Genomic DNA, 242,444 nt, shown 5'->3' on the forward strand with positions numbered 1-242,444 from the left:
GTCTTGCATTACTGCATCAAACGGTAACACCCGAGCGGCCCATTCCAATGGAAAAATCCTTGCAGGCTTCTGTGCGTCCTCATTCCTGCAGCTGATGGGAGGTGAGAGAGATGCCGCACGCCCCTGCACAGGAGCCGATTCTTCAATGCCAGCAGAAATTGAGATCATCGACTTCCGCTGAGAGCCAGCTCGTGAGTGCCTGAGCCCCCCTCTTCCCCTCCTGTATTTTCGGTGCTCCAGTAACTGGAGAGCTGCAGAAGCACTAGATTCACCCAAGTGTGGTGTGTGCTTGTGTCAGCAGCTCTGGAGCAGCCAGAATTGCTCACACCTGACTGGCAGGCGGGCTTCCATCCTGAGCAGAGCTTGTGGCTACTGACATGGAAGAGCAAGGACAAGAAAGGGGCCTTCCAGCTGTGATTTTTTTTAATCTGCTGAGTTCCTGGGGCAGACTCAGACCCTCCAGCCTGAGCGATGAGGGCAGATGAAAACTTCACACGTCACTGCCACAGTCTCTGCATTCCCCTTAGGTGCTCGGTGGCTGAACATTGCCTATATCTTTTGGGTGGAGATACCCAAAATCTGCCCCAGCCTTGGGGCAGGGTTTCTGCCCGGCTGTGGAGAGGCCACATCTGCAGAGTTGCCTGGGAAGAAAGTAGGGAAAGGAAAGGGAATACAGTGCAGGAGCCAAAGCAGCAGAAAAGAATAAGCAAAGAATCAGAGCTCCAGAAATCAATGGAGCCACGTAATTTGTAGCAGTTGAAGATCTGGCATGAGCAGCCAGCCTAGGAATTTGGGCATTAAAAAGGAAAGCAGGTCACAGGGCTGGACTGATTATCTAAAAGAGAAGAGGACAAAGTCATTATAAAACCCCTTTGCTCAACAGATTGAGTTCCCCAGGGCCAGCCAATCAAGGTAACGTGATCTGAGGTAACCACAGCGAGATGCAATGAGAGTCATAGAAAAATGGTGTTGGACAGACCCGGCCGAGCCCAGCCGAATGGCACCTGGGGCATGTTCCAAGCCAATGTCTCGGTCACATCGCAGTACCCTCGGCAGCACCTTGCCTCATCATCCGGGCTGCTCAATTCAAGATAATCCAGCTCACGGAGATCAACTTTCTGTAGAGCTACCTTCAGTTTGATGAACCTAAATTAAGTACCTTGCCATTTTTGCCATGTATTCACCATGACAGCTAAGACATCTTAGTCTGTGCTCTTTGCCCTTAATGCCGCTTAAAAAATAACTTCCCATTAATGATTAAGTAATACTTCAAATAGATAAACTTCAGGAGAGAGCTAATTTTCAGTTGACTGAGGACAGGAGAGGTTTTAAGAACGATAGGCCACAACCAGTCGCTGCAGGAGAATTTTTGGGGACTGAAGCTGGGCTGAAAGCAGAGCAGCAATATTTAATTTAATCCACAGGACTAGGCAGACGCCCCTCCCACTGCTCTCTCCCGGCCTCTTCACAACCCGCAGAGCACAAATCCTGGAGTACGTGGGAGGTGCCACATCCCCTGGCCCAGAAGATGGCTGCACAGGCTTCATCGCTTTCTGCGCTGGAGTTGTTGCCAACCGAGTGCCACTCATCAGACCTGAAATGTGCAGACAGCCCAGGTCAGATCTTCAACATCAGCGGATCTCTCCCTGAAAGAATAAAAGACCAAATACCTCGGGGGTAAATATCAGGAAATATGCTGATTCCAGCCTCCCGCACTGAGAATTTAACTAATTTAGGTACAGAATTTTTATTATCCAGGTCAAAGCCAATCCTGTTCATGAAGGGAGGTGCCCAACCTGTAAAGCAGAGCTGCGGTCGGTTTATGAAAAAGGCTACGTGATGCGGCTCTTCCTGGCCTTGGAGATTTCTCCCAGCCCCGTGATGAAGGGAATGAGACCACGGAAAGATGCTCCATGGCTTGGGAAGGGAACCAGCATCCCCACTCTAGCGTGATGGCACAGACCGAGAGAACTGAAGTGCGAGTAGGGTGAATGTTCAGTCTTCTCCGTAGCAAAGCATGTGAAAAGAGAAATCAGCCTTCCAAAATGCCCAAATCGTTAACTTGCAATTTCCCTTAATGGTAAAAAGTTGGTTGTAGAAAACTTTAAGTCTTTTTCTCGCTTCACTAACCCTTTAATATTGAACAGAACCAGCAAAAATTCATTTGGAAAAGTCAGTTAGCGGAGGTTAATTTGCATGGCATCAGAGTTGGTCATTTTTGCTTTTGCTCAAGGAAAAAAGAAGTGGATAAAAGTTAATGTGTCCTTATCAAAACTGTTCAGATAATGAAATTGGGCTTTTTTCCTCTGTTTCTTGTACCCTCCCAGAAGCACTGACTTGAAGCTTTCTGTAGAGCTGATTGAAATTCTTGGAATTTCACCTTTCAAATACATTTTCTTTATCGCCTTCCTTTTTTTGCTTTGTTTCTTGAAGAACATTTTTTTCTCTCAACTCTTCAGGACTTATTTTTAACCAATTCTAAGAATAGATGGATTTCTAAACCCCAGTGGCATTTCCAGGAAAGGAAAGGAAGTTTTTAAGGTAGAAATCATCTCTCTCCAACTCTGAGTTTATTTTAGTGACACAGTTGTTGTTTATACACAAATACTAACGGAGGTATAAGCATGGCCGCCTCAGTTAATACCAGAGAAGACTTTCCTCACACTCAGCAGAAGGACTAAGGAATGTTTTTGTCAGTTTTTTAAAAGAAACCGTGCCATTGAGCTGATTTTACACTTTGTGATGACCTGCAATCGTATCCCTGGTGCCGGTAAGGTCTCAAAGGCCTGAGCAGAGCATGGTGAAGCCAATGGAAAAATCCCCCTTTGTTTTCGGTAGCCTATGGATCAACCCCCAAACTGTGATTGGCCAGAAACATAACCCCATTTTTAATTTAGGGCTCAACCTGAGGGAACTAAGAAGTGCTTCGGGGCAGTGACTGTTCAGCACTTCAAGCGTGACCCCAAGAGGTGAACAGCAACTGCACGAACGCGTTCTTACCCTCCTGAAAATGCTGCGTTATCCTTTGGCTTCCAGGTTTGTTTGCCTCCCACTGCAGAGCTGTTAGGAATAATGAGACTTATCCATAGTGTGTTAAATCAGTAGAAAGAGGAAGCAGAAGTATAATCCATTTCATCTTTCCTAAAGCTAAAAGCATCAAAAACCTTCTACTGAGTTGTCCAGGAGAGCGCAATGACATCTTTATATTCGACTAAAACTTACGGCTCCTTAAAAATAGGTTGAGATCAGGTGTAGTAATTGAATTTATAGTTTTAATGATAAGCGAGAAGGTCTGAAGTCAGTTTAGCAAATTTATAATTTATAGACCTTATCAAAAGAGTAAACTAGCAATCTAGATCTCTTCAAATCCCAAGCACAGAATCTGATTAGTTTTAAGCGTTGGTTCATTCTCCCCACGGAGATATCACTAGAAGGACTTCATATCACAAACACCACACAAAGAATAACATCAAGCAAATAACGGCATGTGCTCAGTACAAGAAAAGACAACTATTTATTTAGCACAGCGAGTTCAGTCATTTAAGCCTTCTGCTTCGACAAATTTGGTTTCAATCTCGCTTCGATTCTGAGAGAGGTGAATTTGCTCTTCTCAGCCTAGTTCTCGCTGGACGTTTATTACTGTTATTTTTTTCCTCAAAATGAAGCCACCGCACAGCCTGGCACGTTAAGGCAGAACAGGAGGTGTTTGCTAAAAGGATTTGCAAGTCAGGACTGAAGTGCATTTGCCCCAGCTGCGAGTTTAGGAGCAGGGATGGCATCTACGCTTGATCTACCTGACTCCAATCAACACTAGACCCACACTTCGAAAAGCGCTACAACACAGTCCGGTATAGTCTAAAAAGTGCCTTATTTTAAAGCGAGTAGCCCACACGACTATCCAGGGAGGGGAACAGTAATTTTGAGCTTCTAGCACAACGGGCACATCGTACATTCAGCAGTTCGCTACCCATACATTCTTTGCACTGAGAAGAAACCGGGACCGAAAAAGGAATTGAGGTGCTGCATGGCATGATGCGAATGGCACGAAAAAAGACATCACGGACACTTTGTGTGAATGCAGGGGAACACATGAAGGAACATGTCTCCGGGTTGATTTGGTCCCCCCCCCACCCCACCCCGCTTCCTCCAGACTGCAGTAATATAAAGATATATGTATGTATACATACATATGCAGAATATTCTTCAAGGTGAGGTGGTGTATACACACATACACACACACGCAGAGGTGTTTTCCAAGCCAAACTGACGAAGAGGTGGGTTCCCAGGTGGTGAATCTGGACAGCAGACAGCAACGCAAGCAGCAAATCCCTCGCAAAGAGGACGTGCCATGGCCACTGTCCAGGGAGGGTTCGCAGGTGGTTACACCCCCCACCATGAGGGCTGCAGTCCCATCACCAGCTCCGTGGCGTGTTTCTGGATGGAATTGCATCTGAGCTCTCTGAGGGCAGGGGGGGTCGGGGGCAGACACAAATGGTTAAGGCCCACGTTGGCTGAGAACTGTTTTTCCTCTCTTCTGCTCCCAAAGGTTAAGTCAAGGAAATAAAAACATTTTAGAAAGTAAAACAGGAGATTTAAATGAAGCGGGTGTTTCTTTTTTCCTCCTCCTGTATCTATCTACTCTGCTCAGGACAGAATAGATAGATGCTACATCTATAATGTCACACTGCTAAAAAAAAAAAAAAAAAAATCATCATATGCCGGGGCTGAGAGGGAGGGAACAGACAGGATGGGCAGAAGCATCTCCTGAAGACAGGCCTCCCTCTCGAAAACAGCAGTTGCTGTCTGAAAACCACCACCCTGCTCTGGCAAAACATGAATCGGAGCAGGAGCGGCTGATTTCCCTTCCTCATGGCAACGTAAGCAAAATTGCCCTACAGCCAAGAGCTTTGTGCTCCAGAAAACTGAGGGAAGGAGAGGCCAGAAATAGCCGTCCCCGCATCCAAACCCCGGTAGTTTGGATGCGTAACTCTATACCCAGCGGGCACACACCTCTCACTCGTGGAAATTGGGTTCCTGGCTCGTGCATCCAAATTTCCCACGTGGAGAAGCAGAATGCACGGTTCAGGGGGCAAGCAGAAGGAGGGGGGAGCTGGTATGCAGTTGGGGGGGGGGTTTCTCCCCAGTATGGCAAGAGGATGCACCCATCAGGGGCTGGGGGCTCGGCAGCGCTCCCAGACCCTCGGCGTAGCTGCAGCACCCTCACCCTGTCCTCTGCAAAGCCCCACCGCAGTCGCTGCGAGGGAGCCGTGCTGGGACTGCTCCTGAGCTATATTCTCTCTCACATCTCTGCTTTCCGAATACCTTTCATACACCCTTTTCTATTGCTTTCCCTCCCCTTTCCCCCCAAAAAAATAACCTCTGAACACCTGCAAAACGGGGTAAGGGGAAATCAGGTCTTTAGTCAAAAGTGGCATGACAGAAACACCTCCTCATGGATCCTCCTGCTTCAAATCAAAAATATTCTCCAGGCTGTGACATACTGCTACTAGGAGGCGCATCCACAATACACGCAAAGAGCTCTTTAAAGCCCCAGGATTTGACCTGGGGCTGCAGCGCTCGTTCCAAAAACCAGTGCGACTCCAACATGCCCACCCCCTGTCTCTGCACGGCTAAAGGGCGAGGTAGACATTGAACTTGAGCTGCACGTGGCCCGTTGTTCGTCAGAAAACACCATCTGACACTCCCAGGGGCCGTGTACCATAGGGTATGTTTTAGGAGCCCTGGGGAAAAGAGGATGACAAGTCTCACCACAGGAATGGCCGGGCTGCGTCAAAACAACCTTTTGTTTGGGGAAGCTACGTGCGTTCAGCAGACCAAATCTGGAGGTAAATAAGACAGACACGAGCAGAGAGGAGAATTGCCAGGTCAGGTTATACAACCCCACCGTCCTACCCAGCAATCTCACCAGGGGCAGATACCATCTTTCTCTGACCCTGCACCCGCTGAATTTATACATCCAGGCCCCGTTAAAGATGTGTGACTATGGCTTTTTAACTGAACTCACTCCACGTTGTCACAGCCTCTTGCTATTCACCATTCCAAAACCCTGCCCGTGGGCTGCCACCGAGCTCCAGAGACTCTGCGGTTCTGACCTCGTCTAATCTCTGATCTAATTTAAAAACAAAATGTAAGGTTTGGGTTTTTTTACATGACCATTTTTTGCAGTAGTGCAGCAGCCAAGAGCAGTCTCATGGAAACTTTTAGAGTAAGATCTGCCCATTTCTTGGTGTTAGGGGAAGGGCTCCCTGTCTCGTCACCTGCCTTCCTTCTCCTCTTCACAAGGTCTGGCTTTAGAGCCGAGGGTCTCGCTGATGAAACCAGGCTGTTCCCGAGGACTGGGAATTTATTTCCATTTCCAAAGCTTGGAGGAGTCACAAATCCCTGCTATTGTCATAGGAGGGAGGTAAGAAATCCCCCCAAGGACAGATTTCCAGTGCCATTGAACAGGGTTTCCCCAGTATAAAGCAGATCATAGAATGGTTTGGGTTGGAAGGGACCTTAAAGCTCATCTTGTTCCAACCCCCTGCCCTGGGCAGGGACACCTCCCACCAGACCAGGTTGCTCAAAGCCCCATCCAGCCTGGCCTTGAACACCTCCAGGTCAGTCTTATTCTCATGGAATCCGAGGTGGCAATCCGAGGTCCTCTCTGCCCCTAAACCCAGCTCGTGCCTCCACTTTTTCTACCATCTCCTGCACCAAGACACCATAGCCTTCAGGGGGGAAAAAAAAAAAAAAAAGGTGAAAGGTCTGATCCAAATCCCAAAGAAATGAACAGAAAGTCCAGCTGCCCACGAGGGTGTTTGGGCCGAGACCTCAGCATTCCGCAGAGCCCAGCCTAACTTTAGGAAATACTAGATCCAAAACAAAGTCTCTCTCTCCCCAGACGCTGCCCGTATGACCTTGGTGAGCCATGGGGTCCTGGAGACTGCCTGCCACCGTGCAAGAAACCAAGCAGATGGCAGCCGCTGTCTGCCTGAAGTCGGCGTGGGACTTGGCCAGGTACCTCCAGGCGCTGCTGGCTGCGCTGTCGGTCGTAATTCGTCCCCTCTGCTCTCACCCCGCTGGCAGCTCGGTTGGAGAAATGACTTGGTGTGATGTCCCAAGTCACATACTCCGCTCTACCACGCTGCAGTCTCAGCCTCCAGCTGCCCGTTTTCTCTGGGCCGCTTTTGAGTTGGGTTTTTAGAAGTCAGTTGATGAGCAGCAGGGACATGAGACACCTATTGAAAAATCACACTTTGGGTCAAGGAGCTGCCTTTTGCCTGCGTTTGCCCAGCGGTTCCCCTGCCCCAGGGGGCCCAACACGCAGTGACAGGCAAACTTGTCACTGGGCTCCGTCTCCCCTTACATCTTCTTTACCACAACCCAACCTAAAACCAAACCAAACAGAAACTGAAACACAAAGCGGGGACTCTGGATGGGACGTAGAACACTTTGGACTCGAAAACAAGGGACTGCAGGAGAGGTGAGGGGGTGTCTCCCAGGGAGGACAGCAGGGGAGGGGAGGGGACACCGTCATTTACACCGATCGGGAGAAGCTGTAATCTATACACAGTGGTATAAGCCAAGATATATTACATGAAAGAACACACTGAGTGCATGGAGTTACCCACACTGGGTCAAACTGGCACAGTTGTCTTCAACAAGACTCTTGGAGTTGCAGTTGGTGTGTTGTTGTTGACCTATCTAGCTCGCTCGCTCTCTCTATATATATAGATATGTATAGAATTTCTCGGCATGCATTTGTCTCAAAAGGAGCTGTACAGCTGGGTTGGGTTTCTCATCCCCACCCCGGCTCGGTCTTCATTTTTTCCGGGCTAGGAACGCCACTCCCACAATCACAGCGAGCGCAGCCACCGCCACTCCTCCCGCGATGATCAAGGGCTTCATGTTGTCAAAGATGCTACCTGGCGACTCCTCGGAGCTGTTTCCCTTGTGGTCAGAGTCAGGGGACTGGCCGGTGGCCTCTTGTGTCTCGGTGGCGGCAGGGCTGGGTTTCAGGTTGCTGTGGTTGTTCACGACGGCAGCGTCGCCGCCCGCCTTCTTGGTGGCAGCGGCAGGAACGGGCTGCTCTTTGGGGATCTCCTTCTTGTCTGCATTCGTGGCAGGCCCAGGGTTGGGCTTTTCTGGCTTTCCGGAGCCGGGGGCCTTGGCGTCGGGTTTGTTTCCGCTTCGGACATTGCCTTTGGAATCCATCCCTACGAGTGCTGTGGGTAGCGACTGGATACGGGGCAATCCCAGTTCTCCTCCTTCGCCCAGCTGCTGGAGAAAGCAGAGCAGCCACCTGAGAGGGACAGCTCAGGCCCTCGGAGTGGTTGTGGTGGGATGATTCTCACGCTGGCCGTGTCCTATCTGGACATGATACAGCACCTGGAAAAGGAAGCAGAGCAATGAGAGGTGAGGGAAAGGACAGAGCCAGACAGCGCCATTCCAGCTGGAGGCAACGGAGGAGGAAAGAAGACACAACTGGAAGACTGTTGGCTGTTTCTTTAGTAACTGTGAGAGTTATTGAAAGCATCTACTACAGTTCCTGCACTTGGGAGAACATCAAACAGCTCAGACTATCACCAATGGCTGCCACAGCTGGGCTCTGTCTGTAATCAAGACTAGTCCCTCCTGGCCATGGATGTGATGCCATTTGTCAGTGACAAAACACACTCATGTCCAACCAAATAAATATGATTTTTCACTTGCTCACCACGGCTGCCGTCCCCCTGGGTAAAGAGAGAACATTTTGTTGCATGGGAAAGCAGATCAATGGCTCCTCCCTGCTTGTAACTCACCCTCTGCCCCTTCTTTTTTTGCAGTGTTATCCGAAGTTAAGTTTAGAAAGTGGGTAATATGTGATTTTGTGTGATACTCTCCATGTCCAGATGGGTACTGCAGAGAGGAAACAGGATTAGCTCCTCGGTTATAGGTGCCAGAGCCCCAAGGATTAGTGCTGGGAGCATTTCTGGTGAGCTACAGCACAGAAAGGTGAGCGCCAGATCCTCAGCTGGTGTGAACCAGTGCATTGACACCAGCACAACCGCCTGAATTTACTGTAAAGCTGGGTCTCACAGTGATGGAGAGATCTCACACCGTCTCCTCCTTGCGGTGGTGAGCTGAGCTTGCCCACAGAGCCGAGCAGGGTGGCAGCCGTACTGCAGGTAATTAGCTGCAGCCATTTTCCCCAGGCAACCGACGAAAGCAGTGAACAGCACGGCTGCATCCACAGAATTCAGCAAACGGACAAAGCCGGCTTCAAAGGATGATAAAACAAACACCACAAACATCTCCCCAGGCCTCGCTGGGCAGGGTGAGCCAGGAGATGGAGCTCCCATGGTTACACCTCCACATGATGGGAGGAGAGGAGACGGTGGCCAGGCAGCTCGCCATCAGCCTGTGACGGTGCAACACCGCATCGACGTTGAGCTTGGGAAATAACGAGAAAATAGGAGGCAGCGGTCAGAGCCCAGAGCCCAGTTGCCTCCTTCATTACCTCCCTGCTGACCTTCAGCACTGCCACCAGCTTTCTGCCCGCTAAGTGAAATCTGAGCTTATTAGTGTCTGGATTTAGCAATAAAGAGGCTCCTCAAAAACCTCCTCAGAGAGATGTTTCTTCCACAGCGGCTCAGAGTGCCAGTGACTGACAGGGAGAAGGTCCCAGGGTTGCAGCAATGGTCCGTGCTGCTGACTCTTAGAATCATAGAATCATCTAGGTTGGAAGGGACCTTCAAGATCATCTAGTCCAACCATCAACCTAACTCTGACCAAAAAAAAAAAAAAAAAACACCCGACCATCACTAAACCATGTCCCCCAGCACCATGTCAACCCGTCTTTTGAACACCTCCAGGGATGGTGCCTCAACCACTTCCCTGGGCAGCCCATTTCAAGGGGTTATTAATAACCCTTTCCGTGTAAATATTTTTCCTAATATCCAATCTGAACCTCCCCTGAGGCAACTTGAGGCCATTTCCTCTTGTCCCATCACCTGTGACTTGGGAGCAGAGACCGACCCCCCCTGGCTACCCCCTCCTTTCAGGGAGTTGTAGAGAGTGAGAAGGTCTCCCCTCAGCCTCCTTTTCTCCAGGCTGAACACCCCCAGCTCCCTCAGCCTCTCCTCATCAGACTTGTGCTCCAGACCCCTCACCAGCTCCGTTGCCTTTCTCTGGACCCGCTCCAGCCCCTTAATGTCTTTTTTGTGGTGAGGGGCCCAAAACTGGACACAGCACTTGAAGTGGGGCCTCACCGGTGCCCAGTACAGGGGGAGAAACAGGCTAACAAATGTGGTGTTTTAATCCCCATCTAGGCAGAAACGCTGGCCTGGAGGAAAACTACTCACAGAAATACCAGGTTTGGGTCCAGAGCAAAGCTGGGCAACACCTTACGGCTTGGTAGAAGATAGAAACTCCTCCCTCTCCTGCTCTCCCTTGTAAGCTGTTGTTTGATGGCCACCGTCTTCCCCAGTGACACTTAACTGGAGCTGACTGAGGGAACGCAGCACCGAAATGATGGAAGTCCGTAGCTCTCATGCTGCACCAGGCATGGTGACCACGATGCCAGTACACCATACATCAAAAAGCCTGGCTGAAGGGTTGGCATTAGCCCAGGAGAGTAGCCTCAGCTCTTCCCGTAGCACGGAGATGGGACAGACACTTCTAGAAGGCTTTCCACGGACCTACCTGACCCTCCTCCCTTAGAGAGGATGAATTTTAGCTGGGTGGTATTTGCCCGAGATGGAGCCTGAAGTCTCCAAAAGGCATTAGATGATCCAAGCTGGCCAAGTTTTGAAATAAAACATCAGAAGACAAGAAGCGGATAACCTGTCCCCGGGGTTTCACATCCAGTGTTAAGCACAGTAACTGTGCTACTCTGCCTTTAGATTTTCAATTCAATCTAACTCTAAGCTTTTCCCATGGAAAGGAAAAAAAAAAGAAACCAGATCTTCACTTGTTTAAAAACCAGCAATCAAATTTCCCCGGCAGCTCTACACGGGCCAGATCTGCTTTGGGTGTTAAAAAAACCACGGTCTCTTTGACTGCAGCTGAGCAATACTTACATTTCTGAGTTTGTGATGTTAAATCGTTTTGGAAACCCCAACCACCGCCGCTCTCCCCTCAAGATTCACTGAAGGTGTATCATACACTGGGGCATCTCGTACCACACAAACACAATCCCAGAAGCTTAAGACCTTCTCTATAGCTTGGGACATGGTAGATAAACACATGGGCCTGGCCAAGAGCAAGAATATTTTCCTCTCTGTGCTCGTTTTGCCTTACTTTTTCCTTCCTACTGCCTCCAAAGAGCATTCAAACTGCTCCGCTCAATAGAAATCCTGTGTAGATCCGGGGCTGAGGCTGCGCACGGTCCCTCACAGGACTCTGCTCTTCTGGTTTGGGAGCAATTTATCCTCGTTTTACATCTGGTACAGCAATGACACAAAGACAGTAAGTGGAGCCCAAGATTGAGGCAGGCTTAGAGGTTAAAGCAGGGAGAGTCGGATTCAGCATGGCATAAATATTAAATGACCTGCTTAGTCGCTCTGATATCAATTAGCTGGGCTACTCACACACTCCCTAGTATTTGTGCAGTTATACTATAGGAACTGAGCATTACATTTTTGCTGCTTTCCATAGGAAAACTACTATGGAGATGGTAGGGGGTCAATCACGGAGGGGGCAAACTGGCCTCTGCTGAGAAACGGGGGCTCTGCACAGCTCAAGTACCTCAGTTTCTCTGTATCCTCTCATTTGCACCCTTCATGGATCAGAACTGGTTTCCAGACTCCTGGAAGCAGGAAAGCTGGTTTCTCTCACAGCCTACGCTGTGCCCTGCACTGCTCCCGACAGCTCATTAAAGAACTTCTTGGTTTCTAAGCGAGTTTCCACTAAAAACAATGCAAGCCCTTCGTGAAGGTTAGAAAAGATTTTAAGAGATGTAGAAACCGAACTCAGTCAAAAAAAAAAAAAAAAAAAAATCAATATCAGTAGTTCTTAAGTGTCCGCGTGAAAGGGCTTTCTGTCGGTGGTTTTCCATCACTGGAATTAGCCACAGAGTTGCCCAGCATCTCCCCAGACCCTTTGGCTTTGTTGAGCTTCTGCTGTCAAACACTGCATTTGAGAAGCTCCAGTGCCCTTTCTGCCCCCCCACTGAGACCCTCCAACCCCCTTCCTGCCCCCCCAACCCCTTGTCTCCTCCTCTTCCCTCATTCCATCACACAAAGTTTTCCCTCTAATGGCCCGTTTCTCCACCTTTGCTTTCTTCTTTATAGCTCTCACAACTGTTTATTCCTCCCTCCCCTCCCCTCTCCTCCTCGGTTGCTGTCTCTGCCCGTCTACCCATTCCTCCCCCTTCCAGCTCCCTCTCTGCCTCCCACACAGACAGCACCGCCTGGGAATAAGGTTTTGTGAGAAAAGAGGCTTCATTCCTTCCCTTCCCCCCCCACCCCGATATTTCTTTGTTTAACTATCTGTACCCTTCTCAGGGCGATTTTCACTCGCCAGCAGCTGATCACTTCTTTTTTCCCAGGCTGGGAAGAGGGAGCAGAGATCGTGAAACCGGCGATCAAGGAGAAGAGGGAAGAGCCAAGCCCTCCAAATCCCTACTGCTGCGGGGAAGCGGCACGCAAACCCCGCAGCCCTCCTGGGATGCTGCAGCTCTCAAGGTCGGCGCAGACTCCCCGGTGCAACACGCTGGCCCCAGCCAAAGCAACAGGAGGAGGTGAGGAACGGCTTCCCCTGGCTCCCCTGAAGGGCACCTTTTCTGCCTCACACCCCCCACCCTCAGCAAATACGTCTATTCATCTGTCTCCTGCGTGCGCAGATGAAAGCAGCATCAATCCTGCGCTGAACGGAGCAGATGAGTCATTGCCAGCTTTACCGTAACACATCGCCATTAGAAGAGCATCTTCCCTCTGCAGAGACCAGCCCCGAGCCCTCGCATCTACCCCTTGCTGCTCCAAGTTAGAAGGTGCCCTGGTTTTGACTAATTTCTCTTCTAATGTCTGGAAAAAAATGCACTTTTAGAAGGCTCTAGTGTCTGAATTGGTGAAAATATTTACTTTACGGCAGCTCTGGTGTGGGGGATTCAAGGTCTCGGTGTTTTGGAGCTCACCAGGTGTGGGGACAAGGAGGTACAAGACCCGGGCAGTTGACCCAAGCTCCCAACAGGAATGGCACATTCAATTTAAATTAGGAAGTTTGCTGAGGAGTTCTCTCTCCCTCTATCCCTTGGTGGCTGCCACCCTGAGAACTCCTTGCCCCAGTGCTGGAGCCCTGAGCCCTTCCCTCCCGAAGCCACAGCGCTCGCAGGGTCCGACATGGGCTGTCCCTGCCCGGAGGGACCAGCTTCCTGGGATAGAATGGGCTGGGGGTAGTCCTGGTGTATTTTATATTGATATCGGGATCAACACTGGTTCTTTAGTGTTATTAATGTTAATTATTTAGTCTTATCCTAGTAAATCTATTTATATTTCAACCCTCATGTTGAAACCCTCGGTTTTCCCCGATTCCCCTTCCCAGGTGGGGAGGGGTCATCGGGCGAGAGAATAATTGTCTAAACAACACTAAATTGTTGTGGGTTTCTCAAAACATAACAGAAGGAAAAGCCAGCAACTTTGGGACACTGCGGTGGGAGCTGCACCCCACAGACGCGCGTAGGGTCACAGCAGTGATGGGCAGGGGGGTCATACTTAGGGTTTCTCCCCCCCCCCCATGAAAAGCCAACCTTTTCCATTGGGTCCTCGACTGCCACAGCATCAGCAGGAAAGAATCCAACCACCACGAGGGGGTTATGGAGCTGAACTTATACTTGCAAAAGTGTAAATTCCACAAACTCCAAGTGTCCTCCAGTTGAAAACAGCTTCAGAAATAGTTACTGACCACGTCTGACCTGCAGCAACGCTGTGCAGGAAGAGCCCGAGATGGCAAAAAGGACCTTATATAGCCTCAAGTCTTTTTCCTTAATCCCTGCTTAACCTCCCCTTCACTTCTTTGTCATCCCCATCTGTCTGAGAAAGAAAAGGCATGAAGTTTTACCTCTTTGGGGCAAAAAGGAGAGTTGTAAGTACCAAAAACCCCATTCTCTCAAGTAGTTGTTGCCTTTGGGGACAAATAACTCAATGGATCCCTATTTCTAGGCAACCATTAATGCTTCTTCCAGCCTCATCTCCACTCGCAGCCCCCAAATCCCTGCAACTCAGCCGCGGCAAAGACCATCCCACAACCCCCCATCGCCTGAGCCAGGGGTGGTAGGAGCCTGCTTCACTCCCAGGGATTGGGGACAGAGGCCATCTGCAAGGAGACAAGGTGGGCAACCAAGCCTGCTCCCAATTCCCTTGGAGATGACACCCCTGGAAGTCAGCAGTGCTGGAGAAGGTGGCTTGTGCCTCCCAGGACCAGGTCCCTCCTTCCTGAAGCTAAGGGAGGACTTTGAACCCGAGAACACAACACGCACCTCGGTCCTCATCATATTCTCCAGTCAATTGTCACCACCACCGTGAAAGGTTTCCAGTGTCATGGAGGAAGATCATACACCGAATGCCAACTAATTTGCCAATCTGGTGGACAAGAAGCTCAGCATGAGCTGGCAACATGTGCTGGCAGCCCAGAAAGCCCCCCACATCCTGGGTTGCATCCTCAACAGCGTGGCCAGCAGGGCCAGGGGGGGATTCTGTCCCTCTGCTCTGGGGAGACCCCACCCTCCCCCTCAGTGCTGCCTCCAGCTCTGGAGTCCTCAACACAGGAAGGACACGGACCTGTTGGAGCGGGGCCAGAGGAGGCCACAGAGATGCTGGGAGGGCTGGAGCCCCTCTGCTGTGAGGACAGGCTGAGAGAGTTGGGGAGGTTCAGCCTGGAGAAGAGAAGGCTCCGGGGAGACCTTAGAGCCCCTTCCAGTCCCTCAAGGGGCTCCAGGAAAGCTGGGGAGGGACTCTGGATCAGGGAGGGGAGACACAGGAGGAGGGGGAAGGGTTTTAAACTGAAAGAGGGGAGATGGAGATGAGAGGTGGGGAAGAAGTTCTTTGCTGTGAGGGTGGTGAGAGCCTGGCCCAGGTTGCCCAGAGAAGCTGTGGCTGCCCCATCCCTGGAGGGGTTCAAGAGCAGGTTGGAGGGGGCTTGGAGCAACCTGGTGTGGTGGGAGGTGTCCCTGCCTAGGGCAGGGGGTGGCACTGGATGATCTTTAAGGTCCCTTCCAACCCAAACCATTCTGTGATTCTATGATTCTAATTTCAGGTCCCTTCAGCAGGTTCTGTGAGTCTCAGCTGCCTCGCTTGCATTCGGTCATTTAAGTCCAAACTGGCTTCCTAAGGGACAGGAAAGGGCCCTCTTCTCAGACAGCTTCCCTTCAGCGAGCGCAATTTGCACCTGCCGGAACCGGCTCACAGCACTGAATTCCCATCACAGACTGGGGCGCTGGCACCAGCTGGTGGGTGAAGAGCAGGTAATTTCAGAGTGGAGTCTGCAGGTTTTGTTCCCCTGGCAGTCTGTGCCCATAAACAAGAAAATTAGAATTTGGCCGCTTCAGACAGGCACCTGAAAATACATAACTTCCTGAAAAGGGAAAAAGAAAACCCCAAAACAAGAAAAAAAAAAAGCGCAGTGTTCTGACTACAAAAGGTAAGGCAGCTATGGGCTGAAGTGACTGGGACCAGTGGGTGTTACTGGGGGGATCAAATGCTGCCACAGGCTTCCTACACGACCTTCACATGTCACAAACTCTGCTTCAGCACCTCATGAAAATTGAATCGGGGGGGCTGGACCCACCAACACAAGGCCCTCTGATGGAGGACAGCATGGTCCTATGGAGTGTTACCATCACCAGAGAGGTCTGGACTGAAGTGGTCAGAGGAAATTCAGCTGGAACACACGGCTAAGGTCAGTTCATGACGTGCTGAGGAAGGTCCTGAGTAGAAAGTGGCTTGTTCTGACAATTTAAGGCTTCTCCAAAGAGGTCCAAGGTTACCAGCCACAGGGTGATGCTGGTTCATTGTCCTGGAGAATCATGGGTGTAGGATTTGGGGTGTCCCTCCCAAAATCCTAAGGCTCAAGACCATTCTCACCTCCCTTCCTTCTCCCAAAGACTGGCAAAACCTCCCCATGCACCAAAGAGGCTTGGAAGAGAGTTAAGGAAAGGAGGGACTGAGCACGGGCTGAAACAAGAAGGCTGCAGGAGGGAGGTGCAAGTCTTGGCTATCTGTAAGAAACCATCAAAACCCATCTGAAAAAAATCAGAATTTGTCCCTCCACGGCTGCTAGCTGAAGGCAGAGCTGGAATCACACTTCTGAGTTATTTTAGGGTAGAAATGAGAACTAACGTGCTGACCCCCAGCCAGGCTAGCCCTACTTTTCCCTCTGTGGGATTCACCTTAAACTCCCTGGCTCAAACGAAGCACCTCCTCTCTCCCTTGAGGACATCTGTCCATCAGAGAGTTGGTATCAGTTGCCAGGTCATCCCACCGCTTCTGGAAACCCAAGAAGAATCATCAGGAATGTCTTTGCATTTATGTAGCTCTGCTTCATTTTAGTACCTGTCCACCCAAGCTGTTCAGAATCTTGTGTCTCTGCCTTCCTTGTGCGTGGCCACAGAAGCCCAGTTCCACCAACTCACGTTCCTGAGATCTGCTCTTCCCTTCCTCCCATCACTCCTGCAGCCCCACTCCAGGCTGAGCTCCTCCAGTGCCTGGCCAGGCTCAGACCCAGCAGTTTAGACTCAACATCCTCATATCTCTTCCAGATATACCTTGGAGGCAAGGAGATACCTTGCCTGAGACACCCTAGGGTCCTGTTCACCTCTTCCACCAAGACAGATCACCCTCAACCTGTGACCAAGCCAGATGGGGAAGGGAATGAACAGTGACTGATCTGGGGGTGGCACAGCTGCTGAATGAGGGCCAGTGGGCAACGAGGTGGCCTCATTCTCCACCTTGATCATTAACTCATGGACACAACAAATAGACCTTTGCTCTCCATAAGGAAACCCCAGCCTGCACCACCGGAGATGGCTGAGATGTTTCTCTGGCCCGCAGGAGGGAGATCCTCCCCCCATGCTCTGCCCATCCCATGGGTGACAGCCAACAGTGACCTTAGGGCTGGTCAGGTTCTTCATGCTGGATCCACAAGTCCACAAAGTGACTAGTTCCACTAGTGAAAAAGAGGTCAATGACAGGCAAGGCCTAATTATTTCCCCCCACACTGAAGTGGGGAGCTGCTGGTGGCTCCGAGGGGGTCACGCTTGGGTTCTCCAGCTTCACAGAATGGTTCAGGTTGGAAGGGACCATAATGATCATTAAGTTCCAACCCCCCTGCCCTGGGCAGGGATACCTTCCACCAGACCAGGTTGCTCAAAGCCTCATCCAGCCTGGTCTTGAACACCTCCACCTTCTTGTCTGACCCCTCAGTAACGCAGCTTGGAGGACCAGACCTTTGGGAAGTGCCCTCAGGGGTCTGTGCCCGTTGCGTCTGGGGTACAGGGGGGTGATCCCTCAGGGCTGGAAGGGTTTGGGTTCATCCCCTGCCCCATCCCAGCCACCTCCTGCAACCGAGCACCACGTTTCATTCCCCAGTGCTTCACCTCCCCCTTTCCAATGGGGACAAAAATAGAGCTTCTCCCCCTTTCTGAGGGCGAATAAAGACGTTAAAGGCGGCGAGATGCCAGGCAAGCACCTAAGATAAGTGACAGCACATTGTGACTAAGCCTTTTCCCCCCTCCATCTCCAAGAAGCGCTACGAAGACGGATGAGGTAATGCAGTGCCTCTCGCTATTGCCATAAATATTAAAACAGCTTTTACATAAGGAGCTTGTTTGTTCGGCTGCCGCGGGCAGCTCCCCGGGGAGGGCTTTTTTAGCTCCCTTACAGTTTATTTTGGGCCCCCCCCCCCGGCTCCTGACGCAACGCACAGCAAAACGTGATAAAACACCACGCAAGCACGGCCACAGCGGGAGCCGCTCGTTGTGGGCGCTTTTAATCAGCCTGGGGGCCCCAGGACTGGGCTGTGCAGGGGGACGGCCACCTTTGCCAGCCCTCCCGAAGCCAAGCCCCAGAGACAGCCCCAGCAACCGCTGCTGACCCACTTCGCTCTGATGAGATATTTATGAATCCTTTTCCCCAGCCTGTTGTTTGCTACTCCCCGCATCCCTCCCCTCCCCGGATTAAACATTTCCCCTCTCAAACAAGCCCTTTGAATCTTGACGTGGAGAGCGTCAGATGCCTTAAAGTATTTTAACCGGTGGCAGCAGGAGCGGCTTCAAATCGCTGCCACGGGGGGGGGGATTCACCAGCAAATCCTCCGCTCCCCGGCTGCGGCAGTCCTGCGGCTGCACTGAGACCCGACGCTCTCATCGCATGTCCCACCAGTGCTGGCAATGACCAAAACCACCACCATCACAGCCCCCAGAGCGTGGCCAAGATTGCAGGACCCTACTCCTTCCTCCCTGCCGCCACCGAGACGTGTCACCTCTCTCCTAGTCTGGGTGACAACAGCGTTCAGAGGCTGGGTTGTACCTGGCACGGGGTGGGAGCAGGACGGGCTCCCGTAGCCCAGCAAAACTGGGTTTTGCCTTAAATCTACACAGGGAACGGCTGCAGGATGCAGATCCTGGGCACCCCAATGGGCCACCAGCTGCATGGAGATGGGGCAAAGTCCTGGCTTGCAACACAGGTGACAATGTCCCCTCCAGACACTGCCCTGTCACAGCCCTGCCACGCTCCCCGCATGGGTGACACAGCACTTTGGAGCCCCATGGCCAGCCCCAATACACACACCCCCAGCCCCAAACCAGAAAAGGAAAAAATGGCCTTTTTCTGCACCTTGACCTCCGTGGGAGGTGACGCTTGAGCCCAGTGTCACATCTTGTCCTGACCCCAAAGACCTTGCTGGGATGGATGCCTCCGACATTTTATTCTCCGAGAGATGAAGGTGACATTGCAGAGATGCCATCCTCCTTCCAGGGGATTTACTTTTACTCTTTTTTTTTTATTATTATTACTATATTTAAGCCCAAAATGCAGCTCTAACCCACACAGTTCAGGCCCTTTGCCTGTGCACAGCCACGTAGGTAGCAACAAAACACACTCCACATTTTGGTTCTGCTCTCCTCTCTCACCCTACGGGAAACCAAAGCATTGAAAACCACGAGGAATGGTCAAACTGGCCAACTCTGCCCTCACACCCTCAGCCTCAAGGGAAGGAGGGCTCACTGGTGCTTCACCCTGCCCTTCAGCAGACCCACAGCGAGCCCTTCTTCCACCTTTCCTGCTGCACCGTCCAAAAAAAGCTCCTTCCAGGGCACAAACTCGGCCATTTCTCCGCAGCAGCACAGCCCCAAAAGCACTTTGGGCTCAGTTCAGCTTCCTGCCCGCAACTCCATTAAAAATATCCAGGCTGCTGCCAAAAACCACCCCAACCAAGCCCTCTCCTTCCCTACTCCACCAGTGTCCATTGCACGCGGTCCCAAAGGGGTGACTCGTCACCCAAACTGGGCACTGCTCTCACTGATGTCCATAGGGGTGGGCGCTGAGTTACACCCAGCGTGGACCTGACATCTCCTACAGTGGAGCCCCTCTGCTGGGAGGACAGGCTGAGAGAGTTGGGGGGCTTCAGCCTGGAGAAGAGAAGGTTCCGGCGAGACCTTGGAGCCCCTTCCAGTCCCTAAAGGAGCTCCAGGAAAGCTGGGGAGGGACTCTGGATCAGGGAGTGGAGCCCTAGGAGGAGGGGGAAGGGTTTGACACTGACAGAGGGGAGATTGAGATGAGATGTGGGGAAGAAGTTCTTTGCTGTGAGGGTGGTGAGAGCCTGGCCCAGGTTGCCCAGAGAAGCTGTGGCTGCCCCATCCCTGGAGGGGTTCAAGGCCAGGCTGGAGGGGGCTTGGAGCAACCTGGTCTGGTGGGAGGTGTCCCTGCCCAGGGCAAGGGGTGGCACTGGATGGGCTTTAAGGACCCTTCCAACCCAAACCATTTCAGAGCCCCTCACTTTGCTGTGCTCCGTCCAAGCTTTAACCCGGGGTTTGAGCTCCCCTCAGACAGAAAGTCAAATACTGTTTTTCCACTTTCCATTTTTTGTAGTGGAGCAAGATTGTCGCTTTTATCCTTCAAAAATCATGAGGTGCTAGAGCTTAAGATACTCCCTGACCAGACTGAGCGTCGCTCACCCGAAGATAGAAATTTTAGGGAGCAAAGGAAAGGGCTTTCAAGCCAGGAAGGCTTTTTGCCACGGCAGCTATTTGGCAGGACACTGGATCGAAGCACCCGAGTAATTTCAGTGATTCAGGAGATGCAGCGGAAGATGCGCAGCGAGGAACATGAACCTTAACAGAGCCTTAATCCACACACATGACATCTCACAGATGGGGACACATCTGGGTGCATCCTGCATCCTACCCCAGGCACCTCCTCACGCCTCGGCTTTTGCCACACTCAGCATTTGCAAACACACTAATTATATATTTTTTTTTTCCCTTTATAATGCATTTCCAGCTCTCCCAGACCCAGCAATTCAACACCAGCAGCTCTGTGGCACGGGGGACAAGTTGCTGCGCCCAAAGGTGGCACATCCCTTCCGGAGGACAGGCTGGCACCTCCTGTCAGATCAGAAGGGAGGCCACCAGAACCCAAAAGTCCCAGCAGAAGCTGGCCCAGCTGCCTCCTGTTGCAGCCCTGCTATTGTAAAGGTAATTATCACCCTTCCAATTACAGCTTCATAGATAGGCATCAGTGACACCCTCTTTTCCATCACCCAGAGGTCTGCACCACTTTGGGCTCTGCTCTGCTCATTATCCCAGAGATTGAGTTACGAGATTACCGCCACCCCTAAAATGCTCAGGTCTCCCCCCAGAATAGATAAGCAATTCCCATCACATCCATCCGAATACCCAGGCTGGGACCACGGGGGCAGGTCTCAGTTCTCTGCTCAGTATCGGGTCTGCGATGCCATCTCGGGAATAACGCTGTGGCAGGGTCAGCAACCGTTTCATCCCTCCTTTCTGCCTCTCGGAGAAGAGCGAGCAACTCATTCCTTCCCACCAAAGCCCTGTTCTTTCCACTGCCAGCACTTGGGAAACTGCCTTAGCCAAGAGGGTAGCTGCATCCAATTTGGGGTGCTGCTCCCCAGGCAGCCAGGAGCTGGTACCCAGATGCAGAAGGCTGATTTCCTTCTTCACAGATCACCCCAGTGCATCAGGCTCCTCAAAGCCCTGCAGCACTGCCTGCTATTTCTTGTGATGTGCAGTGTACCAAGGCGAGGGGGGAACGATTTCCCCTCTAAATGATGCTTTTAAGGCCCCTTCCTGACAGTCGGTGGGTCCTGTGTCCCTCAAAGGCAACACCCACAAGCAAAAATGAGGGAGGGTTGTCTCTGACACAGTAAAACAGCCCCGGCCACTGCAGTAAGAAGCAGCAGCAGATTTAACAGCTCTCTTCAGCTTATGGGCACCCTGGACCCATCCCTTCTGACCCATGTGGGTTTGCACCAGGTTTTGTGGCATCACCCCCAGCTTTCGTGGCTCAGCTGTGGCCAGCAAAAAAAAAAAAAATTAAAAAAAAAATCACAGAGGCAATTCTGGATGTGCAGAGCCAGGTCCTGAATGTGACAGCCCCCAGATCTGCAGGCGTCAGCCTGAAAACTGTTGCTTTGCAGCTGAAACGCAAGAAGCCACTGCAGGTGGACGAGGGACCAATTCAGCAGGAGGCAGTGACCTTCCGGGGATGCTCCTGGCACGCTCTGGGGTAAAGCCCATCCTTTACCTCATACGGCAAAACCAGAGCCCTGCAGAAAGCTGGGAAGGACCCGGGGAAGGATGGCCAGAGCTCCTCCAGCACAGAAATGCTTGCCCAAAGAGCTCCAGCCCTCCCTAATGCCCCGTCTGCCTGTCCCCAGGCCCAACCAAGGATGGTGACAGCGTGCCAGGATGCTCGCCAGCCCCCGGTCCCGGCAGCCTGCCAGCAGAGGGGATGGATGCAGAGGGATGAATATCCGCATTTAGAGGAATTTTGGATTTTCTTCCCCCCTCCCTGCCACGATATCGCAGGGTTAGAGGCTGGTGCTGGGCGCCGAGGCTGAGAATGGAAAGATGGAAAACGCTGAAGGTCAAACCTGTGAAGGTCAGACTCTTGGAGGTCAGTCCCGAGATGGAGCGGGGAGCTCAATCCGGCGTAGTCCATCCTCCCTCTCCTGACAGCATCCTGCCCAAGCCCCACCCAGGAAAACGGGCTGCGACGGGGAGAGCTTCCTCCTCTTGCCCCAGTGCCAAAGTTTTGCCAGGCTGACCCCCATTCAAGCATAAAAATCCTTTTTCTTCCCACCCCAACCCCCTCAGAAGCTACCAGATGGCCAGGGAGAACTGAGCAGGGACCAAATCAACAGGTCTCTGCAAACATAGCGGGCACGGATGCACACTGATCTACGGGGACATCGGATGGAAAAGCCCCCAACATCCACCCCGTGCATTTCACCCCTGGAATCACACACCTCAGAAGAGGAGCCCTGCTCTGGTGTCCTCCTCCCTCCCACTCCTTTGGTGTCACCTTCTCCCCGTAGCTTAAAACCTCCACCATCTCTTTTTTGGTCTTTTTTTGGGGCAGATTTCCTTTTGTGAGCTCCTTTCCGGCATGAGCCGGGGTCATATCGAAGGGCACCCCTTTGATCTCAAAGCCCCCCCAACCCAACAGAACAGCCCCCAGCCCCTTCCTTGGGGAAGGTGAAGACCAACAGCCAGGGCTGCCTCCTCCCCGGGGACTTACAGCAATTAGAGACATTAAACCCATCGGGGCAGAGTGAAAGGCAAAGGAATACCCACCCCCCCACACACACCCCCCGCAGATGGAAGAGGAAATACAGCTGGAAACCTGCTCAAAAACCTTTCAGGGAGGGGTCCGGGCTCTCCTGGAAGGTTTCAGCCAGGGATGCTGCTTCTCCTCCTCCCTCCCAGCGGCCCCGTTTCCGGCACATGGCCGGCTCCGCTTCTCCCCGCTCAGAGCCATTCTCCGCTCCTGCGGCATCAAATCCCTGTTTCTCCAGCCCAGGGCTGCTGCCTGCCCCTCACAGAAGCCCGGTGGCTGCCGGCAGCGGCCACCCCAGCTGGGATCAGGCGAGCCCGGCTCATCCCGAAAAGGCGGCGGCGGCGATCGCAGGTAGGTGCAGGATCCCACGCACCTTCATGCGGAAACGCCTTCTCTGGCTGCCTGACCTTCAAGGAGCAGAATACGGGAGCTGGGGTGGGAAGGGAGCCGCTCTGGCTGGCCATCCTCACCGGTTTGGGTTAAAAAAAAAAAACCAACAAAAAAAATCACTGTTGCCCATTAACAGGGAGAATCGCGCAGGCAGCCGGCATGGCAGCCCCCGGCCTCCCTCCCCAGCAGCAGCCAGGAGGCAAACACTCACCTTGAGCAGGTAAATCTGCGTCTCCCTTTCGCTGTGTCACCCCGAGAGCTGCCCGTCCCTCTGCCCAGAGTTGGGGGACACACACACACACACACCCCAGCAGCTCTGCCCCCTCGCCCCCACCCGGGTGCCATCATGGGGGGAGGCAGCCCTTACCTTCCGTCCCGCGGCCGCTGCTGGAGTCACACCTTGGGAACGGGCTCTTGCGCAGAGAGGAGGGAGGGAGGAAGGCAGAAAGGAAAGGGGAGGGGGGGGGGGGGGAACTTGGGAGTTTCCCACAATGCACTTCTGCAGACTGCATGAAGATGGAGAGCAGGGGAGGGGCTGGGGGTGGGGGGGGGAGACCACGCTCCAATCCAGAGGGAAGGGCTGGGACAGGATGCCGAGGTGGAGCTGGCAGGGTGGTTAAAGCAGGCCAGCCCCATCTCCATGTCCCCTGTTATTTGGGGCTGAGCCGTGGTTTGCTGGCTCGGTGATTTGGGGCTGTCCCCCGAGCCCCCTCCCCCCCACCCACCCCCCCCCACTTCACTCACTCCTCCAAATCCTGCCTGGGTTTGCAGCGATTGCAGTGAATATAGTCACAAAGTGGGGGGGAAACACAGGGGGAGGGGGTCAACCTGATAAACTGGGATTTTTGTGTGTAGACAAGAGAAAAAGAATAAAAGAATATGAGGCTCCCCCACCCGGATGAGGGATTTCCAAGTGTGACAATCCCCCAGCAGCGAGTTGAGGAGCACAAATCTCTCTTGCCGAGGAGATGCTCTGCACAGGGGAGGGAGGAAGCTAAAATGCTGCGCCTTGGGGTAGTTTTCTATCAGCTCTGCTTCCCTTCTCCCCAAACCCCCCCTTGCCCCAGCAGGCTGGGGTCTGATTCCCTTTACAAGGTCTGTGAGGGGTTCGGGGCAGCCCCAGGCCAGCTCGGAGCCGGGCAAGTAGCCCAGGTGCCACTGCGGAGGACTGTCAGACATCCAGCCGGGCTGTGCCAGACACGCAGCCGCCTCCTCCGCCGCACCGGGGCTTCGCCACCCGCTGGGTAAAAGCAAAGAGCCCTCCCTGCCCCAGCCTCGCGTCCTCCAGCCGGGCACAGGTCCCGCATCCACACCGCCCGGGTCAAATCTTGCTTGTACCCCAAACTGGGATCGTATAGAGCTCTTTAATCCCTTATTTCCCGAGCAAATCAGGCCATGTGATGCTTGCCCACCTTCCTCCAGACAGTTACGTGGGACCCACTGAGCAGCTTGGTGCCGTTCTAGAGAAAGCGTAAATGTCTTAAGGGGATTATACTCTGAAATCCACGAGAAACCAACTTTGTCAGCTCAGCCGCTCACAGAATAACCCGCTTTACTTCCGCGGCCGCTGCATTTTCCTCCCACAAACAGCAACAGCTCGGCCGCAAACATACTCAGTGCAGTAGGGCAGAAACTCCAGAGGAAAAAAAAAAACAAACAAAAAAAAACCAGTATTTTCTTCTTTCTCCCTCTCTGGCTCCATGAAACTGCCCACAAAAGCCAGGCAGACGCGTGTCTCACCTCTGCCAACACGCTCAAAAATACCCAGGCTGCTTAAATCCCACTGGAAGGAAAAATTCTACCCCCGTTTGAAGGAAACGGCGGAAAACACAGGGACTGGATGCACAAATCCGAATCTCCCCAGGGAAAGGCTCTGCTTTGAGGGGCTGGTTTCGGCTGCAGCTCCCCGGGGACAGGGATGAGCGAGGCGACCTGGATGCAGCCCTTGGCTTCGGGAGCCGGCTGGGCTCGGACAAGCTGACCCAGCCGGGATTAGCTGTGGCTGGTGCCAACGTCCCCTCCGCCGCCTCTCTGGTCCCCAACCCCGCAGGGCCAGCCCTCCCCGCTCTCTTTTAGGGACAGGCACAGCCAGGACCGTGAGGGTTCAGTGGCTGCAAAGGGCTGCTTCCCCTTTCCCACGCCTCCCGAGCCCGATCTACCCCCGGCAGCGGCAGAGAGGGGCCGAGTTTCTGCACAGCTCCTGAAAAGCTGTCGCGGGAAAGGCACCCGATCCCCGGCTTCCCAAGGGATCGTAAAAACCTTTTGGCCACTTCTACGCCAGGCAGAAACGCCCTCGGCCTCCGTGGGGCCCCCCCCTTGGCATGGCGGGAGGAAGGAGGCAGCTGCCGGCGAGCGGAAATCGCCAGCCTCGGTTCCCAGAGCCGAGATAAGCCCAGACCAAGGGTTCCGGCTGCGATTTCCTCACCTTCACGCACGCTGCCTCTGCCTTAGGAGACAAACACCCCCACGCCATGCATTCATCTGCCTTAGGCTTTTTGAATCTGTGTTCTATGACAGATTTCGAATTTTTAAAATATTTTTACTGATGTAGGAAAAAAAAAAAAAAAAGGAAGCCAAGGAAAGGAGCTGGAACGCCAATAACCACACACACACACTGCATTGCAGAGAGGGGGAGAAGCCAGGAAAGCAGCAGCAGAGCCGGGCAGCTCTGGGAAACTGGGAAACACCCTGGCACCCAGCACGGGGAGGGTCCCCTGCAGCCAGTGGGTCACATCACCCCCAACGCAGCACGGGAGAGCACCAGGCGCCGGCAGGGCAAGGTGAAAACAGCTTCTTCAAGGTCAGATGGGGAGAAAAACCCTTTAGAAACCGTGCTGCTGCTTCCCCCCCCCCACACCTTCTTCCCAGCTCACAGCATACCCTGGGGTGAGTTGCGGGAGACAAAAACAGCCCTGGCTGCTGGGGATCCCCCCAGCAAGCCCTGCTGGGGGTGGGGGGTGGGGGTGGTACTTGGTGGCAGCAGCATCTTTGGGAAGGAACATGGTGTTCTTGGCACTTTCAGAGAGAAACAGTCGTTCCCAGACCTCCTGCAGGCAGGAGGGACAGGGTGACTGCAGGCTCCCAGCAGGGAAGCTGAGACAGATGGATACAGCCCAGCCCGTGGTGCCACGGAGCTCGTTTGGTGTCTGTGAAACCCTGAACGGACATTGTTTGGGTTGAACCATCTCCCCCCTTAGCTCTGCCCTGTCCCAGCAAAGCCCACTGGCCTCCGTGTCCCCTTCCCTTGCAGGGGGAGCCACCCAGCAGGGACCCCACAAGGACCCAGGGTCCCACAAGCCTTGCCACAGCTCCATTTACAATGGGCTGCCAAGATGTTATCAATAAGGAGCCGATTTTTCCCCCTACCTTAAGCTCCTGATGTGCCTTAAAACATCCTTCCCCCCTTTCCCAGCACCCCTCGGAGGCAGCTTGGAGAAATAACACCCCCTCGAAGCGTTTTCTTCCCCACCATCCTGATGAAAGGCCAGCCCCGTGCAAGGTGGGGGGTGTCAACAGCCTCCTCTGCCAGACCCCCACAGCCTCAACCCCAGTTCCCCAGTCCCCAGCTCCTCCTCAGTGTGGGTTCACCCCCTCCTTAACCCAGTGTCGTGGTTTAGGAAGGGAAAGGGAGGGGGAAAAAAAAAAAACAACCAACATAAACTTGTGGGTTGAGATAAAGGCAACTTAATAAAAACAATAACAGAAAAGGCAAAATAACAATAATAATAGCAACAATAATAATGACACCAGTCATTCTCATCACCCGGTGAATTGGGACCATCCCAAGCAGGGATCATGGATTCCCACCCCCATTTATACTGAGGATGAGGTCTATGGTACGGAATATTGAATTGGAATATTCCATCCTTCCTCCTATGCCTCTATGGGAAGCTGAAAAAGGTCTTGAATAGCATGAACATCACCTCCCAACAACTGAAAACAACAGTTATTATTGACATTCCTTTCACAGCAATCACTAAAAAGGAAAATTAACTCTTTCCCAGCTGAAACCAAGACACAGGCACCCTGTTCTGGGTGACTGAGAAGCAAGAGGGCAGGTCACACTCATGTCACCCCTGGGCATCAGAAACCCCCAAGGCAGCCTCTCTCCTTTCCCAGAGCCCCAGTTACAACCCACCCGTGGCTGGAGGGGAGGAAAAGGCCACAAAGCAGCAAAAACTTGTGGCCATTTGGGCAGCAGCCACTTCTCCTTCCTCACCTCTGCATTCCCAGGGGAGCAGGATGAAGGACCTTCCTCCTGCTGGGCCACTGCCTGGTTCGGCACCCTGCACAGACAGTCCTTGCAAGGAAAATCCAAGCCCCCCTGCCCCTGAGGGGCTACTAATACCCTCAAAGCCTCAACCAACCTCACCTGGAGCCTCCCCACCCACTGCCACGGGCCCTTGGGCTCATTTTAAGCTGAAATAAAGCTCCAGGTGGGGTAAATCTGACAGCTGAGCCTGGGGATTTGCCTTAATACTCAGCTTCTGCCTCACCCATAGCTGTTCCCCATCACCCCTTGTCACCCCCAAACAGCAGGATGTCTCCAGGAGTCTGGTCTCCAGGAGTCCAGACCTTCCCCTGGCTGGAGACTGCAGGGGTTAAACTGAGTCTGTGGACCTCCCGGCTTATTAAACCGATTCTCAGTGGTGTTTTCAGGCCTCCCACGTACTTTACCACGCATTACATAGATTTTTCTTCCCACTGTCTTTCTGAGCTTGCACGAAAAAAATCTCATTTTCTTCGTCTCCCATCACGCGTTCTATCCTCCTTCCTCCGGTCACACCTCCAGTATTTTATTGCTTTATTAACACAATCCCTGTCCACAAAGAGAAGCAAAGGGCTTTGCTTAGAGAGTTTGTCTCTTAATAACGTCTGCAATAGCCCGTACTCTATTTGGAGGTGTTCTGTGGGGTTTTTTTTCAATAGTTTCCCCGCTACTTGCTCTCCTGCTCTATTAATAGCAGCAGAGGACTATTTTTAGCTTGCTCGTATCTGGTGCTCTCATTGATGAAGCGTATCTTTGGTTTATTACCGGGTTCTCGCTCAGTTCGGGCAGGAGGGAGACGATCAGGTCCTTGTAGGCTCTGTACAGCACCTTTCCTGTCCATTAACATCAATGCCTGATTTTAATTACTAGCCATAATTACTATCCCCGTCCCTTTGATCTCTACCAGCCGAGCCCAGGGAGGTTTCCCTGCCTTTGGGCAAAGAGTTCCTGCGACCCATCACCGGAGCCGCAAAGTGCTGGTGGGAAGCCATATCACAATCGTGTCTCGGCAATTCCACATCCGTTTGGAAAAACCTTCTCCACCTTCTCCCCATTTCTGGCTCCACCCTCGCACTGCCGATTTCTTACCCATCTGCTGGGCAACCTGGCTGAAGGCGCTGGGCAAGAAGGGAATATTCTCATCCTTCAGTGCCTGTCGGAGCAGAGGCTGGGGTAGCACAAGCTCTCAGTGTATCAGAGCCACACAAGCAAGCTATTTCACATAATCACAGAATCACAGAATGCTGTGGGGTTGGAAGGGACCTCTGGAGATCATCTCCTCCAACCCCCTGCCAAAGCAGGTCCACCCAGAGCAGGTCCCACAGGAATGTGTGCAGGTGGCTTTGGAATGTCTCCAGAGACAGAGACTCCACCACCTCCCTGGGCAGCCTCTTCCAGGGCTCTGCCACCCACAAAGTGAAGAAGTTCCTCCTCCTGTTGAGATGGAACTTCCTATGGTCAAGTTTGTGCCCATTTCCTCTTGTCCTGTCACTGGGCACCACTGGAAAAAGACTGGCCCCATCCTCCTGACACCCACCCTTTAAATATTTATAGGCGTTGATCAGATCCCCCCTCAGTCTTTTCTTCTCCAGACTAAAAAGCCCCAAGTCCCTCAGCCTTTCCTCATCAGAGAGATGCTCCAGGCCCCTCATCATCTTTGTAGCCCTCTGCTGTACCCCCTCCAGCAGTTCCCTGTCCTTCTGGAACTGGGGAGCCCAAAACTGGTCCCAGTGCTCCAGATGTGTCCCCACCAGGGCAGAGCAGATGGGGAGGATGACCTCCCTCCACCTGCTGGCCACACTCCATTTCCCCTCCATCCAAAGCCTGAAGGTGTTTCTGGAAGCATCATGCTCCGATCCACAACGGTGCTTTATTTTTCCAGTCTCACAAGCCCCGGTGTATCTGTTACGCTGGGGCAGCGACTGTCATTCCCAGCTCCTTTTTCCTTTCACAGATATTACCCTGATAATCCTCTTCCTCTGACAGCTCCCAGTCTAATTCTCCACTTCCCACAGCTATATTTAGTTTCTCTATCCTACGCATCTAAATTCAGCTTCACGTTGCCCCGTGGAGGTCCCCCTTGGAGCGAGGCAGGAATCCCCGCGGGAAACTGCAGCTTCCTTCCCATTTCCTGGTTTTCCAGGAAACTAATTCCAGCTGAGTGGGGTGGAACCTGTCTCCTAAAGACATGGAAGACTGGAAATGGGGAGGAGAGAAGTGATAGCAGAAACAAGAAGCCCCAAAGAGGGAGGAGGAGACGGCGGCTCCGTGGCTTTCCCTACCAAGACGAGGCTGGAAAAAGGCTCGTGGACCCCAAGGAACGCGCAGTTCCTCTGGAAGGGCTGGAAACTCAGGGGCTCGGTGTTTTTTTCAGTTGAATCCACGACCTGTTGTCGGGGAGGAAGCTGAGCTGCCGGTGTGGGGGAGGCAGGAAGAGGGGCTGCAGCGGCTGCGAGCATCGGTGGGCTTTCCTAAAGCCGCTTTTTCTCCTCCCAAAACCAGCACCTTCCTGGCGAGCTCGGTGCCGGGAGCCCTGCGGGTGTTACGTGGCCCGTCTGGGCGGTGCTACGGAAGCCACTGGCCCCATGGCCAGGAAGGAGGAAGGAAGGGTGTGCCGGATGTTGGCTAAAACCTTGCTTTCCGAAGCAAAAAAAGGACCTCCAGCAGTGCCTGGATCCTTCCGGCATCCCGCCGCCCAGTGAGCCCACAGAGGGACGGCCCCATCTGGTTAGAAGCCCCCACAATTGTTCTTTTTCCAGGTGTTTTTATTCCTTCCCATGCCCCATCCCAGGGGGAACATCCCCACAGTGCCAGATCCTTCCCGGCTGACCTCGCCATGCCGTGGTGACTGTCCCCAGCCTTTCCAGCACTGGAAGAACTGGGAAAAACTCGGTGCCCAGCTCCAAACCCTCTGGCCGTGGTGCAGCCGTGGTCTCTAACCTCTGGTATTTCCAGGTGACATCCCGCAATGGCAGGGGAAGAGCGTCCGTTAGCTGTTCTCTTGCGAGCGCTGCAGGGCCTCGCGCCCAAGGACTTTTGGGAGTTTAAGACGAAGTTATCGAAGGTCCACCTGGAAGGGGAATGGAATATCCCCAAGGATTCACTGGCGAAGGCCACCCACCCCTGCGCCCTCGTCGGCTGCATGGGCGAGAACTACAGCGAAGGCGCTGCGATGGACATAGCCATTGGGCTGCTCGAAGAGATGAACCAGAGAGACCTCGCGGAGAAAATCCTGGAGGAGAAGGTGAAAGGTAGGAAGCCAGCATGTATTTTGCTCTTTTTTGCCTCTTTTTCCCTTGAGTGATCCTGGAGAGAGGTAGAATTGTAGAATCATAGAATGGTTTGGGTAGGAAGGGACCTTAAAGGTCATCTAGGCCAACCCCCTGCCATGGGCAGGGGCATCTTCAACTAGATTAGGTTGCTCAAAGCGCCGTCCAACCTGGCCTTGAAGGTAGAAGTTGGTAAGAGAAGGTTTTGGCTTCCTGGGGAGCCTGGAAACCCAAAGATGTCCCGCTGTGATCCCATCAGCGTGGGGGCTGTAGCGACCTCCCCTCTCGCTGTCCCCACTTATTGCCTGGCTCCACTTTCTCCTGGAGCAGAGCCTTTTCTCCTGGGATGGGGATGAAGGTTATCTCTGCAAACCTCACTGTTGGTAATGCTTTGGAGCTGGAGGCATCCCCGGGAGCCCAGGGGCAGTTCCTTTGGCACCAGGGGCATGAGCAGAGGGGGATGGAGGCTTCAGGTGGCCCCAGGCAATTGCGTTTGCTGCCAGGGCAGGTGAAGACCACAGGGTGGTTAAACAGGGGTTGATGGATCAGGAGGATGTGGGGACCCGGGAGAGGAGAAGAACCCCCCCACAACTGGCCAGAGGCCTTAAATTCTTGCAGATGATGTCCTTACTGCCTCAGCCAGACTTAGGAAAGCCCTGGGCCTTGGAACAAGGGTCCCGTTGGTGTGTGAGGAGGGCAGTTGGGCTGGTCAGGAGCTCCTCGGGAATCCATCAGTGCTTGAGACTGACGCTACTTCTCACCATCACAGACTACAAGCGGAAGTACAAGGAGCATGTGGTCCGGGAGTTCCTCCGGTACAAAGAAGTCAACTCCTGTCTCGGGGAGAACCTGTCTGTCAGCAGCCGCTACACCGACCTGACCATCGCCAGGAAGCCTTGGAGCAAGCGCGGAGGTGAGCACGAAGCTGTGGGCGCCAACCATGGGTGTCCCGAGGCCGGCCACGGACCAGCCACCATCGCCGTCACCGCACAGACGCTGTTTAAACCTGACGAAGACGGGCACACACCACAGGTCGTGGTGCTGGTGGGGGCCCCAGGGATGGGGAAGACGATGACGGTCAGGAAGGTGATGGTGGAGTGGGTGGAAGGGACCTTCTACACACAGTTTGACTACATCTTCTGCATAGACTGCAAAGACATTGCCTTCACCAAGGAAGCAAGCATGGTAGACCTCATTTCAAAGTGCTGCCCTCACAGGAGAACACCAGCTGGGAAGATCCTGGATGACCAGAAGAAGATCCTGTTCATTTTTGATGGCTTCGAGGCCCTGGGATTTTCCTTGGTTCAGCCTGAAGATGAGCTGAGCTCTGACCCCAGGGAAGTGAAGCCGCTGGAAACCACCCTGATGAGCTTGTTGAAGAAGAACGTTCTCCCTGAGTCCTCCTTGCTCATCACCACAAGGCCAACGGCTCTTCAAAGCCTGGGGCAGTGCCTGGAGGGTGAATATTACGCGGAAATACTGGGATTTTCGGCAGCCATGAGGGAGGAGTATTTCCACAGGTACTTTGAGAATGTCAATAAAGCTGACCTGGCCTTCAGGTTTGCCAGAGGCAACGAGGTCCTCTACAGTTTGTGCATCATCCCCATCATGAGCTGGACTGTCTGCACCATCCTTGAACAGCAGCTTTACAAGAAGAAAAGCCTCCTCGAGTGCTCTAAAGCCACCACGCGGATGAGCGTGTTTTACCTCTCCCGGTTAATGAGGTGCAGAGGCAGGGACAACCCGCAGGACCTCCAGCAGTTCCTGGGCAAGCTCTGCTCCTTGGCCGCCGAGGGCATCTGGAAGCACAAGGTCCTCTTCGAGGAGAAGGAAATCAAGGACCGTGGCTTGGACCAGCCACAACTCCTCCCCCTCTTCCTCAACGAGAAGATCTCCAAGAAAGGCGTAGGCCATGGGAACCTCTACAGCTTCACCCACCTGCACCTCCAGGAGTTTTTTGCGGCAATGTTTTACGTTCTGGAGGAGGATGAGGAGATGGTTGGTGACTCGGGGGCTCTCACGAAGGACGTAAATATGTTATTAGAAAGCTACAGTGAGTCCAGGAAGGATTTGAACTTAACGGCACGGTTCCTCTTTGGTCTGCTAAGCCAAAAATCAATAGAGTACCTGGATGAAAGCATCGGGTGCAGAATTTCACCCCGAGCCAGGGAAGATACGCTGAAGTGGCTTCAGGGGAGGCACAGGGACGTCTCCCAGCCCGGCCAAGCGCTGAAGGTTATGCAGTTGGACACTTTCCACTTTTTGTTCGAGATGAACGACAAAAGCTTCGTGCAAAGTGCATTGGGTCGTTTCACCGATGTAGACCTGCAGGACATCAAGTTGTCCCTCTACGACCAAATGGCTCTTTCCTTCTGCATCAGGCAGTGGGACGGGCTGGGCTGCGTCACCCTCCGGGGATGCTCCTTCCACCAGCAGGAGACCAGGGATGAGGTGGCCACGTCGGTGCCTCGGTAAGTCCTGCCCTTTTCTGCCCTAGTGACCCAAAATCACAAAGATTTCTCCTCCAACCCAACAGATGGTTTTTAAAGGCATTTTAGCTCTTTCCACCCAAAGAGCAACTTGTCCCTTCCCTGGGGGTTTAACTCCTCAGCGGAGGATTAAACTGTTTCTTGGGGAGAATAAGGATCACGCAGGTTCCTCCATCCACTGCCTGTGGTGGGATTGATGGAGGTGGAGCATCTCAGCTCAACCTCCCCAGCCCAAAAGGTCTCCTCCACGCCCATGTTCAGCTTCACGTCCCCCTTCTCACATCCAAGGGGAGATCCCCGCTGCTGACATTTGCTCATGGTCCTTCACATCTCCAAAGCCAGGGAGGTCTCTCCTGAGGAGACCCCCACCATGAGCTGGTGGTGAGCTCTGCCTGGGGGTGGTTTTGTGCCGGTGCCAATGCTGGGACGTCCCAGTGATGGTTGCCCGTGCCTCCGGGTTCTCTGTCTCCCTGCAGCTCCGGTGCCTCGGGAGCAGGAGGAGGTCCCCGTCCCCTCGCTGAGCGGTGGCACGAGGAGCCGCAGGTCCCCATCCAGCCACTCTGCCGGGCGCTGCGGCACCCGGGCAGCGGCCTGCAGGCGCTCCGGTAAGAGACCTGCCCACCACGCTCAGCCCAAATGGGGGCCACGGTACTGCTGCTGGCATGTGGCCACCATTGGGCATGGGTGGGGGTGGTCCATCTGTGCTGACTGGCCGTGGGTTGGTGTGGTCCATCCATGCTGATTGGTTATACGGTGAGTGAGGGTGGTCCCCCCATGCTGGTTGGCCATGGTATGGCAAGGTGGATGGAGCCCTTGCAAGCTGATTGGCCATATGGTGGGCAGGTGTGGTCCTTCTATTCTGATTGGCTGTGGGTGTGTGTGGTCCCTCCATGTTGATTGGGCATGGATTGGTATGATCCCTCCATGCTAATTGGCCATGGTATGGGTGGGTGGGTGGAGCCCTTCCAAGCTGATTGGTCCTATGGTGGGGACGGTGTGGTCCCTCCATGCTGATTGACCATATGGTGGGTAGGTATGGTCCTTCCATGCTGATTGGTCATATGGTGGGGTGGGTGTTGTTCCTGCATGTTGATTGGCCATGGGTGGGTATGGTCCTTCCATGCTGAGTGGCCATATGGTGGGTGGGTGTGGGCCCTCCATGCTGATTGACCATATGGTGGGTAGGTATGGTCCTTCCATGCTGATTGGTCATATGGTGGGGTGGGTGTTGTTCCTGCATGTTGACTGGCCATGGGTGGGTATGGTCCTTCCATGCTGAGTGGCCATATGGTGGGTGGGTGTGGGCCCTCCATGCTGATTGACCATATGGTGGGTGGGTGTGGACCCTCCATGCTAATTGGCCCTGCAGTGGGTGGATGGGGCTGCGGTCCCTCCATGCTGATTAGCTGTGCTAAGAGTAGGTCTGGTCCTTCCATGCTGATTGGTCAGGTGGGGGGTGGGTGTGGACCCTCCATGCCGATTGGCTGGGTGGCAGGGGGAATGGGGTGGGCAGCCAAGGCAGCTGTGACAACCTGGTCCGTTCCCTGCGGTGTGATGAGTTGGTCCGTTCTCTGCATCCCTCCCCGCAGGCTGCAGTGGTGCGGGTTGTCCGAGAGCTGCTGTGCTGAGCTGGCGAGGCTATTGGCCCAACACCCCACCCTGGCCCGGCTGGAGCTGGGGGATGGCACACTGGGTGACGGTGGCGTGCGCCTCCTCTGCGAGGGGCTGCAGCAGCCCGGCTGCCGCCTGCGTGTCCTGCGGTGAGTGACCCCGGGCATCCATCTGGAACCTCTGGGCATCGCCCTGGCATCCCATGGGCACAACCACGGGCACCTCCCAGGTGGCCAAACCCCCAGGGTGGAGCACAGAGCCTTTTGGAGACCCCAAAAAGTCCCTCTGGGGTGGCATCAGCCCTCTATCCCACTCTCCCAGGGTGAGGAGCTCAAAAGCAGTGGCACCAGGGGGGTGACGATCACCGCGGGTGTCTTGGGCTGACTCTGAGGGTTTTTCCCACGGGTCTCCGGCAGGCTGTGGTACTCCCGTTTGACCAGCGCCTGCTGCGAGGACCTTGCCACCGTGCTGGCCACCAGCCCGTGCCTGGAGGAGCTGGATCTGTCCTTCAGCGAGGGGCTGCGCGATGCCGGCGTGCATTTGCTGTGCGAGGGGCTCCAGCGCCGCAACTGCCAGCTGCGGACCCTGCGGTAAGGGGCTGGGGGGCATGGACCGGTGTCCCCTCCTTCCCACCCGGAGCAGCTCATCAAGTGGCCGGTCAAACCCCGTGTCCCTCTTTGTCCCCGCAGGCTGGGGAGCTGCCGGCTGACGGGTGCCTGCTGCCGAGCCCTGGCCGCTCGGCTGGTGGAGAGTCCCCATCTCACCTGCCTGGACCTGAGCGACAACGAGCTGGGAGCCGACGGTGTCCTGCAGCTCTGCCAGCAGCTCCGGCATCCCGCCTGCCCGCTGCAGACCCTGGGGTAAGGTGCCTGGCACGTCCCTTTTCCTTCCCCAGCATCCCTGTGCTGGCACCCCAGGGTGGGATGCTGCCAGACGGGGAGGGTGATACCAGCGTCCTGGTGCCCAGGAGAGCAGAGGGTGGGTTTTCATAGAATCACAGAATGGTTTGGGTTGGAAAGGTCCTTAAAGCCCATCCAGTGCCACCCCCTGCCCTGGGCAGGGACACCTCCCACCAGACCAGGTTGCTCCAAGCCCCCTCCAACCTGCCCTTGAACCCCTCCAGGGATGGGGCAGCCACAGCTTCTCTGGGCAACCTGGGCCAGGTTCTCACCACCCTCACAGCAAAGAACTTCTTCCCCACATCTCATCTCAATCTCCCCTCTTTCAGTGTCAAACCCTTCCCCCTCCTCCTAGGGCTCCCCTCCCTCATCAAGAGTCCCTCCCCAGCTTTCCTGGAGCCCCTTGAGGGACTGGAAGGGGCTCTAAGGTCTCCCTGGAGCCTTCTCTTCTCCAGGCTGAACAACCCCAACTCTCTCAGCCTGTCCTCACAGCAGAGGGGCTCCAGCCCTCCCAGCATCTCCGTGGCCTCCTCTGGCCCCGCTCCAACAGCTCCATGTCCTCCTGCTGTTGGTGGACCCAGAGCTGGAGGCAGCACTGGGTGGGGGTCTCCCCAGAGTGGAGCAGAGGGACAGAATCCCCCGTTGACCCTGCTGGCCATGCTGCTGGGGATGCAGCCCGGGATGCAGGGGGCTTTCTGGGCTGCCAGCGCACAGGTTGAGCTTCTCATCCACCAACATCCCCAAGTTCCCCTCGGGGCTGCTCTCCCCCCGGCTTCATTCCACTGCATGGATGGATTTTAACAGCTCTTCTCCTTTTTTTCCCTCCATTTAAAGCCTGAGCACGTCGGGGTTGAGTGAGGAAGCGCTGCAGGAGCTGGACACCCTGAGGACACTGAAGCCCCACCTCAAGATCGGGTACCTCCTGGAGCAGGAGGTGCCGCAGGCGGGGGCCATGGCCCGGCTGCCGTTCCACCGGGGGGTCCTGCCGGGCGCGGGGGACAGGAAGGGGCTCCCCTCCTTTAGGAGAGCCCCTCGAAACAACCGGAGCCAGTTCTAGCCCCATTTTTGGTGCTGCTGAAGGCCGGGGCGAAGCCTCCCCGGGCCTCATCCTGCCCCACACTTGGGGGGTTAGGGGGGATCTTGCCTGCATCTGCTGGGGGTCAGGGCAGGGCTGGTCTGGCTCCTTCCCTCTCCCGCTTTCCCCGTGGTGGGAATATTTCTGGGCGTTTGCCGATGGCAAATAAAGGCCCCGGGGCCAGTCCCCTGGCTCTGCCCCGTCCTCCCCCTGTCCCGCCGTCCCCAGGGATGTCCCTGGGGGTCCAGCTCCTGCCCCACGTCCCCGCGGGATGGCAGAGGTACCCGGCAGCGAGGTGCCAGCCCTGGAAGCGAGTGTCCACCCAGTCTGGGGTTTTAATAGAAAAACAAAAAAAGGATAAATTCACAATGAAGTAATAAAAAAAAAAAACCCTCCCCTGGGGACATGGGAGCTGTTTTGCCGCTGTGCCGTGGTCCTGGGCAGGGAGAGGTGACCTCCTCTGTGGCCAAGGCCACCCCTTTGTGGGGACAGAGCCCCACCACCCTGCAGGCGTGTCCCCAGGGACTCCCGCGCTGTGGCCCGGGCGTCCTCACAGCGATGTCCCCAGGGTGCTGATGCCCACGTCGTCATAGTTGGTGTCCCCCGGGGGCTCTGCTGGGGGGTCCCTTGTGGCTCCTTGGGGACTTGGCGGGGGTGAGCTCCCACCTTAAGGGACACCAAAGGCCAGTCCCTTTTGGAGGCTGCTTCGTGTCCCTCCTGCCAGACCCTGGCGGGGGTCTTGCCCCCATGCATGGGCCACCTTCTCCCTGCCCGCCGCCAGAACCAAGCCCCCCGCCCCGGGGTGGCTCTGCAGGGGACAGGGGGGCCGTGGCCCCTCTTACCTGTGGGTGGGACACAGCTCCAGCTCCTCCGTGCCACCCCCTCGGAGATGTCCCCAGTGCCGGCAGCGGGGGGCTCTTCCAGCACGGCCGCAGCATCATCGTAGCCGTTGGGGGGGCCGTGCTCGGGCTGGGCAGGGGAGTCTGGGACAGGCACGGGGGTGGATGGGGGTGAACCGGGGGCTCTGGCAGGGGGTCTGACTGTGCCACCCCCCCCCTCCAGCCACGCCACCGGGGGTGTCCTGGTGGCTCTGGGGCTGCAGGGTCTCAGCCAGAGCTGCAGCAGGGACTAATGACCAGGCAAAGGATGTTTTGCTGTACGGTAATGAGTGGCAGCAGAGCTGGGCGAGGCGGGGTTGGGGGGGGTCCATGTCCCCTTGGCTCCCCAGTGCCTGGCCGTGTCCCCTCTCCCCGGGGCTCCCAACGGGGTTGCTGCCCCTCTGCCCCTACCTGAGGCTGCCTTGGGGTCGTTCTCCTCCTCGCTGTCCCCGGTGTAATACGGCAGCTTCGTCCCCGACCCCTCCAACGGGGAGCCTGGCGGGGGGAGGACGGGGTGTCAGGGGGTGGCCGCAGCCGGCACCGGGGGCAGCCACGGCCCCTCACCGCAGACCGGGGCCACGGTAGCACCAGGGACACCCCCACACCATGGGGACGAGCCTCCCCCTTCTTCAGGGACAACCACCGGGCATGGGGGGGCTGCACCGACCTGGGCGACTGGGCACCTCCTGGTACTCGGGTGTCACGGTGTAGTCCAGCTCCTCGTAGATGGCATCAGAGACGGCGTCTGTGGCTCTGCCAGGGCCTGAGATGACCCGCAGCGCTCAGCCGGGGCGGTGGCACCGTGGGTAGCACCGAGGTCGAGCCGCCCCATGGTGGGGAGCCCCGGGACCCCCAAACCCTCCTGCTGGGACCCACCTCGGCACCGAGCGCGGGCACGGCACGTCTGCACGGCCAGGGCGCCCAGGGCCAGGCACAGCAGGGTCCCCAGGACCACGCACAGGACCGTGGGCACCGGCACCGGCCTCGATGTTGCCGCCACCGTGGTGCTGCTGGGGACATCTGCGGGGACATCACCAGGGGGTGTGATGGGGAGGAGCTCGCCAGCCCGCCGCGGGGGGGCTGCCGGCACGGGCAGAGCTACCTGTGCAAGTGGCACCCTCCGGGCAGCTGCTCCCTGGGGACGGGGTGGGCGTCCCGCTGTCCCCATCACAAGCGACATGGGCATCCCCATCGGGGCTGCAAGCCTGCAGGTGCCAGGGTGCCGAGGGGCAGCGCCAGAGCGAGCGGGTCCCCTTCTCGCAGCCCACCCAGGCCAGCCAGGCGGGGGACGGCGACGGGGACGGGGCGGCCACCAGACTCCCCCTGGCCCCGCAGCCCAGCTGCTCACAGACGGCGCTGGCCGTGTCGGGGCTGGTGCCACTGGCACACACGCGGCCCCACGTCCCATTGTAGAACACCTCCAGGTGCCCGCTGCAGCGGCCTCTGCCACCCACCAGCCGCAGGGAGCGATGCTCTGCAAGGGGGCACGGGGGGGATTAGGGGGCTGTCATGGCACGGATGGGCCAGGAACCCCCCAGGGGAGATGGTCCCCATGGTCTGGGGGTGCAGGGCACTGACCTGAGCAGATGGCACTCGCCCCGCCACCGTGACGGCAGCCGTGCCGTGCCAGAGACGGGCAATCCCAGAGAGACGCCTCGCTCCCGGCACAGCCACCGGCATCCGGCCATGGTGGCCCCGTGCCGGGACCGAAGCCCTCGGAGCCGAGTGCCTCCAGCGCCGTTCCACAGCCCAGCTGGCGGCAGACGACGGTGGCATCCGGGAGGTCCCAGTTTTCCTGGCAGACGGTGGACCAGGTGCCCTCGACGTAGACCTCCACCCTCCCGGCGCAGTGCCCGGAGCCACCGGCCAGTCTCACCCGCCGGCTGCCTGCGGGGCATGGAGGGGACCGAGATGGGGTGGCCGCTCGGGGTGCTGGCACCCCCGGACCCTTCCCGGGTCACTCACCTGAGCAGATGATGGCCACCTCCTCGGGGCTGCCGGTCAGGGTGGTGGCCACTTCCTTGGGGCTTCCGGTCGGGGTGGTGGCCACCTCCCCGGGGCTGCCAGTCGGGGTGGTGGCCACCTCCCCGGGGCTGCCAGTCGGGGTGGTGGCCACCTCCCCGGGGCTGCCAGTCGGGGTGGTGGCCACCTCCCCTGGGCTGCCGGTCAGGGTGGTGGCCACCTCCTTGGGGCTGCCGGTCAGGGTGGTGGCCACCTCCTCGGTCGGGGTTGTGGCTGGCCCCGAGATGTTGCACTGGGCCAGGTTCTCCTCGGTGCCGTCACACCGCAGCCCCGGCAGCGCCGCAGTGCCCGAGCCCGGCACGGCATACACCTTCTCCGGCACGCCGCAGCCCAGCTGCCGGCACACCACGGTGGCACCCTGGGAGTCCCACAGCCCTGCCGGCACGCTGGCCCAGGCACCGGGGCTTGTGGCAACCTCCAGCCACCCGTCGCACCGGCTCTCCCCCTCCACCAGCCGCAGGGGCTCGGCGACACCTACAACATCCCCGGCGGAGCCGTGGGGGCATGGCAGGGCCCTGGATCAGCCATCCCTTCACCCCAAAATGGCCCTGCTTCCTCCACTCCCCACTTTTGGGGTGTCCCAAAAGTCCCCTTAAGGCTTTTTCCCAGCCATACCGACCTGAGCAGTTGACGGCGGCAGCATGGCCGGGGGGGCAGGGGGGCTCCCCCAGCACCACCGTGGGGCACTCGCCCGGGTGCCTCTCGCTCCCGTCGCAGCCGAAGGCGTCCAGCCGCAGCGGCCCGTCCCCGCTGCCGAAAGAGCCTCCCGGTGGCACGGTGGCGGCTGAGGGGCCGCAGCCGAGGTGGTGGCAGAGGACGTGGGCGTCGGGCAGGTCCCAACTGGTGGCGCAGAGGGACCCCCACGTCCCCCCGGCCTCCACCTCCACCCTCCCGGCGCAGCCCGAGCCGTTGCCCGCCAGACGGAAACCGGTGTAGGCTGCAGCAAAAAGGGCATTGGGATGGGGGGACGGTGCGGGGACCCCCCAGCACCCTCCCCGGTGTCCCCAAGTGCTTACGGGAGCAGATGATGGTGGCGTGGCCGGAGCAGACCTGGCCACGGGCTTGCCGGCGGGCGCAGGAGGCGAGGAGGGGCTCGGTGCCAGTGCAGTTGAACCCCCCCTCCCATAACGGCCCCGTTCCAGCCTCAAAGCGGCCACTGCCAGGGACGGCCAGCGCCTCGCCGCAGCCCAGCGCCCGGCAGACCACCTGGGCCACCTTGATGTCCACATCGTCCTGGCAAACGCCCACCCAGGCTTGGCCACGCCGCACCTCCAGCCGCCCGGCACAGGCACCGGGGCCACCGACCAGCCGGGCAAACCCTACCGGCAGAGGAAACGGGGGTGACCGGTGCGGGGAACGTGCCGGGACCGGCGTGTCCCCACCATCGCCCAGCTCCCACCTTGGCAGACAACAGAGACATCGTAGCCATGAGTGCCGAGGTAGGGTCCCCAGCCGCGGATCTCGCAGTCCCAGAGGGTGGTCTCGGTCCCCTTGCAGTCAATCAGTACCAGGCTGACAGGGCCGTCCCCTCGGCCGAAGCGGTCGGCAGCGTTGTAGGCGCCAGCGGCCGAGCCGCAACCCAGCTGCTGGCACACCACCTCGGCGTCCTCCATGTTCCAGTAGTCATCTGCCACCGTGCCCCAGCGTCCCTGCAGCTTCACCTCCACCCTCCCGGCACAGGGACCCCCACCAGCCGCCAGCCGCAGCTCCACCGCGTCTGCACCGGGGGCACCAGCACGGCTTCAGCATGGCCGGGGGACACCCCGGCACACGGCAGGTGTCCCGGCACGGCCAGTTGCCCCCTCCTCACCTGTGCAGGTCACCCCAACGTCCCACCTGTGGCCGCAGAAGTGCTGTCCCCAGCCAAAGTGGGGACACTGCTCCAGCTTCTTCTCGGTGCCCCGGCAGAAGAAGGGCTGGAGCCAGATCCGGCCGGTGGCCTCCCCGAACGGGGCGAAGACTGACGCCCTGGCCACCGAGCCGCAGCCCAGTTGCCGGCACACCACGGTGGCCCAGTTGGCCTCCCAGTCGTAGTCGTAGACGCAGACGGAGCCCCACTCACCATCGTGCTTCACCTCCACCCGCCCGGCGCAGCGCCCGCCGCCCCCCACCAGCCGCAGCTCCCCCGTGCCTGCGGCAAAGGAGGGTGCTCAGGGCTGGGGGGGCTGAGGGGGGAAGGTGTCTGTGCCCCACGGCCACCCCCCACCCACCACTCACCCCTGCAGAGCCGCACGCACAAGAGCAGCCCCAACACCCCGATGGGCACCATCCTGCCGTCCCGGACCCCCCTCCCCAACCCTGAGTGTGGGGCGGGTGATATATAGGCAGCCCCGAAACCGGGAGCCAATGGAGGGGGGCGGTGGCAGTGTCTGTGCCGTTATCGGGGGGGTGATCTCCCCGCCGGCGGGGGCCCCGGCCTCCAATAACCTGCTCCGTGCCCAAATATGAGGCTCGGCTCCGCTTCTGGCGTCACACACCTCGCCACGGCGCGTCGGCGCCCGGATGCGTCCCGGGGTGGGAGGGGGGGAGCCAGCCCCCACCCAGGGCACCTGCAGCCACCACGGGGTGCGTGGGCCCTTCCCGCCCCTGTCCCCCCCCACCGTGGGGGTGACCCCGTTACGGGATCGCCCTCACCCTTCAAGTGCTCAATCCCAATGGCGACAGGATTCACCCCAAACCTACCAAAGCCATGGCACGTGACAAGCCCCAAAGGCCCCAGCATGCTGGGGGACATGTCTCCCTCCCGGGGGGGGATGCCTGGAGACCCCAGGGGGGGACACTGAGGTGAAAGCAGCCCCCCGGCTGCCGGCGCTGCCTGCAGGTGGCACGTCCCCGGCGCCTCGCAAAGGCTGGCAGCACATGGCGGTGCCACCACGCTGCTGCCGGCAGCTGTGTCCCCGGGGCAGGAAGGAGGTGGTTTTTTCGTCCCCGTCCCCCGTCCCCCCCCCACTCCCAGCCTCGGCGGGGACACGGCGTCGGCATCGAACCGCCCGCAGCTCCCCGGCCACCTGCGGCCCTACCGATAACGCCGTGCTCAACCACAGCCGCATCTGCCCGCGGTGACGCCGCTGATGGGGGGGGAGTACGACAACACAGGACACGGAGCCAACACTGGGAAGTGGCAGCGGGGGGACGGGGACGACACCCACCTGGCTCAGCCAGGACTGAGCACCCCCCAAAAATGGTGGGCGCGGGGGGTGCAAAAGGAGCAGGATCTCCCTCGAGGTCCCGGTTGCCTTTGAGGACGAGGACGGGGCCGAGCCACCCACGGTGGAGGGACTTGGTGGGATCCTTCGGTGCCGAGTGGCGCGGATTCATAGATTCATAGATTCATAGATTGGTCCAGGCCGGAAGGGACCTCCAAAGGTCATCTAGTCTGACCTCCCTGCAGTCAGCAGGGACACCCCCAACTAGACCAGGTTGCCCAGGGCCTCGTCGAGCTTCACCTTGAATATCTCAAGGGAAGGGGCCTCAACCACCTCCCTGGGCAACATGTTCCAGTGTTCCACCACCCTCATGGTAAAGAATTTTTTCCTAATATCCAATCTAAATCTCCCCTTCTCCAACTTAAAACCACTGCCCCTCGTCCTGTCACTGCAGGCCTTTGTAAACAGACCCTCCCCAGCCTTACTCAGGCCCCCCTCAGGTACTGGAAGGCCGCTATGAGGTCTCCCCGGAGCCTCCTTTTCTCCAAGCTAAACAACCCCAGCTCCCTCAGTCTGTCCTCATAGGAGAGGTGCTCCAGCCCCCTGATCATTTTGGTGGCCCTCCTCTGGACCCGCTCCATCAGGTCCATGTCATGGACGTGGCCTGGTCGGGATTGGTGCGACAGGGAGCGGGGCAAGGTGATGGGGGGAGGGAGGCGGGGGGGGTTGGCATTGAAAAGCTGCAGCTCTGCAAGCCCAGGCAAAGCCACCACAAAGCTGCAGCTCTGCAAGCCCAGGCAAAGCCACCACAAAGCACAGAAACGGCCACAAATTTTTACCTCTCTCCGGTTAATGAGGTGCAGAGGCAGGGACAACCCGCAGGACCTCCAGCAGTTCCTGGGCAAGCTCTGCTCCTTGGCCGCCGAGGGCATCTGGAAGCACAAGGTCCTCTTCGAGGAGAAGGAAATCAAGGACCGTGGCTTGGACCAGCCACACCTCCTCCCCCTCTTCCTCAGCGAGAAGATCTCCAAGGATTTGAACTTAACGGCGCGGTTCCTCTTTGGTCTGCTAAGCCAAAAATCAATAGAGTACCTGGATGAAAGCATCGGGTGCAGAATTTCACCCCGAGCCAGGGAAGATACGCTGAAGTGGCTTCAGGGGAGGCACAGGGACATCTCCCAGCCCGGCCAAGCGCTGAAGGTTACGCAGTTGGACACTTTCCACTTTTTGTTCGAGATGAACAACAAAAGCTTTGTGCAAAGCGCGTTGGGTCGTTTCACCGATGTAGACCTGCAGGACATCAAGTTGTCCCTCTACGACCAAATGGCTCTTTCCTTCTGCATCAGGCAGTGGGACGGGCTGGGCTGCGTCACCCTCCGGGGATGCTCCTTCCACCAGCAGGAGACCAGGGACGAGGTGGCCACGTCGGTGCCTCGGTAAGTCCTGCTCTTTTCTGCCCTAGTGACCCAAAATCACAAAGATTTCTCCTCCAACCCAACGGATGGTTTTTAAAGGCATTTTAGCTCTTTCCACCCAAAGAGCAGCTTGTCCCTTCCCTGGGGGTTTAATTCCTCAGTGGAGGATTAGACTTTTTCTTGGGGAGAATAAGGATCACGCAGGCTCCTCCATCCACTGCCTGTGGTGGGATTGATGGAGATGGAGCATCTCAGCTCAACCTCCCCAGCCCAAAAGGTCTCCTCCACGCCCATGTTCAGCTTCACGTCCCCCTTCTCGCATCCAAGGGGAGATCCCCGCTGCTGACATTTGCTCATGGTCCTTCACATCTCCAAAGCCAGGGAGGTCTCTCCTGAGGAGACCCCCACCATGAGCTGGTGGTGAGCTCTGCCTAAGGGTGGTTTTGTGCCGGTGCCAATGCTGGGACCTCCCAGTGATGGGTGCCCGTGCCTCTGGATTCTCTGTCCCCCTGCAGCTTTGGTGCCTCGGGAGCAAGAGGAGGTCCCCGTCCCCTCGCTGAGCGGTGGCATGAGGAGCCGCAGGTCCCCATCCAGCCACTCTGCCGGGCACTGCAGCACCCGGGCAGCGGCCTGCGGGCGCTCCGGTAAGAGACCTGCCCACCACGCTCAGCCCAAATGGTGGCCACGGTACTGCTGCTGGCATGTGGCCACCATTGGCCACGGGTGGGGGTGGTCCCTCTGTACTGACTGACCGTGGGTTGGTGTGGTCCATCCATGCTGACTGGTTATACGGTGAGTGAGGGTGGTCCCCCCATGCTGGTTGGCCATGGTATGGCAAGGTGGATGGAGCCCTTGCAAGCTGATTGGCCATATGGTGGGCAGGTGTGGTCCTTCTATTCTGATTGGCTGTGGGTGTGTGTGGTCCCTCCATGCTAATTGGCCATGGATTGGGTGGGTGGGTGGAGCTCTTCCAAGCTGATTGGTCCTATGGTGGGGAGGGTGTGGTCCCTCCATGCTGATTGACCATATGGTGGGTAGGTATGGTCCTTCCAAGCTGGTTGGCCATATGGTGGGTGGGTGTGGACCCTCCATGCTAATTGGCCCTGCAGTGGGTGGATGGGGCTGTGGTCCCTCCATGCTGATTGGCTGTGCTAAGAGTAGGTCTGGTCCTTCCATGCTGATTGGTCAGGTGGGGGGTGGGTGTGGACCCTCCATGCCGATTGGCTGGGTGGCAGGGGGAATGGGGTGGGCAGCTAAGGCAGCTGTGACAACCTGGTCCGTTCTCTGCGTCCCTCCCTGCAGGCTGCAGTGGTGCGTGTTGTCTGAGAGCTGCTGTGCCGAGCTGGCGGGACTACTGGCCCAACACCCCACCCTGGCCCGGCTGGAGCTGGGCGATGGCACACTGGGTGACGGCGGCGTGCGCCTGCTCTGTGAGGGGCTGCAGCAGCCTGGCTGCCACCTGCGTGTCCTGCGGTGAGTTATCCCGGGCATCCCCCCGGGCATCCATCTGGAACCTCTGGGCATCCCCCTGGCATCCCATGGGCACAACCACGGGCACCTCCCAGGTGGCCAAACCCCCAGGGTGGAGCACAGAGCCTTTTGGAGACCCCAAAAAGTCCCTCTGGGGTGGCATCAGCCCTCTATCCCACTCTCGCAGGGTGAGGAGCTCAAAAGCAGTGGCACCCGGGTGGTGACCATCACCGGGGGTGTCTTGGGCTGGCTCTGAGGGTCTTTCCCACGGGTCTCCGGCAGGCTGTGGTACTCCCGCTTGACCAGCGCCTGCTGTGAGGACCTTGCCACCGTGCTGGCCACCAGCCCGTGCCTGGAGGAGCTGGATCTGTCCTTCAGCGAGGGGCTGCGCAATGCCGGTGTGCATTTGCTGTGCGAGGGGTTCCAGCGCCGCAACTGCCAGCTGCGGACCCTGCAGTAAGAGGGGCCCGGCGGGAGCTCAGCTCAGCTGGGGAGCTGCCGGCTGACGGGCGCCTGCTGCCGAGCCCTGGCCGCTCGGCTGGTGGAGAGTCCCCATCTCACCTGCCTGGACCTGAGCGACAACGAGCTGGGAGCCGACGGTGTCCTGCAGCTCTGCCAGCAGCTCCGGCATCCCGCCTGCCCGCTGCAGACCCTGGGGTAAGGTGCCTGGCACGTCCCTTCTCCTTCCCCAGCATCCCTGTCCTGGCACCCCGGGGTGGGATGCTGCCAGACGGGGAGGGTGATACCAGCGCCCTGGTGCCCAGGAGAGCAGAGGGTGGGTTTTCATAGAATCACAGAATGGTTTGGGTTGGAAGGGTCCTTAAAGCCCATCCAGTGCCACCCCCTGCCCTGGGCAGGGACACCTCCCACCACACCAGGTTGCTCCAAGCCCCCTCCAACCTGGCCTTGAACCCCTCCAGGGATGGGGCAGCCACAGCTTCTCTGGGCAACCTGGGCCAGGTTCTCACCACCCTCACAGCAAAGAACTCCTTCCCCACATCTCATCTCAATCTCCCCTCTTTCAGTGTCAAACATGTCCTCCTCATCCTGTGGCTCCCCTCCTTTAGGAGAGCCCCTCGAAACAACCGGAGCCAGTTCTAGCCCCATTTTTGGTGCTGCTGAAGGCCGGGGTGAAGCTTCCCCGGGTCTCATCCTGCTCCACACTTCAGGGGTGAGGGGGGGTCCTGCCTGCATCTGCTGGGGGTCAGGGCAGGGCTGGGCTGGCTCCTTCCCTCTCCCGCTTTCCCCGTGGTGGGAATAGTTCTGGGCGTTTGCCGATGGCAAATAAAGGCCCCGGGGCCAGTCCCCTGGCTCTGCCCCGTCCTCCCCCTGTCCCGCCATCCCCAGGGATGTCCCTGGGGGTCCAGCTCCTGCCCCACGTCCCCGCGGGATGGCAGAGGTACCCGGCAGTGAGGTGCCAGCCCTGGAAGCGAGTGTCCACCCAGTCTGGGGTTTTAATAGAAAAACAAAAAAAGGATAAATTCACAATGAAGTAATAAAAAAAAAAACCCTCCGCTGGGGACATGGGAGCTGTTTTGCCGCTGTGCCGTGGTCATGGGCAGGGAGAGGTGACCTCCTCTGTGGGCAGGGCCACCCCTTTGTGGGGACAGAGCCCCACCACCCTGCAGGCGTGTCCCCAGGGACTCCCGCGCTGTGGCCCGGGCGTCCTCACAGCGATGTCCCCAGGGTGCTGATGCCCACGTCGTCATAGTTGGTGTCCCCCGGGGGCTCTGCCGGGGGGTCCCTTGTGGCTCCTTGGGGACTTGGCGGGGGTGAGCTCCCACCTTAAGGGACACCAAAAGCCAGTCCCTTTTGGGGGCTGCTTCGTGTCCCTCCTGCCAGACCCTGGCGGGGGTCTTGCCCCCATGCATGGGCCACCTTCTCCCTGCCCGCCGTCAGAACCAAGCCCCCCCCTAGAGGTGGCTCTGCAGGGGACAGGGGGGCCGTGGCCCCTCTTACCTGTGGGTGGGACACAGCTCCAGCTCCTCCGTGCCACCCCCTCGGAGATGTCCCCAGTGCCGGCAGCGGGGGGCTCTTCCAGCACGGCCGCAGCATCATCGTAGCCGTTGGGGGGGCCGTGCTCGGGCTGGGCAGGGGAGTCTGGGACAGGCACGGGGGTGGATGGGGGTGAACCGGGGGCTCTGGCAGGGGGTCTGACTGTGCCACCCCCACCTCCAGCCACGCCACCGGGGGTGTCCTGGTGGCTCTGGGGCTGCAGGGTCTCAGCCAGAGCTGCAGCAGGGATTAATGACCAGGCAAAGGATGTTTTGCTGTACGCTAATGAGTGGCAGCAGAGCTGGGCGAGGCGGGGTTGGGGGGGGTCCATGTCCCCTTGGCTCCCCAGTGCCTGGCCGTGTCCCCTCTCCCCGGGGCTCCCCACAGGGTTGCTGCCCCTCTGCCCCTACCTGAGGCTGCCTTGGGGTCGTTCTCCTCCTCGCTGTCCCCGGTGTAATACGGCAACTTCGTCCCCGACCCCTCCAATGGGGAGCCTGGCAGGGGGAGGACGGGGTGTCAGGGGGTGGCTGGAGCCGGCACCGAGGGCAGCCACGGCCCCTCACCGCAGACCGGGGCCACGGTAGCACCAGGGACACCCCCACACCATGGGGATGAGCCTCCCCCTTCTTCAGGGACAACCACCGGGCATGGGGGGGCTGCACCGACCTGGGCGACTGGGCACCTCCTGGTACTCGGGTGTCACGGTGTAGTCCAGCTCCTCGTAGATGGCATCAGAGACGGCGTCTGTGGCTCTGCCAGGGCCTGAGATGACCCGCAGCGCTCAGCCGGGGCGGTGGCACCGTGGGTAGCACCGGGGTCGAGCCGCCCCATGGTGGGGAGCCCCAGGACCCCCAAACCCTCCTGCTGGGACCCACCTCGGCACCGAGCGCGGGCACGGCACATCTGCACGGCCAGGGCGCCCAGGGCCAGGCACAGCAGGGTCCCCAGGACCACGCACAGGACCGTGGGCACCAGCACCGGCACCGGCCCCGATGTTGCCGCCACCGTGGTGCTGCTGGGGACATCTGCGGGGACATCACCAGGGGGTGTGATGGCGGGGACCCCAGCCAGCCTGGCGCGGGGGGGCTGCCGGCACGGGCAGAGCTACCTGTGCAAGTGGCACCCTCCGGGCAGCTGCTCCCTGGGGACGGGGTGGGCGTCCCGCTGTCCCCATCACAAGCGACATGGGCGTCCCCATCGGGGCTGCAAGCCTGCAGGTGCCAGGGTGCCGAGGGGCAGTGCCAGAGCGAGCGGGTCCCCTTCTCGCAGCCCACCCAGGCCAGCCAGGCAGGGGACGGCGACGGGGACGGGGCGGCCACCAGACTCCCCCTGGCCCCGCAGCCCAGCTGCTCACAGACGGCGCTGGCCGTGTCGGGGCTGGTGCCCCTGGCACACACGCGGCCCCACGTCCCGTTGTAGAACACCTCCAGGTGCCCGCTGCAGCGGCCTCTGCCACCCACCAGCCGCAGCGAGCGATGCTCTGCAAGGGGGTACAGGGGGGGTGAGGGGGGTGTCATGGCACGGATGGGCCAGGAACCCACCAGGGGGAATGGTCCCCATGGTCTGGGGGTGCAGGGCACTGACCTGAGCAGATGGCACTCGCCCCGCCACCGCGACGGCAGCCGTGCCGTGCCAGAGACGGGCAATCCCAGAGAGACGCCTCGCTCCCGGCACAGCCACCGGCATCCGGCCATGGTGGCCCCGTGCCGGGACCAAAGCCATCGGAGCCGAGTGCCTCCAGCGCCGTTCCGCAGCCCAGCTGGCGGCAGACGACGGTGGCATCCGGGAGGTCCCAGTTTTCCTGGCAGACGGTGGACCAGGTGCCCTCGACGTAGACCTCCACCCTCCCGGCGCAGTGCCCGGAGCCACCGGCCAGTCTCACCCGCCGGCTGCCTGCGGGGCATGGAGGGGACCGAGATGGGGTGGCCGCTCGGGGTGCTGGCACCCCCGGATCCTTCCCGGGTCACTCACCTGAGCAGATGATGGCCACCTCCTCGGGGCTACTGGTCAGGGTGGTGGCCAATTCCTTGGGGCTGCCAGTCGGGGTGGTGGCCACCTCACCAGGGCTGCCGGTCGGGGTGCTGGCCACCTCCCCTGGGCTGCCGGTCGGGGTGCTGGCCACCTCCTTGGGGCTGCCGGTCGGGGTGGTGGCCACCTCCTCGGTCGGGGTTGTGGCTGTCCCCGAGATGTTGCACTGGGCCAGGTTCTCCTCGGTGCCGTCACACCGCAGTCCCAGCAGCGCCACGGTGCCCAAGCCCGGCACAGCGTGGACCTTCTCCGGCACACCGCAGCCCAGCTGCCGGCACACCACGGTGGCACCCTGGGCATCCCACAGCCCTGCCGGCACGCTGGCCCAGGCACTGGGGCTTGTGGCAACCTCCAGCCGCCCGTCGCACCGGCTCTCCCCCTCCACCAGCTGCAAGGGCTCGGCGACACCTACAACATCCCCGGCGGAGCCGTGGGGGCATGGCAGGGCCCTGGATCAGCCTTCCCTTCACCCCAAAATGGCCCTGCTTCCTCCGCTCCCCACTTTTGGGGTGTCCCAAAAGTCCCCTTAAGGCTTTTTCCCAGCCATACCGACCTGAGCAGTTGACGGCGGCAGCGTGGCCGGGGGGGCAGGGGGGCTCCCCCAGCACCACCGTGGGGCACTCGCCCGGGTGCCGCTCGCTCCCGTCGCAGCCGAAGGCGTCCAGCCACAGTGGCCCGTCCCCGCTGCCGAAGGAGCCTCCCGGTGGCACGGTGGCGGCGGAGTGGCCGCAGCCGAGGTGGTGGCAGAGGACGTGGGCGTCGGGCAGGTCCCAACCGGTGGCGCAGAGGGACCCCCACGTCCCCCCGGCCTCCACCTCCACCCTCCCGGCGCAGACCGAGCCGTTGTCCGCCAGACGGAAACCGGTGTAGGCTGCGGCAAAAAGAGCGTTGGGGTGGGGGGATCGCACAGGGACCCCCCCAGCACCCTCCCTGGTGTCCCCAAGTGCTTACGGGAGCAGATGATGGTGGCGTGGCCGGAGCAGACCTGGCCACGGGCTGGCCGGCGGGCGCAGGAGGCGAGGAGGGGCTCGGTGCCGGTGCAGTTGAACCCCCCCTCCCATAATGGCCCCGTTCCAGCCTCAAAGCGGCCGCTGCCGGGGACGGCCAGCACCTTGCCGCAGCCCAGCGCCCGGCAGACCACCTGGGCCACCTTGATGTCCACGTCATCCTGGCAAACGCCCACCCAGGCTTGGCCACGCCGCACCTCCAACCGCCCGGCGCAGGCACTGGGGCCACCAACCAGCCGGGCAAACCCTACCGGCAGAGGAAACGGGGGTGACCGGTGCGGGGAACGTGCCGGGACCGGCGTGTCCCCACCATCGCCCGGCTCCTACCTTGGCAGACAACGGAGGTGTCGTAGTCGTGAGGGGCTGTGTAGGGTCCCCAGCCGCGGATCTCGCAGTCCCAGAGGGTGGTCTCGGTCCCCTTGCAGTCAACCAGTGTCAGGCTGACGGGGCCGTCCCCTCGGCCGAAGCGGTCGCCAGCGTTGTAGGCGCCGGCGGCTGAGCCACAGCCCAGCTGCTGGCACACCACCTCGGCGTCCTCCATGTCCCAGTAGTCATCCCCAACCGTGCCCCAGCGTCCCTGCAGCTTCACCTCCACCCTCCCGGCACAGGGACCCCCACCGGCCACCAGCCGCAGCTCCATCGCGTCTGCACCGGGGGCACCAGCACGGCTTCAGCATGGCTGGGGGACACCCCGGCACACGGCGGGTGTCCCAGCATGGCCATTTGCCCCCTCCTCACCTGTGCAGGTCACCCCAGCATCCCGCCTGTGGCCGCACATGTGCTGACCCCAGCCAAAGTGGGGACACTGCTCCAGCTTCTTCTCGGTGCCCCGGCAGAAGAAGGGCTGGAGCCAGATCCGGCCGGTGGCCTCCCCGAACGGGGCGAAGACGGACGCCCTGGCCACCGAGCCGCAGCCCAGTTGCCGGCACACCACAGTGGCCCAGTTGGCCTCCCAGTCGAAGTCGTAGACGCAGACGGAGCCCCACTCGCCGTTGTGCTTCACCTCCACCCGCCCGGCGCAGCGCCCGCCGCCCCCCACCAGCCGCAGCTCCCCCGTGCCTGCGGCAAAGGAGGGTGCTCAGGGCTGGGGGGGCTGAAGGGGAAAGGTGTCTGTGCCCCACGGCCGCCCCCCACCCGCCACTCACCCCTGCAGAGCTGCACGCACAAGAGCAGCCCCAACACCCCGATGGGCACCATCCTGCCGTCCCGGACCCCCCTCCCCAACCCTGAGTGTGGGGCGGGTGATATATAGGCAGCCCCGAAACCAGGAGCCAATGGATGGGGGCGGCGGCAGCGTCTGTGCCGTTATCGTGGGGGTGATCTCCCCGCCGGCGGGGTCCCCGGCCTCCAATAACCTGCTCCGTGCCCAAATATGAGGCTCAGCTCCGCTTCTGGCGTCACACATCTCGCCACGGCGCGTCGGCGCCCGGATGTGTCCCGGGGTGGGAGGGGGGGAGCCAGCCCCCACCCAGGGCACCTGCAGCCACCACGGGGTGCGTGGGCCCTTCCCGCCCCTGTCCCCCCCCACCGTGGGGGTGACCCCGTTACGGGATCGCCCTCACCCTTCAAGTGCTAAATCCCAACGGTGACAGGATTCACCCCAAAACCTACCAAAGCCGTGGCACCTGACAAACCCCAAAGGCCCCAGCATGCTGGGGGACACGTCCCCCTCCCGGGAGGGGGATGCCTGGAGACCCCAGGGGGGGACACTGAGGTGAAAGCAGCCCCCCGGCTGCCGGCGCTGCCTGCAGGTGGCACGTCCCCGGCGCCTCGCGAAGGCTGGCAGCACATGGCGGTGCCACCACGCTGCTGCCGGCAGCTGTGTCCCCGGGGCAGGAAGGAGGTGGTTTTTTCGTCCCCGTCCCCCGTCCCCCCCCCACTCCCAGCCTCGGCGGGGACACGGTGTCAGCATCGAACCGCCCGCGGCTCCCCGGCCACCTGCGGCCCTACCGATAACGCCGTGCTCAACCACAGCCGCATCTGCCCGCGGTGATGCCGCTGATGGGGGGGGAGTACGACAACACAGGACACGGAGCCAACACTGGGAAGTGGCAGCGGGGGGACGGGGACGACACCCACCTGGCTCAGCCAGGACTGAGCACCCCCCAAAAATGGTGGGCGCGGAGGGTGGAAAGGAGCAGGAGCTCCCTCGAGGTCCCGGTTGCCTTTGAGGACTAGGACGGGGCCGAGCCACCCACGGCAGAAGGACCTGGTGGGATCCTTTGGTGCCGAGTGGCAGGGATTCATAGATTCATAGATTCATAAATTGGTCCAGGCCGGAAGGGACCTCCAAAGGTCATCTAGTCTGACCTCCCCGCAGTCAGCAGGGACACCCCCAACTAGACCAGGTTGCCCAGGGCCTCGTCGAGCTTCACCTTGAATATCTCAGGGGAAGGGGCCTCAACCACCTCCCTGGGCAACCTGTTCCAGTGTTCCACCACCCTCATGGTAAAGAATTTTTCCTTAATATCCAAGCTAAATCTCCCCTTCTCCAACTTAAAACCACTGTCCCTCGTCCTGTCACTGCAGGCCTTTGTAAACAGACCCTCCCCAGCCTTCCTGTAGGCCCCCCTCAGGTACTGGAAGGCCGCTATGAGGTCTCCCCGGAGCCTCCTTTTCTCCAAGCTAAACAACCCCAGCTCCCTCAGTCTGTCCTCATAGGAGAGGTGCTCCAGCCCCCTGATCATTTTGGTGGCCCTCCTCTGGACCCGCTCCATCAGGTCCATGTCATGGACGTGGCCTGGCCGGGATTGGTGGGACATGGAGCGGTGCAAGGTGACAGGGGGACGGGAGGGGGGGGGGGTTGGCGTTGAAAAGCTGCAGCTCTGCAAGCCCAGGCAAAGCCACCACAAAGCACAGAAACGGCCACAAATTTTTACCTCTCCCGGTTAATGAGGTGCAGAGGCAGGGACAACCTGCAGGACCTCCAGCAGTTCCTGGGCAAGCTCTGCTCCTTGGCCGCCGAGGGCATCTGGAAGCACAAGGTCCTCTTCGAGGAGAAGGAAATCAAGGACCGTGGCTTGGACCAGCCACACCTCCTCCCCCTCTTCCTCAACGAGAAGATCTCCAAGAAAGGCGTAGGCCATGGGAACGTCTACAGCTTCACCCACCTGCACCTCCAGGAGTTTTTTGCGGCAATGTTTTACGTTCTGGAGAAGGATAAGGAGATGGTTGGTGACTCGGGGACTCTCACGAAGGACGTAAATATGTTATTAGAAAGCTACAGCGAGTCCAGGAAGGATTTGAACTTAATGGCGCGGTTCCTCTTTGGTCTGCTAAGCGAAAAATCAATAGAGTACCTGGATGAAAGCATCGGGTGCAGAATTTCACCCCGAGCCAGGGAAGATACGCTGAAGTGGCTTCAGGGGAGGCACAGGGACATCTCCCAGCCCGGCCAAGCGCTGAAGGTTACGCAGTTGGACACTTTCCACTTTTTGTTCGAGATGAACAACAAAAGCTTTGTGCAAAGTGCGTTGGGTCGTTTCACCGATGTAGACCTGCAGGACATCAAGTTGTCCCTCTACGACCAAATGGCTCTTTCTTCTGCATCAGGCAGTGGGACGGGCTGGGCTGCGTCACCCTCCGGGGATGCTCCTTCCACCAGCAGGAGACCAGGGACGAGGTGGCCACGTCAGTGCCTCGGTAAGTCCTGCCCTTTTCTGCCCTAGTGACCCAAAATCACAAAGATTTCTCCTCCAACCCAACGGATGGTTTTTAAAGGCATTTTAGCTCTTTCCACCCAAAGAGCAACTTGTCCCTTCCCTGGGGCTTTTATTCCTCAGCGGAGGATTAGACTTTTTCTTGGGGAGAATAAGGACCACACAGGCTCCTCCATCCACTGCCTGTGGTGGGATTGATGGAGATGGAGCATCTCAGCTCAACCTCCCCAGTCCAAAATGTCTCCTCCACACCCATGTTCAGCTTCACATCGCCCTCTCACATCCAAGGGGAGATCCCCACTGCTGACATTTGCTCATGGTCCTTCACATCTCCAGAGCCACGGATGTCTCTCCTGAGGAGACCCCCACCATGAGCTGGTGGTGAGCTCTGCCTGGGGGTGGTTTTGTGCCGGTGCCAATGCTGGGACCTCCCAGTGATGGCTGCCCGTGCCTCCGGGTTCTCTGTTCCCCTGCAGCTCCGGTGCCTCGGGAGCAAGAGGAGGTCCCCGTCCCCTCGCTGAGCGGTGGCACGAGGAGCCGCAGGTCCCCATCCAGCCACTCTGCCGGGCACTGCAGCACCCGGGCAGCGGCCTGCGGGCGCTCCGGTAAGAGACCTGCCCACCATGCTCAGCCCAAATGGTGGCCACAATACTGCTGCTGGCATGTGGCCACCATTGGCCATGGGTGGGGATGGTCCCTCTACGCTGACTGGCCGTGGGTTGGTGTGGTCCATCCATGCTGATTGGTTATACGGTGGGTGAGGGTGGTCCCCCCATGCTGGTTGGCCATGGTATGGCAAGGTGGATGGAGCCCTTGCAAGCTGATTGGCCATATGGTGGGCAGGTGTGGTCCTTCTATTCTGATTGGCTGTGGGTGTGTGTGGTCCCTCCATGCTGATTGACCATATGGTGGGTAGGTATGGTATTTCCACGCTGATTGGTCATATGGTGGGGTGGGTGTGGTTGCTGCATGTTGATTGGCCGTGGCTGGGTGCGGTCCCTCCATGCTGATTGACCATATGGTGGGTAGGTATGGTCCTTCCAAGCTGATTGGCCATATGGTGGGTGGGTGTGGACCCTCCATGCTAATTGGCCCTGCAGTGGGTGGATGGGGCTGCGGTCCCTCCATGCTGATTGGCTGTGCTAAGAGTAGGTCTGGTCCTTCCATGCTGATTGGTCAGGTGGTGGGTGGGTGTGGACCCTCCATGCCGATTGGCTGGGTGGCAGGGGGAATGGGGTGGGCAGCCAAGGCAGCTGTGACGACCTGGTCTGTTCTCTGCGTCCCTCCCCGCAGGCTGCAGTGGTGCGGGTTGTCCGAGAGCTGCTGTGCCGAGCTGGCAGGGCTACTGGCCCAACACCCCACCCTGGCCCGGCTGGAGCTGGGCGATGGCACACTGGGTGATGACGGCGTGCGCCTGCTCCGCGAAGGGTGAAGCAGCCTGGCTGCCGCCTGCGTGTCCTGCAGTGAGTGACCCCAGGCATCCCCCCGAGCATCCATCTGGAACCTCTGGGCATCCCCCTGGCATCCCATGGGCACAACCACGGGCACCTCCCAGGTGGCCAAACCCCCAGAGTGGAGCACAGAGACTTTTGGAGACCCCAAAAAGTCCCTCTGGGGTGGCATCAGCCCTCTATGCCACTCTCCCAGGGTGAGGAGCTCAAAAGCAGTGGCACCAGGGTGGTGACCGTCACCGGGGGTGTCTTGGGCTGGCTCTGAGGGTCTTTCCCACGGGTCTCCGGCAGGCTGTGGTACTCCCGTTTGACCAGCGCCTGCTGCGAGGACCTTGCCACCGTGCTGGCCACCAGCCCGTGCCTGGAGGAGCTGGATCTGTCCTTCAGTGAGGGGCTGCATGATGCCGGCGTGCATTTACTGTGTGAGGGGCTCCAGCGCCACAACTGCCAGCTGCGGACCCTGCGGTAAGGGGCCGGGGGGGCCGGCCGGTGTCCCCTCCTTCCCACCCAGAATAGCTCATCAAGGGCCAGTCAAACCCCGTGTCCCTCTTTGTCCCCGCAGGCTTCCCCAGCATCCCTGTGCTGGCACCCCGGGGTGGGATGCTGCCAGACGGGGAGGGTGATACCAGCGTCCTGGTGCCCAGGAGAGCAGAGGGTGGGTTTTCATAGAATCACAGAATGGTTTGGGTTGGAAGGGTCCTTAAAGCCCATCCAGTGCCACCCCCTGCCCTGGGCAGGGACACCTCCCACCAGACCAGGTTGCTCCAAGTCCCCTCCAACCTGGCCTTGAACCCCTCCAGGGATGGGGCAGCCACAGCTTCTCTGGGCAACCTGGGCCAGGCTCTCACCACCCTCACAGCAAACAAGTTCTTCCCCACATCTCATCTCCATCTCCCCTCTTCCAGTGTCAAACCCTTCCCCCTCCTCCTATGGCTCCCCTCCCTGATCCAGAGTCCCTCCCCAGCTTTCCTGGAGCCCCTTAAGGGACTGGAAGGGGCTCCAAGGTCTCCCCGGAACCTTCTCTTCTCCAGGCTGAACACCCCCAACTCTCTCAGCCTGTCCTCACAGCAGAGGGGCTCCAGCCCTCCCAGCATCTCCGTGGCCTCCTCTGGCCTCACTCCAACAGGTCCATGTCCTCCTGCTGTTGGTGGCCCCAGAGCTGGAGGCAGCACTGGGGGTGGGTCTCCCCAGAGCGCAGCAGAGGGGCAGAATCCCCCCTCGACTCTGCTGGCCACGCTGCTGGGGATGCAGCCCGGGATGCGGGGGGCTTTCTGGGCTGCCAGCGCATAGGTTGAGCTTCTCATCCACAAACATCCCCAAGTTCCCCTCGGGGCTGCTCTCCCCCCGGCTTCATTCCACTGCATGGATGGATTTTAACAGCTCTTCTCCTTTTTTTCCCTCCATTTAAAGCCTGAGCACGTCGGGGTTGAGTGAGGCAGCGCTGCAGGAGCTGGACACCCTGAGGACACTGAAGCCCCACCTGAAGATCCAGTACCTCTTGGAGCAGGAGGTGCCGCAGGCGGGGGCCATGGCCTGGCTGCCGTTCCACCGGGGGGTCCTGCCGGGCGCGGGGGACAGGAAGGGGCTCCCCTCCTTTAGGAGAGCCCCTCAAAACAACCGGAGCCAGTTCTAGCCCCATTTTTGGTGCAGCTGAAGGCCACGGCAAAGCCTCCCTGGGTCTCATCCTGCCCCACACTTGGGGGGTGAGGGGGGTCCTGCCTGCATCTGCTGGGGGTCAGGGCAGGGCTGGGCTGGCTCCTTCCCTCTCCCGCTTTCCCCGTGGTGGGAATAGTTCTGGGCGTTTGCCGATGGCAAATAAAGGCCCCGGGGCCAGTCCCCTGGCTCTGCCCCGTCCTCCCCCTGTCCCGCCGTCCCCAGGGATGTCCCTGGGGGTCCAGCTCCTGCCCCACGTCCCCGCGGGATGGCAGAGGTACCCGGCAGCGAGGTGCCAGCCCTGGAAGCGAGTGTCCACCCAGTCTGGGGTTTTAATAGAAAAACAAAAAAAAGATAAATTCACAATGAAGTAATAAAAAAAAAAAACCCTCCGCTGGGGACATGGGAGCTGTTTTGCCGCTGTGCCGTGGTCCTGGGCAGGGAGAGGTGACCTCCTCTGTGGGCAGGGCCACCCCTTTGTGGGGACAGAGCCCCACCACCCTGCAGGCGTGTCCCCAGGGACTCCCGCGCTGTGGCCCGGGCGTCCTCACAGCGATGTCCCCAGGGTGCTGATGCCCACGTCGTCATAGTTGGTGTCCCCCGGGGGCTCTGCCGGGGGGTCCCTTGTGGCTCCTTGGGGACTTGGCGGAGGTGAGCTCCCACCTTAAGGGACACCAAAGGCCAGTCCCTTTTGGGGGCTGCTTCGTGTCCCTCCTGCCACACCCTGGCGGGGGTCTTGCCCCCATGCATGGGCCACCTTCTCCCTGCCCGCCGCCAGAACCAAGCCCCCCGCCCCGGGGTGGCTCTGCAGGGGACAGGGGGGCCGTGGCCCCTCTTACCTGTGGGTGGGACACAGCTCCAGCTCCTCCGTGCCACCCCTTCGGAGATGTCCCCAGTGCTGGCAGCGGGGGGCTCTTCCAGCACGGCCGCAGCATCATCGTAGCCGTTGGGGGGGCCATGCTCGGGCTGGGCAGGGGAGTCTGGGACAGGCACGGGGGTGGATGGGGGTGAACCGGGGGCTCTGGCAGGGGGTCTGACTGTGCCACTCCCCCCTCCAGCCATGCCACCGGGGGTGTCCTGGTGGCTCTGGGGCTGCAGGGTCTCAGCCAGAGCTGCAGCAGGGATTAATGACCAGGGAAAGGATGTTTTGCTGTACGCTAATGAGTGGCAGCAGAGCTGGGCGAGGCAGGGTTGGGGGGTCCATGTCCCCTTGGCTCCCCAGTGCCTGGCCGTGTCCCCTCTCCCCAGGGCTCCCCACGGGGTTGCTGCCCCTCTGCCCCTACCTGAGGCTGCCTTGGGGTCGTTCTCCTCCTCGCTGTCCCCGGTGTAATACGGCAGCTTTGTCCCCGACCCCTCCAATGGGGAGCCTGGCGGGGGGAGGACGGGGTGTCAGGGGGTGGCCGGAGCCGGCACCGAGGGCAGCCACGGCCCCTCACCGCAGACCGGGGCCACAGTAGGACCAGGGACACCCCCACACCATGGGGACGAGCCTCCCCCTTCTTCAGGGACAACCACCGGGCATGGGGGGGCTGCACCGACCTGGGCGACTGGGCACCTCCTGGTACTCGGGTGTCACGGTGTAGTCCAGCTCCTCGTAGATGGCATCAGAGATGGCGTCTGTGACTCTGCCAGGGCCTGAGATGACCCACAGCGCTCAGCCGGGGCGGTGGCACCGTGGGTAGCACCGGGGTCGAGCCGCCCCATGGTGGGGAGCCCCGGGACCCCCAAACCCTCCTGCTGGGACCCACCTCGGCACCGAGCGCGGGCACGGCACGTCTGCACGGCCAGGGCGCCCAGGGCCAGGCACAGCAGGGTCCCCAGGACCACGCACAGGACCGTGGGCACCGGCACCGGCCTCGATGTTGCCGCCACCGTGGTGCTGCTGGGGACATCTGCGGGGACACCACCAGGGGGTGTGATGGGGAGGAGCTCGCCAGCCCGGCGCGGGGGGGTTGCCGGCACGGGCAGAGCTACCTGTGCAAGTGGCACCCTCCGGGCAGCTGCTCCCTGGGGACGGGGTGGGCGTCCCGCTGTCCCCATCACAAGTGATGTGGGCGTCCCCATCGGGGCTGCAAGCCTGCAGGTGCCAGGGTGCCGAGGGGCAGCGCCAGAGCGAGCGGGTCCCCTTCTCGCAGCCCACCCAGGCCAGCCAGGCAGGGGACGGCGACGGGGACGGGGCGGCCACCAGACTCCCCCTGGCCCCGCAGCCCAGCTGCTCACAGACGGCGTTGGCCGTGTCGGGGCTGGTGCCCCTGGCACACACGCGGCCCCACGTCCCGTTGTAGAACACCTCCAGGTGCCCGCTGCAGCGGCCTCTGCCACGCACCAGCCGCAGGGAGCGATGCTCTGCAAGGGGGTACAGGGGGGGTGAGCGGGGTGTCATGGCATGGATGGGCCAGGAACCCACCAGGGGGGATGGTCCCCATGGTCTGCGGGTGCAGGGCACTGACCTGAGCAGATGGCACTCGCCCCGCCACCGTGACGGCAGCCGTGCCGTGCCAGAGACGGGCAATCCCAGAGAGACGCCTCGCTCCCGGCACAGCCACCGGCATCCGGCCATGGTGGCCCCGTGCCGGGACCGAAGCCATCGGAGCCGAGTGCCTCCAGCGCCGTTCCGCAGCCCAGCTGGCGGCAGACGACGGTGGCATCCGGGAGGTCCCAGTTTTCCTGGCAGACGGTGGACCAGGTGCCCTCGACGTAGACCTCCACCCTCCCGGCGCAGTGCCCGGAGCCACCGGCCAGTCTCACACGCCGGCTGCCTGCGGGGCATGGAGGGGACCGAGATGGGGTGGCCGCTCGGGGTGCTGGCACCCCTGGACCCTTCCCGGGTCACTCACCTGAGCAGATGATGGCCACCTCCTTGGGGCTGCGGGTCAGGGTGGTGGCCACCTCCCCGGGGCTGCCGGTCGGGGTGCTGGCCACCTCCTCGGTTGGGGTTGTGGCTGGCCCCGAGATGTTGCACTGGGCCAGGTTCTCCTCGGTGCCGTCACACCGCAGCCCCAGCAGCGCCGCGGTGCCCAAGCCTGGCACAGTGTAGACCTTCTCCGGCACGCCGCAGCCCAGCTGCCGGCACACCACGGTGGCACCCTGCGCGTCCCACAGCCTTGCCGGCACGCTGGCCCAGGCACCGGGGCTTGTGGCAACCTCCAGCCGCCCGTCGCACCGGCTCTCCCCCTCCACCAGCTGCAGGGGCTCGGCGACACCTACAACATCCCCGGCGGAGCCGTGGGGACAAAGCAGGGCCCTGGATCAGCCTTCCCTTCACCCCAAAATGGCCCTGCTTCCTCCGCTCCCCACTTTTGGGGTGTCCCAAAAGTCCCCTTAAGGCTTTTTACCGGCCATACCGACCTGAGCAGTTGACGGCGGCAGCGTTGCCGGGGGGGCAGGGGGGCTCCCCCAACACCACCGTGGGGCACTCGCCCGGGTGCCGCTCGCTCCCATCGCAGCCGAAGGCGTCCGGCCACAGCGGCCCGTCCCCGCCGCCGAAGGAGCCTCCCGGTGGCACGGTGGCGGTGCCGCAGCCGAGGTGGTGGCAGAGGACGTGGGCGTCGGGCAGGTCCCAACCGGTGGCGCAGAGGGACCCCCACGTCCCCCCGGCCTCCACCTCCACCCTCCCGGCGCAGCCCGAGCCGTTGCCCGCCAGACGGAAACCGGTGTAGGCTGCGGCAAAAAGAGCGTTGGGGTGGGGGGACGGCGCGGGGATCCCCCCAGCACCCTCCCCGGTGTCCCCAAGTGCTTACGGGAGCAGATGATGGTGGCGTGGCCGGAGCAGACCTGGCCACGGGCCGGCCGGCGGGCGCAGGAGGCGAGGAGGGGCTCGGTGCCGGTGCAGTTGAACCCCCCCTCCCATAACGGCCCCGTTCCAGCCTCAAAGCGGCCGCTGCCGGGGATGGCCAGCGCCTCGCCGCAGCCCAGCGCCCGGCAGACCACCTGGGCCACCTTCATGTCCACGTCGTCCTGGCAAACGCCCACCCAGGCTTGGCCACGCCGCACCTCCAGCCGCCCGGCACAGGCACCGGGGCCACCGACCAGCCGGGCAAACCCTACCAGCAGAGGAAACGGGGGTGACCGGTGCGGGGAACGTGCCGGGACCGGCGTGTCCCCACCATCGCCCGGCTTCTACCTTGGCAGACGACAGAGGTGTCGTAGTCGTGAGGCAATACGTAGGGTCCCCAGCCGCGAATCTCGCAGTCCCAGAGGGTGGTCTCGGTCCCCTTGCAGTCAATCAGTACCAGGCTGACGGGGCCGTCCCCTTGGCCGAAGCGCTCAGCAGCGTTGTAGGCGCCGGCGGCCGAGCCACAGCCCACATGCTGGCACACCACCTCGGCGTCCTCCATGTCCCAGTAGTCATCTGCCACCGTGCCCCAGCGTCCCTGCAGCTTCACCTCCACCCTCCCGGCACAGGGACCCCTGCCGGCCGCCAGCCGCAGCTCCATCGCGTCTGCACCGGGGGCAGGCACGGCTTCAGCATGGCCGGGGGACACCCCGGCACACGGCGGGTGTCCCGGCACGGCCATTTGCCCCCTCCTCACCTCTGCAGGTCACCCCAGCGTCCCACCTGTGGCCGCAGAAGTGCTGACCCCAGCCCAAGTGGTAACACTCCTCCAGCTTCTTCTCGGTGCCCCGGCAGAAGGGCTGGAGCCAGATCTGGCCGGTGGCCTCCCCGAACGGGGCGAAGACAGATGCCCTGGCCACCGAGCCGCAGCCCAGTTGCCGGCACACCACGGTGGCCCAGTTGGCATCCCAGTCGTAGTCATACATGCAGACGGAGCCCCACTCGCCGTTGTGCTTCACCTCCACCCGCCCGGCACAGCGCCCGCCGCCCCCCACCAGCCGCAGCTCCCCGGTGCCTGCTGCAAAGGAGGGTGCTCAGGGCTGGGGGGGGTTAATGGGGCAGGTGTCTGTGCCCCACGGCCGCCCCCCACCCGCCACTCACCCCCGCAGAGCCGCACGCACAAGAGCAGCCCCAACACCCCGATGGGCACCATCCTGCCGTCCCGGACCCCCCTTCCCCAACACCAAGACGTGGGGCGGGTGATATATAGGCAGCCCCGAAACCGGGAGCCAATGGAGGGGGGCGGCGGCAGCGTCTGTGCCATTATCAGGGGGTGATCTCCCCGCCGGTGGGGCCCCGTCCTCCAATAACCTGCTCCGTGCCCAAATATGAGGCTCGGCTCCGCTTCTGGCGTCACACACCTCGCCACGGCACGTCGGCGCCCGGATGTGTCCCGGGGTGGGAGGGGGGGAGCCAGCCCCCACCCAGGGCACCTGCAGCCACCACGGGGTGCGTGGGCCCTTCCTGCCCCTGTCCCCCCCCCCACCGTGGGTGTGACCCCGTTACGGGATCACCCTCACCCTTCAAGTGCTCAATCCCAACGGCGACAGGATTCACCCCAAAACCTACCAAAGCCATGGCATGTGACAAACCCCAAAGGCCCCAGCATGCTGGGGGACACGTCCCCCTCCCGGGGGGGGGATGCCTGGAGACCCCAGGGGGAGACACTGAGGTGAAAGCAGCCCCCCGGCTGCCGGCGCTGCCTGCAGGTGGCACGTCCCTGGCGCCTCGTGAAGGCTGGCAGCACATGGCGGTGCCACCACGCTGCCGGCAGCTGTGTCCCCGGGGCAGGAAGGAGGTGGTTTTTTCGTCCCCATCACCCCCCCCACCCCCGGCCTCGGCGGGGACACGGCGTCGGCATCGAACCGCCCGTGGCTCCCCGGCCACCTGTGGCCCTACCGATAACGTCGTGCTCAACCACAGCCGCATCTGCCCGCGGTGATGCTGCTGATGGAGGGGGGAGTACGACAACACAGGACACGGAGCCAACACTGGGAAGTGGCAGGGGGGACACAGGGACAACACCCACCTGGCTCAGCCGGGACCGAGCACCCCCCAAAAACGGTGGGCGTGGGGGGTAGAAAGGAGCAGGAGCTCCCTCGAGGTCCCGGTTGCCTTTGAGGATGATGACGGGGCCGAGCCACCCACGGCGGAGGGACCTGGTGGGATCCTTCAGTGCCGAGCGGCGCGGATGGCCGTGGCCTGGCCGGGATTGGTGGGACAGGGAGCGGGGCAAGGTGACGGGGAGGGAAGGCAGGGGTGTGCGTTGAAAAGCTGCAGCTCTGCAAGCCCAGGCAAAGCCACCACAAAGCACAGAAACGGCCACAAATTTTGACCTCTCCTGGTTAATGAGGTGCAGAGGCAGGGACAACCCGCAGGACCTCCAGCAGTTCCTGGGCAAGCTCTGCTCCTTGGCCACCGAGGGCACCTGGAAGCACAAGGTCCTCTTCGAGGAGAAGGAAATCAAGGACCGTGGCTTGGACCAGCCACAACTCCTCCCCCTCTTCCTCAACGAGAAGATCTCCAAGAAAGGCGTAGGCCATGGGAACGTCTACAGCTTCACCCACCTGCACCTCCAGGAGTTTTTTGCGGCAATGTTTTACGTTCTGGAGGAGGATGAGGAGATGGTTGGTGACTCGGGGGCTCTCACAAAGGACGTAAATATGTTATTCGAAAGCTACAGCGAGTCCAGGAAGGATTTGAACTTAACAGCGCGGTTCCTCTTTGGTCTGCTAAGCCAAAAATCAATAGAGTACCTGGATGAAAGCATCGGGTGCAGAATTTCACCCCGAGCCAGGGAAGATACGCTGAAGTGGCTTCAGGGGAGGCACAGGGACATCTCCCAGCCCGGCCAACCGCTGAAGGTTACGCAGTTGGACACTTTCCACTTTTTCATCGAGATGAACGACAAAAGCTTTGCGCAAAGTGCGTTGGGTCGTTTCACCGATGTAGACCTGCAGGACATCAAGTTGTCCCTCTACGACCAAATGGCTCTTTCCTTCTGCATCAGGCAGTGGGACGGGCTGGGCTGCGTCACCCTCCAGGGATGCTCCTTCCAGCAGCAGGAGACCAGGGACGAGGTGACCACGTCGGTGCCTCGGTAAGTCCTGCCCTTTTCTGCCCTAGTGACCCAAAATCACAAAGATTTCTCCTCCAACCCAACGGATGGCTTTTAAAGGCACTTTAGCTCTTTCCACCCAAAGAGCAGCTTGTGATTGGCTGTGGGTGTGTGTGGTCCCTCCATGCTGATTGGCCATGGATTGGTATGGTCCCTCCATGCTAATTGGCCAAGATATGGGTGGGTGGGTGGAGCCCTTCCAAGCTGATTGGTCCTATGGTAGGGTGGGTGTGGTCCCTCTATGCTGATTGACCATATGGTAAGGTAGGTATGGTCCTTCCATGCTGATTGGCCATATGGTGGGTGGGTGTGGACCCTCCATGCTAATTGGCCCTGCAGTGGGTGGATGGGGCTGCGGTCCCTCCATGCTGATTGGCTGTGCTAAGAGTAGGTCTGGTCCTTCCATGCTGATTGGTCAGGTGGTGGGTGGGTGTGGACCCTCCATGCCGATTGGCTGGGTAGCAGGGGGAATGGGGTGGGCAGCCAAGGCAGCTGTGACGACCTGGTCCGTTCCCTGCGGTGTGATGACTTGGTCTGTTCTCTGCGTCCCTCCCCGCAGGCTGCCGTGGTGCGGGTTGTCCGAGAGCTGCTATGCCGAGCTGGCGGAGCTACTGGCCCAACACCCCACCCTGGCCCGGCTGGAGCTGGGCGATGGCACACTGGGTGACGGCAGCGTGCACCTGCTCTGCGAGGGGCTGCAGCAGCCTGGCTGCCGCCTGTGTGTCCTGCGGTGAGTGACCCCAGGCATCCCCCCAGGCATCCATCTGGAACCTCTGGGCATCCCCCTGGCATCCCATGGGCACAACCACGGTCATCTCCCAGGTGGCCAAACCCCCAGGGTGGAGCACAGAGCCTTTTGGAGACCCCAAAAAGTCCCTCTGGGGTGGCATCAGCCCTCTATCCCACTCTCCCAGGGTGAAGAGCTCAAAAGCAGTGGCACCAGGGTGGTGACCATCACCGCGGGTGTCTTGGGCTGGCTCTGAGGGTCTTTCCCACGGGTCTCCGGCAGGCTGTGGTACTCCCGCTTGACCAGCGCCTGCTGCGAGGACCTTGCCACCGTGCCTGGAGGAGCTGGATCTGTCCTTCAGCAAGGGGCTGCGCGATGCCGGCGTGCATTTGCTGTGCGCGGGGCTCCAGCGCCGCAACTGCCAGCTGCAGACCCTGCAGTAAGGGGCCGGGGGGGCCGGCCGGTGTCCCCTCCTTCCCACCCGGAGCAGCTCATCAAGCAGCGGGTCAAACCCCGTGTCCCTCTTTGTCTCCACAGGCTGGGGAGCTGCCGGCTGACGGGCGCCTGCTGCCGAGCCCTGGCCGCTCGGCTGGTGGAGAGTCCCCATCTCACCTGCCTGGACCTGAGCGACAACGAGCTGGGAGCCGACGGTGTCCTGCAGCTCTGCCAGCAGCTCCGGCATCCCGCCTGCCCGCTGCAGACCCTGGGGTAAAGTGCCTGGCACGTCCCTTCTCCTTCCCCAGCATCCCTGTGCTGGCACCCCGGGGTGGGATGCTGCCAGGCAGGGAGGGTGATACCAGCGTCCTGGTGCCCAGGAGAGCAGAGGGTGGGTTTTCATAGAATCACAGAATGGTTTGGGTTGGAAGGGACCTTAAAGCCCATCCAGTGCCACCCCCTGCCCTGGGCAGGGACACCTCCCACCACACCAGGTTGCTCCAAGCCCCCTCCAACCTGGCCTTGAACCCCTCCAGGGATGGGGCAGCCACAGCTTCTCTGGGCAACCTGGGCCAGGCTCTCACCACCCTCACAGCAAAGAACTTCTTCCCCACATCTCAGCTCAATCTCCCCTCTTCCAGTGTCAAACCCTTCCCTCTCCTCCTATGGCTCCCCTCCCTGATCCAGAGTCCCTCCCCAGCTTTCCTGGAGCCCCTTGAGGGACTGGAAGGGGCTCCAAGGTCTCCCCGGAGCCTTCTCTTCTCCAGGCTGAACCACTCCAACTCTCTGAGCCTGTCCTCACAGCAGAGGGGCTCCAGCCCTCCCAGCATCTCCGTGGCCTCCTCTGGCCCCGCTCCAAGAGGTCCATGTCCTTCTGCTGTTGTTGGCCCCACAGCTGGAGGCAGCACTGGGGGAGGTCTCCCCAGAGCGGAGCAGAGGGACAGAATCCCCCCTCGACCCTGCTGGCCACGCTGCTGGGGATGCAGCCCGGGATGCGGGGGGCTTTCTGGCCTGCCAGCGCATAGGTTGAGCTTCTCATCCACAAACATCCCCAAGTTCCCCTCGGGGCTGCTCTCCCCCCGGCTTCATTCCACTGCATGGATGGATTTTAACAGCTCTTCTCCTTTTTTTCCCCTCCATTTAAAGCCTGAGCACGTCGGGGTTGAGTGAGGCAGCGCTGCAGGAGCTGGACACCCTGAGGACACTGAAGCCCCACCTGAAGATTGGGTACCTCCTGGAGCAGGAGGTGCCGCAGGCGGGGGCCATGGCCCGGCTGCCGTTCCACCGGGGGGTCCTGCCGGGCGCGGGGGACAGGAAGGGGCTCCCCTCCTTTAGGAGAGCCCCTCGAAACAACCGGAGCCAGTTCTAGCCCCATTTTTGGTGCTGCTGAAGGCCGCGGCGAAGCCTCCCTGGGTCTCATCCTGCCCCACACTTGGGGGGTTAGGGGGGATCTTGCCTGCATCTGCTGGGGGTCAGGGCAGGGCTGGTCTGGCTCCTTCCCTCTCCTGCTTTCCCCGTGGTGGGAATAGTTCTGGGCGATTGCCGATGGCAAATAAAGGCCCCGGGGCCAGTCCCCTGGCTCTGCCCCGTCCTCCCCCTGTCCCGCCGTCCCCAGGGATGTCCCTGGGGGTCCAGCTCCTGCCCCACGTCCCCGCGGGATGGCAGAGGTACCCGGCAGTGAGGTGCCAGCCCTGGAAGCGAGTGTCCACCCAGTCTGGGGTTTTAATAGAAAAACAAAAAAAGGATAAATTCACAATGAAGTAATAAAAAAAAAAAACCCCTCCGCTGGGGACATGGGAGCTGTTTTGCCGCTGTGCCGTGGTCATGGGCAGGGAGAGGTGACCTCCTCTGTGGGCAGGGCCACCCCTTTGTGGGGACAGAGCCCCATCACCCTGCAGGCGTGTCCCCAGGGACTCCCGTGCTGTGGCCCGGGTGTCCTCACAGCGATGTCCCCAGGGTGCTGATGCCCACGTCGTCATAGTTGGTGTCCCCCGGGGGCTCTGCCGGGGGGTCCCTTGTGGCTCCGTGGGGACTTGGCGGGGGTGAGCTCCCACCTTAAGGGACACCAAAGGCCAGTCCCTTTTGGGGGCTGCTTCGTGTCCCTCCTGCCACACCCTGGTGGGGGTCTTGCCCCCATGCATGGGCCACCTTCTCCCTGCCTGCTGCCAGAACCAAGCCCCCCCCAGAGGTGGCTCTGCAGGGGACAGGGGGGCCGTGGCCCCTCTTACCTGTGGGTGGGACACAGCTCCAGCTCCTCCGTGCCACCCCCTCGGAGATGTCCCCAGTGCCGGCAGCGGGGGGCTCTTCCAGCACGGCCGCAGCATCATCGTAGCCGTTAAGGGGGCCGTGCTCGGGCTGGGCAGGGGAGTCTGGGACAGGCACGGGGGTGGATGGGGGTGAACCGGGGGCTCTGGCAGGGGGTCTGACTGTGCCACGCCCACCTCCAGCCACGCCACCGGGGGTGTCCTGGTGGCTCTGGGGCTGCAGGGTCTCAGCCAGAGCTGCAGCAGGGATTAATGACCAGGGAAAGGATGTTTTGCTGTACGCTAATGAGTGGCAGCAGAGCTGGGCGAGGCGGGGTTGGGGGGTCCATGTCCCCTTGGCTCCCCAGTGCCTGGCCGTGTCCCCTCTCCCCAGGGCTCCCCACAGGGTTGCTGCCCCTCTGCCCCTACCTGAGGCTGCCTTGGGGTCGTTCTCCTCCTCGCTGTCCCCGGTGTAATACGGCAGCTTTGTCCCCGACCCCTCCAATGGGGAGCCTGGCGGGGGGAGGACGGGGTGTCAGGGGGTGGCCGGAGCCGGCACCGAGGGCAGCCACGGCCCCTCACCGCAGACCGGGGCCACGGTAGCACCAGGGACACCCCCACACCATGGGGACGAGCCTCCCCCTTCTTCAGGGACAACCACCGGGCATGGGGGGGCTGCACCGACCTGGGCGACTGGGCACCTCCTGGTACTCAGGTGTCACGGTGTAGTCCAGCTCCTCGTAGATGGCATCAGAGATGGCGTCTGTGACTCTGCCAGGGCCTGAGATGACCCGCAGCGCTCAGCCGGGGCGGTGGCACCGTGGGTAGCACCGGGGTCGAGCTGCCCCATGGTGGGGAGCCCCGGGACCCCCAAACCCTCCTGCTGGGACCCACCTCGGCACCGAGCGCGGGCACGGCACGTCTGCACGGCCAGGGCGCCCAGGGCCAGGCACAGCAGGGTCCCCAGGACCACGCACAGGACCGTGGGCACCGGCACTGGCCTCGATGTTGCCGCCACCGTGGTGCTGCTGGGGACATCTGCGGGGACATCACCAGGGGGTGTGATGGCGGGGACCCCAGCCAGCCCGGCGTGGGGGGGCTGCCGGCACGGGCAGAGCTACCTGTGCAAGTGGCACCCTCCGGGCAGCTGCTCCCTGGGGACGGGGTGGGCGTCCCGCTGTCCCCATCACAAGCAACGTGGGCGTCCCCATCGGGGCTGCAAGCCTGCAGGTGCCAGGGTGCCGAGGGGCAGCGCCAGAGCGAGCGGGTCCCCTTCTCGCAGCCCACCCAGGCCAGCCAGGCGGGGGACGGCGACGGGGACGGGGCGGCCACCAGACTCCCCCTGGCCCCGCAGCCCAGCTGCTCACAGACGGCGGTGGACGTGTCGGGGCTGGTGCCCCTGGCACACACGCGGCCCCACGTCCCGTTGTAGAACACCTCCAGGTGCCCGCTGCAGCGGCCTCTGCCACCCACCAGCCGCAGGGAGCGATGCTCTGCAAGGGGGTACAGGGGGGATGAGGGGGGTGTCATGGCACGGATGGGCCAGGAACCCCCCAGGGGGGATGGTCCCCATGGTCTGGGGGTGCAGGGCACTGACCTGAGCAGATGGCACTCGCCCCGCCACCGCGACGGCAGCCGTGCCGTGCCAGAGACGGGCAATCCCAGAGAGACGCCTCGCTCCCGGCACAGCCACCGGCATCCGGCCATGGTGGCCCCGTGCCGGGACCGAAGCCATCGGAGCCGAGTGCCTCCAGCGCCGTTCCGCAGCCCAGCTGGCGGCAGACGACGGTGGCATCTGGGAGGTCCCAATTTTCCTGGCAGACAGTGGACCAGGTGCCCTTGACGTAGACCTCCACCCTCCCGGCGCAGTGCCCGGAGCCACCGGCCAGTCTCACCCGCCGGCTGCCTGTGGGGCATGGAGGGGACCGAGATGGGGTGGCCGCTCGGGGTGCTGGCACCCCCGGACCCTTCCCGGGTCACTCACCTGAGCAGATGATGGCCACCTCCTCGGGGCTGCCGGTCAGGGTCGTGGCCACTTCCTCGGGGCTGCCGGTCGGGGTGGTGCCCACCTCGCCAGGGCTGCCGGTCGGGGTGGTGGCCACTTCCCCGGGGCTGCCGGTCGGGGTGCTGGCCACCTCCTCGGTCGGGGTTGTGGCTGGCCCCGAGATGTTGCACTGGGCCAGGTTCTCCTCGGTGCCGTCACACCACAGCCCCGGCAGCGCCACAGTGCCCAAGGCCGGCACAGCGTAGACCTTCTCCGGCACGCCGCAGCCCAGCTGCCGACACACCACGGTGGCACCCTGCGCGTCCCACAGCCCTGCCGGCACGCTGGCCCAGGCACCGGGGCTTGTGGCAACCTCCAGCCGCCCGTCGCACCGGCTCTCCCCCTCCACCAGCCGCAGGGGCTCGGCGACACCTACAACATCCCCGGCGGAGCCGTGGGGGCACGGCAGGGCCCTGGATCAGCCTTCCCTTCACCCCAAAATGGTCCTGCTTCCTCTGCTCCCCACTTTTGGGGTGTCCCAAAAGTCCCCTTAAGGCTTTTTACCGGCCATACCGACCTGAGCAGTTGACAGCGGCAGCGTGGCCGGAGGGGCAGGGGGGCTCCCCCAGCACCACCGTGGGGCACTCGCCCGGGTGCCGCTCACTCCCATCGCAGCCAAAGGCATCCGGCCGCAGCGGCCCGTCCCCGCCGCCGAAGGAGCCTCCCGGTGGCACGGTGGCGGCGGAGGGGCCGCAGCCGAGGTGGTGGCAGAGGACATGGGCGTCGGGCAGGTCCCAACCGGTGGCGCAGAGGGACCCCCACGTCCCACCGGCCTCCACCTCCACCCTCCCAGCACAGCCCGAGCCGTTGCCCGCCAGACGGAAACCGGTGTAGGCTGCGGCAAAAAGGTCGTTGGGGTGGGGGGACGGCACGGGGACCCCCCAGCACCCTCCCCGGTGTCCCCAAGTGCTTACGGGAGCAGATGATGGTGGCGTGGCCGGAGCAGACCTGGCCACGGGCTGGCCGGCGGGCGCAGGAGGCGAGGAGGGGCTCGGTGCCGGTGCAGTTGAACCCCCCCTCCCATAACGGCCCCGTTCCAGCCTCAAAGCGGCCGCTGCCGGGGACGGCCAGCGCCTCGCCGCAGCCCAGCGCCCGGCAGACCACCTGGGCCATCTTGATGTCCACGTCGTCCTGGCAAACGCCCACCCAGGCTTGGCCACGCCGCACCTCCAGCCGCCCGGCACAGGCACCGGGGCCACCGACCAGCCGGGCAAACCCTACCGGCAGAGGAAACGGGGGTGACCGGTGCGGGGAACGTGCCGGGACCGGTGTGTCCCCACCATCGCCCGGCTCCTACCTTGGCAGACGACGGAGACGTCGAAGACGTGAAGAAATACGTAGGGTCCCCAGCCGCGGATCTCGCAGTCCCAGAGGGTGGTCTCGGTCCCCTTGCAGTCAATCACTGCCAGGCTGATGGGGCCGTCCCCTTGGCCGAAGCGCTCGGCAGCGGCGTAGGCGCCGGCGGCCGAGCCACAGCCCAGCTGCTGGCACACCACCTCGGCGTCCTCCATGTCCCAGTCAGCATCCGCCACCGTGCCCCAGCGTCCCTGCAGCTTCACCTCCACCCTCCCGGCACAGGGACCCTCGCCGGCCGCCAGCCGCAGCTCCACCGCGTCTGCACCGGGGGCACCGGCACGGCTTCAGCATGGCTGGGGGACACCCCGGCACACAGCGGGTGTCCCGGCACAGCCATTTGCCCCCTCCTCACCTGTGCAGGTCACCCCAACGTCCCACTTGTGGCTGCAGAAGTTCTGTCCCCAGCCCAATTGGGGAGACTCCTCCAGCTTCTTCTCGGTGCCCCGGCAGAAGGGCTGGAGCCAGATCCGGCCGGTGGCCTCCCCAAACGGAGCGAAGACGGACGCCCTGGCCACCGAGCCGCAGCCCACTTGCCGGCACACCACGGTGGCCCAGTTGGCGTCCAAGTCGAAGTCATACGTGCAGACGGAGCCCCACTCGCCGTTGTGCTTCACCTCCACCCGCCCGGCGCAGCGCCCGCCGCCCCCCACCAGCCGCAGCTCCCCCGTGCCTGCGGCAAAGGAGGGTGCTCAGGGCTGGGAGGGCTGAGGGGGGCAGGTGTCTGTGCCCCACGGCTGCCCCCCACCCACCACTCACCCCCGCAGAGCCGCACGCACAAGAGCAGCCCCAACACCCCGATGGGCACCATCCTGCCGTCCCGGACCTCCCCTCCCCAACCCTGAGTGTGGGGCGGGTGATATATAAGCAGCCCCGAAACCGGGAGCCAATGGAGGGGGGTGGCATCAGCGTCTGTGCCGTTATCGGGGGGTGATCTCCCCGCCAGCGGGGGCCCCATCCTCCAATAACCTGCTCCATGCCCAAATATGAGCCTCAGCTCCGCTTCTGGCGTCACACACCTCGCCACGGCGCGTCGGCGCCCGGATGTGTCCCGGGGTGGGAGGGGGGGAGCCAGCCCCCACCCAGGGCACCTGCAGCCACCACGGGGTGCGTGGGCCCTTCCCGCCCCTGTCCCCCCCCCCCACCGTGGGGGTGACCCCGTTATGGGATCACCCTCACCCTTCAAGTGCTCAACCCCAACGGCGACAGGATTCACCCCATAACCTACCAAAGCCGTGGCACGTGACAAACCCCAAAGGCCCCAGCATGCTGGGGGACACGTCCCCCTCCCGGGGGGAGGATGTCTGGAGACCCCAGGGGGGGACACTGAGGTGGAAGCAGCCCCCCGGCTGCCGGCGCTGCCTGCAGGTGGCACGTCCCCGGCGCCTCGTGAAGGCTGGCAGCACATGGCGGTGCCACCACGCTGCTGCCGGCAGCTGTGTCCCCGGGGCAGGAAGGAGGTGGTTTTTTCGTCCCCGTCCCCCGCCCCCCCCCCAACCCCCAGCCTCGGTGGGGACATGGCGTCGGCATCGAACCGCCCGTGGCTCCCCGGCCACCTGCGGCCCTACCGATAACGCCTTGCTCAACCACAGCCGCATCTGCCCGCGGTGACGCCACTGATGGGGGGGGAGTACGACAACACAGGACACGGAGCCAACACCGGGAAGTGGCGGGGGGGGACGGGGACGACACCCACCTGGCTCAGCTGGGACCGAGCACCCCCCAAAAACGGTGGGCGCGGGGGGTGGAAAGGAGCAGGAGCTCCCTCGAGGTCCCGGTTGCCTTTGAGGACTAGGACGGGGCCGAGCCACCCACGGCAGAGGGACCTGGTGGGATCCTTCGGTGCCGAGTGGCACGGATTCATAGATTCATAGATTCATAGATTGGTCCAGGCCGGAAGGGACCTCCAAAGGTCATCTAGTCCGACCTCCCCGCAGTCAGCAGGGACACCCCCAACTAGACCAGGTTGCCCAGGGCCTCGTCGAGCTTCACCTTGAATATCTCAAGGGAAGGGGCCTCAACCACCTCCCTGGGCAACCTGTTCCAGTGTTCCACCACCCTCATGGTAAAGAATTTTTTCCTAATATCCAATCTAAATCTCCCCTTCTCCAACTTAAAACCACTGCCCCTCGTCCTGTCACTGCAGGCCTTTGTAAACAGACCCTCCCCAGCCTTCCTGTAGGCCCCCCTCAGGTACTGGAAGGCCGCTATGAGGTCTCCCCGGAGCCTCCTTTTCTCCAAGCTAAACAACCCCAGCTCCCTCAGTCTGTCCTCATAGGAGAGGTGCTCCAGCCCCCTGATCATTTTGGTGGCCCTCCTCTGGACCCGCTCCATCAGGTCCATGTCATGGACGTGGCCTGGCCGGGATTGGTGGGACACGGAGCGGGGCAAGGTGAAAGGGGGGCGGGAGGTGGGGGGTTGGTGTTGAAAAGATGCAGCTCTGCAAGCCCAGGCAAAGCCACCACAAAGCACAGAAACGGCCACAAATTTTTACCTCTCCCGGTTAATGAGGTGCAGAGGCAGGGACAACCCACAGGACCTCCAGCAGTTCCTGGGCAAGCTCTGCTCCTTGGCCGCCGAGGGCATCTGGGAAGCACAAGGTCCTCTTCGAGGAGAAGGAAATCAAGGACCGTGGCTTGGACCAGCCACAACTCCTCCCCCTCTTCCTCAGTGAGAAGATCTCCAAGAAAGGCGTAGGCCACGGGAACGTCTACAGCTTCAGCCACCTGCACCTCCAGGAGTTTTTTGCGGCAATGTTTTACGTTCTGGAGGAGGATGAGGAGATGGTTGGTGACTCGGGGGCCCTCACGAAGGACGTAAATATGTTATTAGAAAGCTACAGCGAGTCCAGGAAGGATTTGAACTTAACGGCGCGGTTCCTCTTTGGTCTGCTAAGCCAAAAATCAATAGAGTACCTGGATGAAAGCATCGGGTGCAGAATTTCACCCCGAGCCAGGGAAGATACGCTGAAGTGGCTTCAGGGGAGGCACAGGGACATCTCCCAGCCTGGCCAAGCGCTGAAGGTTACGCAGTTGGACACTTTCCACTTTTTGTTCGAGATGAACGACAAAAGCTTTGCGCAAAGTGCGTTGGGTCGTTTCACCGATGTAGACCTGCAGGACATCAAGTTGTCCCTCTACGACCAAATGGCTCTTTCCTTCTGCATCAGGCAGTGGGACGGGCTGGGCTGTGTCACCCTCCGGGGATGCTCCTTCCACCAGCAGGAGACCAGGGACGAGGTGGCCACGTCGGTGCCTCGGTAAGTCCTGCCCTTTTCTGCCCTAGTGACCCAAAATCACAAAGATTTCTCCTCCAACCCAACGGATGGTTTTTAAAGGCATTTTAGCTCTTTCCACCCAAAGAGCAGCTTGTCCCTTCCCTGGGGGTTTAATTCCTCAGCGGAGGATTAAACAGTTTCGTGGGGAGAATAAGGATCACGCAGGCTCCTCCATCCACTGCCTGTGGTGGGATTGATGGAGATGGAGCATCTCAGCTCAACCTCCCCAGCCCAAAAGGTCTCCTCCACGCCCATGTTCAGCTTCACGTCCCCCTTCTCACATCCAAGGGGAGATCCCCGCTGCTGACATTTGCTCATGGTCCTTCACATCTCCAAAGCCAGGGAGGTCTCTCCTGAGGAGACCCCCACCATGAGCTGGTGGTGAGCTCTGCCTGGGGGTGGTTTTGTGCCGGTGCCAATGCTGGGACCTCCCAGTGATGGGTGCCCGTGCCTCCGAGTTCTCTGTCCCCCTGCAGCTTCGGTGCCTCGGGAGCAGGAGGAGGTCCCCGTCCCCTCGCTGAGCGGTGGCACGAGGAGCCGCAGGTCCCCATCCAGCCACTCTGCCGGGCGCTGCGGCACCCGGGCAGCAGCCTGCGGGCACTCCGGTAAGAGACCTGTCCACCACGCTCAGCCCAAATGGTGGCCACGGTACTGCTGCTGGCATGTGGCCACCATTGGCCACGGGTGGGGGTGGTCCATCTGTGCTGACTGGCCATAGGTTGGTGTGGTCCATCCATGCTGATTGGTTATACGGTGAGTGAGGGTGGTCCCCCCATGCTGGTTGGCCATGGTATGGCAAGGTGGATGGAGCCCTTGCAAGCTGATTGGCCATATGGTGGGCAGGTGTGGTCCTTCTATTCTGATTGGCTGTGGGTGTGTGTGGTCCCTTCATGCTAATTGGCCATGGATTGGGTGGGTGGGTGGAGCTCTTCCAAGCTGATTGGTCCTATGGTGGGGAGGGTGTGGTCCTTCCAAGCTGGTTGGCCATATGGTGGGTGGGTGTGGACCCTCCATGCTAATTGGCCCTGCAGTGGGTGGTTGGGGCTGCGGTCCCTCCATGCTGATTGGCTGTGCTAAGAGTAGGTCTGGTCCTTCCATGCTGATTGGTCAGGTGGGGGGTGTGTGTGGACCCTCCATGCCGATTGGCTGGGTGGCAGGGGGAATGGGGTGGGCAGCTAAGGCAGCTGTGACAACCTGGTCTGTTCTCTGCGTCCCTCCCCGCAGGCTGCAGTGGTGCGCGTTGTCTGAGAGCTGCTGTGCCGAGCTGGCGGGACTACTGGCCCAACACCCCACCCTGGCCCGGCTGGAGCTGGGCGATGGCACACTGGGTGACGGCGGCGTGCACCTGCTCTGTGAGGGGCTGCAGCAGCCTGGCTGCCACCTGCGTGTCCTGCGGTGAGTTATCCCGGGCATCTCCCCGGGCATCCATCTGGAACCTCTGGGCATCCCCCTGGCATCCCATGGGCACAACCACGGGCACCTCCCAGGTGGCCAAACCCCCAGGGTGGAGCACAGAGCCTTTTGGAGACCCCAAAAAGTCCCTCTGGGGTGGCATCAGCCCTCTATGCCACTCTCCCAGGGTGAGGAGCTCAAAAGCAGTGGCACCCGGGTGGTGACCATCACCGGGGGTGTCTTGGGCTGGCTCTGAGGGTCTTTCCCACGGGTCTCCGGCAGGCAGTGGTACTCCCACTTGACCAGCGCCTGCTGTGAGGACCTTGCCACCGTGCTGGCCACCAGCCCGTGCCTTGAGGAGCTGGATCTGTCCTTCAGCGAGGGGCTGCGCAATGCCGGCGTGCATTTGCTGTGCGAGGGGCTCCAGCGCCGCAACTGCCAGCTGCGGACCCTGCAGTAAGAGGGGCCCGGTGGGAGCTCAGCTCAGCTGGGGAGCTGCCGGCTGACGGGCGCCTGCTGCTGAGCCCTGGCCGCTCGGCTGGTGGAGAGTCCCCATCTCACCTGCCTGGACCTGAGCGACAACGAGCTGGGAGCCGACGGTGTCCTGCAGCTCTGCCAGCAGCTCCGGCATCCCGCCTGCCCGCTGCAGACCCTGGGGTAAGGTGCCTGGCACGTCCCTTCTCCTTCCCCAGCATCCCTGTGCTGGCACCCCGGGGTGGGATGCTGCCAGACGGGGAGGGTGATACCAGCGCCCTGGTGCCCAGGAGAGCAGAGGGTGGGTTTTCATAGAATCACAGAATGGTTTGGGTTGGAAGGGACCTTAAAGCCCATCCAGTGCCACCCCCTGCCCTGGGCAGGGACACCTCCCACCAGAGCAGGTTGCTCCAAGCCCCGTCCAACCTGGCCTTGAACCCCTCCAGGGATGGGGCAGCCACAGCTTCTCTGGGCAACCTGGGCCAGGCTCTCACCACCCTCACAGCAAAGAACTTCTTCCCCACATCTCATCTCAATCTCCCCTCTTCCAGTGTCAAACATGTCCTCCTCATCCTGTGGCTCCCCTCCTTTAGGAGAGCCCCTCGAAAGAACCAGAGCCAGTTCTAGCCCCATTTTTGGTGCTGCTGAAGGCCGGGGTGAAGCTTCCCCGGGTCTCATCCTGCTCCACATTTGGGGGGTGAGGGGGGGTCCTGCCTGCATCTGCTGGGGGTCAGGGCAGGGCTGGGCTGGCTCCTTCCCTCTCCCGCTTTCCCCGTGGTGGGAATAGTTCTGGGCGTTTGCCGATGGCAAATAAAGGCCCTGGGGCCAGTCCCCTGGCTCTGCCCCGTCCTCCCCCTGTCCCGCCGTCCCCAGGGATGTCCCTGGGGGTCCAGCTCCTGCCCCACGTCCCCGCGGGATGGCAGAGGTACCCGGCAGCGAGGTGCCAGCCCTGGAAGCGAGTGTCCACCCAGTCTGGGGTTTTAATAGAAAAACAAAAAAAGGATAAATTCACAATGAAGTAATAAAAAAAAAAACCCTCCGCTGGGGACATGGGAGCTGTTTTGCCGCTGTGCCGTGGTCCTGGGCAGGGAGAGGTGACCTCCTCTGTGGGCAGGGCCACCCCTTTGTGGGGACAGAGCCCCACCACCCTGCAGGCGTGTCCCCAGGGACTCCCGCGCTGTGGCCCGGGCGTCCTCACAGCGATGTCCCCAGGGTGCTGATGCCCACGTCGTCATAGTTGGTGTCCCCCGGGGGCTCTGCCGGGGGGTCCCTTGTGGCTCCGTGGGGACTTGGCGGGGGTGAGCTCCCACCTTAAGGGACACCAAAGGCCAGTCCCTTTTGGGGGCTGCTTCGTGTCCCTCCTGCCACACCCTGGTGGGGGTCTTGCCCCCATGCATGGGCCACCCTCTCCCTGCCCGCCGCCAGAACCAAGCCCCCCGCCCCGGGGTGGCTCTGCAGGGGACAGGGGGGCCGTGGCCCCTCTTACCTGTGGGTGGGACACAGCTCCAGCTCCTCCGTGCCACCCCCTCGGAGATGTCCCCAGTGCCGGCAGCGGGGGGCTCTTCCAGCACGGCCGCAGCATCATCGTAGCCGTTGGGGGGGCCGTGCTCGGGCTGGGCAGGGGAGTCTGGGACAGGCACGGGGGTGGATGGGGGTGAACCGGGGGCTCTGGCAGGGGGTCTGACTGTGCCACTCCCCCCTCCAGCCATGCCACCGGGGGTGTCCTGGTGGCTCTGGGGCTGCAGGGTCTCAGCCAGAGCTGCAGCAGGGATTAATGACCAGGGAAAGGATGTTTTGCTGTACGCTAATGAGTGGCAGCAGAGCTGGGCGAGGCGGGGTTGGGGGATCCATGTCCCCTTGGCTCCCCAGTGCCTGGCCGTGTCCCCTCTCCCCAGGGCTCCCCACAGGGTTGCTGCCCCTCTGCCCCTACCTGAGGCTGCCTTGGGGTCGTTCTCCTCCTCGCTGTCCCCGGTGTAATACGGCAGCTTTGTCCCCGACCCCTCCAATGGGGAGCCTGGCGGGGGGAGGACGGGGTGTCAGGGGGTGGCCGGAGCCGGCACCGAGGGCAGCCACGGCCCCTCACCGCAGACCGGGGCCACGGTAGCACCAGGGACACCCCCACACCATGGGGACAAGCCTCCCCCTTCTTCAGGGACAACCACCGGGCATGGGGGGGCTGCACCGACCTGGGCGACTGGGCACCTCCTGGTACTCGGGTGTCACGGTGTAGTCCAGCTCCTCGTAGATGGCATCAGAGACGGCGTCTGTGACTCTGCCAGGGCCTGAGATGACCCGCAGCGCTCAGCCGGGGCGGTGGCACCGTGGGTAGCACCGGGGTCGAGCCGCCCCATGGTGGGGAGCCCCGGGACCCCCAAACCCTCCTGCTGGGACCCACCTCGGCACCGAGCGCGGGCACGGCACGTCTGCACGGCCAGGGCACCCAGGGCCAGGCACAGCAGGGTCCCCAGGACCACACACAGGACCGTGGGCACCGGCACTGGCACCAGCCCCGGCCCTGATTTTGCCGCCACCGTGGTGCTGCTGGGGACATCTGCGGGGACATCACCAGGGCTGTGATGGCGGGGACCCCAGCCAGCCCGGCGCGGGGGGGCTGCCGGCACGGGCAGAGCTACCTGTGCAAGTGGCACCCTCCGGGCAGCTGCTCCCTGGGGACGGGGTGGGCGTCCCGCTGTCCCCATCACAAGCGACGTGGGCGTCCCCATCGGGGCTGCAAGCCTGCAGGTGCCAGGGTGCCGAGGGGCAGCGCCAGAGCGAGCGGGTCCCCTTCTCGCAGCCCACCCAGGCCAGCCAGGCGGGGGACGGCGACGGGGACGGGGCAGCCACCAGACTCCCCCTGGCCCCGCAGCCCAGCTGCTCACAGACGGCGCTGGCCGTGTCGGGGCTGGTGCCCCTGGCACACACGCGGCCCCACGTCCCATTGTAGAACACCTCCAGGTGCCCGCTGCAGCGGCCTCTGCCACCCACCAGCCGCAGGGAGCGATGCTCTGCAAGGGGGTACAGGGGGGGTGAGCGGGGTGTCATGGCACGGATGGGCCAGGAACCCCCCAGGGGGGATGGTCCCCATGGTCTGGGGGTGCAGGGCACTGACCTGAGCAGATGGCACTCGCCCCGCCACCGCGCCGGCAGCCGTGCCGTGCCGTGCCAGAGACGGGCAATCCCAGAGAGATGCCTCGCTCCCAGCACAGCCACCGGCATCCGGCCATGGTGGCCCCGTGCCAGGACCGAAGCCATCGGAGCCGAGTGCCTCCAGCGCCGTTCCGCAGCCCAGCTGGCGGCAGACGACGGTGGCATCCGGGAGGTCCCAGTTTTCCTGGCAGACGGTGGACCAGGTGCCCTCGACGTAGACCTCCACCCTCCCGGCGCAGTGCCCGGAGCCACCGGCCAGTCTCACCCGCCGGCTGCCTGTGGGGCATGGAGGGGACGGAGATGGGGTGGCCGCTCGGGGTGCTGGCACCCCTGGACCCTTCCTGGGTCACTCACCTGAGCAGATGATGGCCACCTCCCCGGGGCTGCCGGTCGGGGTGCTGGCCACCTCCCCGGGGCTGCCGGTCGGGGTGCTGGCCACCTCCTCGGTCGGGGTTGTGGCTGGCCCCGAGATGTTGCACTGGGCCAGGTTCTCCTCAGAGCCGTCACACCGCAGTCCCAGCAGCGCCGCAGTGCCCGAGCCTGGCACAGTGTAGACCTTCTCCGGCACGCCGCAGCCCAGCTGCCGGCACACCACGGTGGCACCCTGCGCGTCCCACAGCCTTGCCGGCACACTGGCCCAGGCACCGGGGCTTGTGGCAACCTCCAGCCGCCCGTCGCACCTGCTCTCCCCCTCCACCAGCCGCAGGGGCTCGGCGACACCTACAACATCCCCGGCGGAGCCGTGGGGGCACGGCAGGGCCCTGGATCAGCCATCCCTTCACCCCAAAATGGCCCTGCTTCCTCCACTCCCCACTTTTGGGGTGTCCCAAAAGTCCCCTTAAGGCTTTTTCCCACCCATACCGACCTGAGCAGTTGACGGCGGCAGCGTGGCCGGGGGTGCAGGGGGGCTCCCCCAGCACCACTGTGGGGCACTCGCCCGGGTGCCTCTCGCTCCCATCGCAGCCGAAGGCGTCCGGCCGCAGCGGCCCGTCCCCGCCGCCGAAGGAGCCTCCCGGTGGCACGGTGGCGGCAGAGGGGCCGCAGCCGAGGTGGTGGCAGAGGACGTGGGCGTCTGGCAGGTCCCAACCGGTGGCGCAGAGGGACCCCCACGTCCCCCCGGCCTCCACCTCCACCCTCCCGGTGCAGCCCGAGCCATTGCCCGCCAGACGGAAACCGGTGTAGGCTGCAGCAAAAAGGGCGTTGGGCTGGGGGGATCGCACGGGGACCCCCCCAGCACCCTCCCCGGTGTCCCCAAGTGCTTACGGGAGCAGATGATGGTGGCGTGGCCGGAGCAGACCTGGCCACGGGCCGGCCGGCGGGCGCAGGAGGCGAGGAGGGGCTCGGTGCCGGTGCAGTTGAACCCCCCCTCCCATAACGGCCCCGTTCCAGCCTCAAAGCGGCCGCTGCCGGGGACGGCCAGCGCCTCGCCGCAGCCCAGCGCCCGGCAGACCACCTGGGCCACCTTCATGTCCACGTCGTCCTGGCAAACGCCCACCCAGGCTTGGCCACGCCGCACCTCCAGCCGCCCGGTGCAGGCACCGGGGCCACCGACCAGCCGGGCAAACCCTACCGGCAGAGGAAACGGGGGTGACCGGTGCGGGGAACATGCCGGGACCGGCGTGTCCCCACCATCGCCCGGCTCCCACCTTGGCAGACGACAGAGGTGTCGTAGTCGTGAACAAATATGTAGGGTCCCCAGCCGCGGATCTCGCAGTCCCAGAGGGTGGTCTCGGTCCCCTTGCAGTCAATCACTCCCAGGCTGACAGGGCCGTCCCCTCGGCCGAAGCGGTCAGCAGCGTTGTAGGCGCCGGCGGCCGAGCCACAGCCCAGCTGCTGGCACACCACCTCGGCGTCCTCCATGTCCCAGGAGTCATCCCCCACCGTGCCCCAGCGTCCCTGCAGCTTCACCTCCACCCTCCCGGCACAGGGACCCCCGCCAGCCGCCAGCCGCAGCTCCACCGCGTCTGCACCAGGGGCACCGACACGGCTTCAGCATGGCCGGGGGACACCCCGGCACACGGCAGGTGTCCCGGCACGGCCATTTGCCCCCTCCTCACCTCTGCAGGTCACCCCAACGTCCCACTTGTGGCCGCAGAAGTGCTGTCCCCAGCCAAAGTGGCGACAGTCCTCCAGCTCCTTCTCGGTGCCCCAGCAGAAGGGCTGGAGCCAGATCCGGCCGGTGGCCTCCCCGAACGGGGCGAAGACGGACGCCCTGGCCACTGAGCCGCAGCCCAGTTGCCGGCACACCACGGTGGCCCAGTTGGCGTCCCAGTCGTAGTCGTAGACGCAGATGGAGCCCCACTCGCCGTTGTGCTTCACCTCCACCCGCCCGGCGCAGCGCCCGCCGCCCCCCACCAGACGCAGCTCCCCCGTGCCTGCGGCAAAGGAGGGTGATCAGGGCTGGGGGGGCTGAGGGGGGAAGGTGTCTGTGCCCCATGGCTGCCCCCCACCCGCCACTCACCCCTGCAGAGCCGCACACACAAGAGCAGCCCCAACACCCCGATGGGCACCATCCTGCCGTCCCGGACCCCCCTTCCCCAACACCAAGACGTGGGGCGGGTGATATATAGGCAGCCCCGAAACCGGGAGCCAATGGAGGGGGGCGGCGGCAGCGTCTGTGCCATTATCAGGGGGTGATCTCCCCGCCGGTGGGGGCCCCGTCCTCCAATAACCTGCTCCGTGCCCAAATATGAGGCTCGGCTCCGCTTCTGGCGTCACACACCTCGCCACGGCGCGTCGGCGCCCGGATGTGTCCCGGGGTGGGAGGGGGGGAGCCAGCCCCCACCCAGGGCACCTGCAGCCACCACGGGGTGCGTGGGCCCTTCCCGCCCCTGTCCCCCCCCACCGTGGGGGTGACCCTGTTACGGGATCACCCTCACCTTTCAAGTGCTCAATCCCAATGGCGACAGGATTCACCCCAAACCTACCAAAGCCATGGCACGTGACAAACCCCAAAGGCCCCAGCATGCTGGGGGACACGTCCCCCTCCCGGGGGGGGATGCCTGGAGACCCCAGGGGGGGACACTGAGGTGAAAGCAGCCCCCCGGCTGCCGGCGCTGCCTGCAGGTGGCACGTCCCCGGCGCCTCGCAAAGGCTGGCAGCACATGGCGGTGCCACCACGCTGCTGCCGGCAGCTGTGTCCCCGGGGCAGGAAGGAGGTGGTTTTTTCGTCCCCGTCCCCCGTCCCCCCCCCACTCCCAGCCTCGGCGGGGACACGGCGTCGGCATCGAACCGCCCGCAGCTCCCCGGCCACCTGCGGCCCTACCGATAACGCCGTGCTCAACCACAGCCGCATCTGCCCGCGGTGACGCCGCTGATGGGGGGGGAGTACGACAACACAGGACACGGAGCCAACACTGGGAAGTGGCAGCGGGGGGACGGGGACGACACCCACCTGGCTCAGCCAGGACTGAGCACCCCCCAAAAATGGTGGGCGCGGGGGGTGCAAAAGGAGCAGGATCTCCCTCGAGGTCCCGGTTGCCTTTGAGGACGAGGACGGGGCCAAGCCACCCACGGTGGAGGGACTTGGTGGGATCCTTCGGTGCCAAGTGGCGCGGATTCATAGATTCATAGATTCATAGATTGGTCCAGGCCGGAAGGGACCTCCAAAGGTCATCTAGTCTGATCTCCCCGCAGTCAGCAGGGACACCCCCAACTAGACCAGGTTGCCCAGGGCCTCGTCGAGCTTCACCTTGAATATCTCAAGGGAAGGGGCCTCAACCACCTCCCTGGGCAACATGTTCCAGTGTTCCACCACCCTCATGGTAAAGAATTTTTTCCTAATATCCAATCTAAATCTCCCCTTCTCCAACTTAAAACCACTGCCCCTCGTCCTGTCACTGCAGGCCTTTGTAAACAGACCCTCCCCAGCCTTACTCAGGCCCCCCTCAGGTACTGGAAGGCCGCTATGAGGTCTCCCCGGAGCCTCCTTTTCTCCAAGCTAAACAACCCCAGCTCCCTCAGTCTGTCCTCATAGGAGAGGTGCTCCAGCCCCCTGATCATTTTGGTGGCCCTCCTCTGGACCCGCTCCATCAGGTCCATGTCATGGACGTGGCCTGGTCGGGATTGGTGCGACAGGGAGCGGGGCAAGGTGATGGGGGGAGGGAGGCGGGGGGGGTTGGCATTGAAAAGCTGCAGCGCTGCAAGCCCAGGCAAAGCCACCACAAAGCTGCAGCTCTGCAAGCCCGGGCAAAGCCACCACAAAGCACAGAAACGGCCACAAATTTTTACCTCTCCCGGTTAATGAGGTGCAGAGGCAGGGACAACCCGCAGGACCTCCAGCAGTTCCTGGGCAAGCTCTGCTCCTTGGCCGCCGAGGGCATCTGGAAGCACAAGGTCCTCTTCGAGGAGAAGGAAATCAAGGACCGTGGCTTGGACCAGCCACACCTCCTCCCCCTCTTCCTCAACGAGAAGATCTCCAAGAAAGGCGTAGGCCATGGGAACGTCTACAGCTTCACCCACCTGCACCTCCAGGAGTTTTTTGCGGCAATGTTTTACGTTCTGGAGAAGGATGAGGAGATGGTTGGTGACTCGGGGACTCTCACAAAGGACGTAAATATGTTATTCGAAAGCTACAGCGAGTCCAGGAAGGATTTGAACTTAATGGCGCGGTTCCTCTTTGGTCTGCTAAGCGAAAAATCAATAGAGTACCTGGATGAAAGCATCGGGTGCAGAATTTCACCCCAAGCAAGGGAAGATACGCTGAAGTGGCTTCAGGGGAGGCACAGGGACATCTCCCAGCCCGGCCAACCGCTGAAGGTTACGCAGTTGGACACTTTCCACTTTTTCTTCGAGATGAACGACAAAAGCTTTGTGCAAAGTGCGTTGGGTCGTTTCACCGATGTAGACCTGCAGGACATCAAGTTGTCCCTCTACGACCAAATGGCTCTTTCCTTCTGCATCAGGCAGTGGGACGGGCTGGGCTGCGTCACCCTCCGGGGATGCTCCTTCCACCAGCAGGAGACCAGGGACGAGGTGGCCACGTCGGTGCCTCGGTAAGTCCTGCCCTTTTCTGCCCTAGTGACCCAAAATCACAAAGATTTCTCCTCCAACCCAACGGATGGTTTTTAAAGGCATTTTCGCTCTTTCCACCCAAAGAGCAGCTTGTCCCTTCCCTGGGGATTTAATTCCTCAACAGAGGATTAAACTTTTTCTTGGGGAGAATAAGGATCACGCAGGCTCCTCCATCCACTGCCTGTGGTGGGATTGATGGAGATGGAGCATCTCAGCTCAACCTCCCCAGCCCAAAAGGTCTCCTCCACACCCATGTTCAGCTTCACATCGCCCTCTCACATCCAAGGGGAGATCCCCACTGCTGACATTTGCTCATGGTCCTTCACATCTCCAGAGCCACGGATGTCTCTCCTGAGGAGACCCCCACCATGAGCTGGTGGTGAGCTCTGCCTGGGGGTGGTTTTGTGCCGGTCCCAAAGCTGGGAACTCCAAGTGATGGCTGCCCGTGCCTCCGGGTTCTCTGTTCCCCTGCAGCTCCGGTGCCTCAGGAGCAGGAGGAGGTCCCCGTCCCCTCGCTGAGCGGTGGCACGAGGAGCCGCAGGTCCCCATCCAGCCACTCTGCCGGGCACTGCAGCACCCGGGCAGCAACCTGCGGGCGCTCCGGTAAGAGACCTGCCCACCATGCTCAGCCCAAATGGTGGCCACGATACTGCTGCTGGCATGTGGCCACCATTGGCCATGGGTGGGGATGGTCCCTCTACGCTGACTGGCCGTGGGTTGGTGTGGTCCATCCATGCTGATTGGTTATACGGTGGGTGAGGGTGGTCCCCCCATGCTGGTTGGCCATGGTATGGCAAGGTGGATGGAGCCCTTGCAAGCTGATTGGCCATATGGTGGGCAGGTGTGGTCCTTCTATTCTGATTGGCTGTGGGTGTGTGTGGTCCCTCCATGCTGATTGACCATATGGTGGGTAGGTATTGTATTTCCACGCTGATTGGTCATACGGTGGGGTGAGTGTGGTTGCTGCATGTTGATTGGCCGTGGCTGGGTGTGGTCCCTCCATGCTGATTGACCATATGGTGGGTAGGTATGGTCCTTCCAAGCTGATTGGCCATATGGTGGGTGGGTGTGGACCCTCCATGCTAATTGGCCCTGCAGTGGGTGGATGGGGCTGCGGTCCCTCCATGCTGATTGGCTGTGCTAAGAGTAGGTCTGGTCCTTCCATGCTGATTGGTCAGGTGGGGGGTGGGTGTGGACCCTCCATGCCGATTGGCTGGGTGGCAGGGGGAATGGGGTGGGCAGCCAAAGCAGCTGTGACGACCTGGTCCGTTCTCTGCGTCCCTCCCTGCAGGCTGCAGTGGTGCGCATTGTCTGAGAGCTGCTGTGCCGAGCTGGCGGGGCTACTGGCCCAACACCCCACCCTGGCCCGGCTGGAGCTGGGGGATGGCACACTGGGTGATGACGGCGTGCGCCTGCTCCGCGAAGGGTGAAGCAGCCTGGCTGCCGCCTGCGTGTCCTGCAGTGAGTGACCCCGGGCATCCATCTGGAACCTCTGGGCATCCCCCTGGCATCCCATGGGCACAACCACGGGCACCTCCCAGGTGGCCAAACCCCCAGGGTGGAGCACAGAGCCTTTTGGAGACCCCAAAAAGTCCCTCTGGGGTGGCATCAGCCCTCTATCCCACTCTCCCAGGGTGAGGAGCTCAAAAGCAGTGGCACCAGGGTGGTGACCGTCACTGGGGGTGTCTTGGGCTGGCTCTGAGGGTCTTTCCCACGGGTCTCCGGCAGGCTGTGGTACTCCCGTTTGACCAGCGCCTGCTGCGAGGACCTTGCCACCGTGCTGGCCACCAGCCCGTGCCTGGAGGAGCTGGATCTGTCCTTCAGTGAGGGGCTGCGTGATGCCGGCGTGCATTTGCTGTGCGAGGGGCTCCAGCGCCGCAACTGCCAGCTGCGGACCCTGCGGTAAGGGGCCGGGGGGGCCGGCCGGTGTCCCCTCCTTCCCACCCAGAATAGCTCATCAAGTGGCCGGTCAAACCCCGTGTCCCTCTTTGTCCCCGCAGGCTTCCCCAGCATCCCTGTGCTGGCACCCCGGGGTGGGATGCTGCCAGACGGGGAGGGTGATACCAGCGTCCTGGTGCCCAGGAGAGCAGAGGGTGGGTTTTCATAGAATCACAGAATGGTTTGGGTTGGAAGCTTCCTTAAAGCCCATCCAGTGCCACCCCCTGCCCTGGGTAGGGACACCTCCCACCAGACCAGGTTGCTCCAAATCCCCTGGGCCAGGCTCTCACCACCCTCACAGCAAAGAAGTTCTTCCCCACATCTCAGCTCCATCTCCCCTCTTCCAGTGTCAAACCCTTCCCCCTCCTCCTAGGGCTCCCCTCCCTCATCCAGAGTCCCTCCCCAGCTTTCCTGGAGCCCCTTGAGGGACTGGAAGGGGCTCCAAGGTCTCCCCGGAGCCTTCTCTTCTCCAGGCTGAACCACTCCAACTCTCTCAGCCTGTCCTCACAGCAGAGGGCCTCCAGCCCTCACAGCATCTCCGTGGCCTCCTCTGGCCCCGCTCCAACAGATCCAGGTCCTTCTGCTGTTGTTGGCCCCACAGCTGGAGGCAGCACTGGGGGGGGTCTCCCCAGAGTGGAGCAGAGCAACAGAGTCCCCCCTCGACCCTGCTGGCCACGCTGCTGAGGATGCAGCCCGGGATGCGGGGGGCTTTCTGGCCTGCCAGCGCACAGGTTGAGCTTCTCATCCACCGACATCCCCAAGTTCCCCTCGGGGCTGCTCTCCCCCCGGCTTCATTCCACTGCATGGATGGATTTTAACAGCTCTTCTCCTTTTTTTCCCCTCCATTTAAAGCCTGAGCACGTCGGGGTTGAGTGAGGAAGCGCTGCAGGAGCTGGACACCCTGAGGACACTGAAGCCCCACCTCAAGAACAGGTACCTCCTGGAGCAGGAGGTGCCGCAGGCGGTGGCCATGGCCTGGCTGCCGTTCCACCGGGGGGTCCTGCTGGGCGCAGGGGACAGGAAGGGGCTCCCCTCCCTTAGGAGAGCCCCTCGAAACAACCGGACCCAGTTCTAGCCCCATTTTTGGTGCTGCTGAAGGCCGGGGCGAAGCCTCCCCGGGCCTCATCCTGCCCTACACTTGGAGGGTTAGGGGGGGTCCTGCCTGCATCTGCTGGGGGTCAGGGCAGGGCTGGGCTGGCTCCTTCCCTCTCCCGCTTTCCCCGTGGTGGGAATAGTTCTGGGCGTCTGCCGATGGCAAATAAAGGCCCCGGGGCCAGTCCCCTGGCTCTGCCCCGTCCTCCCCCTGTCCCGCCGTCCCCAGGGATGTCCCTGGGGGTCCAGCTCCTGCCCCACGTCCCCGCGGGATGGCAGAGGTACCCGGCAGCGAGGTGCCAGCCCTGGAAGCGAGTGTCCACCCAGTCTGGGGTTTTAATAGAAAAACAAAAAAAAGATAAATTCACAATGAAGTAATAAAAAAAAAAAACCCTCCCCTGGGGACACGGGAGCTGTTTTGCCGCTGTGCCGTGGTCCTGGGCAGGGAGAGGTGACCTCCTCTGTGGGCAGGGTCACCCCTTTGTGGGGACAGAGCCCCACCACCCTGCAGGCGTGTCCCCAGGGACTCCCGCGCTGTGGCCCGGGCGTCCTCACAGCGATGTCCCCAGGGTGCTGATGCCCACGTCATCATAGTTGGTGTCCCCCGGGGGCTCTGCCGGGGGGTCCCTTGTGGCTCCTTGGGGACTTGGCGGGGGTGAGCTCCCACCTTAAGGGACACCAAAGGCCAGTCCCTTTTGGGGGCTGCTTCGTGTCCCTCCTGCCACACCCTGGCGGGGGTCTTGCCCCCATGCATGGGCCACCTTCTCCCTGCCCGCCACCAGAACCAAGCCCCCCGCCCCGGGGTGGCTCTGCAGGGGACAGGGGGGCCGTGGCCCCTCTTACCTGTGGGTGGGACACAGCTCCAGCTCCTCCGTGCCACCCCCTCGGAGATGTCCCCAGTGCTGGCAGCGGGGGGCTCTTCCAGCACGGCCGCAGCATCATCGTAGCCGTTGGGGGGGCCGTGCTCAGGCTGGGCAGGGGAGTCTGGGACAGGCACGGAGGTGGATGGGGGTGAACCGGGGGCTCTGGCAGGGGGTCTGACTGTGCCACCCCCACCTCCAGCCATGCCACCGGGGGTGTCCTGGTGGCACTGGGGCTGCAGGGTCTCAGCCAGAGCTGCAGCAGGGATTAATGACCAGGCAAAGGATGTTTTGCTGTACGCTAATGAGTGGCAGCAGAGCTGGGCGAGGCGGGGTTGGGGGATCCATGTCCCCTTGGCTCCCCAGTGCCTGGCCATGTCCCCTCTCCCCGGGGCTCCCCACGGGGTTGCTGCCCCTCTGCCCCTACCTGAGGCTGCCTTGGGGTCGTTCTCCTCCTCACTGTCCCCGGTGTAATACGGCAGCTTCGTCCCCGACCCCTCCAACGGGGAGCCTGGCGGGGGGAGGACGGGGTGTCAGGGGGTGGCCGGAGCCGGCACCGAGGGCAGCCACGGCCCCTCAGCACAGACCGGGGCCACGGTAGCACCAGGGACACCCCCACACCATGGGGACGAGCCTCCCCCTTCTTCAGGGACAACCACCGGGCATGGGGGGGCTGCACCGACCTGGGCGACTGGGCACCTCCTGGTACTCGGGTGTCACGGTGTAGTCCAGCTCCTCGTAGATGGCATCAGAGACGGCGTCTGTGACTCTGCCAGGGCCTGAGATGACCCGCAGCGCTCAGCCGGGGCGGTGGCACCGTGGGTAGCACCGGGGTCGAGCCGCCCCATGGTGGGGAGCCCCAGGACCCCCAAACCCTCCTGCTGGGACCCACCTCGGCACCGAGCGCGGGCACGGCACGTCTGCACGGCCAGGGCGCCCAGGGCCAGGCACAGCAGGGTCCCCAGGACCACACACAGGACCGTGGGCACCGGCACCGGCCTCGATGTTGCCGCCACCGTGGTGCTGCTGGGGACATCTGTGGGGACATCACCAGGGGGTGTGATGGGGAGGAGCTCGCCAGCCCGGCGCGGGGGGGCTGCCGGCACGGGCAGAGCTACCTGTGCAAGTGGCACCCTCCGGGCAGCTGCTCCCTGGGGACGGGGTGGGCGTCCCACTGTCCCCATCACAAGCGACGTGGGCATCCCCATCGGGGCTGCAAGCCTGCAGGTGCCAGGGTGCCGAGGGGCAGCGCCAGAGCGAGCGGGTCCCCTTCTCGCAGCCCACCCAGGCCAGCCAGGCAGGGGACGGCGACGGGGACGGGGCGGCCACCAGACTCCCCCTGGCCCCGCAGCCCAGCTGCTCACAGACGGCGCTGGCCGTGTCGGGGCTGGTGCCCCTGGCACACACGCGGCCCCACGTCCCGTTGTAGAACACCTCCAGGTGCCCGTTGCAGCGGCCTCTGCCACCCACCAGCCGCAGGGAGCGATGTTCTGCAAGGGGGCACGGGGGGGATTAGGGGGCTGTCATGGCATGGATGGGCCAGGAACCCCCCAGGGGGGATGGTCCCCATGGTCTGGGGGTGCAGGGCACTGACCTGAGCAGATGGCACTCGCCCCGCCACCGCGCCGGCAGCCGTGCCGTGCCAGAGACAGGCAATCCCAGAGAGACGCCTCGCTCCCGGCACAGCCACCGGCATCCGGCCATGGTGGCCCCGTGCCGGGACCGAAGCCATCGGAGCCGAGTGCCTCCAGCGCCGTTCCGCAGCCCAGCTGGCGGCAGACGACGGTGGCATCCAGGAGGTCCCAGTTTTCCTGGCAGACGGTGGACCAGGTGCCCTTGACGTAGACCTCCACCCTCCCGGCGCAGTGCCCGGAGCCACCAGCCAGTCTCACCCGCCGGCTGCCTGCGGGGCATGGAGGGGACCGAGATGGGGTGGCCGCTCGGGGTGCTGGCACCCCCGGACCCTTCCCGGGTCACTCACCTGAGCAGATGATGGCCACCTCCTCAGGGCTGCCGGTCAGGGTGGTGGCCACTTCCTTGGGGCTGCCGGTCAGGGTGGTGGCCACCTCCTCGGTTGGGGTTGTGGCTGGCCCCGAGATGTTGCACTGGGCCAGGTTCTCCTCGGTGCCGTCACACCGCAGTCCCAGCAGCGCCACGGTGCTCGACCCCGGCACGGCGTAGACCTTTTCCGGCACGCCACAGCCCAGCTGCCGGCACACCACGGTGGCACCCTGCATGTCCCACAGCCCTGCCGGCACGCTGGCCCAGGCACCAGGGCTTGTGGCAACCTCCAGCCGCCCGTCGCACCGGCTCTCCCCCTCCACCAGCCGCAGGGGCTCGGCGACACCTACAACATCCCCGGCGGAGCCGTGGGGGCACAGCAGGGCCCTGGATCAGCCTTCCCTTCACCCCAAAATGGCCCTGCTTGCTCCACTCCCAAATTTTGGGGTGTCCCAAAAGTCCCCTTAGGGCTTTTTCCCAGCCATACCGACCTGAGCAGTTGACGGCGGCAGCGTGGCCGGGGGGGCAGGGGGGCTCCCCCAGCACCACCGTGGGGCACTCGCCCGGGTGCCGCTCGCTCCCATCGCAGCCGAAGGCATCCAGCCACAGTGGCCCGTCCCCGCCGCCGAAGGAGCCTCCCGGTGGCACGGTGGCGGCGGAGGGGCCGCAGCCGAGGTGGTGGCAGAGGACGTGGGTGTCGGGCAGGTCCCAACCGGTGGCGCAGAGGGACCCCCACGTCCCCCCGGCCTCCACCTCCACCCTCCCGGCGCAGACCGAGCCGTTGCCCGCCAGACGGAAACCGGTGTAGGCTGCGGCAAAAAGAGCGTTGGGGTGGGGGGACGGCGCGGGGATCCACCCAGCACCCTCCCCGGTGTCCCCAAGTGCTTACGGGAGCAGATGATGGTGGCGTGGCCGGAGCAGACCTGGCCACGGGCCGGCCGGCGGGCGCAGGAGGCGAGGAGGGGCTCGGTGCCGGTGCAGTTGAACCCCCCCTCCCATAACGGCCCCGTTCCAGCCTCAAAGCGGCCGCTGCCGGGGACGGCCAGCGCCTCGCCGCAGCCCAGCGCCCGGCAGACCACCTGGGCCACCTTGATGTCCACGTCATCCTGGCAAACGCCCACCCAGGCTTGGCTACGCCGCACCTCCAGCCGCCCGGCGCAGGCACCGGGGCCACCGACCAGCCGGGCAAACCCTACCGGCAGAGGAAACGGGGGTGACCGGTGCGGGGAACGTGCCGGGACCGGCGTGTCCCCACCATCGCCCGGCTTCTACCTTGACAGACGACGGAGGTGTCGTAGTCGTGAGGCAATACGTAGGGTCCCCAGCCGCGGATCTCGCAGTCCCAGAGGGTGGTCTCGGTCCCCTTGCAGTCAATCAGTGCCAGGCTGACGGGGCCGTCCCCTCGGCCGAAGCGGTCGGCAGCGTTGTAGGCGCCGGCGGCCGAGCCACAGCCCAGCTGCTGGCACACCACCTCGGCGTCCTCCATGTCCCAGTAGTCATCTGCCACCGTGCCCCAGCGTCCCTGCAGCTTCACCTCCACCCTCCCGGCACAGGGACCCTCACCGGCCGCCAGCCGCAGCTCCATCGCGTCTGCACCGGGGGCAGGCACGGCTTCAGCATGGCCGGGGGACACCCTGGCACACGGCGGGTGTCCCGGCACGGCCATTTGCCCCCTCCTCACCTCTGCAGGTCACCCCAGCGTCCCACCTGTGGCCGCAGAAGTGCTGACCCCAGCCCAAGTGGTAACACTCCTCCAGCTTCTTCTCGGTGCCCCGGCAGAAGGGATGGAGCCAGATCCGGCCGGTGGCCTCCCCGAACGGGGCGAAGACGGATGCCCTGGCCACCGAGCCGCAGCCCAGTTGCCGGCACACCACAGTGGCCCAGTTGGCATCCCAGTCGTAGTCATACATGCAGACGGAGCCCCACTCGCCGTTGTGCTTCACCTCCACCCGCCCGGCGCAGCGCCCGCCGCCCCCCACCAGCCGCAGCTCCCCGGTGCCTGCCGCAAAGAAGGGTGATCAGGGCTGGGGGGGCTGAGGGGGGAAGGTGTCTGTGCCCCACGGCCGCCCCCCACCCGCCACTCACCCCCGCAGAGCCGCACGCACAAGAGCAGCCCCAACACCCTGGTGGGCACCATCGTGCTGTCCCGGACCCCCCTTCCCCAACACCAAGACGTGGGGCGGGTGATATATAGGCAGCCCCGAAACCAGGAGCCAATGGATGGGGGCGGCGGCAGCGTCTGTGCCATTATCAGGGGGTGATCTCCCCGCCGGCGGGGGCCCCGTCCTCCAATAACCTGCTCCGTGCCCAAATATGAGGCTCGGCTCCGCTTCTGGCGTCACACACCTCGCCACGGCGCGTCGGCGCCCGGATGTGTCCCCGGGTGGGAGGGGGGGAGCCAGCCCCCACCCAGGGCACCTGCAGCCACCACGGGGTGCGTGGGCCCTTCCCGCCCCTGTCCCCCCCCCCACCGTGGGGGTGACCCCGTTACGGGATCACCCTCACCCTTCAAGTGCTCAACCCCAACGGCGACAGGATTCACCCCAAAACCTACCAAAGCCATGGCACGTGACAAACCCCAAAGGCCCCAGCATGCTGGGGGACACGTCCCCCTCCCGGGGGGGGGATGCCTGGAGACCCCAGGGGGGGACACTGAGGTGAAAGCAGCCCCCCGGCTGCCGGCGCTGCCTGCAGGTGGCACATCCCTGGCGCCTCGCGAAGGCTGGCAGCACATGGCGGTGCCACCACGCTGCTGGCAGCTGTGTCCCCGGGGCAGGAAGGAGGTGGTTTTTTCGTCCCCCGTCCCCCCCCCACCCCCGGCCTCGGCAGGGACACGGCGTCGGCATCGAACCGCCCGTGGCTCCCCGGCCACCTGCGGCCCTACCGATAATGCCATGCTCAACCACAGCCGCATCTGCCCGCGGTGATGCTGCTGATGGAGGGGGGAGTACGACAACACAGGACACGGAGCCAACACTGGGAAGTGGCAGGGGGGACACAGGGACAACACCCACCTGGCTCAGCCGGGACCGAGCACTCCCCAAAAACGGTGGGCGCGGGGGGTGGAAAGGAGCAGGAGCTCCCTCGAGGTCCCGGTTGCCTTTGAGGATGAGGACGGGGCCGAGCCACCCACGGTGGAGGGACCTGGTGGGATCCTTCAGTGCCGAGCGGCGCGGATGGCCGTGGCCTGGCCGGGATTGGTGGGACAGGGAGCGGGGCAAGGTGACGGGGGGGGAAGGCAGGGGTGTGCGTTGAAAAGCTGCAGCTCTGCAAGCCCAGGCAAAGCCACCACAAAGCACAGAAACGGCCACAAATTTTTACCTCTCCCGGTTAATGAGGTGCAGAGGCAGGGACAACCCGCAGGACCTCCAGCAGTTCCTGGGCAAGCTCTGCTCCTTGGCCGCCGAGGGCATCTGGAAGCACAAGGTCCTCTTCGAGGAGAAGGAAATCAAGGACCGTGGCTTGGACCAGCCACACCTCCTCCCCCTCTTCCTCAACGAGAAGATCTCCAAGAAAGGCGTAGGCCATGGGAACGTCTACAGCTTCAGCCACCTGCACCTCCAGGAGTTTTTTGCGGCAATGTTTTACGTTCTGGAGGAGGATGAGGAGATGGTTGGTGACTCGGGGGCTCTCACAAAGGACGTAAATATGTTATTCGAAAGCTACAGCGAGTCCAGGAAGGATTTGAACTTAACAGCGCGGTTCCTCTTTGGTCTGCTAAGCCAAAAATCAATAGAGTACCTGGATGAAAGCATCGGGTGCAGAATTTCACCCCGAGCCAGGGAAGATACGCTGAAGTGGCTTCAGGGGAGGCACAGGGACATCTCCCAGCCCGGCCAACCGCTGAAGGTTACGCAGTTGGACACTTTCCACTTTTTGTTCGAGATGAACGACAAAAGCTTTGTGCAAAGTGCGTTGGGTCGTTTCACCGATGTAGACCTGCAGGACATCAAGTTGCCCCTCTACGACCAAATGGCTCTTTCCTTCTGCATCAGGCAGTGGGACGGGCTGGGCTGCGTCACCCTCCGGGGATGCTCCTTCCACCAGGAGGAGACCAGGGACGAGGTGGCCACGTCGGTGCCTCGGTAAGTCCTGCCCTTTTCTGCCCTAGTGACCCAAAATCACAAAGATTTCTCCTCCAACCCAACGGATGGTTTTTAAAGGCATTTTCGCTCTTTCCACCCAAAGAGCAGCTTGTGATTGGCTGTGGGTGTGTGTGGTCCCTCCATGCTGATTGGCCATGGATTGGTATGGTCCCTCCATGCTAATTGGCCAAGATATGGGTGGGTGGGTGGAGCCCTTCCAAGCTGATTGGTCCTATGGTAGGGTGGGTGTTGTTCCTGCATGTTGATTGGCCATGGGTGGGTATGGTCCTTCCAAGCTGATTGGCCATATGGTGGGTGGGTGTGGGCCCTCCATGCTGATTGACTATATGGTAAGGTAGGTATGGTCCTTCCATGCTGATTGGCCATATGGTGGGTGGGTGTGGACCCTCCATGCTAATTGGCCCTGCAGTGGGTGGATGGGGCTGTGGTCCCTCCATGCTGATTGGCTGTGCTAAGAGTAGGTCTGGTCCTTCCATGCTGATTGGTCAGGTGGTGGGTGGGTGTGGACCCTCCATGCCGATTGGCTGGGTGGCAGGGGGAATGGGGTGGGCAGCCAAGGCAGCTGTGACAACCTGGTCTGTTCCCTGCGGTGTGATGACTTGGTCTGTTCTCTGCTTCCTCCCCGCAGGCTGCCGTGGTGCGGGTTGTCCGAGAGCTGCTACGCCGAGCTGGCGGGGCTACTGGCCCAACACCCCACCCTAGCCCAGCTGGAGCTGGGCGATGGCACACTGGGTGACGGCAGCGTGCACCTGCTCTGCGAGGGGCTGCAGCAGCCTGGCTGCCTCCTGCGTGTCCTGCATTGAGTGACCCCGGGCATCCCCCCAGGCATCCATCTGGAACCTCTGGGCATCCCCCTGGCATCCCATGGGCACAACCACGGGCATCTCCCAGGTGGCCAAACCCCCAGGGTGGAGCACAGAGCCTTTTGGAGACCCCAAAAAGTCCCTCTGGGGTGGCATCAGCCCTCTATCCCACTCTCCCAGGGTGAAGAGCTCAAAAGCAGTGGCACCAGGGTGGTGACCATCACCGCGGGTGTCTTGGGCTGGCTCTGAGGGTCTTTCCCACGGGTCTCCGGCAGGCTGTGGTACTCCCGCTTGACCAGCGCCTGCTGCGAGGACCTTGCCACCGTGCTGGCCACCAGCCCGTGCCTGGAGGAGCTGGATCTGTCCTTCAGCAAGGGGCTGCGCGATGCCGGCGTGCATTTGCTGTGCGAGGGGTTCCAGCGCCGCAACTGCCAGCTGCGGACCCTGCAGTAAGGGGCCGGGGGGGGCCGGCCGGTGTTCCCTCCTTCCCACCCAGAGTAGCTCATCAAGCGGCAGGTCAAACCCCGTGTCCCTCTTTGTCTCCACAGGCTGGGGAGCTGCCGGCTGATGGGCGCCTGCTGCCGAGCCCTGGCCGCTCGGCTGGTGGAGAGTCCCCATCTCAGCTGCCTGGACATGAGCGACAACAAGCTGGGAGCCGATGGTGTCCTGCAGCTCTGCCAGCAGCTCCAGCATCCCGCCTGCCCGCTGCAGACCCTGGGGTAAGGTGCCTGGCACGTCCCTTTTCCTTCCCCAGCATCCCTGTGCTGGCACCCCGGGGTGGGATGCTGCCAGGCAGGGAGGGTGATACCAGTGTCCTGGTGCCCAGGAGAGCAGAGGGTGGGTTTTCATAGAATCACAGAATGGTTTGGGTTGGAAGGGACCTTGAAGCCCATCCAGTGCCACCCCCTGCCCTGGGCAGGGACACCTCCCACCACACCAGGTTGCTCCAAGCCCCCTCCAACCTGGCCTTGAACCCCTCCAGGGATGGGGCAGCCACAGCTTCTCTGGGCAACCTGGGCCAGGCTCTCACCACCCTCACAGCAAAGAACTTCTTCCCCACATCTCATTTCAATCTCCCCTCTTCCAGTGTCAAACCCTTCCCCCTCCTCCTAGGGCTCCCCTCCCTCATCCAGAGTCCCTCCCCAGCTTTCCTGGAGCCCCTTGAGGGACTGGAAGGGGCTCCAAGGTCTCCCCGGAGCCTTCTCTTCTCCAGGCTGAACCACTCCAACTCTCTCAGCCTGTCCTCACAGCAGAGGGCCTCCAGCCCTCACAGCATCTCCGTGGCCTCCTCTGGCCCCGCTCCAAGAGGTCCATGTCCTTCTGCTGTTGTTGGCCCCACAGCTGGAGGCAGCACTGGGGGAGGTCTCCCCAGAGCGGAGCAGAGGGACAGAATCCCCCCTCGACCCTGCTGGCCACGCTGCTGGGGATGCAGCCCGGGATGCGGGGGGCTTTCTGGGCTGCCAGCACACAGGTTGAGCTTCTCATCCACAAACATCCCCAAGTTCCCCTCGGGGCTGCTCTCCCCCCGGCTTCATTCCACTGCATGGATGGATTTTAACAGCTCTTCTCCTTTTTTTCCCTCCATTTAAAGCCTGAGCACGTCGGGGTTGGGTGAGGCAGCGCTGCAGGAGCTGGACATCCTGAGGACACTGAAGCCCCACCTGAAGATGGGGTACCTCCTGGAGCAGGAGGTGCCGCAGGCAGGGGCCATGGCCCGGCTGCCGTTCCACCGGGGGGTCCTGCCGGGCGCGGGGGACAGGAAGGGGCTCCCCTCCTTTAGGAGAGCCCCTCGAAACAACCGGAGCCAGTTCTAGCCCCATTTTTGGTGCTGCTGAAGGCCGCGGCGAAGCCTCCCCGGGTCTCATCCTGCCCCACACTTGGGGGGTTAGGGGGGATCTTGCCTGCATCTGCTGGGGGTCAGGGCAGGGCTGGGCTGGCTCCTTCCCTCTCCCGCTTTCCCCGTGGTGGGAATAGTTCTGGGCGTTTGCCGATGGCAAATAAAGGCCCCGGGGCCAGTCCCCTGGCTCTGCCCCGTCCTCCCCCTGTCCCGCCGTCCCCAGGGATGTCCCTGGGGGTCCAGCTCCTGCCCCACGTCCCCGCGGGATGGCAGAGGTACCCGGCAGCGAGGTGCCAGCCCTGGAAGTGAGTGTCCACCCAGTCTGGGGTTTTAATAGAAAAACAAAAAAAGGATAAATTCACAATGAAGTAATAAAAAAAAAAAAAAACCCTCCGCTGGGGACATGGGAGCTGTTTTGCCGCTGTGCCGTGGTCCTGGGCAGGGAGAGGTGACCTCCTCTGTGGGCAGGGCCACCCCTTTGTGGGGACAGAGCCCCACCACCCTGCAGGCGTGTCCCCAGGGACTCCCGCGCTGTGGCCCGGGCGTCCTCACAGCGATGTCCCCAGGGTGCTGATGCCCACGTCGTCATAGTTGGTGTCCCCCGGGAGCTCTGCCGGGGGGTCCCTTGTGGCTCCGTGGGGACTTGGCGGGGGTGAGCTCCCACCTTAAGGGACACCAAAGGCCAGTCCCTTTTGGGGGCTGCTTCGTGTCCCCCCTGCCACACCCTGGCGGGGGTCTTGCCCCCATGCATGGGCCACCTTCTCCCTGCCTGCCGCCAGAACCAAGCCCCCCCCAGAGGTGGCTCTGCAGGGGACAGGGGGGCCGTGGCCCCTCTTACCTGTGGGTGGGACACAGCTCCAGCTCCTCCGTGCCACCCCCTCGGAGATGTCCCCAGTGCCGGCAGCGGGGGGCTCTTCCAGCACGGCCGCAGCATCATCGTAGCCGTTGGGGGGGCCGTGCTCGGGCTGGGCAGGGGAGTCTGGGACTGGCACGGGGGTGGATGGGGGTGAACCGGGGGCTCTGGCAGGGGGTCTGACTGTGCCACCCCCACCTCCAGCCACGCCACCGGGGGTGTCCTGGTGGCACTGGGGCTGCAGGCTCTCAGCCAGAGCTGCAGCAGGGATTAATGACCAGGCAAAGGATGTTTTGCTGTACGCTAATGAGTGGCAGCAGAGCTGGGCGAGGCGGGGTTGGGGGGGGTCCATGTCCCCTTGGCTCCCCAGTGCCTGGCCGTGTCCCCTCTCCCCGGGGCTCCCCACGGGGTTGCTGCCCCTCTGCCCCTACCTGAGGCTGCCTTGGGGTTGTTCTCCTCCTCACTGTCCCCGGTGTAATACGGCAGCTTCGTCCCCGACCCCTCCAACGGGGAGCCTGGCGGGGGGAGGACGGGGTGTCAGGGGGTGGCCGGAGCCGGCACCGAGGGCAGCCACGGCCCCTCACCGCAGACCGGGGCCACGGTAGCACCAGGGACACCCCCACACCATGGGGACGAGCCTCCCCCTTCTTCAGGGACAACCACCGGGCATGGGGGCGCTGCACCGACCTGGGCGACTGGGCACCTCCTGGTACTCGGGTGTCACGGTGTAGTCCAGCTCCTCGTAGATGGCATCAGAGACGGCGTCTGTGACTCTGCCAGGGCCTGAGATGACCCACAGCGCTCAGCCGGGGCGGTGGCACCATGGGTAGCACCGGGGTCGAGCCACCCCATGGTGGGGAGCCCCGGGACCCCCAAACCCTCCTGCTGGGACCCACCTCGGCACCGAGTGCGGGCACGGCACGTCTGCACGGCCAGGGCGCCCAGGGCCAGGCACAGCAGGGTCCCCAGGACCACGCACAGGACCGTGGGCACCGGCACCGGCCTCGATGTTGCCGCCACCGTGGTGCTGCTGGGGACATCTGTGGGGACATCACCAGGGGGTGTGATGGGGAGGAGCTCGCCAGCCCGGCGCGGGGGGGCTGCCGGCACGGGCAGAGCTACCTGTGCAAGTGACACCCTCCGGGCAGCTGCTCCCTGGGGACGGGGTGGGCGTCCCGCTGTCCCCATCACAAGCGACGTGGGCATCCCCATCGGGGCTGCAAGCCTGCAGGTGCCAGGGTGCCGAGGGGCAGCGCCAGAGCGAGCGGGTCCCCTTCTCGCAGCCCACCCAGGCCAGCCAGGCAGGAGACGGCGACGGGGACGGGGCGGCCACCAGACTCCCCCTGGCCCCGCAGCCCAGCTGCTCACAGACGGCGCTGGCCGTGTCGGGGCTGGTGCCCCTGGCACACACGCGGCCCCACGTCCCGTTGTAGAACACCTCCAGGTGCCCGCTGCAGCGGCCTCTGCCACCCACCAGCCGCAGGGAGCGATGCTCTGCAAGGGGGTACAGGGGGGGTGAGCGGGGTGTCATGGCATGGATGGGCCAGGAACCCACCAGGGGGGATGGTCCCCATGGTCTGGGGGTGCAGGGCACTGACCTGAGCAGATGGCACTCGCCCCGCCACCGCGACGGCAGCCGTGCCGTGCCAGAGACGGGCAATCCCAGAGAGACGCCTCGCTCCCGGCACAGCCACCGGCATCCGGCCATGGTGGCCCCGTGCCGGGACCGAAGCCATCGGAGCCGAGTGCCTCCAGCGCCGTTCCGCAGCCCAGCTGGCGGCAGACGACGGTGGCATCCGGGAGGTCCCAGTTTTCCTGGCAGACGGTGGACCAGGTGCCCTTGACGTAGACCTCCACCCTCCCGGCGCAGTGCCCGGAGCCACCAGCCAGTCTCACCCGCCGGCTGCCTGCGGGGCATGGAGGGGACCGAGATGGGGTGGCCGCTCGGGGTGCTGGCACCCCCGGACCCTTCCCGGGTCACTCACCTGAGCAGATGATGGCCACCTCCTCAGGGCTGCCGGTCAGGGTGGTGGCCACTTCCTTGGGGCTGCCGGTCGGGGTGGTGGCCACCTCCTTGGGGCTGCCGGTCGGGGTGGTGGCCACCTCCCCGGGGCTGCCGGTCGGGGTGCTGGCCACCTCCCCGGGGCTGCCGGTCGGGGTGGTGGCCACCTCCTTGGGGCTGCCGGTCGGGGTGGTGGCCACCTCCTCGGTCGGGGTTGTGGCTGGCCCCGAGATGTTGCACTGGGCCAGGTTCTCCTCGGTGCCGTCACACCGCAGCCCCGGCAGCGCCGCAGTGCCCGAGCCCGGCACGGCATACACCTTCTCCGGCACGCCGCAGCCCAGCTGCCGGCACACCACGGTGGCACCCTGCGCGTCCCACAGCCCTGCCGGCACGCTGGCCCAGGCACCGGGGCTTGTGGCAACCTCCAGCCGCCCGTCGCACCGGCTCTCCCCCTCCACCAGCCGCAGGGGCTCGGCGACACCTACAACATCCCCGGCGGAGCCGTGGGGGCACGGCAGGGCCCTGGATCAGCCTTCCCTTCACCCCAAAATGGCCCTGCTTCCTCCACTCCCCACTTTTGCGGTGTCCCAAAAGTCCCCTTAAGGCTTTTTCCCAGCCATACCGACCTGAGCAGTTGACGGCGGCAGCGTGGCCGGGGGGGCAGGGGGGCTCCCCCAGCACCACCGTGGGGCACTCGCCTGGGTGCCGCTCGCTCCCATCGCAGCCGAAGGCGTCCGGCCGCAGCAGCCCGTCCCCGCTGCCGAAGGAGCCTCCCGGTGGCACGGTGGCGGCGGAGGGGCCGCAGCTGAGGTGGTGGCAGAGGACGTGGGCATCGGGCAGGTCCCAACTGGAGGCACAGAGGGTCCCCCACGTCCCCCCGGCCTCCACCTCCACCCTCCCGGCGCAGACCGAGCCATTGCCCGCCAGACGGAAACCGGTGTAGGCTGCAGCAAAAAGGGCGTTGGGGTAGGGGGATGGCGCGGGACCCCCCCAGCACCCTCCCCGGTGTCCCCAAGTGCTTACGGGAGCAGATGATGGTGGCGTGGCCGGAGCAGACCTGGCCACGGGCCGGCCGGCGGGCGCAGGAGGCGAGGAGGGGCTCGGTGCCGGTGCAGTTGAACCCCCCCTCCCATAACGGCCCCGTTCCAGCCTCAAAGCGGCCGCTGCCGGGGACGGCCAGCGCCTCGCCGCAGCCCAGCGCCCGGCAGACCACCTGGGCCACCTTGATGTCCACGTCATCCTGGCAAACGCCCACCCAGGCGTGGCCACGCCGCACCTCCAGCCGCCCGGCGCAGGCACCGGGGCCACTGACCAGCCGGGCAAACCCTACCGGCAGAGGAAACGGGGGTGACCGGTGTGGGGAACGTGCCGGGACCGGCGAGTCCCCACCATTGCCCGGCTCCTACCTTGGCAGACGACTGAGGTGTCGTAGTCATGAACAAATACGTAGGGTCCCCAGCCGCGGATCTCGCAGTCCCAGAGGGTGGTCTCGGTCCCCTTGCAGTCAATCAGTCCCAGGCTGACGGGGCCGTCCCCTTGGCCGAAGCGCTCGGCAGCGGCGTAGGCGCCGTCGGCCGAGCCACAGCCCAGCTGCTGGCACACCACCTCGGCGTCCTCCATGTCCCAGTAGTCATCTGCCACCGTGCCCCAGCGTCCCTGCAGCTTCACCTCCACCCTCCCGGCACAGGGACCCTCGCCGGCCGCCAGCCGCAGCTCCACCGCGTCTGCACCGGGGGCACTGGCACAGCTTCAGCATGGCCGGCGACACCCCGGCACACGGCGGGTGTCCCGGCACGGCCATTTGCCCCCTCCTCACCTCTGCAGGTCACCCCAACGTCCCACCTGTGGCCGCACATGTTCTGACCCCAGCCCAAGTGCGGACACTCCTCCAGCTTCTTCTCGGTGCCCCAGCAGAAGGGCTGGAGCCAGATCCGGCCGGTGGCCTCCCCAAACGGGGCGAAGACGGACGCCCTGGCCACCGAGCCGCAGCCCAGTTGCCGGCACACCACGGTGGCCCAGGTGGCGCCCCGGTAGAAGTCGTAGACGCAGACGGAGCCCCACTCGCCGTTGTGCTTCACCTCCACCCGCCCGGCGCAGCGCCCGCCGCCCCCCACCAGACGCAGCTCCCCCGTGCCTGCGGCAAAGGAGGGTGCTCAGGGCTGGGGGGGGTTAATGGGGCAGGTGTCTGTGCCCCACGGCTGCACCCCACCCGCTACTCACCCCCGCAGAGCCGCACACACAAGAGCAGCCCCAACACCCCGATGGGCACCATCCTGCCGTCCCGGACCCCCGTCCTCAACCCTGAGTGTGGGGCGGGTAATATATAGGCAGCCCCGAAACCGGGAGCCAATGGAGGGGGGCGGCGGCAGCGTCTGTGCCGTTATCGGGGGGGTGATCTCCCCGCCGGCGGGGGCCCCGTCCTCCAATAACCTGCTCCGTGTCCAAATATGAGGCTCAGCTCCGCTTCTGGCGTCACACACCTCGCCACGGCGCGTCGGCGCCCGGATGTGTCGCGGGGTGGGAGGGGGGGAGCCAGCCCCCACCCAGGGCACCTGCAGCCACCACGGGGTGCGTGGGCCCTTCCTGCCCCTGTCCCCCCCACCGTGGGGGTGACCCCGTTACGGGATCACCCTCACCCTTCAAGTGCTCAATCCCAACAGCGACAGGATTCACCCCAAAACCTACAAAGCCGTGGCATGTGACAAACCCCAGAGGCCCCAGCATGCTGGGGGACACGTCCCCCTCCCGCAGTGGGGGGGATGCCTGGAGACCCCGGGGGGGACACTGAGGTGAAAGCAGCCACCCAGCTGCCAGCAGTGCCTGCAGGTGGCACGTCCCCGGCGCCTCGCGAAGGCTGGCAGCACATGGCGGTGCCACCACGCTGCTGCCGGCAGCTGTGTCCCTGGGGCAGGAAGGAGGTGGTTTTTTCGTCCCCATCACCCCCCACCCCCAGCCTCGGAGGGGACACGGCGTCGGCATCGAACCGCCCGCGGCTCCTTGGCCACCTGCGACCCTACCGATAACGCCGTGCTCAACCACAGTCGCATCTGCCCGCGGTGACGCCGCTGATGGAGGGAGGCGGCGGGACACAACACAGAGCCAACACTAAAAAGTGGCGGGGGGGGGATGGGGACAGGGACGACACCCACCTGGCTCAGCCGGGACCGAGCACCCCCCAAAAACACTGGGCGCGGGGCGTGGAAAGGAGCAGGAGCTCCCTCGAGGTCCCGGTTGTGTTTGAGGACGAGGACGGGGCCAAGCCACTCACGGTGGAGAGACCTGGTGGGATCCTTCGGTGCCGAGCGGCGTGGATGGCCGTGGCCTGGCCGGGATTGGTGGGACACGGAGCGGGGCAAGGTGACAGGGAGCGGGAGGCGGGGGTGTGCGTTGAAAAGCTGCAGCTCTGCAAGCCCAGGCAAAGCCACCACAAAGCACAGAAACGGCCCCAAATTTTTACCTCTCCCGGTTAATGAGGTGCAGAGGCAGGGACAACCCGCAGGACCTCCAGCAGTTCCTGGGCAAGCTCTGCTCCTTGGCCGCCGAGGGCACCTGGAAGCACAAGGTCCTCTTCGAGGAGAAGGAAATCAAGGACCGTGGCTTGGACCAGCCACACCTCCTCCCCCTCTTCCTCAACGAGAAGATCTCCAAGAAAGGCGTAGGCCATGGGAACGTCTACAGCTTCAGCCACCTGCACCTCCAGGAGTTTTTTGCGGCAATGTTTTACGTTCTGGAGGAGGATGAGGAGATGGTTGGTGACTCGGGGGCTCTCACAAAGGACGTAAATATGTTATTAGAAAGCTACAGTGAGTCCAGGAAGGATTTGAACTTAACGGCACGGTTCCTCTTTGATCTGCTAAGCCAAAAATCAATAGAGTACCTGGATGAAAGCATCGGGTGCAGAATTTCACCCCGAGCCAGGGAAGATACGCTGAAGTGGCTTCAGGGGAGGCACAGGGACATCTCCCAGCCCGGCCAACCGCTGAAGGTTACGCAGTTGGACACTTTCCACTTTTTGTTCGAGATGAACGACAAAAGCTTTGTGCAAAGTGCGTTGGGTCGTTTCACCGATGTAGACCTGCAGGACATCAAGTTGTCCCTCTACGACCAAATGGCTCTTTCCTTCTGCATCAGGCAGTGGGACGGGCTGGGCTGCGTCACCCTCCGGGGATGCTCCTTCCACCAGCAGGAGACCAGGGACGAGGTGGCCACGTCGGTGCCTCGGTAAGTCCTGCCCTTTTCTGCCCTAGTGACCCAAAATCACAAAGATTTCTCCTCCAACCCAACGGATGGTTTTTAAAGGCATTTTAGCTCTTTCCACCCAAAGAGCAGCTTGTCCCTTCCCTGGGGATTTAATTCCTCAGTGGAGGATTAGACTTTTTCTTGGGGAGAATAAGGATCACACAGGTTCCTCCATCCACTGCCTGTGGTGGGATTGATGGAGATGGAGCATCTCAGCTCAACCTCCCCAGCCCAAAAGGTCTCCTCCACACCCATGTTCAGCTTCATGTCCCCCTTCTCACATCCAAGGGGAGATCCCCGCTGCTGACATTTGCTCATGGTCCTTCACATCTCCAAAGCCATGGAGGTCTCTCCTGAGGAGACCCCCACCATGAGCTGGTGGTGAGCTCTGCCTGGGGGTGGTTTTGTGCCGGTCCCAAAGCTGGGACCTCCCAGTGATGGCTGCCCGTGCCTCCGGGTTCTCTGTTCCCCTGCAGCTCCGGTGCCTCAGGAGCAGGAGGAGGTCCCCGTCCCCTCGCTGAGCGGTGGCACGAGGAGCCGCAGGTCCCCATCCAGCCACTCTGCCGGGCGCTGCGGCACCCGGGCAGTGGCCTGCGGGCACTCCGGTAAGAGACCTGCCCACCACGCTCAGCCCAAATGGTGGCCACGGTATGCTGCTGGCATTGGCCACGGGTGGGGGTGGTCCATCTGTACTGACTGGCCGTGGGTTGGTATGGTCCATCCATGCTGATTGGTTATACGGTGGGTGAGGGTGGTCCCCCCATGCTGGTTGGCCATGGTATGGCAAGGTGGATGGAGCCCTTGCAAGCTGATTGGCCATATGGTGGGCAGGTGTGGTCCTTCTATTCTGATTGGCTGTGGGTGTGTGTGGTCCCTCCATGCTGATTGACCATATGGTGGGTAGGTATGGTATTTCCAAGCTGATTGGTCATATGGTGGGGTGAGTGTGGTTCCTGCATGTTGATTGGCCATGGGTGGGTGTGGTCCCTCCATGCTGATTGACCATATGGTAAGGTAGGTATGGTCCTTCCATGCTGATTGGCCATATGGTGGGTGGGTGTGGACCCTCCATTCTAATTGGCCCTGCAGTGGGTGGATGGGGCTGCGGTCCCTCCATGCTGATTGGCTGTGCTAAGAGTAGGTCTGGTCCTTCCATGCTGATTGGTCAGGTGGGGGGTGGGTGTGGACCCTCCATGCCGATTGGCTGGGTGGCCGGGGGGAATGGGGTGGGCAGCCAAGGCAGCTGTGACCACCAGGTCCGTTCCCTGCGGTGTGATGAGTTGGTCCGTTCTCTGCATCCCTCCCCGCAGGCTGCAGTGGTGCAGGTTGTCTGAGAGCTGCTATGCCGAGCTGGCGAGGCTACTAGCCCAACACCCCACCCTGGCCCAGCTGGAGCTGGGGGATGGCACACTGGGTGACGGCAGCGTGCGCCTGCTCTGCGAGGGGCTGCAGCAGCCTGGCTGCCTCCTGCATGTCCTGCAGTGAGTGACCCCGGGCATTCCCCTGGGCATCCATCTGGAACCTCTGGGCATCCCCCTGGCATCCCATGGGCACAACCACGGGCATCTCCCAGGTGGCCAAACCCCCAGGGTGGAGCACAGAGCCTTTTGGAGACCCCAAAAAGTCCCTCCGGGGTGGCATCAGCCCTCTATCCACTCTCCCAGGGTGAGGAGCTCAAAAGCAGTGGCACCAGGGGGGTGACCGTCACCGGGGGTGCCTTGGGCTGACTCTGAGGGTCTTTCCCACGGGTCTCCGTCAGGCTGTGGTAGTCCCGCTTGACCAGCGCCTGCTGCGAGGACCTTGCCACCGTGCTGGCCACCAGCTCGTGCCTGGAGGAGCTGGATCTGTCCTTCAGCGAGGGGCTGTGCGATGCCGGCGTGCATTTGCTGTGCGAGGGGCTCCAGCGCCGCAACTGCCAGCTGCAGACCCTGCGGTAAGGGGCCGGGTGGGCCGGCCGGTGTCCCCTCCTTCCCACCTGGAGCAGCTCATCAAGCGGCCGGTCAAACCCCGTGTCCCTCTTTGTCCCCGTAGGCTGGGGAGCTGCCGGCTGACGGGTGCCTGCTGCCGAGCCCTGGCCGCTCGGCTGGTGGAGAGTCCCCATCTCACCTGCCTGGACCTGAGCGACAACGAGCTGGGAGCCGACGGTGTCCTGCAGCTCTGCCAGCAGCTCCGGCATCCCGCCTGCCCGCTGCAGACCCTGGGGTAAGGTGCCTGGCACGTCCCTTTTCCTTCCCCAGCATCCCTGTGCTGGCACCCCAGGGTGGGATGCTGCCAGACGGGGAGGGTGATACCAGCGTCCTGGTGCCCAGGAGAGCAGAGGGTGGGTTTTCATAGAATCACAGAATGGTTTGGGTTGGAAGGGACCTTAAAGCCCATCCAGTGCCACCCCCTGCCCTGGGCAGGGACACCTCCCACGAGACCAGGTTGCTCCAAGCCCCCTCCAACCTGCCCTTGAACCCCTCCAGGGATGGGGCAGCCACAGCTTCTCTGGGCAACCTGGGCCAGGCTCTCACCACCCTCACAGCAAAGAAGTTCTTCCCCACATCTCAGCTCCATCTCCCCTCTTCCAGTGTCAAACCCTTCCCCCTCCTCCTAGGGCTCCCCTCCCTCATCAAGAGTCCCTCCCCAGCTTTCCTGGAGCCCCTTGAGGGACTGGAAGGGGCTCCAAGGTCTCCCCGGAACCTTCTCTTCTCCAGGCTGAACCCCCCCAACTCTCTCAGCCTGTCCTCCCAGCAGAGGGCCTCCAGCCCTCACAGCATCTCCGTGGCCTCCTCTGGCCCCGCTCCAACAGGTCCATGTCCTTCTGCTGTTGTTGGCCCCACAGCTGGAGGCAGCACTGGGTGTTGGTCTCCCCAGAGCGGAGCAGAGGGGCAGAATCCCCCCTCGACCCTGCTGGCCACGCTGCTGGGGATGCAGCCCGGGATGCGGGGGGCTTTCTGGGCTGCCAGCGCACAGGTTGAGCTTCTCATCCACCAACATCCCCAAGTTCCCCTCGGGGCTGCTCTCCCCCCGGCTTCATTCCACTGCATGGATGGATTTTAACAGCTCTTCTCCTTTTTTTCCCTCCATTTAAAGCCTGAGCACGTCGGGGTTGAGTGAGGAAGCGCTGCAGGAGCTGGACATCCTGAGGACACTGAAGCCCCACCTGAAGATCGGGTACCTCCTGGAGCAGGAGGTGCCGCAGGCGGGGGCCATGGCCCGGCTGCCGTTCCACCGGGGGGTCCTGCCAGGCGCGGGGGACAGGAAGGGGCTCCCCTCCTTTAGGGGAGCCCCTCGAAACAAGCGGACCCAGTTCTAGCCCCATTTTTGGTGCTGCTGAAGGCCAGGGGGAAGCCTCCCCGGGCCTCATCCTGCCACACACTTAGGCGGTTAGGGGGGTCCTGCCTGCATCTGCTGGGGGTCAGGGCAGGGCTGGGCTGGCTCCTTCCCTCTCCCGCTTTCCCCGTGGTGGGAATATTTCTGGGCGTTTGCCGATGGCAAATAAAGGCCCTGGGGCCAGTCCCCTGGCTCTGCCCCGTCCTCCCCCTGTCCCGCCGTCCCCAGGGATGTCCCTGGGGGTCCAGCTCCTGCCCCACGTCCCCACGGGATGGCAGAGGTACCCGGCAGCGAGGTGCCAGCCCTGGAAGCGAGTGTCCACCCAGTCTGGGGTTTTAATAGAAAAACAAAAAAAGGATAAATTCACAATAAAGTAACAAAAAAAAAAAAAAAACAAAAACGCTACACTGGGGACATGGGAGCTGTTTTGCCGCTGTGCCGTGGTCCTGGGCAGGGAGAGGTGACCTCCTCTGTGGGCAGGGCCACCCCTTTGTGGGGACAGAGCCCCACCACCCTGCAGGCGTGTCCCCAGGGACTCCCGCGCTGTGGCCCGGGCGTCCTCACAGCGATGTCCCCAGGGTGCTGATGCCCACGTCGTCATAGTTGGTGTCCCCCGGGGGCTCTGCCGGGGGGTCCCTTGTGGCTCCTTGGGGACTTGGCGGGGGTGAGCTCCCACCTTAAGGGACACCAAAGGCCAGTCCCTTTTGGGGGCTGCTTCGTGTCCCTCCTGCCAGACCCTGGTGGGGGTCTTGCCCCCATGCATGGGCCACCTTCTCCCTGCCCGCCGCCAGAACCAAGCCCCCCGCCCCGGGGTGGCTCTGCAGGGGACAGGGGGGCCGTGGCCCCTCTTACCTGTGGCTGGGACACAGCTCCAGCTCCTCCGTGCCACCCCCTCGGAGATGTCCCCAGTGCCGGCAGCGGGGGGCTCTTCCAGCACGGCCGCAGCATCATCGTAGCCGTTGGGGGGGCCATGCTCGGGCTGGGCAGGGGAGTCTGGGACAGGCACGGGGGTGGATGGGGGTGAACCGGGGGCTCTGGCAGGGGGTCTGACTGTGCCACCCCCACCTCCAGCCACGCCACCGGGGGTGTCCTGGTGGCTCTGGGGCTGCAGGGTCTCAGCCAGAGCTGCAGCAGGGATTAAGGACCAGGCAAAGGATGTTTTGCTGTACGCTAATGAGTGGCAGCAGAGCTGGGCGAGGCGGGGTTGGGGGGGGTCCATGTCCCCTTGGCTCCCCAGTGCCTGGCCGTGTCCCCTCTCCCCAGGGCTCCCCACGGGGTTGCTGCCCTTCTGCCCCTACCTGAGGCTGCCTTGGGGTTGTTCTCCTCCTCGCTGTCCCCGGTGTAATACGGCAGCTTCGTCCCCGACCCCTCCAACGGGGAGCCTGGCGGGGGGAGGACGGGGTGTCAGGGGGTGGCCGGAGCCGGCACCGAGGGCAGCCACGGCCCCTCACCACAGACCGGGGCCACGGTAGCACCAGGGACACCCCCACACCATGGGGACGAGCCTCCCCCTTCTTCAGGGACAACCACCGGGCATGGGGGGGCTGCACCGACCTGGGCGACTGGGCACCTCCTGGTACTCGGGTGTCACGGTGTAGTCCAGCTCCTCGTAGATGGCATCAGAGACGGCGTCTGTGGCTCTGCCAGGGCCTGAGATGACCCGCAGCGCTCAGCCGGGGCGGTGGCACCGTGGGTAGCACCGGGGTCGAGCCGCCCCATGGTGGGGAGCCCCGGGACCCCCAAACCCTCCTGCTGGGACCCACCTTGGCACCGAGCGCGGGCACGGCACGTCTGCACGGCCAGGGCGCCCAGGGCCAGGCACAGCAGGGTCCCCAGGACCACACACAGGACCGTGGGCACCGGCACTGGCACCAGCCCCGGCCCTGATGTTGCCGCCACCGTGGTGCTGCTGGGGACATCTGCGGGGACATCACCAGGGGGTGTGATGGCGGGGACCCCAGCCAGCCCGGCGCGGGGGCGCTGCCGGCACGGGCAGAGCTACCTGTGCAAGTGGCACCCTCCGGGCAGCTGCTCCCTGGGGACGGGGTGGGCGTCCCGCTGTCCCCATCACAAGTGATGTGGGCGTCCCCATCGGGGCTGCAAGCCTGCAGGTGCCAGGGTGCCGAGGGGCAGCGCCAGAGCGAGCGGGTCCCCTTCTCGCAGCCCACCCAGGCCAGCCAGGCAGGAGACGGCGACGGGGACGGGGCGGCCACCAGACTCCCCCTGGCCCCGCAGCCCAGCTGCTCACAGACGGCGCTGGCCGTGTCAGGGCTGGTGCCCCTGGCACACACGCGGCCCCACGTCCCGTTGTAGAACACCTCCAGGTGCCCGCTGCAGCGGCCTCTGCCACCCACCAGCCGCAGGGAGCGATGCTCTGCAAGGGGGTACAGGGGGGGTGAGGGGGGTGTCATGGCACGGATGGGCCAGGAACCCACCAGGGGGGATGGTCCCCATGGTCTGGGGGTGCAGGGCACTGACCTGAGCAGATGGCACTCGCCCCGCCACCGCGACGGCAGCCGTGCCGTGCCAGAGACGGGCAATCCCAGAGAGATGCCTCGCTCCCGGCACAGCCACCAGCATCCGGCCATGGTGGCCCCGTGCCAGGACCAAAGCCATCGGAGCCGAGTGCCTCCAGCGCCGTTCCGCAGCCCAGCTGGCGGCAGACGACGGTGGCATCCGGGAGGTCCCAGTTTTCCTGGCAGACGGTGGACCAGGTGCCCTCGACGTAGACCTCCACCCTCCCGGCGCAGTGCCCGGAGCCACCGGCCAGTCTCACCCGCCGGCTGCCTGCAGGGCATGGAGGGGACCGAGATGGGGTGGCCGCTCGGGGTGCTGGCACCCCCAGACCCTTCCCGGGTCACTCACCTGAGCAGATGATGGCCACCTCCTCGGGGCTGCCGGTCAGGGTGGTGGCCACTTCCTTGGGGCTTCCGGTCGGGGTGGTGGCCACCTCCCCGGGGCTGCCGGTCGGGGTGGTGGCCACCTCCTTGGGGCTGCCGGTCGGGGTGGTGGCCACCTCCCCGGGGCTGCCGGTCAGGGTGGTGGCCACCTCCTTGGGGCTGCCGGTCAGGGTGGTGGCCACCTCCTCGGTCGGGGTTGTGGCTGGCCCCGAGATGTTGCACTGGGCCAGGTTCTCCTCGGTGCCGTCACACCGCAGCCCCGGCAGCGCCGCAGTGCCCGAGCCCGGCACGGCATACACCTTCTCCGGCACGCCGCAGCCCAGCTGCCGGCACACCACGGTGGCACCCTGCGCGTCCCACAGCCCTGCCGGCACACTGGCCCAGGCACCGGGGCTTGTGGCAACCTCCAGCCGCCCGTCGCACCGGCTCTCCCCCTCCACCAGCTGCAAGGGCTCGGCGACACCTACAACATCCCCGGCGGAGCCGTGGGGGCACGGCAGGGCCCTGGATCAGCCTTCCCTTCACCCCAAAATGGCCCTGCTTCCTCCATTCCCCTCTTTTGGGGTGTCCCAAAAGTCCCCTTAAGGCTTTTTCCCAGCCATACCGACCTGAGCAGTTGACGGCGGCAGCATGGCCGGGGGGGGAGGGGGGCTCCCCCAGCACCACCGTGGGGCACTCGCCCGGGTGCCGCTCGCTCCCGTCGCAGCCGAAGGCATCCGGCCACAGCGGCCCGTCCCCGCCGCCGAAGGAGCCTCCCGGTGGCACGGTGGCGGCTGAGGGGCCGCAGCCGAGGTGGTGGCAGAGGACGTGGGTGTCGGGCAGGTCCCAACCGGTGGCGCAGAGGGACCCCCACGTCCCCCCGGCCTCCACCTCCACCCTCCCGGCACAGACCGAGCCGTTGCCCGCCAGACGGAAACCGGTGTAGGCTGCGGCAAAAAGGGCATTGGGATGGGGGGACGGCGCGGGGACCCCCCCAGCACCCTCCCCGGTGTCCCCAAGTGCTTACGGGAGCAGATGATGGTGGCGTGGCCGGAGCAGACCTGGCCACGGGCCGGCCGGCGGGCGCAGGAGGCGAGGAGGGGCTCGGTGCCGGTGCAGTTGAACCCCCCCTCCCATAACGGCCCCGTTCCAGCCTCAAAGCGGCCGCTGCCGGGGACGGCCAGCGCCTCGCCGCAGCCCAGCGCCCGGCAGACCACCTGGGCCACCTTCATGTCCACGTCGTCCTGGCAAACGCCCACCCAGGCTTGGCCACGCTGCACCTCCAGCCGCCCGGCGCAGGCACCGGGGCCACCGACCAGCCGGGCAAACCCTACCGGCAGAGGAAACGGGGGTGACCGGAGTGGGGAACGTGCCGGGACCGGTGCATCCCCACCGTCGCCCTGCTCCTACCTTGGCAGATGATGGAGGTGTCCAAGCCGTGAGTGCCGAGGTAGGGTCCCCAGCCACGGATCTCGCAGTCCCAGAGGGTGGTCTCGGTCCCCTTGCAGTCAATAAATGCCAGGCTAATGGGGCCATCTCCTCGACCGAAGCGCTCGGCAGCGGCGTAGGCGCCGGCGGCAGAGCCACAGCCCAGCTGCTGGCACACCACCTCGGCGTCCTCCATGTCCCAGTAGTTATCTGCCACCGTGCCCCAGCTTCCCTGCAGCTTCACCTCCACCCTCCCGGCACAGGGACCCTCGCCGGCCGCCAGCTGCAGCTCCATCGCGTCTGCACCAGGGGCACCGGCACGGCTTCAGCATGGCCGGGGGACACCCTGGCACACGGCAGGTGTCCCGGCACGGCCATTTGCCCCCTCCTCACCTCTGCAGGTCACCCCAACGTCTCACCTGTGGCCGCACAAGTGCTGACCCCAGCCATAGTGGCGACAGTCCTCCAGCTTCTTCTCGGTGCCCCGGCAGAAGGGCTGGAGCCAGATCCGTCCGGTGGCCTCCCCGAACGGGGCGAAGACGGACGCCCTGGCCACCGAGCCACAGCCCACTTGCCGGCACACCACGGTGGCCCAGTTGGCATCCCAGTCGTAGTCATAGACGCAGACGGAGCCCCACTCACCGTTGTGCTTCACCTCTACCCGCCCGGCGCAGCGCCCGCCGCCCCCCACCAGCCGCAGCTCCCCCGTGCCTGCGGCAAAGGAGGGTGATCAGGGCTGGGGGGGCTCAGGGGGGAAGGTGTCTGTGCCCCACGGCTGCCCCCCACCCGCCACTCACCCCTGCAGAGCCGCACGAACAAGAGCAGCCCCAACACCCCAATGGACACCATCCTGCCGTCCCGGACCCCCCTCCCCAACCCTGAGTGTGGGGCGGGTGATATATAGGCAGCCCCAAAACCGGGAGCCAATGGAGGGGGGCGGCGGCAGCGTCTGTGCCGTTATCGGGGGGGTGATCTCCCCGCCGGCAGGGGCCCCGGCCTCCAATAACCTGCTCCGTGCCCAAATATGAGGCTCGGCTCAGCTTCTGGCGTCACACACCTCGCCACGGCGCGTCGGCGCCCGGATGTGTCGCGGGGTGGGAGGAGGGGAGCCAGCCCCCACCCAGGGCACCTGCAGCCACCACGGGGTGCGTGGGCCCTTCCCACCCCTGTCCCCCCCCCCCGTGGGGGTGACCCCGTTACGGGATCACCCTCACCCTTCAAGTGCTATATCCCAACGGTGACAGGATTCACCCCAAAACCTACCAAAGCTGTGGCATGTGACAAACCCCAAAGGCCCCAGCATGCTGGGGGACACGTCCCCCTCCCGGGGGGGGATGCCTGGAGACCCCAGGGGGGGGACACTGAGGTGAAAGCAGCCCCCCGGCTGCCAGCGCTGCCTGCAGGTGGCACGTCCCCAGAGCTTCGCGAAGGCTGGCAGCACATGGCGGTGCCACCACGCTGCTGCCGGCAGCTGTGTCCCCGGGCAGGAAGGAGGTGGTTTTTTCGTCCCCATCACCCCCCCCACCCCCAGCCTCGGTGGGGACACGGCGTCAGCATCGAACCGCCCGTGGCTCCCCGGCCACCTGCGGCCCTACCGATAATGCCGTGCTCAACCACAGCCGCATCTGCCCGCGGTGACGCTGCTGATGGGAGGGGGAATGACAACACAGGACACGGAGCCAACACTGGGAAGTGGCGGGGGGGGGATGGGGACGACACCCACCTGGCTCAGCCAGGACCGAGCACCCCCAAAAAACGGTGGGCGCGGGGGGTGCAAAAGGAGCAGGAGCTCCCTCGAGGTCCCGGTTGCCTTTGAGGATGAGGACGGGGCCGAGCCACACACGACCGAGGGACCTGGTGGGATCCTTCGATGCCAAGCGGCGCGGATGGCCGTGGCTTGGCCGGGATTGGTGGGACATGGAGAGGGGCAAGGTGAAAGGGGGGTGGGAGGCGGGGGGGTTGGCGTTGAAAAGCTGCAGCTCTGCAAGCCCAGGCAAAGCCACCACAAAGCACAGAAACGGCCACAAATTTTTACCTCTCCCGGTTAATGAGGTGCAGAGGCAGGGACAACCCGCAGGACCTCCAGCAGTTCCTGGGCAAGCTCTGCTCCTTGGCCGCCGAGGGCATCTGGAAGCACAAGGTCCTCTTCGAGGAGAAGGAAATCAAGGACCGTGGCTTGGACCAGCCACAACTCTTCCCCCTCTTCCTCAACGAGAAGATCTCCAAGAAAGGCGTAGGCCATGGGAACCTCTACAGCTTCACCCACCTGCACCTCCAGGAGTTTTTTGCGGCAAGCTTTTACGTTCTGGAGGAGGATGAGGAGATGGTTGGTGACTCGGGGGCTCTCACGAAGGACGTAAATATGTTATTAGAAAGCTACAGCGAGTCCAGGAAGGATTTGAACTTAACGGCGCGGTTCCTCTTTGGTCTGCTAAGCCAAAAATCAATAGAGTACCTGGATGAAAGCATCGGGTGCAGAATTTCACCCCGAGCCAGGGAAGATACGCTGAAGTGGCTTCAGGGGAGGCACAGGGACATCTCCCAGCCCGGCCAAGCGCTGAAGGTTACGCAGTTGGACACTTTCCACTTCTTGTTCGAGATGAAGGACAAAAGCTTTGTGCAAAGTGCGTTGGGTCGTTTCACCGATGTAGACCTGCAGGACATCAAGTTGTCCCTCTACGACCAAATGGCTCTTTCCTTCTGCATCAGGCAGTGGGACGGGCTGGGCTGCGTCACCCTCCGGGGATGCTCCTTCCACCAGCAGGAGACCAGGGACGAGGTGGCCACGTCGGTGCCTCGGTAAGTACTGCCCTTTTCTGCCCTAGTGACCCAAAATCACAAAGATTTCTCCTCCAACCCAACGGATGGTTTTTAAAGGCATTTTAGCTCTTTCCACCCAAAGAGCAGCTTGTCCCTTCCCTGGGGGTTTAATTCCTCAGCGGAGGATTAAACTGTTTCTTGGGGAGAATAAGGATCACGCAGGCTCCTCCATCCACTGCCTGTGGTGGCATTGATGGAGATGGAGCATCTCAGCTCAACCTCCCCAGCCCAAAAGGTCTCCTCCACGCCCATGTTCAGCTTCACGTCCCCCTTCTCGCATCCAAGGGGAGATCCCCGCTGCTGACATTTGCTCATGGTCCTTCACATCTCCAAAGCCTGGGAGGTCTCTCCTGAGGAGACCCCCACCATGAGCTGGTGGTGAGCTCTGCCTAGGGGTGGTTTTGTGCCGGTGCCAATGCTGGGACCTCCCAGTGATGGGTGCCCGTGCCTCCGGGTTCTCTGTTCCCCTGCAGCTCCGGTGCCTCGGGAGCAAGAGGAGGTCCCCGTCCCCTCGCTGAGCGGTGGCACGAGGAGCCGCAGGTCCCCATCCAGCCACTCTGCCGGGCACTGCGGCACCCGGGCAGCGGCCTGCGGGCGCTCCGGTAAGAGACCTGCCCACCACGCTCAGCCCAAATGGGGGCCACAGTACTACTGCTGGCATGTGGCCACCATTGGCCACGGGTGGGGGTGGTCCCTCTGTGCTGACTGACCGTGGCTTGGTGTGGTCCATCCATGCTGACTGGTTATACGGTGAGTGAGGGTGGTCCCCCCATGCTGGTTGGCCATGGTATGGCAAGGTGGATGGAGCCCTTGCAAGCTGATTGGCCATATGGTGGGCAGGTGTGGTCCTTCTATTCTGATTGGCTGTGGGTGTGTGTGGTCCCTCCATGCTAATTGGCCATGGATTGGGTGGGTGGGTGGAGCTCTTCCAAGCTGATTGGTCCTATGGTGGGGAGGGTGTGGTCCTTCCAAGCTGGTTGGCCATATGGTGGGTGGGTGTGGACCCTCCATGCTAATTGGCCCTGCAGTGGGTGGATGGGGCTGTGGTCCCTCCATGCTGATTGGCTGTGCTAAGAGTAGGTCTGGTCCTTCCATGCTGATTGGTCAGGTGGGGGGTGTGTGTGGACCCTCCATGCCGATTGGCTGGGTGGCAGGGGGAATGGGGTGGGCAGCTAAGGCAGCTGTGACAACCTGGTCTGTTCTCTGCGTCCCTCCCCGCAGGCTGCAGTGGTGCGCGTTGTCTGAGAGCTGCTGTGCCGAGCTGGCGGGACTACTGGCCCAACACCCCACCCTGGCCCGGCTGGAGCTGGGGGATGGCACACTGGGTGACGGCGGCGTGCGCCTGCTCTGCGAGGGGCTGCAGCAGCCTGGCTGCCACCTGCGTGTCCTGCGGTGAGTGACCCCGGGCATCCCCCCGGGCATCCATCTGGAACCTCTGGGCATCCCCCTGGCATCCCATGGGCACAACCACGGGCACCTCCCAGGTGGCCAAACCCCCAGGGTGGAGCACAGAGCCTTTTGGAGACCCCAAAAAGTCCCTCTGGGGTGGCATCAGCCCTCTATGCCACTCTCCCAGGGTGAGGAGCTCAAAAGCAGTGGCACCCGGGTGGTGACCATCACCGGGGGTGTCTTGGGCTGGCTCTGAGGGTCTTTCCCACGGGTCTCCGGCAGGCAGTGGTACTCCCGCTTGACCAGCGCCTGCTGTGAGGACCTTGCCACCGTGCTGGCCACCAGCCCGTGCCTTGAGGAGCTGGATCTGTCCTTCAGCGAGGGGCTGCGCAATGCCGGTGTGCATTTGCTGTGCGAGGGGTTCCAGCGCCGCAACTGCCAGCTGCGGACCCTGCAGTAAGAGGGGCCCGGCGGGAGCTCAGCTCAGCTGGGGAGCTGCCGGCTGACGGGCGCCTGCTGCTGAGCCCTGGCCGCTCGGCTGGTGGAGAGTCCCCATCTCACCTGCCTGGACCTGAGCGACAACGAGCTGGGAGCCGACGGTGTCCTGCAGCTCTGCCAGCAGCTCCGGCATCCCGCCTGCCCGCTGCAGACCCTGGGGTAAGGTGCCTGGCACGTCCCTTCTCCTTCCCCAGCATCCCTGTCCTGGCACCCCGGGGTGGGATGCTGCCAGACGGGGAGGGTGATACCAGCGTCCTGGTGCCCAGGAGAGCAGAGGGTGGGTTTTCATAGAATCACAGAATGGTTTGGGTTGGAAGGGTCCTTAAAGCCCATCCAGTGCCACCCCCTGCCCTGGGCAGGGACACCTCCCACCACACCAGGTTGCTCCAAGCCCCGTCCAACCTGGCCTTGAACCCCTACAGGGATGGGGCAGCCACAGCTTCTCTGGGCAACCTGGGCCAGGCTCTCACCACCCTCACAGCAAAGAACTTCTTCCCCACATCTCATCTCAATCTCCCCTCTTCCAGTGTCAAACATGTCCTCCTCATCCTGTGGCTCCCCTCCTTTAGGAGAGCCCCTCGAAAGAACCAGAGCCAGTTCTAGCCCCATTTTTGGTGCTGCTGAAGGCCGGGGTGAAGCTTCCCCGGGTCTCATCCTGCCCCACACTTGGGGGGTGAGGGGGGGTCCTGCCTGCATCTGCTGGGGGTCAGGGCAGGGCTGGTCTGGCTCCTTCCCTCTCCCGCTTTCCCCGTGGTGGGAATATTTCTGGGCGTTTGCCGACGGCAAATAAAGGCCCCGGGGCCAGTCCCCTGGCTCTGCCCCGTCCTCCCCCTGTCCCGCCGTCCCCAGGGATGTCCCTGGGGGTCCAGCTCCTGCCCCACGTCCCCGCGGGATGGCAGAGGTACCCGGCAGTGAGGTGCCAGCCCTGGAAGCGAGTGTCCACCCAGTCTGGGGTTTTAATAGAAAAACAAAAAAAGGATAAATTCACAATGAAGTAATAAAAAAAAAAACCCTCCGCTGGGGACATGGGAGCTGTTTTGCCGCTGTGCCGTGGTCCTGGGCAGGGAGAGGTGACCTCCTCTGTGGGCAGGGCCACCCCTTTGTGGGGACAGAGCCCCACCACCCTGCAGGCGTGTCCCCAGGGACTCCCGCGCTGTGGCCCGGGCGTCCTCACAGCGATGTCCCCAGGGTGCTGATGCCCACGTCGTCATAGTTGGTGTCCCCCGGGGGCTCTGCCGGGGGGTCCCTTGTGGCTCCTTGGGGACTTGGCGGGGGTGAGCTCCCACCTTAAGGGACACCAAAAGCCAGTCCCTTTTGGGGGCTGCTTTGTGTCCCTCCTGCCAGACCCTGGCGGGGGTCTTGCCCCCATGCATGGGCCACCTTCTCCCTGCCCGCCGCCAGAACCTAGCCCCCCCCTAGAGGTGGCTCTGCAGGGGACAGGGGGGCCGTGGCCCCTCTTACCTGTGGGTGGGACACAGCTCCAGCTCCTCCGTGCCACCCCCTCGGAGATGTCCCCAGTGCCGGCAGCGGGGGGCTCTTCCAGCACGGCCGCAGCATCATCGTAGCCGTTGGGGGGGCCGTGCTCGGGCTGGGCAGGGGAGTCTGGGACAGGCACGGGGGTGGATGGGGGTGAACCGGGGGCTCTGGCAGGGGGTCTGACTGTGCCACCCCCACCTCCAGCCACGCCACCGGGGGTGTCCTGGTGGCTCTGGGGCTGCAGGGCCTCAGCCAGAGCTGCAGCAGGGATTAATGACCAGGCAAAGGATGTTTTGCTGTACGCTAATGAGTGGCAGCAGAGCTGGGTGAGGCGGGGTTGGGGGGGGTCCATGTCCCCTTGGCTCCCCAGTGCCTGGCCGTGTCCCCTCTCCCCGGGGCTCCCCACCGGGTTGCTGCCCTTCTGCCCCTACCTGAGGCTGTCTTGGGGTCGTTCTCCTCCTCGCTGTCCCCGGTGTAATACGGCAGCTTCGTCCCCGACCCCTCCAATGGGGAGCCTGGCAGGGGGAGGACGGGGTGTCAGGGGGTGGCCGGAGCCGGCACCGAGGGCAGCCACGGCCCCTCACCGCAGACCGGGGCCACGGTAGCACCAGGGACACCCCCACACCATGGGGATGAGCCTCCCCCTTCTTCAGGGACAACCACCGGGCATGGGGGGGCTGCACTGACCTGGGCGACTGGGCACCTCCTGGTACTCGGGTGTCACGGTGTAGTCCAGCTCCTCGTAGATGGCATCAGAGACGGCGTCTGTGCCTCTGCCAGGGCCTGAGATGACCCGCAGCGCTCAGCCGGGGCGGTGGCACCGTGGGTAGCACCGGGGTCGAGCCGCCCCATGGTGGGGAGCCCCAGGACCCCCAAACCCTCCTGCTGGGACCCACCTCGGCACCGAGCGCGGGCACGGCACATCTGCACGGCCAGGGCGCCCAGGACCAGGCACAGCAGGGTCCCCAGGACCACGCAAAGGACCGTGGGCACCGGCACCGGCACCGGCCCCGATGTTGCCGCCACCGTGGTGCTGCTGGGGACATCTGCGGGGACATCACCAGGGGGTGTGATGGGGGGGACCCCAGCCAGCCTGGCGCGGGGGGGCTGCCGGCACGGGCAGAGCTACCTGTGCAAGTGGCACCCTCCGGGCAGCTGCTCCCTGGGGACGGGGTGGGCGTCCCGCTGTCCCCATCACAAGCAACGTGGGCGTCCCCATCGGGGCTGCAAGCCTGCAGGTGCCAGGGTGCCGAGGGGCAGCGCCAGAGCGAGCGGGTCCCCTTCTCGCAGCCCACCCAGGCCAGCCAGGCGGGGGACGGCGACGGGGATGGGGCGGCCACCAGACTCCCCCTGGCACCGCAGCCCAGCTGCTCACAGACGGCGCTGGCCGTGTCGGGGCTGGTGCCCCTGGCACACACGCGGCCCCACGTCCCATTGTAGAACACCTCCAGGTGCCCGCTGCAGCGGCCTCTGCCACCCACCAGCCGCAGGGAGCGATGCTCTGCAAGGGGGTACAGGGGGGGTGAGGGGGGTGTCATGGCACGGATGGGCCAGGAACCCACCAGGGGGAATGGTCCCCATGGTCTGGGGGTGCAGGGCACTGACCTGAGCAGATGGCACTCGCCCCGCCACCGCGCCGGCAGCCGTGCCGTGCCAGAGACGGGCAATCCCAGAGAGACGCCTCTCTCCCGGCACAGCCACCGGCATCCGGCCATGGTGGCCCCGTGCCAGGACCGAAGCCATCGGAGCCGAGTGCCTCCAGCGCCGTTCCGCAGCCCAGCTGGCGGCAGACGACGGTGGCATCCGGGAGGTCCCAGTTTTCCTGGCAGACGGTGGACCAGGTGCCCTCAACGTAGACCTCCACCCTCCCGGAGCAGTGCCCGGAGCCACCGGCCAGTCTCACCCGCCGGCTGCCTGCGGGGCATGGAGGGGACCGAGATGGGGTGGCCGCTCGGGGTGCTGGCACCCCTGGACCCTTCCCGGGTCACTCACCTGAGCAGATGATGGCCACCTCCCCGGGGCTGCCGGTCGGGGTGGTGGCCACCTCCCCGGGGCTTCCGGTCGGGGTGGTGGCCACCTCCCCAGGGCTGCCGGTCGGGGTGGTGGCCACCTCCCCGGGGCTGCCGGTCGGGGTGGTGGCCACCTCCCCGGGGCTGCCGGTCGGGGTGGTGGCCACCTCCCCGGGGCTGCCGGTCGGGGTGGTGGCCACCTCCTCGGTCGGGGTTGTGGCTGGCCCCGAGATGTTGCACTGGGCCAGGTTCTCCTCGGTGCCGTCACACCGCAGCCCCAGCAGCGCCGCAGTGCCCGAGCCTGGCACAGTGTAGACCTTCTCCGGCACGCCGCAGCCCAGCTGCCGGCACACCACGGTGGCACCCTGCGCGTCCCACAGCCTTGCCGGCACGCTGGCCCAGGCACCGGGGCTTGTGGCAACCTCCAGCCGCCCGTCGCACCGGCTCTCCCCCTCCACCAGCCGCAGGGGCTCGGCGACACCTACAACATCCCCGGCGGAGCCGTGGGGGCATGGCAGGGCCCTGGATCAGCCATCCCTTCACCCCAAAATGGCCCTGCTTCCTCCACTCCCCACTTTTGGGGTGTCCCAAAAGTCCCCTTAAGGCTTTTTCCCACCCATACCGACCTGAGCAGTTGACGGCGGCAGCGTGGCCGGGGGGGCAGGGGGCCTCCCCCAGCACCACTGTGGGGCACTCGCCCGGGTGCCTCTCGCTCCCATCGCAGCCGAAGGCGTCCGGCCGCAGCGGCCCGTCCCCGCCGCCGAAGGAGCCTCCCGGTGGCACGGTGGCGGCGGAGGGGCCGCAGCCGAGGTGGTGGCAGAGGACATGGGCGTCTGGCAGGTCCCAACCGGTGGCGCAGAGGGACCCCCACGTCCCCCCGGCCTCCACCTCCACCCTCCCGGTGCAGCCCGAGCCGTTGCCCGCCAGACGGAAACCCGTGTAGGCTGTGGCAAAAAGAGGGTTGGGGTGGGTGTACGGTGCGCGGACCCCCCCAGCACCCTCCCCGGTGTCCCCAAGTGCTTACGGGAGCAGATGATGGTGGCGTGGCCGGAGCAGACCTGGCCACGGGCCGGCCGGCGGGCGCAGGAGGCGAGGAGGGGCTCGGTGCCGGTGCAGTTGAACCCCCCCTCCCATAATGGCCCCGTTCCAGCCTCAAAGCGGCCGCTGCCGGGGACGGCCAGCGCCTCGCCGCAGCCCAGCGCCCGGCAGACCACCTGGGCCACCTTCATGTCCACGTCGTCCTGGCAAACGCCCACCCAGGCTTGGCCACGCCGCACCTCCAGCCGCCCGGCGCAGGCACCGGGGCCACCGACCAGCCGGGCAAACCCTACCGGCAGAGGAAACGGGGGTGACCGGTGCGGGGAATGTGCCGGGACCGGCATGTCCCCACCATCGCCCGGCTTCTACCTTGGCAGACGACGGAGACGTCGTAGTCGTGAAGCATGATGTAGGGTCCCCAGCCGCGGATCTCGCAGTCCCAGAGGGTGGTCTCGGTCCCCTTGCAGTCAATCAGTCCCACGCTGACGGGGCCGTCCCCTCGGCCGAAGCGGTCGCCAGCGTTGTATGCGCCAGCGGCCGAGCCACAGCCCAGCTGCTGGCACACCACCTCGGCGTCCTCCATGTCCCAGGAGTCATCCCCAACCGTGCCCCAGCGTCCCTGCAGCTTCACCTCCACCCTCCCGGCACAGGGACCCTCGCCGGCCGCCAGCCGCAGCTCCATCGCGTCTGCACCGGGGGCAGGCACGGCTTCAGCATGGCCGGGGGACACCCTGGCACACGGCGGGTGTCCCGGCACGGCCATTTGCCCCCTCCTCACCTCTGCAGGTCACCCCAACGTCCCACCTGTGGCCGCACAAGTGCTGACCCCAGCCGAAGTGGGGACACTCCTCCAGCTTCTTCTCGGTGCCCCGGCAGAAGAAGGGCTGGAGCCAGATCCGGCCGGTGGCCTCCCCGAACGGGGCGAAGACGGACGCCCTGGCCACCGAGCCGCAGCCCAGTTGCCGGCACACCACGGTGGCCCAGGTGGCCTCCCAGTCGAAGTCGTAGACGCAGACGGAGCCCCACTCACCGTTGTGCTTCACCTCCACCCGCCCGGCGCAGCGCCCGCCGCCCCCCACCAGCCGCAGCTCCCCCGTGCCTGCGGCAAAGGAGGGTGATCAGGGCTGGGGGGGCTGAAGGGGGAAGGTGTCTGTGCCCCACGGCCGCCCCCCATCCGCCACTCACCCCCGCAGAGCCGCACACACAAGAGCAGCCCCAACACCCCGATGGGCACCATCCTGCCGTCCCGGACCCCCGTCCTCAACCCTGAGTGTGGGGCGGGTGATATATAGGCAGCCCCGAAACCGGGAGCCAATGGAGGGGGGCGGCGGCAGCGTCTGTGCCGTTATCGGGGGGGTGATCTCCCCGCCGGCGGGGGCCCCGGCCTCCAATAACCTGCTCCGTGCCCAAATATGAGGCTCAGCTCCGCTTCTGGCGTCACACACCTCGCCACGGCGCGTCGGCGCCCGGATGCGTCCCGGGGTGGGAGGGGGGGAGCCAGCCCCCACCCAGGGCACCTGCAGCCACCACGGGGTGCGTGGGCCCTTCCCGCCCCTGTCCCCCCCCCCACCGTGGGGGTGACCCCGTTACGGGATCACCCTCACCCTTCAAGTGCTCAATCCCAACGGTGACAGGATTCACCCCAAAACCTACCAAAGCCGTGGCACGTGACAAACCCCAAAGGCCCCAGCATGCTGGGGGACACGGCCCCCTCCTGGGGGGGGGATTCCTGGAGACCCCAGGGGGGGACACTGAGGGGAAAGCAGCCCCCCGGCTGCCGGCGCTGCCTGCAGGTGGCACGTCCCCGGCGCCTCGCGAAGGCTGGCAGCACATGGCGGTGCCACCACGCTGCTGCCAGCAGCTGTGTCCCCGGGGCAGGAAGGAGGTGGTTTTTTCGTCCCTGTCCCCGTCCCCCCCCCCCTCCCAGCCTCAGCAGGGACACGGCGTCGGCATCGAACCGCCCGCGGCTCCCCGGCCACCTGCGGCCCTACCGATAACGCCGTGCTCAACCACAGCCGCATCTGCCCGTGGTGACGCTGCTGATGGGGGGGGGGCGTGGGGGGGACATGACATGGAGCCAACACCGGGAAGTGGCTGGGGGGGGGGCTGGGGACGACACCCACCTGGTTCAGCCGGGACCGAGCACCCCCCAAAAACAGTGGGCGCGGGGGGTGGAAAGGAGCAGGAGCTCCCTCGAGGTCCCGGTTGCATTTGAGGACAAGGACGGACGGGGCCGAGCCACCGACGGCGGAGGGACCTGGTGGGATCCTTCGGTGCCAAGCGGCGGCGGTGGCCGTGGCCTGGCCGGGATTGGTGGGACAGGGAGCGGGGCAAGATGATGGGGGGCGGGAAGTGGGGGGGGGTTGGTGTTGAAAAGCTGCAGCTCTGCAAGCCCAGGCAAAGCCACCACAAAGCACAGAAACGGCCCCAAATTTTGATGGCGGTGGAAAGGCGTCACCCAGGATGTCCCCCAGTGGCGGAGCACGCACACACCGGGGCTGCCTGAGCCCGCTGCCCACACACGGCCACCGGGGAGCCGCCGGGATGGAGACCCAGCCGGGGCTGGCAGGAGGGGGTGTCCCTGGGGAGTGAGGTGACCCTCACCAGGGACACCGGGGACATCCGGGACACTGGGGACATCTGGGACATCCGGGACACTGGGGACACTCCCCCCCGGGGTCCTTCCACAGCCACGGCCGAGCTTCACGGGAGGTTTTTATTCCGGAATCCTTCCCACGGGGCCCCCGGGAAGGGTCGGGGATAGCGGGAAGCGGGACGCGCCGCCGCCTCCGGTGCCGGAAGAATGGCCCCGCCCACTACGCGTAACCCCGCCCGCCGATGGTCTGGCCACGCCCCCTGCCCCGGAGCTTCCGCCCCCCGCGGTGCGCCCTCCCCGCCGGCAGGGGGCGCGGCGGCGGTGAAGGCGTCTCTCCGGAAAGAGCCGATCTGTCGGCGGAGGCGGCCGAAGGGCGGCGGGGCGGGGCGGGCCGCGGGGGACGATGGCGCAGCAGGTCGAGCAGCTGCGGGCGGACGGCGTGCACAAGGAGGTGCTGCGGGAGGGCACCGGGCCGCTGCCCGACTTCCGCGACGGTACCAAGGTCAGAGCCGGGACCGGGACCGGGGTTGGGGGGGGGAGGGAGGGGGGGGAGGGAAATGGACGAGGCGCGCATGCGCGTTTCCCCCCCCCCCCGCCGGTCGCCATGGTGACGGCGCGGCCTTATCTCCCCCGCAGGCCACCTTCCACTACCGGACGCTGCGGTGCGGGGATGAGGAGACGCCTCTGGACGACAGCCGGGCGCGGGGGAAGCCCATGGAGCTGATCGCCGGCAAGAAGTTCAAGCTGCCGGTGTGGGAGGCGGCGCTGCGAACCATGAGGCCGGGGGAGCGGGCCCGTTTCCGCTGCGACGCCAAGGTGGGCGGGGGCGGGGCCGGGGGAGGAGCGGAGGCGGCGGGGGGGCGTGGTTTTGATGCTGAGGTGGGCGTGCCTTGATGCTCGGGGGCGTGGTTTTGATGCTCGGGGGTTTGGTGTGCGGATTCAGGGAGGCGTGGTCCGCGCTGGGGGGGCGTGGTTTGTGCTTAGGGGCGTGGTTTGCTACTCGGGGGCACCATGTATGGGCTCAAGGAGGCACGGTCCGTGCTTCGGGGGGGCGTGGTTTTCCGCTCGGGGGCGTGGTGTGTGGCCTCAGGGAGGCGTGGTCTGCCGTCAGAGGGCGTGGTTTTTCTACTCGGGGGCGTGGCCCACACCCACGCGTGGTGCAGGGCCCTCGTTGCACCCTGGTGCCAGGGTTCGAGTCTGGGGGTGGGGGGGGTCCCGGTCCCCGTCCCCCCTCCCCAGCCTTGGTGTGTCCCCAACCCTGTGCCACCTCCTCCCGCCCCGCAGCACGTGGTGCTCTACCCGCTGGTGTCCAAGAGCCTGCGCAACATCGCGGCGGGGAAGGACCCGCTGGAGGGGCAGCGGCACTGCTGCAGCATCGCCCAGCTGCACGAGCACTACTCCCTGGGCTATCCCGACCTCGACGAGCTCCAGAAGAACCCCCAGCCCCTCATCTTCGACATCGAAGTGCTCAAGGTGAGGCACCAGCCCTGGGAGAGGCAGCTGGGCCTCTCCCCCTCCTAGCCATAGGCCAGGGGGAGCTCAGGGATGGCCACCAGCACCCACCCTGGCGTGGGGCTGGGGCTCTGCCCTCATGACGGGGGTTGCCGGCAGGTGGAGGCACCTGGCTCCTACCAGCAGGACCCGTGGGCCATGACGGATGAGGAGAAGCTGCAGGCCGTACCCCTGATCCACAAGGAAGGCAACGAGCTATACCGGCAGGGCAAGGTGCAGGAGGCAGCTGCCAAGTACTACGATGCCATCGCCTGTCTCAAGAACCTGCAGATGAAGGTGGGGCTCCCCGAGGCTCTCTCTGGGGTGCACACAGGTCTCCCCACATCCCTGCCGACATGCAGGGCTCGGGAGCTTCCCCTCATTCTCCCCTGCAGGAGCAGCCCGGTTCTCCGGACTGGATCGAGCTGGACCAGAAGATCACACCTCTGCTGTTGAATTACTGCCAATGCAAGCTGCAGTGCGAGGAGTACTACGAGGTGCTGGATCACTGCTCCTCCATCCTCAACAAGTACGAGGGTAAGGAGCCACGCGAGGAGCCCGGCCGGCTGCGGTGGGTGCCGGTGGGGTGAAGGGGGTACCAGGGAGGGTCCCCCCCTCCTCGCTCCACCAACCCAGGAGTTCTCTCCCTGCAGATAACGTCAAAGCCTACTTCAAGCGGGGGAAGGCCCACGCGGCGGTGTGGAACGTGGCGGAGGCGCAGGCTGACTTTGCCAAAGTGCTGGCCCTCGACCCCTCGCTGCGTCCCGTCGTCTCCAAGGAGCTGCGGAGCCTGGAAACCCGCCTGCGGGAGAAGGACGCCGAGGACAAGATCCGCTTCAAGGGCATCTTCTCCCAGTAGAGCCCGTGGCCGCAGCGGAGAGCCCGACGCTCTCTGGACAGGTTCTTTTAGATATTCCACATGTGGAATGTTCATGGATGTTTATTAATGTTTAATACAAATTTTACTTATTTGAAGTCATTTGAGGTGGCCCCGGGAGCTCGCCACGGCCCGGTGACACGGCAGTGCACTTCAGTCGCAGTATTAAGCAGGGTATAGCCACGGCAGCGCACAGTTGAAGCGCAATCGAAAGGCGAAGCTCCTCGCTGGGCTCAGGCTACGCTCATTGTCACGCCAGGAAGGGACACGTGGGGTGACGCTGAGCTCAAGCCCGCTGCTTTCTGCCGAGTTCTTTTATTTTCTTTGATGTTTTTAATACTTCACGTTGGGCTGAGCCACCCCGCCTGGGGTTGGCCGAGCTGTTTATGGCCACGGGGGCTGCGGTTCCAAGCCTGGGCCCCGTCTCTTACCCCGTCATGCCTGTGCTCCGCGCCACGTCCCGCATCGTCACTTCCCAAAAGCTGCTGCTATCATCCCGAGCCGGTGTTTCCTCTATGACTACGTCATGATGTCAGCGCCGTAAATATTTTCTATAGACTAACTTGCTCGTTATTGCTATCTATATAAAACTCTGGTCGTGTTATGCCAAGATAAAGAAAAGTAAAACTAGTCACGGGCACCTGGTCACTTAGAAAAACGGCTGTTAGAGGTAAATGAGGTAAAACAAAGTTTTTTTTTAAAAAAAAAAAAAAAAAAACAGGGAGCCTGGCAAGCCCTGGCCCTGAGGCCTTGCAAACTCGCTGCAAAACCGAGCCCTTGCTTGCTGTAGCCAATCGCTCCCCGCACCATGGATGTTTTATAGCTGCTAAATGACTGTTCTAAGGGGGAGAGACTCTCCCACAGACGGTGGAGAAGCAGCTCTAACACACACACACAGAGACACCCCAAAGCCACCTCCCTGTGTGACACCGTGTCCCCGGGCCTGGGGTTTTGCCGGTGGGTACAGAGCGGACACGGGGGCCCCGGTGCCTCGTCTTTACATCGCTTTATTTCACAACGAAACGAAGAGAACAAAGGAACCACTTTTGAATCCTGGCCCTTCTCCTGCCCCACGGCTGGCAACACCGCACGGAAATAAATAGGTGGGGAGCAGGGAGGTGCCGCTTGCCCTGGGGCATAGCCACGGCCCCCCCCAGCGCTGCCCAGGGACAGATGACCCCAGGGGGCAGCACACTGCATCCCCGGGGAGAAATCCCCCTCCCCGGGCACTGCCCAACAGCAGCTCTGCAGCCCCAAAGGACCAGAGGGGATGGGGCAGAGGGTGGAGGCAGAGCTAGGGGGCAGGAGGGGGGACATGGGGTGGCTCAGTCCGGAGGGGATGGCTCCAGCACCCCAGGGTGGCTTGAAGCGCTGACTCCTGGGTCCCCACAGTCTCAGGGGGACCCAACGCCCTCGTCTCCTTCCTATCAGCTTGGGGCCCATCGCAGGCTCTGGCCCCAGGTGCTCCCGGCTGGGAAATGAAGGCTGCAGCGGAAAGGGGGGACGGTGGCTGTGCCACCCTCACTCCTCACCCTCCAGCTTGAGGCTGACGCTGCGGGGCTTGGCCCGGGACAGCCCAGGGGGTGCCGATGGGGGCCCCCCGTCCCGCTCTGCCTGGCTGGAGCCCCGCGACCGCAGGAGCTGGCTCTGTTTGCGGAGGAAGTCGACGGGCGCCGGGCAGCCATAGGTGCCTTTGCCCAGCACGGGTCGCGGGGGTCCCTTGGGGGAGTGGGCCAGGGCTGCTGCCTCCAGCTGAGCCAGGTGGGCTACGTAGCCCTCGGAGAGGAACTGCAGGACACACGGACAGCGTGAGCTGGCCACCCCAGCCACAGCATGCTCCTGCCACCCTAGTAGGGTCAGCAGTTGTCCCCTGCAGCCCCAGCCCGTCCCCAGCCCCGACACCATACCTGGCACTGGTTGTAGAACTTCTTGACGGCCCGGCCCACGATGTAGATGTGCGCTGGTGCGAGCCCCAGCGAGCTGTAGACGGAGACATCCTTGGTGGAGCCATAGCCAGCGACGATGGTGATCTCTGCCTGTCCACGGAGAGGAGCATTAGGGCAGGGAGCGGCACATCCTACAAGGACAGCCACCCCCAGGGGATGGGGACTGCCACTCCCAGGAGACGGGGACACCCTCGCTTTCTGAGGGATGGCTGCAACACCCATGGGCTGGAAACCACCCCTCTGTGCCCTGAGCAGGGTTCTAGAATCATGGAATGGTTTCGGTTGGAAGAGACCCTGAAGAGCATCTCATTCCAATCCCCTGCCCTGGGGAGGGACACCTCCCACCAGAGCAGATTGCTCCAAGCCCCCTCCAACCTGCCCTTGAACCCCTCCAGGGATGGGGCAGCCACAGCTTCTCTGGGCAACCTGGGCCAGGCTCTCACCACCCTCACAGCAAAGAAGTTCTTCCCCACATCTCATCTCCATCTCCCCTCTTCCAGTGTCAAACCCTCCCCTCTCCTCCTAGGGCTCCCCTCCCTCATCCAGAGTCCCTCCCCAGCTTTCCTGGAGCCCCTTGAGGGACTGGAAGGGGCTCTAAGGTCTCCCTGGAGCCTTCTCCAGGCTGAACTCCCCCAACTCTCTGAGCCTGTCCTCACAGCAGAGGGGCTCCAGCCTTTGTGGCCTCCTCTGGACCTTCTCCCACCGAGTCCTGGGACAGGGGGTCAGTGCCAGCTCTGCCCTCACAGTGTGATCTGGCTCCAAGTATCTCTGCCTGCAGCTCCACTGACCCACGGGACAGAGGGACACCCCTCCACCACCACCACCACCAGTGTGTCCCCACCCTGCTGGTGTCCCTGTCCCCACCTCAGTGCGCAGGCTCTGGAGGAAGGCAGCTTTTTGGCGCAGGGGGTCGTGGGTGAGCCCGTCGCAGAAGGAGACGGCGCCGTGGGGGAAGTTGTGCTGGGAGAGCCAGGCCACCACGCGGTGCTTCTGCATGTCGGGGCGTCCGGTCACGTAGATGATCATGTAGCCCGAGTCCTGCCAGTGCCTAGGAGGGGACACACATAGGTGCCAGGAGCCTTTGTGGGGACAGTCCTGCCACCAAGCATCTCCCAACACATCACACACAGCTGCTGCCTCCAAAACCTTCCTCCCCACAGGGATTTTAGCGAGGCTGGGTGAACAGCACAGCTGTGGGGTATCACAGCAGGCTTCAGGACCACAACTGGAAGCAGCCTTTCTGCACCAGCACAGAGATGATGCGAAAACCCTCCAGGCTATGCGAGATCCCCCAGCTCCTCCCCATGAGGGCAGCCTGCTCCGATGCCCCCGCTACCCCAATCTGGTTGTCACCACACCACGAAAGGAGGGTCGGGGTGTCCCCACCACGAGAAAAGCACCTACCGTACGACGTCGACAGCCCCCGCACGCACTTTGGGGTCGCTGCCCATGATGGAGACGCTGGCAGTGAAGGAGCCATCAATGCTGAACACGACTGACTCGGTGCCCCGGGCCACCACCGTCAGGTATGCTTCAGCATAGCTGTGGTCCCCCCTGGGATGGGAGAACAGGGAGGCTCAGCGCTGGCTCTGTCACAGAGGGGACCAGTGGCCCTCTGCCAAAAGAGCTGGAGGAGGAACCGAGGTGACACTGCACACCCGCAGCTCACCTGACCACCATGCGCACGGGGTAGATGCCGATGGCCAGAGCCTTGTCCGGAGGGATGGTGAAGGTCAGCCGCCCGCTGCCACTTGTCACCTCAGTGCCATAGTACAGCCACTTCCCCGACAGCGGCTGCGTCATGATGTAGATGTCCACCTGGGAGAGGGAAAAGGGCTGAGCATGGACTGAACCTCCAGATCCTGCCACGTCCCCCAAACTACAAGTCCTTATGACCCTCTCCTCCCATCCCACAAGGTCCTTTGGGGTCCTGTTCACCACATCCCTTCCCCTGCCATTGGTGACACCAGCCCCGTGCCCCCTCCTGGACATGCCCACCCTGTTTGATGGGGTCCTGGTGGCACCCATGAGCCCAGCGGTACCTTCTCCCCAGTCAGTGTCACCACATCCAGGGGTCCGTACATGAAGCGCCCACTGAGGACCTGCGCTTTGCCCTCACACACGATCACGTCGCAGGCCCGGTGGTTGGCCGTCACGTTCTGCAGGGACATGGGACACTCAGAAACCTGTGCCGGGGCAGTGGGTGGCACCCGAGGGGACACACGGGCCCCACCGGGCTGTGGGACCATCCCAGCAAGTTCCTGGCAGACGGAAGGAAACCCTCCCAGCTGCATCGCCCCATGGCTGGGGGTCTGCCAAGGCACCTGGGGACAGCCAGAGCCTGGTGCTGCCCCGGCAAAGGGTTGGGCTCCCAATGGCCACTGGGCACGTACCCGGATCTTCACTTGGGTGCGCTTGCGCTGCCACTTCTCCCGGGGGATAGCGGGGCTGTAGATAGAGCTCTCCTCGCTCTCCGCCGGCTGCGGCTCCTCTTTCTCCATCACCTAAAGAGCAGCACGGCCCCAGCTCAGCCTCCACCAGCCCACGGCGAGCTGTGCCACCCGCCCCACCATGCCCGCCCTACTTGGCGCAGGATGAAGGCCACCACGTCAGAGGACTCCCAGTAGCTGGCATGGAAGAGGTGGGGCAGGGTGATGGTGGGGAAGGCAGTCAGGGCGTCGGGGCAGTAGAGCGAGTAGTCGATGCGCTTGGGGCCCCACCAGCGCTCCAGGACTGCGGGGAGAGCAGGAATGAATCCGTCCCAGGGCCTCATCCCAAGGTGCCAGCATGGGATGGGATGGGCAGGGATGGGGCTTACTCTTGACGACTTCACTGGTGCTGGCAGGAGTGGGGGCCTCCGCCGGCTCGTTGCCCCTCCAGAAGCCGCCGAAGCTGCCAGTGGGGGTAGGAGGGGCAGCCATGTCCACCTCGGGCAGGAACAGGGCAGAGTGCATCTGCAGGGCCTCCGCTGCAGAGAGGGACAAGTGAGGCCACCCAGATCCCCCTGGGGACACCAACCACCCTGGGACCCCCCCTTCAGCATAGCCCCAAAGGAGTGGGCAGGGCTTGCACATTGCTTTCCCTGCACCCCAGCAGTGCTATAGGTGCTCTGGGTACCCCAACATGATGCCGGAGCCCCCAGTACACCCCAGGGTGCCCGGGACCAGTCCAGTGGGGGGCCACTCACCCAGCAGGGAGGAGGTGCCGTCACCCAGAGGGTACTTCTGGTAGCGGGGCACGCTGAGTGGTGGGACAGCGTGGAAGGCCTTGGCCAAGAGGGGCTCCAGGCGAGAGGCGCAGGGGTCGGCGGCGTGGAAGAGGTTGTAGATCTGCTCACAGGCAGGACGCAGCTGGGCCACTGGGGCAGAGAAGGGGGGGTCAGGGCTGCCCAGGCTGCGTGGCAAGGAGCCTGGTGGGGACAGGGACAGGGCACGAGGGCTGGCGGGCACAGGGCAGCGCAGCCGGGAGCTTGGTACCCCCAGCAGGGAGAAAGCAGAACCCAGCAAGAGGAAAGGCTGGGGAGGCAAACCCAGGACACCGGAGACAGCCGGGGGACAAGCTGGGGCTGGCACAGAGCAGGGAAGGGGAGGCTCAGGGATAGACCAACACGCAGGCATGCAAAGGGCTCAAAGCCAAGCAGGGCTCTTTGGGGAGGGGGTTGGGGGCCAGCACCACGGCTGGCAGGGGTCCTCACCATCCAGAGCGGGCATGACGGTCTTGCGCAGCGCGAGCACCAGCCCCAGCGGGGAGCCAAAGAGGAAGAAGCCGGATACCTTAAATTCGAGGCGGGTACCGGTGCCTTCTGCCCCGTCCAGTGCCGCGGTGCCACTCCGCGGTGCCTCTGCCTCCAGTGGGGCCTCGCTGGCCTGCAGGCTGGGACAGCGGGGCCGGTGGGCTTGGGGAGGGACGGCATTGCCCCGTTCCCACCAGCCCAGGGGCAAAGCTATGCCCAGCACGGCCCCGTTAGCCCAGGGGAGCTGCTGGAAAGCTGGGGAGCTCCAGCAAGACACCCCCGATGCGGGCTGCCCCCATGCAATGCTCCTTCCCAGGCTGGTGCAGATGGGAAATTCACCTTTTCCATAAAGCAACAAAATTAGTCGGGAGATCAGCAGGGCTCCCGCAGGGACGGGTCACGGCACCGCTGACCGTCCCCCTTGTTCTCACCTGCACGAGGAGCTGTGATGGTGGCTGTCCTCCTGCTCCCGGCAGGGTGGCTGTGTCCCCGGCTCAGGGCTGGCCTGGCCAGACCCCGTTGCTCCATCTGTGCCATCAGCCAGCGGGTCCTTGCCACCGCACAGCTCGGGGGAGATGGGCTCTGTGCTCTGTGGGGGGAGAGGCAGCAAGCACCCGGCCCCCATTTAGCCACCACTGGCACCCTCACCCACCCTGCACCCCAGCCCCCAGGGGCAGAAACCCCCTTTTCCACCCTCTCCGACCAGTAGCACTCACCAGGCTGCCACGGCGGCTGCTGCTGCGGCTGCCCCCTGAGCCCCCCCGGCTCTGGCACAGCGCATCAAAGCCCAGGATGCCACCCACGCAGTCCCCCAGCAGCACCACCTGCGGAGAGCATGCACACGTGACTCGGGTGAGGAAGGACAGAGCCCCCAAACCCTCCGCACAGGGTAGTGCGGTGGTCCCCAGTGGACCCAAGCCCCAGCCAGAGCAGATCTTTCCCCAGATCCCCTCTCACCTGGCCGCAGAAGCCAGCTCCCTCCCCGGAGTGCAGGAAGGCGCTGTACGCCTGGTTGGCACGAGCGATGACAGCACCCACGGCGTGCTGGTAGCTCCCCGAGGAGGTGGCCAGCAGCGGGAGGGCCGCCAGCGGGATGTGGTCCTGGCTGCTGGACAGGCTGTCCCTGTCGTGGCTGTAGGGACTGAGCCTGAGAAGAACACGGTGGGAAGGGTGAACGGGGCTGCCCGGTGTCCCCATTTCATCGCATGACACTTGCTTACCCTGCAATGCTTCACCAGGAGTTATCCCCTTTCCATCCCGTCCCATCCCCTAGATTCCACACCAGGAGAAGGAAAGTCCCCTCTGAAGTCACCACCTCCACAGTCCCCTCCCGCAGCCCTGGGGTGGTTTTCCAGGGGGACAGCCCCCTCCTTGCCCCATGGAGACCCCCAGAACACGGCGCTGCCATCGTACTTGGAGACGAGGGCGTAGGCGGCGGCGCAGATGGGCGGGCAGGGCACCAGGCGCAGCGCCACATGCCCCAGAGCCTCGGGGAAGTGGACGCGGGTGACAGCGTCGAAGGTGGCCGCCAGCGTCTGCACGTCCGCCTGCTTGGAGCCCGGCTCACCCGCTCCCTGGTCCAGGATGTTGCCACTGTGGAGGATGAGGAAGAGGGCGTGGATCCGGCATGCCTGCGCCGTGCTCTCCGATGAGACACCCTGCAGGAAGAAGAGAGCTGCCATCGGCACCCATGCTAGGTCCAACGGCCAGGGGGCATGGTCCGAGGGAGGGGACAAGTGGGGCACCCACCTCGGAGAAGCCGGTTGCCCCCAGTCCTTCACCATCCACCTTGGAGGTGCTGGGTCCCTCCCCTACAAGCACATGACCCCGGTGAGTCCGGACGGGGCATCCAGATGGGGATCAGGCCCCTCCCAAAACGCCCACACCAGGGTTAGGGGCCCCCCCCACACTCACCCAGAGCCTCGTCCAGCTCTGCGGGCCGCTCCAGCGTGTCCAAGAAGTCATTGGAGCTCCACTTTGTCATCTCCTTCGCAAAGACCTCGTCGCTGTCAGACAGGTCCTCTGCGGCAGCAGGGAGGGGGCGGTGGGTGAGAAGCCCACGAGGACCCCCCCCATGAGACACATCCAGCCCACCCCAAGCCAGTGACTGGTCCCTGCCACCGAAACACTGAACCACGGGTGCTGCCCCTCGTCATACCGTGGGCATCAAAAAATTCCTCTTCGGAGCTGTTCTCGGAGTCACGGGCGATGTTCTGCATCCGCCACTCGGACAGGCTCTGAGGAGATACTCCCCCTGCCACCGGCATAGGGTCAGCACCCAGAGCCCCCCCGCAGTGAGACCCCACTCCTGTCCCACAGCTCCCCCCTGCTCCTGCATCCAGAGCTCCCCTGGGAGACCCAGGACCACCCTCAGGGCACCCTGAGACCCCCCCAGGAGACCCCTGGGGCACCCAGGCAAGGGAAAAGAGGATCCCCTGATGCATCTCCTATGGAGAAGAGCAGCTGCCAGGGGGTTGGGGGTCCCCATCCCACCCACACAGGACCTGGTCTCTCACCTCCATGCTGGGAAGAGTAGGAAGACCGGGAAGAGGTGGACCACTGCTTGGCAAAAGTATCATCAGGAGAGGCGTCAGATGCCCCCTGCACCTCAGCCCCCTCCTGCCCGCTGGCACCCCCTGGCTCCGGCCGCCCCTCTGGGCTGGGCCCAGCAGTGGGGGGTTCTTCGGCCTCGCCACACTTGGCCATCTTCTGTGCCAGCATCCTCGCTGTCTCCTCCTCCAGCTGCCGGATGTCCTCCATCGTCAGGTCCGTCCACTCGTCCTGCCAGCACCAAGCCTGGCGGTGGGCGCGCAGCATCACCTTTCGCAAACCTGTGATGGGGACATCACCCAGCATTGCCCCAGGGGTCCCCAAACCTGCTCTCCCCTCCTCCAGCGGGGCCGACGATCAAGGGCTCCCCGCTGCTGCCCCGCACTCACCCACGTCGTGGATAAACTGCTCGATTTTGGACTGCATCCCCCAGTAGCGGAACTCCACCTTGCAGAGCTTGTAGGCGCACATCAGGGGTCCGCTGGCGGTCGCCTCCAGCCAGTCGTCCCCCAGTGGGCCCCGGCCAGTCTTGGCCGAGTGGTAGAGCTTGGGGTCCTCCTCGGGCTTGTATTCCCCAGGGGAGATGGGGTCACGCACGATATCGATGGTGTCTGCGGGGAGAACAGCGTGCGTCACCCCGTGGTGCTCAGCAAGGGGACGCGGGTGACCCTTTGGGCAGGAAAACGGGGAAAACCACCCAAAAATCAGAGGGGCAAATTATTTCCACAAGCCGCGCACCCAACAGCCAGTATCAAACACCCTCCATCCTGTGTTTGTAACATCAAAGGCACCCATGGGTGCCCCCATCCCTGCATGGGGGTCTGATCCTGTGCCCCACGGAGTGGCGCAGTGTGGCTGAAAGAGGCACTGGGGGTGGCGGGGATGGCGGGGAGGGGCACGGAGGCGGCGAGGCGTGCGAAGAGCCGGGGCTGACACACATACGCGCATTAGCCAGGAGATTTGGCAGCTGGGAGAGTGGCCCCGGCGACCCCGGGGGACGTGGGGGCTGGTGCCGAGGACAGCCGGATGAAGCAGCTCGGAGCAGTGGTGAGCCTCGCCACCTGCCCCCCCCGAGACCGCAGGGGACCCTGATAATGGGGCATGGAGCACAGGCAAAACTGCCATGCGACCCAGGAGGAGCCCCCATAAAGCTGGGGGATGCGATGGCAATGTCCCCCTCTCCCCAAATGGGGGTGGCCTCCCCAAAACTGGAAGGGGGCTTATGGATGGCACCCAGGAAAAACATGATCCAACAGACCTTGGGGGGGGCCATTCGGGTCCAACCCTGTGCAAAGTCATCTGCAGCTTGGCTGCTCCAGGCCAGCTCCCTCCAGCCCGGTCTTGGGGGAGATCTTAGGGAGGTCCCAGGGCACCCCACTGGCCCCCAGGACCTTCCTACAGAGCTGTCCCCAGTCAATCCCCCAAGCCTGTCTCCAGGCTGTGCCAGACCTCATGCTTATTTGTCCCCATTGATGCGCCCGAGGTGCCCATTGGCCTCTTCTTCCAGCTTGGGCCAAAAAAAAGGGGGAAAAAAAGACTTGTAAGACTCAGAAAACAAGGGACAGTTGCAGGGCAGGTGCTCTGAAGTGGGGCTTTTCCCGTGGTAGGGAGCTGAAATGGAAAGCGCCACAACCCCTCCAAGCCTCCCCTGCCTGCAAAACACACCAGGGGGTGTCCAAACTGTGTGGCGAACACGAGCTCTGAAATCAGGAACCAACGGGCTGGCCGAGCATCTCGGATAGCAACACACCGCGGGCGGCAGTGAGGCGCGGGGACAGGAGCTGCCGGCCCCGAGCAGCTCCCGGCAGTGTGACTCGCACGAGGACCGACGGCTCTGTTTGCTTTCATAACCGGGAGAAAATTGGCCAGGAGGCTGTTATCCCCGTGGGTCACCCCGGCAGACAGACCACGTTACTCCCCTGCCCTTTGAAATGTGAGATTGGGTTTAAATCTTGTGGGTGACACGGGACACCGGGGTGAGAGCGAGAGCTGGCAAAGAAAATCCCAGCGGGGTCTGCGCCGGGGTGAGTTCCACCCCGGTCCCACTCCCCATGGGAGGCAGCAGCCACCCGAGACGCAGCGTGTCCTGCAGAAAGCCCGTGGGACAGGCACCGCAGCGGGGGGAAATCAGGCAGGGCAGCAAGCAGCAGGCACAGGGCCATGCCCTCCCTGCTGTGCACTCAGCCCCAGTCACTGCCTGGTGGTGGCAGGGGCAAAATTTGTCCCCCCAGGCCCAAGCCACCGGCATCCCGGCCGGACATCCCCGGTGCCGCAAGAACCAATGAGAGAAATAGGTCAGATGAATCATTTCCTCCGAGTGCCTATTTTAGGCCTCCATTTTAAGAGGCAGCGCGTCACGCTCTGCACTCCGGTGCCTAAAACGACCAGATCAACATCGTCAGGAAAGGGAGGCCGCAGCGGCTGGGGACAAAGCCACCAGCGAGGGAGGAATCCCACCCCAGGCTCCTGGCTCTGCCTGCCGATCTCCCCAGCAAGCTCTCCAGCCTGGACCCGGAGAGCAAACTGGAGCAAAGCCCTGGGGAGCAGGGGAAGCAGGACAGAGAGGGATAAAAATGGGGACACGCTGATCCAAAACACACAGCGCAGGTTCCCACGTACACCCTGGAGAGGGGCTGGGAAGACAAAGTCATGCCAGACTGCGTGGGACAGAGGCTGGGATGCAGGACAGGGACGCGGAGAGGGGAGCACGCTGGCACCAGGAAGGAGAGGGCTGCACACAAATATACAGGCAAGGGAAGAAGGTGAAGGATGAAATTGTCCCCCAAAACATCTTTAACACAGACTCCAATTCAGCAGCGCTGCCAAGGGAGCAGGCAGGGAGCTCAGGGCAGGCAGCTTGGGGTACAGGCACTTTCCCCTGCCAAGTTTCCACCCCGTAGCTACCCCCAAAACAGCAAAAAGAGCAAAGCTGAGTGTGTTGCAGACGCCGAGCCCCTCGGGCACCGCAGCACACCCACGCACCCAGCCTGGGGAGCGCCGCGTGGGAACCCTGGCAGGTATCAGGTCCCGCTCATCACCCCCAGCCAGCCCCGCGGCGGCCGCACGCACCCAAAATTCTCTGCCTCTTCTCAGCCGCGCTCAGGTTGAAGATGTTAGTCTGCTGGCCCCCGTCCGGCCGGTAGTACGTCTCGATCTCGATGGAGAACTTCTCCACGAAGGGGCAGGTGTACCTAGGGGACGTGTGGGGATGGGGATGAGCCCAGCGGCACAGCCGGCCCCACAGCCCACCCCACATCCCCACCGGCTCCCACCTGGTGCGGGTGTAGGGGTAGGCGTTCCAGGATTCCTCCTCCACCTGCAGGGCAGCCTTGGGGAGCAGCGCCCGGAACCAGCTGGGGATGTGGGAGCCCACATGGTAGATCTTGTGGGTGTACTGGCCGCTGCCGCCGGGGCCGTCGCTGTAGGGCCGGTTGGCCAGGATCTCCACCCCGCTGCCCTCGCCGCTTGACTCCTCACGGCTCTTCTTCTGCGGGGAGAGCTGCCGGGTGAGCACGGACACCCTGGCACCCCCTAACCCTGCAACCCACACATCCCCAAAGCCTGGCACCTTGCAGGCCCCTGTACCCTCCGCAACCCCTGGTCCCTGTGTGGTGACACCTCCAGCCCCACGCATGCTCCCGGGATCCCCTGCTCAGCTCTGTGTCCTCAAACCCACTGAACCTCAGTGACACCCCTGCACTGCTACCCATCCCTTGGGGTCAGCCCCACAGCCCCCTGCAGCCCCCAGCTTCATGCTCAGCCCCACAGCCCCCTGCACCCGCCATGCTCAACCCTACAGCCCCCTGCACCCCACAGCTCCCAATGCTCAGTCCCACAGACCCCTGCACCCCCTCAGGCTCCATGATCAGCCCCGCAGCTCCCTGCACCCTCCAGCTCCCCACGCTCAGCCCCACAGCCCCCTGCACCCGCCATGCTCGACCCTACAGCCCCCTGCACCCCCCAGCTCCACGCTCAGCCCCACAGCCCCCTGCACTCCCCAGGCTAGGCCCCACAGCCCCCTGCACACTCTCAGGCTCCACGATCAGCCACACACACCTCACAGCTCCCCATGCTCAGCCCCACAACCCCCTAACCCCACAGCTCCCCATGCTCAGTCACACAGCCCCCTGCACCCCCTCAGGCTCCACGCTCAGCCCCACAGCCCCCTGCACCCCCTCAGGCTCCACGCTCAGCCCCACAGCCCCCTGCACCCCCTCAAGCTCTACACTCATCCCCCCACCCTCCTGCACCCCCCAGCCACAGCCTACTGCTCCCCCTCAGTCTCCATGCTCAGCGCCCCCGCCCCGTGCCCCCTCAGGCTCTGTGCTCAGGCCCACAGGCCCCCGCACCCCTCAGATCTCCATGCTCAGCCCTCCCCCCCCGGCCCCACCTGGATCATGTAGAGCTGGGCCACCTGGTACTCCTCCAGGCTCATGGGCAGCAGTATGTGGTACTCCTTGATGAGCATGGCGGCGGGGGGCAGCGCCTGCGGCGGGGGTCGGGGGTCGGCCCTCAGCCCGGCCCGGCCCGCTCCGCCGCTGCCGGGCCCGCCCCGCTCCCATGGCAACGCGCCCCCCGCCCGCTCGGCCCCGCCCGCCCGCCTTCGGCTTCCCTCGGCTCTTTCCGGCCACACTCGGCTCCCTTCGGCTCCGCTCGCCCCCGGGGACTGCCCCCCCACGCCCGCCCCGGCCCCGGCCCCGGCGAACCTGCGCTGCTCCCGACCGGCCGTGACATCACAGCCCGTGCCCGACGGCCGTGACGTAGGGGGTGTGGGGGGTGCGTGACGTCAGAGACGGGAAGGCGGCGAGCGCCGCTGCACGGGCATTCCGCGTGTGCCGGCCCCCCCCCCCCCGTCCGCCAACAGAACCGACACGGGGGCTCGGAAAAAAAAATCTGTTATTTATTTTAAAAAGCCCTTTTTTTTTTTTTTTAAGTGTTAAAAGAGGGTTTTGCTCATTCCCGCACCTCTTAACCCGGGGCACGGCTCCAGGACTAACCCCCCCACGCCCTTCCCCGGTGCCCCCGGTACCAGCCGCAGCCCCCGGGGCACCGAGACACCCCCCGCCCCCGTGTCCCCCCTGTCACCACCGTGACCCCCCCCCCGGCACCCACCGCCCGAGGCAGAGTCCCAGCCACGTCCTTTATTTATAAAAACACGCATTTATAAAGAGAGCAGAGAGCACGGGGCGGGGGGGGGGGGGGGAGGAGCGGAGGCAGCACGGCAGCACCCTCCCCTCTCCCCCCCCCCCCCCCTCCCCGCCGACACCGGAGGGGGGTCCCGGGGCAGGGTGTGAGAGGGGGGGGTCCCGGTTGACAGCAGCCGTTACGTGCGGGCGTTGCGCTCTGTCTCTGCCAGGCACTCCCTGACCAATGCCCGGGCGTGGATGATGCCTGCGGGGAGAAGCAGAGGGGACACCCCACATCAATCCCCCCCCCGCCCCAAACCCCCCTCCACGGTGTCCCCCATCCGGGGGGAGAGGAGGGGGGGGGGGCTGCCCGGTGTCCCCGTTTCCCCCTCTGCCGCCCCTACCCCGCTTCAGCCGTTCCATGGCGCTCTTGCTGCCGGCGTAGGTGGGCCGGATCTCCTTCCCCATCTCCTCGATGACCGAGAGCAGGTCGGTGTAGGTGCTCTGCGAGCCCGGTGCCCCGGGGGGCTTCATCGCCTGCGGGAAGGGGGACACGGGGACGGACACACCGGAGGGGGTGAGGGCCGCCGCCGCCCCCTCCGGCTCCGCCGCCTTCCCCCCGGCCTCACCTGCACATAGCCCATGGACGGCGGCCCGAAGTCATTGAAGAGGGGCCGGAACGGGGCGGCGGCACCGGGGACGGAGCCGGAGGGCGACGGGACACTCGTGGCTACGGGAAACGGAGGGTGACCGGCTGCCTCCCCCAATCCCTTCCCCGGTATCCCCCCCCTCCTCCCCGCCTCTTCCTCCCTTCCCCAGCCGTTACCGGGGGCTGCGGGCCCCGGCGGGGCCGGGCTGGCGCTGGCGGCTCCGGGGGTAGCGGGGGCGGGAGCGATGGGCTTGTAGGACATCCCCGACGGCCGCCCGCCGCTCCCGAATGGCTTGGAGGGCGGCGGGGGTCGGTGGGCGACACCACCCCCTCCCCCCCGACCCCCCGTCGGTTGTCCCCGCCGCTCCTCAAGCCCACCCGGACCCGCGAAGAGCGGCGGCTCCGGCACCGGTAGCGGTTCGGCTGCGCAGGCCCCACCGCGGCCTGCCCTGACCCGGCCTCCCCCCCGCCGCTCGCCGTGATGACGTCTGAGCGTGCCGACGTCACCGCTCCGCCGCGCCCCTCCCGTCACCGTGGAGACGCAGGGCGTCGGCCCCGCCCCTTCCTCCTCCCCCTCCCTCCCCCCCGGTCCCCTCAGGGAATGGCGGGGGGAAACCGAGGGGGACTCCGCCGCTGTTCCCCTCGGTACCGGGCCCGGCCGGCCTCCCCCCGCCGTCAAGAGGAGCGGGGGGGATCCCCCACCCCCCCCCCGGAGGTGAGGGGGCAATGGGGGGGGGGTGGCTCCCCGCGGGGCCTGCCGGGGGTCGCGGGGCCTACAGGGGGGTCCCCGGGAAAAGACGCCTTAAAACGTTAAAACGTCCACCGGGGAGCGCCGGGCCTGCAGAGGCGCCTTAAAAAACTGTCAGGTAAAACGGTCATTTAAAACAAACAGAGCGAGAGAGGGTCCGCTCATCACCTCCCTTGCGGGTTAAATACGGGTGGTGGGAGCACTGGTGCTCCAAACAAAAAGGCAAAAAAAAAGCAAAAAAAAAAAAAGAAGCACAAAAAGGCTAAAAAAACTTTAAAAAGGGAAAAAAAAAAAAAAGAAAAGAAAAAAAAGAGAAAAGAAAAAAAAAAAGGCAAAAAAATCACACAGTCTTTAGTGCATACTAAAGTTTTAAGTTGGGAATTGCACCCGTTACAGAAAGCAGAAAAAAAAACAGGAACTTGTGTTTTAAGCCTCATTCTGCAGCATTTAGCCAACTTAAAAAAAAATTACTCTTGGATATTCATTTTGGCTTATGAATCTCTGAGGAGTTAAGGTTAATGCAGACCTGCATGAGAACCAGGAAGATGGAGGTGGGTCTGGTTTGGGTTTGTGGGTTGTTGTTTTTTTTTAAAATGTATTTAAAATACTTAAGATTTTCCCTTTGGAGTCGCAAGAGGTTAAGTCACTTGGTCACAAATGTATTTCTACATGTTTATAAGCAAATAAAAAAAAGAAATTTCCAACGATCTGTCCTTTATAACCAGGTGAGGGGCCTGATGGCTGCGGGCTGGAAGAGCAGAGCAGGTTGTTGAACCTCTTTAACACAAAGTAAACATATTATTTTTAGGAAGACCTGATTTCCTTTTAAATATCAACCAATCAAACGTTCATTTCCCAAATTTAAAACTACTATTTGCCATCAAAATTATCATTAACCAGTGAACAGAGACGTGGCGGAGGAAATGATGGTGAGCGGATTCTATTTAAATTCAACGTAAGGACAAAGAAAAGTCCGTAGGGAGAGTTTTTCATTTTAAAAGGGCAAAGAAAGATTGAAAAAACACAATTTTCAAGCAGCTTTGTGGAACTGCTCCACGCCTGTACCTGCTTCTTCATCGGTCATTTAAAACACTCAGCGGAGAGACTATGAAAGTAATCAAAGTTTGTCTTGATCAAAGCTCGGAGCCGTTAATAGAGAGCTCCCAAACTTTATTCCCCAGAGAAAATACTCGCTGACTCTAAAAACAGCATCCTACGAATTACACCAAATTCATTGTTTTCCAGGCAAAATTCACCTGTGAGGAGCACAAAGCCCGTCTCCTTCCGTGCCATGGAATCGGCCTGGTTTTTCAAATTTTTTTTCCAAATTATTGACTTTTGCCTGGCTGTTTTTACCTTATTTTTCACCCTAAGTGGGAGATAAAGCAGGATCTGTTGAAGCCAAAGGACAAACCACAGCCCGTAGAGAGAGTTTTTCATTTCCCAAGGGCAAAGATTGAAAAAAAAAATGTATAATGAATCCATTCGGACACCCCATAAACTGGGAAGCAGAGGATTTCCTTCACTTGCAGGGCACAAAAATTACTGGGCAGAGAATGGTAACGCTTTATTCCCGTCTTCTTTTCCCCAAGGGTGTCCTGGACGGAGCCCCCAGGAGTCTGCCCTGCCACCGGAGGGACAGAGCAGGGTCTGGGGTAGGTCTAAGCTCACGCCACGGTGACGGGGGACACCGGAGGGGCTCGGCGTTGGGTACAGGGGTCGAAACGGAGGCTGGAGGAACGAGCCTGGAGGGCAGGGGAGCAGTGTGTTGGGAGTTTTGGGGTGGGAAGGGGGACGGAAGAAGGAGATAGCAGAGATCAAGGTGATCTCGGCCGATGCCTGGCTGAGTCTGCGCCAAAAAGGGGCTCGGTGTCGGCCCCCGGTACCCCCACGCCGCGGTTGGACCTGGGCGGCCGACGGTCTCAGCACCTCCGAGGGCTTCATCCCGGGCTCGGGCGCTGCGTTGCGCCGGTACGGTACCCCGCCCCCAAAACCGAGGCCACCGGGAGCCGGGCGTCTCCTTCGTGGGGCCCCCCCTCTCCTCTCGGTAAGGCACGGCGGGGGGCTCGGGTCCCCTCTTGGCACGCACCGCCCTCAGCGCGACATCATCCGCACGAACTCTGCCACAAGGAGGATACGTAGGGAAGGGACATCCCCAATATTCCGCCCCCTCCCCCGGGGCGGGGGGGAACGTTCCCATCCCCCCGTCCCCCTCCCTTAATCCCCGTTCCCCTACCTTCAAAGTCCACCAGGCCGTCCCCGTTGAGATCCACGTCCTTGAGGATCTCGTCCACCTCCCGGTAGTTGAGCTGCTGCCCCAGCAGCTTGCGCATGGCCTCCCGCAGCTCCGCCATACTGATCTGCCCGTCCCCGTTGGTGTCGAACTGCGCGAGGGCAAGCGTGCCGGCAGCGTGCCCAGCCCTGGCTGTGTGTCCCCCCCCTTCTCCAGGTCCCCATCCCCTCACCTCACGGAAGGCGTCACGCAGCTCCTTGATCCCGATCATGTCCGCCGTCTCCGCCAGCATCTTGGGGCCCATCAGCTCCACGAAGTCGTCAAAATCCACCTTCCCCCCGGCTGCGGCGGAAGCCGGTGGGGGGGTCACCGGGGTGGGGAGGGGACAGGGATGGCTGGGGGGTGTCCCCCCAACCCAACCCGGGGCCCCCCCACCGCCACGTACTGATCTGCTGGGACAGCTCGATGAGCTCCATCTCGGTGGGCATGTAGCCCATGGTCCTCATGCACTCGCCCAGGTCCTTGTAGCTGATGTAGCCGTCGCGATCCTTGTCGAACTCCCGGAAGGCCTGCTTCAGCTCTGGGGACAGCGCGGTGACACCCCTGCCACCCCCACGCGCCCCCCACCGGGGCGAAGACCCCCAGACCCCCCCCCAACCTCCCTCTTCCTCCACACCTCACCTTCGATCTCTTCGGGCCGCAGCTCTCGGTCCTGGGAAAGAGAAAGCGGCAAGAGAAGAAAGAAGGGGGGGTCCTTCTCCCATGGTTCCCCCCCCGCCCCGGTAATAAATCCCGTGCCCCGGCGCGACGGGCACGTACCAGCTGGGTGATGGCGATGCTCTGCCGCAGGAAGATGCAGGCCGGCCCCACCAGCCCCTGCAGCACCGAGTAGCTCTGCAACGGGGGGGTCTGCGCCGCTTCCGCCCCCTCCTCGGGGTCCCCGGGGACGGGGGGGCCGGAGCGCGGCTTCCCGTCCTGCGGGTAGAGCCGGGTGTCAGCTCCAGGGGGGGGTGTCTCCTCCTGCCACCCCCCCCCCCCATGGTGGGTGGAGGCCAGCCTTACCTTGGGGAGCCTCCGCTCAGGGGTCTTGGTGCAGTTGCCCATGGCTGGGCATGCCTGGCCCCGGGGGGGCTGCGGTGGCGGCCGCGGCTGCGCGGGGATTTGAGGTTTTTATGGAATATCTGGGGATATGCAGGGCAGGCGCGGGAGGGGGGGGGAAGGGGGAGATCGGAGGGGGGGGGGGGAACACCGTGCCCGCGCATTAATCCTCCGGATTATTCCCTGCTCGGCCGCCTTGCTCCAGATGTGGGGAGCCACCCAGCTGTTCCCCCCCCCCCCCACTGACACCGGCCCCCCAGCCTCCCCGCTGCCCCTGCCCTACCCCCGTTACCTGCCCAAAAGCGGGGGGCAGTTGGGGGCCCGGCTCCTCGGTGGCCCACCGAGACTCCGGGGTGGCCGTGCCGGCGCAGCTGGGCCGGCTCACCAGGGTGCCCCCCTGCCCCCCAAGCCGTGGGGCCGGGCGGTGGCGCCTGCCACCTCGTTTACCGGGGCCGTGGGAGCGGGAGCCCCCCCGGTAGTTGGGGGGTGCGGGGCTGCCGCTGCCCCGCCGCTGTGGCCCGCGGAAGAGGAAGAACATGCCACTTGCCGCCCCGTCCCGCCGCTGGCCACCGACTCCTGCTCCCTCTCCCCACCCCCGGGAGCAGGAAACCAGATCCCCCGGGGATGCTCCCTCGCCGGGACGAGGACACCGGTGGGAGAACGTGTTCCCAACCCGGAGGGGGGGAGCGGCCGGGGGAGAGCGGGACCTGCCGAGGGGGACCATGGTGGAGCGGCGCGGTGCGGCCCCCCCGGGGCGCTGCGGGGGTCGGAGCGGGGCGCTCCGAGGGGCGGCGGGGGGGAGGAGAAGGGGGGGGGGGGAACCGGGCGCCTCCGGTTACAGCTCCCGAAACCCGATCCGAGCCCGGGAACGGGGCACGTGGCGGCGCGGGCGCGGCGCCAGTCTGGCCACGCCCCCCCGCCCTATGACCCCGCCCCCGTCGTGCGACCACGCCTCCCCTTGTGTGGCCACGCCTCTCCCTGTGTGGCCACGCCCCCCCGTTGGCCGGCGTCACCCCCGCGCCGCGACGCCGGCACTGGCTGTGACGTCACCGGCGGCGCGACGCTGCGGGGGCGCCTGAAGGTGACGGTGGTCCCGGTATCGGTGCCCGCCCCGCCATGGCCGCCCGGCAGCTGCTGGCGCTGCGGCGCCTGCCCGCCGCCACCGCCGCCTCTTACTCGGTGAGCGGGGACGGGAACGGGGGGGATCGGCGGGGCCATCCGGGACGGGTCGCGCCGGTTCCGGCATTACCGGTGCTGAGTCCGTGTTTGTCCCCCGCAGACGGCGCCCAAGAAGACGCAGTTCGGGTCGCTGCGGGATGAGGACCGGATCTTCACCAACCTCTACGGGCGGCACGAGTGGAGGTGAGTACCGGAGAGCGGGAAGGGGGACTCGGTGTGGCCGGTCCCGGTGTCACCGGCCATGCCCTGCCCGCAGGCTGCAGGGTGCCCTGCGCCGCGGCGACTGGTATAAGACAAAGGAGATCCTGCTCAAGGGAGTGGACTGGATCCTGGGAGAGATCAAGGCCTCGGGGCTGCGGGGCCGCGGCGGTGCCGGTTTCCCCACCGGCCTCAAGTGGAGCTTCATGAACAAACCCCCGGATGGCAGGTGAGACCGTTACCGGCACCGGTATCGGCACCACCGCGGCCTGAGCCAGGCCCTGACGGCACCCGCCATTCCCCCCAGACCCAAATACCTGGTGGTGAACGCAGATGAGGGGGAACCGGGGACCTGTAAGGACCGGGAGATCATGCGCCACGACCCCCACAAGCTGGTGGAGGGCTGCCTGGTGGCGGGACGCGCCATGGGCGCCCGCGCCGCCTACATCTACATCCGCGGCGAGTTCTACAACGAGGCCTCCAACCTGCAGGTAAACAGCGGGGAGGTGGAAGGTGGGGTCCCTTTAGGGAGCCCCCTGACCCACTCGCCCCCTCCCCGCTGTAGGTAGCCATCCGGGAGGCCTACGAAGCCGGGCTGCTGGGCAAGGACGCCTGCGGCTCGGGCTACGCCTTCGATGTCTTCGTGGTGAGGGGCGCCGGAGCCTACATCTGCGGGGAGGAGACAGCACTGATCGAGTCCATCGAGGGCAAGCAGGGCAAGCCCCGCCTGAAGCCCCCCTTTCCTGCCGACGTGGGTACGTCCCTGGTGCTCCCCGCTCTAATTTGACTCTAATTTCCACTCAAGAACAGGACGAAATAACGGCGACTGGCCCAAACCAGTCGTCCTGCCGCTGTCAGGGCGCGGCCGTTGAGAGCTCCCGCTGTCTTCTTCCAGGTGTCTTCGGCTGCCCCACCACGGTGGCCAACGTGGAGACGGTGGCGGTGGCCCCCACCATCTGCCGGCGAGGGGGGGCCTGGTTCGCCAGCTTTGGGCGGGAGCGCAACTCGGGGACGAAACTCTTCAACATCTCCGGGCACGTCAACAACCCCTGCACGGTGGAGGAGGAGATGTCGGTGCCGCTCAAGGAGCTCATCGAGAAACATGCCGGTGAGCGTCCCCTCCCCAGCTGCGCCGTGACAGGGTGGCGCTGGGCCCGGCTCAGCCCCTCCTGTCCCCCCTCCCTCCACTTCTCTGGCAGGGGGTGTCCGCGGGGGCTGGGACAACCTGCTGGCCGTCATCCCGGGGGGCTCCTCCACGCCGCTGCTCCCCAAGTCGGTGTGTGAGACGGTGCTGATGGACTTCGATTCCCTGGTGCAGGCGCAGAGCGGGCTCGGCACGGCCGCCGTCATCGTCATGGACAAATCGGTAAGGGAGGAACACCCCCCCCCTCGACCCCCCACCCTGTGCCACGGCAGGGTCCTCACCTTCCTCACCCTCCTCTTCCTCCCCAGACCGACATCATTAAAGCCATTGCTCGCCTCATTGAGTTTTACAAGCACGAGAGCTGTGGGCAGTGCACGCCGTGCCGGGAAGGTGAGCAGAGGGAGGGGGTGCAGGGGGTGGTGGTTGTGGGGCGATTTGGGGGTGTGGGGTAGGCTGCATTGTGGATCCCCCCCCCCCCCGCCGCCTCCAACCTCGCACCCTTCCCCTCCCCGCAGGCGTGGACTGGATGAACAAGGTGATGGCGCGGTTCGTGCAGGGCAACGCGCAGGCGGCCGAGATCGACGCCCTGTGGGAGATCAGCAAACAGATCGAGGGACACACCATCTGCGCCCTGGGCGACGGCGCCGCCTGGCCCGTGCAGGTGTGGGGGCGGGGATTTGGGGCCAGGAACAGTGTCTTGGGGCGGGGGGGGGACAGGGACACACACATCAGCCTTCCCACCCCCTTAACTCATCCCGTTTGCGCAGGGTCTCATCCGCCACTTCCGACCAGAGCTGGAGGAGAGGATGCGGCGCTACGGGGAGGCCAAAGCCCGAGCGGTGTCGGCGTAAGGAGCCGGGGCAACCATTTCCTGCCTGGGGGGGGTGGCGCTTCTCTGGGGGGGGCAAGGGGCTGCTCGCAGCATTTGGGAGGGGGAGTCCTCAATAAAGGCTGCTGCACCCACGGCCTCTGCTCTCTACTGGAGGGGGCAGGAGTGGGACCTAGGGGTGTGAGGTGGTGGGGAAGGGACTGGGGTGGGGTGGCTCTGGGTTCTGCCCCCCCCACCAGAGCCAGGGCTCCCCAGGGATCGGGGGGGCTCTGGATTTGGCGCCCCACCAGAGCTGGAGCTCCCCAGGGATGGGGGGGGCTGTGGGTTCTGCCCCCCCGCCCCGAGCTGGGACTCTGGATTCTGCCCCCCCGCCCCGAGCTGGGACTCTGGATTCTGCCCACCCCAGAACCGGGGACTCCCCAGGGATCCGGGGGGCTCTGGATTCTGGCCCCCCCAGAGCTGGGGCTCCCCAGGGATCATGCAGCCAGGGTCTGGACACCCCCAGAGGGGAAATCCTGGTTTTCCGTGAGCCTCCATCTCCCTCCCTGGGGACCCCGTGGTCCCTGTCACCACCATGGTGGCACCTGGGGTGGGGACACACAGCTATCATGTGTCCCCCCCCTCCCTGAGGACTAGCCACGCAGTGTGACTTGGTGGCCATGGCGCAAGTGGTTCAAAAACATGGCTTCTTTTACTAAAATCACAGTGTTTGACACCAGCCGTCGGAGCCCGGTGGCACCGACGGGGGGGAGAGGAACAGCGCGGTCTCCCCCCAGCAGCACTGATGGGGGGGGGGTCAGTTTGTACCCCCCCCAAAACACCTCCCCAGCGCCTGGAGGAGGGTCACCCCGTCAGGTTGACCCCCCCTTGGGCTGTGCCGAGGAGCCGCGGGCCGGCACGTGGGTCTTCCTGCGGTAGCGGCCGGGGGCCAGCAGCTCCAGGGTGAGCTCAGTGATGATGGCCGTCAGCCCCCACACCTTGTGGGGGCCGTTGAGGAAGACGGGCAGGGTGTAGCCGTACCCCCCGGCGGTGCGGAAATGGGTGTAGCCCTGGTTCTCCTCTCGCAGGAGGTGAGCCAGGGGCAGGGTGAAGACCTCCTCCACCTATGGGTGACACGGGTGACGAGGGGGTGGCCAGGGCCATCACACACACACCCCCCCACACCCCAAGCAGGGGATACAGCCGGTGCAGGGGAAGGGGGTGTCACCCACCTCATCGGGGTTGGGGGTCAGCGTCAAGTCCTCCAAGGGTCCCAAGTTGGCCACCACGGGAGCCACCATCTGTCCCTGCTGGAAGGTGTGTCAGCAAGGGACGGGGGTGACAACAACATCCCTCCCTCCTCCCCAAAGTGCCACCATCTCAGCTTGACCCCCCCCCCACCGTGCCTGTCCCCAGACACCCTGCGGCCCACCCTGACACCCGCTGTGTGTCACCCAACACCACCCCCTTGTCTGCAGCTGGTGCCTCGTGTCCCTGTCACCCCCAAAACCCTGTCACCTGTCTTCCTGCCGCCTTGTCCCTGCCACCCTGCCCTTGTCGCCCCGTGTCCCCGTCACCCCGTGTCCTCACGTCCTTGTGCACCCCATGTCATCACCCCATGTCACCCCATGTCCTCATGTCCTTGTGCAGCCCATGTCCACGTCACCCCATGTCCTCACATCCTTGTGCACCCCATGCCCATGTCACTCCATGTCACCCCATGTCCTCACGTCCTTGTGCACCCCATGTCACCCCATGTCCATGTCACCCCATGTCCTCACGTCCTTGTGCACCCCATATCCATGTCACCCCGTGTCCTCACGTCCTTCTCTCCCCGTGTCCTCGGTGTCCCCAGCCACTCCGTGCCCCCCAAACACCCTCTGCCCCCCCACCGACGCCATTCCCTGCCCCGGTGCCCTTGTGTCCCGTCCCCCCCCCCGTGTCCGTCCCCCCGGTACCCGGTCGGGCAGCAGCCGCAGTTGTCCCCAGACACTGGGGGGTCCCAGGGCCAGCCCCAGCTCCTCCCGCGTCTCCCGCAGCGCCGTGGCCACCGCGTCGCCGTCCGCCGGGTCCCGCCGCCCCCCGGGGAAGCTGTAAGAGTTTTAACGGAGCCGGAGCGGGGGGGGGGGGGGTCCGTTCAGCGCCGGGCCGGCCCCGGTACCCGCTCCCCGACCGCCGGTACCTGACGTCGCCGCTGTGGGGGCCGCCCAGGCGGCGGGAGCGGAGGGTGAAGAGCAAAGCGGGGCGGCCGCGCACCGAGCACAGCGGGACCAGCACCGCCGCCGCCGCCACCGCCGCCCCCCCGCGCCGCCCCCCCGCCGCCGCCGCCAACCGCTCCCGGCACCGCTGCTCGCTCCCGCTGCTCAGAAACCCCCCGCCGCCGTCCGCACCCGCCTCCGCCATGGCGCCGGCACCGGGAGGGAGGGAGGGACCGAGCCACCGGCCGCCCCCGGCGCCGCCTCCCCGAGCCCGCCCCACGGGCAACGGCGGGGGAACGGTCCCAACGGGTGTGAGACCCCGCCGCCGAGTGTGCGACCGCCAAGACGGGTGTATGACGCCCCCCCCTCCACCTCCAGCTGCACAACCCCATCACCGGGTGTGCGACCCCACTGTGGGGTGTGCAACCTCCAAGATGGGGTGTGCGACACCCCTGCTGGGTGTGTGACCTCCCCACCGGCTGTGCAACACCACTGCCGGGTGTGCAACACCCCCCCCCTCCAGCTGCACAACCCCATCACCGGCCGTGCAACCACCCCCACCAGGTGTGTGACCCCACATGTGGGGTGTGCGACCCCTCCCTCGCTCTGCACAACCCCCTCACCAGGTGTGCAACCCTCCCACCGGTTGTGTGACCTCCCCGCCAGGTGTGCGACAACCCCTTCCAGCTTCACAACAGCCTCACCAGGTGTGCGGCTCCCCCACCCAGTGTGCAACCCCCACTGTTGGGTGTGCAAGCCCCCTCAATGGGGTGTAGAACCCTCTGACGGGGTGTGCAACCCCCCCCCCTCCACAACTCCCCTGACAGGGTGTAGAACCCCCCGCTGGGTGTGCAGCCCCTCCCATCACCCTCTTTCCTGCCACCACTCCCACCGTCACCAGCCACATGTGTCCCCCCCCTTACCGGGGAGCACCAATGGTGGGACCAATCCGATGGAGGGAGGGGAAACTGAGGCAGGGGAGCAGAGGCCTGGCGGCAGCGCTCTCCTCCTGGGCCGCTCCCACCACCCTGCCCCTCAATTATCCCCAGCCGTTAACGAGCGGCCCCCGATGCCACCCGGGCTGGGGGCAGTCCCTGGGGATGGTTGGGGCTGTTGGTCCCCAAGGGCGTGCGACACTTGTACAGCCAGCCTTTGGAACAGGCGGTGGTTTGTAAGAGGGTGAGGGGGTAAGGGTTGCCCCTTATCTCCTGGGGGAATTTTTCCTCTGTTGAAAGAGGCTTAATTGGGTCCAAGGCCGGGAAAAGGCTCCCGGGGGCGGCTCCGGGAGAGGGATTGCTGCTGGAGGGGTTACCGGGCAGCCTCAGCTTCCAGGCTAAAGACACGGGCGCCGTTCCCCGGGGAGAACCCCCCGATGTCTCGTGGGACTGACCAGCTGGGTCTCTGCGGGTACCGGGCTGATGAAAAGGGAGTAACACGGATCCAACAGTGCTTGGATTGGGGAGGGAATGCCGGAGATGGGCCATCCTCACCCCCCAGGAAGTCCCCCGGCCCCACGACAGACGCTCTCGCACATCCACCTTCATCTCTCAGCATTAAATGATTTTTAAAAAACTGTATAGAAATCACCACTCTCATAATTCTTTGTCTTCATCAGAGCCCGGGCAGCGGCTTTCACCACTCCAGCTTCAGCGGAACCTCCTCTCCTCCCACACGTACCGCTTCCCTGCGGGCACCTTGCGGAAAAACAGGCTGTTCCCTCGGCTCATGTTGCCCTGGAAGGGGGAAGATGGCCACCATCGAGTGAGTTGGGGCTACCCCGAGCCCTGGCGTGGCCACCCCACACCCCGCAGGGCTCCCACCCGGCTCTTTTCCGTAGCCAGGCGGCATCCCGGCTCCAGCCACTCACCTCCCTGTGCAGCTGGCTCCAGCAGTCCAGCCAGGAGGAGTAGGTGGGTGCGTAGGGGAGGAGGCCCCCGGCCAGCCTGGGGGAGAGAAGGGAGATCCAAAGGGAATTATTTCCACCCAAAACCAAAGGTAGGACCCGTCCCCTCGGCAGCTGAACCCCAAAACAACCCCTTTGAGGCCCGGCTCCCGCTACCAACGAGGGATCAACCCCACAGCGAGTTTGAAACCTCTTTGCCAACTGGTGGTTTTGGGAGCTGGTTCCAGCAGAGAGGGGAGGTGGCCACCACCCATGGAGGAGGTGGCTCGGCCTCCCCGGGGGGAGCGGGAGGAAGAGGAGGGGGGGTGGCAGCGAGAGACTCACCCGCAGTTATTGACGGCCATCAGGTTGGAGACCAGCACGAAGGGGTAGGTCAGCATGCTGGCGAAGAACTGCAAGGGAGAGCGGGGCTGGTGGGCAGCGGCACACGGACCCCATGGGGATCCCCCCCGTTTCCCTCCGCCTGGGGAGAGAATGAGCCCCCAGGGACACCCCGGGAGGGAGCCCTCTCCCGCTGTCTCTGCGCGGGGCCAGGCAAGCTTGGATTTTTAAGCCCCGCTCTGGCGAGAGGGAGAAATGTTGGATTGAGCATGAAATCGTGAAGCAAACGCGGAACCCCGGTGTCCGAGGGGCTGCGAAAGGCAGCTACGGATTCATCCCCCTCATCCCGGGGCAGCGCCCAGCTCCGCTCCCCAGCCCAGCAGCGGGATTCCAGGGACACGCCATTTCCCTAGGGAAAGAGGATTTAATCCTCTTCCCTCCCCGCCACAGGGAGACGGCGTCAGGCTGTGCGCGCACACACCCCACACACACACACACACCCCCCACCGTGGGCTGTACTCACTCCAGTGACTGCCTGTGAGTAGCTCTTCATCTCAGTCATGGTTGAGACCTGCGGGAGGAAAAAAGTCACCTTCAACCCCGCACGGAGCCACCAGTAGGGTCCTGCCCCCCCCCGCCAACCCCAGACTGTCCCCTGAGCCCCCCTCCACCGCTGTCAGCGATGCCACCGTGCCCCCTCCCGCCCCGAGCAGGGCGCGGAGCCCGTACCCCGTTCTCCAGCGCGTACGTGTTGATGAGGTAGGCCAGCATGTTGCAGAGCCAGAGCGAAAGGATGTCCCCGAGGAGCCGGGGGATGAGGCCGCTGAAAGAGAAGAGGCAGCGGGAAGGTTGAACCCAGGGGCAGACCCGGATCCAGCCGCACGGAGAACCGGGGAAAAGCCGGTTGGAAAGGGGAGGGAGCGGCTGTTCCCCCAACGGCCGGGTGAAGGGGGAACACCCAGCACCGGGATGCTCGGATAAGTGGGTCCAAGAGGATGTAGGCACGGAGGGGAGCTGCCAAAGGGACCCAAAACGCCCTCCAGCCACTTATGGTGAAGGGGCCGTGCTCCTGGAAAAGGTTCAATCCAATTTTGTTCCATTTTCCTGTCCCCAGATGTCACCCACGCAACCCAGGGCTGGTGGGACATCCCGGATCTGCGTCAGGAAGCCCCCCCGGGGGGGGAAGAAGGGGAATGGTGCGCCCCACCAGCGGCCGAGGCCAGGGCAGAACGCTCCCCGATTCCGGTGAGACGGGAGGGCAGAGCTGCAGCCCCGCAGCCGGAGCAAGGAGCAACGTCCAAGGATTTTGGGGAGAGACCCCATTGTCGTCCCCCCCCCACCTCCAAGGCCCCAAGGGATGACACTCACGCGAAGAAGCCCAGGATGCCCTCTTCTCGGTAAATGGTGGCGAAGGCGCTTAGTGTCCCGCTGGGGTGGGGAGGAAGAGGAGAACACCGCGGTCAGAGGGGGCCCCCAGAGGTGGGCAGACCCCCCCACGGCAGCCCCGGCCCCCCCCCCCCAGCCCACCCTGTACCTGTACTTGGTCTCCCGGCCGATGAACTGCACCATGCAGCGCAGGGTGATCACTGCGGGCAGAGACGGGGGTGGGGGTCAAGGAGGGCACAGGGACACCCCCCCCGGGTGACAAGCGCCTGTCACCGGGGTCACCAGGCCCACCTGCAAGCTGGGGGGTGGGGGCACCTACCGTGAAAGGGGTGGGTGATGAGTGTGGCGGCGGAGCGAGCGACCATCTCTCGGGAGGTCTGGGGAAAAAAGGGGGGGCGGGTGACAGGGACAGGGACACGGCCGGCAGAAAGCCCAGCATCATACCGAGCCCCCCCGAGCACCCTCCTCCCCCTCTTCCTCCTCCTCCTCTTCCTCACCTCCTTGAGGACCTGCTCCAGCGAGGACACGGGTTCCTTCTTGCTGGCTCCAGGCTGGGGAGGAGAAGAGGTGTCAGGCAGGGGGAACAGCCCCCCCAAAAGGCACCGCTCCCTCCCCCACCACCCTTGAAAGGATCTGTGCCCCCCCCCAGCGTGGGCTTGGCACCCCCCCCAGCCTGCTCTGCCCCACACCATTCTCCCTGGGGGGGGGGGATTCTCTGATGCTGGACTGCCTTGGGGGGCACACAGGGAGGAAGGAGAGATGGAGAGATGAAGGGAAAGAGAAGGACGGAGGGAGAGGGGGAAGGACGGAGATGGGAAGGGAAGGACGGAGATGGGAAGGGAAGGACGGAGATGGGAAGGGAAGGACGGAGATGGGAAGGGAAGGACGGAGGGAGAGGGTAAGGGAGAGGGAGATGAAGGGAGAGGGGAAGGGAAGGGAAGGGATTCCTCAGGGGAAGCAGCCGCAGTCTCACACCTACCTCAGCCTGCTCAGCCTCCTGGTACCGCTGGGGAGGAAAGGGCAGGGTTAGAGTGGCCGTGGGGGCCGGGGGAGTCCCTGCCGAAGGGGTGAGCTCCCCCCCTTGCAGAGCCGCCCCCCCCCCGCCGCGCCGTGTGTCCCCCCCACCACCCCCCGGTACCTGCAGCACTTTGCTGTGCACCACGGTGCCGATGGCGCTGGAGCAGAGGCGGGGGGTGAGGCCCTTGAAGAGTCCCGCTCTTCCGTCGACCTTGACGATGTGCTTGGCTGGGGACAGCGGGGACCCGTCACGCCGCGGGGGGAGGGGAGACCACCGGGGGACCACCGGCCCCTCGGGGGCGGGGGACGCGGGGGGGGGACGCGGACTCACCATAAGCGAAGAGGCCGGGCAGCTGGTAGACCTGGCGCCCGAAAATGTTCCTCCCCAGGGTGGGCGGCAGCGGCTCATACCCCACCTGCGGCGGGGACAGGCGGCCTGCAGCCGGTACCGGGCACGGTAGCACCCCCCCCAGCTCCCCGTTACCGGCCTCCCCCTTACCTGCACCAGCACCTTCACGTACATGAGGGGCTGCGAGAGCACGGTCAGCCCCGAGCCCAGCAGCACCTGCGAGCTCGCGTCCGCCATGCTGCCGCCCGGCGTCACGGCCCAGAAGGACACCGCCGCCGCCGCCGCAGCCGCCGCCGCTTCCGCTTCCGCCCACCCCCCCGGTACTTCCGGCGCGCCCGCCGAACGCTTCCGCTCGGAGGGGGAGGCCCTCCCCTCCCTCCTCGGCAGATAGCCATGGCAACGAGGGGGGACGTCACCGTGGTGACGGCGCTTCAGGCCTCGCCGCGGCCTGCAGGCCTGAGGCGTCGCCATGGCAACGGGGCCTGCGGCCTTGCGCGGCCTGCAGGCCTGAGGCGTCGCCATGGCAACGGGGCCTGCGCAGTCTGCGGCCTTGCGCAGCCTGCAGGCCTGAGGCGTCTCCATGGCAACGGGGCCTGCGGCCTGGCACGGCCTGCAGGCCTGAGGTGACGCCATGGCAATGGGGCCTGAGGTGACACCGAGGTGACGCCGTGGCGACTGGGCTTGAGGCAACGCCATGCCGCCTCGAGGAGGCCTGAGGTGACACCGAGGAGGTGACACCATGGCGACAGAGCCTGCAGCACCACTGGAGCCTGCCGGGACTGAGGCACCAGCAGCCTCTGGGCAGGCTGGAGGGCCAGGGGCCAAAGGGGGAGCCCCGGGGGGACGGTGTCATGCAGAGAGGCATCACCAGGCAGAGGCACGGTCATGGCAGCACCTTTAATCCCGAGCACAGGTGCAGCAGCGCGAGGCGGCGGACAGTGAGCCCCTGCTGGGGGTGGTGAGGGGAGGACGCACCCTGTGTCCATGGGCAGAAGCCACCTGCCCGCCCTGCTGCCCGTCCCGCCGCCAGGATGGCCTGGGTTCAGCTCCTGGGGCTGTACCCCGTGAGGAATCACCGGTGACACCGGGGTGGTGGGTGCTGAGCGGCAGCCGATGACGTGACCCTGCGCTTGTGCCACCCTCCAGCTGAGACCCCCTCATGGCAGCACGGTGGCCATCCCTAACCCCAGCTGTGCTGGGAAAGGTCCCACTGGAGCTGGCTCCAGGCTTCTCTCCCACCGTGCCACATCCCTTTGGGGTTCCAGGGGTCCTGGAAGTCCCCAGCCTGGCCTGGGGGTGACAGAAGAGTCACTTGGAGCCCCAGAGGTGCTGGCAGCAGGCTGGGACAGCACTGGGGACAAGTGTCCCTGCAGGATTGTCCCCTCTAGGACTGGGTGGACCATGTTCGTAGGCTCACCGGGACGCTGCCACGGCTCTGGTTGATGGTGTTTGTCCGGCACAGGGCATTCCGTGCTCTCCGGCTCCGACGCCGCTTCCTCCTCCATTGCTCTGGCTGCGCCGATGGCAAAGCGATTCTGGGGCGTCTGCACCCCATGACACCTCACCCCTCGCTGGTGCTTCATCCCTCCCACCCCAAAAGCGGCAGCACCCGGGGACTCACCGGCCGTGCCGGGCCACGGAGGTGAGTGGGGGGCTCGTCGGACACGGAGCTGTCGGAACCGCTGGTGCTGGGGGGGGAGACAACCACTTGAGCCCCCCACTGCACCCCAGGACTCAGAGGGGGCCCCGGGCTGGTCTGTACCTGGACTCCAGCTCTGAAGTGGAGACGTCGCTCCATCTGGAGCCCGGCTCCCGGCCCAGCCGCTGCCGCAGCAGCGCATCCACCTCTGACAGGCACTGCTGGAGCTGCGGGACGGAGCCAGCGTCACCACAGACCCCCTTGTGGCACCGGGAGCAGCCCGGGCACCGCCGTGTGAGCCCACCTTGGCGGGATCAGGGTCGCAGAAGTCGAGCAGGGTGTCACAGAGGTGGTAGCCCAGCGATTTGAGATCCTCCAGGGTGAAGTGCGAGTTCCTCCTGCCTGGAGGGGACGGGGGACAAGGAAAGAAGCAGCGGCTTCCCCACCTGGGGATCACCGACCACCCAATACACCAGATACCATCACCTGTGGTGGCCCCTCACCCAGCGTCGAGCCACCGAAGGCCACCTCCATGGTGTAGCTGTTGGAGACGCCCATGCGCCACATGACGACCCTGCCCGTCCCCGCTTTGCTCTTCTGCACCTTGAACTTGCAGCTGGGGAAGGAGAACTGGGGCCAGCCCCGGTGTCAGCACAACAGGGGGGGGATGTGTCCCCTTCCCCAGCCCCACGGGGACACCCCCCCAGGTGTCACCGTGAAGCTTGGTGAGGACGCTATTCCCTAGCTCCGGAACATCCCACCTTGTCGGGGGCATTTTTGCTCAGCATCAGGGGGAAGACGCGCTGGAGCAGCCGCAGGCCGGCGCCGGCCCCGCCGCCGTCGCAGCCGTACATGAAGACGTTGTTCTTCCGGCTGTGCCCGTGGAAGTCGCAGTAGAGCACCACCTCCCGCTCCGCCAGCACCCTGCACCCATCCGGATACGGCCACTGTCCCCGAGGCGGCAGCACCACCCTCCCACCGGCCGGCTCCCTCTGCCCCCCACCTCACCTCTCCACCATGGCCCGCAGGTGCCACACGCCGGGGAAGGAGCCACGGAGCGCCGTCCCGTAGGCCCTGTTGGGGTCGCAGCCCGCCAGGGAGCAGCGGGAGTTGCCCACCACCACCCCGTCGGGGTTGAGCATGGGCACCACCTTGAAGACGAAGAGCCGGCGCAGCAGCCGGGCATCGGGGTGGGCGCTGAGGAGGAAATCCAGGAAGCCCCTCATGGCCCAGGAGCCCCCGCTCTCCCCGGGGTGGGCGCGGGCGCTCAGCACCACCGCCCGCTTGGCCGCCCCCGCGCCGGCGGGGCTGGTGATGGTCAGCAGGTAGACGGTGTTACCGGCCAGGCTGCGGCACAGCACCCGCACCGCGCAGTACCGCGAGCAGGCCGGGTCGCCCGCCAGCCCCGCCAGGTAGCGCTGCAGGTCGGAGTAGGTGTAGGGATAGGAGTGGGCGAAGAAACAAGTGTCACCGTCGTGGGGGAACCGCACCGTCCAGGAGAGGCGGAAGGCGGACGGCTCCTCCCCGCCACCCCGGTAGTAGCGGACGTGGGTCCCCACCCGGCGCCAGCCCACGCCGCGGCTCTGGGCATCCCGCTGGGAGTAGAGCAGGGGCCGCAGGCCCTCGCCGTAGAGGCTCTTGGGCTTGGCCAGGTTGGCGATGGTGAAGCGGTAGAGAGGGTCTTTGCGGGTGTTTTGGACGCGGAAGTAGAACCACTGGGTGTGTTTGGCGGTGTAGAGGTCCGGCCGCAGCCTCAGCACGTACTCGTAGGGACCCCTGCACGGCGGGACGGGCCACGCTCCGGCTCCTGGACGCGCCACCGTCCCCCCCTTGTCACCCCCCCGTCCCCTTTCTCTTACACCTTGACGGCTTTCTGGAGGTTGCCGCTCTCGAAGCGGGATTCGAAGAGCAGCGTGGTGTCCTGGGGACCCTCCAAGGGGGTTGCCGGTGAGGAGAGGGGGCCCGGGGCCCCCCCGACCCGAGCACGGGTGAAGCAGGAGCCTGGGGGCACTGCGGGGGGGGGGGGGAAGCCCAGTGGGACGGTGACGGGGGTTTGGGGAGACTGAGGGGACACCCGGGGGGAGGCTGCCTGCTCCCTGCTACCTGGGTTGAGGTGGTAGACGACGGTGCCCTGCTCCTCGCTGAGGGTGGCCGGGGGCCACTCGTGGCCCGTGGGGTGGCAGAAGGGCTCCGGTTCAGGGGGGACCCACTCTGAAGCGGGGGGGACACACAGAGATGGGTGGTGTGGGCATGACAGGGGTCTGGCACAGGGGTGAGGGGGGGCAATGGCCACGGCGCTCCCTCACCAATGTGCTCGATGGGCTCCTTGATGACTTCGCACTCGACGGGCCAGCGGGGAGCAGGTGGGGGTCTTCGCGCCGAGGGGAGGGCAAAGAGATCCCGTGGCCCCCCCAGGGACCCGCGGTGCCACACCGAGGGGACCGGCGTGACGTGGTGGGGGGCCAGCTCCAGCGCCCCTGGGGCTGCAAGGGGATGGGGAGGGACTGGGGGGCTCCGGCTGAGAGGGGGGAGCCCCGGGAGGGAAGGCTGGGGTGGGGACAACCCCCAGAACAACCCGCCACCCCCAGGGGAGGTAGAAACCCCCTCTGTGCTCTCCAGGCTCGTGGGAGGCCCCCACCCCAGTGCTGGGGGGGCCACGGGGGGAGATGGGGTCTCACTCACGGCTCAGCTCCTGCCCAGGACCCCGCAAGGAGCCGGGGTGGGCGCTGCCCGTGCTGGGGGCGTTTGTGGGGTGCTGCTCCGAGGGCCCCCCCGGGGACGCTGGGCTCTTCCGCCCACCCGTCTTCTGGCCTTGGGGAGAGCATCGCTGCAGCCCAAAGGGCCGGGGGACAAGGGGAGGCGTCCCTGTGGCCAGCGCTCACCTCGGAAGTAGCCGTAGAAGCGCAGGTGGCTGCGCATGAAGCTGTCGTAGGGCTCGGGGACCAGCCCTGCGCCAAACCCCCCCGGTGCCCCCTCCCCGAGCCCAGCAGCGGTGTGCCCCGAGGGCCTCATGGCTGCCAGAGCTGCGGCACGGTCCCTTCTCCGCTCCCGGCCGTGCCAGGGAGCCGGGACGCGGTCGCTGAGCGACCGGGGAGGGACAGGGCGGTCCCGGAAAGGAGCCAGAGGGATTTCGTCATCCTGGCAGACACGCGGGGCAGCGCGGCCACAAAGAGCCCCCGGCGGCGTTAGCCCGAGCCAGGGCCACCGTCCACACTGCCCCCAAACTGCCACCACGGCAGGGACAGGGACAGCCCCAGCTCAACCAGACCACAGGTCCCAAACTGCTACAATTTATTGGACAATGGGGTGAGGGGTGAAGGGGCTCTGAACTGTACATCTGTAAAAAAAACAAAAAACAAAGAAAAAAAACAAAAAACAAAAAAAGCAACGAAACAAAACAAAACAAAACAAGAGCGTGGCGCGTCTCATGTGCTGGAGGCGGTTTTCCTCCGCTTCAGCCGCGCTCGCCAGTCCTCCGGCAGCGCCTCGAAGTTGGCGTTCCTCTCCGCCATGCCACTGCGGGGACAAAACGGGGGCGGGGGTGTGTGTGTCAGAGCGTAGGTGTCAGGAGGTGACAGTCCCCACCGCCCTCGTGTGCCCACCCCCGGGGCCGGAGGAGGCGAGGGGGGCAGCGTGGGGCGGGGAAGGGTCCCTACCTCATCAGCTGCTGCTGCTTCCACTCCTCGATGCGCCGCTGGGCGGTGGTCTCCCGGTCCTCCTCGCTGGAGCTGGAGTTCTCCTCCTCGTCCAGCTCCCGCTGGATGCTCTGCCACTTTTTCACCAGCGACGGCATCTTCGTCTTGCCCTTCTTGCCCTGCGCCACCGAGGCAAAACCAAAAAAAAAAAATCAACAAAAAGACCGGGGTGAGGGCGGCTGGAAAAGGGAGGAGGGGACGCCCGGTGTCACCGGCACGAGAGCCCACCTTGTCCTTCCGCCCCTTCCTCGGTTTCTCCTTCTCCGGCGGCGGCGGCGCCTTGGGGGTGGGAGGTGGGGGCGTCTGGGGGGGCGGTGGCGGCGGCGGGGGCTGCTCGGTGGCGGTGGTGGGCAGGGCTCCCCGTGGCGGGGCCGGTTGCACGGCGGGGGCGGCGGGCAGCCCCACGGGCGCCGCGCACTCCGAGTAGCTCATGACGGAAGGGGCGGCCGGCGCCGTCACGCCCAGGTAGCCGGACTGCAGGCCCAGCGCGGCGGGCTGAGGGCCGGCGTGGCCCGGAGCCATGCGGAGGTTGGGGCGACCCTGAATCTCGCTCTGCAGGCGCTGGCGGGGCCTCAGGGAAGCCAGGGGCACGGCCGACGGCTGGTACTTGCCGGCGGCCATCAGGGGCTGGCTGTAGATAACGGGGCAGCTGCCGATGGTGGCCGTTCGCTGCATCAGCCCCGGGTTCATCTCCGTGGCTTTCCTCTTCTGCGGTTTAGCGGAGAGAAGCGGGGTCGGTTCAACGGCGCCCTGGAAGAGAGTGACGATGTGAGCACCGAGCCGGGAGGGATGTGGTCCCCAGGCCTGGCCAAACGTCCCCTCCCCGCGCTCGCAGGGTGGACCGGCCGAGCCCCGGTTGCCGGCCCCAGCGCTCACCTGGCCACTGCTGGCAGCTGGGCGCAGGAGAGGCTTCAGGGGAGCGTCTTCCTCCGTTCCTGGGGCGGGCGGCTCCTCACCCCCCTCATCTTCCATCTCCACTTCCTGGATCTCACCATCTTCTCCGGGAGGCGGGGGCGGGGGGGGTGGCGGCGGGGGCGAGTCCGGTGGAGGCGGAGGCGGCGGAGGCATTTCCAAAGGCAAAGGAGGTTGGAGGACCGGGACAGAGGACTGAAGCAGAGTCCAAAATGGAGTGAGCGGCATGAGAGACGTAGCAGGGACTTGGCCTGAGAAGGATTCTTTACAAAGGGAGCCTGAAGAATACATATTGACACCGGCTTGAAAACCCAGGCCACGGACCGCGCTGCCTGCTCCTGCCCGCTCCTGCCCGCTGCCTCCCTGCCCGGGAGCGGGGCAAGGCAGAGCTCAGGCCACGGGCTCGACCAACGAGCTGCAGGCCGCCTTCCCCGCCACCGCTGTGACACCTAAAACCCACGGGGACAGCCGGGACCGCGGGAGCAACGCTCACCCCGGCTTCGCTGAAGCCACCGTGTGCTGCTCCAGCGCTCGGTGGGACCCCCCAACGCCCCGCTGCGGGGCCAGGACCCCCTCCGCACCCCACAACCACGGCGTCCCCCCTGCTTCCTGCCCCCGTGCCGTACCTGCGGAGCGCTCGGCGGCGTCCTCGGCGCGCTCTCCTTTGTCTTTGGGAGGTGGTTTAGGAGGACCGTCGTTTTTTCTGTCGGCGGTTCGCTGTCCCTCCTCTTCGTCCTCCCCGTCGGGGAACTCCCATTGCGACTCTCCTGAGCGCTCGTTAACATAGAAATAGCGTCTATGCTCCCTAAATCACAAGAAAGAGAAGGAGGCTTTAGATTCCCTTCCCCGACACCGACACTCCGAGGCGGGGCCTGCCCACGACAGCGCTGCGCTCTCGCAGGGGAAGACCCTTCCGCGGCGGAGCTGCCGCTCGCTCTCCCAAAACACCAACAAACAACTTTTTGAGGCCAGAGGCAGGAGAAGGCCCGGAACCGATTTTTGTTTTGTTTTGTTGTTTTTGTTTGTTTTTTGTTTTTTGTTTGTTTTTTTTTCCCCCTCAAAGCTATATTTTTGCTGTTGGCCCGCTTGCGTGAAGGTTGGCCCTGAGCCCCCCCCCCCCCGCCGCCCCCGGCTCCGAGGGAGGGGAGGGCCGAGAAAGCAAGGCCACAGCGTGCGGCAGAGCGACGTCTCCCCAACAGCGGGGACTTTTCAGCCGCCACCCTTTGGCTGAAAAAAGTCGCCCTCCGAGAAGAGGCACCGGAGCGGGGGGAGGGGAACAGCCCGATGGAGAGAAGCGGCTGCCCCCCCTACCCCGTGGTGCGCGGAGGGAGGTCGCTTTTATGATAACTCTTGGTGTCAAACACACAGTGAATGCTAGAGAGAGGGAGCGGATCTGGGAGCTGAAAAACAAAAGAGCAAAGATTTCAAACAAAGGAAAATTAATCAAGAAAGCCAAATAGACAAAGAAATGTTTGGGTCTGACCTGCTGGCAGGAGACAGAAATCTTGTTCTTCGTTCCGTCGATGAGTTGAAGTTTGTCCTTTGTCAGAGCTGTTGGTCAGAAGAGGTGATCCAGAGATCCTGCAAAGTTCACAGAGCTCTCGCATGCGCGACCCCCCAGGCCCGCCCTCCAACAAGCGCTTTACACTCGCCAGAGTGGAAACCAGCTCTGTCCGACCAGGGAAATCGGCTCCGTCTCAAAAAGCACCGAAGCGCTCCCTTTGGATCCTCTCCGATTTGGTGGCTGGCCCAAACTCTGCGAGTGCCGGACGTGTGTGTGTTTGCTTTGGTTTTTTTATTTTTTTTTTTTATTTTTTTTTTTCCTCTCTGCCTGCCCAGCACTGCTAACAGAAGCTGCTTTCAGTCTCCGAGAGGGACGGCGCCAACGTCGTCGGGTGGTGATGGTCACAAATCATGTCTGAGATGTCAGAGATGAAAGGTGAGAAAGGTAGGAGAGCGCGTACCTGTCCCAGTGGCAGGACCAGCCTTTAGGGGTGGCGTTTATTTCGTATTGTTTTAGCTGTTCGGCTGCGTCTTGGAGTTTGCGTTTGAGGTAGTTTCCATTGAGAGCACCTTCTCGCCAGTCTGCAATGCGGGTCTAGAGGGCAAGAACCGGGGAGGGGAAGCCGTTGAGGGAGGCTGCAAGAGGCCCTGGGGACAGGACTCGAGGTCCGGGAGGTTCCCTTACGGCAAACGGGGATTCTCGGGGGGGCCAGGAGGAAGACACCGCCTCCGCGCAAAGCCATGCTCTCCCCCCGCCGAGGAAGGGCCCTGCAGGAGGCGGGCCGCGCGGCCACCGAGGTTCAGGCAGCACCGGCCCTCGGCGCTCGAGCGGCGGACAGTTATTTGATCCGCTTCGGAACAGAAGGCCGGAGCGAGGGGCGAAGGCTCGGTTACCTCTGTCTGCAACAGCAACATGTGGAAGTTGGAGATAGATTGTCTGTTGATGCCCAGGAACTCCAATTTACTAGTCAGAGTATTTGCCAGTTCTCCGATCTGAAACTGCCAGGGAGAAAGGGGAGAGTCAAGAGCCGTCCTGGGGGTGGTGTCACCGGGCGGCTGCGGCCCCCGTGGCTCCAGGCCTTCCCCGGCAAACGGGACTCGGGACCCCCCCCCGCGGCCCCTCCGCCAGGCGGGACTGGGAGGTGCCACCCCCAACGCCTGTCACCCCCTCTACCTCCTGCGCCCCAGGGACGGGGGTCGGTGTGGGGCGGCAGGACGAGACCTGCGTAGCCACGGAAGGTGCCGGCGAACCCCCAAATCCTTTGTGGGGACCCTGCCCTGCTCCCAGCGCCTCTCAGCGCGGTCACGGCTCCGGAGCAGCCGAAGGAGGATACGGGCTCGGTCTGCTTCAGCCCCCGGCTCTGGAGTTACAGCAATCGCCAGGGCAGAAAGAGTTAAATACAGTATTTAACCATTTCCCAAAGGAAACGGGCCGGGATTTCAGGCTAATTTCAGGCTTGGTGACTTGCCGCTTTCCGGAGGAAGGAGCTGGAAAGCGCAGGAGAGGGGAAACAGCTCTGGATTTACTCCCGAGCAGAGACGGCGCCTACGTTAAGGCTTGAGCCAGCCCACAGCGACCACCGTGACTCAACCCCAGCGTCCCACGGGGGTCAAACCTCCAATTCGGGCACCGCGTGGGGACACGGGGACCTCCCCCACCGTGTCACTCCCCCTGACTGAGGGGACTGCGTGAAAGCAGCTACAAGCCACAAAGCAAATAAAGAGCAGAACCGGGGCGGCGGACGCCTGCAAACGGCATCACGATTGCTTTAAGGAGGGCTCTAAGAATGTCTTTTTTTCCTTCGCTCCTCTCCAGAAGAGGCTTTGGAAGGTCCCCCCAAAGCCGACAACGCAGCGTCTGTCTCCAGAGAGGGGGACGGGCCAGACAGACAAGCCTGAGGCGGGGAAATTAATTCCTGCGTTAACGTGGCTACAGGAGAAACCAGGGAAGATCCCAGAGCAGAGGGTGGACCTGGCAGCGGAGGACCCGGATCTCCTGCAAACCAGGGAGATCCGGCAGGAGAGAGATTACCCCGAACCGATGAAGCCAACGGTACCGATTACCCGAGGAGACGGCATTCCTCCAACAGCTCTAAAGGGATCCTGCATGGGAAAGCACCACGCTACAGCACACAGTCCGTCACACAGCACCGCCGGCACCAGGAGAGAAGGGGACAGCAAATGTGACAGCTTAAAAGGCTTTTGGCAGCCATCTGGGAGGCGGCAGCCAGCGAGCGTGGTCCTGCTGCAGGCTTTTTCTCTTTTTTTAATAAATAAATTAAATAATCAGACGAGCCTCATGTAGATGCTATGCTGAGGGAGGGCTCAAGTAGCTTCGGGCAGGGATGTCACATCTCAAAACTCTTGTTACAGAGAGTTCTTTTACGGGAGATGCTAAATTCGTCACAAGGACCGTTAAGGAAACCCTTCCCTTTTCACGCTGGAAAAATGATTAAACGCTGGGAAATGAGGGCAGGCCCCGAGGGCAGCGCTCGCTGCAGGTCTCCACCGGGCTTCTACCCCGAGCCGGCGATTCCCAACCATAAACCATCTGCCACAGGGAGGTGACAACGTTTGCCAACGGAATGAAAGTACTCAGGAGCCAAATTTAACGCTGCGGGAGACCTCGGGGTAACGAGCGACCGGGAAATCGAAAGGACTAATAGAAAAGATCCCCGTTATTGCTCTGCGTAAGCGTCACCCAGAGCCTGTAGCTCCGTGGGTCACTACTAGGGCTCAGGAAGGGGCTCTGGGAGTCCTCCAGCCGCAGCCAAAAAGAGCGGAACAAGGCTCAGAAGAGTAAAATAGCAGCTCGATGCTGCAGAAATCCCCAGGGCTTCCCCAATTTGCATCGAACCACTTCAAAAAGTCACGCTGGGTGGGGGGAGAACGGTACTGGCAGCTCCAGACAACAGAGAAATTAGAGACGAGGAGTCTTCAGCCTGGGATGGGGCAGGTGCCAGAGGGCTGTAACAGCGTTATCCGTGAAAAGAAAGTCAAGACAAAAGCGTTTGCTCTCTCTCAGGACCAGACCCAGGGCTCGGGGTCCCCCCACACCCCCTTTATTTTATTTTAATTTTGTTTTTAAACGCTTTCAAGCCTTTGCTGCTGGCTCCTCCTGGAGAAACTGGGCTGCAGAGATGCTGTCCTGGCCCTGTGAGAGAACTGGGACTGGGCCGAGCTGCTCTCGCAGCCGCGCTGGGATGGAAGGTTCAGAGCTTCCGCAGGGGCAGGGTCCCGTCCCGCCGGCAGCGCGGGAGGTGGACAAAGTCACTCTGGCCGGGCCAAAGCCACAGCCCAAAGCTCAGGTGTCCCCGCTGGCTGGTGACATCCCCTGGGCAGAGGGAGCCAGCGCGTCCCTCCGCGTTACCGGTGGCACAGCGAGCCCCGGGGAGAGCGACCAACTGGGCCAGGACCTGGGGGAGTCACCACGTCCCTTACGCGAGCTGGGACAAATCTCACCGACACGAACCTCTGCGTCTCCGTACCTTTAGGTCCTGCTCCTCCTCCTCTATTTTGGGTGCCCCTTGTGCTTTGGTTTTCTCCTGGGGCTCCTCAGACTCTGCCTCTTTGTCTGAATTGGCATCAGCTGCTTCTGCGCTCGTCGCTGCAGGAGAAGAAATGACAGATGAGGCCTTGGTCCCACCACCGCCACGGCGCTGCCAACAGCCAGCTGGAGACACCGTGCCAGGGAGCCAAAGCCGCTGCAGGAGAGGGCAGGGAAAGAGCCGGGGCCTCTTTCCGACAGGAAACGGCGACAAGAGCCTGAAATTAAAAAAGAAAGAAGGTCACTGCCTCTGTGCTTTGGTGGTGGGGGTCCTTCCAGAAGGACAGGAAGTGGAGAATTACAGCTGAAGGAGGAACAGCCTGGAGCACAGGGGCTCACGGAAGCGTGAAGAGAGCTAACGGCCGGGCAGGCAATCATTAAACTCCGGAGGTTTAATAATTCATCAAGAAAAGCTATCGATGATTAAATAAATTGAGACAATGTCAAAGACTGAGAAGTTCCCCAAAAGTTGTCAAGACCGTAAGGTTCTGCCTGAGCCGCATCACGGGACGGCAGCCACTAATTCACTGTCCGAGGGACAAATTCCAGGGAGGGAAGTTTTCCAAGGGATTCATAAAGCTCTTGGGGAAAATAAACATGTTCCTGGTGCGCCCTGGCCTGAAGGGCAGGAGAGTTCCCTCAGTCACCCTCCAGCAACAACTTTAAGCAGGTTATTTGAGAGAAACACGCTCCTGTTCCCCAGGGTAAGCGGGAAACCAGCACTGCAAGGAAGGAGCCGTCTCCAGGGACGTCCATGAGGCAGGAGCCAGGGCAAAACCACCCCGGACAAACAAGACCAGGTCTGGCATCCGGATCACGCCTCTGCCTGGAGCAGACACGCGTCGGGGCCGCATCAGCCCCGTTTTGGGGTGAGCACCATCTCCCCCGTTAGCAGGAGGCAGCCTGTTCCGGGCTCAGAGCAATGTTGTACCCCTTTTTTTTTTGGGGGGGGGGGGAAGCTCTTTGCCACAAGGCAGCGGTTGGCATGAAGCCTCGTGCCGAGGAGGGACTGGGAGATCTGGGAGTTGGGGCTGTTCTCCACGTGGCCGGTAGTGCAGCTCTGGAGGGGACAGGAGGTACAGGTAACAACCACAACAGGCAGCAAAGCACCGGCTGTAGCGGAGTATTAACAGCCACCATCGTGTGACTTCCCAAGGCAAAAGATTTATCTGATGCTCTGCAACATCCGCTCAACTGCTCTTAATATTTGGCAACAGCCTCTGGCAGACTGTGGATGTACCACAGGAAAGCAGAACTCTAACAGGAAGGGTTGTTGTCACTTGAGGGGTTGTTGTCGCTCGAGTGATACAGCCAACAGACACCCAATATCAAACAACCCTTATGTCAACCAGATCCTCCTGGTGTTCCCCACACACCAAGGACTGAGGAGCCGGAGCGGCTCTCAGGGAACAGCTCGCCCGGCTGAAACAACTGTCACCAGGCGGCTTCAAAACGCAACATGAAAAGAGGAAGAGAACAGTTTCCCATGTACCACGGTCAGGATTTATAATGAAAGCAGAAGGCAGTGGGGTGTGACAACACCGTTATCGCTCCTCTGTGCTCCTTGGCCTGATAAAGTGTGGGATATTGGCACTCTCCTGTTCATTTTCTTTAATTATAGGATAAAGGAGAGAATTTGGCAGAGCGTCAGCTTATCCCCACGCTGCCCTGAGCCTGCGAGCTCGGCTGTGTGTGACAGCGGTGACAGCCACCCCTCTGGGCCTGTCCCACGTACCTCGCTGCCCGTCCCGGCTCCGCTACACACCACGGGGGGGGGGTGTCTCTGTGGGCTCCAGTCGCCCCGCGCATCTTCGGGGACAGGAGACCCCTTTCCAATTACCTGCTTCTCCCGTTTCCGGGCTTTCCCGGCCCGTTTTGCTAGAGCCTCGACTGGCGGATTCGGGGCTGGCGGCTCCAACAAACAGTTTCCATTTCCCTCTCTTGGAGGCCAGGCGGCGGGTTGCGTCCTGTGAGGCCGACTGGCTGCCGTCGGAGAGCGGGCTGGAGCCCGAAACGCTGCCGTCCCCCTCCTCCAAGGCACGCAGCTCCGCCTGCCGAGAGACACCACGGTGAGGGGCACTTCAGGGACCTCAGCCTCCCCCCAAAGAGCAGCCGTGGTGACCAGTCACCCGTGAGAGACGAGCAAACAGCTAATTAACAGCACCCTCTAATCAGGGCACTGTGTTAATGCGGCAAGAGCTTGCCAGTGGCTGGTGACTCGCCCGCAGTGGCCAATCTATAAGGAGCCCAAACCCAGAGAGGAGCAGCTCAGGAAACACAGGGTCACTCTCCCAGAACAGCAGGACACAAACATCTGCTGCTCCCAGTTTATTCCCAGCTAATTCCTCGGCTGCACCTGCGGCCTCGTTTCCGCAGCCAAAACGTTCTTACCTTCTTTCTCTCCAGCACCATCTCCAGCTCGAGGGTGTCTTGCTCCTCCTCTTCCTCAGCGCTCTCCCCCGACTGCACCACGCTGCACAGATCCTCCTGCAGCGTGTCTCCCAGGGGATCCCTGCCGGGCTCTGGTTCTTCGGGAGCAGCCGGCGCCTCTTCTGCTTTCGCCTCCTCTTCTGGAGGCGGCTCGACCTCCTCTTTACAGATCACCTTCCTCCTCCAGCGCTCCTCTTCCTCCTTCACCACGTCGGGCAGGAGGGGTGCCAGGAGGGCCGCAGCCACCCCTTTCTTCTCCTCCTCGCTGTTGGAGAGGGCCTGCACGCCTTCGTTCACCTCCTGCCAGGTCCAACCTCCCGTCAGCTTTGCGGCAGCAGCTTTCCCTGCACCCTCTCCCTCCAGCCCTGCCCCTTCCCCGAGCACCGAAGGAGACCGCAGCCCGAAGAGGAAGGAGCCCGGGCGGCCCTGTGCTGACAGGGGGGGCTGCAAAGGGAGGGGAGCGACCCACCCGCTGCTGAGGAAGCCCAACGGGTTGCCCCACAAGCCCTGTGGCAAGCAGAACCCGGTGCTCGGCCTGTCCGACTGACCTTCTTCACCTCCCGCTTGGCCAGGCTGGCCCCACGGCCGACGCTGCCCGGGGCGACCCCTTTCTCCTGGGGGTACAGCTCGGCAGCCGCCACGAAGCTGCCGTTGGCACCTGCCACGGTGCTGCCGAGGAAGAGGAGAGGGAGTGAAGGGCGGCTCGGGGACAACAAACAACTCGGGGACAACACCCCGGCGGGGCCGGGGGTCTCTCCCACCTGTGCTGGTAGTGCTGGAGGCCCTGGACCTGCGTGGCCAGGTACTGCGGCAGCTCCCAGGTCACCTCGTTGCTCTGGGTGTTCCAGTAATAGTAGCAGCCGGTGTTCTCGTCCCACACCTCCTGCCAGTCGCCCATCTCCAGCTCCCCCACTGCCGGGGCGGGGGGACACACAAACAAGGACAAGATGTCACCCACAGCACGCAAAGCCTGTGTCCCCGCCCCGCCCCCCAGATTGGTTTCCCAGGCTGTTGTCACCCCCCTTTCCCCAGTGTTGTCACCGCCCTCCCCTGGGTGGGCAAGATGGGGGACAGCAGTGCACCCCAAAAAGGGCACAGCCCCGAAAACCAGGGTCTGCGAGGTGCTCACCTCCCGCCAGCGAGCACTGGGTGTCATACTGCCACTCTGGGGCCGGCACCGAGCCCGCCCCATTAGCGGTCCCCGAGGACTGGCCCGAGCCCGACTCCTTCGGCTCCGGGCGGGGAGGGGTGGGGGGGGGCGCAGAGGAAGAGGAGGAGGCGGCCGAGGGCTCGGTGGGCTGCGGCGGAGCTGTGATGGCATCGATCTCCTGGGAAAACAACATCCCAACGTCATCTTCAGATTTCAAGCGGAGTCAAAGAGCTCACGGGTGCAGGAAAACATCTCGGAGCGTTTGAAACCACCCTCTTCCTCCCAAAAAGGAACTGCCCCCCCTCCGTCCCCCCCCCTCACTTCCCCAGCACTAACCGCCAGGAAGTTTGCCAGGGTGCTGTCGATGTCTGCCGAATTATTGCCATTGGCGTCCGCCGAACGGGCCGATTTCTCCGGGGTTTCACCCTCCTCCTCGTCGCTGTCTGCGTAAGCACCGAGCAGACACAAACCTCCTGCCCCGGGAAGGGGGGGGGGGGGGGGGGGAGAAAACCCTCAGTGAGGGGCAAGGCAGGGGGAAACACACCGAGGCTCCTCCTGCCGCTGCGGGGAAGCGCATCCAACCCTCCCCCCCCCTTCAGGCTGGTGTCACTGTCACCCCACTAATCCTGCGGGGGGGGGGGAGCGGACACCCCCCTCCCGTGAACATTCAGGGGATAAACATCCCCCTCCCTCTTCAAAACGTCTCCTGCCCCCCCCCCAAAATTAGGGGGGAAGCATCCCCCCAACCAGACCGGGAGTGGGAAACGTCCTCCCCAGGGAAAAAAAAACAACCTCCAAACAGAACAGTAGGAGGAAAAAAAAACAATTCCCCATCCCTGAAAAAAAAAGATTCGGGGGGAATATCGTATCCTGCCGGCAAATCACAGAGGAGGGAGTCACCGCTCACCAAAATACCAATATTTTAATATTAATTACTAAAACGATACAAAATTTATTTAAGAGCTGACAAAAGCGTGGGGGGGGAATCACCTCATTTTCCCCCAGAAAAAAAATACAACGGGTGGAAAAATATATCATCATCTAAATATTTAAGACAAGAAATTACCTCCCCATCAAAAATCACTTAAGGAGGGGGAGACCTCCACATCACCAACCCCCAAAAGCAGTAAAAATAGAGGAAATAACCCTGCTCCCCCCCTAAAAAAAACCTGGGGGGGATCACTCTGCTCCCCCAGATGAAAAGTGCTTAAATCAATAAAAAATAAAATGGCACTTAAAGAGGAGGAATCGCGACGCTGAAATAAACCCCAGAACAATTAAAAAGGGCGTAACCACCGCAAAAGGGGATTATTTAGGAAGGGGTTAATTATCCCCTCGTAAAATAAAATACTTAAAGGGGGACAAATCAGCCTCCCCTTAAAAAAAAAAAAAAAAAAGACCTGAGAGGGGAACAACTACAGCCCGCTGCAAAAATCGAAACCATTTAGGGGGATAAAAAAAAACAAGAAGAAGAAAATCCTCGGTTTTAAGGAAAATAAGGCTCCTCCCTTACAAAGCCCCTTGGGGGGAGAGAATGGCGGGGGGGGGGGTGGGGGGTTAACCTCTCGTACCTGTGGGTTTGACGGCGGCGGGGGCGGGGGGCGGCGGGTTGGGCGCGCTGCGGGGGGGTTCCGCCACCGCTTCGGGTTCGTCTGTTGGGGGGGGGGGGGAAGAACCGTCAGATACCAGAGGGTTGGGGCCGGGGGAGGCGGGGGGGGGGGGGGGCGCGGGGAGGGGCGGAGCCCCTCCCCGCGCCCCCCCCCCCCCCCCGCCTCCCCCGGTCCCGGTAGGGCGTGTAGGCCGCAGCGCTACGAGTAGGCCGCAATGAGGCCTACTAGGCCGCACTGAGGCCTACTAGGCCGCGCCTCGCCAACAAAGCGCCCGCCCCCCCCCCCCCGCCTTTCCCTCAGCACCCCCCCCAGCCTCGTACCCGGCTCGGAAGCCGAATCGGCTCCTTCAACCGGCGGTACCGCCGCCGCCGCCTCATCGCGGCGGGGACCGGGCGGGGAGAGTTGGAGGATGGGACGGCGGCCCGGAGCGGAGCGGGATTTCTTCCCCATGGCGGCGGAGGAAGAGGAGGCGGCGGGAGCGGCGCCTCCGGGGCTGCGGCCGCGCCTGCGCGGTGGGAAGGAGATGGGAAGGGGCGGGGCCGTACGTGTACGTCATGACGTAAGGGGGCGGAGTTACCGCCAAGCCACGCCCCCTCGGGTGTAGGGCTCCCGCCTTCCCCTAGCGCCTATAGCCCCCTCCTGCTCTATGGAATGGTCCTGGAGCCTGTAGCCCCCTCTTCTCCTGCCCTATAGAATGGTCCTGGAGCCTATAGACCCCTCTTTTCCTGCCCTATAGCAGGATGTTGCCCTGGGGCCTATAGACTCCATCCAGCCCTATAGCCCCCATCCTACCCTATAGCACAGTGCCGCTCCTGGAGCCCATAGCCCCTTCCTACCCGATAGAATGGTCCTGCCCTATAGCAGGGTGCTGCCCCTAGAGCCTATAGCCCCCTCCTGCCCTATAGAATGGTCCTGCCCCTAGAACCTATAGCTCCGGCCAGCCCTATAGCTCCCATCCTGCCCTATAGCACAGTGCCGCTCCTGGAGCCTGTAGATCCCTTCTGCCCTATAGAATGGTTCTCCCCTATAGCAGGCTGCTGCCCCTGGAACCTATAGCTCCATCCTGCCCTATAGCTGGGTGCCACCTCTGGAGCCTGTAGCCTCTTCCTACCCTATGGCACGGTGTAGCCCTAAGGCTGTAAGCCCCATCCTATAGCACAACACCGCTCCTAGGAGCTATAGGCCCCTCTTACCCTATAGCACCCCACCTCTCAGGCTTATTGCCCCAGAGCATGGTGCTGACCTTTGACCCTATAGGGCACACGTAGAGGGGGGGCTATAGCTCAATCCTATAGCACCGTGCTGCCCCTCAACCCTATAGCAGGGCCCTCTAGAGTCCCCTACACAAAAAGGGCTGTGGGTGCTTCACCCTCCAACCCCCCCTAGTCCCACCCCCCTGGGGGGCAGCACCCTCCATGCCGAGACAGACCTCTAATAACGCTTTGATTTTATTAAAGTTCATCCAAAAAAACCACAACAATAAATAAAAAGAAACGCCAAAAGCTGCCGCGTATGGTACAGAACGAGAGCGAGGGACCCCCCCCTTCCCTCCCCCCCTGGTGACACCCCAGAGCTCTGCTCGTCACCCATCATGCGCCCCCAGAGGGGACAGGGAGGTGACACGCTGAAGGTGCCACTCCCACCTCCCCCCTCCTCAAAAAAAACAAAAAAAATGAGTAAAAACAGCACCAAGGGCCGAGCCAGCATGGGGTGGGACGGTGGTGGCTCTTGGGGACATCACCTGGAGCCAGCGCTGTCCTGGGACGGTGGACGATGGTGGCCAACAGGGCTAGTTGCGGCGGTAGAGGCGATCCCGGGTGGCCACACTGACCTTCTGCTGGTAGTCTTCCATCTTCTCATGCAGCTTCTGATAGAGCTGAGCGAGGGGCAGAGTGGGTGTCAAGAGACGAGTTGCTTCCACATCCCATCCCACCCCGTTCCCACTCTCCTCCGGCACCTTGGGGTCACCCCCAAGTCCCGGACTTGGGCTCCCGGTCACCCCCTGAACCCTCCCCTCAGCCCCTTTTCCTTAGGGTGATGTTGTGATGGGACCTACCACGACGTTGTGATGGTTGGTGGTGCTCTCCCGCAGCGCCTGGAGCAGCTGGTCGATGGCGGTGTAGGGCAGCCACACCATGGGGGCCGTGGCGGAGAGCGGGAACTGGAGGGGAGAAGAACCCTCGTGTGGGGTGTGGGAACCCTCCTGCCCACGGCCACCGCAAGGAAGAACCCCCCCAACCGCCATATCCCATCATCTGCTCGTCCTACTGGTCCCACTAAGGGGTCTGCTCCCCTCTAGGGTGGGTTACCCACACCCATTTCTCCTGGAAGTGCCATCACCCAAGTTGGGGACACAATACCCGAACCCCAGGTGGGATCTGCCCTCAGGAACGGTCCCTGCCCCATCCCAGGAGCTCACCTCGATCCCAAAATACTGGTGGCCTTTGCCCAGCACAGCATCCACGTACTCCAGGACCAGGTCCACCGCCTCCTCCAGCAGGTCGTAATTCAGATAGAGACGCAGCAGCTCAGCGGCGTCCACTTTCTGCAAGCAAAAAAGGGGCTGGGGACAAGCCAGGAGCCACCGCGACGCCAAGAGGAACCTGCTCTAAACCCCAGTAACAGGCACAAAGAACCCAGCAGGGATTCCCGGAGCTGGGAATGGGAAGGATGGGACGGGGGCGGGGAAAGCATGTGACGAGGAGGTGCCTGTGGAAGCTGTTCCAGGTTGAGCGATGCAGGACTAATTTCTCTTCTAAGGCTGGGGGGAGAACTCCACCTTTGGAAGACCTTAAGGTCTGAATTGGTGAAAATACTGGTGAAGCTCCGGGGTGCGGGATTCAAGGTCTCGGTGTTTTGGAGCTCACCAGGTGCGGGGACAGGGAGGAACAAGACCCGGGCACTTGAGCCAATGGAGTTATTTCATACCACGAACGACACATTCAATAGAAATTAGGAAGTTTGCTGAGGAGTTCTCTCTCTCCCTTGATGGAGGTGGGTCCAGAGAACTCCTCGCCCCGGTGCCGGAGCCCTGAGCCCTTCCCTTCCTCCCGAAGCTGCAGCGCTGGCAGGGTCCCACACCGGCTGTCCCTGCCAGGAGGGATCAGCTTCCTGGGATGGGGTGGGGACAGTCCTGGTGTATTTTATATCGGTATCGGGATCAATATTGGGTCTTTAGTGTTATTAATGTTAATTAGAATCATAGAATGGTTAGAGTTGGAAGGGACCTTAAAGATCATGGAGTTCCAACCCCCCTGCCCTGGGCAGGGACACCTCCACTAGAGCAGGTTGCTCAAAGCCCCATCCAGCCTGGCCTTGAACACTTCCAGGGATGGGGCAGCCACAACTTCCCTGGGCAACCTGTTCCAGTGCCTCACCACCCTCACAGGAAAGAATTTCCTCCTAATATCTAATCTAAATCTCCCCTCTTCCAATTTAAAACCATTACCCCTTGTCCTGTCACTACATTTCCCGACAGAGAGTCCCTCTCCGGCTCTCCCGTAGCTCCCTTCAGATATTGGAAGGCTGCTGTGAGGTCTCCCCGGAGCCTTCTCTTCTCCAGGCTGAACAACCCCAGCTCTCTCAGCCTGTCTTCACAGGGGAGGTGCTCCATCCCTCTGATCATCTTCGTGGCCCTCTGCTGGACCCGTTCCAACAGGTCCATGTCCTTCCTGTGTTGAGGACTCCAAAGCTGGACACGGTGTTCCAGGTGGGGTCTCACGAGCACAGAGCAGAGGGGTAGAATCACCTCCCGTGACCTGCTGGCCACACTTCTCTTGATGCAGCCCAGGATGGGGTTGGCTTTCTGGGCTGCCAGCGCACGTTGCCGGCTCGTGTTGAGCTTCTCATCCACCAACACCCCCAAGTCCTTCTCCTCAGGGCTGCTCTCTAGCAATTATTTAGTCTTATCCTATTAAATCTATTTATATTTCAACCCTCATGTTTCCTTGTTATTCCCCAATTCCCCTTCCCGGGTGGGGAGGGCTCATATAGAATAATTGTCTAAATGACAATAAATTGTTGTGGGTTTTCTCAGACCGCAGCAGAAGCCAAGGTGATCTGGCAGCTTGGGGACAGCGGGGGCCGAGGGGGTGACTCCCTCCCCCTCTTCTCACCTTGTAGCTGTTAATGAGCCAGTTGGGCAGAGGTATCCCGTGCGCCAGGAGCTTGTTGATGACGCAGCGATGGTACAGGCTGTTCTGGGACGGGTAACGCTCCAAATAGGACGACAGCAGCCGCCAGGCTTCATCTGTGGCGCTGCAAGGCCAAGAATTCCCCTGGGAAACTGGTGCCAGCAGCCCCTGCCGCTCTCTGCGGGGCCACCGTGTGCTCCAGGGGACACGTCACAGTGCCCAGGTTCAAGGTGTTGTGCCCAAAGCCCAGCAAAACAGGCTGGGGACAGCGGGGAAGAGCAGCTCTCCCCATTTCCCAGTCCTCTAAAGTGGGTTTTACGGGTTTGTGACCCTCTGCGAGGCTTTTTCCCCCCCCCAAAAAATGACCCCCTGATAAAAAGCAGCTCTGCTCTTCTCCCCCCGCCTACCCCAGACAAGGACCTACCTGGACTCCTTGGTGGTGACCAGTGCGGAGAGCTGGTTTGCTGCCAGCCAGTCCCAGGCCTCCGCCTGCGCCGCCTCCCCTCCCAGCTGCAGCTTGATGCACCTGCGGGACAGAGCACAGCAAAAGGTGGGGTGTCTTCTGCAGCAACCATGAGCCAGCAATGTGCCCTTGTGGCCAAGAAGGCCAATGGCATCCTGGGGGGGATCAGGAAGAGCGTGGCCAGCAGGTCAAGAGAGGTCATCCTCCCCCTCTGCTCTGCCCTGGGGAGGCCCCAGCTGGAGCACTGGGACCAGTTCTGGGCTCCCCAGTTCCAGAAGGACAGGGAACTGCTGGAGAGGGGACAGCAGAGGGCTACAAAGATGATGAGGGGCCTGGAGCATCTCTCTGATGAGGAAAGGCTGAGGGACTTGGGGCTTTTTAGTCTGGAGAAGAGAAGACTGAGGGGGGATCTGATCAACGCCTGTAAATACTTAAAGGGTGGGTGTCAGGAGGATGGGGCCAGTCTTTTTCCAGTGGTGCCCAGGGACAGGACAAGAGGGAACCGACACAAACTTGGACATAAGAAGTTCCATCTGAACATGACGAGGAACTTCTTTCCTGTGAGGGTGGCAGAGCCCTGAAACAGGCTGCCTAGAGAGGTGGTGGAGTCTCCTTCTCTGGAGACATTCCAAACCCCACCTGGACACGTTCCTGTGGGACCTGCTCCGGGTGGACCTGCTCTGGCAGGGGGTTGGAGGAGATGATCTCCAGAGGTCCCTTCCAACCCCATAGCATTCTGGGATTCTGCCTCCTCACAGCTGCCGGCATCAAAAGCCACACCTCAAAAGCCTATTCCCAAGCGACAGCTACAAAATCAGCTGGCTTGGAAGGAAAGAAGGGTTTAGAGTGATTTCTGAGCTGCTCCAAGTGCCACAGAGGAATTAAAAATGACTCTGGTGTTGGCAAGGAACAGCTCCTTAACTCTGGAGGCACAACGGATCTTCTGGAAGCGTGAGAGGCACAGGAGAAGAGGAATCCTGGGGTCGGAGATGAGGGATGAGAGCAAACGGCAAACACAGAGATCAGGCAGAAGAGCAAGGGCTCTGTCAACCGCTCAACAGCTTGAACAAATCTTCTGTAAGCAGCTCACTGGGCAATCAGCAGGAGCATGCCAGGAGCCAGCCCACCAGAAAGGGCTCCAGATGATGATCCGGGTGCCACGGAGATGCTGGGAGGGCTGGAGCCCCTCTGCTGGGAGGACAGGCTCAGAGAGTTGGGGTGGTTCAGCCTGGAGAAGAGAAGGCTCCGGGGAGACCTTAGAGCCCCTTCCAGTCCCTCAAGGGGCTCCAGGAAAGCTGGGGAGGGACTCTGGATGAGGGAGAGGAGCCCTAGGAGGAGGGGGAAGGGTTTGACACTGGAAGAGGGGAGATTGAGATGAGATGTGGGGAAGAACTTCTTTGCTGTGAGGGTGGTGAGAGCCTGGCCCAGGTTGCCCAGAGAAGCTGTGGCTGCCCCATCCCTGGAGGGGTTCAAGGCCAGGTTGGAGGGGGCTCAGGGAATAACCTGGTCTGGTGGGAGGTGTCCCTGCCCAGGGCAGGGGGTGGCATTGGATGGGCTTTAAGGCCCCTTCCAATCCAAACCATTCTGTGATTCTATGATTCAGATTGCCAGCTCTCTCCCCTGAGACCAGGGAGAAACCTCTCCCCGATCCCCACCTGCTCAGCAAGGCTCCATTATTTTTCATTATCAGGCGTGAAGGGCAAATTCTACCTCAAAAACTCTAAGCCAGCAGCCACGGCAAGCAGCCAGCTCAGGACAGCGCTGGCTCCTGACCCCGGGGAGCTGCAAGCTGTGCCCTGGGGAGCATCACGCAGTGTGTCTCTCGCCTGCCACGTATCCCCTGGGGTGGCAGGAGAAGCTTGTACGTACTTGAAAGTGAGTCCCTCAAAGATGGGTGTCAAGGGCAGCTTGAAAGTTTGGCACAGGGTGACGGCGGTGTCGAAGAGACCGGCCCGGACCAGGAGAGCAACCGTTTCCTCGGGTGTAGAGTTGCCTGCAGGGAGAGGATCAGGTAAGAGTCTCCCCAAGTTGCATCCCAGTGCTTACTGGGGTCTAACCCCACGCAATGCTAATGGCCCAGTGTAAAACACCCCGCAGCAGCGCTTCTCGTGGCACAGCTTGAGGCTTTCTTGGCCTTGGGAGCATCTCAGGAGCCCAGGACCCATCCCTGGAGGGACCCACCAAACTGGAGAGGGACACGGCTCATAGCCAAATGCTGCCGCTGTGCAGGGAAGCGGGGAGGGGACAGCCTTGTCACTGCCACAACAGGCCTGTATCCAAGTGACCAAGGCACCAGCTCTGCCAGCGCAGGCAGGAGGGGAGATGAAACCACGGCACTCGGCTCCCTGCATCTCCACTTCGCCCTCAAACCAGCTCTTCCATTCTTCTCCCACAATCCCTTACTGGGAAGTCACCTCCTCCTCATACTTAAAAGGGGAAAAAATGTGTGCAAGTTGCATAATTCGTACCAGAGAGTGGCAGAACATATTTTACGTCGTCAGGGTGGGAGAGTTGTAGCTTTCTGTTCCCTGAGAAGGAACAACTTTGATAAACTAACACCGTGCCGTGAAGCAGGATCGTCCAGGACAATAATTAGTCTTGCATCAAGTGTTTTCTTTCTAGGGTTTTCTAACTCTACTTCATCCGAGGGCAATTTCCAGCCAGACAAAAAGACACCTTTCCGTCCCAGCTCATGAGCAAAGCCAAAAAAAGGTGGAAAACTTAAAACTGGAGACGACAAATCTGCCTCTCCAGAGGCTGCTGAACTTGTGGCAAGATTTCCCGCCCAGGGAGGCAAACTGAATGGTCCCTGCCGGCTCCTGGTTTTGCCTCTGGGAACAAAATCGCTGCTTCCTCACCTGAGCTACGACTGAGAGCGCTGTAATTAGCACAAAGCTCAGGGGAAAGGACATGGGGCTGCACCGTGGCCCCTCTTACCTGCCACGGCCGCTGTTGACAGGTCGTGCTGCACCAGCGTCAGGCGGATCCGGGCCAAGACGCACTCCCGCTCCAGATCCTCCAGCTCCAGGATCTCGATTTGGCGAGTTGCTGCGACAGATGGGACACGAAAAGGGGGCTCTCAGCATTTTAAAAGGGGCTCCTCTGGCATCGTGGGAAATATCCACACCCCTCTGCCAGCCCAAGAGGAGTCATATCGCAGAAAGCGCCAAAGGAGGGGTCAGGTTTTGCTGCCCCTTCCTTGCTACAACCCTCCCGTTCCTCCTCTATTAGAGATGTGATCTCAGGTTTGGGAAGAGCTGCTGCCAGGCATATGCTACAGAGGAGCTCAGCCAGAAATAATTGTTTTAAAAATACCTGACCTTAATTTTTCCCTACTGTAACACCGAGGATTATGAGTCTAACCGGACCCCTGCGCATTGGCAGACACAGAGCGGAGACCTCACCAGCAGAGACTCTCTACGTCAGCAGGGTTTCCGAGAGCACAATCAACAAAAGCCTTGAACAACTAGAAATTGTCTCACAAAGGCTTTTTTTTTTTTTTCCTAGCTTTTTCTTGAAGTTACAAATTATTTCCACTGAAAGCAAAAGCGCTGACAAGTCACCAAAGCGCAGAGGAGTGTGCAGAGAAGCTCCTTGGGGATGAGCTGTTAGAGCATATTGTGACGCTAACACTGGGAGAGTTAATTACCTTAAAATCCCCCAAATTATTGATGTGACAGAGGAGGGAGCTGCCATCAGCCCTCTCCCAGCCTCAGGGAGGCTGCTCTTTGACAAGAGGAAACACCAGGACTGGGCACTTACTGGGAACAGCCATGCACTCCCCATCGTGGCTCCTCTTCGGGGACGCTCCGGGGCGTTCATACTTGCAGGAAAAAGCAGAAAGAGAGTTTATGCCTCAATTCGATACAGCCCCAGCACTTGAAACTCCGTTTCAAGCCTTGATTGGAATCGGGAAAAGCCACACAACCCCTTGGCAGTTCAGGTTACGCTTATCTCTGGCTATCGGAAACGTGGCATGGCATGGCATTAGCCGACGGGGCTACGGTCACTACCTCCCCGCAAACTGATTTGAAACACAAACCGTGTTACAGTAATTCCCCTTTCGACTGATATTCGGGCTGCTCAGACTCCCCAGAAAGATTTTCTCCGGCTTCAAAAGGTGATACATTAACCACGTCCCCTCCCTAAAGTTGTCCTGCTTCCACCCTGCCCCAAAAAGGGGCAAGGAGACAAAAGGGATGGAAAGAACCGATATCTCCACTGGGCAAGAAGATGAGGGAGACAAACTAAAGTGGCCAACGCCTCTGTTCATCCCACTGGGAAGAGTTTTGGAAGCTCTTTCCCAAACATAAGTGTCCCCCCAGCAGTCGGTAGCTCGTAGTAAAGCTCCATGTTTCCTACCACGGCCCCCGACGCCGGCTGCACTATCCAGGCGTACTCCGGGCGGATCAACCGTAAGCAGTTAATAGCAGCCAGGAAACAGTTTCCCTGTTTTTGGAGCCCTCGGAGCGTCCGCACCTCCCGGCCCAGGCGCATGCCGTACTCAAACATCACCGTTCCAGCTGTGAGAAAAGGGGGAACACATCAGCCAAGAGCCCGGAGATCCCTCGCAGGCAAACGAGCGGGTAATAAGGAGCTTTACCCTTGCGGTAGTTGTGGCGGTAGATGTGGAAAGCGTAGAGCAGCTCGTAGTAATTGTGGGTCATCAGGTCCACCGCTCGAGCGTGAGATTCGATGATCCCCACGACCTGCGGCACGCAAGAGGCTCAAAAAAATGGGTGGATAAACCCTTTAAAGGCAGCGTTTGTGCCCCCGCTTCCTCCCAGCGCAGGCCGGTGACCTCGTTATGGAAGGTCACCTCATTAGGGAGGGTTACCTCGTTATGGAGGTTGATGTAAGGGAATTCCACCAGGTCCTGGAGCTGGGACCGCTCGCAGAGAACCACCACTAGCTGGCGCAGACAGTCCAGCTGCCTGCCGAGAGAGAGAGAGAGGGAGAGAAGCACAACCTGGAACACGCCGCTTTGTGACAGCCTCCCGAGGGTTTTATTTTCTGGCTTGCAACCAAGAAGTCCCTTCAGATTTCTCCGGCGCTGGAAATAGAGATCCTGCCCGCAGAGATCCTCTGTGAAGGTCCCTCGGGAGGGAAGTCTACCCCTGCCCCCCCAGCCCTGGTTAGTAAGATTTTCTTCATTCTCAATTAAAACACATTCTTATTTCTCCTCCGAGCGTCCATTCCAGCTCATCACATCCTCCACCGCTGGAGGGAAGCTTCCTCTACCCAGTTCACTTCCCAGATGGTGTTCAAGCCAAAAATTCAACTCTGAGTCTTTTCTTTATTAAATTAAACTGACTGGACTCCTAAAGCTTTTCAAGGTACAAAGCCGCACGCGAAGCTTCAGCTTTTGGCTCTTCCTTTAATCAGCCTTTCCCCCCCCCCCACCAGTTTCCTCCTTTGAGCTCGTGCTGGTCCCAGCTGTTCTTACAAAAATGAAATATACCTTTTATAAACACACCTTTACACAAGCTTAAAACATCCCCTCTCAACGCAGCAGCCACGTCCTGCCCTAAAACATCATCATCCTTTCAGTTCGACAGAGGAATCGGCGCACGGACCTCCGAGACAAGGGAGGGTAAAGGCACAAAGCTGTCACTGTCACCTACCTGCTGGGATCTGGGTTTTGGGTTAAGGCCACATATGCTTCGCTGTTGTGTCCTAAATCCAAGTGGTGTTTGAAGATGCAAGTCCTCAAAGTAGCCTGGAAACACCAAAGAGCACAAACCGGCATGGTTGGAGTTATACAACTCCAAAAACCTCCCCTCTAAGCTCCCTGAAGAAACACCTTGATGCAGAAGTGACCCATACCTGGCTTCTCCAGTCATCGGCCGATTCCATGATAGCCAAGGTAGCCAACTGGATGACCAGCTCCGGTAACCCCACCATGTCCAGCAGGCGCAGAACCTGGAGAAGACAACGCTCTAGCACCGGCTGCAGCGGTGCCAAAGAACGGGTCGGGTTGGGGAGGGTGTTTATTGTTTGTTTTTTTAAGAGCTTCTCCTGCCCCTAGAACCATAAGAGCAGTCTGAAGATTTTTGCTGGCGTTTCTAAGCAATTAGACTGAAAACGGGAAGGTTTTGGTGAGTCGCAGAGGTCTGAACCAAACCCCAGCGCAATAGGCCCAGGCTATGAATCCTGGAGGATTCATCCCTGCACGCGTGAGTTTTCTGAAACATTTTCACTTTGCGACAGAGGTAAACGATTCTGTCCCCAAGCACACACGCAGTTGTGTTAGGGAGAGACATTCCCTCTCCAAGGGCACCTGACAATCCTTGTGTTTTCCGGATTTTAACATCAGGGAATTCCCTTAGGCTGAACCCAGGTCCAAGCTCGCAGCCTGTCTGAATTACAGCATTACGCAAGAAGAAAGATCCTATCTCAATTTAAAGACATCAGCTTTAATTTGCCTCAAAGCTTAATAACCTTCCCCTTAAGCAGCACCCTGCATCCCGCCTGGACGTGTCTGGCTTCTGCCTGGATCTCACCCTGCCTTTTCCTGCTGGATAACAAAGTCCTCTGCTCTTCAGAGACAGAGAGGTGGAAAGTACCCAGCTTTCACGCGCCGCAGTCACCTTGGCACCACCCCTCAAGGGAAGTGAACAGACCACGCCGAGGTTTCACCTCCCCCAAAAAAGTATGTTCTCCGAGTCTCGAGTCATTTGCCCAAAAGCTGGGGATGAAGCAGGAATTTTCTCTCCCGGCAATGTGTGCGTGGAAGGATTTGGTGCCGATTTACTGGGTCAGGATGGTGTAAGCTGGGCCGGCTCAGCCGTACCTTGTTGTAGTACTGCAGGCGTGGAGAGGAGACCATCTCCCCCTCCTCGGGTTGGATCAGCCTGTCCAAGAACTCTTCTCTTCCCACCTCCGAGGCGGCTTGGCAGAAAGAGTCCAAAGCCTAGAAGCAGACCAGAAAGCAGCTTGTGTGCTCGCTCCCAGCCTGTCATACTAGTGACAGGACAGTGCTGCCCCTTCGAGCTCTGGGAGCCGAGACCTGATGGCCCCAAGCTCACGAGAACTTCCCCAGAAGCACATCCCACTGTCCTACTCCAATCCTGTTCTTCGGAAGCAGAGCTCAAGATGGAAGTTTCCCGACTCGCACAGCAGAAATAAGGCTGGAGCTACCTTTGTGCTTCCACCCTCCCAAGGAAAAGAGGTCCCAGATCCCGTTGGAAGTCGAGGAACTTACCTTGTGTCCCTCACCCATGACGAGGTAGCACCGGCCCATCATGAAGGAGCAGGAGCCCATGTTGACATGGCACCAGGGCTGCAGCAGGCGGATGTATTCCTACAGGAAAGGAGGAAGAGGAGTTTGGATTCAGGCCAGCACTCGCTGGTGACCCGCAGGCACCCAGTTCCAGAGGAAGAGTTTGGTCTCTAACACCAAAATGCTATTTTGGTGGCCCCTTTAGCTGCAGTGCCGACACAAATCCCACTCCTCCGGCTCAACAGCTGGATTCCCCAGCCGTGAAGTTCCCTTGGTGCATTCCCCATGTGCTCCCAGGAAACCACCTGCTCCAAATAGCTCCAGTGTCTGTACAGAGCACCCCAGAAACAGCACCCAACATCCCCAAAAAATCAGACACGATGCTCTCTATGACCACTGTGGTCCTGCTGGTGGGAATTGCGGAGGGAACGTCACCCTGGTGCATACGGAGCCTGAACAGGAGCACGATCGTGTGAAGGCAGCGGGAGAACAGGCAAAACAGGGGTGAGAAGAGCATTATTTGGGCAGAAGAGGGAAAGCAGCCAAGGAAGACCATGGATTACAGCAATTCTACAGTGCTGGTGGCACCAAGGCCACACCACAAATAAAGACACCACACGGACGCTGGCCAGGGCGATACGACACAACCTGGCCCTGTGCCTGCTCCATCAGGACAATATAAGGGCTGCAAAGTGCCATCGCCGATCAAGCAGCAGCTACGAGGCACGATGGAAACTCAAAAGCTTGCGTCCCTCGTGGCTGGGAGAGTGGCTTGGGCTCTTCCTACTTGGAAAAGCAGAGATGTCCCACCGGCAGGGCCCTGGGACTCAGCAGGGAAGGAGGAGAATGCAGACCAGGCGGTAAAGCCAAGGTCCCACCGGCCAAACCTGCATCTTTGCACCTTGCCTGCCCCAGCCACGGGTCCACTACGAGCCACGTGGCAACGCGTCCTCTGAGCCTGGCTTCACTGCCCAGATTAGCCGGCTACAACCGATCAATCCCACCCCAAGGCTCGCTCAGCAGCTTGTCGGGCAGGATAAGCACCAAGGAGAGGTTTGGCCTTCATCCCAGGCCAGTGCTTTGGTCACTAGCCCTTCTCCGCACCGGCCTGCGACTCGCTGGGCGCTTCCTTGTATCTCCACCCTCTATTTGGGTCACCCTGCTCACGCTGACAGCAAATCTGGTGTTAGCTCCTCGAGGTCAAGGCGCTTAATCCAAGTTTACGTGACCGAATGGGATCACGAAGCGTAACAGAAGGTAGCAAGGAGGAGGAGGAGGAAGAGCCCATTCCCGCAGAGATAAGAAGCCTCTTCCCATCTCCTCAGGCGGGAGGAAGCCAGGCGAAAGCGACGCAAAGGAAATTCAGAGCGTGCTCGCGCCACCAGAGCCCACATATGCCAGGAGGAAGAACGACGCTGCCCAAAACCGTCCTGGCATTTCCTGCCTCAAAAGCTCTCTGCAGATTTGACATTCTTCTCTGTGGCAACGCGGAGATAAAAGAAAGCAATTCAGCCCCCAGGTGTGAGGGACTGTGAGAATAAAAGGTTCTGCTCAGTGCAGGGAAAGAAAAAAACCAACCATCTCGCTAATAACAGCCTGCCCAGCCCTGCGTGCCTCGAGGACTGCCGTCAGCTGGGGAACGAACCGTCTCACACGGCTCTGCAGAGAAGAAATCATGCAGTTCAGAACCGAAGCACAAGCAGCTACAGCTACCGCGGCCCCGAAGAGCAGGTGGAGAGAAACACTGGTCTGAAATACAGTGTTTTATGCAAACATCGGGGCGGGGGGGGGGGGGGGGGGGGGGGGAGGAGAAAAAAAGGAGTTCACTCGCTGCTACCAAGATTTTAGGAGCGCAGCCAGAGATGGAAAGAGGATGGATGTTTCCTACATTGTTTTTTACTAGTAGGACATTTAAGAAATCGATGAGCCCTCCTGAAACAGTATTTCTGCTGCTGGGTTGGAGACAGCCTTCCGAAGCCCCGGTCCCACGGGCAGTGTTTGCGATGGTACTGCAGCAAAGGCTACGGGTACATCAGCAGCTAAGGAATTATTAGGTTCCAGGCTTGCTGTGATATTTAACCAAGCTCCGCACACGGTATCACGCTGTCAGACAAGCCTTGGGGGACCAAACTCCTCCACCAAAAGGGTATAGAATAACCCTGAGCGCTTACGCCTGGATTTTCTCGAAAAACAGATGAAAGAGGAAATGCACGAGACGACCATCTTAAATCATTCCCCGGCAAACTCTCTGCGGGATTTTCTAGGTAGGAGATATTTAGCAAAAAGCCCTTCTTTTAGCAGAGGTGGACGCTAGAGGGAACGAGAGGAAGATGGGAGACGTTTGCTACCTTCCAATTTGTTTGCTGCGCTGTAACTGTGATAGTTATAAAAGAGATTTCCAACAATTCTCCAAAAGAATCATTCCTTTCAGCCCATTTCATCTACAGGACAGACTCCCAGCCCCTCAATTCCAGAAGGGAGAGAGGGGAGCAGAGTGCCTGAGAAGATGAGATCGCTTCTGAGCTCAGAGAGCAGCAATTAGGGGAAAGCAGAACAAACTCCAGCAACTGGAAAGATGATGTTTTGGGTTGATTTTCCAAAGCAGAGACAGGGGAGCTGTGCCCGGAGCTCACGCTGCGTCACACCCCTGCGTCGGCCAAAGAAAGAGATGACTGCACTCCCTCCTCCTCTTTTTTCCCCTGATTTCACCTCCCGAAGGAGCCGGAGTGAAGCACTCACCTGCAGCTGGGTGTACTGACAGCTCCCCATCAGGCACTCAGGGAAGAGGAAACCAGGATTGCTGGGCCATCTGAGCCGAGGTTAAGGAAAAGAGGACAATCCAGGGGGCTCGGAGAACCAGTTGGAAAGTCGGCACGTGCCTTTCGTGCTCAGTTTGTGGGGAGGGGAAAAGGAGAGAAGATTAAACTGCTCTTTATACAAGTTATTATTCTGTAATAAGATTTGTCCATATCAGAACAAAACCATTAGTACATCTAATCCCCAACTGCCCAAACCTCATTCCCCTTCCAAATCTCCCGGCGTCGCCCCTCGCCAAGTTCAAGTTGCCAGAGCTCAGGGGCTTAAAGTCAAACAACTCAAATCCTTTCTCGTGCACCCAAACGGGGTGGATTCTGCCAAATCTCAAAATGCCCACAAATCCCATTAACGCCAGCAACAGTCACTTGTTCAGACTTGTCTTCAAAATGCGGGTGTGGGAAATGTTGATTTTGGAACCACGTGAGGCCGGGGGGCAGAGATGACTAAGTCACAGCTTCCAAGAGCTCTGTAGCCCACCCCAACCCCTCTGTTAGCCCCAACCCTCCTCCCGCAGGCCCACGGATGCTCCCAGCCTCAGGACCGGGATGTGATACGCAGCCTCCGTGCAACCTTGCACAATTTACCACGCCGTAGAGAAAGTCCCCCCCCCCACCTTGGTTACAGCCTGGTGAGAGCGAGCACCTCGCAGCGGGGTTAGAGCCAAGGATACAGGAGTGGCAGAAATTCAGCCACTATTGCCGTGATGAGATGGGGCCAGTTCAAACTCGTTTCAGCCAAAGAGGCGTTCGGTTGCAAGAAGAGTCGAGATATGATGTGCTTCCTGGCCACCTCCTGGAAGAACAGCTCCACAATCGTTTGTGGGCCAGACACTGAAAATAGAAATCAAAGAAACACTAAGAAAGAGGGGCCACAGCACCTCAGGCTCTCTGCACCATGTTGTGCTCGTCGGCCCAAACATCACAGATTCAGAGAATGGTCTGGGTTGGAAGGGACCTTAAAGATCATCCAGTTCCACAATGGGGGGACACCTCCCACCAGAGCAGATTGCCCCAAGCCCCCTCCAACCTGGCCTTGAACCCCTCCAGGGATGGGGCAGCCACAGCTTCTCTGGGCAACCTGGGCCAGGCTCTCACCACCCTCACAGCAAAGAAGTTCTTCCCCACATCTCATCTCCATCTCCCCTCTTCCAGTGTCAAACCCTCCCCCCTCCTCCTAGGGCTCCCCTCCCTCATCCAGAGTCCCTCCCCAGCTTTCCTGGAGCCCCTTGAGGGACTGGAAGGGGCTCGAAGGTCTCCCCCAAGCCTTCTCTTCTCCAGGCTGAACCCCCCAACTCTCTCAGCCTGGATTAAGGCAAAGCAAAACAATAAACAGGTTCAATACTCCCAACTTGTTGGTTTTGGATTTCTCTTGCTGTCTGGTTAAGTCAGAGGGAGTAGCAGGAGATCAAAGAGACACATGCTGCAATGTTTATTAACCACAACTCAATTATAACATTAAAAAGAAGAAAAAGAAACAACAAAAAAAAAAAAAAAAAGAAAAAGGGTTGTGCTCTCTCTCTAGTTGAGCTTTCCAGCAGGCCGAGGGTTTTACCGGGCAGGGAGTGCTGATTTGGCTCGGTTCAAATGCCTCCTCTCCTCATTCCAGCCCCCTGAGCCCCCAGTCTCCCATCAGCTAACTGTTCTCAACGCCTCTCCCCAAGCTGCCACCTCCTTTTCTATCTTCCCTTACGTTTCACATATTTCCCCCCCCCGCCGCCCCAAAGTGCAGCGGCCGAACAGGACTTTCCTCACGAGCTGGCCAAGAACTAACCCACGACCCCGGCACACACAAAGGATGTTTTCAATTGCGCTTTCAGGCGCTGACATTTACGTCGAGGCAACCGCCTCCTGAGCTGAGACTCTCGTTCAGGGAGAGTTCGGAGGCTGAAGATCTGCTTTTACAAAGAGCACAGATGCCCCGGGCTTGGCAGCAAGCGGAGGAAATTCGTCCCCATCTCACAGCCCCTCACATGTGGCACCGCTGCCTGTTTGTCACCGAGTTTCTCAGCTCCCTCTGAAGCGCCTCGGTCCCAAAATGCCACCCAGACATGTCACAGCAGGCTCTTTCCCGTATATTTTCTCACCGCCTCCCCTCTGTAACCACTTCAAGGTACGCAGCCTCCTAATTAAGTCGCCTTAGATTCTCCCCCACTCGCATTTCTCCCCCAAGACTGTAACCCAAAGCGCACGTCTTTGCAGCAAGACTCTTAAAAACGCGAGCAAATTACCAGCTGCAATTTCCCCCTTGAGGTAGTGGCTGTGAGCAACACTCCCATTTAAATTGCAAAGAGCCTTGGAAGCACAAGTATGTTTTTGGGGAAGTATTTTTGCATTCTCTCACTTCCCCGAGCTGCTCTTCCTGCTCGCTGTGGGATGAAGGTTACGGCGAGCAGGACAGACCTGCTCTGACCCACCACGGCCCCTGGGAGCCAGAGGGGAGCATGGCTGATATTCCCGGACTCAGAATTAATAATGTTTGGCTGAGCAAGGCCTTTCCATCCTCCTCAGGCTGAGAACGAGATCCACGTCTCTGGTCCGAGTCCAAGGCTATGAGAGACTTTGTTTAGTTGTTGTTTTTTTGGTGGACAGCGTGACAAACACCACCACCTAAAGCGGGGTCACTCAACCGGGCGCTTCATTAGCTCCCCAGGTGAAGGATTTCCCTCGGGTGGCAGAGACCCAGAGGGCAGGAGGCATAAATAAGAGAAAGCCATGAGCTGTGGACACCTTACCCAGTTTATGGGGCGTTAGAGCAGCGGTGTCTGCTAATTCCAACACGGAGAGATGCTGCAGATTAGATTCCCTGGAGAAGAAAAAAAAAAGCCCGTCAGCCAAGAGACAACAAACCGCCTCCTGCTTTAATTGCGCTCATTGTTCCACTCAAACGACTCCCACTGCTCAAAAAAAAAAAAAGGCAAGAGCACACGGAACAGCGAGACCTGGCACGGCAGAATTAGCACAAGGCAAAGAGTCAGCTCGAAACATGGCAGGAAACAAAAAAAAAACAAAAAACCAACCCTCGCCAGCACAACCTGACTCCTGGAACGATACTCCCACAGCAACCACCGGCTTTTCATACCAGGAAGGGCATTTCAGGTGGATTTAGAGGGAACCTACAATTGTTCAGAGAGAGAAGGGGCAGGGTAGGGACTTACAGCGTGTCGACGGGGACATCGGAGGCCAGGCGCTGGCTCGCCCACCTGATCAGGTAGTAGGAGAGCAGCAGGGGAGAGGTGCGGTGCAGCAGGTCCTGCTGGGACTGGAAAAGCTGTCCCCCTCCCAAAACCATCTGCAATAAAAGAACAGAGGTCGGCTCATCCAGAGGCCAAGGCCAGAGCCAGAGCCACAGCAGGACAAGGGCTGTCAGGGAGGCTTGTATCAGCGAGGCTGGAGAGAAACCTGACGAAATTCAACAAGGGCAAGTGTAGGGTGCTGCACCTGGGGAGGAATAACCCCCACCACCAGGACAGGTTGGGGCTGACCTGCTGGAGAGCAGCTCTGAGGAAAAAGATCTGGGAGTCCTGGTGGACAACAGGATGACCATGAGCCAGCAATGGGCCCTCGTGGCCACAAACACCAGTGGCATCCTGGGGGGCATCAGGAAGAGCGTGGCCAGCAGGTCAAGAGAGGTCATCCTCCCCCTCTGCTCTGCCCTGGGGAGGGCCCAGCTGGAGCACTGGGACCAGTTCTGGGCTCCCCAGTTCCAGAAGGACAGGGAACTGCTGGAGAGGGGACAGCAGAGGGCTACAAGGATGATGATGGGCCTAGAACATCTCTCTGATGAGGAAAGGCTGAGGGACTTGGGGCTTTTTAGTCTAGAGAAGAGACGACTGAGGGGGGATCTGATCAACGCCTGTAAATACTTAAAGGGTGGGTGTCAGGAGGATGGGGCCAGTCTTTTTCCAGTGGTGCCCAGGGACAGGACAAGAGGGAACCGACACAAACTTGGACATAAGTTCCATCTGAACATGACGAGGAACTTCTTTCCTGTGAGGAAGGCCTGGAACAGGCTGCCCAGAGTCTCCTTCTGGTGGAGACATTCAAACCCCACCTGGACACGTTCCTGTGGGACCTGCTCTGGGTGGACCTGCTTTGGCAGGGGGTTGGAGGAGATGATCTCCAGAGGTCCCTTCCAACCTCCTATCATTCTGGGATTCTGTGATTCTCTGGTGGCCCCAACACCATGGGGAAAGTTTAACAAAGCTTTGTGCACACCAAATGCTTCTCTAAGCTTCAAACACCAGCACTTTCTGATGCCAGGGACAGCAAAAAGGTGCTTTGTGCTGCTGCAACGATGTCCCTGAGCGTGAAATCACAGCTTTGCTGCAGAGATCGTGTCGGGGCCAGCCCCACTGCCCAGGCATTGCACCCCCAAGTGCTCCAGCCAAAAGCAGGACAGGCAGGTGACATGGGAGGAAAAGCAATCCACGCTTGTGAAGGTCACAAGCGCATCAAGGTGGCAAAGCAGCGGCTCCTCATCAAGCGAGCAGGAGGTCACACGCCTTGAGGAAGCCTGGCTCCAGAAGGGCACCTTGTAATGTGCTTTAAATGCTCCCAGGTCAACCTTATCCAGGAAGAAGGGGATTTCTTTTCAACCAAGAAACCGCTGCAGCAACGTTTCTAAGTAAATAATATTGGTTTAAACAACACTCCCCTTTGTCTGGGGACTCGTTCCGCATCCCTGCATCCACCCAAACCGTCAGCACCATCCCTCAGCATGGCCACACGGGCCAAGAGGACGGACCCAGGCCACCCCACCCCACGGGGACAAACACAGCTGCCGTCACGGTGGCTGTTTGCACTGGCTGGAGCAGCCTCATGGAAGCTGAAACTGCAGGCTCTGGGTAAACACTGCTGCCGTGACGGAAAGGTGCTGTGCTGGGCCATGGAGTGGTGTGGGAGGGACAGGGAAGAGAGGGGAAGGAGAACAGTACGTGCTCGGGCAGCGTTGTCGCAGAGGGGAGGCTGAAAAACCATGCCCTCCTCCCACAAAGGGAGGGGTTTTTTTTCTTCCTGCTGCCTGGATGCTCAGCATGGAAAGAAGGAGTTAAGGCCGCTGCTTTGCTTAGGATGACAAAAGCTGCTGGAGGAGAGAAAAGGGCTTGCCCAAGCCCGGGGCTAGTTCAAACAGCCTCCAGTGTTTTGTGGGAAGAGACAAGAGCTCAGCGTCTGGCACCAGCAGAACCCCAGATCCCCAAGTTCAAAGAGCGTGGCAGTAGCTGCGAGGGCTGTACTCACAGGATCTCCAAGCCGCAGCAACAGCTGCTGGAGGATCAGCAGGTCCCGACAGATCAGGAAACGGATGGTGGCAATCTTACACACCCCCCAGCAAACCACACTGACAGCGGTGCCACTGCCGTACAGCTGGGTGAGGTTCAGGCGCATGTTTAGATGATGAGCTGGAAGATAAAAATCACCGAGATAAGGAGGAGGAATGAGAGCGAGGAGAGCACTGGCTCAGCCGCCGCTTTCCTGGCCCAAAACCACAGCTTTCACCTTTTTCCATGTCAGCGTCGGTCTCGTAGTCCATTTCTCGGATGAGCACTCCCATGGCGTGGATGGGGTTTCTGATCTCCTGCAGTTTGCTGTGTATTTCCTCCATCACATTTTCCCTGCAAAGCCAAAGAGATGATAATAGTAATCAGCAACATGAGGCTTTAAACTCAAGAGGGCTCCCTTTCCTCCCTTCCTGATCCCTCCCAGGATCAGCCTGGACGTTCTTGATGGGAATCCTCTTCTGGCTCAAGAGTTTTATTACAGCGCCTGCAGGGACCGGTCTATTTATTCCACTCCCTCAGGCTACCAGGAAATAACAGCCAGATAGCTGGCATTCCATGGGGGAATGATTTCAGGAGGATAACGCAGTAACCACACGGCTTGACCAAGGCTCTGACCTCTACCTAGTGTCTGCAGGCACTTGTTTCCCACACAGCAATGATTACCTCACAGGAATTTGTTCCTCTTCTCCCTATCTGACCTGAGAATCGCCAACATTCCTTTTCTGGAGGGCCCCAGGCAACAGCCAGGGGGTTCTGGACAGAAGACCCTGCTCATGTCACCAATACCCATGGTCCCCATCCCTGAGGGGACCTGGAGAAGTCTCCTGCAGCTCAGAGAGAGCCAAGCGCTTTGATGCCAATCGAGGACGGCTCCAGGCAATCCCTGCTCAGGCATCCGGGTCTCCCGGCAGGGGAGCTTCTGCAAAAACACCTCCTTAAAAAACACATCTCCTTACGTGTCATTAGCTACCAAGTCCTCCAGGATCTGCTCTGCAGCCTTTTCTGGAGGCTGGAGGCGGGAGCAAGCCATTTCCATTATGAATGCCATTTCCATGGAAATTGATTCTCCGATCAGTCGAAGGCACTGGACAAGACAGACAACATCACGAGACATCTCCAAATCTGTAATGAAAGAATCTAACTGTATATTTACAAAGCCATTTCAAAGCGAAGGTGGGAGGACCACTCAAAAAAAAAAAAAAAAGAAAAAATAAAAGCAGTTAGTTCAGCTCCCGTCAGCAAACCACGACAGATTTGGTCAGGCTGACCCTTCCCTGCTAACTACCAGGCTGAATTAAAACTCGGGAGCTGCCAAGGGAAAGATCTGGGCTTTATTATTCGGAAAGTGGAAAAAAAATACTGACTCGACAATAAGACAATGAAATTCCCTCCGAGGGATTTGCTCCAGGCACAGGTTGAGAGGAGGAAGTAATTAGTGGAGTTTAAGAGCAAAGGTCTCAGGTATCTCAGCTCTGCCGAGCAGAACCCGCTCAGCGTTACAGCGGGTACCGGAGTGCGGCGCTACCTCTCATCGCCGAGAGGATTTTCACCTTCTTAGAAACGATCTGCAAACTCACTACCGAGCATTCAAATCACCGCTTTGCAATACAACCCTTTCAGTGGTGTTTTTTTTTTTTTTCTTAAATTAAGCCACGTATTTTGAGAAGTTTGTACAGACAGGGCAGGAATTGCGAGCCTCCCCGACCCAGCCCAGGCCTCCAGCTTCCCTTCCCTCCCAGCCAGAAATAGCTCAAGCAAACCCATGACGGTTCTTCTTTACAAAAATATAAAAATCACTCGAGCATGAAAGTGGAGCTTAGGTAACATTTTCCGTTGCCTTTTTTTCCTCGTGAAACGTCATTCCACGGCCAGCAAAGCATAGAGGGCACTGTGGTGACAATATTAATGACAGCTTTTGCATACACTGGCTTTTACTTCCCGGATACAAGAATAGGCTCAGTCTCTCTCCGCAGCTCATACAAAAACATTTATGCAAAAATATTTCACTAAAAACAAAGTTTGCAGAGCTGGGCAGCTGTGCCCAGGGTGCTTAGAGGATCACGAGTTTCCTCCTCTTCTGTAATATCTTTGAAGGGAGTTGTTTGCTCCATCAGCAATGACTCAAATTGGGGAATTTTATGAGGTTTTGCAGCTCCCGGTGGGGACGGCAAAGCTGAGCAAGGGCCCAGCTGAGATAGAGTTAAGCAGATTTCATATGGGGGGTCACCCATATGTGTTTCTCTTGTGTGAGAAACACAAGGTGCCGCCGCATCCCGCTCTCCCCACTGGCACGTTATCGAGCTCCAGCCTGGCAGATCTGCCCCACAGAGAGCGGGGATGAAGGTGGCACCAGTTAGCGGCGGGCTCCGCAGGTAGTTTGTAAGGCCACAAGGGCAAAGGATCCACCAACGTGGGGTCACCGAGCAGCTAGAAATCTAAGCTTCTTCCTTTTTAAGTGATTTGAAATGAATCACAGCAGATTTGCAGCCTTTCACATCATTTTCTAATTCCTGGTAAATAAAATTTCTGCTAATAAAACTCCCTCCAAATGCCAAAATAAGACAACTACCTCCGTGTGGATAATTATGGAGCCAGGAGCCCCTCAAGAGGCCTCTATAGAAACTCCTGCATCCCTCTGCCTAGAGCTTCCCCGACGCGCAGCGTTTCAGCCCCCAACAACGGAAGAGCTCCATGTCTCCCACTCACCATCAAAGATGGCAGCATCGTCCTCCGTCAGAAGATGCTCGTTAGAGAGGAGATAGAGATGGTCCACCAAGGAGCAGGGCACAAGGAAAGACAAAGAGCCCTAGAAAAGGCGGGGGAGAAAGCCCTTCTTTCAGCTCCCCAGATCCACACCTCAGTGGGAAGAGCTTCTCCGGGAAGATCGTGGCTTCGGTTGGCCACAGTGGCCAAAGAGCCACCGCCATGCAAGCCTCACCTTCTTCAGCAGGCACACCATGCCGGTGTAGGGGTTCAAGTGCAAGGCCAGGGGCCGCGAGAGCGCTTCTTGGTACTGGAGGCAGCAGGCGTAGAACTTGGACCAGAACTCCACCTGCAGCTGCCAAAACTCCTCCGGCGAGCACTCGTACTCCGTCACGCTGCCCTGGAACTGGCGGGGTCAAAAGAAGACTTCAGATAAATACAGAAAGGAAAAATCGTAGCGCTCAAGGCTCCTGTCTTGCCTCTCATGACCCGTGTCACACCTTTACATGCTTAAGATTTATAAACACCAATTACAGTTCTTTTCCCAACCATTTCATCATCAAACACTAAGTTTTTTCCTAGAGTAGCGAATCACACAGCCAAGAGAAAAGGGAACACAGCCCACAAACCATTGAACCATTTCTATACAACCTTAGTTAAAGAAGCACCAATAATATCCAGAAAAAGGGAAGTACTGCAGATCTCTTTAAAAACATGCATAACAATTGCTATAGAGGACACAAAACTGCCTTTTTCTTTTTCTTTGAGGACTTTCCAGCAATAATCTGAGCAGCCTCAAGGATAAACCACAAGTGGAAGGACTACTGGCCTAGAGGATCAGGTGTATCAGAGTAAAATCTGGAGAAGTCGGATAAAATGGGGGAAAAATCAGACCCAAAAGGACAGCAAATTGGTCTTTCAGGTAGGTCCCCCCCTAAGGGGATTGTCTTCTGGTGGCCAAAATGATGAGGAACAGCTCTGCAGGGCGGTGGCCAGCACCCAGGGGCAGGGAGCTGAGAAGGCTGGTCACACACCCAAAGTAGACTCCATGTGAAGCGCACCCAGAGAGAGCAGAACACCGAGAAAAAAGAAAGGAGTCCCCCCACAAAAAAAGAAGAGGGAATGGAAAAGCCAGGCAGGATGGATAAAGATTTGTACTTTTTTTTTTTTTTAAACAGTCACATAACTCCTTCGGGGAAACAAAGGACAAAACGAGGCCTGGGGAGACTCTGCAACTCATTTAACTTCGGTGAACCACCACAACGCTGCCTAGAAGGGGTGGAAGAAGAAAAACATCTCACCTCGCTTTCCACAGCTAAGGTAACCTCTTTTTTTAACTCGTCCCACGTCAGATCCATGTGTCTCTCAGCTCCTTGAGAAAAGATCTGCAAAGCAGCACAGTAAACTTTTACTTTAAAGGAAGAGAGGTGTCTCCCTGAGGCTCAAAGCAGCACTGAGCGACACAAAGCGAACACGAGAGCATCCGCCAGCGCTTTGGGGGATGAATGTATTAAAAAACACAGCTGGTTGCTAAATGTGGGCTACACGGATGTACAGCCAGATTCCCTCTTCCCGTGGAAATGGAGGAAGGCTCCTGGCAGGAGAAATAATCTGAAAAAATTGCACTACGGTGGGCTGAGAGTCTCCCTTCACCTGGCTAAAGCAGCAGGCAATGAAAAGCAAGCTCAGAGCCCGCTGGGCTGTCTAAGAGGTTACAAAAAACCTTCCGGAAATCACGTTCTGCCTCTTGCCATCAGCTGAGATACGGCACAACACCCGGTAACCGGCTTCAGCGACGCCTGACAGCTCTACAAACCATCAAATGCAAACCGATGTCCCCCAAGAGCTCCAACACATCTGTTGCCTCACATCTAAGCGGCTAGGAAGGAGAAGCTGAACACGGAGCACACCAAAAGTCCTCTCACCAACCTGCAAAGCTTTCTGGATGGCGGCATTTGTGAACCGGCCCGGCATGAAGAGATACTCCAGGTAGGTTTCCTGCAAAGAGAACAAGGCAGCAACATAAGGAAACACACGTGTGAGGAGGAGAGCATTTAAGACGCTGTTCCTCGTCCTTCCTTCCCATTCTTGAGCTCATCCCCTGGGATCTGAATTGCTTTCCAGCTTCGGTTCAGGCCCACACCGTGCTCCAAGCTCTCCCCTTCCAAGCCCTTGGTAGTTCCCGTGGTCGAACGCTGCTCCCCAAACACTCCAGATCTTCTCAATTCACATCTCTTGTCTCAAGGCTCCCTCTTGACTGACTTGAAATTCACCTCATCCCTCAACTTCTAGTTTCATAACCACGCTCAGCGCTTTCATGCTGCGCTAACAGAGCTTGTTCCCTTTCATTTGGAGTAATTTTAAGACTGTATCAATATAATTTGTACACTCGAACTGTCTAAATGTCCTCCCGGGCAGAGAAGCTTCATTACTTTTGGTTGCTGTTTTACAGTCGGCTCACCCTGGGGTCCTGATCGTGTCGAACCGTCACTTCCTCTTCGGGCAGCGGCTGCACAAAGACCTGGTTCCACTGACCCGCCACGTTTCTGGAAAAGGAAAATAAAACCAGGATGAGCTTTGCATCGCAATGATCCAACACAGCGCCTCCGGGAGGAGCCACCTGAACCAAACCTGTCACTTCCACCGGCGACCACAGACTTTGGATCGGGCGACAGGAGCTTGGACTAGTGACAAGTGACAGATTTAGCCAGGGAAGCTGAACTGCGGCATTCCCAGCCCTGAGGTAACAGAACAGGTTGGATTCCTTCATTTATATCAACATTCTCCCCATCACACTCGCTCATCGAGCAACTTTCAGACTGACCAGTAGATTCTTTGCCTAAACATGTGAACTCACAGCACTTTTTTTACCCAGAATGTAACTCCCTGGTCTGGTTATTCACCAAGCCCGCCCTCTTTAGAAAGACAGGGCTGATGTTTTCACATCGCTGCTCTCCTCAAAACACCTTTCTCAGGAGAAACCAGCTGGTTATGTTTTGAAGGAGCTGTTGGTGAAGCACAACCCTCCCTCCAACACGCTCCCAGCAGACTCCGCTCCCAGCAAGCCTGTCGCCCAGCTTTCCACATTTTTCACATTCCTGCAGCTGAGCTGGAGCTTTATTATAAAGCAGAACCCCCCAAAAAATTAAAAAAATCCATGTAATCCGCACTGCAGGAAGACACAATGGTGCACATGACGACGCTGCAATAGGAAGAACCAGGTACCACCGCGTTTCCACACACTTCAGTCAGCAAAGCAGGAAAGGAAAAGAGCTGAGGAGCTCGTCGGGTGCCTTTAACGAGCAGCACGTGGAGCTGCTCCTGTAAATTACCCCCACAAGGCTATCAACGCCATTCAGCGCAGAAACTCACTGCTCAAAATTGATGTATTTCACAACGGTTTGGTTCTCTTCGTTGTGCCACAGCGCCCAGATCTCAGCCGAGGTTAAGGCAAAGTCAACGAGAGTCTCCTAAGAGAGAGAGCGAGCATATATTTACCTTCTTATCATTAATTCAAGTACAGCCGAGAGACGTGTAATTAACAACAGCCTGACATTCCCTCGTATCCTTTAACCACGTTTTTGGAAAGAATTCTTTATTCACAGTTAAATCCCCAAGTCTGGGGCCCTGGGATCTCCCAGGAAGGAACCCCCCCTCTCATCTTGGTGCCTCCGGGGGAATTCCAGCCCCAGCACTCACCTGGGAGGAGAAGAGGGAGGAAATGTGGTCAAGGCTGTAGCGGTTGCTCTCGGTGCTCACCAGCTGGAAGACACAGAACTACAAAAACACACCCCGTAAGTCATTTGCTAAAGGATGGCTACGCCAATAACCAGCACATCGTGGGGAAAAGTGTCTCTCTGGGCCCTCTTGCCTGAACCTGGAGGATTTCTAGTTGCTTTTTGAAAGACTAAACCAGAAAAAAAGGTAAAAACACCACTGTTGGGCACTGCTAGTGACAACACAATGCAGGCAAGGGAGGAGACTAAAGTGGAAAAGCCCTGAAACCTCAGGCCACTCGTCACAAACCAAGCTCTGCGTGTTCTTACCAAAGCAGAGCACCAGCAGGAGAGCAGAAGTCACGATATGCACTTCTACTCCGTGTGTGAATCCCCTGGAGAACGGAGAGGGTAAGCTGTCCAACAGATGAGACCACTCTCTGTCGTCATTCCCCTCCTGCTAAATTTATTATCCACCACAAGGAGCAGAAGTTCCGTAGAAGTCAACGTTTGGCAACGCAGCGGTGCATCCGCACGCTCCCAGGAGCCCCGGCATAAACACACTATCAGTATTTCCATGCTTTTAGCTCCTTTCGGACCTTTCCTTTTCCCACGGCACGTACATGCTTTTGGGATCCTACCAGAACAGGAGGTGAACAAGCGAACAAACCCTCGCAGCTCAGCTTAGTCACACAGGGAGTTCCACTCCCAAGGCAAGAGCACGTGCATCTTGCAGTGCTTTGAGAATAAAAATGTTTGTTTATTCAAAGTGCTGCCCTCTCCAGAGGGTCAAACGTGAAACTTTTCCCTATTTCTTGCCTACAAGACCCAAATCCAAGGAGGAATGACGTATTTTCTGAGCAACCCAAGAAAGAAGTGTTCCCAGGGAGGAAGCTCTGTTGCTCTGTACCTGCCCTCGCTTGGGTGCGTGCATGTAGACGCCGAGGTAAAGCCCCAGGGACTGGGAAAAGGCCAGTCGCAGGCGGTGGCCAGTCCCAGCCGCAAGCCGCAGGTCCCTGCTGACCGGCATGAACTCCAGCAGATCGGCAACCATCAGGCACATCTGATCCTACAGAAAAATAAAGGTATCAGGAAAGTTGCATCTGAAAGACCGAGACACTGCTCTTCTCCCTCATCCTTCCCCTTTTGGCCAGTCTACCCAGGTCTACCCCTAAAGGGAAGCATCCATACATGTACCTGACCCCCAGTTTAGCTTTCCCTCTCCCACCTGTGCCCTCTCCCACCAAGTACATGGGTTTTCAGAGCTCAGGCACCTAGGATAAACCTTCCCCTTCCTCCCGTAATGCACACATTCCAGTGCAGATGAGCCGTGAAAGCAGTTGTGCTGGTCGATTAGCTCCAGCACTGATTTTTGCAGCAAGTGGCACGCAGCGAGCAGAGGCTTTTATTAACTTCTTGTTGACAAGGAGCCACGTTACAAAGAGGCTCTTATCTACCGCTAAATCAGTAGGAAATCCATTTGGTGTGCCTCCTCGGGCCTTGAAGAGCTCCTGAACGCTCCAGTATGGTTGTAAATAACCTAATACCGCCTCTTACCCCACATACAAGGCTTTGCCGTAGAAACCCACCCGTTTCCAAACGCAGCTACAAACACACACCATGACAGTTCTACAAATTACCCTGAATCCCAGCGTGTAGAAGCCGCAGAGACAACTTAAAAGCAGATCAAATCTACACCAAGCACTCAACCTTCCTCCCTTAAGCTTCAGACTCTCTCAGACGCCGCTGCCCCGAATCCGAGGCCTCGCTCACCTTGTAGGACCACATCCGAAGTTTATGGTCCTGGCAGAGAGCAAAGAGAAAGGCATCGTGATCCAGGCAGTGAACGGAGAGGCTGATGGGCAGGTCCGATGGGCCGCAGTCACCTCTGAAAACACAAGGGTTTATTTCAACAGCTTTAAGACAAAAAAATCAAGGCCAGCTTTAAGGGAAAAATCAAGGCCAGCACGTAGATCCAAGGCACGGGGTGTTTAAAAACAAACAAATCAGCCGTGTGAGAGCAGGAGGAGAGAGCAGGGTTTCAGGACACTGTGGGGGTCAGCGTCCAAGGCGCAGAGGAGCCCACCACACCAGTAACACCCTGTTCTTCACCCCATTTTCCCCAGCCTAACGCTTGCAGAACATGGGCAAAGGATGCAGAGGGAAGCAGGGATCCGATGGCCCCAAGCTCATGGCCAAAGCCATTCAGGGCATCAGGGAACTCGCTTTAATTTCCAAATAACAGGGCCTAGAACTGGGTTGTGGTCTCTACGGCACCGTAACGTTTAGAGTTTACCACGGGGCCCAGCCTGCACACACAGCATCCGTGTCACCCACACGTAACCTCCGCCGGGCAGGAACAAGCCTGACATTTCAGAACAAGGGCAAGAACATACAACTGTTGTAATCCTTAATCCACGCTGGCTGCCAGCCATATCCTGGGCAAATCCTTGGAGGCCAATTACTAGATATAACATATTCGCAGACACAGACACGCAGAATCAGCAGGACTTCATTAAGATGAACTAATCCAGCATCCGAGTCCCAACTTCTGTGCTGCGATAGGTCCTGTGACCCAGTTAACTTTTTTTTTTGGGGGGTGGGAGGGGAGTATTTATAGACGTCGACTTGCCCGTTTTTGGCTTCAGCGAGAAACTCTTAAGTGAGGGAATCGAAAAGATGAAATTAGTTCCACTTATTCATCACCAGACACTAACCTGATGGCAGTTGGCATCCAACCGGTAAGGAAACGCTGCACCACTGAGCTCTGCTTCAATTCCACAAGTGAAACCGCTCCTTTCAAAATAAAAGCGAGATTAAGAGAGATATGGAGCACTCATTAACAAGGTATTTACTGCCAGCAGCAAGGGGTTTCTCAAGCACGATGTAAAAGGGGTGTTTTGTGTGTGTGTGCGCGCGCATGTGTGTGGAGTGAATTTGTATGACAAACACCAAAAATCAAACTTGAGTGAGGTTCAGAGCCAGGAGGGGGGATTCCACGCTGAGGTGGGTGGGAGGAGGAAATCTGCTCCTGCTCCTTACCAGGCACGTCGGGAGGAGGCAGCTTAAGGACGAAGATCCCTCCGGAAGCAGAGGGCAGAGCGAAGAGAGCCTCCCCCTCGCCGCTCAGCCAGGCCGTCGAGGCCACGGAATTGGAGGCCAGGCCCGGCACGTTGGGAATCACGTAGTAATTGGAGGGATCTCTGAAGTTGCTTTTGCCGATATCTGTAAACACGGACTGCATCTGGCTCTCGGTTATCAGCTCCTGGAGGAGGGAAAGGGCAGAGAGCACAAATCCTGAGCGCACATGCACAAGGCAGAGGGAAAAAAAAAATCAAGCAGACAGCTGTGGAACGGCAATCGGGTCGCTGCTACTTAATAAAAAGGGTTTTTCCAGTAAAAACTCTCATCACTCCACCCCTTTCCCTTCCTGCTAACCCACGACCACTGCTCTTTATGAGGAGATACGAAAGAGATTTCAAAACCTGCAGTTTTCTAGCAGAACACTCGCTCGATCTCTCCCCTCACATGCTGTACCACCCCCAAAGGAGACCCACAGTCCATCAGCCGCTTCGAGACAGCTCATAGCAAAACGCCGGTAACGAGTCCCGCGCAGAGCAGCTCTGCCATAGCACAGCCTCATCCCTTGGGAAAGCTGCCTGGAACTCTAAAAAGCAAAGAGATAAGCTCTCCAGGAGAGGAAAGGGACCTGACGAGACACACCAGAAGCTGACACGAGAGGATGAAGTCACAGCAAATGGGTAAATGTGACGTAAATTTTGCATGAGACCCATTTTCCACATGAAATAAAAAAGGTTCTGTTCCTTGCTGCGTACAGAGGGCAAGTTACAAACGCAGCCAGGCCACCCCCTGAAGCACTCAGTCCCCACTTCCAAAGGGTACTTTGGCCCCATTGTCACAAGGCCAGGCCCCCAGGAGTGCCAGCAAAGCCACCTCCGAGACTCATTTCGGGTTATTTCACCGAATTTCATCGAAATCAGAGCCCTATTCACAGATCTGAATCACCCTCAGCTTCGGGGCAAATGCTGCAGGTCTCATGCCTATGCCCTCTGCCTCCCCCGCATGGGGTCTGAGCACATTCCGGTCCAAAAATCAAAGATTTCCAGCTTGCTTTTCCTTTCTGACCACTTTTTCCAGTAGTTTTTACTTCCACATGGAGAACTACCTTGCACCGATGGGCACCGCTGCTGTCCCAAGAGGGGCAGAGAGGAATCAGAGGACTTGGGAGTTTAGCAGTTTATAACATCTATGAAGAAATATAACTGGAAAAATTCGTAGAGTAAGAAACGAAATTGCAGTTTTCCCATGAAGCTCAGGAGAGCCTGACAGGCTCCAGCTCCACGACTCCAGAAACACCGGAGGGTTCCAGACCGGGGTACAAATCCCCACCAGAGAGCTATGGAATAGACTGGTGATGGTGGACTGACCCAGCCAGCCGCGGGAGAATAAGAGCAGGAAAAACTCGTGGGTCAAGATAAAGATGGTTTAATAAGCAAAGGAAAGAGGAAGGAGAAGAAAATAAAACGAAGCAATGCCAAGGAAAACCCTCACCACCTCCTCCAAGCAGCCTGATGCCCAGCCAAGCGCCAAACAATCATCACCTGCCCCAATACCCTCCCTTCTGTCACTGAACACGGTGTCACAGCACAGGGACTGTCCCCTACCTGTCCCAGCTGTGTCCCCCCAGCCTCCTGCCCACTCATTTGGGGGGCAGAGTGAGAAAAGGTGAAGCCCCTGACGCTGTGCATGCACCGCTCAGTGACAGCAGCGGTGTGTCCCCAGCTCTGCTTTGGTGACAAATCCCCCACACAGCACCACCCAAACTGCTGCAAAGAAAACCAGACCCATCCCAGCCAAAACCAGTACATGGTCCGCTCAGCAGGGAAAAAAAAATCCAGCCCAAGTGGAAATGGCTCAGGAAAACCCACCAGCAGCTCCCCTCCGGTCCTTTTACAGCCAACGTGACACGGGCACGATGGTGGGGACGGGGTTTGTGTGAAGCCCTGCAACAGGGCAGTTGGTCTGAGTTAATCCCGGTGGGCAGCGGAGCAGCGCACGGCTGCTCAGTCGCTCTCTCCCAAGTGGGGAAGAGGAAAAGGAAGAATAAAAGCCAGAAAACTTGGGTGTCCAGAGAAAAAAAAATAAATAAATAAAATAATTGCTTAATAAGTGAAGGACAAGCAGAAGGAGAGAGAAGGAAACAAAAGAAGGGACACATAGGTTGGACAGAGGGACACTCAGCCAGTCCCCAAACAGAAGATGGCTAAACCCCCCCAAAAACCCACTTTGCCCTCTTTTTGCTGAACACGTTATACAGCAAGGAACATCCCTGTGGTTAGATCAGGACATCTGCCCGGTTGAGTCCCCTCCCAAACCGCTGCACACCCCCAAATCTATACACAGGGAGGGGCGGAGTGAGAAACAGAGAAGGCCTCGAGGCTGCGCAAACACCGCTCAGCAAAAGTTAAATTATTAGAGCGTTATCAACACTGGTTTGGTCACAAATCCAAAAGAGGGCATCACACAAGCCACTGTGATGAAAGTTAACTCTATCCCCACTAAAATTAACTCCAGTTTGGCCAAAATCAACCCCGTCCCGTTAAAAACTGACTCTGTCCTGGCCAAAATTAACCCTGTCCCGTTAAAAACTGACTGTCTCAGCCAGAATTAACCCTGACCTGGCCAAAACTGCCTCTGTAGGGCCAAAATTAACCTTGTCCCGTTAAAACCTGACTCTGTCCTGGCCAAAATTAACCCTGACCTGGCCAAAACTGACTCTGTCCTGACCAAAACTAACCTTGTCCTGTTAAAAACTGACTCTGTCCTGGCCAAAATTAACCCTGTCCCGGCCAAAATTGACTCTGTAGGGCCATAATTAACCCTGACCTGGCCAAAACTGACTCTGTCCTGGCCAAAATTAACCCTGTCCTCTCCAAAAGCAGTAGAAGTGGGAAGCAGCACTTTGTGCCTGCACTGAGAAGCGGACCAAAGCCTTTGCCGTTTTGCAATGCACTTAGTGGCCTCGCTGAGGGGCTCCTGATGGGCAGGACGGAGGCAGGCAGCCGACACAGGCAGGGGGAGCAGGTACTCACGCTGCGGTACATGCGGGCGGGATGCGGCAGGAGGAGGCGATGAACCGTCTGGCTGGTGACCAGCAGGACAACCAAGTGGCTCTGCACTTCGCAGAGGTGCACACCGCCCGGGAGAAAGGGGCAGCCCTGGATGCGGAGGCGTACGGCATTGTTCAGCAGGTTGACGTCCAGGGATTCCTCCACCAGCTCCACCGTGTCTCCTGATGTGGTCCTGAGGGAAATGACCAGGGGAAGGTGTGAGGATGGCAGGGGGGAAGGCAGGCCTGAGCAGGAAGGTGATCAACCGGGCCCGGGGGCAGGCCCAGGCGCCGAAGGGGGGCCGAGGGCAGGCCCAAGGCCTGCCCCCGGCCCCCTTCGGCGCCTGGGCCTGCCCCCGGGCCCGCACTCACCACCGCACGAAGCGGTTCCTGGTGGCGGCGACGAGCTGCGCGCTCTCCTGATAGCAGAAACCACCCGCGCTGTCCCCGTAGCGACCGGCCGGGAGCGGGGCCGTTCCCGGCGGGCTAAAAACCACCTCCCGAAGGCGTCGCGGCGGGCCCCGGGCCGCCGCGTTCAGTTCCAGGTAGCTGCGTTCCGTCCAGGCCGCCGCCATCTTGCCGCCCGGCCTTCCCGCCTCGGCCGGCGCGGGGCATCACGGGAAGGGGGGCGCGAAGGGGTTGACGGGGAGGGGGCGTGGTCTGTGGGAAGGGGCGTGGCCAGGGAAGGGGCGGGGCGGGGAGGGGGGAGTGTTGCGGCGCCCCCTGGAGGGTGGGTGGGGGGGTAAGAGGTGGGGAGGGGGTTTGGGGAGGGGGGATATGGGAGGGAAAGGGGAAGGGGAGTGGGTCTGGGGAAGGGGATCATGGGAGGAGAGGGTCTGGGGAGGGGGATATGGGGGGAGAGGGAGGTCTGGGGAAGGGGTCTTGGGAGGGAGATGGGGGGAAGAGGGATGTGGGGAGAGGGGGATGTTGGGGGAGAGGGTCTGGGGGAGGTTGGGGAGGGGGACGTAGGGGGAGGGAAGTCTAGGGAGAGGGTCTGGGTAGGGGGGATATGGGGGGAGAGGGTCTGGGGAGAGGGTTTGGAGAGGGGGATGTAGGGGGAGAAGGTCTGGGGGAGGTTGGGGAGGGGGATATGGGGAGAGGGATATAGGGAGACGGGGGGGTCTGGGGAGAGGGGAAGAAGGAGGGGGTTTGGGGAGGGGGATGGGGAGGGGGATATGGGGGGACAGGATCTGGGGAAGGGGTTTGTGGAGGGGATTATAGTGGGAGAGGGTCTGGGGGAGGCTGGGAAGGGGGATACGAGGAGAGGGTGAGGGAGTCTGGAGAGAGAGGGGTCTGGGGAGGGGGATACGGGGGAAGAGGGGTCTGGGGAGAGGGTCTGGGGTGGGGGGGGTTGGGGGTAGGATCTTAGGGGAGAGGATATGGGGAGAGGGGCAGGGCGGGGGGGCACGGGACAGGCTGTGCCCCCTCCCAGGCAGCACCCACCGCCCCCGGGGTCTCACAGGGTGCTGCCGCCCCCGCCGCCGGCTGCCGCAGCCAGACACGCCGCCTTCCCACGCCCTGGCACCCGCCATGACACCCTCCCCCCCCCCGGCACCCACCCCATCCCCCCACGCCTCGTATCCGGCACGGCCGTGACCTTGGGGCCGGCACGGTCTGTGCCAGGCACCCCACCACCCCCCCCCCCGGGCCGAGCACGTGCCGTCGAGGGCAGCGGGGACCCCTCTGTCCCCACCGCCCCGGCAAGGCCGGCGATGCCACCCGCTCCCCCCGCCGTGCCACACGGCATCGGGGACACCGTGCCGGGGCGGGGGGGTGGTGGTGGTGGCGGCCGGCCCGGAACAATCCGGTCTTTGAGCGGGAGCCCGGCGCCGGCGGCACAAGGCGCCCGGCCGCTGGTCACAGAATGGCCCTATTCTGGTGGTGGCAGGTGCCATGGGGGGGCTGGGCTGCTTAATTAAGCTGCCCCCCCCCCTCTGCTTAATTTGGGGGGGGTTCGGAGCACCCCGGGCTGCTGTGGGATTTGGGGGGTGGGGGGGAGCTGGCGCAGCTGGATTTTGGGGCTCGTTGTGGTGGCAGAGGTGACAGGGAGGCAGCGCTGGGGCCAGAGCAGGCGGTGGGGACAAAGGGGACGCTGGGCATGTCCCCCCACCCGTGGGAACCCGCACTTCCCCCCTCTCTTCCCCCCCCGGGGGGTCTCGCTCTTGGCACCCCACAGCTGCCCCATGGCGGTGGCACCCCGGGGGCTGTGCCCGTTTGGCAGGGACCCCACGGGGTGCCCGTGTCCCCCCACGGAGGGACCCCACGGGGTGCCCGTGTCCCTTCGGGGTAGGACCTGGGGGTGCTCGTGTCCCCTTGGGCCGGGACCCCACCGGGTGCCCCGGTGGGTGCAGGCTCCCCCCACACCCTCTCTCGGTGCATCCCGGGGCACCCCAGGGGCCCGGGACGGCACCTGGGACCTTACCGGGACAGTAACGGGGCTGCGCCGGGACCGTGCCCGAGACCGTACCGGGACAATACCGGGACTGTGCCCGCGCTGGTTGTGGGACCGCTCCGGTACTATGCCTGAGACCATACCGGAACAGCCCCGGGACCGCTCCCATACCGCACCCGGGACCGTACCGGGACCTCTCCGTTTCCGTGTCCCGTGCCCCAGACCGTACAGGGACCGCTCCGGTTCCGCGCCCTGGACCGTACCGGAACAGCCCCGGGACCGCTCCGATAACGTGCCCGGGACAGTCCCGGACCGCTCCAGCACCGTCCCCGGGACCACTCCGGTTCCCTGCCCGGGACCGTACCGAAACAGCCCTGGGACCGCTCCGGTACCGTACCCGGGACCATACCGGGACCACTTCCACACCGTGTCCGGGACCGTCCCGGGACCGCTCCGGTACCGTGCCCGGGACCGTTCCGGTAGAGTGCCGGCAGCGGGCGGGGACCGGGGCGATGCCGGAGCAGCCCGTTGGCCCGGGCGGGGCGGCCGCAGTCCCCGCCCCCGGGGCTCTCCCGCCGCTTCCTGCGGGCACGGCCGGGCCGGGCCGGGGCGGCGGCGGCGGCGGCGCGCGGTGAGTCCGGTGCGGGGCGCGCGGGCGGCGGCGGGAACGGGGGCGCGCGGGGACGGGGCGCGCCGGCGGGAAGCGAGACACGGCTGGCGCGGCGCCGGGGGTCTCCGTGGGGGTGGGAATCGGGGGTCCCCGCGGGACGGGAGATGTCGATCCCGGTGGGGCTGGAGACGTGGGTGCCGGTGGGGCGGGAGACGTCGGTCCCGGTGGGGCGGGAGCCGTGGGTCCCGGGGGTGCCCAAGCACCGTGGGTGGTGGTGGCGTGGGAGCCGTGGGTCCGGTGGAGCAGGCGCCGTGGGTCATGGGGGTACCCAGCGCCGGGGGTGCCAGTGGGGTGGGAGTCGTTGCGTCCCGGTAGAGCAGGAGCCGTGGGTCCCGGTAGGGCGGGAGGCGTTGCATCCCCGTGGGGTGGGAGCCGTGGGTCTGGGTGGGACAGGGAGCCGTGGGTGCTGTGGGTCGGGGGGTGCCTGGCCCTGCGGGTGCCGGTGGGGCCGGTGCAATGTGTCTCAGTGGGGCAGGGGCTGTGGGTCCCCATGGGGCAGGAGCTGTGGGTCCCCAAGGGGTGGGAGCTATGGGTCCCGGGGTGCCCAGAGCCAGTCCCAGTGGGGCAGGAGCCATGGGTGCTGGAGAGAGTGTGGGGTCCCGGTGAGCTGTGGGGCAGGGCCGTGGGTCCCAGGGGAGAGCAGGGGACTGCGGACCCTGGGGCACTGGGAGACGTTTGGGGCAGGCAGCCGTGGGGCTGGGGGGACCCCAGGCCCAGATGGGGGTGCAGGACAGAGGCTGTGGTGACGCCGGGGTGTGGGACGGGGGTACGTGTGCCGGGGGCTAGGACGGGGGTACCACACCGGGACCCCCAACCGCCGGTGGGGTGGGGGTGCCCTGTGCCCCTCGGGTGGGATTAGGTAGCCACTGGCCACGCGGGCCGCCACGGGCGCCGGGCACTAAGAGGCTTTGGCAGCCGGGTCGATGCCGCCGTGTCCCGGGAGCGTGGCACCCCCGGAGCGGGCTCCGGTCCCACATGGCGGGACTGTGTAGGGGGGGTGTGTGTGTGTGTTGGGGGGGGGATGTCACCCTGGCTGTGTCGCGGGGACCCCCGCGATGTGCCGGGCCACCTGCGGCACCACCACCCGGCTTGTGCCCGCCGGGCAACGGCGGTGCCAGCCGGGGCCGGGAGCGCCGGCCGCAGCCGCGCCGAGCGGTGGCAGCTGGGCTGGAGCCGCCGGCGGGGACTTTTCCCACCTCCCCAGGGCCGCTGGGATCCTGGAAAAAGCTTGGAAATGGTGAACCGCCTTCCCTTATATGGCTCCGCCGGGCTGGCCCGCCTCGGCCGGCTGCCCTACCCGGCACCCCGGCCTGCCCGCTGTCTCCTCTCCCGGCGTGCCATGCCCTGCCGGGGCCCTGGGAAAGCACCGTGGGCCGTGCCGCTCTCCCCGACTCCGGAATGTGCCACGGGGCCGGCCATGGCACAGGCGGCTCGGCACAGCCCCGGCCCCTGCCTCAGTTTCCCCACGTGGGGACACACCGTGCCGGAGCTGGCTGGTAGCCCCCTGGTGTCCTTGCCTGTGCCACCGATATCACCCGGGGGTCACATCCAGCTCGGCACCCCGGGGGGGCTGTCCCGGTCCCCACGGTGGGACTGGGGGTGCACAGGGTGACTGGTAGCCCCCGGCTTGGGGGGAGTAGCCCATCCTGCCGGTGGTGAAGGTCATGGCTAATCCCCCCCCGGAGGAGGCGGCAGGCGGGGGCTGGGGGGCTCTGGCCGGCTGCGTGCCCACCGTGGCGGCGCCGGGGGGGTAAGAGGATAAACCCCCCCCTCCCTCCACCACCCTCTGGGGTGGGGTGGGCCGGTGGTGGCCGGGGGGCCGAGGCGAGTGGCCGCGGTGCCCGTGACGTGGGGGCCGGCGCCGTAATCCCGGCGCGCTGAGCGGATTAGGGCGGCCGGGGGCGGCCTTTGGGGGGGGGACGAGCCGCGGTGGCCACAAATCCCCGGCCGGGCATCACGTGGGGGACCCCCCACGGGCACCGCGACGCTGTTTCCCCCCCTACGCTCCCCCCAAGGCTGGGCAGGGGGTGAGCCGTGCCCCTGTCTGCCCCCCCCCCCAATGCCACCGGGGTGTCCCCGCTGGTCATGGGTGAGGATGGGGGTCTCCTGGCCCCGGTGGCCCCGGTGTGGGGTGGCCGTGGGGCTGGGTAACCCCCCAACCCCCCACCCCGGGGCCAGGGTGCCCGTGGGGCTGTGTCCCCCTGGCCGAGGTGACTGTGATGAGAACGAAGGATTTGGGGGGTGGCGGGGAGGGGGTGCTCCCCAAATCACCCGGAGCCGGAGTGAGCGAGGGGGTGCCCCACGGCAGAGCCGGCTGCGATGGCACCTGGGGGCCGGGGCAGCGGCGCAGGTTGGGGATGTGGGGCTGGGACCCGCTTTGGGGGGGGGGGGGGGGGGGGCACCGCGGTTGGGTTTTTTTTATTTATTTTGGGGAGGGGGAGCGTGGGTGTTCCTGGCTTGAGCGGGAAAACCGCGGGGAAGGCGGCGGCGGGAGGGCGGCCATGCGGCACGGCGGGCGCGGGGAGGAGCTGGCGGGAACCGGCCTGACCGGTTGGGTGCCGGGCACCCCCGGTGCCGGGGGGCTCGGGCGGCCCCGCCGCCGGCACGTGGCCCGGCTGAAGGTCACCGTCCCCAGGGGCCACCCGCCCGCCCGCCCCGGGGTGAGTGGGCTCCGTGCCCTGCCGCAAACCCTCCCTCCTGCCAAAAATCACGGCGGTCAACCCTCGGCTTTGCCGCCGGGAATTCGGTTGCCCCAACCGGGTCGGTGGCACCGAGGGGTTTCGGTGGCACCGGGTGGTTTCGGTGGCACCGGGAGGACCCCCGGTGCGGCGGCGGGGAGCGGCCGGAGGTTCGGAAGGGTGAGCCGGCGCTGAGCTCACCGGGAAGGTGTCCCCGCGGGCACAGCGGTGACGCACGGCCCCGGGGCGGGGGTGCCAGCGGGTGGGGGCTCGGCACGGCCATGGCGCTGCTCCCGCCGGGGCCACCTCCTCTTCGGGGAGCGTAGCCACCGGCTGCTGGGGGGCATCGCCCGGCTCTGGGGTAAGGCGGGAGGGGAGGGTGTGAACCCCCAATTTTTGAGGACCTCCAAGGGAGGCCTCGTTGGGCTGTGCTGGGATCCGGTGGTTAATCCATAACCGGGGATTTTTAGGGTGTGGGGGCGCTGGCACCCCCCCTGCCTGGAGCGTTTGGCCATCAGGTCAACCCCAGGGGGGTCTTCATGGGGAGGGATTTGAGCCCCTCTTGGCCCCAAGCGCTTCCTGAACCTCGGGGGGTGTCTGCAACCCCTAACCACACCATTTTCCACCCCCCCCAGACCCACTCCGTGCCCCACCGGTGCCGGGGGATGCCGGCATGCCGGTGCCCGCCTGCCTGAGCCTGGTGCCGGAGCCCGGCCGTGCCATGGAGGAGCCGGCCAACGGCGGGGCCGAGCCCTGGGCCGAGGGGCTGCACAACACCAACAACAACGCTTCCCCGGGGGGCTGGCCGGGGGCACGCGGCGGGCACCCCCTGGCACCTTTCGGTAGCCCCGGGAGCGAACCCAGCTACCTGGGGCGAGTGGTGCTGGAGATCGTGGAGTCGGAGCGCACCTACGCCCGGGATCTCCGCAGCATCGTGGAGGTGAGTGCCGGGGGGGGGGGGGTGGTGGTGGCAAAAACCCCCCCGGCATGGGGTTTTGGGGGGGTGGGGTCCGGCTGTTGGCACTGGTGCCACTGTCACCAACCACGGGTGGTTGGCAGGGCTACCTGGGCAAGATCATCGATGCGGAGGAGCCGGTGCTGCGGCCGGAGCAGGTCAGCGCCCTTTTCGGGAACATCGAGGACATCTACGAGCTCAGCAGGTGGGTGCCGCCGGGGTCGGGGGGGGGGGACGACGACACGGCCCCCCAAAACGGCGTTGAGGGGCTATTGTCACCCCGTCCCCTCTGTTTCCCCCCTTCCAGCACCCTGCTGCAAAACCTGGAGAGCTGTGCCAGCGATCCCGTGGCCGTGGCCGTCTGCTTCGTCACCCGGGTAAGGGTGGGCACACCGGGAAGAGGGGTGCGGGGGGTACCGGGGGGGTACCAGGGGGGTGTGGGGGCCATGCCAGGCTCTCACCGTGCCCCCCCCATCCCTGCCTGCAGAGCCAGGAATTCGCCATCTACACCCAGTACTGCAACAACTACCCCAGGTGAGTTTTGGCAGGGGGGGTGGGAGGGGTGGGGGCACGGGGTGGGCATGGAGCTGAGCCCCCTCCCTGCCCCACAGCTCGGTGGCGGCGCTGGCCGAGTGCATGAGGAGCAAGGCCCAGGCTCGGTTCCTCCGCGAGTGCCAGGAGCGGCTGCGCCACGCGCTGCCCCTCGGTGCCTACCTGCTCAAGCCCGTCCAGAGGATCCTCAAATACCACCTCCTGCTCCAGGTGAGCCGGCGCGGTGGGGGCACGTGGCATAGCGTGGGCATCCGGCAGGGTACCGGCTCCCGGCATGGTCCTGGCACCCACTGTGGCACAGGGATGTGGCATGGTGTGGGCATCCGGCAGGGTACCGGCACCCGGCAGGGTCCGGGTGTCTGGCATGGCATGGGGATGTGGCACGGAATGAGTTCCTGGCACAGTTCAGACAGCCGATGTGGCACGGGCACCCGGCACAGCCTGGGCACTCAGCATGGCACGGGAACCCTTCCCTGGCACAGCCAACTCCCCTGGCATAGCACATCCCCAGCACCGACTGGTCCCCTGGCATGGCACAGGCACCCTTCCCTGGCACAGCTTGTCCCCTGGCATGGCATGGGCACCCTTCCCTGGCACAGCTCATCCCCCTGGCATGGCAAAGACACCCTTCCCTGGCACAGCTCATCCCCTGGCATGGCACGGGCACCCTTCCCTGGTGCAGCCTGCTCCCCCGGCATGGCACAGGCACCCTTCCCTGGCACAGCTCATCCCCTGGCATGGCACATGCACCTTTTCCTGGCACAGCCTGCTCCCCCGGCATGGTGCTGGGACCCTTCCCTGGCACAGCCTGGCACATGGCACAGCACAGGCACCCTTCCCTGGCACAGCTTGTCCCCTGGCATGGCACGGGCACCCTTCCCTGGTACAACCTGCTCCCCCGGCATGGTGCTGGCACACTTCCCTGGCACAGCTTGTCCCGTGGCATGGCACAGGCACCCTTCCCTGGCACAGCTCATCCCCTGGCATGGCATGGGCACTTTTCCCTGGCACAGTTCATCCCCTGGAATGGCGTGGGCACCTTTCCCTGGCAAAGCTGGTCCCCCGGCATGGCACCTCCCTGGCACGGCACCCCCCCGGCACTGGTCACCGCAGCCCCGTTGGCACTGCCCCGATGCCACGTCGTTTTGCCGGCAGGAGATCGCCAAGCACTTTGAGCACAAGTCGGGGGACGACTACGAGGTGGTGCTGGAGGCCATCGACACCATGACCTGCGTGGCCTGGTACATCAACGACATGAAGCGCAAGCACGAGCACGCCATCCGCCAGCAGGTGGGCACCGGCGGCGCGGCAGGTGGCACCGGGCGGGCACCACCGCCGCGGCGGCGGGTGGCCTGATGTCCCTTGTCCCCGGGGAACCGGCGCAGGAGATCCAGTCGCTGCTGCTGGGGTGGAAGGGGCCGGACCTGACCAGCTACGGGGAGCTGGTGCTGGAGGGCACCTTCCGGGTACAGCGGGTGCGCCACGAGCGCGCCGTCTTCCTCTTCGACAAGACCCTCCTCATCACCAAGCGCCGCGGTGACCACTACGTCTACAAGAGCCACATCCCGGTGGGTGCTGGGGACTGGGGGGTGCTGGGGATGGGAGGGACTGGGGGTACTGGGAATGGGGACGTGGAGGGTGCCAGGGGTGTGGGGGGACTGGGGGTGCTGGGAATGGGAGGGACTGGGGGTACTGGGAATGGGGACATGGAGGGTGCTAGGGATGTGGGGGGAGTGGGGGTGCTGGGAATGGGAGGGACTGGGGGTACTGGGAATGGGGACGTGGAGGGTGCCAGGGATGTGGGGGGACTGGGGGTGCTGGGGATGTGGGACCCGAGCGTGTCAGGGGGGATGTGGGGGGGACTGGGGGTGCCAGGGATGGGGGACCTGGGGGGTGCCAGGGATGTTGGGGACCAGAGGGTGCCAGGGATAGGGGGGACCACGGGGTGCTGAGGATGTGGGAACTGGGGGTGCTGGGGATGTGGGACCCAAGGGTGCCTGGGATAGGGGGTCCAGGTGGGTGCTGTGGATGGTGGGAGCGGTGGGTGCCAGCAATGGGGGGACTGGGGGGTGCTGGGGGTGGGGGGAACTGGGGGTGCTGGGGATAGGAGGGACTGGAGGTGTCGGGAATGGGGACCTGGGGGGTGTTGGGAATGGGGACATGGAGCTTGCCAGGGATGTGGGGGACTGGAGGGTGCCTGGGATAGAGGGTCCGGGGGGGTACTGGAGATGGGGAGCCTGGGGGTGTCAGGGATGGTGAGACTGGTGGGTGATAGGGATGGGGGAACTCGGGGATGCCAGGAATGGGGACCTGCAAGGGTGCCAGGGATGGGGGACCCTGAGGGTGCCAGGGATGGGGGGGCTTGAGGGGATGCTGGGGATGGGGTTCCGGGGGGTGCCAGGGATGGGGGAGCCTGGAGGGTATCGGTAATGGGGGGACTGTGAGGTGCTGGGGATGGAGAAGAGCAGAGGATGCCAGGGACAGGGAGTCTGGGGGAGGACTGGGGGGCTCAGGGGGTGCCGGGGACAGGGGGTCCTGGAGGATTTTGGAGATGAGGGGTCTGGGGGGGCGTGCCTGAGGGCTGATGGCCTCTCCCCACAGTGCTCTTCGTTGATGCTGATCGAGAGCACGCGGGACTCGCTCTGCTTCAGCCTGGCCCACTACAAGCACGGCAAGCAGCAGCACAGCCTGCAGGTATGGGGGACACGGGGTGGGGGGCACCCTAAGGACCCCCCCTGCCCAGCCTCACCACCCTCCCTGTGTCCCCCCCACCCCAGGCCAAGAGCGTGGAGGAGAAGCGCGTGTGGACCCACCACATCAAGCGGCTGATCCTGGAGAACCACCACGCCATCATCCCCCAAAAGGTGAGGGCAGAGGGGGACGGGCACCACGCTGGCACCGGGCCCCCCCCGCCCCCCGGCACAGTGAAAGGTGGGGTGGCTGTAGCCCAGCTTCACCCTCCATCTTTCTCCATCCTTCCTCCATCCCAGGCCAAGGAAGCCATCCTGGAGATGGACTTGTTCTGTGAGTACCGCTGGTGCCCTGGGGTCCCCTCCCTGCCCTCGCCTGTCCCCCCCACCCCCGTCCCTCAGCGTCACCCCCTGTGCCCGCAGACCCCCCTCGCCTGCCCCGCTGCAGCCCCGAGCGCCTGAAGAAGAGCTGGTCCTGCCAGCCCCTGGGTGACAACGCCGCCGAGCCACGCCAGTGCCGCCGGCAGTCCGGTGGGTGCCACACATCCCCGGTGTCCCCATCACCGCCACCACCGTCCCTTCCCCGGGGAGAAGCTGTGGCTGGGTCACACCGATGCCCGCGGGGGACGGTGGGCACCGGGTGCCAGCGCTGACAGGGTGTCCCTGTCCCCACAGAGCCCTTCCAGCCCCGGGACCGTGCGGAGACGCTGCCGGACCGGCTGCACGGGCACACAGGGCGCAGGCAGTCGGGTGAGGATGCTGGCGCGGAGCAGGAGACCCCAGCTTGGGGAGGGGGGGGGGGATGCTGGGGGTGCTGGTGGAGTTGGGGGACGTGGGGACGACGCCACCATCTCCCAATTGGGATGCCCACCTTCTCCCTGCAGAGCCCGCCAAGCAGATCCTGCAGCAACTGGGCGAGCAAGGTGAGCTGGCACAGCCACTGGCACCGGTGGGGTGGGCAGAGAGGGTCTAGGGGCTGGGAGGGGGGGCATTTTGGGTGTTGCACCCCCCCCCCCCCTAACCTTCACCTTTCTCTCTCCCGGCTGGCAGGGCTCAAGGTAAGGCTGAGGCACAGGGTGGGTTGGGGTGCCCGGTGCCCCCCAGCCCTGGCACACCGCTTGCCGGGGGGGGACACGGGTGCTGAGCCCAGTGCTCGCCCCCGAGCAGCACGCTGGCAGCGACGGGGCTCTCCTGGAGGTGGGGGAGCCCCCCCAGCACCCCAGAGCCTGGACGGCGGCTGAGGGAGTGGTGGAGGAGGAAGAGGAGGAAGAGGAGGAGGAGGCTTTGGGCAAGGAATACCAGGGGGAGCTGCCTGGGGCCAGGGACCTGCCCGTGGAACCCCAGGAGGAGCAGGTACCTGTTCTGGCCCCCCCAAGCCTTGGGGAGGGCACCCCACATCACTCCCAGGGCACCCCATTTGTTCCCAGGGCACCCTACATCACTCCCAGGGCACCCAGCATCACTCCTGGGGCACTCCATATTGTTCCCAGGGCACTCAGCGTCGCTCCTGGAGCACCCCATTTGTTCCTGGGGCACCCGGCATCACTCTTGGAGCACCCCATTTGTTCCTGGGGCACCCCATTTATTCCCAGGGCACCCCACATCACTCCCAGAGCACCCAGCAGCACTCCTGGGGCACCCAGCATCATTCCTGGGGCACTCAGCACCACTCCCAGGGCACCCCACGTTGTTCCCAGGCACCCCACATCACTCCCCGGGTACCCAGCATCACTCCTGGGGCACCCCACATCACTCCTGGGGTACCTCTTATTTATCCTGGGGTGCTGCAGGATCCCCAGCTGTGGCTTGGCCAGGACTCACCTCCAGTCCTGCTCGCAGCAGCTGGGGTGTCCCCCCACAGCCCACGACACCCCACATTTGCTCTTGCCCAGGCTGGGGGGCACCCACCGACGCCGGAGGGACCCAAGCGGCCGAGCAGCTGGGGGCCGGGGAGCTGCGAGAAGGTCAGTGCGGCCCCGCAGTCCCCACCTGGGGGTCCCCAGGGACCCAGCACCCACCCACCCACCCCTCCGCAGGCCGGCAACGCCGGGGAGCACCCCGAGGGGCCGGGGGCACCCGAAACCGTGTCCTCAGCGGGGGCACCGGTGCTGCCCGGCGGGGAGGGGGAACCGGAGCGCGCCGGGGAGGATTTGCAGGGACTGAGCAGCGAGGAGGAAGAAGAAGAGGAGGAGGAAGAGGAAGGAGAAGGAGCCGCCGGCAGCATCCTGCCGCCCTCGGTGCTGGACCAGGCCAGCGTCATCGCCGAGCGCTTCGGCGGCGGCGGCAGCTTCTCTCGCCGCAGCAGCCTGGCGCTGGAGGGGCCGGTGGGGCGGCTGGCCAGCCGCAGCGGCAGCGCCCTCAGCCTGGACGGTGGCCCCCAGCTGGAAGCCGGGGAGCCCGGGGGATCCCGTAGCACCGTCCCCTCGCCCGAACCCCTCGCCGGAGCCCGCCGGGAATCGCTGCTCTCCAGCCGGGACCGTCTGCTCCTCGACAAGATCAAGAGCTACTACGGCCACGCCGAGCACCGGGACGCCGGCTTCAGCGTCCGCCGCCGCGAGAGCTTGTCCTTCATCCCCAAGGGGCTGGTGAGAAGCTCCGTCTGCCGCCTCAACGGCCTCCCCCGGCCCCCGGCGAGCCCCGAGACCCCCACCCAGCCGCCGCCGCCGGTGGGGACCGAGGCATCCCCGGAGGAGCCGTGCCGGGAGAACGGGCTGCAGCCCCCCCCCGAACCGCTGCTCATCCTGGAGGAGGACGACCTGGGCGGCGGGGGCGAGGTGCCACCGGCCGAGCCCCCCCCACGGCTGCTGCTGACCCCCCCGCACCCCGGCACCAAGGTGTACCAGCTGGCACGGCAGTACAGCCTCCGCATCAAGAGCCGCCGCGCCGGCGCCCGGTGCCCCCCGGCACCGCCGGAGCAGGGAGACCCTCACACCGCCCCCCCCCTCGCTGGCCGTGTCACGGGACGGGGCACTGGCCCTGTCCCCGTCCCCGCCTGCCCACCGCAGCCCCCCCAGCCCCGGCGCCGCAGCCGAGCCCTTCGCCTGGCCCGATGTGCGGGAGCTTCGTGCCCGTTTCGGTGGCCCGCGGCCACCCCCCGTGAGCCGCAGCCGTTCGGCACCCGAGGGGCCGTGCCGGGAGGGGCGGCCGGCCGAGAAGGAGAGGGGCAGCGGCCGGAGCCGGAGCGCCGAGGCAGGCGGGGGTCCCGGCACCCCCGGAGCGGTGCCGGCACGGCACAGCAGCGACGGGGCACTGTGGGTGGCAGCAGAAGCCCCCCTGGGTCCCGGGCAACGGGTGGTGGTGTTAGAGCGGCTGCCGGCCCCCGCCGAGCCCCCCACCTATGTGCAGATCCGTTCGCCCACCACCCGGGAGAAGATCTGCTTGAAGGCGGTGGTGGAGCGTTGTAAAGCCTACCAGGCCTCCGAGGAGTACCGGCGGAGGTGCCCTGAGCCCCCCGACACCCCCGAGGCCCCCGAACCCCCCCGCCACGGCCTCGTCAGGAACCTGCGGCAGAAATTTCAGACCCTCGACGCCGCCAGCTAGGTGGAGGATGGGGAGAAGGGGCGTCCCATGGACCCCCCCCCAACCCCCACCACAAGCTGCCCGGGAGAAGGGGCACCCCATGGATCCCCAGGTCACCCAGGGGAAGGAGCACCATGTGGACCCCCAACCTGCCTGGGAGAAGGAGCACCCTGTGGACCTCCAGCCTAAATAAAGAAGGGGCACCCCATGGACCACCCCCCCCCCCAGCTCACCTGAGAGAAGGAGGACCCTGTGGACCTCCAACTTACTTGGAAGAAGGGGCATCCCATGGAGGCCCAGCTTCCCCAGAGACATCCCATGGACCTCCAGCTCACCCAGAAGAAGGAACACCCTCTGGACCTCCAACCTACCATGGAGTCCCAGGTCACCTAGGAGAAGGAGCAACCTCCAACCTACCTGGAAGAAGGGTCACCCTATGGACCCCTAACCTGCCCAGGGGCACCCCGTGGAGCCCCAGGTCACCCTGGAGGTGGACCTCCAGCCTACTTGGAAGAAGGGGCACCCATGGACGTCCACCTTCCCCAGGGACACCCCACGGACACTCTGCTCACCAAGGAGAAGGGGCACCCCATGGACCTCCAACTTGACTGGGAGAAGGAGCACCCTGGGGACCCCCAACCTCCCCAGGAGAAAGGGCACCCCATGGATACCCAGTTCACCCAGGAGAAGGAGCACCGTTGGGACCCTCAACCTGCCTGGGAGAAGGAACACCTCATGGACCCCCAACTTGTCCAGGGACACCCCATGGACCCCCAGCTCACCTAGAAGAAGGAGCACCATGTGGACCTCCAACCTACCTGGAAGAAGGGGCATCCCATGGCCCCCTGGCTCACCTGGGAGAAGGAGCACCCTGGGGGAGCCTCACCCTGCCCAGGAGCAGGGGCACCTCATGGCCCCCCAACCCACGGGGGCACCCCACGACTCCCGCCCCCGGCGCCCAGCACTGCGCCCACCTCGCTTTCACATCTTTATTAGAAAAAAAACCCCAAACTGAACCAAAAGTTCCTCTCTGGTTGCCCGTGCTCCCCGCTCCCCCCCGCCCCCACCCCGCCCAGGGTGGCTCGTCCTGATCCGGGGTGCAGGGGGGTGCCCCCCCACCCCGACAGCGCGGTGGGGGGGCACGGGGTGGTGGGTGCGGTGCCCCCTCCCCGGTGCCGACGCTCTTTGGTTGGTGCCCGTGGGGGCTGGGGGGTGCCCCCTCTGCACCCACACAATGGGGAGGGGGGGTGTTATGGCTTTGGGGAGGGGGGTGGGCACCCACGGCAGCCCCTTGTGTGGGTGCTGCGGGGGCAGGGGGGGGCATGCACGCGTGTGGCCGTGCGCGCCGAGCTGGGGCAGGGTGCACCTGCATGCAGGGACACGCGTGTGCAGGCGTGTGCATGCAGGGACACGTGTGTGTGTGCACGCGCACACATGCGTGTGCTGGGGGGGCTGCAGCACATCCCTGGGGGCACGTACACGCGTGTGCGCACGGGGACGCATGTGTACGTGTGTGCTCACCTCCACGTAGGTGTGCGCATACCCTTTAAGCATGGAAATGTATGTATATATATAAATACAAATATATATATATATATACACGTGTGCACACGCGTGTGGCGCACACAGGGTGTGCACGTTCCTATATGTGCCGCTATACGTAGACATCGAGGTGCGCCCCACGCCTGCCCCTATAGGGAGGGGGGCTGCCCGGCTCCGCCCACCCCTATAGACCCGCCAGTACCTATAGGGACATACACACGCGTGTCCCTGCGCACGCGTGACCCTGGGGCGTGGGGTTTTTCCTCCACACACCCCCACCCTCCGCCATGGTGAGGGGGGGTTATTTCTTTTTTGGGAAGAAGCTGAACCGTTTCTCCTTGTCCTTGCGGGGCAGGGGGAGTTCCGGGGGGGCCGGGGTGGGGGCCAGCGGCAGGGGCAAGCTCTGCGCCTTCCCCCGGTTGCCCCTGCACTCGGTTATTGCCGCGCTCAGCCCCTGCAGCCAGGCCTGCAGCTCCTCCTGTGGGCACGGGCACCGGCTCAGGGGGGGCTCCCCAGGACACCCCAGCACCTTCCCGGCCACCCCGTGTCCCCCCTGGGTGATGTCAGCTGCCCCACCTCTTCCCCAAGGACCCGTGTCCTCCTGGGCACCACCAGCCCCCCACTATGTCCTCATGGCACCCCTGGCCACCCCATGGGCCCCTGGGCACCACCAGCCCCCCACTATGTCCTCATGGCACCCCTGGCCACCCCATGTCCCCCTGGCCACCCCTTGTCCCCCACTGTGTCCTCATGGCACCCGTGGCCACCCCATGTCCCCCCAATATGTCCTCACAGCACCCCTGGCCACCCCATGTCCCCCTGGGCACCACCAGCCCCCCATTATGGCCTTATAGCATCCCTGGCCACCCCATGTCCCTCTGGGCACCCCTTGTCCCCCACTGTGTCCTCATGGCACCCGTGGCCACCCCATGTCCCCCCACTATGTCCTCACAGCACCCCTAGCCACCTCATGTCTCCTTGGGCACCACCAGCCCCTCAATATGTCCTCATGGCACCCCTGGCCACCCCATGTCCCCCTGGGCACCACCAGTCCCCCCCTATGTCCTCATGACACCCCTGGCCACCCCATGTCCCCCTGGGCACCACCAGCCCCCCATTATGTCCTCATAGCACCCCTGGCCACCCCATGTCCCCCTGGGCACCCCTTGTCCCCCACTGCGTTCCCTGGGTGTCTGTGGCCACTGCCGTGTCCCTTGGGTACCACTGGTGTCCCCCATGTCCCCCGAGAACTACTAGCCACCTTGTATCCCCCTGGGCACCGCTGGTCCCCCCCTGCATCCCTCTGGGCATCTCTAGCCACCCCATGTCCTACTGGCCACCCTGTGTCCCCCTGGGCGCTGCTAGTCCCCCGCCACGTCCCCCAGGAACCACCAGCCACCTTCTGTCTCCCCGGATACCATTGGCCACCCTGTCCCCCCCCGGGCACTGCTGGCCACCGCTACATCCTCTGGCCACCACTAGCCACCTGATGTCCTCCTGGGCACTGCGGGTCCCCTCTGTCCCCTGGGCATCTCCAGCCCTCTCCCTGTGTCCCCTCGGCCACCACCACACACCGGCCACCCAGTGTCCCCCCAGGTTGCCCCTCACCTCATCCTTGCCATGGAAGAGCCACTCGCTGCCATTGCTGAGCCTGGGGACAGAGCGCAGGTGCCGGTGAGGCACGTGCCACCCCGTGCCGTGACATGCCACCCCGTGCCACCCTGTGCTGTGACATGCCACGCCGGGGCCTCACCTGAGTTTGAAGACGTGCTTCTTCTTCTTGTAGCCGGCGGCCACCTCGCAGAGGGCGTCCCGTAGCCCCAGGGGTTCCTCACCGTGGCACGGTAGCCCCAACGCCCGGCTCTTGGCGTCCTTGAAGAAGGCGAGCTGGCCGCCCCGCAGCACGCAGTACCGCGTGCTCCACGACCTGCCACCGTCACCATCACTGTCACCGTCACCGCGGCGCGCGCCCGCCACTGCCGCCACCGTCACCGCGCCTACCGGTTGGATGCCCGTTTGGTGGCCGCCTCCAGGTCATGCTTGCGGCCGAGGTAGCCCTCCAGCTGGACGCTGCTGGGACGGGCCGGCAGCGTGGCCGGCTCCTCCGGCTCCTCCCGCGGTGGCCGTGGGCTCGGTGACAGTGGCTCCTGGTGGCCCGTCGTCCGCACCAGCTGCCGCAAAGCAACAGCCCCGTTATGCCGCCGTGTCACCACATCCTGAGGTCTTGTCCCCTCCCACCGTGGCAACCTTGTCCCCAGCGGGGGATAACAGTCCCCGAGGTGGTGGGATGCCAGCTGGGGGTGGGTCACCCTCAGCTCTCAGTGCCAGTGACCCGCACACGGGAGCTTGTGGCTACTGGGAGGATGCCAGCAAATGGCTGGGACATGGTGTAGCCCCGGGACCTGCCCCCCAGGGATGTCACTAGGGGGTTTGGGGATAGTGTGGGATGCCATCGGGCAGGCGGGGTCCGGTTGGGGGCTGTGGTAGGATGGAATGGCCACCCAGGGGCAGCAGATGGGTGCCACAGGGCCAGGGGGTGGTGATCCCGGGGTGACCGTCCCCTCCTCCTGCGCCCAGGGATGGCCCTCGCCCCCCATGTCCGTGTCTGCTGTCACCACGGGGGGACGTGGAGGTCCTGCGGTGTTTCCCACCAAGAGGGATGGGAGGAGGGACACTGTCCCTGGAAGCTGGGAGGCGACCATGTCCCCAAGCAGGCAGGCAATAAACTTGTCCCCAAGCAGAGAGAGGGGGTTCCTGTCCCCAGACAGGTGAAAGTGGCTGTGTCCCCAAGCCGGTGAAAGTGGCCGTGTGCCCAAGCAGGCAGCGGGGGGCCTTGTCCCCAAGAAGCCAGAAGATGCCCACGTCCTCGAGCAGGCAAAGGGGGACCCTGTCCCCAGGAAGCCAGAAGATGCCAATGTCACCAAGCAAGGAGAGGGGGCTCCTGTCCCCAAGCATGTGAAAGTGGCCATGTCCCCAAAGAGCTAGAAGATGCCCATGTCCCTTAGCAGACAGAAGGGGACCCTGTCCCCAAGGTGCCAGAAGATGCCAATGTCCTTGAGCAGGCAGCAGGGGACCCTGTCCCCAAGGAGCCAGAAGATGCCAATGTCCCCGAGCGGGCAGAGGGGGGTCCTGTCCCCAAGCAGGTGAAAGTCGCTGAGTCCCCAAGCAGGCAGAGGGGAGTCCTGTCCCCAAGGAGCCAGAAGATGCCGATGTCCCCGAGCAGACAGAAGGGGACTGTGTCCCCAAGTAGCCAGATGCCCATGTCCCCAAGCAGGCAGAAGAGGCAGAAAGGGCTCCTGTCCCCAAAGCAGGCAGAGCACCCGGAAAGCAGCCCCGTCCCCGAGCAGGCAGTGCAGGCAGAGCAGGCAGGAGGAGCAGAGAGGCTGGCAGCGAGCACGGGGTGATGATGTCTCGAGGGTGGCAATGCCCTGCTGTGGGGTGACGATGCCTCATGGGGTGACAATGTTCTATAAGGTAATGATGCCCCACAGGGTGCTTGTAGGGTGACAACGCCCCACAGGGTGACAACACCCCACAGGGTGACGATGTCTTGCAGGGTGGTGATGTCCCATAGAGTGATGATGTCTCCTGGGGTGACGATGCCTCGCAGCGTGACATCCCCCTGGGTGATGACGCCTCTTGGGGTGGCGATGCCTCGCAGGGTGACATCCCCATGAGGTGATGATGCCCATGGGGTGACAATGCCCAAGGGATGACGATGCCCCAAGGGCCACATGCTGTGGCCAGGAGTGCCGTAACTGTGTGCCCGCTGTCCCCTCCGTGCCGGGGACAGAGCCAGCCCCGCTCCCAAGGCTGGGTGGCCTGGAAAGCCGGGTGCCACGTGGCCAGTACCGTACGGTGTCCCCATGGGACTCTCCCTCCAGGATGGTGGCCGGGATCCACCACCCAGCAGATGCTCCAGCTCCGGCTGCTGTCCCGATGCCAGAGACACCCTTTGCACCCATGGGTGCCACCAGCCTCCACCAGCGGGTGACACGGAGCAGGGGTGCTCTTCAGCCAGCCCAGGAACCGAGGAGAAGGGGAAGGTGCAGCACCCAGGTGCCCGCCCGGCCTTTTTGGGGTCATTTAGCGTTTATTCAACACAAGGCAAGGAACAAGGCAAGGGTTGGGGGGTGTGGGGAGCCATCAGCATGCGATGATGACGGTCACGGGGTCTGCCAGGAGCCTGCGGGACATGCGGGGACACCCTTTTTTTTTTTTTTTTTTGGCTGTCGGGGAAGGAGAAAGCTAAACTCAAGAACTGACCGGCTCTGGTCCGTCGGTGGCAGGTGGAGAGGTGTCCTGCGTGCTCGTGCCCTTCGTCTTCTCCTCCTCCTCTTCCTCCTCGGACCTGCAGCGAGGAGGTGGCCCGCTCAGCATCCCCAGCAGAGTGTGGCACCCCCAAAATCCCTGTGTCCCAGCCAGCTTGGTGGGGAAACGCAGGGACTAGCTGCTGCTCTCCCGTCCCCCGTCCCCCCCCCCCCCCAAGGGATGAAAACCCCATCATGGAGGAGCTCGACCTTCATCTCTGCTCTTCATCCTCATTGATTTACTGCTCCGAAAGGGCAAATTGCTCAAAACCCCCTAAATTCTTGGAGAAGAGGGATGCTGGAAGTGATGCCCAGGAGCCAGCCGGGCACCACAGGCTGCCCCTGCCCGACAATGCTGCCGTGGCTGCCCCGGGATGTCACCGGTGTCTCTTACCCGGCATCCAGCTCCCCGTCCAGCTCCAGGCGGTAGTCGGGACCCTCGGAAGGTGTCACCCCGTCCCGCGCCAGCCCCTCACGCAGCGTCCGCCCACCCAGGAGCTCCAGCTGCCGGGGAAAAGGGACCAAGGCGTTAGGTGCTGGTGGTGACATGGGGTTTGGGGAAACTGAGGCAGGAAACTGCCCCGTCCTCCTGAGCCTTCCTCACCGTCGTCAGCTTCCTCAGGGCGGCGATGCGCTCCTCCCAGGTGGCTGAGGACTTCTCGAAAGCCTCGTGCCGCTTGAGCAGCTTCTCCACTGCGTCCACCGTCTGCCCGTAGTCGCTGCTGGCCAGGTAGGGCTCCTGAGCTATGAGCCACGACTCGGCCACCGAGGCGTCCCGGGAGAACTGGCAGACCTCCAGCACTGCGGGCAGGGATGGGCAGCGCTCAGTCGCCTGCCACCACCGTCCCCAGACAAGCCACTGTCCCCCCTCCATCACCGCCAGTGCACTCACACAGCCGCAGCCGGTCCCAGCGCTGCTCCCACATCTCCATCATGGCCTTCCTCTTCTCCACCAGCTCCATCAGCTTCGTCTTGATCTAGGAGGCGACACCGTCACGGGGTGGCCCTGGTGGCACCGTCCTCCCCGCCCTCCTCCATCCCCACTGTCCTCACCTCAGGTGAGTCCTGGTGCTTGCGCTGCAAAAGCTTCTTGCCCAGCTCGACGCAGGTGGTGAAGTTCTTGCTCCGGGCGTCCACCTCGGCCCTGATGCCCTGGTGGTACTTCATGAGCAGTTCCACCGAGGAGACGTCCCTGGGGACACAGAGGTGGCGGAATCAGTGCTGGGTCACGGCAAAGGGTGCCGGGTGCCCACCAGATGCAGCCGTACCTGGGTTTCTCCTGCGTCTCGATCTGCCGGACGGTGCTCTCCATCCAGGAGAGCAGGTCCCGGGCCATGCCGAAGAAGCGATGCTTGTCGGCCGTGTCCACCAGCCGGGCCCGGCGACCACTGCAAGCTTCCAGCAGCTCCCGCAGGGCTCGGGCCACCTCCTGCTCCTGTTCCTGGATGCCGGCCGCCTTCTCCCCGGCGTAGGCGGTCTGCAGCCGTGCCGCCGTCTCCCGAAACTGCTGCACCTGAGCCGGAGAAGGTGGGAGATGCTGAATATATATATCCGATGTGAATATTGGCTGTCACACCAGAAGGCTGTGCTGCCACACAGCAAGACCTGGACAGGCTGGAGAGTTGGGCAGAGAGGAACCTGATGAAATTCAACAAGGGCCAGTGTAGGGTGCTGCACCTGGGGAGGAATAACCCCCCCCACCAGGACAGGTTGGGGCTGACCTGCTGGAGAGCAGCTCTGAGGAGAAAGACCTAGGAGTCCTGGTGGACAACAGGATGACCATGAGCCAGCAATGGGCCCTCGTGGCCAAGAAGGCCAATGGCATCCTGGGGGGGGCATCAAGAGCAGCATGACCAGCAGGTGGAGGGAGGTCATCCTCCCCCTCTGCTCTGCCCTGGGGAGGCCCCATCTGGAGCACTGGGACCAGTTCTGGGCTCCCCAGTTCCAGAAGGACAGGGAACTGCTGGAGAGGGTACAGCAGAGGGCTACAAGGATGATGAGGGGACTAGAACATCTCTCTGATGAGGAAAGGCTGAGGGACTTGGGGCTTTTTAGTCTGGAGAAGAGATGACTGAGGGGGGATCTGATCAATGCCTATAAATACTTAAAGGGTGGGTGTCAGGAGGATGGGGCCAGTCTTTTTCCAGTGGTGCCCAGGGACAGGACAAGAGGGAACGGGCACAAACTTGACCATAAGAAGTTCCAGCTCAACATGAGGAAGAACTTCTCTACTTTGAGGGTGACAGAGCCCTGGAAGAGGCTGCCCAGAGAGGTGGTGGAGTCTCCTTCTTTGGAGACATTCAAAACCCTCCTGGACACGTTCCTGTGGGACCTGCTCTGGGTGGACCTGCTTTGGCCAGGGGTTGGAGGAGATGATCTCCAGAGGTCCCTTCCAACCCCATAGCATTCTGTGATTCTGTGAATATTGGCAATGGCGGTGCCGGGCATCCCCACCATCCACGAGGTGTGTCCTCACCTGCGTCTCCAGCAGCTGGAGGTCACGCTCGAAGGCACTGTGCATGCGGTGGAAAGCCTCCACCGTGCCAGCGTCCTCCCCCAGGTCCTGGGGCAGCTCCTGGCGGCGGGCAGCGATGAGGGTCAGCAGCTCGCCACCATCGTAGAAGTACTTGTGCAGGTCGTAGGAGGCGGCGAGGAGCTGCATGCGGGTGTCGATGAGCTCCAGCAGGTCAGCCCAGCTCTCGTTCAGCCCATCCTTCCACTCAGCCATGGTGGCTGCCTCCACGTGCCCGGCGTCAATGAGGTCCTCGATGGTCAGGTTCACCCGGTCCACCCGTTCCTGCCCCACGCTGCCCGTCTCCCGCGCGAACTCCCGAAACTTCTCCCTCAGAAGCTGCACAAGGGGTGGAGAGAAGAGTTGATTTTTGCCCCCCACCTCCCCAAACCACACGCTGGCACCACCATGCCCACCCCCCGGCCATCCTCTCACCGTGACGTGGTCCAGGTCCTGCCCCATCTCCTGGGAGGAGGCGACCACGTCGCGCTCGGCGATCCACTGCTCCAGGTCCTCCACCTCCCGCTTCAGCTGGAAGAGGTGGGACATGTTCTCCAGGCGCCGGCGGCGCTCCTCGGCCGCCTCCTTCAGCCCGGCGTAGTGCTTGTCCACCTGGCCCTGCAGCCGGATGATCTGCTCCCTGCGCGGCCCCGGCACACAGACACCCCAGTTCTCACCCAGGAAAAGACGCCCCCAACCCATCCGTGTTGCCAAATAGTGGGGGGGACCCATTCTGTGCTCCCCACGTCCCTCTGCCACCATCTCCCTGCTGCAGCTGGGGCAACCAATGCCACCAGAGCCCCAGCTGAACCACCCACCATGGTGCTGAGGGCACGGGGATGCCCCGAGGGACAGGGGACACGGCGGCGGTGGCACCTACCCCTCGGGGTGGCCGGCGGCGAGCAGCTGCTGAGCCCTCCCCGCCAGCTCCTTGATGGTTTGGCCGTAGTCCTCGATGGACCGCTGCTGCCGCACGTGTCTCTTCAGCATCACCAAGCCGCTCTCCTCGTCCTGCGGCGTGGTAGACACCAGCGCCCATCAGCACCCAGCACGGCCATGGGACTGGGAGTGGGGGTCTAGCCCCCACACCCACCCTATAGGCATGTCTTGGCTCCATATGATGCATTGGGGAGCAACAGCGAGCCCAGCTACGTGTTATGCCGTGACGTGGCATGTAATAGCGTGGCATGATGTGCCATAGGATGGCAGGGCATGGGACGGGGTGTAATGGCATGACATGGCATGGTACAGGGTGATGTTTAGCGAAGATGCTGGGAGGGCTGGAGCCCCTCTGCTGGGAGGACAGGCTGAGGGAGTTGGGGAGGTTCAGCCTGGAGAAGAGAAGGCTCCGGGGAGACCTTCGAGCCCCTTCCAGTCCCTAAAGGAGCTCCAGGAAAGCTGGGGAGGGACTCTGGATGAGGGAGGGGAGCCCTAGGAGGAGGGGGAAGGGTTTGACACTGAAAGAGGGGAGATGGAGATGAGATCTGGGGAAGAACTTCTTTGCTGTGAGGGTGGTGAGAGCCTGGCCCAGGTTGCCCAGAGAAGCTGTGGCTGCCCCATCCCTGGAGGGGTTCAAGGGCAGGTTGGAGGGGGCTTGGAGCAACCTGCTCTGGTGGGAGGTGTCCCCCCCATCATGGAACTGGATGATCTTTAAGGTCCCTTCCCACCCAAACCATTCAATGACTCTATGTCTAACAGCATGGCATGGCATGGTCCGGGTTGACATAGGATGTCCCAGATCACACAGCGCAGATCCCCCCTCCCCCAGGACACGGGGGCACCACAAGGAGCCACCCCTCACCTTGGGCTTCTCCTCAGCTCCCATGAAGAGCTCCTGCTCGCTGACCCAGGCCTCCGCCTCGCTGGCATCCAGGTAGTACTGCTGTGCCTCCCTGGCCTCCCGCAGGCGCCGGTGCCGGGCGGCCGCCTCCTCCTGCAGCGTCTCCCACAGCCCCGTCAGCTCCTGCACCCTGGTCTCCAGCTCCGGGCTCGGCTCGGCGCCCCTCACCGCCGCCTCCCCCCGGCTCAGCACCTCGCCCAGCCGGGGGGCATGGCCCGCCAGCTCCTTCTGCAGCGTCTGCCGGCGGGATGGATGGTCACGGCGGGGGCTCAGCCATGACGGCTGGCCCCAAGGGGACCACCTGGGGTTGGCGGGTGCCACCGCTGCAGCCGGGGCTCACCTCGTTCCTCTTGGCCAGGCGTTGCACGCTCGGGAGGTCGGTGCCGTGCTCCGTTGACCTCACCAAGGGCAGCCTCTCCTGCACCCATAGCTGCGGACAAGAGCACCCATTGAGCCCTGCACGGCACCCATGGGTGCTCCCGGCTCACCAGACCCCAGCACGGTGAGGATGCTCACCGTCTCGTCCTCCAGATCCCGCCCGAGCTGGTACATGGCCTTGGTGGTCTCCAGCTCCTTCCTCCTCCTCTCCAACGGCTCCAGCAGTTCCAGGAATCGCTGCCGGAGCCTCTGCTCCTGCCCATCACCATCCGGCACGTCCCTGGCAGGGGTGGGACCCTGCCACTCCAGCTCCTCCAGCTCCTTCATACGTGCTCCCACTTGCTCTTCCAGCCTCTGGTGGGGAAAAGCCGTGTGAGCTGGGGGGGCAGAGCTAGGCTGGGGACCCCCAAGGCAGCATCCAGCACCGTTTGGGGACATAACCCGGCACCTCGGATCCCTCCACCCCAAACACAGGGCAGCAAACACCTACCCAAAGGCAAAGGTGATGTGCCAACACCCTTGTGCCCACCCAGCCGCTCGGTTGGCAGCCCCACCACCCACCTTCAACCTCTTCAGCAGCAGGTTGGTGGCGGTGAGGTCCTTGGCTTGCTCGGCGGCGCGCAGCTCCTCCTTGGCCCGCCCCAGCCAGCTCTCCAGCTCTTGGTAGCTCTGGGCATAGAGGGCCGAGCGGTTGGCCTCGAAGAGCTGCCGGCCCTTCTCCTCGGCGGCGCCCCGCAGCCCGTCCCACCGCCGGCGCAGCTCCTCCAGCCGCCGCGTCACCACCTCGCCGTGCTGCGGCTTGCGGCTCACCAGCTCCTTCCCCTCCTGCCGGCGACAACCAAGAGGTTGGTGGCCACCGAGGATGTCCACAAGGACATCCCACCCAGCCTAGGAGGGGATTCCAGGCAGCGGGGCCGGCACCCACCATCTCAATCTTCTCCAGCCAGCCCTGGTTGGATGCCAGCTCGGCCATAAATGCCTGGTGCTTCTGCCACTTGCTGTGGAGGCCACGGGCTTCACCATAGGAGGTGTCCTGTGCTGTCAGCATCTTCTCGTCCACCCAGGCGTCGAGCTGCGGGCAAAGCATGTCAGGGCTCGGCTGGTGGGGACCACCCCAGTGCCACCGACCGTGCCTGTGTCCTTACCTCCCGGCAGCTCTGCAGGAAGGTCTGGAGCTCGTGGTTGTCCTGCAGCAAACCTGCCGCCTCCTCCGCCTTGGCCATGACGGCTCCGTGCCTGGCAGAGGGCAACCAGAGATGGGCCAGCGTTAGCCCTGCTGCCCACGTGCCACCCATCCGCCAGCCCCTCGCCCGACTCACCGCTCCTGGAGGGCCTGGCACTTCTCGGCGATCTTCTCAGAGAAGATGTTGCCCTCGGCCACCAGCTTGTTGCCGTTGGCCACCGCCTCCGGGACCTTCTCGGCGCTGCTCTCCATGCCGGCGCGGAACTCCTGGAAGCGGCGCAGGGCGGCATCCGAGCCCTCCAGCGTGGCCGGCAGCTCCAGGTGTGCCAGCGTGTACTCCTGGCGGGGGGCACGGAGAGGGGAGGTCAGCACCTTTGTGGGGTGCCCCTGAGGCAGGGACCCCACACACACACACCTTGGGACCCTCTTTGGTCACCCACCTGGTTGGCGAGGAGGATCTCCGCCTGCTTGGCATCCCGGAGGAACTCCTGGAAGCCGCGGCACTGGGTCAGGAAGCGGTGCCGGGTCTCCGCCATCCTGCCCAGGGCGGCCCAGCCCACCTCCACGCCGCGCAGACGCTGCCGCAGCCCCTCGTACTGGGGGTCCTCCTGCTCCCCCACCACCCTCTCCCCGGCCTCCAGCAAGGCGGTGAAGGCGGCCGTGTGCTCCTCCGCGTCGCGCCGGGCGGCCTCGTGCTGCCGCAGCAGCTCCTCCGCCTCGGCCAAAGAGGCCGGCATGTCGTCGGCGGCCGCCACGGCTTTCTGAGCACCGAAGAGCCAGGCTTGGAAGTCATCCAGGTCCTGCAAGAAGCTCCGGAGCTGCCCGGCTTCCCCCAAGGAGGCTGCTTGCTCTCCCAGGGCCTCCTGCAGGTCATTCCAGGCAGCCGTCGCCGCCGCTAGCCGCTCGGCCACCTCCCCGGCCACCTCGGGCCGTTCCTCGGCCAGGCGGTCAGCCTGGGAGCGCAGGGCGGCCAGGCGGTCCTTGGCAACCACCAGCTCCCTCTCGATGCCATAGAGCTTGCGTTGGGTGGCCAGGATGCCGGCCAGGTCCCGTCCCAGCTCGGCGGTGGCCTTGACCACCTGGGCTTTGCTCTGTAGCCATTGCCGGGTCTCCTCGCCCTCCAGACGGTAGTTGAGGAGACGCAGAGCCGAGCCCACCGCCTGGCGACGCTTGGCCACCAGCTCCCTGAACTGGTCCCACCTGCAGGATGGAGGTGGGTGACAGCGGGGGATGCGGTGGGGACCGTCCCGACATCACCCCCTCGCCCCAGCGTCACCGGCCACCGTACCTCTCGTTGAGCTGCTCCTGGCACTGCCGGACCTGGGGGCTGCGGGGGTGCCCACTGGCCAGTAGCCCGTCGGCTGCCTGGTTGACGGCAGCGATCTGGGAAGCCACGGTGGCCATCTCCTGCTCCAGCCCGTCCAGCCTGTGGGGACAGCCGGGCTGAGAACAGGCCACAACTCGGGACATGGCACAGCCACATCGCCACCGCCGGAGCCCTTACCTGTGCTGCGCCACGTCCAGGTCCTCCAGCGCCTGAGGGACCTCCAGTTGCCCCAACCAGGTCTCCTTGGACCCCATCCAGAGGTGGCAGGCGTCGCTCTCCCCAAAAACGGTGTAGAGGTCCAGGGCGTCCTGCAGCTGCCGGCCCCGCCGCTCGGCCAGGGCGGCCACCTCGGCGTGCAGGTCCCTCAGGGCCACCAGTCGGCTCTGCCCCTCGGGGCTAGCTTGTAGCTCCGGTGGGAAGCCCTGGGCTTGCCGGGCCAACCCTTCCAGCTGCTCCTGGGCGGCCGCCATCTCCTCCAGCAGCTCCTGGTGCTGCCGCAGCAAGACGCGGGTGCGGGATTCGTCCTGCCCCAGCTCCTCGCTGGCCGCCCGCCGCCGAGCATCCCGCAGCCCCTCCGCCAGCTCCTCCGCCTCCGCCTGGAACTGGAAGAAGCCCTCGGCCTCCCGCAAGCCCCGCCGGCGGAAAGCCGCCAGCTCCTCCAGTTGCCCCCACAGCCCCTTCACCGCCGCCCCCCGTTCCCGTAGCCGGCTGGCCGCTTGCCCCGCCACCGCCGTAGCTAGCCCCTCGCCCGCTGCCAGCGCCCGCTCCAGCCGCTCGCCCCGGCTCCGTAACTCGGCCTCGAAGGCGGCGTGTCGGCGCTGGAGCAGCAGGACGCCTGGCAGGTCCTTCCCGAAGTCCAAGGAGGAGTAGAGCTGCTCCTGCTCCTTGATCCAACCCTCCGCCTCATCCAGCTCCCACAGGCAGGTCCAGAGGGACCGGGATTGCTCCAGCAGGGCTCTTCTCCGGGCTGCCAGCGCCTGCAGCTCCCGGCGGCACATCTCCAGGTGGCTCACGCGGTCACGGATGACTTTGGGGTCGCAGGGACGGTAGCCTGGCCGGGAAACATGGTGGGCGCCCATCAGCATGGTGTCCTGGCTCCCCCCGGCCATGTCATGGTCCCAGTGCGTCCCGTTGTGCCTACCTTCGGCGTCGGCAAAGCGGAGGGCGGCGGCGCTGATAGCTCGTGTCTTCTCTCCCTGCAGGACCATGTCACGCTCCAGCAGCCGGTGGGTCTGCAGCAGCTCCTCTGCCTCCAGAAGGTGCTTCCCACACTCGGGCGATGTCAACTGCACCTGCAGGAGAGCCCTGGCCATCACCCACCACCAGCTCCCACCGACAGACGGCACCCACCGACACCCAAAAGCCACCACCAGCAACCCAGCATCTCATCTGCTTCTCCAGGGGGGTCCCGCCGATGCCCTTCCTGGTGCAACCAACCCATAGTGGCACCCCACAGCTCACCTTGACCTCGTCCATCCAGTCGATGCTGTGGAGCATCTCCTGGAAGAGGTGCTGCAGGGCAAGGTTCATCTCCAGGCGCTGGCGCCGGGCGGCCAGCAGCTCCAGGAGCTGCTCCCAGAGCCGCAGGATGTTGTCCTTGCGTGTCTTGATGCGCTGGATGTCGTGGTAGCCCTCCACCTCCAGCTCCTTTGCCACCGCCTCGATGGCCTGCACCCGCTCCTTGTAGGCGGCTGTGTCTGTCTCGATGGCCTCGTGCTTCTTCTTGGCCGCCTCCACCGCCGGCAGGTCCTGGCCAAAGTTGTCCTGCCCCGGCACAAAGCTCACGGTGAGGCTCCAGTGGGGTGCCCTGGTCCCCGGGGTGGATGTCCCCGGTCTCACCTGGGCCACCAGGCGCTGGTTCTCGCTCAGCCAGGCCTCCCGCATGGCCGCTTTGCGGTCGAAGCGCCGTGCCAGCTGCTCCAGCTTCTCCTGCCGGATGAGCTCAGTGCGCAGCGCCAGCTCCCGCTCGTGCTCCGCTTTCTCCAGCTGCTCCCAGGCCTGGGGGAAGATGGAGCCGGATGGGGGTGGCACCCACGTCCCATGACCCCCCACCCACACGTGTCTTGTTCTGCTTGTGAACCCCAATGTGACCCATGGGTGGGGGGCCATGGTTAGAGGAACCCAACCTGCCCCAGGATGGACTCAAGGTGTCCTGGGATGGACTTGAACTGCCCTGGGAGATGGACCCAAGCTGCCCCCAAGAGATGGACCCAACCTACCCCCAAGAGATGGACCTCACTTGCTCTAGAACAGAGCTCTAGACCCAGTCTGCCCATGGATGGACACAAACTGCCCCAGGAGATAAACCCAACTTGTCCTAGGACCCATCCCAGGATGGACCTGAAGTGGGCTGAGAGATAGACTCAAACTGCCCTAGGATCTGAACTGCTCTGGGATGGACCAAACTTGCCCCAGGAGATGGACGCAACCTACCCCCAAGAGATGGACCCCACTTGCTCTAGAACAGAGCTCTAGACCCAATCTGCCCTGAAACGGGCCTAAACTGTCCCAGGATGGAAACAACTTGTCCCCAGATGGACCCGAGCTGCCCCAGAATGGACCCAACTTGCCCCAGGATGGACCTGAGCTGCTCCAGGATGTCTCTGAGCTTCCCCAGGACAGCCTGAGAAGCAAAGTCCCCAGGGATATGGAGAGAAGAGCTGCCCCCAGGTCACAGGGTGCCACAGGAGCAGCCACATGTCCCCACGTGTCCCCAGGCTGCCGGGACAGGCGCCGTACCCGGTTGATGTCGGAGACCAGGCGTCCCTCGTGCGGGGTGTAGACGCGCTGGTTGTTGGCTCGCATCCGCGACTGGATGGTGAAGAGCAGCACCTCCAGGTTGCCCTTCTCCTGAAACCTGTCCCGGAGAGAGCTCAGCTCAGGGCACCCATGAGTGCTCACCACCACCACATGGGCACGGCAGGGGGGCTCAGGGGTGCTCACTTGGGGGGCTTCTCCACGGTGCGGTAGGTGCTGAAGGCTTGGAGCTGGTGCTGCACCCCGGCCAGCGAGTTGGCGAAGCTGCGGCTGTTGAGGGAGGCGATGGTCTGCTCGATCCAGGTGAGCAGGTCGGAGGCCAGCCCCCCGTAGCCCTCGATCATCCTCTCTGTCTCCTTGGCGTGCTCGATGACCTGTGGTGGGGACGGCGGTGACCACCAGGTACCAGCACCCCAGTAGAACCACCCCCCAACGCCAACGCCGTCCCCTACCTTGCCCAAACGCCTGCCCTCCACCTCCAGCACCTTCATCTTGGAGAAGTAGTGGTAGAAGGCCACCACGTAGGTGATGATGGACTTCTCGTCGGGGTTCTCCGTGAACACATCTGCCCGGCGTGAGCGAGAGGCATCACACAATCATGGAAGGGTTTGGGTGGGAAGGGACCTTAAAGCCCGTCCAGTCCCACCCCCTGCCCTGGGCAGGGACGCCTCCCACCAGAGCAGGTTGCTCAAAGCCCCCTCCAACCTGGCCTTGAACCCCTCCAGGGATGGGGCAGCCACAGCTTCTCTGGGCTGAAGTGCCTGACCCAACCTCTGCATTGCCCCAGCATCAACGGGCCACCATGGCCTCATGAGGTCCCCCTGGCTCCCACCCAGACCCTCCTTCCATGGGGTGGAAACCTCTCTGTCCCTCCACGAGGCCTGGGCACGTCCCAGGATGTAACAGGGAAACTGAGGCAGGAGAGTGGGCAGTGGAGGCCTCACCTTCTGGGTCGAGAAGTGGGGTGATGCCCAGGTGCCGTTCCGCCACACTGAACGCGTGCTCCAGGTTGTGTCGGGCGTTGGATTTGGTCAGGTTTTGGAAGTCAACCAGCTCGGGCCTGGGGACAGAGGGTGTGGGACAGTGATCACACACCTGTAGGACATCCCTCGGTGCCACCACCGCAGCATGTCCCAATGTCCACCACCGTGCCGCCTACCTGTGCCTGTGGATGAGGGCATTGAAGGCCAGCCCATCCTTCCAGCTTGAGGTGAAGTTGGTGACGTTCACATGGGGGTACCTGAGGTGGGGACAGGGTGTCACCGTCACCATCTGGATATCCCCAGCCCCCAGTGTGGTGGGATGTGGGTCCCATCACCTACCCTGCCGTCTTCATCTGGCACCAGAGCAGCAGCGCGTCCCTGGCAGAGCGTGTCTCCCGGCCCTCCTGTGTCTGCACAATGATGTCCTGGATCTGGGGACAGAAGAACATCCCGGTGTTGGAAGAGGACTTCCATGGAGGAGGGCTCCCACTTTGGAACAAGCCACTGGTGCTGATCTGAGGGGTGCCCCCCACCCACCCAGCCCCACCTGGAAGCGGAGGATGATGGTCCAGATGAGGCCAAGGACAAGGCGGTGGTTGCCGTCCACGATGTCGTGGGAGCCCATGTTCTCCAGGTGGACCCGCTGCTCCTTCAGGAACTGCAGCGCCTTGTCCACGTTCTCCAGGCAGTGGATCCTCATCCGGCCCTTGGTGGGCTTGGGCTGGGGCAGGACAGCACTCAGTACCCTCCCCTCCACGCCGGGAACCCCCACCCCTGCCCAGGGACACCGCTGCTGCCACCCCAACCATGGTGGAGCCTTGCTCAATGCCAAGGTCAACGGCCTTGGTGGAGCACCAGAGGTCTTGGGGCATGGCATGACATGGCATGGCATGGTTCCCCAGGGTCCGCAGCTGGATGGGATGGGTCCTCAGGGTCCCAGGATGGGATGGGATGGGATGGGATGGGTCCCTAGGGTCCCCAGCTGGATGGGATGGGATTGGATTGGATTGAATGGGATGGGGATAGGATGGGTCCGCAGGGTCCCCAGCTGGATGAGGTGGGATGGGATGGGGATGGGATGGGTTCCTAGGGTCCCCAGCTGGATGGGATGAGATGGGATGGAATTGGATGGGATGGGGATAGGATGGGTCCCCAGGGTCCCCAGCTGGATGGGATGGGTCCCTAGGGTTCCCAGCTGGATGGGATGAGATGGGATGGGATGGGGATAGGATAGGTCCCCAGGGTCCCCAGCTGGATGGGGCGGGATGGGATGGGATGGGTCCCCAAAGTCCCCAGCTGGATGGCATGGCATGGCATGGGTCCCAGGGTCCTCAACTGGATGGAAGTCCTACCAGAAGCTCTCCCGACAGCACCTCCAGCAGCTTGATGAGCACCCGCCCGTCCCGGAGGTCCATGTAGAGGTCCGAGATGCGGCAGGTGACGCGCGCCAAGTGGGAATTCACCCACTTGGTGAAGGTCTTCTTCTGCACCGCCTCCCGCTCGTCTGCAACGAGAGCGGCCCACGGTGGCACCGGCGGCGGGGACAACCCAGGGAGGACCCGAGGGGACCCCGGAACCCCCCGCCCCTGACCTGCCAGAGCTTTGATGCGGGAGCGCTCGAAGAGGCGGGCCGAGCTGTTGTCGTTGTCCAGCTCATCGTCGGAGGCGTCCCAGCGGACGTTGATGCGGCTGTACTGCTGCTGCAGCTCCAGCTGCTCGTAGTCGTTGGCCGAGGTCATGGTCCCGGCGTCCCCCGGCCCCCGGGTGGCCCTCGGCTACCGGCAAGAGGCCCCTGGTCGGATGGTGGGGAGGGGATGGGAGAGCGGTGGCGGTGGGGCATGGCCGTGGTGGCTCGCCGGCCCCACGGCACGCGGGGATTTGCGGGCTCTGAGCCCGGTTAAGCAGCTCAGAGGGATTTAACCTCCCCTCCTCCCAGGTGTTGGGGGGCACCTGGGTGCTGCACGCACCGGCGCCCGGGGAGGGGGTGTGAAGTGGGGGGGTGGTGTCACCATACCCCAGTAGCCAAACTGCCGCTTCCCCACCCTGGGGGTCCTGCCAGCCCACCCCAGGGGTGTCTGCCCCCCTCCCTCCATCCCATCCCTGGGTGCCCCCGGGGGGGGGGGGGGGGCAGCGGGCGCTGCTCGCACCCACCCCGACGCTTGTACCACGGAGGGGCTTTGTGACAGAAAGTGGGTGACAGCTGCCGTCGGGGAGGGGGGGGGGGCACCCACCCCCGGGGGACATTTGAGACACAGATAGTAGGACGTGGCCGGTATCTAAAAATGCCCGCCAGCAGCTGTCGGTGGCCGGGACGGGAGGGAGGAGGCTGCTGGGGCACCCGAGGGGTGCAGGGAGCCGGGATAGGGCTCCCCATGGCCAGCACCCCAACCGGGACCACCCCCCCGTCACCCCACCCCCCTTCCGGCACGCTGGAAGCCACCAGGAGCCACCCGTGCACGGTGCAGGTGGGGGGAAAGCCCGGGCACCGGGGTGTCACCCCACGAGTGGTGACACCCCGCGGGCCCCCGGGGACCCCGGGAGAGCTTTATCGGGGCCGGCAGGGCTGGGCTGGGCCCCGTCTCCCCACCCTAATCGCCCCCGCGCAGGCAGAGCCGTGACGGCCAGCCGGCTTGTGTGCCAGAGCGTGCAAAAGCACACACGTGTGAGCAAGGACATGCAGGAGCGTGCAAGAGCACGCAAGAGTGAGCAAGGACATGTAGGAGTGTGCCAGAGCGTGCAAGGACATGTAGGAGCCTGTAAAAGGATGCACGTGTGAGCAAGGACGTGTAGGAGTGTGCAAGAGTGTGCAAAGACATGCAGGAGTGAGCACATGTAAGAGTGTGCAAGAACATGAAGGAGCACGTAAAAGGATGCACGTGTGAGCAAGGACACGTAGGAGTGTGCCAGAGCGTGCAAGGACATGTAGGAGTGACCAAGGACATGTAAGAGTGTGCCAAAGTGTGCAAGGAGGTGTAGGAGTGTGCAAAAGGACGCACGCGTGAGCAAGGAAAGGCAGGAGTGTGCAAAAGCATGCATGTGTGAGCAAGGACATGTAGGAGTGTGCAAAAGGATGCACGTGTGTGCAGGGACATGCAGGAGTGTGCCAGGGTGTGCAAGGACATGAAGGAGCATGTAAAAGGATGCACGTGTGAGCAAGGACAGGTAGGAGCGTGCCAGAGCGTGCAAAGACATGCAGGAGCGTGCAAGGGCATGCACACGTGAGCAAAGACATGCGGGAGCGTGCCAGAGCGTGCAAGGACATGTAGGAGCCTGTAAAAGGATGCACGTGTGAGCAAGGACGTGTAGGAGTGTGCAAGAGTGTGCAAAGACATGCAGGAGTGAGCACATGTAAGAGTGTGCAAGAACATGAAGGAGCACGTAAAAGGATGCACGTGTGAGCAAGGACACGTAGGAGTGTGCCAGAGCGTGCAAGGACATGTAGGAGTGACCAAGGACATGTAAGAGTGTGCCAAAGTGTGCAAGGAGGTGTAGGAGTGTGCAAAAGGACGCACGCGTGAGCAAGGAAAGGCAGGAGTGTGCAAAAGCATGCATGTGTGAGCAAGGACATGTAGGAGTGTGCAAAAGGATGCACGTGTGTGCAGGGACATGCAGGAGTGTGCCAGGGTGTGCAAGGACATGAAGGAGCATGTAAAAGGATGCACGTGTGAGCAAGGACAGGTAGGAGCGTGCCAGAGCGTGCAAAGACATGCAGGAGCGTGCAAGGGCATGCACACGTGAGCAAAGACATGCGGGAGCGTGCCAGAGCGTGGAATAGCGTGCGTGCGTGAACAAGGACATGAAGGAGCGTGCAAAAGCACGCACGTGTGAGCGGGGACATGCGAATGCACACAAGCGCATGCAAGAAGGCACAAGAGCGTGCAAGGCCACACAAGCGTGTGCCCGAGTGGGGCCCGCAGCCCCCCCCCGAGCCGTGGCTCCATGCTGCTCCCAGCCTTCCCATCCCAGGGCAAAACCCCCCGGGGAAGGGGAATTTGGGGACACCTCCCCCCCCCCCCAAACCAACACGGCAGGAACTGCGGACGGGCCATCCCGGCACCACGTGTGCCGAGTTGTGTCGGGTCTCTGCCATCCCGGCGGGAGACCTTGGTCCTGGCTGGGGCCTCCCCCCACACCATGAGGAGAAGAAGGACGAGGAGGAGGAGGAGGAGGAGGAGGAGGAGGAGATAACGCCGAAGCGAGCCACAGCGGGGCCCAAGGGAGCCGCCAGCGTGCATTTCGAACGCGGGTGCTCACCGACCCTTTAAATCTCCCTCTGCCGCACCGGCGCCTTCCAAACCGCCCCGTTTGGCGGCACAGCCACGCCGCCACCGGCACCGGTCGCCCCGGGGATTGCCATCGCTCCCGCCGGGAATGCCGAGGTGCCCGGCCCCGCTGCGAAGCATCCTGCGGCCGGAGCCAGGGGCAGCGTCGCCTTCGGCTCCACGCCGTGAATCAGCACTTCCCAGGCGAGGGGCTGGCACCGTGCCGCTGCCGAGGTCCCCCCCACTGCACCCCAAGGGCAGCCGGGGCAGCGGTTGGGCACTTGCCGCCCGCCGCACCCTCCAGTCTTTTCCCCGGCTCGACCCCGGCCACGGCGGCGTCCGGCCGAAACACCGGTTGCCGCTGCAGGGGAGCTCCCCCAAAACACCCCCAAAACTGCCCCATCGCCCCCACCCGCAGCCTGGCACGTCCCTGGGGTCCCCGCCACCCGGCATCGCTCTGCTTCACCAAATAATGTTTTTATTCCTCGTCTCTGCCGAGCCAGGGGTCGGCCACGCTCCCGCCACGGCCGGCCTCACCGGGCAGGGGTAGGAGGCGGGGGGGGCGTCCCCGTGGCCCCCCGATTGCCGCCTGCCTCTCAGGCGCACGGCCAAGGCCGGGGAGCAGATGGCCCCGCTGGGCACGGCCGCTGGGCACGGCACGGGGTCGCTGGGCACGGCATGGCACAGCTCCTCCGGCCGGCGATGGCCGGCTCCGGCCACGGCTTCCCAGCCACGTTCCCACCCTCCGGTTTGGGTTTCCCCCCCCACACCCCCCCTCTCCCAGGGCCGGAGTGGGTGCGGATGCCAGCCGTGCCAGGACTGTCCCATATCACCTAACCCGCCGAGCGGCGACACGCACACGTGCTGACACTCCACAGACATTTTTGGCTATAAATAGGCCTCCCCTGCGCACGGGGCTGCCCCCCAGCGCCTCCTCACCCACCCCAAAATCACCAGCCTGGCCCCCCCAAAACACTGCAAAATAGTCTCTGGGGGGTGGTGGGCCACGATGGCACCCAGGGGAGTTGCAGGGGTCGCCTTCGCTTGTCACACACACACACACACACACACACACACACCCCCTCCCCAAAACGCTCCTTGTTGACTTCACCCAACGGGACGAAGGGCACCGCGACCCCCTGACTCCGGGAGCCGGAGATTTGCGATGGCAAAAGCCACCCTGAAATCGGTGGTCCCCGACTTATTGGGGTGCGGGGGGCAGAAGTTCCCCCAGCCCACGAGCATCCTCCCGCTGCCGCGCCGGGACCAGGGGGGCCAAGGGCACAGCGGCCAGAAAACTCTTCCCAGTAACACCAGTTTCCCCCCAGTGGCTAAAGAACTGGTGGTCGAAGCCGGCTGGGCAACCTGCCTCCGGAGCCAGGTTGCCCGCCGCGTCCCACCGGCACATGTTTGGTGGTGCCAGGAGTAGCCAAGGACCGGTTGTGGGGACCCCGCTCAGGGTTGGCACCCCAGGGAAAGTGTCCCCAGGGTGTCCCCAGAAAGTCACCGCCGCTCGCCCGCCCCGTCCTTCCCGGCAGCCGCACGTCCCCGGCGGCGACAGCAGCCCCGGGGGGGACACGGGGTGACATCAGGACCCGCACCCCCCCCCACACACACACCCCGCGCCGCAGGGAAAAGGGGGTGCTGACCCCCCTCCGCGCCCCCACCAAACTTTCCTCCGTGCCCGCAGCCCCCCGCCATCCCGGGGGACCGTGCCCGCTGGCTCGGGGCTCTACCCCCCCCCCCCCAAACCCGGTGTCCCCGGAGCGGCGGGCGGCGCGTCCCGCTGTCCCCCCGCTTCTCCCCGGGGAGCGGCGCCTCCCGGTGTCCTCCGCTCCCTCCCGCTCCCCCCAACCGACACCGACACCACCACCCCCCCACCACCCCGGAGGCGGCGCATCCCGGTAGCCGCCGGGGGTGCCCGGGGCGACCGCGGCTCTCACCTGCGCGGGGCGGCGGGAGAACGAGCGGCGGCGGCGGGCCCGGGGCCGGAGCCGGGACCGGAGCGGGGCGGTGGGAACGGAGCCGCCCTTCGCCGCGATATAAATAACATTATCTGGGCGCGCAGGGACATTCCTGCCCGGGGCCAGCGGAGCTGCCCGGCCCAGATAGCCCCGCTCCCCCCCGGGAGGGCCGGGCGGAGGCGGGCGGGGACGGGCCGCCCGCCCCGCAATGCAGCACAGCGGCCCCCCCCGGCCGCCGCCGCCACCGGCACCGGCCGGGCGAGGAGCGGCGCAGCCACCCGCTGTCACGGACAGGGGGGGCCCCTGTCCCCACGGGGCCCCGCTGAGCCCCACCGGCCTGCCCACGGTACCTCCCGCTAGCCCCCGTGCCCCCCCGCGACTAGCCCCCGGTAACTCGGGCTGGCCCCGGACGCCCCTCGGCGAGCCCCCGCTGGGCCCCGGTAACTCGGGCTAGCCCCGATGCCGCCCCCCCAGGCGACCCCCGCTGGCCCCCGGTAACTTGGGCTAGTCCCTATGCCCCCTCCGGAGAGTCCCTGCTGGCCCACGATACCTCCCGCTAGCCCCCGTGTGTCCCCCCGACTAGCCCCCAGTCACTCGGGCTGGCCCCGGTCCCCTCCCGGAGAGGCCCCGCTGGCCCCCGGTCCCTCCCGCTGGCCCCGCCCAGCGAGCCACCCATCCAGCCCCACTGTCCCCCAGCTAGCCCGCGGCACCCTCCAGCTAGCCCAGGGTGCACCTCAGGTGGCCCTGAGAGCCCTCCAACTAGGGAAGGACCCTCAGTCAGGCAAGCTGAGGTGTCCCCCAACTAGCCCTGCCTGTACCCCGCTAGCTCAGGTGTCCCCCAGCTCTCCCCGAGTATCCCTGACTAGCCCCAGGCACCCCCCACTAGCCCTGGGTGTCCTCCAGCTAGTCCCAGGCACCTCCCAAGTAGCCTTGGATGTCCTCCAGCTAGTCCCAGGCATCCCCCAAGTAGCCTTGGATGTCCTCCAGCTAGTCCCAGGCATCCCCCAAGTAGCCTTGGATGTCCTCCAGCTAGTCCCAGGCATCCCCCAAGTAGCCTTGGATGTCCTCCAGCTAGTCCCAGGCATCCCCCAAGTAGCCTTGGATGTCCTCCAGCTAGTCCCAGGCATCCCCCAACTAGCCCTGGATGTCCCCCACTGGTCCTAGGTGTCCTCCAGCTAGTCCCAGGCACCTCCCAATTAGCCCTGGGTGTCCTCCAGCTAGTCCCAGGCATCCCCCAAGTAGCCTTGGATGTCCTCCAGCTAGTCCCAGGCATCCCCCAAGTAGCCTTGGATGTCCTCCAGCTAGTCCCAGGCATCCCCCAAGTAGTCCTGGGTGTCCTCCAGCTAGTCCCAGGCACCTCCCAACTAGCCCTCAGTGTCCCCCACTAGCCCTGGGTATCCTCCAGCTAGTCCCAGGCATCCCCCAGGTAGCCCTGGCTGTCCCCCGGCTAGCCCCAGGCACTCCACAGACACTGCCAGGTGCTCCCCACTAGCCCAGGGGTCCCCCGGCTGGCCCTAAGTACCCCTGGCTAGCCCTGCATGCCCCCCAGCTAGCCCAGGCACCTCCACAATTAGCTCCGCTTGCCCCCGGCTAGTCCCACATGCCCGAGCCCGCCTCGCCTTATCTCTGTCCCCGGGGCGGGGGGCCTGCCGATAGCCCCGCCCCCTCGCCGTTAGCCACGCCCCCTCACCTCTAACCACGCCCTCCCAGCACATAAAACCACGCCCCTCTTCCTGGCAAAACCCCCGCCCATATACGCTACACCCCGCTCTCAAAGCTCCGCCCAAAAGGCGGGACCATTCGCCCCCCGCCCCTCCGGCGCTAAGCCCCGCCCCTCCTCACGCCGCGGCGGAAGTCTCGCGAGATCTGCGGGCCGGCGGCGGCGGGATGTGCGGGGGTTGCGTGGGCACCGAGTACCCGGAGCGGGTAGGCCGCGCCCGGCGGGGCGGGGGCAGGGAAGGGCCCGGGATCGGTCCCGGCCCCGGTCCCGGTGCTAAGCCCCGTGCTGCCGCCTTTAGGGCACCACCTGCCTGGAAGGCGGCTCTTTCCTCCTCAACTTCGTGGGGTGCGCGCAGTGCGGCCGCCGGGACTTCGTGCTGCTCAGCAACCGCGCCGCCGGCCTGCACGGCGGAGACGAGATCGTCACCTACGACCGTGCGACACCGGGGCGGACCTTTGGGGGCCTGGGGGTGCTGGAGGGCCGGGGGGAACCTGGGGTTTGGGGCAGGAGGGGAGGGGAGAGGGGGGAGAAGCCTGAGGGAGGATTAATTGGGGGGGGTGTGGGGTGTG

The 242,444-nt window shown here is 62.6% G+C and overlaps 24 protein-coding genes across 31 annotated transcripts in view; 8 read left to right on the forward strand and 16 right to left on the reverse strand.

The window, feature by feature from the left end:
* Positions 1-7,824: 7,824 nt before the first annotated feature.
* On the reverse strand, positions 7,825-8,217 carry CEND1 (cell cycle exit and neuronal differentiation 1). Its single transcript, XM_074149073.1, has one exon. It carries the CDS (start codon positions 8,215-8,217, stop codon positions 7,825-7,827), a length of 393 nt encoding a protein of 130 aa, XP_074005174.1.
* Positions 8,218-30,403: 22,186 nt separating this feature from the next.
* LOC141465656 (NACHT, LRR and PYD domains-containing protein 3-like) lies at positions 30,404-37,188 on the forward strand. Its single transcript, XM_074149211.1, is given in 7 exon segments — positions 30,404-30,686; positions 31,474-33,179; positions 33,716-33,798; positions 34,783-34,953; positions 35,221-35,394; positions 35,494-35,664; positions 36,538-37,188. Coding segments are annotated over 7 exon segments (2,811 nt in total). The 3' UTR covers positions 36,761-37,188.
* A 140-nt stretch (positions 37,189-37,328) lies between these two features.
* LOC141465298 (scavenger receptor cysteine-rich type 1 protein M130-like) lies at positions 37,329-41,947 on the reverse strand. The gene is given in 13 exon segments (XM_074148648.1): positions 37,329-37,444; positions 37,621-37,761; positions 38,068-38,151; positions 38,324-38,419; positions 38,533-38,676; positions 38,789-39,130; positions 39,235-39,621; positions 39,910-40,152; positions 40,298-40,615; positions 40,695-40,997; positions 41,078-41,395; positions 41,489-41,809; positions 41,896-41,947. Coding segments are annotated over 13 exon segments (2,865 nt in total).
* A 1,729-nt stretch (positions 41,948-43,676) lies between these two features.
* Positions 43,677-57,482, forward strand: LOC141465301 (NACHT, LRR and PYD domains-containing protein 12-like). Its single transcript, XM_074148652.1, is given in 6 exon segments — positions 43,677-44,260; positions 44,755-44,883; positions 45,542-45,712; positions 45,992-46,366; positions 56,141-56,314; positions 57,260-57,482. Coding segments are annotated over 6 exon segments (1,656 nt in total).
* Positions 47,378-51,936, reverse strand: LOC141466175 (scavenger receptor cysteine-rich type 1 protein M130-like). Its single transcript, XM_074149948.1, has 14 exons — positions 51,885-51,936; positions 51,478-51,798; positions 51,067-51,384; positions 50,684-50,986; positions 50,286-50,603; positions 49,881-50,140; positions 49,676-49,730; positions 49,289-49,597; positions 48,813-49,184; positions 48,576-48,729; positions 48,371-48,456; positions 48,115-48,198; positions 47,669-47,809; positions 47,378-47,493 (listed from the first exon to the last, which is right to left on the reverse strand). The coding sequence occupies exons 1-14, from the start codon at positions 51,934-51,936 to the stop codon at positions 47,378-47,380; spliced, it is 2,889 nt and encodes a 962-aa protein (XP_074006049.1).
* Positions 57,483-58,049: 567 nt separating the features above from the next.
* Positions 58,050-72,068, reverse strand: LOC141465304 (antigen WC1.1-like). Its single transcript, XM_074148656.1, is given in 26 exon segments — positions 58,050-58,165; positions 58,342-58,482; positions 58,786-58,869; positions 59,042-59,137; positions 59,251-59,394; positions 59,501-59,848; positions 59,953-60,261; positions 60,340-60,705; positions 60,851-61,162; positions 61,243-61,545; positions 61,626-61,943; positions 62,035-62,352; positions 62,439-62,509; positions 67,560-67,671; positions 67,846-67,986; positions 68,290-68,373; positions 68,546-68,641; positions 68,755-68,898; positions 69,006-69,353; positions 69,458-69,844; positions 70,034-70,276; positions 70,422-70,739; positions 70,819-71,121; positions 71,202-71,519; positions 71,613-71,930; positions 72,017-72,068. Coding segments are annotated over 26 exon segments (5,790 nt in total).
* A 5,526-nt stretch (positions 72,069-77,594) lies between these two features.
* On the reverse strand, positions 77,595-92,588 carry LOC141465305 (antigen WC1.1-like). The gene is given in 27 exon segments (XM_074148657.1): positions 77,595-77,710; positions 77,887-78,027; positions 78,331-78,414; positions 78,587-78,682; positions 78,796-78,897; positions 79,016-79,405; positions 79,510-79,561; positions 79,564-79,823; positions 79,902-80,267; positions 80,413-80,730; positions 80,811-81,113; positions 81,194-81,511; positions 81,605-81,922; positions 82,009-82,079; positions 88,146-88,257; positions 88,434-88,574; positions 88,878-88,961; positions 89,134-89,229; positions 89,343-89,486; positions 89,593-89,940; positions 90,045-90,353; positions 90,432-90,797; positions 90,943-91,260; positions 91,341-91,643; positions 91,724-92,041; positions 92,133-92,450; positions 92,537-92,588. Coding segments are annotated over 27 exon segments (5,844 nt in total).
* Positions 92,589-93,627: 1,039 nt separating this feature from the next.
* LOC141465306 (NACHT, LRR and PYD domains-containing protein 3-like) lies at positions 93,628-97,174 on the forward strand. The gene is made up of 6 exons (XM_074148659.1): positions 93,628-93,651; positions 93,731-94,536; positions 95,120-95,353; positions 95,633-95,809; positions 95,909-96,079; positions 96,952-97,174. Exons 1-6 carry the CDS (start codon positions 93,628-93,630, stop codon positions 97,172-97,174), a joined length of 1,635 nt encoding a protein of 544 aa, XP_074004760.1.
* A 571-nt stretch (positions 97,175-97,745) lies between these two features.
* On the reverse strand, positions 97,746-102,324 carry LOC141465307 (scavenger receptor cysteine-rich type 1 protein M130-like). The gene is given in 13 exon segments (XM_074148660.1): positions 97,746-97,861; positions 98,036-98,182; positions 98,482-98,565; positions 98,738-98,833; positions 98,947-99,090; positions 99,197-99,544; positions 99,649-100,035; positions 100,291-100,533; positions 100,679-100,996; positions 101,076-101,378; positions 101,459-101,776; positions 101,869-102,186; positions 102,273-102,324. Coding segments are annotated over 13 exon segments (2,874 nt in total).
* Positions 102,325-103,363: 1,039 nt separating this feature from the next.
* Positions 103,364-116,783, forward strand: LOC141465311 (uncharacterized). Its single transcript, XM_074148664.1, is given in 12 exon segments — positions 103,364-103,387; positions 103,468-104,273; positions 104,768-104,896; positions 105,602-105,772; positions 106,051-106,224; positions 106,323-106,493; positions 107,367-107,582; positions 111,639-111,784; positions 113,893-114,712; positions 115,207-115,335; positions 115,955-116,125; positions 116,405-116,783. Coding segments are annotated over 12 exon segments (3,336 nt in total).
* Positions 116,784-117,790: 1,007 nt separating this feature from the next.
* LOC141465312 (scavenger receptor cysteine-rich type 1 protein M130-like) lies at positions 117,791-122,380 on the reverse strand. Its single transcript, XM_074148665.1, has 14 exons — positions 122,329-122,380; positions 121,922-122,242; positions 121,513-121,830; positions 121,130-121,432; positions 120,732-121,049; positions 120,306-120,586; positions 120,089-120,107; positions 119,702-120,010; positions 119,226-119,597; positions 118,993-119,142; positions 118,784-118,879; positions 118,528-118,611; positions 118,082-118,222; positions 117,791-117,906 (listed from the first exon to the last, which is right to left on the reverse strand). The coding sequence occupies exons 1-14, from the start codon at positions 122,378-122,380 to the stop codon at positions 117,791-117,793; spliced, it is 2,880 nt and encodes a 959-aa protein (XP_074004766.1).
* A 1,671-nt stretch (positions 122,381-124,051) lies between these two features.
* AIP (AHR interacting HSP90 co-chaperone) lies at positions 124,052-126,806 on the forward strand. 3 transcript variants are annotated; one of them, XM_074149226.1, is made up of 6 exons: positions 124,052-124,241; positions 124,376-124,555; positions 125,024-125,212; positions 125,351-125,527; positions 125,626-125,767; positions 125,884-126,806. In XM_074149226.1, exons 1-6 carry the CDS (start codon positions 124,143-124,145, stop codon positions 126,087-126,089), a joined length of 993 nt encoding a protein of 330 aa, XP_074005327.1. In that variant the 5' UTR covers positions 124,052-124,142; the 3' UTR covers positions 126,090-126,806. The 3 variants fall into 3 exon arrangements, with proteins under 3 accessions (XP_074005327.1, XP_074005328.1, XP_074005329.1); XM_074149227.1 differs by having other exon boundaries at positions 124,134-124,241; positions 125,378-125,527; positions 125,884-126,754; XM_074149228.1 differs by having other exon boundaries at positions 124,141-124,241; positions 125,626-125,759; positions 125,884-125,887.
* Positions 126,807-127,095: 289 nt separating this feature from the next.
* On the reverse strand, positions 127,096-138,804 carry PITPNM1 (phosphatidylinositol transfer protein membrane associated 1). Of its 2 annotated transcripts, none has more exons than XM_074149207.1 (23): positions 138,727-138,804; positions 137,609-137,823; positions 137,406-137,527; positions 134,726-134,947; positions 134,303-134,617; positions 133,945-134,040; positions 133,701-133,808; positions 133,536-133,597; positions 133,200-133,444; positions 132,744-132,933; positions 132,503-132,610; positions 132,224-132,375; positions 131,748-131,926; positions 131,241-131,411; positions 130,872-131,021; positions 130,638-130,786; positions 130,447-130,557; positions 130,096-130,212; positions 129,723-129,871; positions 129,458-129,607; positions 128,918-129,101; positions 128,015-128,143; positions 127,096-127,895 (listed from the first exon to the last, which is right to left on the reverse strand). In XM_074149207.1, exons 1-23 carry the CDS (start codon positions 138,802-138,804, stop codon positions 127,629-127,631), a joined length of 3,669 nt encoding a protein of 1,222 aa, XP_074005308.1. In that variant the 3' UTR covers positions 127,096-127,628. The 2 variants fall into 2 exon arrangements, with proteins under 2 accessions (XP_074005308.1, XP_074005307.1); XM_074149206.1 differs by having other exon boundaries at positions 132,218-132,375.
* Positions 138,805-139,463: 659 nt separating this feature from the next.
* CDK2AP2 (cyclin dependent kinase 2 associated protein 2) lies at positions 139,464-140,580 on the reverse strand. Of its 3 annotated transcripts, none has more exons than XM_074149245.1 (4): positions 140,289-140,580; positions 140,092-140,192; positions 139,867-139,999; positions 139,464-139,727 (listed from the first exon to the last, which is right to left on the reverse strand). In XM_074149245.1, the coding sequence occupies exons 1-4, from the start codon at positions 140,371-140,373 to the stop codon at positions 139,660-139,662; spliced, it is 387 nt and encodes a 128-aa protein (XP_074005346.1). In that variant the 5' UTR covers positions 140,374-140,580; the 3' UTR covers positions 139,464-139,659. The 3 variants fall into 3 exon arrangements, with proteins under 3 accessions (XP_074005346.1, XP_074005344.1, XP_074005345.1); XM_074149243.1 differs by having other exon boundaries at positions 139,660-139,727; positions 140,092-140,216; positions 140,289-140,373; XM_074149244.1 differs by having other exon boundaries at positions 139,660-139,727; positions 140,283-140,373.
* Positions 140,581-142,403: 1,823 nt separating this feature from the next.
* On the reverse strand, positions 142,404-144,728 carry CABP2 (calcium binding protein 2). The gene is made up of 8 exons (XM_074149231.1): positions 144,483-144,728; positions 144,155-144,241; positions 143,912-144,067; positions 143,774-143,804; positions 143,538-143,672; positions 143,325-143,434; positions 143,096-143,243; positions 142,404-142,979 (listed from the first exon to the last, which is right to left on the reverse strand). The coding sequence occupies exons 1-8, from the start codon at positions 144,726-144,728 to the stop codon at positions 142,954-142,956; spliced, it is 939 nt and encodes a 312-aa protein (XP_074005332.1). The 3' UTR covers positions 142,404-142,953.
* A 489-nt stretch (positions 144,729-145,217) lies between these two features.
* NDUFV1 (NADH:ubiquinone oxidoreductase core subunit V1) lies at positions 145,218-147,679 on the forward strand. Its single transcript, XM_074149218.1, has 10 exons — positions 145,218-145,369; positions 145,470-145,552; positions 145,626-145,796; positions 145,875-146,058; positions 146,133-146,322; positions 146,463-146,675; positions 146,767-146,933; positions 147,020-147,101; positions 147,227-147,372; positions 147,479-147,679. The coding sequence occupies exons 1-10, from the start codon at positions 145,307-145,309 to the stop codon at positions 147,560-147,562; spliced, it is 1,383 nt and encodes a 460-aa protein (XP_074005319.1). The 5' UTR covers positions 145,218-145,306; the 3' UTR covers positions 147,563-147,679.
* A 712-nt stretch (positions 147,680-148,391) lies between these two features.
* NUDT8 (nudix hydrolase 8) lies at positions 148,392-149,922 on the reverse strand. The gene is made up of 4 exons (XM_074148666.1): positions 149,702-149,922; positions 149,478-149,610; positions 148,752-148,829; positions 148,392-148,643 (listed from the first exon to the last, which is right to left on the reverse strand). Exons 1-4 carry the CDS (start codon positions 149,920-149,922, stop codon positions 148,392-148,394), a joined length of 684 nt encoding a protein of 227 aa, XP_074004767.1.
* A 1,330-nt stretch (positions 149,923-151,252) lies between these two features.
* MTCH2 (mitochondrial carrier 2) lies at positions 151,253-155,009 on the reverse strand. Of its 3 annotated transcripts, none has more exons than XM_074149235.1 (13): positions 154,844-155,009; positions 154,676-154,760; positions 154,466-154,572; positions 154,307-154,333; positions 153,825-153,878; positions 153,647-153,704; positions 153,476-153,527; positions 153,310-153,369; positions 152,671-152,764; positions 152,465-152,512; positions 151,945-152,012; positions 151,585-151,660; positions 151,253-151,450 (listed from the first exon to the last, which is right to left on the reverse strand). In XM_074149235.1, the coding sequence occupies exons 1-13, from the start codon at positions 154,928-154,930 to the stop codon at positions 151,364-151,366; spliced, it is 903 nt and encodes a 300-aa protein (XP_074005336.1). In that variant the 5' UTR covers positions 154,931-155,009; the 3' UTR covers positions 151,253-151,363. The 3 variants fall into 3 exon arrangements, with proteins under 3 accessions (XP_074005336.1, XP_074005335.1, XP_074005338.1); XM_074149234.1 differs by having other exon boundaries at positions 154,301-154,333; positions 154,844-154,930; XM_074149237.1 differs by lacking the exon at positions 154,307-154,333 and having other exon boundaries at positions 154,844-154,930.
* Positions 155,010-155,590: 581 nt separating this feature from the next.
* AGBL2 (AGBL carboxypeptidase 2) lies at positions 155,591-159,344 on the reverse strand. The gene is made up of 13 exons (XM_074148667.1): positions 159,215-159,344; positions 159,015-159,143; positions 158,639-158,815; positions 158,436-158,543; positions 158,192-158,342; positions 157,341-158,108; positions 157,094-157,256; positions 156,836-156,962; positions 156,637-156,734; positions 156,456-156,559; positions 156,311-156,381; positions 156,094-156,202; positions 155,591-155,963 (listed from the first exon to the last, which is right to left on the reverse strand). The coding sequence occupies exons 1-13, from the start codon at positions 159,342-159,344 to the stop codon at positions 155,591-155,593; spliced, it is 2,508 nt and encodes an 835-aa protein (XP_074004768.1).
* Positions 159,345-159,607: 263 nt separating this feature from the next.
* On the reverse strand, positions 159,608-171,629 carry FNBP4 (formin binding protein 4). The gene is made up of 18 exons (XM_074148668.1): positions 171,500-171,629; positions 171,141-171,221; positions 169,906-170,042; positions 169,549-169,747; positions 169,181-169,331; positions 168,968-169,088; positions 168,381-168,719; positions 167,830-168,040; positions 167,532-167,558; positions 165,931-166,031; positions 163,337-163,441; positions 162,904-163,037; positions 161,566-161,744; positions 160,904-161,217; positions 160,635-160,777; positions 160,256-160,577; positions 159,989-160,146; positions 159,608-159,848 (listed from the first exon to the last, which is right to left on the reverse strand). The coding sequence occupies exons 1-18, from the start codon at positions 171,627-171,629 to the stop codon at positions 159,758-159,760; spliced, it is 2,943 nt and encodes a 980-aa protein (XP_074004769.1). The 3' UTR covers positions 159,608-159,757.
* A 987-nt stretch (positions 171,630-172,616) lies between these two features.
* Positions 172,617-204,216, reverse strand: NUP160 (nucleoporin 160). The gene is made up of 35 exons (XM_074149205.1): positions 204,014-204,216; positions 203,625-203,835; positions 200,554-200,776; positions 200,229-200,307; positions 199,285-199,399; positions 198,422-198,580; positions 197,495-197,572; positions 197,168-197,265; positions 196,257-196,341; positions 195,725-195,793; positions 195,097-195,180; positions 194,031-194,201; positions 193,799-193,898; positions 192,049-192,214; positions 191,298-191,425; positions 191,052-191,212; positions 188,969-189,102; positions 188,546-188,616; positions 186,485-186,644; positions 185,737-185,806; positions 182,980-183,078; positions 182,569-182,688; positions 181,602-181,697; positions 181,400-181,494; positions 180,613-180,709; positions 180,379-180,484; positions 180,138-180,298; positions 179,538-179,598; positions 178,713-178,823; positions 177,645-177,768; positions 175,737-175,838; positions 175,295-175,436; positions 173,599-173,724; positions 173,236-173,340; positions 172,617-173,055 (listed from the first exon to the last, which is right to left on the reverse strand). Exons 1-35 carry the CDS (start codon positions 204,214-204,216, stop codon positions 172,969-172,971), a joined length of 4,197 nt encoding a protein of 1,398 aa, XP_074005306.1. The 3' UTR covers positions 172,617-172,968.
* A 5,838-nt stretch (positions 204,217-210,054) lies between these two features.
* On the forward strand, positions 210,055-217,118 carry PLEKHG3 (pleckstrin homology and RhoGEF domain containing G3). Its single transcript, XM_074149209.1, is given in 17 exon segments — positions 210,055-210,321; positions 210,441-210,541; positions 210,644-210,713; positions 210,824-210,870; positions 210,948-211,098; positions 212,044-212,178; positions 212,274-212,456; positions 213,490-213,582; positions 213,666-213,752; positions 213,879-213,912; positions 214,002-214,109; positions 214,254-214,328; positions 214,463-214,501; positions 214,629-214,636; positions 214,746-214,931; positions 215,471-216,505; positions 216,507-217,118. Coding segments are annotated over 17 exon segments (3,231 nt in total).
* Positions 217,119-218,940: 1,822 nt separating this feature from the next.
* Positions 218,941-235,674, reverse strand: SPTB (spectrin beta, erythrocytic). The gene is made up of 35 exons (XM_074149203.1): positions 235,521-235,674; positions 235,282-235,433; positions 234,477-234,650; positions 234,269-234,360; positions 234,106-234,186; positions 233,891-234,006; positions 233,399-233,511; positions 233,133-233,320; positions 232,929-233,046; positions 232,029-232,187; positions 231,651-231,953; positions 231,331-231,481; positions 230,367-231,240; positions 230,151-230,288; positions 229,303-230,062; positions 228,999-229,201; positions 228,825-228,915; positions 228,605-228,751; positions 228,241-228,504; positions 227,818-228,033; positions 227,642-227,731; positions 227,263-227,538; positions 226,342-226,472; positions 225,897-226,101; positions 225,426-225,800; positions 224,218-224,462; positions 224,003-224,141; positions 223,842-223,926; positions 223,554-223,750; positions 223,344-223,453; positions 222,906-222,990; positions 220,641-220,810; positions 220,393-220,566; positions 220,248-220,290; positions 218,941-219,117 (listed from the first exon to the last, which is right to left on the reverse strand). The coding sequence occupies exons 1-35, from the start codon at positions 235,666-235,668 to the stop codon at positions 218,941-218,943; spliced, it is 6,990 nt and encodes a 2,329-aa protein (XP_074005304.1). The 5' UTR covers positions 235,669-235,674.
* Positions 235,675-242,039: 6,365 nt separating this feature from the next.
* CHURC1 (churchill domain containing 1) overlaps positions 242,040-242,444 on the forward strand; it is a 914-nt gene continuing 509 nt past the window's right edge. Inside the window, exons 1-2 of the mRNA XM_074148676.1 lie at positions 242,040-242,081; positions 242,174-242,309. Coding sequence (XP_074004777.1) covers positions 242,043-242,081; positions 242,174-242,309 — 175 coding nt within the window. The 5' untranslated portion in view covers positions 242,040-242,042. The remainder of the gene's footprint in view (positions 242,082-242,173; positions 242,310-242,444) is intronic.

Source organism: Numenius arquata, chromosome 6 (genome assembly GCF_964106895.1).
Source record: "Numenius arquata chromosome 6, bNumArq3.hap1.1, whole genome shotgun sequence".
Classification (NCBI taxonomy): domain Eukaryota; kingdom Metazoa; phylum Chordata; class Aves; order Charadriiformes; family Scolopacidae; genus Numenius; species Numenius arquata.

Bases quoted from the DNA above. Each gene is read 5' to 3' on its own strand.
- CEND1 (XM_074149073.1), bottom strand. From the start codon at position 8,217: ATGGATTCCAAAGGCAATGTCCGAAGCGGAAACAAACCCGACGCCAAG.
- LOC141466175 (XM_074149948.1), bottom strand. From the start codon at position 51,936: ATGGTGCCCATCGGGGTGTTGGGGCTGCTCTTGTGCGTGCAGCTCTGC. The intron at 51,799-51,884 runs GTGAGTGGCGGG...CCTTTGCCGCAG, and splicing joins GTGCGTGCAGCTCTGCAGGG to GCACGGGGGAGCTGCGGCTG. The intron at 48,730-48,812 runs GTAGCTCTGCCC...ATGTCCCCGCAG, and splicing joins GGAGGGTGCCACTTGCACAG to ATGTCCCCAGCAGCACCACG.
- LOC141465306 (XM_074148659.1), top strand. From the start codon at position 93,628: ATGGCCGTGGCCTGGCCGGGATTG. The intron at 95,354-95,632 runs GCATTGAGTGAC...ACGGGTCTCCGG, and splicing joins GGCTGCCTCCTGCGTGTCCT to CAGGCTGTGGTACTCCCGCT. The intron at 96,080-96,951 runs GTAAGGTGCCTG...CTCCATTTAAAG, and splicing joins TGCCCGCTGCAGACCCTGGG to CCTGAGCACGTCGGGGTTGG.
- LOC141465312 (XM_074148665.1), bottom strand. From the start codon at position 122,380: ATGGTGCCCATCGGGGTGTTGGGGCTGCTCTTGTGTGTGCGGCTCTGC. The intron at 121,433-121,512 runs GTAGAAGCCGGG...CTCTGCCGGTAG, and splicing joins CGTCTCCGTCGTCTGCCAAG to GGTTTGCCCGGCTGGTCGGT. The intron at 119,598-119,701 runs GTCAGTGCCCTG...ACCCCCTTGCAG, and splicing joins GGCGAGTGCCATCTGCTCAG to AGCATCGCTCCCTGCGGCTG.
- AIP (XM_074149226.1), top strand. From the start codon at position 124,143: ATGGCGCAGCAGGTCGAGCAGCTGCGGGCGGACGGCGTGCACAAGGAG. The intron at 124,556-125,023 runs GTGGGCGGGGGC...CCCGCCCCGCAG, and splicing joins GTTTCCGCTGCGACGCCAAG to CACGTGGTGCTCTACCCGCT. The intron at 125,768-125,883 runs GTAAGGAGCCAC...CTCTCCCTGCAG, and splicing joins CATCCTCAACAAGTACGAGG to ATAACGTCAAAGCCTACTTC.
- PITPNM1 (XM_074149206.1), bottom strand. From the start codon at position 138,804: ATGCTCATCAAGGAGTACCACATACTGCTGCCCATGAGCCTGGAGGAG. The intron at 133,598-133,700 runs GTGAGTGTGGGG...ATGTGCTTGTAG, and splicing joins AGAGCTGGACGAGGCTCTGG to GGGAGGGACCCAGCACCTCC. The intron at 131,927-132,217 runs GTGAGAACAAGG...CCGCTGTCCCAG, and splicing joins CATCACAGCTCCTCGTGCAG to CCTGCAGGCCAGCGAGGCCC.
- CDK2AP2 (XM_074149243.1), bottom strand. From the start codon at position 140,373: ATGTCCTACAAGCCCATCGCTCCCGCCCCCGCTACCCCCGGAGCCGCC. The intron at 140,217-140,288 runs GTAACGGCTGGG...TGGGGGAGGCAG, and splicing joins GCCGGGGCCCGCAGCCCCCG to CCGGTCACCCTCCGTTTCCC. The intron at 139,728-139,866 runs GTAGGGGCGGCA...TTCTCCCCGCAG, and splicing joins CATGGAACGGCTGAAGCGGG to GCATCATCCACGCCCGGGCA.
- CABP2 (XM_074149231.1), bottom strand. From the start codon at position 144,728: ATGTTCTTCCTCTTCCGCGGGCCACAGCGGCGGGGCAGCGGCAGCCCC. The intron at 143,805-143,911 runs GTACGTGCCCGT...TCTCTTTCCCAG, and splicing joins GCATCGCCATCACCCAGCTG to GACCGAGAGCTGCGGCCCGA. The intron at 143,244-143,324 runs GTGAGGGGATGG...GCCCTCGCGCAG, and splicing joins TGCGTGACGCCTTCCGTGAG to TTCGACACCAACGGGGACGG.
- NDUFV1 (XM_074149218.1), top strand. From the start codon at position 145,307: ATGGCCGCCCGGCAGCTGCTGGCGCTGCGGCGCCTGCCCGCCGCCACC. The intron at 145,370-145,469 runs GTGAGCGGGGAC...TGTCCCCCGCAG, and splicing joins CCACCGCCGCCTCTTACTCG to ACGGCGCCCAAGAAGACGCA. The intron at 145,797-145,874 runs GTGAGACCGTTA...CATTCCCCCCAG, and splicing joins AACAAACCCCCGGATGGCAG to ACCCAAATACCTGGTGGTGA.
- NUDT8 (XM_074148666.1), bottom strand. From the start codon at position 149,922: ATGGCGGAGGCGGGTGCGGACGGCGGCGGGGGGTTTCTGAGCAGCGGG. The intron at 148,830-149,477 runs GTACCGGGGGGA...CACACCTTCCAG, and splicing joins TGCGGCTGCTGCCCGACCGG to CAGGGACAGATGGTGGCTCC. The intron at 148,644-148,751 runs GTGGGTGACACC...TGTCACCCATAG, and splicing joins TGACCCCCAACCCCGATGAG to GTGGAGGAGGTCTTCACCCT.
- MTCH2 (XM_074149234.1), bottom strand. From the start codon at position 154,930: ATGGCGGACGCGAGCTCGCAGGTGCTGCTGGGCTCGGGGCTGACCGTG. The intron at 154,761-154,843 runs GTAAGGGGGAGG...TCCCCGCCGCAG, and splicing joins ACGTGAAGGTGCTGGTGCAG to GTGGGGTATGAGCCGCTGCC. The intron at 152,513-152,670 runs GTACGGGCTCCG...TTCCTCCCGCAG, and splicing joins CGTACGCGCTGGAGAACGGG to GTCTCAACCATGACTGAGAT.
- AGBL2 (XM_074148667.1), bottom strand. From the start codon at position 159,344: ATGAGGCCCTCGGGGCACACCGCTGCTGGGCTCGGGGAGGGGGCACCG. The intron at 156,735-156,835 runs GTGAGGGGCCAC...CGTCCCCTCCAG, and splicing joins CTTCGGTGGCTCGACGCTGG to GCAGGAGGAACTCGCACTTC. The intron at 155,964-156,093 runs GTCCACCCAGTC...GGGGACTTCCAG, and splicing joins CCGGTGAGCCTACGAACATG to GACCCCTGGAACCCCAAAGG.
- FNBP4 (XM_074148668.1), bottom strand. From the start codon at position 171,629: ATGGGGAAGAAATCCCGCTCCGCTCCGGGCCGCCGTCCCATCCTCCAA. The intron at 169,332-169,548 runs GTGAGCACCTCG...CCGCCCCGGCAG, and splicing joins CCAGTGCTCGCTGGCGGGAG to TGGGGGAGCTGGAGATGGGC. The intron at 168,720-168,967 runs GTCAGTCGGACA...TGGACCTGGCAG, and splicing joins CCAAGCGGGAGGTGAAGAAG to GAGGTGAACGAAGGCGTGCA.
- NUP160 (XM_074149205.1), bottom strand. From the start codon at position 204,216: ATGGCGGCGGCCTGGACGGAACGCAGCTACCTGGAACTGAACGCGGCG. The intron at 182,689-182,979 runs GTAAGTTCCTCG...GTCTGCTTCTAG, and splicing joins TCATGGGTGAGGGACACAAG to GCTTTGGACTCTTTCTGCCA. The intron at 180,710-181,399 runs GTAGGTGACAGT...CTCTCTCGGCAG, and splicing joins CAAAACCCAGATCCCAGCAG to GCAGCTGGACTGTCTGCGCC.
- SPTB (XM_074149203.1), bottom strand. From the start codon at position 235,668: ATGACCTCGGCCAACGACTACGAGCAGCTGGAGCTGCAGCAGCAGTAC. The intron at 234,007-234,105 runs GTAGGCGGCACG...CTCTGTCCCCAG, and splicing joins GCCCTCATCCACAGGCACAG to GCCCGAGCTGGTTGACTTCC. The intron at 228,752-228,824 runs GTAAGGACACAG...CTTTGCCCGCAG, and splicing joins TCCTGCAGAGCTGCCGGGAG to CTCGACGCCTGGGTGGACGA.